Raw genomic sequence first — 267,336 nt, 5'->3', positions numbered from 1 at the left:
TGTTCAACATGTCTCGCTTAAAAAAATTATTTGAAGAAACGCAGGGTTTGTCGAAATTATGATTCAGCTTGCTTTGCCATTCACATTTTGTGATATATTGTGTTGCGTTTCGGTGTTGTGTCGTTGTTTTCCTCTTATATTTAATGCGTTTCCCTCGGTTTTAGTTTGTTATCCCGATTTTTGTTTTTTGTCCATGGATTTATGAGTTTTGAACAGCGGTATACTACTGTTGCCTTTATGTATAGCCAAAATTTTCTGTTTCTTTTAAATGTAAACTGAAGTGGATTTTTACTTTCTCCCGAATTTGGTCAAAGATCAGAAAAAAAAATTTGAAGTCACAGTACTACATCTACACTCTGTTTCATGTGCCAGTGGCGCGATATATATTCGTATAATGTGAACTTTAATGTATTAGCCTAATAGAAATGTATTTTGATAATTTTATTTAGTAATATTATTCAATTTCACTGAAAATATCACCATGTTACACCAATTATGATAAATGTGTGTTGTGTTTTATTTTATTTTTCGAGATACTACGTGTTAACGTAATATAAGTTTGGATTATTACACATTATAAATATGTTGTCAAATTTAAAAAATGAAATGTAATCTCTTTCTGTGTATAAGATGCACACATATTTTATTTTAATTGAGTAACTTCACTAGTTCTATATATTAAGGATGCAGCCTGTATATGATATCAGCTAAGTAGAGCTCATTCCTCGTTTATTTATTTGTTTATGTGTACAGAGCACATAAACATGAAATTATCAACAACCAAAGCCAGGCTTCAGAGTTACTGGGAATCTAGAGTACTGTACCTAACATATAAAACTTTTTTCGTCTTTCAAAAGTATATAAATATGTGCACGAGTATTTCCCATCCTAAGATTAAGGACAAATAAAAATAAAAAGTCCTTCGTCCAAAAATGTTTATTAAAAAAAAGAAATGACCAACACAATACAAAATTTTGTTTCAGTCAGGAGGGATAAATCATACATTAAAATTAACACAAGACAAATATAAAAAAGGGTAAATGTTTGATTTTTTTTCAATTGATAGCATATTTGGAAGATGTTTTTTTTCAACAAGAAACCACATTTTCTGAACTTTCCTTTTCTATGTATCAACATTCAAATCTCGTCAGCATATATGCGGTAAAAATTATTCATGTGATACGATATTTCAGAGCTTGCGTTTCTTATCACCTTTTCCATGATAAAGGGCTGCTGTTTGCAAGGAACATTTATAGCAAGGGTACCAAGGGATAACTTTGAAGTTATCACTTCTTCCTATATCTTAACACCATCAAATTTTAATTGACCAATATAGAAGATTCACAGATGATGACGGTTATGCTTAAAACAACTGTCGTCGCCCGTCCTCTTGGGCTCGAGCGTGTGTTTCCTGGATGTAACTTATCTCAGAATGTGTATATGAGCAACTTGTTAGGTGGAATGGATTTGTATTGCCATTGCGTGTTTAGTTGTTTGAATATCCGTGATGTTTCTTCTGTTTTTCTTTCACCGAACCCCCCGCCCCCACACACACACTTTATGTCGTTTGATTGTTCTATGTCGTAAATAGTAAATAAAAAATAAGTGTACTCCGGTTTTTATAATTATGACCCCTTAAAGTGTAACAGTTGATCCAAATAGACTTCTTGTCCACAGTAGCTGTCTATGGACTCCCCCTTTTTATCCATTTTCGGTGTTAAAGAAAATTATTAAACTATTGCTAGCACTTAACTTACATCTGAAATTGATCTTATCCACACAATTATATAAAAACCAAACATAAGGTGGATTCCGCTGTCCTCCTATAGCACTAACTAGTAATTGTTGTTATTTATTGGTCGTAAAGTTAGAAAATAACACATGAAATAAGTATACATTAGTTTAAATTGTAAAATATCATAACCCTTGAAAAAAGAAAAGTGAAAGAGGTCAATGCCACATCAGCTCTTGGCTATTTCAAATGATAATCCAACATCATGCCAACTGTACAATTACAAAAGCTAGATAATACTTTGAAAGACTAAAAAATGTCTAGCATATTCAGAGTAGAATAAATGGAATATTTCTTTCAAACTGACATGTAATATCGCACTTTTGTTTTTCTCAATCGATTTTTGAATTTTGAACAGAATTATATTACTGATCATTACTGTTGCCTTTATTCATCCATCACCGTCGTAGTTATTGCACGACCTAGACAAAGTTTATAACATTTATATAAAAGACAAAAGCTATTTTTACCAGCTCTATACGAGGTTATTTGAAGACAACAAACACCTGCTGGTGGAATTGAAAACATGTTTGAACAAGCCATAATCTTAATTCACATGGGAAACTCCTGAGTTTTACTTCCGTTTTTGTATTGTTTCCTGTTTACCCATCAAAAGTGTCTACTTAACACCCACTTGCTGTGTCAACTTTTTTTATTTTGATTATAACTTTTAAATATGTAACATGTTATCATTGGCTGATGGGCGTCAGTCATCAATTCTAATCATCTTAGATGTCCATCCTTGCAAATTAATTTATATTGAAATTTACAAATTAAGATGACTATGAAACAAAATTTCTTGTAAGTTTTGACACATTCAACATGTCAATCATATCTGTATCGTTTTCCATATGAGCTTTTAGCGCGTGTTGGGTGTACGAGAGGCGTACATACGCGTTAATCGGGCGTTCAAGTAACATATATAGACGTATGCCTGGCGTTTGTGCACGGTAGATTAATTGCACGCTATGAAGGAAAAATGTCCCTTGAACGTATCTGATACGGGTCCCGGTAGTTCCTCGGACGATTATCTGTGCTGTATGGAACAATTATGGGGTGCTTTGTTGAACTAGTACACTTTTAAATTGAAGGGACAGCTGAGGTCCACCTCCGGGTGCGAATTTTCTCACTGCATCGAATATTCATGATAAGTGAACTTCGGCTGATTTTTTTGGTCGGTTATTGTCTCTTTGACATATTCCCCATTTCCATTCTAAAATTTATTGTGTGTACTACTTCTGTCTTCCGATAAACACTTACTGAATGAAAATATAATTTGTCATGTTTGTTGATAATACATTTAAGATTCGTAATAAATATTTATAACATGTATATTACAGAAGAACTTAGTTATAACGTGCATTGGTTCAATAACTTTCAAAATTATATAAATTTAAACACAACTAAACATTTTGTGTAATTAAATATGGCCCTGACATGGATGTAGTATTATATATATTTATATTTTTATACTAAGTGGATTTATGTGACTTTTATTGTGATTTAAACTTAAGACTATGTTAAATCATTGTAAATCTCGCATTTTTAGGTACGTTTGTTCTTATGTTATGCTCTTACACTACAATTCGAGCTCATGTTATGACAAAAAGAGGATGGGTACCATCATCAAAGTATTTAACAACACAAAATTCAATATACATATATGCCTGCCAACAGTCTAGTTTTAAGTCATTGTCTGTACTATGTGTTTTTCATTCATATTTTTGTCATAATTTAGATTTTTTATTTTAATTTGAACTGTAACAGTTATACATTTTTTAATGTAAATGCGTTTTATGTCTCAGAATGTTTAGAAAATTATTTTGAGTTTTGAGTGGTCCATGAAATTAAGAGATAGAAATAAGTGATATGATGTTTGGCCTGCTGTGAATTCATGATCAACATACTGCTATATGCAAGTGCCAACAAAGTCAGGAATATTTCTGTTGATCGATAAGGGTTCCTATGCATGCAAGTCATTTGGAGGAATAGACCTTGTTTTTTATGGATTTTAATGGGATTTACAAATGGTTGAAGGCCGTGCGGAAACCAAAATATATTATGGAACAATAAATATACACTTCGTAAAAAGTAAAAAGTAAAATCCCACAAATATTGAACTCCGAGGAAAATTCAAAACGGGAAGTCTCTAAATAAATGGCAAAATCATATGATAAAAAAACATCAAACGAATGGACAACAACTGTCATATTCCTGACTTGTTCAGGCATTTTCGAATGTAGAAAATGGTGGAATGAACCTGATTTTATAATAGCGCTAAACCACTCACTTGTAAGACAGTCGCATTAAATCCTATCATATTTACACCGATGCGTGAACAAAACAGATATAATATGTAAAATTGACACAATAGGGGTACATTAGTTATCAATGTGTCACAATTGATTTCGCCAGTTTTAACAATCGAAAATAAAAAGTTCACCTCCCCCATTACCTCATTTGAAACAAAACAACAAGGAAACCAGGAGGCCAACATTGAATAGCAAATTCACTTGTATGTCATTGTTTCAATAGACCGGGTTTATGTCATTTACCTAAATAATTGGAGTTTGTATATGTCATTGTAAAATATATTTGTTTTCCCCTAAAATACATCTTATCATATTAAGTTCGTTGACAATAGCTTTTGTATTAGTTGGGATGACCATGCAGATATATTGGAAGTTTCAATGTCTTCAAGTTGAGTGAAAAACTTTGTATTTAGTTTGTTTCGTATGTCCAACACCGTATCTTTCCCCCTGATAAGATCTGCAGCTTTCTCGGCTATCATTATTGTTGGGGTATTGGTCTCTCCAGATATCAAATTTCTCATCACAGATGCATCAACAACTCGTAATCCTTGTATACCCTTAACCCTATAATAAAGAAAACAAATAGTCATAGGCCATACCGGTAAAATAATAGCAGATGTTCTATATCTGAAAGATGAAGATTTTGCAAGTTTTTTTTTTTATTATTGACATGTCTAAAGCTTTTAATTATTGTACAATCCTTTCAACAAAATGTTACTAAATAGATGTGAATAACATCATTATTACAGAATATTCGTATCTCACGGTCTTTCTGAATTGTTTTAATGGTCTATGTTCATGATATTGCAGCCGTGCTTCCGCACATTTTCATTTGATAAAATATTGAAACATAAAACTTTTCTACGGAAGTGTATTAACGCCACACAACTTTTTTTTTAAATATTTCTTCCTATGTGCGAAATCACGCAAACCTTTTATGTGGCGCTAATATGCTTCCGTACTTTTCCTTCCTCAGAATCAAAGTTTTAAAAATTTATCATTAAACCTGTTGAATAAATGCTTTATCGTCCAGCGTGAAATAACCATTCATCTGGCCTGATTTAGTACTTCAAAGGAATTTTCCATCGGAATTTTTGATTTGACGGCGGCCGTCGGCAAACCATAACAAAACCTACTGTCATTTCATTATTTGACTTTATTAGTCATTGTACTACTTCAAATGTGTATTACATAATCAGTAGAATAAATCAACGAAGAGCACAATAATGAAAATTCGTATGTTTTGGTTTTCGAGGGAAGAAACACTGGCGATTGGTTGTAAATTCCTTAGATGTGTCCGTTGTAATTCTTTTGTTTACTTGTTGTTTTGCATTATCATATTATCAATAGATATATATATCTGTCCTTAATGTTCTTGCGTTAATTTTTACTGTATTTCTGTCACGTAATGAAGTCATTTTAGCGGTGTGTCGTAACTACAAAAAACTTCCCTTTTCACCACGAATGTGACCTACAGAATAAGACTATTTACCGGATTCGTAATAACATGAGCAACACGACGGGTGTCACATTTAGAGCAGGATCTGATAGTAGCTTAATCTTTAGTTTTCTATGTTGTGTTTTTGTGTTCTAGTATCATTTGTCTATAAGCCTTTTTTTTAGCAATGGCGATGTCAGTTTGTTTCCGATTTATGAGTTTGACTGTCCCTCTGGTATCATTCGATCCTTTTTTTTTTAACATTCCCACATTATCGGGACGTTTGTCTAGTCATAAAACCAGGTTCAATACACAATTGTTTCTCAAAATGCCATATACCAAGTCAGTATAATGGCAGACCAATAATTCCGTTTCTATGTTTGTAGGTGTATGTTTTTGTTGCAGTTCAGTGTTTTTGTTGTTCTGTTGTTAACTTTGTATAGTTGATGTTTTTATCTCAATTAAAGATTGAATCTGGGATTTGTTTTCGCTTAATCGATATATGACTATTAAACTGCGGTAAACCACTGTTGTCTCTATCTATATACATTGTTGTTAATATTAAATAACGCCACGAAGAGTTGTCAGATAATCTTCAAATTCGAAGGAAGATTTTTACCCATCAATACCTTTTATGAGTTACATTATTAAAAATTCTTCAATGAGGTCAAATTTTTATATAGAGAATAATTTCACATATACTAAGTAATCGATGCCAGGACAGAGACTGATCAATGATGATGATATTGATAAACAAAAGACGAAACGCGCGTCTGGCGTAACAAATAATAAGCTTAATCTGGTATGTTGATGAATTGTTTCCATGCGTTCATACAAAATTCATTATTCTAAAGGTCAAAATGACACGAACAATTGTGGAATTAAAAGCCCGTTTACCTCAGTAATGAATCCACTACCGATGACTCATCGTTTATGTCACCCATTCTGCAAGTTCCTACTGGGTGAAATGCCGTTGTAGCAAATGAGCGAACATAACATGCCCAATATGAATCACTGTCGAATGGTATGTCATCGCAAAGTCCAGGATAATCCCGTCTTATCAACTCTGCGCCAATACTTTGCATAGGTTCAGTTAGCACAAGAGTCTGTATTAATCTGACACCTTATGAAAAAAGAATGTTTCATTACAATGAAAACTTATTGTTTTAGATGACCCAATCTTTTTTCTTGTGATCTTGATTAGTTTTAAATTATAAATTTCATACAATAAGTCAGTATGTATTCTTAAGGATACTTGTAAATGAAACACGATAAGGTTTTTGCGTGATCCCCCTGGAGGGTTCACACTTATATATAATTGGTGAATTTTGGATGTGTCTTTTTGCCACTCAATTCTCTCGGCCGGAAGTCAGAATTTAATTCCCGGAACGTCTTGAAAGTCTTCAAACATTTATACAGGTAGTGATCTACGTCATTTACACAGTCCTTTTATGACTAGGATACCACGTGACATTGCACCATCAAAGTAAATTGGAAAGTTAAAATAAAGATTAAGTTGCGGTCAATACATCGTTCAAATATTAGTACTTATTTGCCTTTTAAAAAAACATATGTGTTTTAATCATGTAAATATTTATAAGCGCTTTGGTGTGAACGTTTCTAAACAAGTGTAATGACAACGCAATTATATTTGTTTGAAATGACCCCTGAACAATGTGTGTATCTAGGTCAAATCATGGAAGTATTATATTGTCAAATATATTACTTCCATGGTCAAATATGACGTGGTAGTACATGCATTATCACGGTAACATGAAAACTAATTATGTCTGAAGATTTAACCACGTGATATTGTCTATTTTTCATCATAGACTTAGGAGAGCACAATCTGGTTTAAATATTTATATTAGATTGGAAAACAGAAAGATAATATTATTATCAAATGTATTCAATCTAAATAATTTGATAGAAATCTATACAAAATATATTATGCGTTTTATGTTTCTGTATGATTACCGGTATCAGTGCGTATGCTTTCTATTTACTATTTCGTGTGCTTAAGTACCGCATGCATGCAATAAATATTAATTTCACTCGTGAAAGCGCATTTATGTTTTTAGTATCTAAATTCAGAACACGGCAGTAAGAGCTTGACATGTGACTTTCAAGCACGGTCATCATTACTAATGGTATTCTGACCTCTAGCTGTTTCTTTTTTTTTTAGTCACTGTTCTTTTATAAACTTTGACCTTTTTGAAAGGTTAAGGATTGCCAACTCAAGGACTATATTCCTTAACTTTATAATATATTTGGCCTTTTAACTTTTTTTATTCGAGTATCATTAATGTTTTTTGTAGACTTAACTCGCGTCTGGAGTATATCATTTTAATCCTGGTAACTATTTATATCTACATACCTTTTTATATAAATTGGTTATTTTGAGAGTATGTACAAGAGTTCATAAAACTTCTGAATTAATTATGCTTCGTCAAAACCAAAATTCCCAGTAGAGTATTTGAGTTGATTTAAATAAAATCAGGAAATACTTAAAAAATTGAGATGTTTTATGAGACTGAAACAAGTCTCTTTATAAGAGGTCCCAATCAATTGCATGACACAGGTTTCACTGCACATGAAAATTGGCCTCTGAATTTATCTTTACAACATCTACCATGAGTACAGACAGTTTCAGTAACGAGTTGAGAATATGAAGGCATCCTTGCAGGAAACAAAACATAAATATATAATAGATAGAATGAATGCATCCGTAATTCCAGATTATAACGCAAACTGAGTGCATAAATTAATAATGCGATCGGTTTGTGCAATTTGCATACGTCATCTGTTTTGTAGAAATTGGGATTTGCAAAAGGGTTATCATTGGAAAAATTATGTACATTCCCAAGTAGTGAATAATATAGTCGAGCTTAAAATGCATATTCAAAGAGTTGCTATAAATATACACTTTTAACTGACTTCTTCTATTCACAGTCGATTATTTCAATTCAAAAGCAAACACAAATTCAGCAACAATCCTTTGGTGCCTCGGAAGTCAGCGGTTTTAGGTTCACATATTGCTTTTCTTTTTTCTAATATAATGTTATATTGTAATAAATCTTAATGTAAATTTTAGTAAATAATAAATGTATGACAATTCCATCTGCCGTTGAAGATATGGAAAGAAAAATTACCTAATAGGGACCTCATTAGTCGAAGAACCAATGGTAACAGGAACGAGACTCGAGATAGAATGTTATTGTTTTGTAAATAAGCATAATAAATTTTAACACGCATTTCAATAAGTGTAAGATAATAAACATAACTAAATAGACAGTAACCATAAGCATACCAGCCAACTGTCACTATTTGCGGGGGATTTCCCCCATGGAGGCTTCCAAATTGAAATTTTGAAAGAGCAATTATGTCCACAAATTTCAACAAAACATTTAATTTTACATAGACTTTAGGCTTATCAAAATATGAAGAAGCCAAAAAAACAACATTAAAATGTATTTGAAGGTCCCCTTGAAGGGTTTTTAGGACTATGACATCCATCTTGCACGCAAAACCCCGATGGACATTTTGAAAAGTTGGCAGGTATGTATTAGAGAAATACTTTTTATTGTACACACATTTTTTTTCAATATATGTTTACAGGACAAATATGATGTATACGAAACAATGTAATTACCTCTGATAAAACCAGCTATATCATCTGGATGTGAAAGGTACTTTGGATCTATCAATGGATGCTCAAATGGATCTGTGCTGTTCAGACGTACCGTTCCTCTACTTTTTGGATGCAAATAACTTGGCATGATACTAATCCCTTCTGATGTAGCATTCGAAACCATGTGATCAAGCACCTAGTAGAAGTACAAATATATCATACAAAATATTATAACTGACGTACATTGTTCATCCACCCTTAGAATATATAGGATTTAGATGGTTTATTGTGTTTTCGGATTGTTAACTTACAAAATTCATAAATACCAAGAAGAACTTAGTTTACTCTCTCATTGGCACTCTGTTAGATGTCTAAAAGAATGGAATAAGTCGTTTTGGAGTGATTTCATTATGTGAAAGAAGAATTAGTTACGTACAGACCATGTCGACTTCGCCAAATCTATCTGATTTTGTACATTCAAAAATGTAGTGTTTATCGCAGAGTTTTGATAGTTTCAGAAGATCATTTATACTACAAGTTCCAAATGAAAAAAAAATGTCCTGGAATATTATTTCCAAGTGAATATATAATACAGTATATCTTCATAAAGGAATAATTGATATAGAATATGTGTTCCAACAGAAAAGATACTATGACATTGTTTAAAACAACGTTTCCAGTGGAACTTCGGTTAAGCGGAACAAATATATATTGACAGCTACATGTATATTGTATGGAAGAATGCAGCGTTCGTAAAACAAGAAACTAATAAAACGGATTTCTTTATCAAAGGAATATGCCTGTTAATTTTTTAATTGACTAGTAAATATATTCTTATTCTCCTTTTAACGTATACTAATCAGTTGTATATCTTTTACTATTTTGTTACTGTTTTAGTTGATATTATTTCTGGTAAATGGGAGATAAACCAAAAGTTTAACCAAGTTCTATTGTTATATTCAAATGCTTTTTTCATCAGATATTTTCGTTAGGAAATTATTGTTAAGTAGAAATTATGTGTTTGTTTTGAATATTTTTAGACACGACATCATAACTTGGTAATAAAATGCTGTTTATATGTGTAGGACTCTAAAGAGCATTTTGGGACGCTAAAGTACGATAGTCACGCTAAAGTGCGATGGTCTTCGCTAAAGTCCGATGGTTCGCGAAAGTAAAGACGTAAAAATGTAGTTAGATTGTGACGTTGGCAATCGTTTATACAAACCAAAACATAATGTACATGCTGGAAGATAGATTACTTGAACATTTGATTGACAAATTTCAAAACATTTTTTAAACAGGAGTGGCCATGACGTAATTTCGAACCTAGCCGGGCTTTGTTGGCTGAAACGAATGTTTTTATTTTCGGGTGCTGGAAGAAGGATGTGTCTTGCAGTTGACCTAATTACTATATAGATACAAAATAGTATACGCATAGTTATCCTGTATCCTGCTTCTATTGGAAACTAACAGAAACATTTAAATATTGTTTGCGTTGTAGTCTACCTAAGGGTCTCGATTTTATTGAAAATTAACTTCGGTGAAATAAATTATTTGTAACTTACAGTGACGACCATAAAGAGGGGGTCACATTAGTGATAGACTACATGTGTTCGGCAAGCTAAACCAATTATCAAAATACTTAATACGGCCGAACTGTGAAAAACATTACATGCCATTAAGAATATAACAGTGAGATTATATGAGATATTGAAAGCTTTATATTTAGTTGTCTTTGTATTCTAAGTGTTTGACTGTGACGTTGATTTTTCATTTTTTATGACTTCAAATTGCAAATCGTCAATAGATTTGTTTTCAGCCTACCTCATATGAATGTGTAACTCAATCCTATAATTACCTTGTCTTTTAAATTTTGCTTCCATCCACTTTGTAAAGTTTCAGCATCAGTTGCAATGTTTGAGAAATATATCTCTGTATCGGGGGAACCACTCATAACATCCTCTTGCTCAAGATTAGCAAATAAAACAGCGTTGATGCCTGTTTCTGTATACACACCTAAAACGAACACACACCATATTTTAAGTACATTGGACTTACACACATTAACATTCATGTTTTATTTAGGGAAACCAAAGGTAATATGCAGGTAAATCGTTTCAGGGAATGGGGTGAATTGTTCATCTGTTTTTATCAAAATGAAATTCAAATTAAAATAAGAAAACTTTTTTTTATAGCCTCTGAGATCCGTTCATTTTTTTGGTTGGGTTTGTTTTGTCCATTTTTTGTGTTTTCTCTGCTGTATTTGAAGCCCGATGTTTGTGTTTTCGATAGTTTTGCGATGGGTTTGTCAGTCTGTCATCATATGAGTTTGAATATCACATTGGTATCTTCAGTCTATCTTTTTTAAGCTTGATCAGTAAGCATTAAGTTTAACTAAAAATGCAGATTGTATGATTGTGTTCCTAAAATAGAACCTTTTATCCTGAAGAAATCGGTATAAATTGAAAATAAAAATGAAAAGTTTTAAAGAAAATAGAATTAAGCAAACATATTCTTCTTTTGTTAAAATATGAGTGACAACTAGAACCTAAACAATCACAGTTGCATTCCTGTATCGACATTGAATGACCTCCAATGGGATTTAAATTCAAAACCTTGTGTTCTGATATTTTACAATACAAAATGACAAAGACCAATAAACTGCCTTAAACCACATTCAAACACAACTTGTTAAGAAAATGGTATATTATGAAAATTATAAAAATGGGAAAAAAAATAATCATAAGTGGAATATAAACAGACAGCAACATGGCGAAATATATTTACGAAAAGACAAAGAGGTTCAAAATACAACATACAGAAAACTAGACAGAGTGATTGAGCAACATGAACCTCACCAAACTTAATTGAATGCATGTAGTTTGGAAGGATCAGAAGTTCTTGTTCCACTTGAGTGTTATCCGGAAAATGCAATGTAATAGATGTATACAGAGGTTAATAACAAATTCAAGTTTTTGTCAGTTGTTTTCTTACGATCAATGATAAATTTCAACCCATGAACTACGGTTGTAGGTAATTAACAACTGCAGTATGCTTTTGGTAAAGAATTTGTTTACCTTTTTTGTCTATTATATACTTAAGGAACTCTCCCGGATCTGATAGTTTGTGTGTATTTATGGTCCAATTTGCATTAACTCTGTAAGACATGAAAAACAGTAAATGATCCTGAAGATTATTTCCAACAGGCAGATCGGCATGAAACGGTATCTGAAATGAACACGATCTTTTTAGTCAGTTGAGAAACGTTAACTTGGTGCAATTAAAAGTATCTTTGAAACATTGAGGAAAATTAATACATAGAAAGACCTATAAGAGACATATGAAAAACTAATAATAAAACATGATATAGACAATAAAAGGAAAATTTTTCCACTTTTTGTACTAGTGAAATGAAACATATTAAGCACTAAAATAATTCTTCTCAAAGCTGAGGATTAAGGTAATTACATGTTTTCTTCTAACATGTTAGGTATCACCAATTCGTAAAGTGAATAATTTAGTTCAGTATAAAAATATAAGGCTTATTTTGGTCAATTTAACATTTTAAACCTTCATTTCACACTAAACATGAAACAGCTGATATATGTGTGTGGCTGGATTAAATACGAATTTCAATTTACAAGAATAATGTATCAAGAGTGAATTATGTATTTGTTTTATATTTCAAAGACGTAAATTATCGTTTACACAAGACTTTGGATACTAAATTATAAGTTCATTGGATTTTGTATTCCTTGTTATTCCATTCAATACTGAACATTTTTTTTTGTCTATAAAAATATGATTATCACTTTCCAATTATTCGAATATATGTGTTGAAGCTGTGCAAAATTACTCTTCCGTCCTACAGATTATTACATTCTGATTTTGTGAAAGAACAAATGCGAAAATATTTCACAGCTTCCAAAAATTACAAATATGTTTACTTTAAACTTTTCAAGATGTTCTTTGGGTCCAATACCAGACAGCATCAAGATTTGGGGAGATCTTACAACCCCTGCTGACACAATGACTTCTTTTCGCGCCATTATCAACATCCGACGACTATGTTTCATGTATTCAACCCCAACAGCTTTTCCTTCATGAATGACGACCTTCATAAAACATAAAAATGTATAGTTGACTCTCGTATTTTCATCTCCTGTAAACTGTTTTTTTTTTAAAGTATGAATTATATTAATACGAATCGAAGGTCGGAAGTAATGGTTGTCATTGGAAAAAAGACTTGTGTTTTTTGCGGTTGTTATTTGTCATAGGGTCGTATTTCGTTTTCTGCCATGGTGTTGTCAGTTTGCCTTTGTCTTTGACTAATAAGTTTGACATATTTGTTTTTCGTTCATTTTTTACATAAATAAGGCCGTTAGTTTTCTCGTTTGAATTGTTTAACATTGTCTTATTGGGGCCTTTTATAGCTGACTATGCGCTATGGGCTTTGCTCATTGCTGAAGGCCGTACGGTGACCTATAGTTGTTAATGGTGTTGTCATTTTGGTCTTTTGTGAATAGTTGACTCATTGGCAATCATACCACATCTTCTTTTTTATATATTGATTGACTCTTTTGTGTCTTTAACCTCTAAATGGACTATATAATATAATAACTTATTTCAATAGGGTATAAAGGTGCATTAATGCCAAAGCAGCTCACAATTAATGCACTAAGGCTCATATACTATATGTACCTTTGTAACATGACTTTGTAGACTGACTTGAAGATTTGATCTTCCCAATACTGGCCTGAGGTAACATTTAGCAGTACTGCATCTTTCTGAATTTTTAATATCATTTTGAACTGGACAGTGTCCTGAATTGAAATTAAAGAATTTGGACAATTATATAATCTTTAACGAGACAAAAATAAAGTACGTAAACTGCCATAGCATGTATTAGAATAGTCGTTACAAGGAAACACGGGCAGTGAAGTAAATATTCTCAATTTTCATTGCATGTTTGGGGAAAACGTTCTGAAATGAATGATTTCCGACCACCTTTGGCGTCATCCGTTTCGTTTCGTGTAGCTTTTTTAACCTTTGCGTAAACCCTTAACTGGATATCAATTGTGTAGTCATTTTTCTAAATCTCCTGTTTACAAAACATAGAATTTAAAAAAAAACCTTAGGATTTTCTTATCCCAGGAATAGATCACCTTAGCCGTATTTGGCACAACGTTTTTGAATTTTGAATCCTCAATGCTCTTCGACTTTGTTCTTGTTTGTCTTTCTAACTATTTTGATCTGAGTGTCACTGATGAGTCTTATATAGACAAAACGCGTATCTGGCATATCAAATTATAAGCCTGGTACCTTTGATAACTAATTAAGATTGTGTGATAAAATTCTTCTATGCATTTACTTTAATCATCCAAAAACTAACTAACTCATGAAATAAATAAATTGGCATTGGTCTCCATGAGAATACTCGGTGAATTCCGTTTTATCATTGACTTACCTATCATGTCAGGACTATTGCAGTCATGGGTCTGGAAACCAAGTTCACCTGCCGCGTTTTTGAAAATCTCAGTCGCTGGATTGCCAGGCTCGATGGAAACTGTCATTGGACCACCAACAGATCGATACACTAGTACAAAATGAAAGATTCCTCACCTTAGATATATATTTTTGTATCAATAGTTAAAAAAATGTTGCAAAATAAACATTGTTAGATTCATTCACACGGTTTAGTCATTCAAGATCTAGACTACTAAAAAGCAAATTGATAGTTACATGTGTGTACGTGTCACTGTCTTCATCAATGAACAGAGGGATAAATACATGCGAAAAACTTCTTCGAGACGAATGAAATCAAACGAGTGACCTATAGATTTTGTTATAAGTGAGTCGGTTTAAGATTTTAATACAACCTTATATAATAACTCGTTTAAGTGTCTGAAATGAAGTTTGGTGACTTTCGATTACGATTTCATAGCAACACATTTGTATTCATATCTTAATTTACATCAAAACAAAATCAGGGTTAACAATTATATTAATTCCAGAATCTTTAAAACATAACATAGACTCAATAATTTCTAATCTGAGACAACGCGACAATTCATTATTATGATTAATTCCATTACATGATAAGGCTAAATAATTTTTTTTCGTATCACATCTTTTTTGTCCTCCCTGTATTTGACAGTGGTGTAACAGTACAACATAAAAACGAACTGTAGAAATCCGTTGAAAAAGGTTTAACTTATCAGATAAATTAAAAAAAATATACAAGTGGACGTAGACGGGTACATGTACATCCCAACAACAAAAAAAGACACAAGGTACAGATCTGAGAGTTATCGCTGTTAGTTACTGACAACTAGTTGAAATAGCTATGTTAATTTTAAAATAATTATTTTTGTACCTTCCTTTTTAAGTTCAGGTATCTGTACATCTTCCGATTTCATGAAGTAAGGAAGAACATCCCTATAACTCCAACCTGTACAACCTTCTGCTTCCCATCTATCGTAGTCTGACGGACTTCCACGGACATGTGTCATGTGATGTAGAATGCTTGTTCCTCCGAGGGCTTTACCAGCCGGCCAATAGTTCCGCTTTAATAAGAATACAGTGACAATGTTCACAAACATTGAAAACATTGCATGAGTATCGAAATTGTCATTAGTAGGGTCTACAACGTATCTTCGAATAAAACATCCCAAAAATCTTATACATTTCAAAATTGCCATGTTTAGTCATGAAAATTGTGGCAAATCAGGCAAAAAAAACTTTAATATTTCTAATGTAAAACAGAGTGATATGAACGTTGAGCTCAAAATCATTGTTTCTAGAATAACTTTCATCTAGTATACTCGGTAACCATACACATAAATTGATGATCACACCTTGTTATAACATATATTTACAAACTATAAACATTAAAAAGCGCTACATTTATGCAAACGTACATTTTTGAATAATATACAGCGACTATCATGAAAAAGAACATTCAAAGTATATCGTCATGTATAAAACGCAGTATACATGGAGATGATATCTGTATGGGAATCATCTATTATAGACCATTCATTGTATAGTACTTATATCCTATCGATTTGAGACGGCATTGACGGGAAATATTACCTGTTTAAAATTCAAGAAATTGTAACAGTTGACCGGTAAACTGCTATTTGTCTGTGCGTTTTATAAGGACATGGTTATCGCTGCCGTGAATTTTAATGTAAGAAGTCGCCTGAACTTGTAGAATCATATCAACGAAAGTGTAGATAATTGGATGAGAAGAATAAAACTGTTCATTGTATTGACTATGAAAAGTATCTAGCTCATTGTCTCACAGATAATAATAAAGTCCATCTTCCAGTTGTTAGTTTTTTTTGTTATTATAGTATATAAATTTGTTCAAATAAATTTCATTTTATTTAAACAATATCAAGTATTATTTATAAAAGTTAAAGATTTATTTTTTATACATCTTTGTATAAATCCGCGCAAATGTAGCATCTTTTCTACAGGTAAATTTTGCGCAAACGTGGATTTTTTTCGTGCAAATGTAGGACCAATCCGCGCAAACGTAACGCGTCGGCGGTAATGGATACAAAATATAAAAAAAGAAAATATAAAGGGCATTACAAGAAAATCATATACCGTTAAAAAAGAAAATAATGTACATAACATGAAGATTCGTTGTATTTCTATATTTTGTGGTTTCAACTAATTGGTATACTGTTGATTTTAATGGCTTATAATTTACATATACTAGTAATACCTATAATAATTCAGAATAGTTCTTAACCTTGATTAATATGTGTAATTATATAATTTACCCTTCCATCTAGAGCATATCCTGCACTCTCTTGTTTGACAGTGAAGTATTGCCAGTCTTGCTCTGAGAATTGAAGGTGTGTCGACATCAGTGGTATATCAACATATTTATTTTCCAAGTCTGAACCTCCGGCCTCTAATACTAATACTGTAACTGGATCCTCACTCAACCTCGTTGCGAGAACTGACCCTGCTGTGCCACCGCCAACTGAATGATACATATGTACAATAAATTTTGATATTTTATGTAAAATCTATAGAACCATTTTCAGAACTAGTTTTTTTTTTATTAAGCTTCACCTTTGGAGTCATCTTCAATTAAAAAGCAGATGCACGTAGATGTGGTGCTTGATTTCCATTCATAAAAATGTTGTTGAAGTAAAATACAGAAGAAAGAAGTGTTACCTGTTTATCATAACCTTTTTGCACTTTAAAGAACCAAATGCGCTCTTATATTTTGATCTGAGCGCCACTAATGAGTCTTATGTAGACGAAACGCGCGTCTGGCGTAAAAATTATAATCCTAGTTCTTTTGATAACTATTTACACCACTGGGTCGATACCACTGTTGGTGGACGTTTCGTCCCAGAGGGTATCACCAGCCCAGTAGTCAGGACTTCGGTGTTGACATGAATATCAATTATATGGCCATTTTCATAAATTTTCTGTATACTAAACTTTGAATTTTAAAAAAAACTATACTTTTCTGACCCCAGGAGTAGATTACCTTAGCCATATTTGGCACAACTTTTAGGAATTTTGGATACTCAATGCTTTTTTTATTTGCCTATTTAACTATTTTGATCTGAGCGTCACTGATGAGTCTTATGTAGACGAAACGCGCGTCTGGCGTATAAAATTATAATCCTGATACTTTTGATAACTATTATATGAACTGAACGTTATGTCATTTCTGTTTAAGAACAAGCTAGGCAAACATATTGCTTCGAATTGAAGTGGGATTTTGATTTATTGAAACGTTCAAAGATAAAATGGTTTTGCTCGTTTGAATTGTGAGTCAGCTTTAAAAGGCCCTGAACTGACAAATGTAAAACAATTCAAACGAGAAAACTAACAGCTAAATTATTGTACAAAGAAATTAACGATAACAAATTTGTTACTTAGCAACAAATGACAGCAACTGAATTACAGGCTCCTAACTTTGGACAATCAGAAACCAATCTCTTTTTTGACACTGCGAATATTACACAACTATATAAATATATAACACTTAAATCGCAATTGGCACGTTAACAAATTGCTATACATACATCTGTATATTAAACATAAACTCACTTCGCTATACGAACAAGCATCATCAGGCGTGAAGGGGATATTATGGGGGAGCTAATTTATCAACATTTCTAGCTTATATCAACATTTCATCGTGCAAGTTTTATTTGATACTGCGTTCATTTTAGCAATACTTTATTAATATTACTTTAGCACCCACATAAGTTTATTTCCAAACTTCTCCACGCCTATATGTTAACACGACTAAGTCGCAGCTGTCAGTAAAATGTTTCTAAAGTAAGTTAAATATCAATATTCATGTTACTTTAAATACCAATTTGTATTATTCATTTGTCTTTCGACCGTAAGAAAATCTATACATATGTAAGAATCAATATTGAAATTAGACTTTGTTATTGAGGATAAAATCTTATTGTGAGTGGAATCATTAAATTCATATTGGCCTTTAGTAAAAAACCAAACGTTCTCCCTTATATTGGACAGTGTTGTAACACAGTGCAACATAAAAACATAAAACATACATTTTTTTTTAATAGAAAACAATTTAATCAGTTGATCCTCTTATTTTACAAAAAAAAAAGAATGATTGCAACTTTACAAAATATTCACTGTTAAAAGTACCTTTCTTTTTATTAACGCGATGAAGTGTTAATATATATATGTATATATATATCAACTATATAGCTGTTCCCATCAGAAACCCGACCATATATTTATACGAGAGAGAGGAAATAAAATTGTACATTTTGGATTCACTAGTTTGACGGGGCTCTATTGTCATGCGGAATAATTTTTAGCCATAACAAACATAAATCAACGTTTGAAATTTACGAATGAGATAATTTCAAGTTCTGCCGTAGCACATGATAAGCTTGGTATATATCATGATATGCTAAGAAGCTAAATTATGACTGTTTGATAAAGGATCCAAAAAGTGCGTTTTTCGAATTATACACGTCTACAACAGTATCATTGGTGAAGTGGACTAATTATATTACTTATAATGCATCTAGTTTAACGTGTTCTTACCAATGATATAATCATAGACACCAGTAAGCGGCTTTTCAAATATTGTGTCTACTTTGAATCTTTTGATATACCCAGTAAATACTAACTGCATGGCTAATATTAAGGCTGGCATCAAACCCATTTTGATATAAGGCTCTGAAAGAAAAACAAATAAATAAGGCAACAGTACTTTACCGCTGATCAATAGTCATAATTCGAATGGGCATACATTTTAATCCGGGTAACAAACTAAAACCTAGAAGACCTTGTTGGCTATAAGAGGAAAAAAAGGAACATCAGAAACACTGAACTGCAACAAAAGCAAACTCCAGCACACATTGAACCAGACTGTAGATAGCAGCTGCAATATTCCTGACTTGGAACAGGACATTTTATGAAAAATGGGGGTTTAACCTGTTATTTTGAATATGCAAACCTCCCGTTTATATGACAATGTAAAAAGTACCGGTAAAATAACAACACAACTTAACGTACAAACAAACGCAACAACACTCAGCATATATAAATAATATAATAGTACATAACGACAAAAAAAGTCATGTATACAGCAGAACGGTCACCTCCAATGAATTTTAGACAGCTAACTGGGCACCACGAATGAAAATATAAACTGCAAGTAACATGAATGGATCGCCGTAACAAAAAGTGACGCATTTAGTGTGTCATTTTTTTATTATCTCAGGTAAATTTCTGAAAATGATTTAGATTTGCATGTTAAAACGTATGCTTTAAATATAAAAAAATAAATGAGGAAGTTTGCTAATGATACAACTAGTCATCAAAGTTCAATGAAATAGATGTCTTTCTTTCGGATTAATGACATTATTTGATAAAGAAACAGAAGTTGCTGGTACCTTGATCTCCTAATACGCTGATAAAATCTTCCCCAGGGTAGTGACATAAAACAAATCTAGGAAGCATAGTTATAATGCTTCTATCTATTATAAGGCAACCTGAAATTGTTTACGCCCTCGTCACACAATCAATTGATCTAAAGGCATATTAAATATGTTGATGATTATTAATATATTGTTTTGTCTTATGGTATTCAGTTATTAAACACTATTCTCCTCTAAATATTAATCTTAAAATATATCGTTACAAAGTCCTCCTGCTTTAATTACTCTTTTTTCTTTTTTGTAAATAAAGGATTGCTATAACGCATATGAAATGTAAATGACGGAAGTTAAACCCTACGATACTTGATGCTAAATTGTTTATCTAAAGTAAAGTACATACAAGTTGTCAATAATCTTACCAGTATCACTACTAGTTGCTTACATCCAGAACAAAGTATCACAAATATCAACCATTATTAAAACAAAGCATGAACGTTTACCACAGTTACATATTTTTTTTAACGAGACTTATACTTGATTAAATTTGGAATTTCTTCTCAAAATTTGAAAATGTTAACATGTAATCTCCTGCAATGTGTTTTGAACATTAATGGTTAATGTACGCATTAGTAAATTCTGGATTATTATAATGGTTTCATTTTCAATCAATATCTGATTACGGTTTATAGTATTTGCATATTTAATGTGTTCGTTGTTTTGAATAAAAAAAGATTGACGAAAATATTTGAATTTATCTACAAAGATAAAATTCTGTTGGCTCGAATGAAAATCAATCTCGCTTGTATATCCAATTTAAACTTGGGGTAATGGACCAATTTTTATTTAAGGAAAGTTGTAATTTAAAGATTAAGCCAGTTAAACAATTTTGGTGTAATAACTCATTTTCAATCGTGGCCAAATAAATTAAAAAATGTGTTGTTTCTTGTGATAAATTTAACTTAATATAATGGTTTAATGTAGGCATGACAACTAAAATTCGAAAGATTAGAAATAAAAAAAAATAAACTCTGTTTACTTTGTAGTAGCTTTTCTGCGCCATGAACAAGTAATGTTGTTTTTTTTTTAAATCTGCTGCTTTAAACAGGTTTTGCACAACATAAAAATAACAAATTTTTATTTTTACTTATTGTTTACGAATAGCTGAAATACATACATTCCGTTTTTGCAAATATAGATCCGACGAAAATCACTTATTTAGACAACTAAAACCGACGAAAATTAAAAATCACATTATTTAATTTTTTTTGTCGTCTCAATCAGTTTCCAACATATCTTTATACAACTAAAACAGACTGATGGAATGTAACACAATTTTCCTTCTGAAAATTGAATCTCTTTGCAAACAACAGAGGAATCATTCCATTCTTCAAACATATACACATGCAACGTTAAAAGAGTTCGTTACAAATTCTCACAGGCAAACATACCTATAGTGTATATATAGTAATGTAGAAAACATATAGTAATGTAGAAAACATATAGTAATGTAGAAAACATATAGTAATGTAGAAAACATATAGTAATGTAGAAAACATATAGTAATGTAGAAAACATATTGTTGGCATGTTGATCGTACTACTTTTAAATTCTTTACCTTTGGCAACCTTACACGTCATACATGTATAATAACATTAACGGTACCAATTTTCCCTGCGCCAGATGCGCATTTCGATAATACATGTGATGCTCGTGGCCAAAACATTTGAAATCCAAAGCTTATATAAACGATGAACAGCTAAAATCCGAACGTCCAAAAAGTATAGCCAAATCCGTCAAAGGAATCAGAGCTATGCAAAAAGTAAAATCACAAAAATACTGAACTCAGAGAAAAATCCATTTGGAAAGTCCATAATCACATGGCAAAATCTAATAACAAAACGCATCAAAAACGAATGGACAAGAACTGTCATATTCCTGACTTGGTAAAGGCATTTTCAAATGTAGAAAATGGTGGATTGAACCTGGTTCTATAGCGCTAACCCTCTCACTTTAATAACAGTCTCATCAAGCCTTTATTTATAATAATTTCTAACATTTTGAAACATTTTAAATTTGAAGACGTTGTACATATTACATGTATAAGTCTGCTATAATACATTAGCATTCCGAATATCTGTAAGAAGAAAGACAACTGTCGTTCCTTCATGTTCAAATTAAATTCGAATGATTTCTGAAGTATAATAAGGCTTTTCTACCGCAGGAATAAATTACCTTAGGTGTATTTGGCAAAACATTTAGGAGTTTTTGGTCCTCAATGCTCTTCAGCTTCATATTTTTTTCAGTCTTTAAATAATTTGTTGATTTGAGCGTCACTGATGAGTCTTTTGTAGACGAAACGCGCGTCTGGCGTTAGTGTAAAATTTTAGTCCATGATGAGTTTATTTACATTCAAAAAATGAATGTCCATGATGTTTTTTTATATGTAATTTGTACAAAATATTGATTATGACAGTTGGTTTCCATTCGTTTGATGTGTTTTCGTTTTGAATTTTCCTTGTAGATTGGTATTTGTGTTATTTTACTTTTCATGAATGAAAACACTTAACGCGCGTCTGGCGTACCTAATTATAATGAGGTTACCTTTGATAATTATTTACACCACTATGTCGATGCCACTGCTGGTGGACGTTTCGTTCTCGAGGGTAACACCAGCCCAGTAGTCAAAATTTTGGTGTTGACATGCATATCAATAATGTAGGCATTTTTATAAATTTCCTGTTTACAAAACTTTTAATCTTTTGAAAGACTAAGGATTTTTTTATCCCAGGCATAGATTACCTTAGCCGTATTTGGTACAACTTTTTGGAATTTTAAATCCTCAATGCTGTTCAACTTTGTTCATTTTTGGTTTTATAAATATTTTGATATTAGCGTCACTGATGAGTCTTATATAGACGAAACGCTTGTCTGGCTTTCTAAATTATAATCCTGATACCGCTGATAATTATCATGAAAGGAAATGGAATTGTAGTTACGTATACGACGTAAGAAAGGAAATGGAATTGTAGTTACGTATACGACGTAATGAACATATCCGATATCATATGTGAAACGGTTATTCCTTAACGGTAAACCATGGCGTCCATAAAAGTTACGAAGGGATGATTTCAACTTCACCATTTAGAAATCTTGGTTTCATAGCTTCCGAATTCGCGTGTTAAAGCAAAATAAATATCACCGAAACCGTAAACCGGAAGATGTCATTTTTTGAAACGGTCTGCAAAATGTCCAAGCATATACAAGGTAGGCATAAATCGGGTTAGCGCATTTATATCATGAACAGGGTTTCCGCGGTTGCCATTTTCGCAATTTGCGAACAATAAATAATTGTGGCGATTAAAATTAGTCATTTGCTAAAGAATTTGGCGAAAGAAATATATAGAACGATTTATTTTCCTCCATCTTGTTTATTTACTTTTTTCGAGTTTCTTGGACTTTACCCGATTAGACAATACTCGGAATTCATCTTCATCTCATTAAGATTTGGACAGAAAATCAATAATCAGCTGGGCGTATGACATTTGCGCCGATTTTGAAAATTTTCATTCTTTCATTTGCGCCGATTTAATGTTTTCATTTGCGCCGATTTTATATTTTTTCCTAATAGGTAAGTTACAGGTAAGTTCATACTTTAACATTGGCCGAGCACAGAGTATAAAGACAAATCAAGTGACATTGCAATTGGTAAATGGCTATCCCAATGTTTGGGGTTACTTTTCCTTTCCCTAAATGAAATCGATGACTTCTTCACGTTTGACATTGTCTGACGCTCTGCTCCTTCTGATGACAAATTTCATACATTCGTAGACAACGTAAATGTACAAGTACACATTCCATAACGGTCAACTAAATCGTGATGGCGTCAATAAAATCAACGAAGGGATGATTTCAACCTCACCATGTGGAACTCTTGGTTTAAGAGCTCCCTTGAGAGAAAATGCGAACTCTAGAAATGCCCCCACCAGTACGTACATTGTATGCCAGACAAAGAAAAGATGGCATTCTTTATCGACAATTACGCCAAATATAGAAGAGACAAAATCATAAGAAAGGAATGTATTTGAAGTGTTGCCTACTATACATACTCGGCAAAGACAGATTTATGATTTGAATGAATTCCGTTTTTATGGATTTGAATGCTGTACATATATCTTTAATTCGTCATTTTAGTATAAACAATTTGAAAGTGCTTTTATCTTAGGTTTTTACTTCTTGATTTGAAACAGGAGACAACAGTTATATGCATGTTATGATTGACAATTCATAACATGTGTACAACTGGCTAACGGAAGAGGTCTTTAGTGATAAATGAAAATAACATTACTGGGATGGAGAGTTGTCTCATTGGCACTCATACCACATTTTCTTATATCATTTCACCTGTAATTTACCTGTAAAAAAATCGGCGCAAATGAAAAAAAAAAATCGGCGCAAATGCGAAACGCCGAATCAGCTGATTGCATTTTTATAGCTATCGACAACAAAGGACTAATTAATAAAGGTGTTGATTGAATTGTTTGACAAAATGATAGGGTTAAAAGGATTCCGCTAAATGTCAAATACAGAATTTATTCACCACTTTGTGACGCACGTGTTTGAAGAACTCTTTTGACGTCTCCTCTCCTTTTAAGAATAGTTTAAAAAAGAAAGCTGTTATTGTGACGAAAAATGTTCAAATACAAGAAAAATTTCCAATTTACACTTTAATTATCCTTCGACTTTAATATAGGTAATTGATCAGGGAGAATACTTTGAAGTCGTTTGAGTGACACGCGTGTTTCAAGCATAGAAAATATAGTTATGTTACTTGGCGAAAAAAATAATAAAGTGGCGAAAAATATATTGTTTTAGCGAAAGAGGTGGCGAAAAAAAAAATTGACCCAGGGGAAACAGTAGTATACCGCTGTTCGAAACTCATAAATCAATAGAAAAAAAAATCCGGGTTACAAACTTAAACTGAGGGAAACGTTTTAAATATAAGAGGAGAACATCGACACAACAAAACACAACATTGAAATGTAACACACACCGAAACGAACTAAGCATTATACAAAATCCGATGAAAATAACGAACATAACATCAAAACTTAATACATGAATAAATGACAGAAAAGTACCATGACACGTGTTATAGCAATGCAAATTCACACTCAAGTATAAGAGGAAACGAACGACACAACAGAAACCAAACGTTAAAATGTAACACACACATAAACGAACTTTAATAAACTTATGGCCATTTTCCTAACTTGGTACAGGACATTTTTAAAAAGAAAAAATGGAGGGTTGAACTTTATTTTGTGGCATGCCAAACCTTTCTCTTTGATTGCAATGTTGAATATAACATTAAATCACAACATAACATATCAGGACTACAATACAAATATATAGGAGAATATATAGGACAAAGAAACACACGAATAATAGCTAACAAAAGGTACCAGGTTTAAAATTTAATACACCAGGAGTGCGTTTCGTCCACACAAGACTAACTAGTGACGCTTAGATGAAAAAAGTTCGAAAGCCAAATCAAGTACAAAGTTGAACAGTTCTGAGGACAAAAAGCTAAATAAAAGGTGTGACCAATACGGCTAGGTTTTTTTACTTGTGATAAGAACATACTTATTATTTAGAATAATTTATACATTTGCAAACAGTAAATTTCATAAAATGACTATAATAGATATACATGATAAAACCGAAGTATTAACTGACTACAGAATAAAAACGTATACATTACATAAAAGAACATAGTGCAGCACAAAAAATACATTCCCGAGTTAGCCAAAGCCTCAACGTACAAACTGACGTCATATTTGAAATTGGAAAAGCTGAAAGAAAGAATATGTATGATATTTTAAAAGTATATTTACTTAATTCCTGGTTCCTGATATTTTTGTGCCGGAAACATGCGTATAGTTTCTATAGCAACGACTTCAAACAGTAAAGCGATCTTGTCAACACGAAAAAAATAATTGGAGGTTTCACTGGCTGTTAAAAAGAATGATTAAATCATAAAAAAATAAAAGTTGAAGTTTACAGTTTTTCTGTTGTTCTTTTCAAACAAGGCAACACGACATTTAGATCGTTTCAAAACGTATACCCGTTTTGTCACAGTGTTCTCAAAACGTAATTGATTTTTATTTTATTTTACAACATCATAATTCGAAGAAAAATAAGAAATATAAGTTACAGTATAATCCAAGTATGAAAAAGGAAACATTTAAGTTTATTATAATAAGTTCAAATGTCGACCAAATAAATTTGATATACAAAAAATATTGGGATTATCGTTTCCTAGCATATTTGTTTTATCTGTTTTCTTTCTGATAGAAACGTTGTCTTTCTACAGGTTTGAAATTGTCAATACAAAATGTAAAATTGTATTGTAAAAAATAGAATAAAAACCATTACTGGCAATCATAAAAAACAAAGGATATGGATTTTGCCACAAAAATACGAAAATGAGAAAAAACCATGACTCCCAAATGTTTTACTACCTAGATATGTTGCGACAAAGAAAGCATCTGGAACTGATAAAACATAAGGAAACGGGTCGAATTGCAACAAAAAGTAAATATGTAAATTTGCAAAATATAAGGAGTATAAATTAATTATCTCATTTATATAAAAAAAATGGTGTTAATTTGACGCAAACGTGTTTATTTTTTGTTAACGGGAAAGGCGTGGGTGGTTATACCTCCCATAAACGAAAAAAATAAGAGATGAACCAAAGTTTCTTTGCAAATTGCAACCTCTGAATTATCTATAATTCTTGCACGATAACCTTACTCTTTCCTTTATGACATGAAATGAGACTATACGATTAAACATTTAAACTGATGCTGAATATTAGTTGATCATGATTCCGCAGGTCCATAACGGATTCTTATCATGAAATATGAAAAACCAATTAATGTGTGTTCCTCCTATTTGAATCTACCGGGCTACTGTATACATGATATATCAGAGTTATATACCTTTATCAGTAATATATGGGGAAATACCTAATAAATTTTGATCACCTGAGTTGAAATTTTTGCAAGCTAGCCTACACAAAGTAAGTACCAATTTGTAAATGATTAAGGAAATAATGCTATTTGTATGTTAATATGCATTTTAGTTAAAAGTGCCGGAAAAATTAACTTCCTGAATTAAAACACCCGGAACTATAAATCTTAACAATGATATTTCGACGTGAGTTGATACTCAACGAGTTTCCTGTAGGCGTATTGTTGAAAGCAGGAATATATATATGAATTAAAAAAAAAATGTTGAAAGCAGGAAAAGTTCTAGAATTTGTTTATGTTATTCTGTTATTCTGGTTTTCGTTATTTTGTTTTTCTTAATCCTATTTTTCTGGCTTATTATTTTTTTTTCTTTTGATGTCAGCTTGTTGCTCGCGTGTCTTCACAGTTAAAAAATAATGTGATCATTTAGTTTGGGAAATGAATTTAAAAAAGAGAGAAATATGTACAATTTACTGTTAAGTGAGAAGAATCAAGAATGTCTTATTCTTATAGGTAGCTTTAAAAAACAGTTTTATTTTGTATTAAATAAAGTTTATAAATCGTTTAAATATCAAACGGTATTATGGTCGCCAAAAAAAATAGGCGTTCGATAACAAGTCATTTAAAAACCAACAATATTGTGTTCTGTCAATTCGACATAATCAACTGAAAATCCCCAATCTTAAATTCTAAATATAGTTTTAGGAAGTTCATAAGTTAAAAATAAATAAGATTTATTGGGTCAACTGCCTGTGTAGGCACAATCACAATCAGCGAGTATATGATATATTAGTCATAGCATTATAAAGATAAGATGATTGAAATCTATTTTTTTTAAGTAAAGGATCAAAAATGACAGAACAGACACGCCACATGTTTTTAAAAGGAAGAGGGGAACTCAGCCTTTCAGTTTATAAAAAGATCTTAAAATAGCAAATTGTTATGTTAAAAACATTATAGCATACTGGAACGAGATTTATTTTTGAATCTTTTTAATTAAGTCGTATTTGTTTCCCCTATTTTCTGTAGATATATACTCTTTGTCCAAATTCCACCATTCAGCTGATTCAAACAACCAAAACTACTTTTTTACGTACTAATATTCTTTAATCTCCTTCAAAGATGAATGGTCGGTGTAACTATTTAACCTCAGCAGGGTAAATGTATTAAAGGTCCTCGGTCTGATTCATTGTTTTTTCGACGCTATCAATCAAATATTTTTTTTTCTAAATTCAATTCTATAAGGTATGAGAAAAATCTGGATGCAGAATTTTTTTTTGTCATTTGAATAACCAATATATGTTTCTCTGTATTGACAATTAATATTATTTTCCACAGATTTGATATTTGCATGAAAAAAACAAAAAACAATATACAGCATGGTTCTAGACGATAGTATTTATGCTACAGTTATTGATGCGTAAGTTGAAATTGACTGCACAATAATGAACAGGATACTGTTACAGTTAAACGCAAAAAGTAAAGTAAACGAACACTGAGGAAAATTCAAAACGGAAAAACCCTCTATTACAAATGGTAAAATCAAAAGCTCAAAGATATCAATCGTATTTAAAAAAAAACAGAAGGCCCGTTTCTGATTTGTTTAAGGCATTTTGTTATTTAAAAAAAGTGATATTTTTCTATATTTCGTCGTTAATGAAAGAATAAGTTAAAGAAATTCTATAAGGCGTTGTTGAATGGTTGGTCTCGTGTCGATTTTTCCGATACTGATGGCCGAAAGGTAATTTTTCTGCAGTAGTCTTAGCGAGAAGTTCATTGGTTTGATTGGAACCAGTGTGTTTTGAATTAATATGTGATCTTTAATTTTGGTGTAAATGTCACAACTGTAACATAATGGTGTTAAGGTGGTATGGGAGTCTAAAATAAAAATGATAGAATTTGTTCATACTTTGCCAAAATGTAGTATCTATTGATACATGTTGAAAAATATTATAAAAATGATAGGTCACCGTGCATTTTTTCAAGCTACGGGTCGTGACAAAATGACACATTTTGTATGGATTATACAGGAAAAAACACCATTTTGTGAATAGAAACTAAACGAAATGATAGAATTGTAAAATAAATTAGGAAAATATAGCTTTCAAACAATGCTTTGATAATATCAAAAGAAAAGATAGGGTCACCGTGCGTTTTTCCCGGCTAAAATACAAAGTAGGAAAATTCCATGAACAATCCAACAGAAAATGCACTATTTTAGAGTTACCTCCCCTTAAAATGACAATTTCAAAATATTTAAAAACAACCAAAAATAATCTACACTTGTACATATATTTATATTTATAAGTTATATTCTTATAAATTGGATCTTTTAAATGTAAAAACACATGAAAAATCTGCATACTTGCATCAAATTTTGCTAATTTGATAGAAAATATGGACCTTAGATTCTCTGTTTTTTACAATCCAAGATGGCGAAAGACACCCATACCACCTTAATATTTCATTTTACAAAATCCATACATGCACTTCACAAAACTATGCCCACTGTAAAATTGAATTACTGTTTTTAATTACACTGTGATAGTTTCATCATGAAACAAAAACTCGCACCCCACAAAAAACATTTGATAGCATTATCACTGGTATGTATGAAATGATTAATGGCATTAGAATAATTTTGACGCTACACTAGTTCTGTTCCAACCTGTAAATAAAAAAAATTATGTTATTTAATTTTTGTCAACGTCTCTTTGTTGTGCTAAAAAAATAGGATATGTCTAAAAAGTAGTAAGAGCTACGCATGTATATATTTGATATTCACGTGCATTTTAAAACATTAAATCTAATGATAATTTTTGCTCTTCTATTTCCAGAAATGAAATACAGCCAGGAAATACAAGAACAGACAGAGGTAACCGATTGTTTTTAATAAAACACTTTTTATCAGGTTGTATTTTAAGTTCAGTATCAACTTCATTTTTTTTTTACATAAATAAGGCCGTTAGTTTTCTCTTTTAAATTGTTTTACATTGTCTTATCGGGGCCTTTTTTAGCTGACTATGCGGTATGGGCTTTGCTCATTGTTGAAGGCCGTACGGTGACCTATAGTTGTTAATGTTTGTGTCATTTTGGTCTTTTGTGGATAGTTGTCTCATTGGCAATCATACCACATCTTCTTTTCTATATTATCGGTCATAAAACTTTAATGGTTATAATTTTGCGAGGCATACATCTTAGAAGAAATAGGTTCAGCATATCATACTAAAAGACTTTTTAATAAAAATTTAACTACAGTGTAAAAAGAAAACACTTTAAAAACGAACTCCACAGAAAATTCAAAACAGAAAGTTCCTTTTCAAATGGCAAAATCAAAAGCCCAAACATATCAAACAAATGGAAAGCAACTGCTCATATTCCTGACTCAATTCAGATCTTTTCATTTCTTTATGTAAAAAAATGAAGGATTAAACCTAATGTTTATATAGCTAAACCTCTTCCTTGAATGACAATTGCATAATATTCTATTATATTGACCAATAGGTAAAAATGTCAAAAATTGGGGACAATAGTCAAACGTGTGTTATGATCTTAATAACAATGAAATACGAACAACTATGTCAACAAAGAAAAATAAAATGGCATGTGGGCACTCGCAACAAAGCACATAAGCTAAAATGAAAGACAAGAATACCAAAAAAAAAATACCATATCACCATAACACAATGACTGAATATATAAATACCGAGCCTCGCTTAAGAATCTTACCAAAAAAGTACTACAGCGAATGTTAAAAATATAGACATTTTGTATGTTTTTGTTATTTGGATGTTGGTGCTTAACAGATATCAGAAGACGTGGTATGAGTGCTATTGAGACAACTCTCCATCAAAGTCACAATTTGTAAAAGTATACCATTATAGATCAAAGTACGGTCTTCAACACGGAGCCTTGGGTCAAACCGAATAGCAAGCTTTAAAAAGCATAAAAATTACTAGTATAAACAATTAAGGTGACAACCAAGGCGCTATTTAACCATTCAAACAGGAAACGAACGGTCTTACCTATATACAAAAAAACGATCAACACTTATGAACCAAATCAACAAACGAAAACTACTGGACTGCAATTTCTGACTTACGACAGGTACAAAACTAAATGCAGCGTTTTAAAACGTTTTAATAGGTACCAATCTTCACCCTTATCTAAAATAGCGTAACAAAACATCATAGAAAGACACACTATAACATATCTATTGAAATGGTTTAATTCAATCAAAAACATATTTTGCTTTATAAATTTGATCTATGATACCATGTAAACACAAACTCAATAAATATATGTGAATAAATAAAGGCAACAATATTATACCGATGTGAGATGTTTAACAATTTAACAAAAAAGTAACATTGAACAAAAAACCATCATTTTATTAATGTTCACAGGTTAATGAAAATATTTTTTATAATATTGTTTAAATGGAGAATGGAAATAGTTTTTATTAGATAAATGATTTTGTTGTTCCTAGTACGGAAGAAGGAACATTTATCTTATTACCAAACGTTTTTTAATGCTGGTATATAGAGTAAACAAGCCAAGTTCAACAAAAAATATATCATAGCGATCATCTTTTGCTGTTGGAGGTAGCCCGAGTACATTCGGCCAGAAACTCTATAAAAACAATCAATCTTTGTCGCAATCAATTACGCAACAAGATAAACTCACTCCCTATAGAAAATTGACAGACAAGTGATCAACGTTAAGGGAGTTATTATTCCACTTGACCACCGAGTCTGTATACATTGTATGTATATATAATCTGTTAACTAATTCATGAAAAAAATGTGATTCATTTTAGTTTTCAGATTAATGTCGATTGTAACGGTTCAAGCTTTGAAAATGTTTCTCGAGCTAGTTTGATCTGCTTACCCTTTCTTAGATCACCTCGAGTATTTGAAGGAGTTCTTGTTGCTCAGTCATTTAGCTTTCTGTGTTGTGTTTTGTACTCTTGTTTGCCTATTGGTCTTTTTTCTTTTGATAGACATGGCGTTGTCTGATAATTTTCGGCATGAGACTTTAAATGTAATTCTGGTATTCTGGTATACTGAAATTAGAAATCTGAGAGGTTCGAGTATTTGTGGTACACTATTTTAGTGATAACCTTTCGGAATACGTTGTTAAAAAAGGAGACGAAAGTGCATGTTTCACTTGAATTCTAAATGTTTCAAAGGGTTGAAACGAGGCTTTATGAAATCCTATTATTTCATTACTGAATAAAAGTATAGGTTAAACAACACCTGCAGTCTAAAAACAATAAAAAGAGTTATTCTTTGTTTTACATATAATTTATATAACCTCATTACTTCAAACAAAATTCAAACAACACGTGCAAACAACTATAAAGAAACAAAAACGCTTATACATTTATATCATTTGTTTTTAGAGATATCAGAAGATGAAAAAAGGAAAAACGTACCAGACAATATTTCAAATTCTCCTGGTGAAGTAACTGGTAGAAATCTCTTACAATCATGTGCAAGCACATCGAAACATTTAGATTACGAAAGTGAATCAGATGGTAAATAACACATTTATAATTTTTTTTGAATAATTTATGATATGCAAAAGGCAGTCGAATATGACGAATTTCAATGACTTTATCTATATCTAAAAGAGAAAAAAACACATTATGAGAAGTTACGATTAAAATGAAAGTTGAAATCTTTGAAAAATGTAAATTTGAAATTCAGTTAAATATTTTACACATTTATACTGTTTGTGTTTAATGTCGTACCAGAAAAGTTCTCTTTGATTTTGTAAGAAATAATTGCAAGAATTCAACAACAAAAAATAACAAAAAATGTAAATTTTATATCTTCATCTAAAATGTTTATTCTGGGTTGTTGCAGACGAAACATATTTCGATTGCAAGGATGAGACGCCTGTGAATACGGTAGATAAATATACTGAATTGACAAAAGAATCAGACGAAAATGAAAATGAACTGGTGTTTTACAAAAGAAAAGGTATAGTTTCAATGTTAATTGGATAGTTTTACAGAAAGAAAGTCACAAAAGATGTTTTTTTTCGGAGAACTAAAACTGGACAGTATATGTACATTAGCTACTGTGAATACGCAAACTAAGGCATTTTATTAGTTATTGTTACTTTGAGGAAATTACAGTGATATAAATTTACCGATATTGAAATGAGGTAATGTGGTAAATCGACTAAGAAGAGATAAGTCGAGTGCGACTGAGTGCGCCGCAATATGACCACAAACATATGTCACTAGCAGACAACCTCGTTAGGAAAATAGACGAATATTGTTTCATAAACTTATTTGAAATACGAATAAATTTTCATTACTGAAAAGTATTTACACGTTGCACTTTTTTGGTTTATGTGTGTTCAGTTAGCTGCTCTAGATCTACGCCATCTTAGCTCGGCAAGTTCGAAAAAGGTATAATAATACAGGTTATAAGGTTTATAATTATTTTTTCCTTCGATTGCGTTAAGGTTAGAAATTGTGGTACTTCTTTGTTTAAATTTAAGTGCAACATGATGTAAAACTGCAATTGAGTAAGACAATTCTATCAAAGGTGTGATTTGTTTCCTGTTTTGCTTGTAGTTTCCACGTTGAAAGGTGACGATGATATACATGAACAAGATCACAATTCTGACAGCGATTTTTTATATGAAATAGACAGCAATACGGAATTAATCAAAGGTACTGATTATTACAAAATTGTTTAACTTACAGTATTTTTTATTATAATTTTGATATCTTATTTATTATTGGGATATCTATAAGCTATATTGATATTGGTTTCTCACTTGTTATTATTATTACGCCTTTATCCATAAATTCTAGACGTTAAATATGTTCACTTACGCAGGCTTTTACAACTCTCAAGACACTTGCTTTTATTTAAATTTTAAGAGATATTATTTTTGCGATATCAAACTTAATGGTGATCCAGATTTATGTTGTTTGGAATTCCTGTTACACATTTTATTGAGTAAGTTACCGCTTGAAAGAACCGTTAAGGTTTATAGACAGTTATCATTTCAGTATTTATTCCAATTTAATTAAAATATATATCTTTTACTGTTGTAGAACAAAATGAAGATATTAACAGTTCAGATATAATTTGTCTAGAATCTACCACCACAGAACATCTAAATGATGAAGTACAAAGAAGTAAAGGTATCTGACAAAACAAAATTGCGTAGAATAAGATTTTAGTAATGTTTCTCAAATCATTTTGGAAATATGCTGCTTCCATCCTAAACAAGTAAGCAAAAGAATGTCATTTTATTATCATAACTAGTTAGCTGTAAAAATGTGTAATTTTTTACGTATTGAATAATTCTTGATTGGACTTAATACGTAATATTCTGGTTTAGTAGATGTCAAAATTATACGCTCACATGTTAACCATTTACACTATAACGCATGTTTACTTTTCAGGTACAGACGCTGACAAATACGACACAATATTTGATCTGCAACATTTTGAGACAAGACATATCTCTGTTGGATATGTCCTTGACGTAACAGACCTAGGTATACCAAGTTTAAGTTTTCAAAACCAAATAAAAGTATACACAATCTGTAACAGGTTTTACACAGAAACACTTTTTAACTATGTTTTTTTCAGAATTGTTTAAATATTTCAAGTTTACTTGAAACCCACCACATTAAAAAAAAACAGAGCGACGAAAGATACAAAACTCATAAGACGAAAATAAATATCGATATGATATCGATATGAAACGTGTTTGAAGCAAACAAAAATACAAATTTACTAGGTAATTTATTCTTATACTCTTTACGTTGATGAATATTTGAGTTAACTAATGTTATGAATATACCAGTAAAATACAATGTGTAAAATTTAAATAAAAAAAAACTTCAACTTAAACAAAAGTAGTTTAAGAGGCGAAATCAAATTGAAGAGTTCGTTTACAAATAAATAATTTACTACTTTAAAAATGTTATAAGTACTTTCGCAAAACATTGAAAGTTGGTATCGTATAATTAGAATAAGGTTCCTTAACGCTTTTGGAATAACAGTTATACTTTAATTATTTTGATGTTTTAGAAACGTCAGGAAAATCTAACCCTTCTAAATATTATACCGACACAAAGGCGAATAATGAAATCCACGCAGAGTACAGCAAAGACAATACTGTTGATATACAAGAAAAAGAACACGGTTCTGATTTTAGTTGCATGGTTGCTAAAAAAGCTGTTGATGATTATCCAAAAAAAAAAGAGGCTGAAAATGCAGTAGATGAAAATCAAGAAAAAAAGCCTGATATATATTGTGAAAATGCAGTCAGCGAAAGTGAAGGGAAAGATAATGGACATGTTGATAATAATGCGGCTTATAAAATCCGACGAAAGGCTGCGAATATTTTTAAAGAAAGTTGTGAAAATCTAGTGGAAGAAGATACTATTGTTTGTGAAATACACGTTGTAATTCAAGATGATAATTATGATTGTGAAATGGTCGTTGGTGGAATTCTACCTGAAGCTGATGCTATTGTTGGTAAACGAGAAGATGTTGAGATATCCGAAAATGATGATGAAATGGATTGTGAAAGTGGAGTGGTTACGGAAAAGAGCTTTTATAAGGAAATTGTTGGTGAAATGTCCGCTGATGGTATAAACACATTAGAAGAAGAAATTTATGATAAAAAGAAAGTTGGAGAAACACAAAATATTGAATTCGAAGACAAACATGGTGATATGGATAGTATAAAGGAAGTTTGCGACTTTAATAAACTATACGAAGATATAATTGGTAGAATACAAGGATTTACAGATGATATTGATGTTAAAGAGGTTGATAGCAAGATCGTAAATATAAAAGAAGGCGAAGAGGTCAAAGGTGAAAATGTAGGCGAAAATGCAGCTTCCAATTGTAAACAAGCAGTTGCTAAAATCCTTGAAACAAATGCTGATACTTATGATAAAAAGGTTATGGAAGGTATTAGTAACAAGAAAGATTGCATCGTTTTTCAAAAAGCAATGAATGAGATTAGAGCAGCCAATGATAAAAACGAAAAGGGATCAAATCAATATGACAACGACAAGGAGGACGTTTTTTCCAAAGACAAAAAGATAAAAGGTATAAAAGAGATGACGCTAAAAAGTACGATTTGTTTAAAGGGTAAGCTTTGAAGTAGTAACAAGTCTCGCTGTCTTTACATCATTATACAAAGTTCTAATATTTCATATGTAGAAAAACCGCTCTCATTAGATGATGCATGGTACAACTAGTAAGTTTTCAAGGTTATTCTTTACTTTTGCATCCAAGAGATATCTCAAATTCGACCGAACAAAGGAATAAAGAGGCAAATCACTTTTTTTAAATAATAAAAACACGCGCAGTTGCATGTATTAACACTTGACCATTTTGAAAATAAAGCTGTTGTATCATTGCAAATGAGACAACTATCCAACATAGTGCGAATGATTTGGATCCAAGAAATTATAGACAACCGTACTACCTCAAACAAGGAGAAAAACGCATACCGTATAGTCGGGTGAAAAACGAAATATTTTTTTAAAATTTGAATCAAAACAATATACAAAAAAACAAATATTGGACCGTTGGTTGTCCTGTTTCAATTGTTTTACCGTAGTCTGCTTGTAACTCTTTACAGCCCTCTGTTCCGTGTGAAAAAAGGCTCCATTTCGAAGGCAATACTTTGCCATATAATTGTTTACTTTTTACAAATTGTGATTTGGATGGAAAGTTGTATCATTTGAACTCCTACCACATCGTCTTATCTATATAACAGTCATGAGCCAATGACCATAAAAGCTAGCTATACCAAAGTTCATTTTCTGATAACATTTTATACCTGATGACCTAATTCTTCACCTCCAAATCGAAATTTTCAACGTATTTCAGTTATATTCAGTTGTTTTACCGTTTAGATAACAGTCTTTCCATAGTCAGGTATACAAGCCAACATATCAAGAACTTTCAGTTGAATCTTTGAAAAAAAGAAAAAATCTCTTCTGATTTAGCTAAGAGATATAACGAAATCAAAAGATGCATGAAAGATAAGCAAAAAAGAACACACATCAGCTATTGGTGTAACCTATTTATCAAAATATCATCAATCTTGTTTTAGGCAACACCTTTTATCATATGGAGGGTATTAGCACGCAACCCTGTCCAAAAACCTGGTTTACGACAAGGTACGTATTATATATAGCGGAAAATATCCGAATGTTAACAGAAAAATAGTTTTTCTACTAAAAATTTGAGTACAATTTATTTACATTATAGCGTACTCAAATCGATTAATGAAATGTAATTCTACATATTGACTGAATAATATTACAAAACTAACAAGATCCGTTTTTATGTATTAAGATGTCTAATTTATATTGCAGAGATTGGAAATTTTTGGAAGCACTTTTGATTTTATTATGTAGTATCCCTTATACAAGAGGTGCGAATAATGCCAGTCCAGGAAAAGGTAATTTGTAAAATTAAAAGAAAACAACAATTTATGAATGTCATGTGTCGGAAGTGTTTTTTTCTTAATCAAGCACACTCAAAGCCGAATACTCGAAAACCAAGGATGTATGAAAACATTAACAGTGCTGTATTACCAAAAAGGCATTACAGTTACCAAATTGACAAAATTTTACCGAGGGAGTTGCAGCCTTATTTTTTTTTATTGAAAGATTGTATGAATTGTATGTTAGTAATCATAATATGATGAACACTGATATTTTGAAATATTGCTCGTTTGTTTGATGCTTTTATCTGCATTTGGAATGATAAAAAAAACACCAGAATACACAGAAGCAAGTATGGGAATTTCTCGCTACATTGAAGACCTGTTGGTGACCTTCTGCTGTTGTTTTTTTTATTTGGTCGGGTTGTTGTCTCTTTGACACATTCCCCATTTCCATTCTCAATTTTAGCATAAATATATCATGTTTAAATTGTACTGCCTTTTTTATTATAAAGAAGAAACTACTCGCATAATCCAGCACAAAGATTCCTCTCAATTTTGTTACAATTTATAAGGCTTATTCGATAGTTTATAGGTAGTTTTGAAACTGTCTTTGATATTCATTTTAGTAAAAATGTCTGCACTCGTTAACGTGTTTTAGGTTGACAAAGTCATTTTTATTTGAACAGCTTTTAACAAGGAAGAGTGTAATAAACTATTAAGTCGTTTTATGACTCGCAATTTCCGCACTCTTCAGACAGCTTGCTTGTAAATAATTCAAATCTGTTCAGTCTTTGTTCAGACTGTTCATTAATTGTTAATCGCTTGAGTACACACATAATTGTCTGAAAAAGGTAAAGAACAGTACTAATAAACCTGAATTGACAAACATGGAATGGTTTGAACAGTAGGACACATGACTGTGATATTTCAAAGATGATAAGGCGATGTAGACGAAACGCGCGTCTTGCGAACTAAATTACAATTCTTATACCTTTGATAACTAATAAGACCAAAATAAACGTTTTCTAACTTGAATTCGTTCAAGAGTGCTTAAAATGAATGTCATATTTATTAGAAAATAAGATTCTTATTTGTAATGAAAAGTCTAAGATCAGAAATTATTGACAATAACCTGAACATCTCTTGGAATAAACCAAACATGTTTTATTACAGTTACATGGAGTCTTCACACAAACCCAGTAGTCTTCGGGAGTAATGCTACTCTCTGTTGTATAATACACAGTCCTGCTACTAATCACATGGCATGGGTAAGAGATCCTGGTGCAAAGGTAGTGGCAACGGGTGATAGCCCATCAAATACGATGAAATATTTAGCGTCAGTAGAACCAAAAGGAAATATTACTTACTACTTGCTGACAATCATTAATATTGATATGACAGATGTTAACGTTAACTATAGATGTGAATCGAATTTTGACTTATTTGAACAGAAGTTAGAACTGAGAGAAGAAAGTTTTGTCAGTAAGTCAACCTCTTTATGTTATTTTAAAGTTTTTGAAGTGCCAGTTGAAAGGCAATGAGAATATAAGTACGAGATAGTTCTTATTGATGAATACTTTACGTAGTTGGACTTTGTAATTTTAATAATTCCAAATACCACATTTGGTCAAATCATGCATTCTTTGTTGATATATATATATATTCGACCTGTTAGCCAAATGCGTTTTTTTAAAATATACTTTTCACTCTTTTGGTCATTTGGAAAATGTTGTTTGTGCTGTATTAAGACCCTTCGATATACAACGAAATTTGTTTTACATGGACACGTATAAATATTGCGGTTTTTGTCCAACGTAATCATAGGTTTATATTTTTTCGTTTGGGCTTGTATCATATTTTCCCTCCGGTTTATATGATCCGTTCATCCTTTATTGACTCTTAAAATTCAAAAGTGTATCTAAAAATGAGGGTACAGTTTATATGGCCTTCCAAATACCGTTTCGATCCCTAACATCACTGAAGAGACATTTATTGTCGAAATCCGGATCTGGTGTACAAAACAAGTATTGACACCTTATGTTTGTGGCATAGCATCGTGACCACAATGTGATTGTTTTCTGTTTAGTATTAAATTTATATTAAGATCCATTTTGTTACATCTTGTGATCAATTTTATTTGGCAATCGCCAATGACAGTCATCAGGGTTAAAGAACATCAGTTGTTCCACCTTTTAGTCAAATGCGCTTTGTTTAAATATACTTTTTCCCTTTTTTTGGTCATTTGGAAAATTTTGTTTGTGCTTTATTTATACCCTTCACAACGAAATTTGCTTTAAATGCACACGTATAAAAAATGCGGTTTTTATCCGACATAATTATAGGTTTGAACTTAGTTTTCAATTTAGACTCGTTTATATATAAATATATATCTATATAACAATCAACTGGATATATAGATAGACAAGATATAAAAATAATCATCTGCGGCGAATTGTATTGCTGTTTATAGTTCTCAAGAAAGCTTTGCAGTATTTGGGTTTAAAAAAAAGTAATGCATCTTTGTTTTACGAAAATGAAATAACCGCTTCTTGTCAATAGTAAACGAAGTTTTATCTGAAAAAGTCAATTTGATCTGAACAGCTTTTTTAATATGTGAACCATCAAGTATGAAGTTGTTCAGTAAAGTCTCAGACTTGTCCACTGCACTACTGATTTTTTTCCCACAAATTTCCATGCATTCAATTAAGAATTGTTAAGACTGGTGTGACTTGTTTCTTAACTGTACATATCATGTTGTATCAGCAACATACTAAAATGTCCGTAAATCTATTGAAATAACAGCAAACGATGTGTTAGAATAATTCGGATTGTATCGCAGTGGCTAAGTAAGATCAAAAGACTGAACATGTCTTAATACTTATTTGCTCTGTCTTTTCAGATGATGATAAGAACAAAATGATATAAAATGCATTTACTTTGTGTAAGTGTTAGTTGTTCAAAACACTTATGAATGTGCGGTAAAGTTATACCTATAAACCACCCTTTCACACTTTTATACGTACTTCCGAAATCTCTGCTGGACATATCACTCTGATGTCATTATATGGTAATATTAAGACACTTAATATATTTCATGCATTTATTCGTTTCAGTGAAACCTTTAAGCAACGAAACTATTATGAATATAACCAGAGAAAATGGCATGATCACAGTTTCATTAAAAATGCGAAACATGTTCCCCAAACCGGAATGTTTCTTCTCATCAAAGGTAGATACTATTTTTCTTATAACAAAAGGAATAAAATTAAAGGTACTTGAATAAAATGTTCTACAACATAGGAAATATTTGAAACAACAGGAACGATTATATCAAATTTATGCAACTTATATTTCTAAAAACATCACATTATTATCATAGTATCAATCAAGATTATGTTGAAACCTTCTCTCAATTTATCTCCTACATAAAAGCGTTATCAGCATCTCGATCGGGGTAGATTTATAAAGACCAATATTAATAGACCTTGTAATTTTCAAATTCAGTTTATTGATTTCTTCAGATGTTGTACATGAAGAAGGTAAAGCTACAATGAGAGGGTTAATTTTATTTTGGTCGATACATCTAAATCATATTACATCTTTAGTCGGCTGCTTAAGACCTGATCCATTGGTATTTCTTCCTTTTTCATGCTTAATTTATGATAGTCTTACTGAATTATATGTTTAATGGTGAGGACTTGGATGCAAATTCAATATATTGAATGATAAATACATTTGCTAAAATCTCTCGAATAAAAAACTGAAGTAAATGAAATGATTCTTGTATCGTTTTTTTCTTTCTTCTTATTTTCAGTAAAAGAAGGCGAAAATGAATGGTAACGTTTCCTTAGAAGAAAATGGCAAACTTTACAACGTAAAAATGGGTTTCAGTATAAGCGACGATATGTGTGGCAACGATATCACTGCATATTGTGCATTAGGAAAGAAAATTGTATTGATTTACATATCTTCATCTAATAATAGTGAGTACTGTTTGTTAAAATAATTGTATAATAAGTGTTAAAAGTAGTTACAAGTAGGTTTATCGGTGATTTTGACTTTAAAAAAAAGATAACTTTTGTGTCTGAAATTTGTACTTTTACCTTTTGGTTGATCAACACATGTTTCATTGATTGTGTGATAATTATTCTGTAATCTTAATTATAAGCTTTTGAAAGTTGATATATTATGTTTTAGGCTGGACACGCCAATGCCCTAAAGATAGACATGGAGATAATTCTGTCTTTATAGTAACTGTGGTAATCATAATAACACTGGTATTTATTGTTGTACTTATATGTAAGTATGACTGTAACATTAGAAAATCCATCTCTGATACAAAACAAATGATCCAAAAGATTTAATCTTGTTTATAACGGATCGCTCGGATATTGAAATGAAATTAAATGTAACAAATGATATAATTTGGATCTCATGCTTTCAATTTTATCTGCTGTAGAACTAGAATAAAAAAAAACTATTATTAAAATACACATTTTCAGTATTTTGAATATACTATATCTTCTGATCGTTGTTCATCCTTATAAAATTGAGAAAGGAAATGGGGAATGTGTCAAAGCAACAATATCCCGACCATAGATAAAAATCAAATAAAGTATTGTTGTTGTTGTTGATGTTAAAGAGCAGACAACAGCCGAAGGCTACCAACGGGTCTTCAATGTAGCGAGAAACTCCCACACCCACAGGCATCTTTCAAAAATATGTATACTTGTACAGTGATAATGGACGCCATACTAAACTCCGAATTATACACAAGAAACGAAAATTAAAAATCATACAAGACCAACAAGGTTCAGAGGCTCCTGACTTGGGACAGGCGCAAACATGCGGCAGGGTGTTTGAGATCTCAACATCCCCTCACCATTACCTCTAGCCAATGTAGAAAAGTAAACGCATAATAATACACACATGAAAATTTAGTTCAAGAGAAGTCCGAGTCCGATGTCAGATGATGTAACAAAAGAAAATAAATAAAATTACAATAATACATAAATAACAACAGACTACTAAGCAGTTAACTGACATTCCAGCTCCAGACCTCAATTAGACTGATTGAAAAATTATGTCTTCATCATATGAATATAAGGCACCATCCCTCCCGTTAGGGGTTTAGTATCATACTATCATAAAATATATGAGAAGAACATAACCCGTGTCATGCCAACAACTGTTTTTTTTAAATAAATGTGTTTAGTTCCGATGCAAAGACCCTATAAGTGAATCAATATTAAAGCCAAAATGTGCAATCTTTAATGACCTGACAACAGTATCGTAACTATATCCCTTAATAATAAGTCTGTTTAAAGGTTTTGTAAGCGTTTGAGGTGAACACTTACATTTTTGTGCTTTGTAAAGAATATTACCATGAAAGATTGGATGTGAAATACCTTAACGTATAAGATGTCTTATTTACGAATTATTTCCTTATGCCGATGATAAAATTTAGTAAATGTTTCGACTAGTTTGTGGTGTCGAAAACCCTGGTATAATAATTTTTCAGTAATACATAAATTTCCCTCGCCAAAAATCTAAAACAACGTTGTTACATACACGAGCGAATCGTACAAGTTGAGATAAATAAATACCATAAGATGGTGACGTCACCACCTAAAAATGGACAATTAACAATAGGAAATAAAAAAAATCATCTCTTCTATCATAAATATTGTACTAAGCTTAATTAGTATGATATAGATATTAAGATCGAGGAAAGGGCAATGGTCATTTTTAGTATTAGCTTTAATCAAAGAAAGTTCAACAGGATAAATTTCTCAAGTATACATACCGAAGTCGTCATTATAGAGAGCCAATATATCATCCAAATATCTAAAAGTATTGTTAAATTTTTGTATCAAATGTTGTTTCCATGGGTCTTTGCTAATTTTAGTCATAAATTGTAACTCATAACAATACAAAAACACGTCCAAAATACGTGGTGCACAATTAGTCCCTATTGGAATTCCAATTAATTAAAAAAAAAATGCAAGTACACGTCTATGAGAAGACAACGCATGACAAAGACAGTCAAAAAACAAGGTCGATATACTGCTTTAACAAAATTAACATATAAATAAGGATTTAAAACATTGTTTTAAAAGTTTATAATGCAACGCAGTCTACATTTTATAAGGCACTGTTGATTGTTTTTTTTTTTTATTTCCTTTTAGATTTGGTGGTAAAGAAATATTTTGCCAGGACATTCGGCCATGCATTTAAACAGGTTTTAAATCCGAACAACCATGCAGTTGTACATGTATAAATGATAATTGAAAACAAATGTAGATTTGTATTGATTTTTTGAACTGGTTAAACATTTGTAAATATATTAATTTTCAAGAGCCATTAACCCGGACTTAAGTTTTGTAGTCAACGGATTCGAAATACGCATTACGCTATGGTATGCTCCAAAACTAATATGGGAAGTGTTTGGAAACATTTCGTAAAAATCATGATAATCCAATATTTATTCCTGAAGATAAAATTAGTAATATTGTAGATTGTTTACATATCTAGATTTTGTATTTATGTCAAATGCTTTTTTCTGCTATTATAGACGGTTAAAAAGAAATGCTTTGTATAAATTGTTGAAGTTTAAAGAAGAAAGTTGAATGCAAACCACTTTTTACCCTTACTAAACGGAACTCATATATTAGATTTTTGTATTCTTCTAAATACTGGCTGTGACCATAATGACACAGTGTATCTATAAATATAGGCTTGTCTATAATGTTTAAACTCTCAATCTAATTAGATTTGTCAAGTTGAATGTTTTGACAAAAGGTTGTGTGTTCAGATTAAGCACATTGAATAATGAAATATCTTTAACATTGAAATTGTAATTATCGAACATCTTAATGTTCTCATATGTTAGAAGAATATCAAGGTGAACTTTTGTGTGACTTAGAAAAAGCTTGTTTTGTAATTAAGACGTCTAGTCATAAAATTGAAAATTGAGGACGGTCAGTATCAGGTAATAGTTTGCCACGATCGCCTGTGTGATATATGAAGTGTAAATAATATTTTGAAGAATGTTTTATCTCCATTTTATAATTTTTTTTTAAAAATATATAGCAATCATTACAATTATCAATCAAATGAATTGTTATTGTTTTATAAGTTTGTTTTGTTGTTTAGTTTTTTTTATTGTGTTATAAATAATAAAATTATTGTTAATATTCCTTTCAAAGTAAACGTTGATTGGTTGATGCAATTATTATCTGTATCTGTTTGAATGTACATTTTTTTTTAAATGAAAAGATACAATATAACAAACACAAACATTTTTAGTAACTATTTAATAAGTTAGGTTGGGATGTTAAAGATAAGAAAATTATATCATCTGTTGTAAATTTAACAGTTTATTTATATAAATCGGCAATTACTGATTTCATTTCAAAACCATTACTTTATATTTTACAAGAAATACATCTGCACTTTTGCAAATGTAAAAACAAAGACATTATGTCGTTTCTTTTTACATTAATCGTATTTGACACTCATTATTAATTTTTTTATTGGCAATTTATACATTTTTCCTTTGATCCTACTGCCTAATACTTTTAAGATCATGAACAGGACCAAACAATGTGAGGGACTGGCGTCATTTATTAGTCCAGGAACGTCACATGCTCTTGTTCATCCATGACTACTTTCATACAATTTATCTATCTCAACATTTTGAACACGAAAAGTATTTTTTTTCTATTTTTGTCATTTTTCTTCTTATTCACAACAAAACAAAATCATACAGTCAAGCGAAATGCCGATGAAAAGAATAATGGCATTTTGTTTTATCCTGACTTCGTCAGCGAAATTGCCTGCACTTCAAAAGCGAACTCGCTTGATATACTTTCTGATAATAAAGTCAGCTCAGAAAGGAAATGCCATTATTATCTATGTATTCACATTCATAGCTAATGTTCTTTGCAAAAAAGCAATTCATGTTTTCAATAGTTGAATGAGATTTCACTGTGTCAGCACATATATGATGATGAAGGATTGTCAATAGTGGTATTTGTATATAATGGTTTTTTTTTAAACTAATGTCATTTTTAGGTCAATAAAAGTTCAGGCTTATAACCTATGTGTATTGGTTGTAAACTCTATGAAACAGTTATATTCTATTTAATATATATTTGACATATCTAATAAAACTTTAAAATACCAACCATTTCATTTATTAAAGAATAACTGCAAATATTATTAACTTAAAAGAGGGATGGGAGATACAAGAAAAACAGTCAAACGCATAGATCAAAAACAAAGCGACAACGTCATGGCCAAAAAACAAACAGGCAAACAACAAGAACCAACACACAAAATTAGACTTAACAACACAAACCCCACCAAAAACTAGAGGTAAACGCAGGTGCTCCTGAAGGGTAAAGGTTAATGATGTGCTATGGACTTCCACAAATACATCACTCAACCATTCAAGCTCAGTAGTTACAGATGAATGGACGTGATTATACCATCCAAAACCATGAGGATGTATTTTGACTTCAGTCGTCCAAGGGTCTTAAAATGTATTTTAGGTCTGGATCATGTTCCATTTGTTCACCTTCTCACAACAATGGCCCAGATCAGATTTCCTGCAGACATTCACTGCTATACATACGATTAATATGTACCAGTCATATAGCGACATGAGTATCGTTCTGACTTCTCTACTTGACCGTGAATATAGACGTTCTTAGGTCCATAAATCAATCACAGTGCGAAAACTTCTTATGCAAAAACAAAATGCAGGTTTTTTGTCAGGTTTAGTTTTGATAATAGCAACAACATATTTAAAAATCACAAAAAGATCCTAAAGGGCACGAAACTGTCCGTAAGAAAGCTACAAATACATAAAACACTACAAAGACAACGGATATGTCACAATCGATTAAATAAAGAGGGGTTTGGTGAAATGTCAAAATGACAGTCTGAGACAAAAACATTCCATTATAATCAACAGATCATGAATGTTTCCTTACATTTTATAATAAGGAGATACTTTTTATAAATTAAGATATGTTTGAAACATAAGTATTCCATATCCAGTATACAGCTGTTTTTCTTTATTTGTTAATTAATTTTTATGCCTACGCAGCTTTCAAGCAAGATAAAACGTTACAATTGCATTAGTAGTTTTTTTAACACTAATCAAGACCTTTGCTTTACAACATGAATATAGTGAATAGTTTGAAGTTTAAAAGAAATTCAGACACAAATAATTTACAATCGACTTTAAGTGATTTTGTATTTTTTAAGTGTGTCGATATGAACTATACTGAACATCCTTGTTTTCAAAACACTTTTTTTTTTTATGAAAAAAGGTACTGTCATACGAAAACTTCTATTGTTATGAAAATGAAATTTTCATTGTAATAGACTGTATGTGCATTTATAAACATTGAGTTTTCTATAAGTAGGAAAGTATGCAATATGACTGATTATGCTTTTGCATACTTTAAGACAAAAAAGATGATTTCAGCAGCACAAACATAAACTTTCTATTTCATGGTAGCAACATTCAAGCAAAGCCTAAATATGGAGTATATATCTAATAGACAAATTTTCAATAAGAAACACGTGTTGTAGGATCTCAATATTGCCGACTTCACGTCTAAACCATCAATTAGAAACACAACTTAAAAATACCGAAGGTGTTGTCAAGCAATATGCAGGCAATGGGCTAAAAGTGAGAGATAAGAGGTAGATATTCTGTTAGAATTGATTATAGCTGTGAGGTTGTTGATGACTTCAAAATTAAGAAACTGTATGAGTACATAAATACCCATGCAACATCAATCTGTAAAGACATAAATATTTCAAAACATTTGTTCTACCTTTATGACAAATATATTGGGGTACCCATAGGTAAAGCCCCGAACAACATCGTATATGTGTGTAAATCATTTACATAAACTGCTTGATAAATTAATTAGGTATTGACAATGAACTTGGAAACATAACATATATCCCACGACACTTACTAAAGAGGCCATTCTGGATAATCAAAGGTCTGTTTTATGTTCCTTTAGAATTACGATCAAAGATGAAGGACTAACTCAATTTTATCATCAATCAAAGCAAGTTTTCATAGTTATAGTGAAACTACATATTTTAGGGGTGGCGTGAATCAGATGTGATACTTAATATTCCAAAAATCTTTTGTACATTATTACACAAGGCTACTTTATCTTGCAGTAGTATTAAATATTTGACTATATATTATAATTTTACACAAGTATTGCCCATTCAAAACTAAAAGATACATTTGAAGAGTAAGTCCTATTTTGTTTTATAAATATGGATGGCCAACATAGATACAACTATTTTGTGTTAGGGAGGAATAAATCCTACTTTGTAAAAAATCTCTTTGATTCAAACAACAACTTTTTGAAATCTGACAATATATTTGATTTTTTGGAGGACGGTCGTGTTTCTTACACAAAATCGACATTCCAATGAGAAAACTATGTCCCGCTTCTTGCCGCTTTGTTCCTTTATTCACATGAGGCTGACCTTATACCGGAACTTTCTTTTCGTAATATAATTGATGTTATCTCATTAAATAATTCCAAAACTGATGACGTATGGACACATCAATACCATCAACTGAGGTAAAAGACACAATACATACAGTTAAGTCTACCTCATATATTGACTTAATCTAGAAATCGACAAGATGGTCGGTTGAAAACAAAAGTTTCCGACAAAAGAAATGATTTCCGGTTCCAAATTGTGAATTTTACGGGTCTATATAGCAACATTCGAGCAGAGCTTTCATACGTTTTATATATCTCCCAGTTGATCCGTCATGGAAGGACTTGTATCTTCTAACATAATTTCCTTAATAGAGGGTGCTCACAAAGAATCTATTGCATCAAGAATTTCAAGCAATGAAATTGAAATCATCCTTTTAAAGAACACCATCACAGTCTTTAGTTTTATATGTTTTGTATTGCTTACTGTATGTAGACATTCAAATCAAGTTCTTAGTGTATTACGTTGAAAACAAAAATTTTATTATGTTTACGTATAATTTCAAGGATCCTATATAGGTTATAAAAATATGAACACAACAAACAATAGCGAGAAAGGAAACTGTCTATTAAGGTCGACATATATATATATATATATATATGTATAAATAAAATTGAAAATATTTTGTACTCCTAATAACGCGGAACTGCAAAACAATTGATCACAGGAAATATGAACATACTCGACAAACCATTAGCACCGTTATTCCATCTGGCGTTGCCCACATGTTTTTAGGTTCAGTGACTAGTTAATGTAGCTAGAGAAATGAAGCTGTTTACTGCAAGAGGACTAGTTTGTACATGTCTGTGTATCATATTGTTTCTTATCGGATCTTATACGTCTGGTAAGTATTGTATCTTGTTGTTTTAATTTGCAAGTTATTGGATCAGTATATTTAAAATATGATCCATAACCAGTGAGTAATGTATCTCATTTTTTTACAAAACAAACTAAATAAAAATTCTAATAATCAAAATATTTTTTTATGAAATTAATGATTATATTATTGCAGCATGGTTTATGAAAAGGGCATTTCAAAAGAATGATATTGTAAGTCAGATTAAAAGATATCAAAGAGACAGTCAATTTGTGGACGATTTATATTTTGGTGTTTTTTTGTAATTTTTTTTTGTAAAAATACCAATAAGGAGCAATCGAAAATTGTAAATCTTGAAATAAAAATGTATTGAAGACAACAAAAAAAGATAAAGAAACAAACAACAACAGCAAAACCTTTTACGGACGATGAATGATTGGGCAATACGAACCCCGATAATATCTAGGGGATCTCATTTGCTCTCGAATGGTAAGCAATTTCTTCTCTACATTTGTCACACGTCGTGTTGCCAAGCAAGTGAAAGTCACATTTGTTTATGTCACACTAGAGGGAAGAGGACAGGAAATATGTGATTAGAAGAATAACTATAAAAGGTCCTTTATTACATGTCTTTTCTTGGTGGAATTTTAGCTTCATCTTTTTTAATCCTGTGTCTTTCTCCTGTTATTAAAATTTCAGTGTTTGAAATATAACGTAATAAAGATGCAAATGGAACATCATTTTATTTTTCTTGTTTTGTTTATATTTTGCACAGAGACAAGGGAAGACGTTAAATATATAAGATTTGGGACAGATTTAACTTTCAACTGTCCTTTCAAGTCAGGCTCGGAACCAGTAATTTGGAGAGGTCCACCAGACCTTATCATTTACAGTATAAATAGTATTGCCAATAAAAACATTTATGAAAAACATCAATTCAATGTTATTGAGGATTCTGTTAAAGGACAATACAGTCTTCGAATTATAAACTGTTCAAAAGACTGCATCGGTATATTTCGATGTGATACTGTCATCAATGGATCAAGTGTTGGTAAAGACTTCTATGCAGCATTAAGGGGTACGTTTAAATTAAAGATTGACGGCATATTGGCTCGGTTTATGTGTGTATCCGACCAGGTTATGTAGTGAAAAAAAGCATTATTAGTTTAGTCAAAACGTTTCCATAAAAGAAAATAATGTTTATATGTTTCTGTTTTTGTAGTTTTTCGTAACTTAATTTTTAAAGTTTTGGTTGTTCATATCAAGAAACTGTATCGGACATATCAATAAGAACCTAGGCATTAAAGGAACAAATCAAATTGTGTATTGCTATCGTCTATCTTTGTTTCACATTATATTGTGTAAGGTTTATAGACTTTTGTAATATTCATTCCAATGTATTATTTTGAAATATTTTTAGTTTCACCTACTAACATGCAGATAACCACGTCGAATTTTTCCAATTATATTTATGCAAACGAAGGCTCCAAAATTGAAGTGGAATGTGAAGTTGAGTGTGGTAATCCACCAGGGGAATTAGCCTTGGTGCAAGATGAATATAGAGTATTAAAAATTGAGACATGCCACAATACAACTTTCATATATATGGTGATAAACAGCAGCCGGTCCGATCACATGACAACTCTAACTTGTATAGCAGATAATAGTTATGATCAGCTTGAGATGAATACAACAATTTATTTGAGCTGTACGTATTCAGTATTTGTATTTTCGTATTGCAAATAATGTCATATTATAACAAATAATGACATAATATAATAAAAATGTGTATGTCCATATTTGAGATATGTCAACACCATAAGACGAAACATATGGTCTGTTACTGCTGAGAAATGAGAAATTGATCATTGGGAAGGTAAAATTATCCCGCTACCAATGTTCCCTTATTAGGCAGGGGTTTAGAAGAACGTCACTACAAATGTGCGAAATTCAAAGTCTTACAAAATAAGAATTTTTTTTTGTAAATATAGATGAACAAGTACTAATTACTTGTGTAAAAAGCTTTTGTCATACTAGACCCCCTTTTTTAAATCTAATATGTTGTCCAAATGTCAGCAGCTTTTGTTGAGTGGTATTCACGTATGCATGTAGATTATAGACTAGAATTATGGTGCATCTATTTTTATAAAGATTTTTGCCTTGCAAGCATTACATATCTATCAATACAATTGTTTTTTTTTCTCTTGATGTCAGTGTTGCCTCTGGTACATATGAGAGCCGAACCTTCGTCGGTGTTAGAGGAACAGTCGAGGCTTACTTTATTTTGTGTTACTAAAACAAACACATACCCTGTAAACATACAATGGTTATTTGAAGGAAATATACTTCAAGAGGAGGACAGTGATGCACTATATATCGAAAAGTTAAACAGGAATCAATTTGGAGAATACAGTTGCCGAGCAACTAATCGAGTTGGAGCCGGCCAAGCAAACATTAACATCACAGTGAGATGTAAGATATATTCAAGTTTGATGGAAATAGGTTGTATACAAAAGATACAAATAATCTATATTATAAACTTGGCATAGTTACAAAATTTCAACAGATTCGTTTTAAGGCAGAATGGCTTTGTACCTTTTCTCCTATTAACATTATTTAGAAAATTATTTTCCATGCGTTTGTTTGCAAATGTAATGTTTAGGTACAGTAACTAAAGACTTAATCTTTACAATCGATAGAAATAATTAGAAGATAACTTCCTGAAAACCTATCTGTACTTTGAAATATTAAATTTACTTTGTACACATTGTGACATGTATGGAGAGTTGTCTCATCTGATCTCATAGCACATATAAAGTCCTGTATTTACATTGAACTAGTTTTCATTATAAGGCAATATCCCATATCAATTAAAAAAAAAACTTCATTTTTTTAAATAAATAAGGCTGTTAGTTTTCTCCTTTGAATTGTTTTACATTGTCTTATCGGGGCCTTTTATAGCTGACTATATGCGGTATGGGCTGTGCTCATTGTTGAAGGCCGTACGGTGACCTATAATTGTTAATATTTGTGTCATTTTGGGCTTTTGTGGATAGTGGATAATTGTCTCATTGGCAATCATACCACATCTTCTTTTTTATATTATTTCAAAACTTTCAACTCTTTGTTTCTGAATGAAGACCCTAAAGTCGTACATAGAACGCATCCGTGTCTTAAGCAAGAAGCTGAAATTGACGCATGACAAAAACTCGTCAAAAAGTGTGAGAGATATCATAAGGGCAACGTTTTTTGTAAATCAGGGTTCCGATGATTACCTAGTTTTCCAAGCATATAATGGCATCCGCCAAGTTACTCATGTTAAAGTACGTTGGTTTTATTGCTGATCTTTATCTTAGAGTCACAAAATATGCCAATACACTCTAACAAAAACTCTCGACTAATTGAAGTGTTAAATGACTCTTTTCTAAGATCGAACATTGTTATAGTCATAAACAAATGGTCATATGTAAAGCCATTTTGAATGTTTGGTGCATGCCCTCTAATATGTTCTGTTAAAGGAAAATAAAAAAATATGTTTATTTGGTTTTTTTTTAAATATTCAGATATAAGATACAGGTGTCTGACGAAGGGATTATTGTAGCAAGACGACTTGTGAAAATATGTGGTCTTAATGAAATATCATGTCTTTGGTCACGCTTTGTCTGATATTGAAATTCATCAAAAGCCGAATATAAAGCTACGATTCTTTTTTATCAGATACTCGTATCAAATAAGAAGCAAGAGACAACTACATTTGTACCATGCAAGATAACAAGAGTTTACTATTTTTGCTTGTGTTCATTGAACTCATTTGATAGGTTTTTTTTGTGTAGAATTTTTTGTGGATATTTTTTTTTTCTTTTACCTTTTGATATGGTAAAATAGTTATCAAAGGTACGAGGATAATCTGTCCTTTCACGTCTGTTTTTGTGTTTCTTTTGGATCATTAATTTGTTCTTTTTCTTATATTTTCATGTTTTAATTGCCTTGATAGCCTTATTTACAAATAAAAAATAAATTTGTTTGACATGATTAGCAAATATTACCTACTTATAATACCTCTTGTGTGTAAATTATCTCCCATATAGATTGTCCATCAAAGTTAGAATGTATCTCTTTTTAAACACTTACAGATAAACCTTATCTACAAGATTTTGAAAGCCACCCTCAATCTTTTGAAGCCGTTATCAATCATCCTACTCCTGTAGAGATAATGATTCAAAGCTTTCCTAGACCTAAATGCGCTTGGACAAGAAATAATGGTGGAAAGCTTGCCAGCATAAAAGTTACCGAAATCAGACCAGATGTTTTTGCAATTTCATCAACAGTTATGCTCCAAAAGGAAAGTCAGTTTGGGATGTATGAGATTAGAGCAAGAAATCCATATGGTAGTTTGGATATCAAAATAAACCTTGTCTGTAAGTCGAGTTTCTTTTTTTTATCTATAATAATTGATTTCCATGCATAGACTGGGTTAACATCAAAAGATTACTTATATCAGGTAAGAATGATATAATAATTCTAGTTTGGCATTACAGAGAATTGCGTTTTGTTCTGTAGATCTTTCAGTGTTTGATATTTAAAGGTTTTTGTAAATCAAAGAAAACATCTTTTAATCAATTCCTTTCTTCGGTCTTTCGTGAAAAGAAATGGCTTTGCAAGATAAAAAAATAGAAATTTTAAAAGTTTTCATGCATTTGTCAAAATAATACTTTTGCCTTTATTATTATCAACACCACATCTAATGATATTATTTTAGCTCTGATTGTCAGCATCCGTCCATTAAATATCAACTGTAATGTTTCGTCTACGATAGAACTGCAGTGCTTTTTAAATCTTAATGCTTCTTCCAATTGGACAAGTATGTGGCTACATTCGATTAAAGGCAACAAACTAGAAGAACGAACTGGAATAACACTGGGAAACAAATCAACGTTGACAATAAACTTCTGTGATTTTCAAGACATTGGGGACTATACCTGTACCTGGAGTTCAGGAATTAAAATCTATTCCTCAACATACCCAGCAACAGTTGGAGTTTATGGTAAAAAAATTGTAGGACTTTTTTTTATTGACATTTTTGTTAACCACCTATCAACTACAAAAACGTTTTGTTAATTAACGTCACATTCTTTGTCAACGTTTATACTTCCTTCTTTAACACATTTTTTTGTTTGGGTCTTTGTTAGATTTTTTTGTATGCATATGTGTTTGGATTGTTGTATATTTTGTATGTGGTGTATGTATACACAGTTTTTGCTGATGAATCTCATTTACTCTCACATTGACCTATTATGTCTGTTTCGGTTGCTCACCAAAATCTGTCAAAATGACGGACTTACAACCAAGTGTCACAAATATGCGAGGTTTAGTTAGCAACAAGTATAATCCACTATTTTCTGTGACAAATGCCATTGTGCCAAGTCCAGAAAATGGCAGTTCATTTTCATTTCGTCTATAATTTTAATGATAGCATTTTTTGTCTCAGTTTTTTATGGATTTCCCCTTTTACACTTTGGATTGGAGTTCTTGTTTTTTGTATACTTTTTTTCTATTTAAAGGGATGTACAAATGTTTTTTTAACTGTTGTAGTTAGAAAACATGTACGTTCACGTACATTGTATACTTGTATATCTAAACAAAATCAACGATGTTATCCAAAATGTGTGTATACTTCTTATATAAAAAGCTGGTATGGTTGTTTTGTAGAATAATAATTTTTATAAAGTTGTTTCTAACAGTTTGTCAAATAGAGAATTAAGATGTCCCTGCATACATAAAAAAAACATTGATTATATAATGGAATTTAATTAAAGCATTCATTATGGAAACTGTATATCAGAATATCAGAAGTTCAGTCAGTATTAATTTTTGTCAGTTGGTTGTGTAAAGTTTGAATATGCATATGTTCCAGACCATATGAGTATTTGGACCGTACGCGTACAGTCCGGACCGTATACGTATACTTGTACGGTCCGACCATACGCGTACGGTCGGACCGTATGAGTATACGCATACGGTCCAGCTGGCAATACATGTTATTGAATCAAATGGGTTAAATTTAAACAAACAATTAACGATTTTTTTTATTTTTACAAAGTCAATGTTCCAAATATGAAGCTGATATATCAAAGTCAGTTCGAACATTAAACAATTAAGATAATTCCAATACATTGATAAAAAGTTAACAATGTCGACGCACTAATTTAAAAAGTGACAATGGTGTCTTGAATGTAAAAATGTATATCTCTGAAATTTTTAATAATATTATCTGAAGTTCACATTACTAAGAAATCACCAATCTATGGAAATAAGTTTCCCCAATATACTATAAATGATATTATCTGCAATCATGGTTCAATTATAAGGTATGGGTTTTATTTTAAAAAGTATATAAACTAATCTTCAAGAATATTGAATGCCCTCACTGTTTGTAATAGATTTCTGTTATTCTTTGCTTCAGGATCTCCTATTCTTTCATCTCAGAATGTAGACCTTCAGAGAGACGACAGTTTATTGCTGAGTGTTAAGTTTTATTCAGTGCCAAAACCCATTTCCATAATTTGGCTTGAAAACGACAAACGCCTCCATCTTAATAGAAGTTCCTTAATGAGGACAAGCATTGCTCTTAAAATATCTGAAACAGAAGTGCAATTTGATGGATTTTCCAGCAATCTTTTACTAGAAGAACCAATATTATATGATAGTCAGTTTAGTTGTGTAGTTACAAATGAGTACGGATATATGGATGTTCTAATAGACAAACGTCTGTTAGTAGGTTTAATTAAAGACGGTAACACCATCACAAAAATAATTCAGACGTCAACCTTATCAAAGAGAAACACAAGTTCATTAAAACCTGCTGGATATACAGACGAACCTACACACACATTAACTGGTATATACAATGTAGTATGATTAGATACTCACTCGATTGATTTCTTCTACAATGTACAAGTTGTCTGTTTGCATCATAATATGTATTTCCTTTCATAACATGAGTATTTAATGCTGAATTTTAGGTTGGTTTTATTAATTCTTTTGTATCGTTTTATTTGGAAGGTTTTTTTTTAAACTCTTGTAAATAGTTTTGGTTTATATCATTTATTTGTTTCTTTATATTACTAATATTTTTTTTATTTCTGAAAATTTAAATTCCGTTTAATGTTTTTGAGCATTTGATTTTGACATTTGATTAGGGAATTTGCGTTTTTAATTTCCTCTGAGTTTAGTTTTAGGTATTTTTGTTATTGAACATTTTGCTATTGAAATCAGAATTTGTTAATTATAATTTTCACGTAAAAATACTATGTATGGAGCTATTAAACCACGGATGTAAACATGTGATGACGAATCTGTTTACTTTTCCGGAGGACATGATATCACCTTATTCTCTTTTTAATTCAAGGAATGCTGACCAATGACCAGATTTACATTATGATTTGCGGTGTTGTTCTCGTTATTCTTTTTATTGTGATGACAGTCTTCATAAAAAACCAAATTCGAATTAATCAGGTCCACAAGAGAACAGGTAACATATATTGTTTTTACACTATTATATTAAATTACAAATATACAACGTATGTTTGTAGATTAACAGTTAAATGTTTATCCCTTTTTGTTAGGGCTTCTTCAAAAATTTTGGCAACCTTTTATCGGTCTGTTTACGGGACATCCCACACATTAGTATATGATCTGCATAAGTGTTAGTAGATTTCTGGCACAAAGCCATTTGTATACAGTTATAACCCACACTCAACAATTGGTATATTTGTCTTGTAATTAGTTATATCTCTTTTTGTCCATATTAATAGAGTTTATATATTAGATGAAGTGGTCTTATTTTCGAAAAATAAGGCATCTATATCAATACATTTTTAACATAAAACACATAGTATTACCTTCTGTCACCTAAATATTTAGGATAAAATCAACAATCAATACATTCATCTTAACCTTGACAGCTTGAAGGACACCGGTTTTTTAAACAATTATCAAAACAATATACACGAATACACTCATTAGCATAAGCATATATACATAAAACAATCCTTACAAATTTATATTAAGATCATAGTAGACCACTTCAACTAATATATAAACTTTATAGATATGGACAAAAATAAATGATGTGATGATAAAACGCTATATTTCAAGTTGAATAACAAATATTGACAAAATCTCTGTCATCGACGATCCAATCTGATTAAAAAAGTTTTCCAAATATATCGTGCTCATATATATAACGAAACCAGAAAACTATATTTTATTTGGATTGATGGGCGATTCCGCCGGCCAGGAACTTCCAAATAAATCAAGTTAACTCGGTTAAAAGTGTGGAAACATGTGCACAAAAACAAAATCTCAGAAATCCGTCTTATGTGGTTTAATTTGAACAGTAAAACAAAAAAAGGATTATAATAATTATTAAGATAAAAAAACTCATGATGATATTTTGAAAAACTTATTATTTACGTGTTCCTCCAATAAGTAGAAACTTGGCACTACGACTGATGGGTAGAAAGCGAAGGCATTCAAATATTTTCCACGTTTGAAAATTTGCACATAAGTAAATCAGAAAATTTATTTAAGCATCGTTGGTTTGTTTTGTTTTATTTTGATCGTTATCAGTTATATCAATATTTAGCTGACAAAATATATCATAATTACAACGTATGAGTTTATCCAATTTGAGTATTTGACACTGGGGTTATTTATCTATTTTGACAATTTCTAGTGTTTTTAATTTTTGTATCATTGATATTGCCTTTTTTGTTTGGAGAATTGTCTTATTGGCAATCATACAACATCTTTTTAATGATATATGATGTATATTATTTCATGGTAAATTTAATACAGCCAAAAGCAGAGTTTTGATTTTGCACTTTTTCTGTTTATGGACTATATTTCAGAAGCAGGTGAGCCACAACATTATCTTAAAATGGTATGGAAGTTAATATACCCTGCTATCATAAGATTCTCAAATTGCCCGTTATTACTATATAATTCTTTCATATGTAGATATAACACTTTATAAATTAGCGCCAACATATATGGTTTTTCTTTATTCGAAGATCAACAACCAGTGGTGCCATTGGTAGCATTAAATTATCAAGAACGTGAAAAGTAATAGAAAAGACTTAAAATTATAATAAGACAAATCTGCTAATACTTTCTTTGTAGAAATCAAGTAGTAAATCTATAATGTACATTATCTTGTGTATCTTACTTTTCAAGTTCGATAGGATTTTTAGTTTCAATTTTAATCATACGTACCAATACAGTTATGCCTAAAAATCAACAATAGCAAGTGTTTTTTTAAAAGCCTCATTTAGCTATGGATTTCGATGAGAGGAAACAAAAAACATTCGTCATTTTGGTTTTGCAAATTGAATTGATGTTTTATTAGAGTCCAGTTTAAGAAATGAACATTAAGTTGACACCGGTGTCGGATTCTTGTTTTTTTTTATTATTGAATCATCCAAATATGTTTGAATTGCAGTTTTCACTTCTAAAAAGCTCTAATGTTAACAGTTTTTTTTTTATATACATTAATAGTGTTGCTAAATAGCAACTTTATAAACTGATATCAATTGCATACAGGTCTTCTGATGTATCAGACTTACCTCAGCGAAACATTGAAAATCCAGAATATGAGGAAATCCAATTCATTCCCTTCGAAGTAGAGACAGAAGACTATTTAACACCAGAACACGATAGCAGTAAAAGTGGCAGTGACTCAAGCATAGAAAGGCAATATTTAGAATTAGACCACGATAGCAGTAAAAGTGGCAGTGACTCGAGCATAGAAAGGCAATATTTAGAATTAGATCCACCACATACGTATGAAGAAATAAGTTTGTCAAGAAGAGACCTACAAGTTTATAGTACGTGTGAAGATATATTAGAGTAAACGCAGTACATGTATATTTATATTAGTGATGAGACGATGTTTTTTTGTGTGTGAAAAAGTGTGAAATTGTAAATGTTTTGAAATGTATATAAACCTGTCAACATAAAAACATGTTTTGATATTCAATGAGACAAATAGCCACCAGATACTACAACGTTGATGTAAGCATTTCACAGATTCTAAAACCTAGCATAAAACCAATTACAGCTAATAAATAAAAAATGTTTTCCAAGACTTAAATGTCAATCAGTATCCGTTCAACGGATTAAGTGTAATGATAGTAAATAAAAGACATCAGGATCGGCAGTATTTAGGACCATTACTGACATCAGGGATTATAACTGTACGGTAATGTTATTGTTTTTTTTCTATTGTGATTCTTTTGGATTTCAAATGAACGAGTATTAGAAAGAGGGCAAGTTGATTACTAGAAAACTAAATTACCAAAAACCTTGTCCCAAACAACAGGGTTACCGAAGGGATATTCAAACTTATAATTCGACAAGAATGTGTCCCTAGTACACGGATGCCTAAATCTGCACTATCATTTTATATGTTCAATGGACCGTGAAAATAGGGGGAAATCTCTTATTTTGCATTAAAATTAGAAAGCTCATATCATAGGGAACATGTGCACTAAGTTTCAAGTTGATTGAAATCAAATTTAATCCAAAACCACCTCGACCAAAAACTATAACCTGAAGCGGGATAGACGGACGAACGAACGGACGGACGTACAGACCAGAATGCCGATAATTGGGGCATAAAAATAAACTGACAACGTCAATGCCATTGCAAAAGAAAAAGACCAAAAAACTAACAACAGGATGTCAAATGTCAATACAGAGCAACACGAGTTTCACAAAAAACCTGGGGTATCTCAGCTTGTCCGAAAGAGTAAACAGATTCTGTTCCTAATGTTGCACCCTCGGTGTTGCTATGAAAATACACACCCAGTGATATAAAGTCTAAGTAAGGGGGGTCTTAAAAACCCAAAGGGTAGGAAAAAATCTAAAACAAATGTGTATAGGATATTTATATTTGAAACATAAAAAATAATTTATGCTTGATAAAGATTAAAATATGCAACTTTAGTTTTAAAGGATATATAGATTTTACCGTACTACCTCGTTGATGATGAAGATATTTATATAGCCAAGCTAGCTTATTTTTCTCGAGCAAGGCTTACAGACTGAGAGTGTATGATGTTCAAATGTAAACGATATAAAATGTTACTGTGTTGGACATAGTATGAGCGTTTGCTATGGGGAGTATTGCAATTAAAAGTATAGTCACTGACTATATAAAACATTTGTCAACAGTAAAATAAATACAGTCATATATAAAACATTGAAAGTTGTGTCAGGTCCTCTTCTTTGTTTACTTCACTCAACAATACACTGAAAAAAACAAAAAAAAACTAAACTATTTTTAAAAACGATGTGAAACAAAAATTAACTAAAACTCCTTAATCAAATTTCTTGTGATTCAATTAGAGAAAAAGCCCACGTTTACTTTCTTTAAATCGGAGACTTGCCTGCATAAAAATAAGTTTCACACTATATATATAAGCAGTATTATGTGCAAAATGCGCCAAATATTAAACTACTTTTAATGTACTTCAATATTCATATTTTGAAAATTGTCAGTGATGAATAAAATTATCATACAAACTCTTTGTTTTTCTCTCTTTAATGTTTTTGTTTGGATATATGAAAATTTACGAACTCTTGTCAAGTGTTGCATTCGAAAATGCAAATTCGGAACAAGTAAGGTTATCGTTTACTCAGATGCTTATTTTTTCCGGATTTGTATTGTTGGATTACTACATATATATATATTTTTAATTCAAACATTTCTAAATACATACATTATGTACCTTCACTTTTTACTTTCAAATTTTATTAGCTGTTGTACTATGCTTACAGAATATAGCGATCAGGAAACCTAATTATCTACAAAAAATTATTAAAGGTCACAGAAATTTGTCTCAGAGTATATAGGAAATTTTTTCCTGAGACAAGTGCCTGTGTTAAAAGTCCACCAATGAATTACCTTGTACGCCTATACTCTATTAAATAAAAATGTTCTTACCATTATTATCCAGATGAATATCCAAAATGGGAAAAATAATGTTATAACGCAGTTCAGACAGATTTGATCGGAAAATCTACAACAGAAGCAAAAACAATGTTTCGGTATATGAATTCACATTTGCTATACATTGACTTTAGTATTGGCAGTATACAGGAATCAATGATCGAAATGATATTTATTGATTATAATAGAAAACTCTTCAATTAAATTTTTAAGTACCCAAATACACAACCTCATCGTTCAGGGACAGAACGCAGTGTCGGATGTCTATATTTATAAAAAAAAGACACTCCATATCTTCCAATTTTCCGTAATTGATCTTAATAAGCTTTAAATTAAATGTTTTATAACGTTTTCTTGTTTAACCCTTACAAAAGTGTGTTAATACCTCATGATCATTCAGATCGAACAATGTTCTAGAACTTATATAACATAATTATCGCATACTTGTTTTTTCTTGTCCTGAATTTATGAGCTGTGAAATATTAAAATTCTATTACTTCGTAAGTTAACTTAAGTTCTTGTGAATACGTCAACCGGATATGAAATATCAATTATTTTATTTATAATCAAACAATAAATTTTCTGAAATGGTTTGAAAGTAAGAATTGATTTAATAACTAAACTAAAGCGGTACTTTTCTTATATAAAGCTTTAAGGAAATCCACCAAAAAAAAGAACTATCCGTTATATATTGCCTACTTTTCTTTCCTGGCCTGATGTATAACAGTATGGGATGGACCTCCAGCCATCACTACTGTTGTTTGTTGTTGCTGCTGCTGCTGCATAGGAGGAGGACCTGAAATAATACCAATTATATCATACATTTATATACATAAAGTATAGAAAATAACGTTTGGAAATAACTGTTGTGTAGAAAAACTGTGTTGAAACAAAAAGATAAAATAGATCTGAGTTATAAAATTAATATACTATAGTATACTGTAATAGCTTACTACAAGGTGTACAGTATGTATTGGTTGATTACTAAGACGTTCTCTGGAATATTAGTGTACAGATGCTTCTCCTGAGGATTAAAATCTCCAATCAAATCTTCAGATTTCGCCTTTGAATTACATTTCTATTCAAAGTAAAAGTATTTATTTATTTTATTTGTTTTTACGCAATAATTGTGAATGATCCGGGATTTAAAATTAACATTCAAACTTAAATCTAAACTTTAATGAAAATGTTACCTACCTCCATATCCATATCCGGGTCCTGGATGTCCATATCCTGGAGGAGGAGGTCCATATCCCCCTTGTGGTGGACCGTATCCTCCTGGTGGTGGTGGACCATATCCACCGGGTGGATGTCCAGGTGGAGGTGGATATGGTCCTGCAGGTGGCGGACCATGTTCACCAGGAGGTTGGCCATAGGGTGGTGGTTGCTATAATTAAAAATATGTATTGATTTGTTATTTGTTCACTCCTAATATGCATGTGTTTAGTTTACATCTTATTATAAAAAAACATTTATTTTGAACAAAATACCGTTCGTATTCTTTGAAATTTATATTTTCAGATATTATGAAACTTTTAAATTAAGGCCGGGAAATTCTATGTGATAATACATTCTTCAAGGTTTTCACTATTTACTAAAATGTCAAAATACATCGTTAGCTGAACTGATTTTAACTCTATAATCATTGACGAAGGAACAAAATGACAAGTACATTGTTGGTGTTGGTTTTTTCCTCTTTATAAAGCCTGCTATAAACAAAGGTTGACTACATATTTTGCCAGAAAGAGTACCAAACAATTAAAATACAATGAAAAGTTAAAGCAGCGAATAGCTTATCTTGGCATTGCACAAGAGCGTGTTTTTTTTCTGACTGTGAATGGTGTCCTTAAACTAAATCCATTGGATGCAGGAATACAACTGATTGATAATTAAGTTTTAGATGCATAACTGTTTTTATTAGTTGACATCGGCTTTGAACTAGCTGTCAGCAACTGTGCGTACTTTCAGATGTGTACTTAGAATCTTTTTGTTGTGAGGATGTGAAAGTACACTGGCATGTCCACTCTGTTTTAACTACAGAATTAGTTATAACCCGCCACATTCTGAATCTGTCCCAAGTTTAATAGAAGCCTGTAACTCTATGGTTGACGTTTGTTGCTGTATATCATATTTTTCGCTTTCATTATTTTTTACATAAATCAGTTCGTTATTTTTTTTTTTCAGTTTCAATTGTTTTACATTAGTCATTTCGAGGCCTTTTGTAATAGCTTACAAGGTGATATGGGTTTTACACATTATTGAAGGCCGTAATGTGACTTATATCTATTAATTTATGTATCATTTGGTCTCTTGTGGAATGTTGTTTCATTGGTAATCATGCCCCTGTGATATCTCCTTTATTTTGTATTGCACAATGTTGTGCTTTAGATGCAGGTTATATGCTATTATACATTGTTGGTTATGTTCATTGAAGGTCGTATTTTTTCAAAAGTTGTTACACCCCGCCATTTTTACTCTTATGGACATTTGTTTCATTGACAATAAAACTTTATGTTCTTAATAGCATTACAATGACGTCCTCTAATAATATGATTGGAAAACTGACAATTCTAGTCAATTAAGATTGGAGTCGATTGCACTTGCCTCATTCGGGAATCGTTCTCCAAACTAAAGTGTTGATTGGCTAGTGCTAGAACAGTTCAACTACATAAACAACGCAGCCTACGAGACTTCTCGTAAATCAATACACAAACTTACGACTTGAGATATTGCTTATTTATTGACAAACAATGATAAATTGTAAACAAAAGAAAGAGAGAGTGAGAGATAAATACCACACAAACACTGCATACCCCTTATTATGGAATTCTGAAAATCTACCTGGCGTTATGTCGTGCAATTTCAAAAGAGATTACTCTTACAAATTTTATTAGAATTCACAGTATTATAGATTCGTGGTTAAACTATTATATTTCAATGGTTTTCAACAACATTAAGATACACTGATGACAACTGACTTTATCGAAATATAAGTAAAATTGTCTAACAAAATTAAGTATATTATGTAGTCGCTTATATTGTTATCATCAATGAATTTAAACATATTTTTTTGTCTGTATTGATATTGTTTTGCATAAACATATTTCAAAATGAAAATAGTCAAGTACTGCTGGTCTCAAATATGCCGGGTTTTATTTCTTCTTCAATGTTTCGTAAATTATCCAAACAAACCATTATAAATAAAAATGAGCAAAATGTAAACGGTTTGTTTCTATTTCATATTAATAAATATACATCAAAAGTAAATAGTGCTGCTTTGCATCGTATTACAATAATATGTTAAAAACTTACTGCCGCCATTACGGATATACATAAATTTAAACTATCAAATTGCACATTTGGTATAAGTTTTGGGGGTATTTAAACAAAGACACAAAGGATTTAAATGATCATATATTGATCAAATATGAGATAGCTGACAAATTAAATTTGAAGAAAAAATGTGTACACGTTAATGTGACTTTAAAGTATACTAGTGCTTCATAGGTAACTATTTACAAAGTAACAAAACTGCTAATAATTATAATCGTTTGGTTACGAGGTTATACACATAATGAACGTTTAAAATTGTTCTTGTGTATCTTTGGTTGAGTTGATTTACAAATTGCATAGACACAAATTGCTAATTAAGATTCTAATGTTGGGGAAGTTTTTTCTCAGAATTATCAAATTGAAGATGGAATTTCTATTTTTCAAATCCAAATCAAAAGTGTTCACCAAATGTCTTCTGATGGATTTTCGCCGACAAAACCACATATTACTTTAACTTTTGTGGGCTATTGTATTGACTGAAACGCTGTTAGTTCAGTCGGCATGTTACTTTTCCAAAACTAACTCCCAAGAACGCCATTCATTTTTTCCAATCGTAATAAATGGAAGCCATTGTAAAGTTGACACGTTGCCAATTTAACTATTCAGAACCGAATAATGTATCCACATAGCATCAATTCGATCCCTATATGCCACTTGTATTTTAAAAGACAACTGTATCTACTAGCAATCGAACATCATTAAATGTATTTTTTTGCATACATTCAAATTAAAACTTTTGTCTGATCGGTTGTCAGGAGGAATTTTTGAAATTTCAAAAATATTTAAAAATAAATCTAATTATCATGTAATTTTCAAGTACTAGAAATAACATCAAAGCGTCTCCGTTGCGTTTTAAAATTTTCACAATTAGGCCGTGTTCACACCAAACGCCGTGTAAAGTAAACATGTTTACAATTAGTTTAGTGTAGTGTACACTGGTTTTACATTACATTTGTTCACATCTATACACCTTGTTTAGCTACCTGTACATTAGATTTGTTCCCACTTGTAAACTATATGTCATTTAAATGTTCATTACGTAGAACTGAATTCAAAATTTTTTGACAATTTTTCTTGCGGTAAGAAAACAACCATTTGACTCAAAAGGGGGATGTGGGGGGATTAAAATATTCCGATCACCAATTTGATAATAAAAAAAATTGGTCATACAGATGATAAAAAGAATATTCTGAATCAAGAGTTTCGCCATACATTATAGTGTTAAATATTGAAAAAATGTATTTGATCACCAGAATCGAAAAAAAGGAATATTTGCGCGAAAAAAAATTCTGACTCAGATAAAAAAAAATAACCCTCCCCCTTTTTTTAAGTTAAGTGGTTGCTACTTTATGAAAGCCATTTTTATAATTTGCAGTAGTTTGAATATACTAGAGATGTCTCGATTACGCATTAGAAAACGTTAGCTGCAGCATCGTGCTTACAGCTGAAAAAAAGTATTGGGATATTAGGGATCACTACATTTTTATCTTTTCTGTTTGTTTCAAATGGTATTTCTTCTCCAAGAATTAATTGGTAAAGGAATAGGGTAACGTTTTTTTATCTATTTTAAGTGTTATTTAACGGATCTGAGATACTAGACAAACGTATCATTTACCTCACACTTTTTTAGTCATGCATTTATGCGTGAATCGTTGTTTGAGTATAAAGACCAGTGGCGAAAATTTATGTGTACGTCTAGCCGATTCGGGAAGACCTTTTCAAAATGAATTAGGCAGCAACTATTTACCTCATTTTTTTGGAGATGGGGAGCGGGGGGGGGGGGGGGGGGTAGGGAGGGTAGGGGGCGTGGGCTATTGATTTTTTTCAGGACAAATTTTGGTAACATGCCGAAATCAATTTTAGCATTATATATAGTGGCAGCTGAGGGTGAAACAAACACATTTTTTTTCAGGGCCAAAAACTGGAAACATTTTTTGTTTCCAAAACAAAATCCAGAGCTCAGCACCACCACTTCCTTGCCTTTATATTTTATACTCAACTATAATACCCCCCCCCCCCCCCCCGAAAATCAATTGGTTGCTGTTTTATGGGTTCGGCAATGATGCTGTCTTGATCAGGGGTTAATAAAGTACGTTTATTTTTTTTAACCAAAAAAACTGTAAAATTAAGACATCAAGTTCTGTATTGAACTATACTTATAATTATCAAAAAATATTAATTTTACTCAAAAATAGTTTCCTCCTTAAATATATACACGGTAAAACTTATGTCCTAAATGCCTAGTTTTGTGTACACTTAACCTACACAAGGCCTACATTGACTATCGACTGTGTGTAGATAAAACATGATTTAAACTACATGTAAACATTGAGTTTTATCAATGGGAACGCAATTGTGTTTAGTTTACGTGTGAGCGACACTAACACAACACCGAATTTAGGTCAATGTGAACACGGCCTAAGAGTTGTATTAGTTAAATACAAACAACCCTTACAAATAGATGAATTCTTTAGAGAATATCTGAATTAAAACCCGAAAATGCTGTTTAATACTACTTCATTAGAAAGTTTGTTTTTCAGTATACGGTGGCGGAGGAGCAGTAGGTGAATATGTTCCATATCCGACAGGGGTCTGGCCAGCAGGTGGTGTATATGTACCGTATCCAGTAGGTGGGGTCTGTCCAATCTGCGAATTTTGACCTACAGAATGGCTGAGAGATGTTATGTGCTGCTGTTGTTGACTTATAAGATATTGCATTTGTTCTAGGCGGTCACTGGCCGAAAAAAAAAACTTGAATGCTTTTTTGTAGTAACAAAACATAACGCAAACAATAATGGATGTCACAAGTAGAAACACACCAAAGAATATTCCGATTGCATTAGCGTAGTTTTCAGCCCTGTGATGATGTCCGCAGGTTTGCATGTCCACTCCACTGCATGCGACCAACCCTGCTATTGTATAACCTATGCTTATTCCACAGAGAGAAAACGAACTGACGGCAAGTGCATAGAATGCAACAACCTGGAACAAAAGTAATATATAAATGGATCTTATGTGATAAATACAACAACCTGGAACAAAAGTAATATATAAATGGATCTTATGTGATAAATACAACAACCTGGAACAAAAGTGATATATAAATGGAATACAACAACCTGAAACAAAAGTAGTATATATTTGGATCTTATGTACATTGCTTGTGTATAAGTTTTTTTTAAATATTGGTATAATAGTATTTTTATAGTACTTTGTATTTAGTACATTGTACGATATAGTTATATTGAGATGTATTAGATTTGTATCGTTGGATTAGATTGAAATGTCACATTTCAATGGAATTAATTTTGTGAAGTTTGGCATCATTTAATTGTCGAAAAACACCCGTTTAATTGAGTCAATTATCATAGTAGTCTGTGGGTTTTTTCTTGGATTTAGGTGGCTCATTGTTTTTATTGTGTAACGATGAATGCATTTGTGTAGCCTTTTGATGACATCGTTTTGGTTTGTTTGATGTTGGTGGTCTCTTGAACAGGATCATTTGAAGGAGTCCATGAATACTTTTGACAAAAAAAAAGAAAGAGCTATACAACTGACTATTGAAAATAACATGTAAAGGATAATATGTTATATAAAAGATCCATACAAAATGAAAGTTGGAACCAATGCAAAATTAGTGTGTGCTCTATTAATGGGACGAATTATTGTCTTTGAAACTATGCGTGTTCAAGAAGATTTTATTTTCATACGCTGCTGCAACTACTTTGATATATATTAACAGTTTTAGTTAATGTATTAAATCTGGGTTATTTATTGGTGAATATGACCGAAAATTTATGAAGGTAACCAAACCTCTATTTGGTTTGGTTCATACATGTACAGTGTAACTGAAATGCAAGGACTAATTACTTCGCGTTTTTAGTTGATTGATTAAACTGAATAATTTAACCTTACTGAATCGTTGTATATGTTAAATGGTTAACCTCTTTGAAATTTCACTATTTGTTTAAATGAAATCCTTATTTCGATTTGCAAATATTTGTATTGTTTACTTCACAAGAAGATCCATTAAGACATACCAGACATCTCTGTTTAGATCGTTCCTCTTCAGTAGTCCATTCGGACTTCGTACAACCCAACACTAGGCCACAGATAGCACCTGCTAGCACCTGAAACATAATTAAAGCTTGTATTGCATTTAAACATGAGCACTTATTTGAAAAAAATAATCGAGTGATTGATTCTGTTAAATGTTCCGTGGCAAAAATCACATGCCTTCGTATCTTAATCCCTGGTCGAATATCGTCTCATTTGCAATCTTTCCATATCACATCTTCATTTTTTTTTTTATTAAATACGTCATGATACGCTGTAATAGTGATTAATCAAAAAGTGTGTATGGTGCCGACCCGACCCAGAGTGCAATGAGGGTAAGAATGATAAAATAACGGAGGTGATCTCAATATAATAGAAACTTAAAAACAATGTTTCCCTAACTACAAATGTATAAATGAATTAAGTTGACTGAAAAATAGGAGATGGGATTTGATTTACGTAGGAAATCGTTTCACTTGATTTTGTAGATGCAAAAATTTAAGAGGTCTACCGCGTGCCATAGGTACATGTATCCCAGAAATATATTTTTAAAAGACAAACAGTAAGTGGTCTACCATTGAACTTATATTTAGTTTGAGAAGTTTTTCATGTAGTGATAAATTTGCTATAAATCTTTTAGGTTCATTTCAAACAGTATTTTCAAACCTATATTACACCAGTTTGAATATCGCTTAGGAGGATGATGATGGTAATGATGTTGGTTTACGACGAAGGTGACGACGACAAGCAGGAGGCGGTAGAGGAGGAGGGGTTTTATTTGACTGGTCGGAGTACAATCCCACGCACCTGCACTCGATATCATCACTTGGTAATGTTGCTGATGATGCATTTGATTTACAAAAAACAATTTGTAGTAAGTACTTACCACCAGGCCTGAGAAAATTGGACTTCCAGATACCAATGGCCATCCTCCACCTGCAGCTGCTATCAAAAGTACAATACCGCTTCCAATAGACAGAACAGAAGCAACCACCATCACTATAGCTATGGCTCTAAATCGTTTGACAGCATTTTGTCTGATATTGAAAAGTCTAACTGAAAAGTACAACAATATAAATTGTTAAAGAATGATGACTGATGTACCCATGTTTTGAATATTTTGTTTAACGCATCAATGTAAATAAACGAAATTTGATGAGACTGTCATTAAAGTGAGAGGGTTAGCGCTATAGAACCAGGTTTAATCCACCATTTTCTACATTTGAAAATGCCTGTACCAAGTCAGGAATATGACAGTTCTCGTCCATTCGTTTTTGATGCGTTTTGTTATTTGATTTTGCCATGTGATTATGGACTTTCCGAATTGATTTTCCTCTAAGTTCAGTATTTTTGTGATTTTACTTTTTATTTAATTATAGACTTAGTTTATATGGTATCTATTCATCACACATCTTTCTTAAAGCTAACTATCTTGGTGACGCAGTGACACATCTGTCAATATTTCATTTTTATTTTTACAAGCACATGCTCATATATGTATCCTTTCAAATAAAACGCTACAAATAATACAGGGTAATCTTTTCTTCAATGGCGCCGTAAATGTCATTCTGATGTACTTCATGGCAAACAAAATATAACCATGCTAAGGAATAATTATCAAAGATGATTAGCATCAAAATGATACCGTTTATTATTATTCATGTATAATTTAAATAAAGGCAACAGTAGTATACCGCTGTTCAAATCTCATAAATCCATGGACAAAAAACAAAATCGGGGCAACAAACCAAAACTGAGGGAAACGCATTAAATATAAGAGGAGAACAACGACACAACACCGAAACGCAACAGCACACAGAAACGGACCAAGCAACAGACAAAACACCACAAGAATAACAAATATAACATCAAAACCGAATACATGAATATGGGATAGACAAGTACCGTGCCACGTCTTATCTCAAAAATAAGAGAAAACAGAAACGACTCAACGTTAAAATGCAACACACACACAGAAACGAACAATATTATAACAATGGCCATCTTCCTGACTTGGTACAGGACACTTTTAAAGGGGAATAAAAGTGGTGGGTTGAAACCTGGTTTTAAGGCATGCCAAACCTCGCACTTTAATGGCACAGTTAAATATAACATTGAAATGAAAACAAAATATTACAGGACTACAATACAAATAAAAAGCAGAACATATTAGACAAAGAAAAGCATGATTAATAGATAAAAACTGTTCAATGTATTTCCAAGTTTCGATGATGGCTTATATTGCTTCAAAACAAAACAAACTATAACTAAAAGAGAGTTTATTTTTCTTACTTTATGTCTTTGAAAAAAGTCTGTAATCAAATTGAGAAAGGAAATGGTGAATATGTCAAAGCGACAACCACCCGACCATAGAGCAGACAACAGCCGAAAGCAACCAATGGGTCTTCAATGTAGCGAGAATTCCCGCACCCGTAGGTGTCCTTCAGCTGGCCCCTAAAATATGCATAATAGTACAGTGATAATGGACGTCATACTAAACTCCGAATTATACACAAGAAACTAAAATTTAAATCATACAAGACTAACAAAGGCCAGAGGCTCCTGACTTGGTACAGGCGCAAAATTGCGGCGGGGTTAACATGTTTATGAGATCTCAACCTTCCCCCTTTACCTCTAGCCAATGTAGAAAAGTAAAAGAATAACAAAACGCACATTAAAATTCAGTTCAAGAGAAGTTCGAGTCCGATGTCAAAAGATGTAACAAAAGAAAATAAATAAAATGACAATAATACATCAATAACAACAGACTACTAGCAGTTAACTGACATGCCAGCTCCAGACCTCAATTAAAGATTGAAAGATTATGTCTTCATCATATGAATATCAGGCACAATCCATCCGGTAAGGGGTTTAGTATCATACTATCATAAAATATATGAGAAGAACATAACACGTGTCATGCCAACAACTGTTTTTTTTAGAAATAAATGTGTTTAGTTCCGATGCAAAGGTCCTATCAGTGAATCAATATTAAAGCCAAACTATGCAATCTTTAATGATCTGACAACAGTATCGTAACTATGTCCCCTTCTAATAAGTCTATTTAAAGGTTTTGTTAGTTTCTGACATTTTTGTGCTTTATAAAGAATATTTCCATAAACAATTGGATGTGAAATACCTGAACGTATAAGATGTCTGCATGTTGAGTTATATTTACGAATTATTTCCTTATACCGGTGATAAAATTTAGTAAATGTTTTGACCAGTTTGTGATATCGAAAACCCTGGTGTAATAATTTTTCAGTAATGCATAAATTTCTCTCGCTAAAATCTAATACCTTGTTACATACACGAGCGAATCGTACAAGTTGAGATAAATAAACACCATAAGATGGTGACAAGGGAACGTCACCATCTAAAAATGGATAATTAACAATAGGAAATGAAAAATCATCTCTTTTATCATAAATTTTTGTATTAAGCTTCCCGTTTATGATATAGATATCAAGATCGAGGAAAGGGCAGTGGTCATTGTTATCATTTACTTTATTCAAAGTAAGTTCTACAGGATAAATTTCTTTAGTATACATACTGAAGTCGTCATTATTGAGAGCCAATATATCATCCAAATATCTAAAAGTATTGTTAAATTTTTGTATCAAATGTTGTTTTGATGGGTCTTTGATAATTTTAGTCATAAATTGTAACTCATAACAATACAAAAACAGGTCCGCAATAAGTGGTGCACAGTTAGTCCCCATTGGAATTCCAATAACTTGACGATATACGGAATCTCCAAAGCGAACAAAAATGTTATCAAGTAAAATTCAAGCGCATAAATAGTATCAAAGCATGTCCAAATCAGCTTTATTTACTAAATATTTTTTTTGGTATATAGATGACCCCCTCCTCATAGATGGGATTCTATAAATGCGAAAAGGATATATCCACTAGAGACCGTAATATGGAATTATAAGGCCTTCAACGATTAGCAAATTCCATTATGATACAAACAAAAAGCTTTAAAAGGCACTGCAAGATAAAATTTAAAACAGTTCAAAACAAAAATACAATGGCTTGATTTATGTGTACATTGTACATATTTCAACTTTAAAGCAGATTACCACGACGTTTCATTGTAATATTTTAAAGTTTTTCTTTAATCTCACCGGTTACTCGATCCTTGAGGGATCAGAGGATGGAAATTGAACCCTACATATTTTCATAATTCTGAATAAGTTGATATCATATCTTGATTGTATTTCTTGTAATTTCTCTATCATTCTATGTTCAGATAATGATTTAACACTTATAATTCAAAGATGTACTCTCGAGTAAATATCTAATAAAAAATAAAATTAATTAAAGACACATACTTCATGGCAAAATTTATGATGTATACCTTAAATTCAAAAAAAATAACTCGACATGAAAATTGAAATGCTGCCTAATCTAGGCTTGATCACTTGCCTTCTTCTTCGGGTGGTAGTTGTGCAGCAGCGGACCACATATCGAATGTCCGTTTACTATATAACACGATGTTATGTGCAGTTCTATGTTCTGGTGGTGAGTTGTCTCAATGGCAAAACCACATCCTTATATTTTTATATATGCGTTGTAATAATCACATGAATTTTAGTGTTGGATATGTGTGTATACTATATAGTGATACTGTGTGTTATCGTTATCATATCTCGCACCCGTTCAATATTATCTGAAAAATTATGTATATTAAACAATAATTATATCTACCGATGTCATTACACAATATTAGATACTGTAAATGTACAGGTCAATATTTTTTAAATTGTTTACGTTTTCGCTCTTTATTCACTTTATATAACCCTATATTTTTATTTTAAGAGTATTTTTATTTCCTTTTATTTCTCTTCATTTTATTTCTAATTATTTACAAAAATGGACAATATTCAAATATATATTACAATACCACTAAAATTGAGAATGTTATGGGTATGTGTCTATAAGATACAACAATCCAACCAAATAAAAGAAAACATCACATCGTTTAAGTTACAAGCATCAAGTAAATTACAGTCTTGTAAACATTGATATTATAAAAATTTTGTTATTAAGAAAAACATTTGTATTCAAAAGAGGGAATTGTTTTTTTTTAGTGAAACGAACATATGTATGAAGTTCATCAGTTAAAGCAGATTATCACTTATGTTAAATGTAAATATATAATGAACTAAGTTTGTAACATTTGAGTGTCAGAATATCGGAGCCATTATTCTTTTTTTTCTCAAACATAGCTTAACATTTACCACTAAGCACATACCACATCACAAATGATAATTTATACGTACAAACGCATTCAAGGAAACATTTTTTAATAAATGTACATGCTATTTATTCTAAAATAATTTATAATAATAAGCTATGCAAATCCCTTTTACACATTCATAATTATTTCAAGAGACCATGAAACTATATTAAGTATTTGAAAAAGTGTACAATTTGATTTACAGACCAAGATATTTTTCAATCGAAACTAACATAGCGACAGAACTTGTGTTGGATAATCTTTGTCATCTTATTACGGGATAACATACATCATTTTTATCCGTTTATTTTTCAAAACAATGTTTTAACCTTTATATCTTAAATTAAGAAGACAAAGTATTGCTGCAAATTTTACTTCTATCTTAAAAGATCAAAGGTAAAATATGGTAGCAATTGAGGTAATTAAATTTTAAGATATTTAAATGCAATTGAGTTGATGGCTTATACATTTACATGTTCATCCGACAACTCATTTTATTGTAATTTGAATGGAATTGAACGAAAAAGTATCAAATAATTCTAAATGCCACTGATCGAACAAATTTCTCGCGTTATCAATATACTAAATTCTGTCTTCAGCTCTTAAAGTATATGTACTGTATATATATTTTTTTTTAATTTAAACCTTGATTATGATTTAGTATTGATAAACTTCCACATAATCATCCAAAGCAACGAAAGAAATGAAACGCTAAAAAACTACCAACAGATGTCATGTTTTGGCATCATATCAATTCATTCAAACATTCAAAGGGAATTAATTTGTATCATAAGGCTTCTGCAAAAATACTGAAAAATTCTATAGAGCTGCATGTATTTTGTATAGTTTCCTTATCTCGGTTACAGCAATTAAAAAAATATATAATATGGCTTACATATGTCACACACACGAGCTTGTATTACAATAACAGACAAATGAGCGTTACCTTTGTATTAAACAGTTCTGTTTAGTTGTTGCAGTGACATCATTGCACTTCTTTACTATACTAAAATACTATTTTATCGGGTTATTTTCGCTTCGGATTTTGTTTGAAGTTTTGGTACGTGTGTGACTTGGTATCCTGCATTGAATTGAAATGTGAAATGTTCATGTTGTATTTATTTTGCAGTACAGTATCCAGTTCGAAAATAGCAAAAAATAAAGACAACAGTAGTATACCGCTGTTCGAAATTCATAAATCGTTAGAAACTTAAACTGAGGGAAAAGTATCAAATATAAGAGAACAACGACACAACAGAAATACAACCTTAAAATGTAACACACACAGAAACGAACTATACTATAAAAATGGCCATTTCCCTGAACCTGGTTGTGTGGCAAACCAAGCCACCCGCTTTAATGGCCATGTTAATTATAACATTAAACTGGCTAAAATATATGACAGGACTACAATACAAATAAATGGGAGAAAATATAGGACAGAGAAACAAACGAATTATAGCTAACCATAGGTAGCAGGTTAAAAATTTAACACTCCAAACGTGCGCCACATCCACACAAGACTTAAATAGACACATGCACTATAACGCTATATGATACGGCAATGGACATTTGAGCGCATTGACAGGACATTTGAGCGAAAAAAAAGGACGTTTGAGCGCCAAAGTATAGGACATTTGAGCGCCTAAATTTTAGGAAAATAAGAATAAGCGTAGGACATTTGAGCGAAAACAAGTCTTTGATAGAGAATTGTCTTATTGGCAATCATACCACATTTTCTTACGAATATAGTTCAAATGAGGAGTTTACCAACAAAAAGATTTCATATATTTGACCGTGTATCCAAATTAATTTATCCGTCAATTTTCAAATTATCGGTCGTTACGTATACTTCATAAAAATAAACTCTTTTTATTTTTTTGTCTTCAAATTCATGCATATATTTGAACAGCGGTATACAACTGTTGCCTTTATTTAAAAGCTTTTTTGATTTACTAGAAAAAACTACAAAGCATTTGGGAAAAAATGCTAGACTAATGCATGAAAGTATTAGATTGGAATAGTATTTATGCGACGCAATTGTGTAAAAGATTTTTTTTATGAAGGTCAATCAATGAAATAAGAAGGACACGTATATTGCATAAATAAATAATTCTTTCATCCGATTACGTAGTAAGATTGTATCAAAACATTTGCCGTAGCCGGATGTTTTATTACATGAAAATTCAGTGATATTGTTTCAACATGGAAAAAGGCAAGTGAATGTATAATATAGTTTCAAAAGAATTCCATTATTAGGTTTTTTTCAGTATATGCTTATGAAGAACCTCTTATTCCCAGGAATAAACTTGTCATGATATTATATGATACTTTTTTTTTGTACACAGTTAATGACATTAAGATTGCGTATAAAACCCCAACTGTAGATTGTTCATTATAAAATAGAGGCATACGGTATCAAAAGAGATATTCAAAACCATAAGTTAAAAACGAGCCGACAAAGCTTAATTTACCACTTGGTAAATGATTTAAAGTCATATGAAACGAGTGAGTGGTGAAAAATAATGTTTATCATATTTTTGAACCAATTGAATCATACACTTAGTCGTCTATGCACGATTTTCTTATTTTTTACGAAAATATATGATATAATCGTCATTTTTTCTCTCTTTCTGTATGTTATGATGCTTTAACAAAAATGGCTGCTCATTAAATGCCGTGTTTTGAAGCCGACGTTTACCGATTGGCACCTTATAGTAAACAAAGAACAAAAAGCAATCAGATAATTGTTTATTTAATGAGAGATCCATGCGTATTGCGATCACCGGATTTTTACGAGGAGGGTTACGCTCAGGTCACTATGCAAATGGAAAATATGTCGGCGAATTGCTTCCTAAAAGGAAGCAATTAAAAATAAGTAAACTTATTCTAAATGTGGACAAATTAAAGAATTTTCCTCAGAAAAAAGTATATAAAATTGAGAATGGAAATGGGGAATGTTTCAAAGTGACAACAACCCGACCATAGAAAAAACAACAGCGGAGGGTCACCAACAGGTCTTTAATGTAACGAGAAATTCCCGTACATATGTTGTATAATGAACCCTATGCATTAAGTATAAAAAATATATGCAATTGTTTTTTTTAATTTGAGGTTTCTTAAGACTTTAAAAATGAGAAGAGATCATGCGAATACTATATTAAGGAGTGAAAACAAAGAAGATACTAAAGGGGCAATCAAAAATCATAAGTTAAAGAGTGTCTTTCAAAACCATGGCAAAAAAATGAAGAAACTAAAAGCAACAGTTTTCAAAAAGCTACATGATAACTTATGAAATTAGCAAGACAAACCTCACTAAAACAAGTGATTATCTCATGATCAGGTGCCATCGAAGGGGATCAGAGTTATGATTTTTAAATTATTATGCGATGTGAACATTGAGGAAAAGAGGAGTTGGAAAATATGCGTGGTCATCTTAGAAACAGCTATACCATAACAGTCTATCACTCCCCTGCAGTATCGTATTTATATATAAGAGGCATTTGGGAGGAACATATTTAACATCTTTTACACTATTGGTTTTATTTATAAATTTATATGTGAACAGAACCATACTATGATTTGGATTCCTGTATATTTATAAGTTGTTGGCCAAATATCTGCATAGAGGGTACAATAATATTGTAATTACATTTTAAAATATATGTTTTTATTCAATCTTATAATACACCTCTCTCTGCTACAAATTTCTTTAGAAAGGATAATGCTTTTAATAATCCTTCTCCTGATGTTTGTACCTGTTGACAGTCAGCCAGAAAAGTAAGTTGGCTTTTTATTATTTAATTGTGTGCTCATATATCCAATTTGACTTGAGATATAAGATACTTTCATGAAAAGAAGATTTGCTCCTTACATTGATCTTTTCTCAGATATTGAAATAGGAGAACGACTTTAAACTAGAGACTAAAGCAAAACTAAAAGTTGCAGCTGCATGATAGTCAATTTTAAATTTTCTCGGCAGTAACAAATCTTTTGCTCCATCGTAATAAGTATTTACCTTTATCCATATTAACTAAATCACGTTTATGCATGGTCACATATATGACTTAGTCAACTCGGTGTTCTTCCGAGAAAAAAAATGAGGACAAACTCATATATAACGCTTATACATTTCATGATTACCATCCCACATTTGTTGACTCATATAGTTAATGTATGTTTCATCTCAATAACTACATGTTATCATGTTCAAAGACCCTTCGATACCAGAAAAGGAATAAAACTTAATTTTACTGATCATTTTCTATTCTTGATTGTGATTTTTTTTATTTTTGTGGATTCCAACTATTGATGATGAAGTTTGAGACTCTTGTCCTGTCAAAGCAAATGAATCAGTAAACTACTATTGCCTCTTATCAATCAAAATACAGTTTAATCACATTCGATCGTTATAATACAGCGTCTAATCTCATTGAAACGTAGTTAATATATATGATGTCTTTTTTCATATTTACAAATTTTTCATAATGTTTATTGTGTTCTCTGCTAATTTATTTATGTAATTATATACTATTGTATATTGTATTATAAATTGTATTTTCCTTATAATGTTATAATTGAATAAGGCTAAAGCATAATTGTGATTTTTGCTTTAAATGTCTTTTTTCTATCTTAAACCTATACAATCCAATGCTTTTATCGATAAAACAAACAAATGTTGAACACATGTAAGTGCATATTTTTATTTATTCCTGAAATAAATGCGTGATATATTGTTCCAATAAGTCCTTAACCTTTTGTCTGAGATTTTACATTCAAATATATTTCGTATCATAAATCATCAATTATATATCTTATAAATTAACCAAAACTTGAATAATTTCAGCTGTACGTACATAATGACAATCCCAAAGGTAACAAGACCAGGGACAGATATTGATATTTGTATTACGATATGGAAGAAAGGGTCTGGTAATGTCAATATAGCTACTGCATTAAGGAATAATAATGGACACACGATATCTGGGATGTCAAAGACATATTCAGGGACATCAGGTATGAGTTGATAGTAAAATCAGAATAAATGTATGCTTATTAGTTTACGAAACGTGTTTAAAAGATTATGACGTGAACTAGATCATTGTAGGCAATGCTTCTCTAGTAGGATCCTCAAATTTTCTCTTTTAAAAAAAATATTCATAATTGCCAATAATACTCTTTTTGATGATAAATCTTAATTACAACTCTAAACTTGCGCATGTCTAAAATGCGTTTATTAAAAATATATAATACGAAATTCGATAAAAAATAAAATCAGATGATAAAACGTTAAAGTGATGCAATTAGTTATCAAAGGTACCAGGATTATAATTTAGTACGGCAGACGCGCGTTTCGTCTACATAAGACTCATCAGTGACGCTCATATCAAAATATGCATAAAGCCAAACAAGTAAAAAGTTGAAGAGCATTGAGGATCCAAAATTCCAAAACGGTGTGCCAAATACGGCTAAGGTAATCTATGCTTGGGATAAGAAAATCCTTAGTTTTTCGAAAATTCAAATAATAAATAATAAATAAGCGACAAAATGGACGGTGTTGGGCTACGATGTCATTTTAACATTTGTATTCTTTAAAGGTCAAACGACTAATATTAAAGTCCTTTGAAGGGTTTGATACAATACTTTCATTGCGAGCAACACAATCTCATCACAATGGTCGTGATAACAAATGCAAGCTCTAAAATATCTGATATTTATGTCATAAACAAATTATTCTTGAATGTTGCGACACATTGAAGGCTTACATGTGGAAAATTCAAATTGCCTCTCCTGTTGATATTTGGTATACACCTCCAATTCTTAATTTATAAAATTAAGTCAAGATACTTAACTGTTTCTGGCAAGCCTCTGGTATCCTTAATTTCAAGTTTGTAGGGCGAAATGTTACATTATCAAAGACGTGTAAAAAGTATTGAAAAGTAAAACAAACAAAAGTACCCAAGCAGAAAATTCTAAACGGAAAGTGCGTAAGCAATTAATTGATTGTGCCATTTGATAAGGGACTCGCCGTTTTGAGTTTTCCTTAGAGTTCGGTTTATTTGATATTTTATCGTTAACTGTACTTTAACACCCTTTGTGTGTTGATGCTCATAAAAATGTATATTTTTTTTCTATCAAGACAAAGTTGCAGCTTCGGAGTAACTATATCAGTAGTATATGTTCTTTTTCTTCTATTTTGTGTTATCTAGGGTGAAAATAGAAAACTAATTGTCACATAACTTTTTTCATTGCAGGAAAACTACATAAATTAAAATTGAAGGTAGAGTTATATTTTAACATTTTATGAAATTTCAATATTTTATTAAATCTCAACTGAACTCAAAAATTTCAGAGCACTGAAAAAAAGTATATCACAAAAATACTGAACTCCGAGAAAAATTCAAAACGGAAACTCCCTTATCAAATGGCCAAATTAAAAGCTCAAGCACATCAAACGAATGGATAACAAAAGTCATATTCCTGACTTGGTACAGGCAATTTCTTATGTAGAGAATGGTGGATTTGATAGCAAGCGTAACCTCTCATTTGTATGACAGTCGCTCCAAATTCCATTATATTGACAACGAAGCGTGAATAAAAAAAAACCCAGACATAATAGTTAAAATGTAAAAAATACATTAGTCAACACTGTGTAAAATTCTTAATCTTTAAAAACAAATTAAAAAAAATAACCCATACAAATATGTTACAAAGAAAGACAAAATGGCATATAGACCAAGCATATCTAGTTTTGTTGTGTTTACATGTATCTACCCATAGTCTTTTCAAGTACCTGCCAGACTTGCTATTCTTGAATTTTTATAGACTTTTAATAATATACTAAAAACTGAAAAACAAATTTGGTGTTGCTTTTATCTCTAATTTATGGTAAACGCATTTGAAATTTATGTTTCACCAGGTTCGTTTTTTGTTTAATCTTTTTTATTTCTGTTTTTCGAGCGTCTCTGTTTAGTCTGAAACAGACGAAAGGCTTGTCTGGCGATACAAAGTTTGAATCTTGTTTTGTTGCAATAGGTTCCGAGTGATACCCCGTCGGGATATAGCTATCATTTGGACACCATTTGTACGGGATGGATAGTGTTTTCTAAAACTATTGGAAATATTCAAGTCGACTCCAAGAATGCTTCAATGTTTATACAGACAGACAGACCAATATACAAGCCCGGGGATTTAGGTAAACTTATAAAATTGAGAATGGAAATGGGGAATGTATCAAAGAGACAACAACCCGACCATAGAAAAAACAACAGCAGAAGGTCACCAACAGGTCTTCAATGTAACGAGAAATTCCCGCACCCGGAGGCGTCCTTCAGCTGGTCCCTAAACAAATATATACTAGTTCAGTGATAATGAACGCCATACTAATTTCCAAATTGTACACAAGAAACTAATGTATTCATTATATTTATGATAACATGCAAAATATATCTCAACGACAAATGACGTACTGTTAAGATTTTCTATCAATCTTATGATTAACATATATTCAAATCAAAAATCGAAAATATATTTGATTGAGTTCGCAAATTTAGCGTTTCCACAATCCTGTTCGTTTTCTCACAAATGAGACAAATCGACAATTATTTAAAGAACATTTCATGGTAGTAATTAAATCTATTCATCCGATCGGCTGTCTGTTCAGTAGAGTAAGTGGAGTTTGCTAAAAAAAGGAAAATAAAAAAAGTTGATGACTGGTATCTTTCAGGATTGTCTGATGTATAGGTATGGTGTGAATACAATTTGGTCAAGACTGTGTAATCTTAATCCCATTCAATTTCAATAACACTTTTTTCAGATTTCCATTTTATCAATAGGGCTCTTCACGGTTAGGTCGGCCATATTGGATAGGGGGCAGATTTTTTGGAAGGAGGTGGAAATGGTATGAAAGTGTGGGAAAATCTATGTGTGTTTCCAAGCAACAGCTCTGTTTTGATGATGTTTTCCCGTATTTTTCACACCATTTTTACCTCTTTTATGAAAATCTGCCCCCTATCCAATATGGCCGAACTAACCGTGAAGAGCCCTATTGGCACTCTGTGTTATCGTTATGAGTCTTTTTAATATTGCTTACTATATTCAAGTAACATTTTTTTAACTTCGTCCTATTTGTGACAAAAAAAGTTTTCTTCGAGCTGTAAGATAATACAAACATGATTGATTTTTTCATTTGAATTTATTGATTTTCTGCATTGTTGCTTGATACAAATTCAACAAACAGTATTTTAAAAAGTATATCTTACTTTCAATGTACGAGGCGTCACTATTTCCTTCATGTTATAAAAAGACGGTTCAACAAGTAATAAAGATCATCTCTCTTTTCATACGCATATCTTTTACATTCCATAATAAATTGTTTAGGTTTTATTGTACATTATGTGTCTCTATTTGTTGAAAATAAATTAAAATGAGCGTATTTATACAGTCTCAATGTGCAGTTGTTTCGGTGTTCAGTTTCAATCTAGACAATAGTAAGATGCGCAAGGAAACCAAAACATTAACAAAATATTAAGATGCCAGACATTTGATAAATAGTCATTTCGTCATTGTCTTTTATGGTATTTTCAAAAAAAGGAAAAGTATTTCTAATTTGCAATTTCAAGATTGCAAGGGCTGATAATTGAAGTAGTGTAAACGTCTCCAATCACAAGAGTTAGATTCTCTATATTTCAGTACAGTTCAGAGTATTTGGAATGAAACCATCGCTTGATGTCATTAAAGCTCCTATTGATGTGATTATATTTGTAAGTAACACGTTTTTCTAAAAAAAAAAAAAAAAGGGAAGCAGTATGCTTCTTTATGAAAAACTAGTCTCGACAGATTGAGGAAATTGCCAGATATTTAAAGACAGTGTAAACTTTTTTCCGTGATTGATTTGTTCAAACAAACGTGTAGTTTTTTTTTATATAAGTTCTTTATTTTTCACACTTCAACTATGACGTGAATATGACCTGAAACGTTCTTGTTGACATCTGTAAATCTTATCGTGACGATAATAATAAGGCAACAATGCATGACGACGTCACATATAAACAAAAAAAAACAAAAACAAAATTATTGCAGATCAGGGTAACATTTTGTGAACATATGTCATAAAAGAAACTCAATCACAGAATCTCTCCCAGTACGATATTTCCCATCTCGGCAATTGATTTGAAAAACATGAAGAAAAAAAAAACAATCCACAAACTGCTATTTGTAGTGTTAACAAAGATTTTAAGGTACAGCTAACGATAAACAAACAAATAAATAAAAAAAGAAACAAAAGTACATTTGTTACCCTCAATGTACAATACAAATTCGTTGAATGCTTGATAACATATAACAATAATTTCGCAGTTCGTGTAGCAATAATGCCGTTCCTCAAAACAATGTTAATTGTACTGTGTTAGATGCTGCAGACTCGAAAAAAGGACCGTTCTGTTAAAAGATACTTCACTTGCTTATACTTCTGTTGAATGTTTTGCACCTCATACAGTTGACTCCCTATTTCTTGTATTCATTGATAATTTACTCTTATTGAATATTTTTGAAGGATCCTCTAAAAAATAGAGTAAAGCAATATTTGAAATTACAAGAAGAATATGGCGTTGTATCTGGTTTCTTACAATTATCACCAGAAACACATCATGGTAGATGGACTATAGAAATGAACCAGTTGGTTAGTAAAGAGAGAGATGTTCATAAGTCTTTTTGAATTTCAATCATATGTATATTATATCAATGAAATTGAATTGTCTTTTTATCAAAATGTTAAGGTTTTCTGAAACCTGCGTAGAAGTGTCGTACTTCCAGCCCTTATTGAAGAGTAATCGTATTTAGATGTAGGTTCAAAATACAATATGCTTACTGAAAGTTTTTTCGTCGCTCAAAATAGACAATTCTTTCGTTTTTATGATATGCGTCAATTTCTTATTATAACATCAACCTGCATGTTGTCAAACTTGCTTTTATATCTTTTTTAGTTCCATGAAAGTATTCAAGTTCGTTGAAAAGAAGGAACTTTGTTATGTTATATTTTGGACCATCATATTCAAACATTACCTCAGTATAGATTACCTTAGCTGTATTTGGCAAAACTTTTAGGAACCTTTGGTCCTCAATGCTCTTCAACTTCGTATTATTTTGCCTTTAATAGTTATCAAAGATACCAGGATTATAAAGTAGAACGCAGGACTCGCGTTTCGTTTCGATTCATCAGTGACGCTCATTTCAAAATATTTATAAAACCAAACAACTACAAAGTTGAAAAGGATTGAGGATCCAGCATTCCAAAAAGTTGTGCCCAATACGGCTAAGGTAATCTATGCCTGGGATAAGAAATTCCTTAGTTTTTCGAAAAATTCAAAGTTTTGCAAACAGGAAATTTATAAAAATGACCACATTATTAAGAAAAATTGATTCGAGCGTCACTGATGAGTCTTTTGAAGACGAAACAAGTGTCTGGCGTAAATATATTTCAGTACATTTTTTCTTATCCCTGGAATAGATTATCTTTATCGACTTTATTAGACATACTTTTTAAAAGAGTAGAACACTCAATGAAGAACTTTGAACCGGAAATCATTAGAATACCTCTGATTCGCTCTGCCAGTTTGACTGTAATTAAGACTTTCCTGATTTTTGTTATTCATTTTGATGTGAAAAGTCTATTCGAAGAAATAAACATAACCCAAGATTAAACTATTTTTCAAAAGTAACAACTTCAAAATCAAAAGGCAGAATACTAAAACAAAAAGTCCCGTTTCATTTTTCTCATATTCATTAAAGAAACATCGTCGGTCCTTTGTGAATTTAAATTCTTATGTTGCTAAGCAAAATAATTTAATGTTTTACAGGGACAAACGCAAAAGGAATACATTGAAGTGAACGAGTACGGTAATGCTTATATTTCAATAGGTTGATTTGGAATTTTCAAATGCTTTTGCTTTGAGCATCACTGAAGAGTCATTTGTTTTGTCAAAATGAGCATCTAGCGCAGAAAAAAAACATTATCTTAAATGTTACAAAATAGAAAATATAAAAACTTCCTGAACAAAAATAATACAAAAAAAAGAATGGGTCAATTGTTTGCTTATCTTATTTCAATTTGGGCGATTTAGAAGATTATCGAACTTGGGTAACATTTCAAATGCCAGAAAATTTAAGTGTTCGAAATCAAAATTATGTTTTTGTTTCTCCTTCAACGACAATACGTAAGTTGTCACATAGTGTGTTTGAAAAACATCGGCGTTAACGTGTCATTTACACCAATATTCAGTTTCTGGTAATATATTGATACCCTTATCCAAAAGTAACTGATTTTACGAACTACGTTCACAATCTCTTTATGATAAGCATATAGCAAACGGAGCTATTTTGTCATGTCTTTTTTGTTGTTGTTGTTGTCATATACAGATTTATTGGATTCCGGATGTCTTTCATAAACTTGCTTTTCATTTTTGCATTATTGGATGTAATTTGATATATAAATTACTGTATTTAAGGTGATACCTAACACTACAGGGAGATAACTCTGTAAAATCAGCACAATGTTTATATAACTTGTGTTGTTCAGGGAATATTAAGCGTCTCAATGATCAAAATCAGTGTTTGTCAAACAGCTATATGACCAGTGTAATTTTTCTGATCAAACGGTTGGTTAAAATATTTTGAAATTTTTATATTTTTGTCAAAGGGTCAAAGTTTATATTTTGTTAAAATTTTAAGAAAATTGAAAAAGCCAAATTAATTTTAGTTCATGTGTTGGGTACCACCTTAAACATGTTGTTGTATATATATATTTATATATCAATAAGTTGCTTTTATTATTGTTTTTCATGCATTGTAAAATGTTATACAATGTTTTAGTGTTGCCAAAATTTGACGTTCAAGTTTCAGTACCTGGATTTAATTTTGTTCAAGATGACTTCGTTACTGTTAGAGTATCTGCCGCGTAAGTTCATTAAAACTTGAGATCAATAACACTTTTATTATCTCGAAGCAATGTAGAGTTTGAAAAATAGTATATATACTTGTCTCTAGTTGAACATTTGACCTTAAACCAGATGCTTTTTATGTTTTGGTGTCAGTGGTTGCTGTCTCACATATTAAAACGTTTGTACTTGATTTAAAAAACAATTGACAGATTAATGAAGAAGTAACAGTTGATGTGCAATGTTATTGTAAGATGCTCTCTATACAATTTGTCTATGTTAATTTTTTTTGTGTTTTTTATTTTACTTGTTTTGTTGTTTTTGAAATGGAATTTAAACATGTAAAATAACTTTGTATGACATGAATGATTAATATAAGTTTTCACATATATCTAAAATCTTCTATCTACAGATATACATTTGGAAAGCCGGTAGAAGGATATGCCTTAATTAACATAACTCGTGTTTTTAGTAGTGATAGTATATATGTAAAGTTTGAAAAGGTACTACATGTGCATTTTGTAGAAAAGAATTTTCAGTTGATGTTATACTAAAAATAGATTATAATTAGTGACTCTGTAACTTTCATGGAATAATCGTTAAAATATTGGATTCTTTTAATGAAAAAGATGATATATTTAGCCAAGTAAATGACAAATTAACGATAGTCGTTACCTTATTTAAAGGGAAAAGCAATCAGGCGTTGCGCTGATCTCACATTGTTTTACAGAATGATTAAAGTAAATAAACATTTCCAAATATGCCCTATTCGTGTCGTTGTCCTTTCTAAATTGTGCACCTCAAAATCAGCTCACAGCATATTGCACTATCTTTCCTGCCTAAATTTAATGGTTTATATGGTAGCTCAGATTACCATACATATAAGGTATTCTTTTTTATGTGGTTATATGGAGGATGTGTCTTTTTTATATATTAAAATCCAAGTCTTCATGCATATAAAGAATAGGCTATATGTTTATTTTTCGAAGATACATGGAAAGGTTGATATCAAGATTCCGACCTGGTTTCTTTACCCATCGTTTGGAACTAGCTTCAGTCTCTTTGTTAAAGTGAACGAAACGGTGACTGGAAAAGAAGCCAATGATACAACAATTTTCCAATTATATGCCAGTAAAACGAAAGTTGTGTTTTCACAGAGTATGTCATCTACATTCAAACCGGGGCTCAAATATACAATTATGGTAAGTAACTGAGTTTCTTTTATTTTAACCATCAAATACCAGTATCTTATAAACTAACAATTTATAAGATTAAAGACTCTTCTTTTTTTGAATCTATTATGTATGAAATGAAGCAAATATTGGAACCGAAAACGGAAAATCAAAATAATGTTTATAATGTAACAAAGAACATAGAAACTGTCCTAATCTAGATGTTATAAGTTATATGCTAAACTTATCCACATTATTAATGTATGTGCCTGTCCCAAGTCAGGAGCCTGTAAATTTAGTTGTTGTTTGTTTATGTATTACATATTTGTTTTTCGTTCATTTTTTTACATAAATAAGGCCGTTAGTTTTCTCGTTTGAATTGTTTTACATTGTCTTATCGGGGCCTTTTATAGCTGATTATGCGGTATTGGCTTTGCTCATTGTCGAAGGTCGTACGGTGACCTTTAGTTGTTAATGTCTGTGTTATTTTCGTCTTTTGTAAATAGGTGTCTCATTGGCAATAATACCAGATCTTCTATTTTAAATGGGTTATCCCTACAATACACTTTCTATATTAAAACTAATCAGGCCATATTAGAATTAACATCAAATCAGTGAATCATGAATCATACGTGTTATTTGATTGTGCAATTTGTTGAAGATTTTACTTTAGAGTAAGCAGAACTAAAGCCAAAGATGGCACTGGTTGAGTCTAGCGAGACGCCTATTATCCCTCTCGATACTGAAAGATGAAAAAGACACACAAATCATATTTTCGTTTTGCTGATTTTTGTTGAAAAACAAATTCACCATATTAAGGAAAAAAAGAAAGAAAACCCGACATCATAAACTATCGTCTATTCAATTCTATTTAACATTTCCATTTTCTACTATGTTGAAACTAGCATTATAGTCATATTTGAAGCAAATATTTATTAAAAAAAAATCCTGTTTTGATGACGGTCTTCGTAGAAATCTTTGATTGTTCAACTATCTGATTCAAAACATTCTGAACATACGTAACTCTTTTAGATTATAAAATGTTGTTTATTTATTTTCACAGCACTGTAACGATACTGCTGCTGATTGACTATCAGTGACCGATGGATATTTGGTACTTCGAAAATAACATGATTGATATAAATTGCCCGTTATGAATTCTAAATATACGCATGTACTAGTTGATCCATTCATCAATAATCTTTGGATAACATTATCAGGGACACTTCTTATACGGTCACACAGCAGGGAAAATCAAATAACCCTCTTTGAAGTAGTTGGCAGCGCATCTTTGTTTATCTGTCTGCAAAGTTTTCTAATTTATTATTGAAATTTTCTAAAAGAAAATTGTGTCAAAACAGAAATAAACAGATAATCAAGGGTCTTTCAAGCTGGATGATGTTTCTTGACTACATCCCGTCTCAAAGGAGTTGTGAGTCGAAGAGATTTTAGTAAGAAACACCCTCTTGTTCGAAAAAACATTGATAATCTATATTTTTGTCGAATATGTAAGTGATATGAATTCGAGTAAATACGAAAAGGATATATTTCATGAATGTCAATGAGAAAGCATGCTAACGCGACATAATCACAAAACTACATTAACAGTGTTTCTCTACCTTATGTAAACTTTACTTTGTATGAATTTAGATAAGGATAGAAAAATCAGACGGTAGTAGCATCGAATCACCACTAGGCACTGCCAAAATAATCATAACCTACAAATATAGCGTCAAGGTCAAAGAAAGTACAACTACAAAGACCAAATTGTTCTTTACAAAAGCAGTTTCTGTTGACAAGACTGGTGTTGTTATACAACAAGTTTCCTTTCCAAAACATGCTGATTCTGGTACAGTTTATGTGAGTGCTTTATTTTTTTGGATTTATTGCGATCAAATAAAATGTCTAGTGTTCATATATTTCTGCGATCAAATAAAATATCCAGTTTTCATATACACGTTTTATTATAAAAATTTATCAAACAAAAACAAAATTAAAAATCATCATGAACAACATATACATTTTAACGAAGAATGGTTTCAATAACAATAATATGGCAGTGGTACCGATACGTGATTTTCATGTCATACTCGCTGTTTTTGCTTTCCAGGTACTGCAAGTACTTTGTTTGTTGATTTTTTGTATATTGTTCAAAAAAGGGTGCTACGAGGTACAATTTTGAAAATAATAGTTTATTCATTGAACAAATATTACTTGGATGAATAAGGAAATCGGACCGTTTTGAAACTAACAATTATCAATCTAGTAGCTGAACCTGTTTTTGTAATTAAAAGATAGAGTAACATTATGGAGTTTTATTTGTTTTACTTAATATTGGAGATTTATACATTTAAAGGTAGTATACAAGGGACGATATCTGAGTTCAAAGTATATTTCCAAAGCTACTTCACCAAGCAATAACTATATACAGATAAGAAAAAGGCGAGGACGGTCCAGTGTACAGGTTTGTTTTAATTACGTAATGTAAGCTGATTCCAATATTAACTAGATATTTTGTTTAATATTGCCTACATTTAGAGTATACATCAATGAAACATCTACCAAACCACAAATTTAACCAATAAGACTCTATGTGTGTAAAAAAACATTGCGATAAAAGTTAAATTTACATCATACCAAGCTCTCAATTATCCGAATTCTCAAAAAAAAAAGATTTAGTTACGTAATGCAATGTGCATACAAAGACCAAACCAGCTAGGATGTCGCCCGGTTTTTTTTAATTTTGATTATGCCATTTAACTGGGGACTTTTGTCATTTAACTGGGGACGTTTGTCCTATGACTTTCTCTTTTAAATTGCCTCCGGAAATCGGTATTTTTGTCAATTGATAGTTATATGACACGGAACAAGCACACATACAACACATTTTAGTACAATTAGTAAAATCAAAGGCAGTGTTATCTAATACCAAAACTTATTCAAGTTTCGTTTATCGTAGCCTGGAAGAAGACTACAACTTACAGTTCAAGCTACAGAGAAAATTCGTTCATGTTATTACAAGGTATGATATAAGATATAAATGAAAGTGAAGAAGATAGACTTTACAATCCAAGTAATCTAGGGTGAACCTATAACAACTAAATGTAAATAAAGACAACAGTAATATACCGCTGTTCGAAATTCACAAAAAAAGTTAAAGACAGAGTCATTTATGTTTTTTCATATAAACAAGGCACAAAAAATACAAAAAAAAGTGAAGAAAGATAACTATACCTCAAATTCATTCAATTGAAGGTAACATAGTTGTAGAATACTGCATGTTAAGTATGCCATCGTTAACTGAAGAGGACAGGTTTGTTTGTTCATAGACTGTATGGTTGTTTGCTCTTAATATCCATCCAGGTCTTAATTTCAATGAAACAACCAAAGATGTTTTTGTGTAACTTTGTTGATCAAAATGGTCTACAACCCGTATTGCGTCTCTTTTCAATTATAATATTTTAAGGTGTTGCACAACAACAAACATTATACATGTCTAATTGGTGATGATAATTAATTCAGAAGTTGACGTTTTATTTACCTGTTGTTCTGTAATACATTTTATCAAATGATACAAACAAAAATAATTTAAAGGAATTTGATGTTTATTTTGCAAAATATTAGACAATGTTTCGTTAAAATAGAATAGAGATACCTTTTCAATTTTACTTTGTTTGTAAAATTAAATTGTTTTCGATTTGTGAGTAAACATAAACATACTGTGAAAGTACTTTAATTCGTGGGGTACCAATTTTCGTGGTTTTCGTGGATAACTTCATCCACGAATTTAAGTGTCCAACGAAATAAAACAACCATTGTCCAAAGCAAGACATGGAAAAAACACTATCGGTAGGTTTGACTACTGATTAATCCGAGATTACTCTGACGTCCGACGGCTGTTTTGCCAGACAAGCTGGGGCCGTGGGACGTCAGAGTAATCTCGGACTAACTACTGATATGATCTAGAGAATACATTGAATAACGCAAAATCTGACAATAGTTTAATAGCAATCACAGAACTACAACTGCATGCAGAATTATACCCATCTAATCTTTAATAACCTAACTGTCGATCTTTTAAATCTCGTAAAAAATATTTTTGATCGATAAAAGTCAGATTTTCGGTATTGATTTGCTAGTATGATAAAGTGTTCATTTTATATCCTCATAGTTCTCGTACATATGGGAAATAATAATTACATGCTGGGTTTGATTTTGATAAGAATTATTTGACAATTCGAGATACGTTTATAGCATTCGTTTATGTTACTGTTTTCTCTATGTGACATGTTTATGGCCTAATTAACACATTTGATGGACTTTAATTTGTTGATCACTTTATCATGGGTTAATAAGTGTTATCACTACGGTTTGCACGGGTCAATGTTTAACTTGCAATTTCCTTAAATCCAGGCTATTTGTAACCTTCGTTTCTAAAGGATTTGATTTTTTTTTAGAAAACAAAAATCCACGAATTTAAAAACCCACAAACATGTCAATATTGCTCAAACCACGAAAATTGATACCCACGAATTAAAGTAATTTCACAGTATATGAATATTTTTGTAGATATTTTCTAAAGGAACAATTGTACAACAAGGAATATTTGCAATGAACCAGTTATCAAGGAAACAAACTATCCATGTTACTCATGAAATGGCGCCATCATTTAGAATACTCGTTTACTATGTGAGACGATATGGAGAGATTGTTGCTGATGCCGTAACATTTACAGTAAAAGATATCTTCAGGAATAAAGTTAGTATTTGTTAATAAGATTCAGAATAACAGTACAACTACTTTGTTAAATAACTTCACTAACTTAACTTTACTATCAATTACCGAAACACAAGATGGTATAATTTTATATTTTCCTTTTCATTCAATTTATATAAGGCTAAGATGGAAATAATGACACAGTTGACTTATTTTCTCTATAGTGTAGTGAATGATTCGTTTGATATTGTCACAGTACATTGTATATCACTGATTTGTGTTCAAATACATTTACACTAGCTGAAGTACAAAAACTCAGATATGTCTACGTTTTATTCTGTTTTGAAAATACAGAACTTATCATTGCATAGATTTAATCAATACCATTTTTTACGGATAAATTGGTTTAAAAAAAACCATTTTATCAAACTCCAACAACGTGCCCTGTACAAATTGTCAACATATTGCTTTTTTGCCTTTTCGCACGGTGTGGCAATCTCCGGCACAGAGTTCATATCCGTTCCATACATGCTCTGCAATACTGCACTTAATATTGAGTGTAGTGTTACAAAGTATTGAACGGAACGGATATGATCTCTGCACCGGAGATTGACGGTGTGGTTCAAATTTTAAACGCATCGCAGTTGTTCGATGTTCAGATCTCGTTCATCCATTTTGATTAATTATTTAAGATTTTTAGGATTTCCTCAAAGTCACATTTTAGCAAGATCAGGTGAAAATGCTCAAATCGCTTTGTTGAAGACCAGTAGATGTGTAACGCCTAAATCTCTTTTAATATGTGGGAGTACTAACCATTACATTATTATTTGATATAATACAATAAGGTTTTGAAAATGATCTTTCCGTTTTGAATTTTTCACGGAGTTCAGTATCTTTGTGATTTTACTTCTCATAGTAATCATCATAAATGTAACATATTGAAAGATATTAATGCTCTTCAATTTTGTACTTGTATGGCTTTATAAATATTTTGATATGAGCGTTACTGAGTCTTATGTAGACGAAACGCGCGTCTGGCGTACTAAATTATAATCCTGATACCTTTGATAACTATATACAAACGAATTGTATAACAAAAAATATACATATAACTGTAATATTAACTTATATCGATACAGGTAACTATGGAATTTGACAAGAAAATCGTTGAACCAGGACAGCCTGTCAACCTAGTAGTCAAAGCTGACCCAGGGTCACTGGTCAATATATTAGCTGTCGACAAAAGTGTATTGTTACTTGGAAATGCAAATGATATAACAGCAAACAATGTTAGTGAAATTTACTAAATATCAGAAAAATATAAATAAAATAGCACTATTCCAATCAATAATTTGTCAATTCCGATAAACACTTGATAGAGATAATCAATGAATATTCATTTTCCCGCAGACTAACCTCAAAAAGTATGCCCCATACTCCAACCCGTTGTGCCGAATTCATTGCAAGAATATTTTTTTTCTGCGATTTCAGACCATATATTTTAGTTAAAAGGTCCCTACGCACTGTCATGTTTTACAGAAAAAAAATGACCGTTGGATCGGAACTTCTTCTTATGCCCTTAATGTAAAAAAAACTTAATTAGCGACACAAGTAATGAGTATCCAAAAGATAAGAAAGAAATGTTTTCAGCGTTGTTACATTTGCAGTATTATACCTCAGTTCAATGTTTCGATATGCTTTCTAATGAATAAAACAGCAATTTTTATTTGTTTATTTTTTACGAAGGTACTAACAAAATTAAAAGGATTTACATCTACACCAGTGCCTCTTATTCGAGAATGGGATTCCATAGGATCTGTCGTGGACAGTGGAGTTGATTCAAAAACTGTATTCTCTGTACGTTTTCATTTTACTGTCCCTTTATGTAACTTGATATCAAGCAGGTAGAATCAGGATATACCGCCATCTTGGATTGTGAAATAGCAGTTCACCAACGTGTTGATATGTTTTTCAAGGATTTGTATAGTTAGATCTAACTATACAAGTCCTTGTTTTTTTTTAAACAAAAAACATGTCTTACATCTTCGTCTAACATTTTGCCAATGTATAAACCAATTCCATCTAAAAATATTCAACACGACGATTAACCTTTAAATAGTTATATGCATATGTATGGTCACTGAAGTCAGGAATACTTAAGAGACATGACGTGTACTTCTTATCTAAAGTTGTTTTCTTCAAATTGATACCGACATAAGCACCTAGTTCGGTATCCCTATTGCCTCATTATAAATATGTGACCTACTTTCGTTCTCAAACTTAATCAATAACATACTAACATAAAACAAAACTTACGATGCATGAACTTGATAATTCTTATGCTTGCGAAAACGCTAAAATTTCAAGAAGCTTTTATTTTTGTATGTTTACTATGATTTATTTTAGATCAGTATTTCTCTGTTGATAAACAAAACATTCTTTTAGATCCACATATAAACTGTTTTCTATATGTTTTTGATATAGAATATAAACAGATTGTATCGGGAATGATCAAATTTTTTTTTTTTAAATTCAACTGGATCGAAAAGAAAACTTCTAATTATACAATACTAGTATTCGCTACAATTAAAAAAAAAGAAAAAATACGACGAAAGCATTGAAAACCAACAAGATGACGAAAATAAGACTAAAACATGGCAAAGAAGACGATCAACAATCCAAAGAATACTTCATATTAACCTAAAGACTCAAAATATTGTATTTGGCACAACTTTTTGAAATTTTTGAATCCGAAATGCTCTTCAATTTTGTACTTGTTTGGCTTTATAAATATTTTGATATGAGCGTCACTGTTGAGTCTTATGTAGACGAAACGCGCGTCTGACGTACTAAATTATAATCCTGGTACCTTTGATAACTAATTAAACTACTTTTTTTAATTTCAATATAGAATAGCGGTGTATTTATAACGACAGATTGCTTGTTAATAGGACATAAAGGTAAGTAGTAATTAACAGTTGGTAGACTTATATTGGAGAGTCCTTTGCCACACAGACAAAAATAAACACGACCTTTGATGATTTTGTTCCGATAAATAATGAAAACAACTCAAAATGTATTTGATTGTATATTTTAAGTAACAGTTTGTCAGATGATTAAAAAAACACCGTTTAAAACTCATTATGCCGACCATCAAACTACAATCATACCTACACCAATCAAACAAATAGAGGGACCGTATCAAAATGCTTAAATAACTGAATGAATAACCCCGAAAAACTTGGTTCCACTCAGCATAGGGTAAACAAAATAGGAATTTATTATTCTGTAGAGTTGGTTTTTTTAACTTTTTGTCCGAAATCTAAACTTAAACACAAAGTGCTTTCTTTAATTTTAAAATGTTTAAGTGACGAATTTGTGATATTCCAACTTTTTTGTCGAATCACACTGATCGGTTGTTTTTTAAATGTGATTTGCAAAAATAAACAATTATGTTATCAAAAGTGAAAACACATATTTTATACATCAGTCTCATTTCGAATCAATCATATAGATATAGGAAGATGTGGTGTGAGTGCCAATGAGACAACTCTGTTTCAAAATAACAATTTTAAGGGTCATTGTACGTCCTTCAACACGGAGCATTGGCTCACACAGAACAACAAGCTATAAAGGGCCCCAAAGTTACTAGTGTAAAACCATTCAAACGGGAAAACCAACGGTCTAATCTATTTATTATAAAACGAGAAACGAGAAACATGTATGAATTATAAAAACAAACGACAACAAATTCCTGACTTAGGACAGGTGCAAACATTATGTGTATATATTTAGGTTAAAAATATGATAACATTACAAATTCATAGTAGAAAAACCTGACATCTACAATAGGTCAAGTGAAATACCTTTCTGGTTAGTCATATCGACTGAGTTGGTGTGTTTGACTAACACATGAAAAACTTCGTGTTATTTCAAATGTAGCGCATTTTTACTTGTATTTTATTTTACTCTCGTTCAATGCTTTTATAGTGAACCATTTAGATATATTAACTTAAGGTATAAAAAAAAGTCGGACACACCGTTTACTTACACCCCATTAATTGTTTGCCCTCGTATGAAAACTAATTTTTCCATTTCTATTCTTATGATCATCAAAGAATAAATTAAACCTAGTTTACTAGGATTAGCCATGTGAAGCTATTAAACCGAGAGTTTCAAATTTGAAATGATGAAGTTGAAATCATCTCTTCGTAAATATGGACGCCATCACGGAATTAGAATATTAATCGGGTTTGTAATAACATGAGCAACACGACGGGTGTCACATGTCGACCATGATCTGCTTATTCTTCTAGAAAACACGAAATCATCCTCAGTTTTTTGCGGAGTTCGTGTTGCTTATTCTTTACTTTTCTATGTTGTTTCTTGTATCCTATTTTTTTTTTATCTGTTTGTCTTTTTATTGTTAGCCATGGCGTTGTCAGTTATCAGATTTATGAGTTTGTCTGTTCCTCTGGTAACTTTCGCCCTTTGCCGTAGTTTTTACTTTATTTCATGGATATTGCAATGATATCTTATGTTTCAACTCACCATACCTTTGTTTGATTGAAACATTGTTTAAATAGTATAGAATGTAGTCATTACCTTATAAATAAATATTTGTCGTTTTTGTTAATTGCAGAATTCGAACCGTCTGTTCAATACTATGTAAGCCCAATTGTGCCACCTGTGTTTTTTTCGCCTGCTGCATATGATCCTGGCAGTGGCAATGAAAATGGAAATGGGGGTCCTAGTGATGGTTCAAGGGCTGTTTTCGCTCCAAAGGATGTCAATAAATCGCTTGCCTCGCCTTCACGTAAAAGGACCAGATTTCTAGAAACGTGGTTATGGTTAAATACCACCACACAGTAAGTTTGAGAAGCTATTATTTGGCGGGCATTCAAGTCGAATGTGTTTTTTCTCTATTTACAGTATTCGTTTTTAAGTGTCGTAGTGTAAAAAATCTTTATACTAAAATATGATCATGTAGTATAACTGCCGGCAAGACAACTCTGTATAAGAGAAAAAATCACATAGAAATTAACAACAAAATGTTACCGTACGAGCTTCAACAATGAAAAAAAGACCCGATATAGCAAAGGTAAAAGAATTTAAACGTAAAAACTAATGGCCTGATTTATGTTGAATACAAATTAACGGAAAACAAATATAATATACAGCAACTGACGACTACCACTGATTTTAACACTTCTAACTTGAGACAGATACTTACAAAAAAATAGTTTATACTTAAGAAAGATGAAGCGGTTTATAACCTGATTCTTCTTATTTACACGATTGATGGCCGTAACTGCAATCATGGTTATCCCAAGATGTCGGATGAAAAATAAGGTCAGTATTGTTATTGCCTGCTTTTAAAAGTGTTTCTATTTCATTTTCTTCACAAAGCATACATTGGTACGATGCTAATTTAAAAAGATGCACACGGAAATCACAAATTACTACTGAGAAATGTGTTTAAAACAGGAAATTGGATTTGAAAAAATCGCTAAGATGATCGTAAATCATAATCGAGATGACCGTAACAGGATCAGTGATTCATAACAAGGGTGGTCGTAATTGGTTAAACGATGACCGTAATTTGTAAAGAATGACCGTAACTTTAAAAGAATGACCGTCTATTTTAAGGAATGTATCTCCCTCATGCAAAGCTCTGATTCCTTTCACGAATTTGGCTATACTTTTTGAAGCTTTTGGATTATAGCTCTTCATCTTTTATATATACTTTGGATTTCAAATATTTTGGCCACGAGCATCACTGAAGAGACATGTATTGTCGAAATGCGCATCTGGTGCAACAAAATTGGTACCGTTGATTTTATTAAGAAATATCCTTATTTGTATTTAAAGCTTTTTGTTCAGTTTGTCTCAGTAGGGGCTCGTTTAGCAGATAGAACTATATTTAATCAATTGTTTTTAACTATTTGCCGTATTTTGAGAGTTCATGACAGTGATAGTAAATTGCATATATCTCGTAAATAATTCATTATTTATTTATAAATGACATTAAAATTTGAATACAAATTGACAGCGATACGACGAGATGTTTAAGAAAAACCCATTTATTAAACATATGAATATCCAGTAATCGGCCATGTGTATAGTTCCAGAGAAAGCACATTAAAATATTAACATCTGCCAAAATAAATTAAACATTCCTGTGACAACACCGGATCCGTTGGAACTGAAAAATTTATTCTGCATTCAGTTAGTTTTACAGTTATGTCCTTTTGCTTTACAACCCCTAAAAAGTTAACTCCCTTAACCTTGAACAGTTTCTCACTAGTAATCCAGAAGGCCAGCGTTTGAACTTTCTGGAACATATCTTGCAGAGTATATTGTTAGACTGGTAATAAAACCTTCCGACATCCAGTAACAAATGAAAAGCAATATGTTTAGTAAATATTCTATAAGATATGGATTTCAATACGGAAATGAAGTCTTCGTATAACCCTATCTTTTTTTTAGTTTTGTTTCAATATTTGGCAATAGTTCATAATTATAAAAAAAAAAGAACATGTGGTATGATTACCAATGAGACAACTCTCCCCCAGAGACAAAAATAACACAGAATTAATGCATTGGCACTTTTTAAAAGGTGTGTTTATTTTATGACATTAATATGAATCCCAGAAAGAAAAAAAACTGTTGGCGTGTACTTGGAGGCTTCATATGGTGAACTATGATTTATTTCTTCTAACTTTAGGATAATGCAGTTTTACGAATACGTTTTATACCAACACAATTTACTATTCGATACAAAAAAAAACTGATATTTCTTAGAATTGATGGTCATCCTTTACATTTTACTGTCATCTTTTATAAATTACGGTCATCCTTTATAAATTATGGTCACCTGTTTACCAATCACGGTCATCCTTGTTATATGTAACGGTCATCTTGGAAATATTCTAATCACGATTTCCGGACATCCTAGCGATTTTTTCAAATCCAATGTCATATTTTATACAAATCGAAGTAGAATTTTACGATTTCCGTGTGAATCTTATATAAATTTACATCGTACTAATTTATGCTTTGTAAAGAAAATGAGATAGAAACACTTAAACAGACAATACAATTACGGACCTTATTTTTCATCCATATCTAGAGATGACCATGAATGCAGTAACGGTCATCAGCTATACCCCAGTACATTGTTAAACTTTAAAATTTAAAGCAAGACAGCTTATCTAGTTCAGTGCATTCATTTTTAAAACAAATGTACAAATGCATCATTATATGCGTTTGGCATACCCCAAAACTAGACATTGGAATGAAAAGATATTTGTTTCACTCAGAAAAGATTTAGTTTCATCAGTCGATATTCGGATACTAATTGAAAGATCTACATATACAGAAAACTCATGAATAAATATAATTTTTGTAACATATTTTTTTCTTTGTCTCAGTCGCAATGGTGTTGCTTCTCTGAAATCTCTGGTTCCTGATACCATCACCCAGTGGATAGCAACATCTTTTGTTGTAAATCCTCAATCAGGCCTAGGTGTAGCGGCAGAATCTGCAAACGTAAGAATTTATGATTTTTTTCAATCTCTGAATATTGATTGAAGTTTCAACGTATTATCTGTTGAAGTATTCTTAATTTAAAATAATCTTTATTGGGGACGAACCATTTAGATATGCTTGAGTTTTACTTACAATGCTTTATGTTAAATATGAAAAAAAGTAAGCACGAAAAAATGACAGCCGAGGAAAATTTAAAACGGAAAGTGTTGGATAGGTTTGAAGTTTTAAGTTTTTGTAGTGTTTTGAAGACTTAGACTAGTCGGGATTTTTTTCTCAATATTTTGTCGTGTATCTGATCAACTTATTTGTTTTTTTTTCATTTTTCCTTGTTATCATCCGCCTCTTGTTTTACTGTTTTTCTTTATTTCGATTACAATTTGGAATAAAATATTACTGTGTTAATTTCTTAACAGACCAATGTACTGTACATTCCTAGTTTTATGGAACTACTTTATCATCACATTGTGAATATGTTTGAATATTAACAAATGACATAGTGTGCATGTGATGACATTACATTTTCAAGCAATTTACAATTATTTTTTTTTTAATTGTTTTAATATTTTTTCGAGGAATCCACAGTCAAATAGATTGAGATGTTATGTGTTGCTTTTAACAGTCACAAACGTACAAATATAGTTATTTAAGACAAATAAATATCTGAGTAACATTTATGCTAAAGATTAAATTTTTCAACGTTAACCAGTAGCTAAGAAGCAAGCTATGATTTTTGTATATTATAATTCAAATTAAGTTATGATCCCATAAAAAGCCAATGTGTTTGTTTTTAATGGTTTTCTACATTTTGCTATTTTCTTTATAGATCATAACGTACCAAAGATTTTTCATGCGATTTGAACTGCCGTATTCAGCGATACGGGGAGAAACACTTATTCTTCAGATTACAATTTTTAATTACAGGAACGAAGATTTAAAAGTAGGAAGATTTGTATTGTATTGTATGAAATACTTTATCATTTGAATATCAAGGAATCTTCAGAAATTCAAATTTGATTTTAAAATGTTAACAGACTTTAAAATGAAACATGTACCTTAATAGAATAACTCAATATAAAGTATTATCTAGAATATGCATATAGGTATCAATTTACGTTACAATAATATTATCAAGATTATATAATTGTTACTGTAAATACAGTATTAATAGTAACAATTATATAATCATTATACATAGATAATTCTTTGCTGATTGACCTGATCATTAGTGACGCTTAAGTCTGTTGTAGTTACTATAGTCAAAGACAAAAATAACTAGAAATTAACTTGCGACATTGCCTGAAATATAGAACGTAGAATTGACGATACGTGACAATCTCATCAGTTCCAGTTATTTTGGCTTTTTATTAATGTTATATATATTCGCCATCTGTTCTTCATGGGATAATTGTCTCATTGACACTCATACCTCATCTTATTATTTTTTTGAAATACATGTATTAAAAGAGAGGGTCAAAAGATACCAGACGTAAACTCATTGATCGAAAATAAACTGACAACATCATGGCAAAAAAAATAAAATTACAAACAGACAAATAATAGTACACAAGACACAACATAGAAAACTGGGAAATACGCAATACGAACCCTGACAAAAACTGGGGTCGATCTCGTGTGCTCCGAAAGTAAAGCAGATCCTGTTTCACATGTGACAACCGTCGTGTTATTACAAGCCCGGTAATTAGTCTTTCTCGATTGATAACATTGGTGGTGAAAAGGGAAGTGGATTGTAGTAACGACACAAGGAACATATCCGATATCATCTGCGCAATTGTTATTCCATAACGGTCAACCAACTCGTGATGGCGGCCATAAAATTTACGATAGGATGATTTCAACTTCACCATTTGGAACTCTCGGTTCAATATCTTCCTTGTGAGCAGCAACATTCTATCAATGAAATCATGATAGAAAATACAAACTCGGGAATATCGTTTCAACTGCGAGATATATACTCCGTATGTAGGCGCTGCTGGAATGTTGCTACTTAGAAATAAAAAGTTCACAATTAGAAAGGCGAAATCATCTCTTTTGTCGGGAAGTTTTGTTTTCAACTGATCCTCATCGTCAATCTTTAGATGTAAGTCAAGATACGAGGCAGACTAGACTGTGTCTGTTGTACCCTTTATTTTTAGTTCGATGGGATAGATGCGTTCAACATAGTCAACAATTTTGAATTCAATTTCTAAATGGAAGTCAAGATACGAGGAAGACTTAATTGTATATGTGACATCCTTTATCTGTTCTTTGATTGGATAAATCAGTTCAACATAATCACCAAATTTTGAATTATTTAGTGAGAGGACATCATCCATATAGCGAAAAATTAAATTAAAGGATATTGCTAACTTCTTATCATTCTGTCTATAAACTAGGTCCTTACTCTGTGTAGTGTTATGTAAATAGATGTTTCCTTTGCCATGGCTTATCCTCTCGATTATGGTTTTGTTTGGTTATTTTTCTTTTTATAATATTAGATTGTCCAATTGTATTCCCTTGTCTATTTGTTCATTTTATTTAAAAATGTTTCGGTAAATTTGCATAAAAGGTTCTATGCTTAATGTTCAGTGAGGAAGATACTTAGGAAGTAGTTGAAACTTATTGGTCGCCAAATAAGGGAACGCAATGTTCAAAATGAAAACAAAATACACTATTTCACAATAACACTTAAATTAACGTTTTCGGCTTTGTTCATCTTTTTAGACTTGTTGTTATCTACCTATTTAGACTCATCTAAAAAATAAATGGTGTATATCTATCAATTTTAGGTTCACGTGAATCTCAACATAAATGTCAACCTAACCTTTGTAGATGTGAAAGGCAATATAGTTGTGCCTACGGGTACAGCATGGACAAAGGTATGTTAGTCAACTAAAATATTAAATGAAATAAACGTAAAAGATGATTTCTTCAAAGGATATCAAAATAAACTTCATAACCACTCGTTCTTTGAGCTCTATTCAAAATTTATATAATAAGCAATTAAAAACTTTTTTCATATATCAACTGATCATGTTTTGTTTTTAACTTAATACTAGCGTAAGGTTAAGCCCCAGTCCCACTAGACCACGATCGCACCACGCTCACCGCGATCTAAAACAAATTCAGATCGTGGTGAGGTCGTCGCTGTATGAGCGGCATGAAAATGTTCGATGCCTCCACGATGGTACTACTTCCTCATTACGCTCCGCTCCTACAACGACCCTGCTTCGATTATACCACATTCTCATCGCGCTTATTCTGCAATCCCAATACGCTTATTAAGATCTGTCTACCCTTATCACGTTATCGATAAGACCATACCACGAGTTATCCGATTGCAACACGATCTGACCACGCTTCTACTGCGATTATAGCACATTCTTTCCTCGATTATACTACGTTGTTTCCACAATTATACTACGTGCATACCGTAATCGTAGGTTGTTTTTATTTCTGACTAATACGTGTATTTCTCGGAAACAACATGTCATGCCACAAAAATATACAAAATCACTTTGGAGTAATGGTAATGGAATAGAGGCAGAGGGAGCTTTGGTAGTAACGAATCCTTATCAATGTCGGACCGACCAATCCATTCTGAATCACAACCCATTGCTGGTCCATCAAGCTCAAATGACGGGTGGAGCCGTTGGAGAAAAAGGACAAGAGGTCCAAATCATATACAGACAAACAAAACCTGGAGAGCTTTCAAATATTTTTTTTGACAATGAGAAAGAGCATCACAATCGTGATATGTACGTAGTCATGTCGTCAGAAAAGCGTAATAAAGCATGTTCGTGCAAGCATCGTACTTTAATCTTCAACAGCATGGTGTTAACAAGGCATAGTCGTAGTGGAAATGTAGTTCGGTCGCAGTGAGAACGTGATGGTCGTAGTAAGGAAGTAATAACATAGCTGTGAGAACGTAGCATAGTCTCTCTGAATAGAATAACGCTTTCACTACGCTCTCACTACGACGGTAAAGCGACCTTTGCGATCTTAGCACGACCTTACTACACTCTAGCTACGCTTCTACTACGACTTTGATTTCTCCACGACCTCACCACGACTGTTTTGAACATGTTCAAAACTTGCCACGTTCATCACGATCATGAAGACCGCACCACGATCGTGATACAACCTTTCTGAGATTAACACGATCGCACCACGGTCGTCAAAGTTTACCTTTTTTTCACAGATCGTAGTGCGATTGTGGTCTAGTGGGACTGCGGTATTAAGATGCATAAATAAACGATATTTGTTTAAGAAAGATTGAGAATTACATACTTATAGAAAACAATATAAATAAAAACAAAATGCTCGAAAATATTGTCATAAAACTAGTACAACAAATGGAACCAAATAGTTTGGTAAAACCTGGTTTTATTTAATAATGCATTCTTTTTTTGTACATTTATTTGATAAAATGCATTAGTTCATTATATCATCTGACTTTTGTTACACTAATATTCAAAAAACATCTTTCTATGTCTGTAATGTTATATGGAGAGTGTTTCGAGTCTCCATCTTTCAGACGAAGTCAATCAATATTCGCTTGTTACTTACGCTATTGTCCAGATACATATATAGAAATTAAACGATTGTGATTCACTCTTTGATGGTTACCATTTTAATTTGTAATACCAGATAGTTTTCGTGCCAAAAGATACAGTAAAGTCAGTTTATTTTCCAATAATGCCTACAAAAATAGGAAACACCCTTCTTGATGCGAGTGTGAGATCTACAGCAGCCGCTGATGCAGTGCAGAGGCCACTCTTAGTCAAGGTATATTTAATTTATAAAAATTGTCATTAAAATGTAGTGCTGTACGTCAGCTTTGTCACCAATTATACAGAAGTATAACATGTGAAAAACATTATCAATGAGCAGTATTCGAATTATTAGAGAACACTATCACAAGTCAAAAAGCGAATCAATGCTACTCAGAACGAGAATATTCCGGTCAACCTGTGGTTGAAGTCATAAAACTTTGCTCAGTGCTCGGAGCACAAAAATCATGCTCGAAACATGAAATCCAGCATTTTGATTGGTTGATTTTGGAGTATGAGTACAAAAAACTGACTTGAAAGTTTTATGACTGCAAGGCCTATCAAATCCTATCACAAAAAAAAACACGCAGATCCAAATCCGATTTTCGAACTTTGATCTTAAAGCTAGGAAATCTTTCTATTATAGACAAGACATAAATAGTTTTCTTGGAATGGTTTAATTCATAACTGCTAAGGACATGCAAAACGTGCAGTATTTATTCAACTGCCTTTAAATAAAGGTACCAGTAGTATATCGATGTTCAAAAGACACAACACATTTAAGCTATTTATACATTTTTGATGCAATTGAGTATTCATATAAATACATTGTTTTAGTGTTATTAAGCGGTGTTATTTGCATAGTTCATTATATTTCATTTATTAATTTGAAGCCAGAAGGTATCAGAGAGAACTACAACATACCTGTTGTTATTGACTTGCGCAGAAAAAAGAAATTTTCAGCAAAGGTTCGCATAACATTTCCAGAATTTGTTATCCCGGATTCACAGTTCATAAAGATATCGGTAATAGGTAAGTCTCTTGTCTGGAATTTAAGAACAATGGATAAGAATTTGTCACAAGCATGGTATTGGAGTATCCAAATGTATAAGAAAAATAATAAGCATACTCTTGGCGCTTCCATTGACTATCATTTATATTAAGAAAGGGCCGAATGACATTTTTAGGGACGTCAGGATTGAGCCTCAATTGCTAACGGAAATTCGGGTTCATTTTCTTGAGAATTCGGGATTTACACCTATCATGAATCTTATGATCAGTATTCATGATAGTGAATGAATGAATTAGTGTTTATAGAATTCGGGATGGCACCCCTCTTACCGACCCCTAGGTAGGCATTATAGCGGAAAAAAAATAATTATCGTTTTCTTTCATATTTGTTAATTAGGAATAACTCATATTTTAAATCTGTTTTTACTTTTTCTCTTAACATAAAAGGTACAAATAACTACATATCACTAACTTGTCATTCTAATGATTGATATGATGTTGGTAAAAGTTGTTAAAGAGGGACAAAAGAAACAAGAGGAACAGTCAAACTCATAATTCGAAAATAACTGACAACGCCATGGCTAAAAACGAAAAAGACAAACATACAAACAATAGTACACAAAAAACAACATTGCTATACTAAAGAATAAGCAACACGAACTCCATTAAAACCTAGTGGTGATCATATGTGCTTCGGAATGGTAAGCGGAATCTGCTTCACATGTAGCACCCGTCGTGTTGCTCATGTTATAACAAATCCGGTAAATAGTCTAATTCGGTAGGTCACTTTTATAAGGGAAAGGAATTGTAGTTACGACGTAAGGAACATATCCGATATCACCTGTGAAACGGTTATTCGATAACGGTCAACCAACTCGTGATGGTGTAAGTGAAATTTACGAAAGGATAATTTCAACCTCACCATTTGGAACTCTTAATGTAATAGCTTCCTTGTGGGCAGCAACCCTCTATCAAGAAAATCATGAAAGGAAATTAATACGAGTACGCGAATATCGTATCAATTGGGAAATATATACCTGTATGCAGGTGCTGCTTGAATGTTGCTACTTACAATGAAAAGTTCACAATCAGGAAGCTGAAATCATCTCTTTTGTCGTAAAGTTTTGTTTTCAACTGATCCTCATCGTCAATCTTTAGATGTAAGTCAAGATACGAGGCAGACTAGACTGTGTCTGTTGTACCCTTTATTTTTAGTTCGATGGGATAGATGCGTTCAACATAGTCAACAATTTTGAATTTTAAGATATGAAGAATCTACTGTCTGTTTCATGTTCAACTAATACGATTCGAAGTTAATTTTGGGAGAGTGTCAGTCATGTGTTGTCCTCGCATATTAATATAATTTGTTTTGTAAATCGCAAAAATTAAAACAAAGTTTGATTCATACATATTGCTCTAACAAACACAATAAAACAGTCAAACTAAACATAGGAAATAATATACAATAGACACAAATTTGATAAAAACGTTAAAGGAAACATTATAACGTGATAGGAGCCCAGGGTATTAAGGTCTTTATACTTTTTAAGTAAAGGTTAAATGTTCGTGTTCTATCGAAAAAAACACAGTCGATAACAGTTATTTCATGTACGATAAAGATGTCTATAATCTTTTCATTTTGTTTTCTTCGTTTTTCGTACTACACATTAAAGCACAAGGAAAATTAAGTAAAAACAAATTTTGTAGGTGATTTAATAGGCACAACACTGGCCGGAATAGACGATCTGTTACGTATGTCTTATGGGTGTGGTGAACAAAACCTAGTTCAATTTGTACCAAATGTCTTCATATCAGTGTATTTGAAAGCTACTAACAGGCTGACAAATGACATAAAAGACAAAGTTGACAGATACTTGTCTGCAGGTAAAACTAATATTTGTACTTTTGTATTGATATTTTTTTCATATTGCGTGACCAAATTAAGAATTTATCTCAATTAGCAGCAACTTTTGTCCAATTCTATTTCGACATGCATATCAATATATTCGTTATACTTTAAAACACTAAACATGACCTTTGAACGTTTATAAACAAACAAAAATATATTTGTAAACTTATAACTTAGATTGCAAATAAACTCATCATACATACCAGACGCGCGTTTCGTCTACAAAAGACTCATCATTGACGCTCGAATCCAAAAAAAGTTTTTTAAAAAAAACAACAACATTGAGAACCAAAATGCCTAAAATTTTTGCCAAATACAGCTAAGGTAATCTATGTCTGAGGTAGAAAAGCCTTAGTTTTCAAAAGTCTAAAATGATGTTATAACATAGATATGCACCCTTGAATACAATTGAGAAAATAAGAAATATTACTTATATAAAACAGGTTACCAACGCCAATTATCATATGCTCATGTTGATGGATCATTTAGTGCATTCGGGAAAAGTGACAGATACGGATCTACATGGTAATGTTTCTATCGATCTTTCATGTGAACATTGTTAAACTAGAAAACAAAATGATAATTAAATCAATAAATGAGGCATAATTGGCTTGATTATACCTGTTTTAATTGTCGGTAAAAAATATAGTATGGAACATGTTGTGCGTTCATAAAATGTGAAGACAAATAAAGACCCTTAAAAATGATTTTGATAGTTGTTAACATTTTGAATATTTAACAAAGGGCTTATCAAAAGAGCTTATCATCGTTTTCAAAATTAGTTTGAGTTACCACAAATTAAGGCACTTGCAAATGGTAATGACAACAATTAAAACCATCACTGTGATCGAAATGTCAATCTGTAGAAATATACTCCTTGTTAGTTTATCTCCCGTGTTCCTGTTATACGTGTATAAATAACAAAATCTCTCCAATTATAAATATTATGTATCATATTTGTCAGTTTTCCTCGTGTAGCTTGTGCAATGTTTGTAAATAGATTTTGGAAAGAAAGATTATACATGTATCGATCTTTCATAAATACATATCTGGCTTAAGTGATACACTCCCCCTTGCAAAGCAACCGGTCTTCCGCCTTATATCAATGAGATTTAAACGTAAACAACTGTTTTCTTATTTATTCGCCTCACTATTCACCGTAGTAAAGGGGTGTACATTATATTGCAGGTTAACTGCATTTGTTGTGAAGTCATTTGCACAAGCGGTGCTTTTAACTTACATCGACCCGAATGTAATGCGCAAAGCTGTTAGTTTTCTGATAACCAATCAAAACAAACAAACTGGAGAATATAACGAAAATGGTGTTGTTTATCAAAAGACCATGCAGGTTTGTCATAGTTTTATAAAAATGGACAGACAACGGAAATGAGCAAACAAAATATTGTCATATATCTTATCGGTATAAACTTAAAATAGAAATTATGTATGGTTATACTTTAACCATAATTTAATTGATTGGTAGTTTTGTTTTTATTTATATACTTACAATATCAAAATTGCGGCAACAGTAAAAGAGAAGCGAAAGATACTAAAGGAACTAAGTCGAAAATAAATTTACAATGCCATGGTTAAAAAGAAAAAGACTAATAGACAGTCAACATTACACAAAACACAGTATAGTAAATTAAAGACTGCGCTAACAAAACCTTTCAAACACAGGGGTTGATCCTATGCTCTGGAAGGGACAGCAGATATAGTAAACAATTAAAAGCCTCGACATCACATGTACAGATGTTTGTATTCTTAAAATAAGTTTACGGAGATCCAGTTTTAGATGAATACTTCAATGAAACGTTTGAAATTACTAAAATAATTAACTCGGATGTTACAATGAAAAAAAGGATTAATACATTACAAAAAATACAGAACACAAATTCAAACGGAGAATTCCCGTATCATTACTTCACAGTGTATCATAAACGGTCCTGTTAAATGCTAACAAATATCTAGCTAGCTTGTTAGAGCCTCTTCATTCTTACTTTATTATGAATTATATTAGCCAATACTTTGTCTATCCACAAGGGAGGTTCAGCATCAAGTGCCGCCAGTTTAACATCGTATGTGGTTATTGCTTTACATGAAGCATTGACACGGAATCAGATTCCAAATGATGTAAGTATAATAAAAGCCCCACCTGTTTAGAATGAAGTAGTAGTAAAACTTGTTTTTGATATAATCTTTTATATATACAGTCTTTCGAAATTTTCAAATAAAAAAATGATATTTTTGAGGTTCCAATTGAGGATAAAAACGTCGTATATACCCTGTCAATTTTTAGAATATATACTGACATCTGTGTATTGTTATCCAATCACAAACCTCGACACATTTGTAATCCGTAGTATAAAATAAGACAATAACAATCAAAACCAAGAAGTAAACAAAAACTCACAAAACCAAGGGACATTTACATCAACAGTTATAAATTATAAATAAGAAACAACACGAACTGCACTAAAAATCGGGAGTAAAATTAGGTGCTCCGGAAGGGTAAGCATTTCCTGCACCGTATACGGTACCGTCGTGTTATTGCCTTTTACAGTTCGGTTATGATGAAAGATTATTATGACTGAGGAAGAATATCAGATCTCCCTTCGACTTAGAAAGATATTTTTTATCCTATTGACAAGGTGTGGCATGATTGCCAAAGAAACAACTTTCCCTCGGAGGTCAAATGAGGTAATGTTGGCGACTATTCGTCACCATACTGCCTTTTACCATTACGAAAAGTCATATCGTATTGCAAATTATAAAATAATTTAATAATGACAAATTTAAAGCAATTCAACCCAAACAACTAAATGACTTATGTGTACATAATAAATATGATATATAAACACCCATACACATTAGATAGATATAATATGTCTACGTGTAGACACTTTTAATCTGGGACAGTTGTACAACTTTACAATATGAGAAAAAACTTTTAAATTCAGTTGACTCATCAAGTCGACACCAAACATGCAAAATAAGCTTACAAAAAATTTAACACATGTTACTTATCTCGTCAAAGGTTAAATTGTGTATGTGTCAGATATATATTAGGTCGACTCTTCTTTTTTTGTAACTCAACTATCATTGATTATCCATGTTTGAAAATTGTGTTTTGATAAATGTTTTACTTTTTCAGACAATCAAGACAACCCAGGAATCGATCAAAGATGCAGTCACTTTTATTATTAGAATTTTAGAGAACCGTACTTTAATTGCTAAGAATAATCAGTTTGAACTTGTGATTGCTACGTATGCTTTAACATTAGTAGATGCACCAATATCTCGTGCATTGCTACGACAGATTGAAAGATATTCCTCTAGAGAAGGTATTTACTTATATACATTCAAATAAAGCTGAACTATTGTCTGATTTTGTTTTGAAAAAAAACTGAACTCAAAACGGACAGTTTTTACCAAAGGGCAAAATCAAAAACTTAAACACATCACACGAATGGATAACAACTGTCATATTGCTGATTTAGTACGGGCATTTTCTTATGTAGAAATTGATGGATTGAACTTGGTTTTATAGCTACATTTGAACCTGAAACTCTCACTTTGAAAGGGTAATTGCATGCAATTTACACCTGATTTGTTGTTAACATTCGTTTAAATTAAAACTAAGTATAAAAAATTTGTTGACACTGGACTTGCACTAGTTGTGTCTTAGATATCTAAGGTTTGAATATACAGGTAAAGCAATTTGAATTAAATTCATACAAATATTTTTGGAATTGTTTTTCAAGCTGGAACAAAATTCTGGAAACTAACTGATGATGCGGCGAACAAGATTCAGCCCTACAGACGTTGGACACCACCTAAAACAAAAGTCAGAGCACTTGACATTGAAATGACATCTTATGTCCTTCTGATATACAATATTAGGAAAGATATTACAAATGGAGTGCGGGTTGTAAAATGGTTAAATAAACAAAAGAATCCATTTGGTGGGTTTATATCAACACAGGTGAGCATTTTAATAATACGGTCATTTTATTTTAAACCTTGAATTTTTTCGAAAACTGAAGATTTTCTTATCCCAGGAATACATAACTTTAGCCGTATTTGGCACACTTTTTTTCAACTTTTGATCCTCAGAGCTCTTTAACTTTGTATTGGTTTGTCTTTGAAATTTTTTGGTCTGACCGTCACTGATGCGTCTTATGTAGACAAAACGCGCGTCTGGCGTATAAAATTATAATCCTTGTACCTTTGATAAGTAATTAGTACATACATCTATATTGAATTTTTCGGCCATTGCAGTTATATTCTATTTTAGCAATAAAGTTCACAAAACTTATACGAATACACAAAGAGGAAAATATTTAATAGCAAAAAGTCCCCAATCAAAAGACAAAATCAAAAGCTCAAACACAAGCAAATGGAATATGACTGGCGTATTCCATTTTCTTATGAAGAAATGGTTGAATAAACTTATTTTAATACTATCTAAACCATTCACGTGCAGGACAGTCGCATCAATTTTATTATATTGACAACAATGTGTGAACAAAACAGACAAACATATTAGGTAAAAATGTTGAAAATATTATCTTTATCACAATAACAACAACCATATATGTAAATGAAGAAAAACAAAATGCGGCCAGCTGAAGGACGCCTCCGGGTGCGGGCATTTCTCGTTGCATTGAAGACCTGTTGGTGACCTTCTGCTATTGTTTGCTGTATGGTGATATTGTTGTCTCTTTGGCACATTCCCCATTTCCATTCTCAATTTTATATAGACAAAGCACATAAACAAAACACACGAAACACAAGAATACACAAAATTACCTCTGCACGACAAAATAAAGACAACATCTATGAGTACCTAGCCACGCCAAAGAGATATTACCGAAACTATCAAACAGTAAAGGTAATATTTGTTTCATTGATAAAAGAACATTATGTTTGATTAGGGTCATTTTGTTTTGAATTGTCCTCAGATTTAAGTATTTTTGTGATTTTACTTTTTTCTATAACAATGCTCTGGTTGTTTCTCAAACTCAAAATATTTAAGATATAACATGATTTCATTCCTTTCACAACTCAAAGACTAACTTTTTTCTTCTACAAAACCCGTTAAAATATACATTATTTAAATAAACACATCATTGATACCAGGACTAAATTATGAAAAAGTATCCTTCTTAAAATATGCATGTATTGCAAATGTGTTTTACATAGAAATACCCGTAAAAAGGTAAATATTTTCAGTTTTGAATTTTACAACTCAATTAGTGAACACCATATAATGATAAAATATTCTGTCTGTATATGAAAAAAAAATAAGTTGCTTTTTTTAAATAGAATGCACTATAATAGATTGTGAATTTATCTCCTCTTCAAAAACAAATTCGAAATCATATAAAAATGGCTTTGTGTGTACATCCTACCATCCATGTGTCGACACCAAATGGTTCCTGGATGGTATATATATATTTAATTAGTTGCCCTTGATAAGACTGTCAAAAGAGTGAGAGGGTTAGCGCTATAAAACCCGGTTTAATCCACCATTTTCTACATTTTAAAATGCCTTTACCAAGTCAGGAATATGACAGTCTTGTCCATTCGTTTTTTTATGTGTTTTGTCATTTGATTTTGCCATGTGATTATGGACTTTCCGATTGGATTTTCCTGTCAGTTCAGTATTTTTGTGATTTTACTTTTTGCCATGTTCTCATTAATAATAATAAGTAGATATTTCCATTTGTTTTTATAGGATACTGTTATTGCCATACAAGCAATCACTGGTTTTGCAGAAAAGGTTTTTGTAAAAGAATTTAATGCAGTGTTAACTGTCAAAGGGGATTCGTGGACTGGTCATACATTCACGGTGGATAACACCAATTCCTTAGTTTTACATTCAGTTGATGTACGTTTATATTATTACGTCTAACAAGCGGTTAAGTAATTTAAAGAAAAGATAAAGCCATAATCTTAGTTTACTATCAAGAACATAGATTCATTCTTTGTAGGCGTACATGGCCTGTAAAATCAAAAAAAGTTTAAAAACAACATACAAGGAATATCAAAACAAACAAGAACCATTACACGACAACATTGGATGATAATGAATATTAAAAAAGAGATAAACCATGTTGTCAAGATCACATCATGTAGTAAATCTTATTGGTTTGGTATACTAAATTCTTTCTTATTAATTTAGGCTCCACGCAGCATACGACAAGTATATATCGACTGTGAAGGATCTGGATTTCTGATGTCTGAGGTTTGTGTTATCGTTTTAAAACGTACGGAAATGTCATAGCTCTGCATAATTGCATAAAAGCTATGCCGCAAGAAACTTCTTTAACAAACTATTTATTTTGTGTGACCGACAGACATTTTTTATGGACACACAACAGCATGGATTAACATTGTGTGAAGTTAGGGGGCATTTCAATAATATTGAAATGCACCATAAAAAACATTGGCAAAAAAGAATGAAAAGTTTAAAAATGCTTTGACAGAACTTTCATATTGATTACAAATTTGATAAGAATGTACGAATCAAGGAAGTAAACAAAAATCAAACTCGTATGAACTGTGTCTACAAGGTACGCGTCTCCTGCTTTCATGCATCAATGGCCATCCGTATCCACATGTAAACAACATATTGCAATCAATAGATAAGGAGCAGTCGGTAATTTACATAGCATTCGAATATACTGGTATCAAACGATATAAGACCGCGAAAAGATGCCACAATGATACATCGTTAAAACGTAAAAAACAACTATTTCGTGATATTGTAAAGAACGTAAAATTGAAAATGGAAATGGGGAATGTATCAAAGAGACAACAACCCGACCATAGAAACAAGCAATAGCAGAAGGTCACCAACAGGTCTTCAATGTAACGAGAAATTGTATACCTGTTAACGGGGTATGCACAGTGTGAACATGTATAAACGTTGTTTTTATTTAAACACCATGAAATAGTGAAGAGAGTACAAGACTGCCAAAAAATGATGGTTGACAAGTGGAACGCTGAAATCATTACGTTAAACATTATTTGATGTCGTCTCAATATAAGAAATTCAGCAGATTTTCAGCATTTGGTAATATTCTGAATATCACGTTCAATGAAACATTATATACGATGTTAGCAAACACTGGAAAATATGTAAGTGTTTGATAGGAAAACGGGCCCTATTACAGTAGGGTACAATGTTTTGACAGGGTGCATATAACAGTGTAGGTAACTTACATGTAAGAAGACATCCATGGTCTGAACTATCAGTACAAAATATAAGAAAGTGCTCTGATCGTTTGTTCACTTCTTATATACATCTGAATTTGTTTTGTGCTGTATTCCTTTACAGGTAGCTGTGTTTTTCAACGTACATGAAGAGCTTAGGCAGCCAGCTTTTGATTTAAGTACAACAATTCTAAATGATTCTATTCTTGGATTTAGGTTAAAACTTTGCTTCAGGTAAGCTTCTGGTTTTCTTCGAAACAATCTTGTTGATACGTTAGTTAATGATTGAACGGATTCTTATTGAATTGGGTTATCTTGTTTATAATTGTCGTTATTCAATATTCATTTGAATAAAATTGAGAATGGAAATTAGGGATGTGTCAAAAAGACATCAACCCGACCATAGAAAAAACAACAGCAGAAGGTCACCAACAGGTCTTCAATGTAGCGTGAAATTCCAGCACCCAGAGGCGTCATTCAGTTGGCCTCTAAACAAATATATACTAGTTCAGTGATAATGAACGCCATACTAATTTCCAAATTGTACACTAAAGAAACTAAAATTAAAATAATACAAGACTAACAAAGCCCAGAGGCTCCTGACTTGAAACAGGCGCAAAAAGTTTGAAACAATTTAACATGTGAGGCAGCAATATCCGTTATAAAGGCTTTATAATGCTAGGAAATTGAAGTTTGCACATGATTTGTGTTTGACCTAGTACTAGAAAAAGAAATAAAAACATTAATTTATTGTATACATGTTTGTGATGAAAAGCGTTGATATCAAAATGAAATTTCATAATGGCAACATAAACATGCCTACTTTTTATTTAGTCCTTTTTGACAGTCCGATTGGTGATGCTACACCTTTCTAAGTATATCCCGATTAGACTAATCCGATTCAAACCGATGCATGGACTGTTACTTTGCTTCTTTTGTGATTGTTTTGTGTGCACGTACTAATTTTGTGTCAAGGATATCCTTCATTTGCCTTTCATTTTATTTATTTGTTAATAAATGTAAAGCAATATCATAAACCAAGTTGAATTCAATATGATTTATTTTAAGTTGGTTACGGGGTGGTAACAGCACTATGGGTTATATGGAAATTACTTTACCGACCGGAATGGAGGCAGATGTGGAATCTATGAATACTACAAGAACATATGGTCTTTATAAGAAAAGAGAGGCCTCATCTGATAATTTAAATCTATACTTTGATTGGGTAAGACCCTTTCTTTTTAATTTTACTTCAAATTAAGTGAAGTAAACTGGATCTTGACTTAACACTTAACAAGTTGTTTGTTTCTAGGGGTATACCTAAATTTGGTATAAAAATACTTCAATGATGTTCTTTTGAAATATGTTGATGCTGTAAATGTACTGCCGAACGACAAGGAGGTATATGATATACGTGATCGAGGTAGTAAAACAAGAACAATTACATACTTTATAGATACCAGTGTCTTGTTTATTATGAGTTAAATCCCTTTTGATATGACTGTTCGGCATTTGTAATTACAGAAATAAAAACTAAGAGATCCTTTAAGTTTCCCTAAGGTGTTTTCACTATGGTCAAAATTGCGTTGGCTGATAATTTGCAAGTTATATATGTATTAGTAACAAGACAAACTTAAAGCTATTGTTTTCCATCTTGACTGTTTGTTGTTGAAATATTAAATCAATCTATTATATTTTGTTATGTAATGGTGTTAACATCATTCGTTACAGGTCACAACTAAGGAAATGTGTGTAGAGGTCAACATTGACAGAGTAAACCTCGTAGCAAAACAGAAACCAGTACCTGCTAGACTATCAGAATACTATGAACAAAGTAGGACTTTATGTTATATTGAGAAATGTGTTATCAGTATCATATCCTTGGTTGATTTAAAAGAGCGGCAAAAGATACCCGAGTGACATTCAAACTCATAAATCGGAAGAAAAAAAAACAACTGACAACCCCATGACTAATTAAACAAAGGACAATCAGACTAACAATAGCACACAATACACATCATAGGAAACTAAAGACTAAGCAACACGAACCCCCAAAAAAGTTTCTTGATATACACCATTACGACTTTGCCTACCCGAAATAAGTTTAATATTGTAATAAAATATTATTTACAAACAAGCATATTACATGCAGAAATTAATTATTATCTTAAGCAAACATAAGCGACTTGAATAATCTACATATCCTTTATCAAAGTGTTTCAAACATAAGCGTCTAGAACAATTTGCAGGTGATTGGTCAAAGAGTTTTAAACATAAAAAGTAAAATCACAAAAATACTGAACTCAGAGTAAAATCAATACGGGAAGTCCATAATCACATGGCAAAATCAATTAACAAAACGCATCAAAAACGAATAGACAAGAACTGTCATATTCCTGACTTGGTACAGGCATTTTCAAATGTAGAAAATGGTGGATTAAACCTGGTTCTATAGCGCTCACCCTCTCTCTTTAATAACAGTCTCATCAAATTCCGTTATATTTACATATTTATATAACCGACATGAATAATTTACAGGTCATTTGACCATAATGACAAATATATATATATATAATGTCAGAAAGTGCACACATTCAATTTTTGTGTCCCGCATGTTTGAGCCTAGAAAACAAATCTAAAAACAATAACAAAGTATTTCTAAGAGGCGTTCGTGAAATCAAGTTCGAGTATTCTAGAATCTACCAAAAAACGTACTTTTTTATACAAAAGTTGTATGCTTATTTATAACTTCTCTCAAACTGTTTGCCCTTTTTGCAGGTAATGAAGTGATTAGGATGTACGAGTCAAAAGTTTTGTCTCAAGCATCTGCAGAAGATGTCTGTGGACTAGATCGTTGTCAGTAGAAAGATTCATCAGATATAATAGAATGCTCACAATCAAGAATAATGATATATCTGCATCAATAAAAATAAAGTCGTATCACCGAACTTGCTTTATCAGTTGAATTATTTTGATACAAAAGCACAACAACTAACAACAGACACAAAGAACACCCTCATAATTTCTAGTTGAAAACTGGCAGACAACAACAGAAATAAAAGAAAACAAAATCAACAGTTTTCAAGTATGAACAAGAAAATGTGGTGTGATTTCCAATGAGAAAAATGTCAACAATCGACATTATGACACAGAAATTAACAAGCATACGTCAACGTACGTCATTCAACAATGAGCAAAGTCCATACAGCATAGTCAGCTATAAAAAGCCTTGAAATGTCAAAGCTAAAACAATTTAAATGCGAAAATTAACGTCCTAAATCATGTACAACAAAATGATCAAAAACAAATATGTAACACATCAACAAACGAAAACCACTGAATTATAGACTCCTGACTGAGGCACATACATACAAATTCTGGTGGGCTTAAACATGTTGGCGGAATCCTTAACTTGGACAGTTGTGTAACAGTAAAACATAAGAACGAACTATGAAAATCAGTTGAAAAAAGGCTCAACTCATTAGATGAATACAAATACAACTTTATCTGCATGTAAGTATAACAAAAACATAGAATGGACGTGGCCAAGTACTAAAATCCCAACAAAGAGTTGTCTCATTAACAATCTTGCGAAATCTTTTTATTTCTTTAAGTAACGTTTAGTATTTATATGTCATATGTTTGTTTTTCAGGATACAATAGTTGGTTTTAAATCAGAAATGTGTTTCCTAAAATAGAATAAAATATATTTGATTTATATTCATCAGCGAGCACATATCGCATCACATATGATAATTTATAAGTGCAAATACAATTATGGATAAAAGTGTTACTGCATGTTCATGCTTTTTCTGCTTCATTAATTTCATATAGCATATTTCTTTTACATTTCCTTATTTGTTTGCAGGACAAATACATTATTAATAATTCAGTCCATGCGTATGATCAAATAGAAAAATAACGTGTAATATAATGAATAATTGAGCATTGATATACTATATAGGACTATAAATATTTAATCTGGGAAACATGAGAATGTTATGTGGTCGTAAAATTAAAGACTTATTTGCATTGGGAAAGTACGAGGATTTGTTTAACCTCAAAAAGCTATAATATATCATCAAAATCATATTATTTCAGCTTACACTAATGTTACATACAACATAATAGAATGATAGAACTTACATGAATACCTAAATTCCTTTTATACTGTGTTCTACGATTTTAATACTTTCCCCGACTTTAGTGTTTTGGAGCTTCTTATATATTATATATTTATACGTGATATCGAAGACTTTGTGTTGATATGTAAATATCTTAAAAGTAATTTGTGTTAATTGCTGTCTCTTTGACATATGACCTTTTCAGATCTAAAAGAGGAGCAGTGATTTGCTTGTAAATGTATTTCAACCGTTTCTGACCAACCCTTACATAGTAATCATATATCAAATAATTCTTTAAACAAACAACCCTTTGCATCGATCTAGCTACAGGATAAATAGACAATAACTGTTAAGTGTCTTTAAATATCAGCTGTATTTGTAAGAGGGTAGGAAACAAGGTGTATGCTAGCTTTTGACGAGATACTACAACTGTTTCGAGCCGAGTACAGCTGATATTTAAAGACACTTAACAGTTATTGTCTTTATCCTGCAATTAATTCTGTATATTGTTTGTGTAGTTTGAAAGACAAACTAAACATATTTAGCATAATTTATTTTCGATTTGTAATCCCATGAGGCCCGCGTAGTAATATCAAAATCACACATTACGCTGAAGACGGGTTCGCTAAAAAAATAATCTCAAATGATCAACAATAATACATCGCTGAGAGTGAATAATTATCTATTTTCACATAACAACTAATTTCAACAGTAAAAACAAATAACTAAACATTGTCAAATATGAAGCAGAAGTGTACGAGTTGTCCTACGCTTCAGACTTGACATTCACTAACCATGCATGCTGAAATTGACATGGTTGATTTTGTAACACAATCATACACGTTCAAGTTTTGAAATCAACAATTGTCCTCGTCATTGGAATACAACTGGAATACACATTTTGAGGTCACACAGGTTTCGAACAATACTCAGTCCAACAGTGGGCGGAGCTTTTAAGCGATATCTATATAGTATGCAGATACAGCATAGCGATAAATGTAGGGCTGTTTCTGTATATTAGGACACCCAATTGAAGGATAAAGCATACACACCGGTTATGCATCTTAAGTTTATTAGTTATTTTTAATTTTTACGAAGGCTAACTAGTAACGAAGAGGCAAAGGCCGATCCAGTAAACACACAGCTAGTTGTTTCTATATTAATATAACATTCAGGTTTAGTATGTCGGAAACAGAGATTGAATTTACGCATAAGAATTCAGAGTTTACAATGGACTAATTAGTATCACACATTTACTATGATAAAATAAAAGATTTTTAAGGGAAATAATGCATGTAAACAACAATGAATTTATCAATAAATCATTTTTTCATATAATAGATATAGGAAAACGTAAAATCACAAAAATACTGAACTCAGAGGAAAATCAATTTGGAAAGTCCATAATCACATGGCAAAATCAAAAAACAAAACGCATAAAAAACGAATGGACAAGAACTGTAATATTCCTGATTGGTACAGGCATTTTCAAATGTAGAAAATGGTGGATTAAACCTGGTTCTATAGCGCTAACCCTCTCACTTTAATAACAGTCTCATCAAATTCCGCTATATTAACATGATGCGTTAAATAAACAGTCACAATTAATAAAATAGTCAAAATATGGGTACATCAGTCATCATCGTATAACAATTTAACAGGACACAAAAACATATACTATCTACGAACACATGGATTGATTTGAGTGTCTGACGTCAGAAAAATTATATACGTCACATAAATGTGTCGTTCAATGTGCATACAATAGTTATCAAAAGTACCAGGGTTATAAACAATTTTAAAATTTACATAGGCAATGAACGCATACAGGGTTAAAAAATCAAAAGTATGTAAGAATAAATTACAGAAAAAGACCGAGATTCAAACTGGTCCAAAAGTTATACATAGAATTTATGAGAATCCAAAACTTTTAAAAGGAACAATTTAACAGGACACAAAAACCTATCTACGAACACATGGATTGATTTGAGTGTCTGACGTCAGAAAATTATATACGTCACATAAATTTGTCGTTCAATGTGCATACAAACAATTTTTAAATTTACATAGGCAATGTACGCATACAGGGTTAAAAAATCAAAAGTATGTAAGAATAAATTACAGAAATAGACCGAGATTCAAACTAGTCTAAAAGTTATACATAGAATTTATGAGAATCCAAAACTTTTAAAAGGAATAATTTAACAGGACACAAAAACATCTACTGTCTAAGAACACATGGATTGATTTGAGTGTCTGACGTCAGAAAAATTATATACATCACATAAATTTGTCGGTCAATGTGCATACAAACAATTTTTAAATTTTCATAGGCAGTGTACGCATACAGGGTTAAAAAATCAAAAGTATGTAAGAATAAATTACAGAAATAAACCGAGATTCAAACTAGTCCAAAAGTTATACATAGAATTTATGAGAATCCAAAAATTGTAAATTCCACTACGCCATTGATTGATTTTGACGTTTGTGGTTCAACGTATAGAGTAATTCATAATAGAAATATATCATAATGACATATTATAGACAAATATCATACTGACGGGATCTTTTAAAGTACAGATAGTTATCAAAAGTACCAGGATTATAATTTCATACGCCAGACGCGCGTTTCGTCTACATAAGACTCATCAGTGACGCTCAGATCAAAATAGTGAAAAAGCCAAAACATATACAAAGTTGAAGAGCATTGAGGACCAAAAATTCCAAAAAGTTGTGCCAAATACGGCTAAGGTAATCTACTCCTGGGGTAAGAAAGTCCTTAGTTTTTCGAAAAGTTCAAAGTTTTGTAAACAGAAAATTTATAAAAATGACCATATAATTGATATTCATGTCAACATCGAAGTGCTGACTACTGGGCTGGTGATACACTCGGGGACGAAACTTCCACCAGCAGTGGCATCGACCCAGTGGTGTAAATAGTTATCAAAAGTACCAGGATTATAATTTCATACGCCATACGCGCGTTTCGTCTACATAAGACTCATCAGTGACGCTTAGATCAAAATAGTGAAAAAGCCAAAACATATACAAAGTTGAAGAGCATTGAGGACCAAAAATTCCAAAAAGTTGTGCCAAATACGGCTAAGGTAATCTACTCCTGGGGTAAGAAAATCCTTAGTTTTTCGAAAAGTTCAAAGTTTTGTAAACAGAAAATTTATAAAAATGACCATATAATTGATATTCATGTCAACACCGAAGTGCTGACTACTGGGCTGGTGATACCCTCGGGGTCGAAACGTCCACCAGCAGTGGCATCGACCCAGTGGTGTAAATAGTTATCAAAAGTACCAGGATTATAATTTCATACGCCAGACGCGCGTTTCGTCTACATAAGACTCATCAGTGACGCTCAGATCAAAATAGTGAAAAAGCCAAAACATATACAAAGTTGAAGAGCATTGAGGACCAAAAATTCCAAAATGTTGTGCCAAATACGGCTAATGTAATCTACTCCTGGGGTAAGAAAATCCTTAGTTTTTCGAAAAGTTCAAAGTTTTGTAAACAGAAAATTTATAAAAATTACCATATAATTGATATTCATGTCAACACCGAAGTGCTGACTACTGGGCTGGTGATACCCTCGGGGACGAAACGTCCACCAGCAGTGGCATCTACACAGTGGTGTAAATAGTTATCAAAAGTACCAGGATTATAATTTCATACGCCAGACGCGCGTTTCGTCTACATAAGACTCATCAGTGACGCTCAGATCAAAATAGTGAAAAAGCCAAAACATATACAAAGTTGAAGAGCATTGAGGACCAAAAATTCCAAAAAGTTGTGCCAAATACGGCTAAGGTAATCTACTCCTGGGGTAAGAAAATCCTTAGTTTTTCGAAAAGTTCAAAGTTTTGTAAACAGAAAATTTATAAAAATGACCATATAATTGATATTCATGTCAACACCGAAGTGCTGACTACTGGGCTGGTGATACCCTCGGGGACGAAACGTCCACCAGCAGTGGCATCGACCTAGTGGTGTAAATAGTTATCAAAAGTACCAGGATTATAATTTCATACGCCAGACGCGCGTTTCGTCTACATAAGACTCATCAGTGACGCTCAGATCAAAATAGTGAAAAAGCCAAAACATATACAAAGTTGAAGAGCATTGAGGACCAAAAATTCCAAAAAGTTGTGCCAAATACGGCTAAGGTAATCTACTCCTGGGGTAAGAAAATCCTTAGTTTTTCGAAAAGTTCAAAGTTTTGTAAACAGAAAATTTATAAAAATGACCATATAATTGATATTCATGTCAACACCGAAGTGCTGACTACTGGGCTGGTGATACCCTCGGGGACGAAACGTCCACCAGCAGTGGCATCAGAGTCACGTTATAAGCACAAAAGAAATACAAAGAGTCACATATACAAAACAAATCACCAAAAAATGAAAGCCAATACAAACACATTGACGAGATGTATAAGTACCGAGCCACGTCAAACGGATATCACATAAAACCATTCAACAGTAAAAGTAATCTTAATAATAGAACAAAAACAAATAAAAGAACAATTAAACATGTTGTTAAGATGATACACAACATCAGTACGCAGAATCTATACATCAAGACCATCGTGTATTATTTGAGAAGTTGGTACGGAATATTTATCAACAAGGTCTTGGTACCTTCCGATGAACTTTTGTCGAAAAAGGACGAGACGTTCTTTGACATACCCCTGGTTCATCAACTTTCTACTCAGACACTGATGACGTTTTACAAAGTCTGAGTAGGAGCTGCAAGCTCTTGAATATCGAATAAGTTGGGAAATATATATCCCATATGCAGGTGAAGTTGGTATATTGCTACTAAGTTGGGGGAAATTTATAATTTCGAAATTAAAATCGTCTCGTTTGTCATAGATTCTGGTACTGAGATGGAAGAGTGCCAATGGGACAATTCTCCATCCAAATAACAATTTATAAAAGTAAACCATTATAGGTTAAGATACAGCCTTCAACACGGAGCCTTGGCTGATATCAAACAGCAAGCTATAAAGGGCCCCCAAAATAATATGCATTAAAAGCCAACCTTGTAATTGAATTGAATTAAAAATATCTGTTTTGAATATTGAGCAACCAATAATTCATCAACCAATTATCAGGCTATCAATTTTTATGGCTAGCTGAAACCAAATTACAGCAAATATATATTGGACATCGTTTTCTGCAGAAGAGACATACATATGGAATAGTTTTCATATCGGCGAAATAGAAATGAATATACTTATAATATATGAAAATACGAAATCTATTTTGTTGGTGTACCATATTCTCTGAAAGTTACGAGAAAAGTTCGTACCATATTCTCTGAAACTTACGAGAAAAGTTCATGGGGAAATTCAATCAATGGCAAAAAAATGAAACTAATATTGCATAAATACAATAATGCTTTAATCCTATTACATATTTAGGTTGTATTTTAACATCTGCCGTTTCATCCAGTTTTTAAAAAGGAAAACGTAGTGATAATTGTTTATACATGAAGGTAAGTTCTTTCAGAATGTAGTTTCACTTTTAGTATTTGAACATAGAGATCCGAATTCTAAAATCAAAGTACTTTGAATAGTAGGAATTCAGTGTTGTTGCATGTGTAGTATATTCAGTGAGGTTTGTATTTAACCAAACATCATTTTAAAACAATGAGTAAACGTGGTTTTATTGGCAAATGGACAATGATATAGACAAGTGTATGCATAGGTTATCATCAGTCATCGTTATTTAACAAAACCCACAAATACATACAGTAAGCTATACATTGCCCCAAGATATAAACGTGACACAATTCTAAACAGAAAAGTAAACGGTCTTAGTAATGCCGAAACAAGACTTTAACCCAAATATAAGGCGGTGTTATTATTGGTGAGATAACAATAAGAAGAGGGTGTTAACATTGGTGAGATAACAATAAGAAGAGATACCGGTGGTTGTGTGTGGCCGTTTAACGACCCCCTTACCTGGATAGGTTGTTTAACAGATATTATTACAAAAAACTGTAAACTTTTATCATTGTAAACGGCTTGCAAAGTATCGATGTAAGATTACTCGCTGTAACTATTTTCCCTGACCAAAATAGCAGTCATATCATATTATTATTAGTCTTTATTATTGGAATCGGCATTATCGTATCAACATTGTTGTTTTTTTTAAATGGAGAAAGCTTTTTAAGCAGGTTTGATATAAAACCTCAAAACTATGGTTGAGGTAGCTATCATATAATCATTGTCATTTGAAACTAACAAAAGTGTGTTCTTGTAAACAGATCTACGAAATCAATTCGATTTTGAAATACAATGATTTGGTTTTCTAAAACATATGATTATTATCTCTTCCAAATGTATTTAGTAAAACATTTGCCAAAAATTTCATACAGTTCAAAACATTAAAACATACTTATCTCACGTTTTTATTCAGGCTTCAGATAATTTTTCTGCTACAACATTATCAGAAGAGAGAAAATGATATATGCGATCCTACTCCTGATGTTTGTACCTGTTGACAGTCAGCCAGAGAAGTAAGTTGGCTCTTTATATGTTTTATCTGTAAAAAATTCACTAGTTAGTCAGTTATGATTAGTATATATTTTAAACGTTAGTTACACAGTAGCGAAGTAAGTTTGTACTTGTTAACATACTATATAGTAAAAAATCATTTCTGTAGTTCACAGAAAGGGGAAGTGGTCTAGAACACAGTATTATTTTATTTAGGGGGTTCACTCTATACACGCAAATTTTTATTAGTCTTCACTTCAAGGTTAATCGAGCAAATTTTATTAAATAATGCGTGTTACAGTTTTTTTTAATTTACTACGGGCTCATAAAGATCTTATATCTGATTCTATTGCTGTGTCCACAATATCATTCTACGTATTTCACCTGTATCGGTTTGGACAATTCCATGGACTATTCCATACACACAACATTATGCTTAAGGGGTTTTCATATGTCATGTCAAGATGATATAGGCTATTTACCGTTGTTTGCCACAAAAAAAAATCTGGCAAAGTCACTTTTCTGAAAAAAACAATATAATATAGTTAACATATTTATATATTTAATCTAACTGTGTTCATTGACCACAATGTTTTAATGACAACACACACCTAAAATTCGTTTTGGTCTATTCCATGACATTTGCGCGGGAAATATCTATCAGAGACTTAATTTTAATGGACGTTCATTTGGAAAATTTTAGTATCTATTTTATGTGAACAATTGTCATATGTGTTTGTGTTTGGTACATTTAAAGAATCAACGCTATTTAAATTCCGTATATCATCATTTGACATTAGGTTTGTACGCATTTAGTCTCTTCTCTAGTCTATAATCTAAACTGAAGGCCGCGAAGGGACACATGTCATGATGACATGTGCTGCACAATCCCACACATTTCAACGAACAAAAAAGTTACTATTGGATAGACTTTATTAGCTGTTTATTGACATCTATATGCATTTCATCCCCTTATGTCAGTCATGATAACTGGCATAACAGCGGAAACCGTGTATTCGCGAAGTCTGTCTTTCGCCTGCTATGGACGATTCTATACAACGTTGTATATTAGGGGTTTACATTATGGACGATTCCATATAACATTGTAGTTCAGGGGTTGTTTACATGTTTGGTCGTATCTTATCTTAATGTGAAAACGTATGTACATTATTTCTACATATTTGTATATGTTGAAGGAAACAGCTCAATTTCATGATAATTTGGTATGCAGAAACATGACATAAGTTTTTTTGAACACTTTTGGTGTGTATAAATGACTGTTTATTGACATCTATATGCATTTCATCCCCTTTTGTCAGTCATGATAACTGGCATTAACAGCGGAAACTGTGTATTCGCGAGGTCTGTCTTTCGCCTGCTATGGACGATTCCATTTTGGTGTATCTATTTGGTATTATTCATTTATATAAAAACATAATCTTATCATATTTTTACAGAAACGTATCCTACTATTGTCATATTTTGTTTATCTGTCTGTTTTGGTGTGATTAACATACTATATAGTAAAAATCATTTCTGTAGTTCACAGAAAGGGGAAGTGGTCTAGAACACAGTATTATTTTATTTAGGGGGTTCACTCTATACACGCAAATTTTTATTAGTCTTCACTTCAAGGTTAATCGAGCAAATTTTATTAAATAATGCGTGTTACAGTTTTTTTTAATTTACTACGGGCTCATAAAGATCTTATATCTGATTCTATTGCTGTGTCCACAATATCATTCTACGTATTTCACCTGTATCGGTTTGGACAATTCCATGGACTATTTCATACACACAACATTATGCTTAAGGGGTTTTCATATGTCATGTCAAGATGATATAGGCTATTTACCGTTGTTTGCCACACAAAAAAATCTGGCAAAGTCACTTTTCTGAAAAAAACAATATAATATAGTTAACATATTTATATATTTAATCTAACTGTGTTCATTGACCACAATGTTTTAATGACAACACACACCTAAAATTCGTTTTGGTCTATTCCATGACATTTGCGCGGGAAATATCCATCAGAGACTTAATTTTAATGGACGTTCATTTGGAAAATTTTAGTATCTATTTTATGTGAACAATTGTCATATGTGTTTGTGTTTGGTACATTTAAAGAATCAACGCTATTTAAATTCCGTATATCATCATTTGACATTAGTAATACCTATAAATATATCTGTTTACAGTCAGCTAAAAACGAAAGAAAATAAACACAAAAACCAATTTGAAGGTACATTCAAACAAGGAGTCCTTCTAGGAATAAGGATAGTATATTTTAAAGTTTGTAAAGGAGTCTGTTGTAAATTATTATCTTTTAATTTCTGTAAATGTACCTAGATAGAAAGTCAGTTCAGTACGTTCAGTGAAGCTTGTGCTTATCATACTTTATTTTCTACGGTAGTGTTTTGTGAACTGGTTTTTTTTTGGGGGGGGGGTTTTAAACCATGGCGTTGTCAGTTTATTTTCGACTTCAAGTTTAAGATTAAATGTCTTAAATGTACCTGTTTACAGTCAGGCAGAAGTAAAACAGTATCGTTCAATGTATTGAACGGCTCGACTCATCAAATTCACCCTAAGCACAAAAACAAGTTAATAAAATACAATGTACACAACATATCGACTAAAACTTAAAAGCTGTAAATGAATATCAAAATTAGTTAGGGTACCTATTGACAAGCAGTTAAAAAATAGCCTCTCTTGATATTTGTAAATGAACATATTGAAAGTTAGTCAAAGAAGTGCGTATGCATCTTTGGTAGTAATTAATGTATGTATATATTTTTAATGTTAGTAAGTGCGCCTGTTTACAGTCATACAGACAAGTAAGTTTGTACTTTTACATGTTTGTGAATGTAATTGTTGCTTACAGTCATATTATGTTGACCATGCATTCGATATTCTAGTTTGTTTGTTATAATTGTTAGTTCTTAATATATGATTAATTAATTTACACATACAAAGTGCGTTGACATTCATGTTGACAAACAACGTTGATATTTTAATACAATTAACGTCTAAACGTCTGAAAGAGTATATTTTGACACCGAATGTTTGTGGCACAACATCGTAGCCATTAGTTAACAAATTTTTTTTCTGTGACGTATTAAATTTATATTCAGATCCATTTTGTTACATCTTGTGATCAATTTTATTTTGCAATCGTCAATGACAGTCAGCAGGGTTAAAGAACATCATTTGTTTGACCTGTTAGTCAAATGCGTTTTGTTTAAATATACTTTTTCACGTTTTTGGTCTTTTGGAAAATGTTGTTTGTGCTGTTTTTAGATCCTTCTACAACGAAATTTGTTTGACATGCACACGTATAAAAATTGCGGTTTTTATCCAACGCAATCATAGGTTTGAACGTAGTTTTCAATTTAGACTCGTATATATACATGTATACACATTTACCGTTATACATTCAGAAACCATATTTTAAGTGAAGGTTTGTGTCTTATCTGATTTATCAAAAAACTATTTAAAAATATCCGCTCAATGTTAACTTGTTAAAGTCATCATAGTGACATCACATTTACAGTTGTGACCAAAGTCTTAATATAGTAAAGGTATACTATTTTCTAAATTAAATCGGCATAAAATTCTCTTATCGTAACTGCTCTGTCGTTTTGAGTTTTGTATTCAAATTCATGTTTGTCTCATACAAGGCCAATTAATGTTGTATAACATGTGTTATAACTAATGACAATATTTGTTATAAATTTAGCTGTACTTACATAATGACTGTCCCCAAGGTAAGCAGACCAGGAACAGACATTGATATTTGTATCACGGTATGGAAGAAAGGGTCCGGTAATGTCAATATAGCCGCTGTATTAAGAAATAACAATGGAAAAACGATATCTGGAATTTCAAAGACATATGCAGGGGTATCAGGTATGAGTCAAAGTCGAACTAAATCAATCTACACTCAATAGCGAAAGAAACTCCATATTTAAATTTTGAAAAAATATTTCCTTTCCTGATACCCTTTTTTTATAAGTTCAAGTTGACACATGATGCCTAGAGTTATAACGTTAGATTCTTTGAAAATGAAAATATGTTTAAGTTCTGAATCAGTTTAGACTGCTAACTTATAATATAACAAAGTTTATGAAAACTGGGATCGGATTTGTATAGTCATCTGGAAACAAGGCTGATTTAACTTGCTCAGTTTCAAAGTCGATTTTTTTCGAAATTTAAGACAATTTTTTAATTGACGTTTTAAGAAATCTGCATGTTAAAAAGTTCTCTAAAAAACAGTGAATCAAGTTTAAGGTCATGCTTAAATGTACTAAACATGCAAACTTCATTCACATCAAAATCACGTGAATATTAAATCATGTAAATCTCACGAGAAATTCATATGAATTTCACCCCAAACTAGCTTATACGTGAAGTCACGTGAAATCAGTTTATATTAGTTTCACATGAATCTCATGTGACACTCAAATGAATTTCACATGAAAATCACATGAATTTTGTTCATGTGAAATTCACATACATTTTTTGAATAAAGTTATTCAAACAACATCTAAATTTTCAAATTTTTAAAAGTAAGATCATGAAAATTAAAAAAAAAAGAATTTGGAAGGTTCACGAGAAATTCATGTGAAATTTTTCATGTGAGAATCATGTGAATCTCTATTCACGTGAACTTCACATTAAAATTTTCACGTGAGTTTCGTGTATAAGCTCGTTGTAGATGAATCCCACGTGAAATATTTCACATGAATTTCATGTAAGTTTCATGTGAAATTTAGGCGGGAAAATTTTGTTTGTGTATATTTGAATACAATTAATGTTTAGTAAAAGAATATATTATGGAACTTCTATATAAGAAAACAAGATGTGTGATATCTTATTATTTAGTATATTCATTATGTTTGTATGTCAAATTAGCGTGCATAATATGATTTGTTATGCATTACATATAGAACTTCTTTAAACGAAAAACATGTTAAGAGCAAACTATGCATGGAATTATAACCATAAAAATAATCCCAATAAAATAGTGTGACTTTAGAAACGGTGTACAAATCATTAACACAATTTATTTAGTCATTGAATTAGTTTTTTTTTGTATTTCTACTAGTAATCCGTGTTGGTACTTAGTTTTATCTGCATACTGTATTTCTATTCATTACTTTCGTGATTTCATTTATCCTTTTGGTATCATGCATTTTAAGATTTTTCTATATTTCAATGGCGGTTAAGATACAAATTACACAAAATGTATTTCCATTGCAGGAAAACTACAGATTATCAAACTAAAGGTAAAATAAAAATTATTACCCGAAATTACCAGATTTGAAAAACTGATTACCCCTATGATATTAGTTTGTTAACATAAGTGGGTTTTTTTGTATGTTGTTTATTTCTCAATTGTGCCATATGATGATTTGCTCTGCAACTATTTGTCCTCTTAACTTTTAAGATTCGATTATCATTTTTCAAAACGAAACAAGCGGTTGGTATACACAATTACAACAATGGTATCTTTGATGAGTTTTTTTTCAAATATCATTACACATTTTTAAGACTTTTAATAACAATCAAAAGATCCTCATTGATCTTATATCAAATAACCTGTATTATAATGTAAGTTTCATAATAGATTAGACAGTTTCTGGTTTTTCTTCTTCTTTTGTTTGCAATAGGTTCCAGGTGATGCCCCGTCGGGATATGACTATCATTTAGATACTATTAGTACTGGATGGATAGTGTTTTACAAAAACACCAACAAGATCCGAATTGACTCAAGAAATGCTTCAATGTTTATACAGACAGATAGACCAATATACAAGCCAGGCGATTTTGGTAAACTCAATTATTTATTACATTGATAATTATATACAAACGTTTTAACAAATTTATTCAACATCTACTTTCTTTTAACATATATAAATGGTGATGTTCTACCTGTTACGATTCAGTCAGTCACTTTGTGGTTTAGATGTATCAAATAGGTGTTTATGTAGATTGAAAACGATGATAAAAATGAATTCCTTTTTTATTTTGTGTTCACGCTATTTGCGCTTATTGCAGATTATAGATAAAATCGAATGTAACATTAAAAAATGACATTAACTGCATTTGAAACGGATGTATGTGCGTTAATTTATTTTGTACTGTTAACAAAAGATATTTGAAGTCTGATATGAATATTTAGTCAAATGTGTACTATTTTATCTTAATGCGAAAAATGTAGCAAATACTATGAACTCCACTCCCATTTCAAATATAAAAACAACCAAAGCCACTTTGTCTATAATAAGTGAAATTTCTTTCCCAGATTTTCTATATGAACGTAGTTGTGGTAAAGCAATACTGTTGTTTATGTTTGCCTCCTCTTTAACTTTATTTCGTCGCTTTGTCTGATCAGTGTTATTTTTCCAAGTTTCTTCATCATTTCTGAAATATACTGATATTGATAATATGGCAACTATTGTTGTCAGTCCACTCGTTACCAATCGTAAAATAAGAAATATCGTAAAAGCACTCACTTTGTTGGTAGCTGGAAATGTATCTGAAACGACTGTCATAACAACGGCGAAAGTAAGAAATAAAGTCACTGCAAATGACGTTCTCTCTCCAGACTCAACAGGCAAAATAAATGTAAATATATTCAAAACACTCACAAGAATAAGAGGCAATATTAGACTTTTAATGAGATGCAAAGGCTTTCTCTGGATATGAAAATCAAAAACCAGAGTAGGGTATCCTCCCTCTATGAATAAATCGGACGTTATATTAGTCAAATCCCATTCGGGATCGCCTTCATAATACTTCATTGCTATTTCATACATATTTGGCCTAGGTTTTAGAAGTTCGATGTCCTTAGTCTCTGGATGCAGTTCCATTTGACATATATGATAATCCGCTGGGTAATAAACGATATCGGCATCGCACGACGTATCGATAATTCCACCAGCTAACAAGTACCCTGTTCCGTCACTATCGAAGGATACTTTTGATGTTAGATAGTCAAAGTCATTATCAAATTGGTAAAACGTCCTCTTGCTAGCACTGTTAGCAATGATCAACTTTGGAACCCATACTTCAGTAAACGGCACATGAATCTTGGTGATTCCGCCATTTTCAGAAACGTTCCATGTCATCAGGTCATCTGTCCAGATCAATTCAAAGGACTCATACCATGAAAAAACACCTTTACTTTCGTCAAAATCAATAATTTGCTCCATCAAAGGATCTATTTTCACTTGTACTAATACATCTCGATTAAATCTAGGTGTTATATGCTTTGAATAGTTTGCCATCAGACTTTCTATTAACTGTTGGCGTATATGGTATCCTGTCTGACAATTCCTTTCAACAACTTGAACCAACAAAATGAAAACTATGAAAATTGCTCGTACCATTATTGTGTCAGATTAGAACGAAAGACCTAGATGAAACTGAAATAGATAAAAAGCATTGCCTGTTCAATAATTAGAGTGATGATTTAGGTATATGACAGTAAAATAAATGTTTTCTCCTAATACATGCAGTACCATCACGAACACGGCTATAACTATAGTTTAGTGTCGATATTCATCAAATGTATCACAACTACCATTCACAAAAACACTTTTAAGAAATAATTAAATAGACTTTATAACTGAGCTAAAACGATTTGTTTACATCAGTAATTTTCACTTTTAAAAATAATTTCATAGTTGAATAAAGAAAGATACTTATGAACTCAGGCATATGTGGATAATAAATACAATAAAATTGAAGAAGTTGACATATGGTGTAGACACTTGCTTGTAAACGTTGACGTCAAGATGTACGGTTTTTTTTCATTTTTATATCCGTTTGTCCATTTGTTTGTTATTATTGTAATAAAGAAATAATCCACCATGTATTGTTTAAACTGAACGACGAGATGTTGATATTGGTGTAATATGGTCTGTCTTTGAATAATCCCACCCCTGTTTTTCGGCGAATTCCGTGAGGGTAGGAACTAGATATATAAATGTTGTTGAAAGACTAGCTGGCTAATGTACCGCAGCAATGCAGCCTATGTTGCGCCAATTGTTGATTAAGTAATGATACAATGTTGCGATAATTGATGTAGGCGAAGAGATCAAATGTCACCTATAATGAGGAGGTTCCCATTTTTATATTTAAATAAAAGAAGAAGAAGTTATACCACAGCATAAAATACAATGTTTACGTTAAAACATATTGAAAAACAATTATAAGATTTAAACATACATTTTCAATGTGTTTGTATTGGCTTTCATTTTTTGGTGGTTTGTTTTGTATATGCGACTTTTTGTATTTCTTTTGTTTTCATAACGTGACTCTGTACTTTAAAAGATCCTGTCAGTATGATATTGTTTTATTAAATGTCATTATGCTATATTTCTATTATGAATTACATTATACGTTGAACCACAAACGTCAAAATCATTCAATCGCGTAGTGGAATTAACTATTTGGGGATTCTTATAAATTCTATATATAAGTTTTGGACTGGTTTAAATCTCGGTCTATTTCTGAAATGTATTCTTACATACTTTTGATTTTTTAACCCTGTATGCTAACATAATTTGCCTATGTAAATTTTAAAATTGTTTGTATGCATATTGAACGACAAATTTATGTGACGTATAATTTTTTATGACGTCAGACACTCAAATCAATGATTGTGTTCGTAGATAAAAGATGTTTTTGTGTTCTGTTAAATTGTTCCTTTTAAAGTTGTTATACGATGATGACTGATGTACCCATATTTTGACTATTTTATTTGTTGTGTCTGTTTATTTAACGCATCAATGTAAATATAACGGAATTTGATGAGACTGTCATTACGGTGAGAGGGTTAGCGCTATAGAACCAGATTTAATCCACCATTTTCTACATTTGAATATGACAGATCTTGTCAATTCGTTTTTGAAACGTTTTGTTATTTGATTTTGCCATGTGATTATGGATTTTCCAAATTCATTTTCCTCTGAGTTCAGTATATTTGTGATTTTACTTTTTTTCAAAAAAAATCTTATTATTAGAACACACAATACTTTTTTTTTTAATTACATATGATTAATTACTATATTTAGCATTTAAGTTTTATTTAACTTTTCAAAATAAGAATAAAAAGGATTTGAAATGTATTTCAAGTCTTATAAAAAAAGAAGATGTGGTTTGATTGCCAATGAGACAACTATCCACAAAAGACCAAAAAAACACAAACATTAACAATTAAAAATTAATCATATGTTATTTAAAAAAAAACTTAAAATCATCAACTTACCTATTACGAAATCGTTCGCATTTTGACAATCCAGCAGTTACTCGACTTGTATAGTTTTACGCAACCATTTCCATTCTCAATTTTATTTTTTACGCAACAATGCTATTGTAAATATAGAACTGTTCATAAGAAAGTCTAATTGTTAAGTTGAACATGAACAAGGACACTTTTCACCAAAACATTTTAAAGATCAAAGTTGATTGTAGGTTTTGTGAACAGTTAGATTTTTTCTCGTAAGTCTTATTGTGATATTATGTCCAAGGTTTATATTATAAATGTTAATCTGATTCATTACTCATTAGGGATTTGTTTTATCAACAGATTGTAAATAATTAATTTGTATTTTTCTAGCAGCGATAAAGAAAGTTTCGAACCAGATCCACAAACGTAGTACATGTAAATTGATATTGATCTCTTTTAAATACTAGTAGTGAAGTAATGCTTTCCGACATGGTTTGTGAGAAAGTTATATCCAAAGTTTTGTCACAATTTTCGTTCGTTTTTCTACTTTTCGTCTAATAAGTAAATAAAGACAACAGAAGTATACTGCTAATATGCTTTGGCTGAATTTTCTGAAATTTAAAACAAGTTCAGAAGTGGGATGACATTGTCCTTTCGATTTTAAAGATGGGCTTATCTGTAGTTTTGAAATGAACTTAAATTATTCAAGTTTATTTATACACATTTACCTTAAAACAAAAATAGCAAATGAAGGCAGGCAACAGTGGTATACCGCGGTGAGAAAGTCATAAATCAATTGAGAGAAAACCAATCTGGTTTACAAAGTAAAACTGAGGTCAACACATCAACTATTAGAGGAAAACAATGATACAACAGAAACACTGAAGTGCAACAAAAAATCAAAACGACAATGCAATACACACGGAAACGAACAATAAACGAAATCATAATCTTTCAGTCAGTTTTATTGAAGTCTGGAGCTGGCATGTCAGTTAACTGCTAGTAGTCTGTTGTTATTTAGGCATTATTGTCATTTTGTTTATTTTCTTTGGTTACATCTTTTGACATCAGACTCATACTGAATTTTAATGTGCGTATTGCTATGCGTTTACTTTTCCCCATTGGCTAGAGGTAAAGGGGGAAGGTTGAGATCTCACAAACATGTTTAACCCCGCCGCATTTTCGCGCCTGTCCCAAGTCAGCCTCTGGCCTTTGTTATTCTTGTATTATTTTAATTTTGGTTTCTTGTGTACAATTTGGAAAGTAGTATGGCGTTCATTATCACTGAACTAGTATATATTTGTTTAGGGGCCAGCTGAAGGACGCCTCCGGGTGCGGGAATTTCTCGCTACATTGAAGACCTGTTGGTGACTTTCTGTTGTTGTTTTTTCTTTGGTCGGGTTGTTGTCTCTTTGTCACATTCCCCATTTCCATTCTTAATTTTATAAGATAACAAGTGCCATTTTCCTGAATTAGTACAGAACATTTTATTAAAAAATGGTGGGTTTAACCTGGTTTTGAGGTTACCAAACTTTTGCGCTTTTTTGGCAATGTTAAATATAACACAAAATAGACAACATTACATGACAGGACTACAGTACAAATAAATGCAAAAACATTCAGGACAGAAAAATACACAAATAAACATTGCAACAAGACACTTAGCAATACTCGTAAGGGCTCTTTTGGGATTTTCAATCTGAGAATATGTACATCTATTTTTCAATTGACATATCGTAAAATAACACGGAAACATTCTTCTATATAACCAATTCTGAAAATCGATAATATGCGTTAAAGGGGCACTAGCTGTCAAATTCATTTTCATCAATTTGACTCAAATCTCATATTTATTTATAACAATGTAAAACATTTTTCCAAACTATCAAAAGTATAATATAAACAATTTACAGGCCATGGTCTCAATAAGATTTAGCTTCGTTTCGTGTGAAATTTAGCCTAGACGCCATCTTATTAACTTTCGAGTTGACCTTCTATGACCATATAAACAATGTAAACATAAACAAAAATATAAATAGATTAAGCAACTTGTGCAATTTGATTTTTATAGGTCTGTCAAATTTTGTATGATAGATTTAAAATTTATGTGTATCGTCGTTTTTTCCTTTGTAAGAACGATTTTTAGTGGATCGAATCAATCATTCAAATTATTTCACTTTCAATGTTAACATTATTTTCGTTTAAATAACCGTACACGGACAATGCATGCGATATTCTATCTCTTTCTACGGGATTGAATTGGACCTCACATGAATACGGATTTAATGAGGTTGACTTATTTACATGCTAGTGAATAAGTCATTATCATTTTTTATTAGCATAATTTGACAAAATTGAACCATTTTATATATCTCGTAGCTAGTGCCCCTTTAACATAAGCAAATAACAAATTAAGAACTTTAATTTTTCAGTACAGTTTAGAGCTTTTGGAGTTAAACCATCACTGAATGTCATTAAAGCTCCTATTGATGTGATTATTTTTGTAAGTAAACACTTTGATATCATTAACTTTTAATATATAATTGGACTTTATTGAAGTGACTAATTAGTATATACGTTGTGTACAATATGTAAGTTTGTACAAATTATAATTTGTACAGGTTTTTTGTACAATTTATAATTGTTTTGACACATACCTTCTTGTACCAGGTGATACAGGTTTGTCTATTTAAATGTACCAGTTAAATGTTTTAAATTCAAATTTATATACTTCAACCTAACATTTAATGCAATTTTTCTTGTCCTCAAACTGGAAATAAGGATACTTGAATGGTTGAAATTTTAATTTTTATTTTTCTACTTATACTGTACTCATAGCCATAAAAACTTTTTTTCGTGGTCTTTTAATGCTTGTTGTGTCAATACTTAGTATTAGACTGTATCATGTAGTTATGAAAATATGACAGAAATATGCGAAACACAAGAATGAGTGCTTGCATCATCCATTTGTGTTAAGCATATGATTAAACACTCACAACTCTTACAAACAATCTTTAAAAATTATAATTTGTACAACATTACAACTTGTGCACAACATATGTATATAAAATTATATAAAAGTATAATAAAATACTTTAGAGTTATTGTTATATTTAGGTACCTGTATTTTACAGTACTTGATTTGTACTTGAAATTAAAGTACTACCAATTTTTGGTAGCAAGGTTAACATTTTCAGCATTTTTAAAGTTTTTATTTTTCAAATCTCAAAAAAAGGGGGACGAAAGATACCAAAGGGACAGTCAAACTCGTAAATCTAAAAACAAACTGACAACGCCATGGCTAAAAATGAAAAAGACAAACAGAAAAACAACAGTACACATGACACAACATAGAAAACTAAAGAATAAACAACACGAACCCCATCAAAAACAAGGGGTGATCTCAGGTGCTCCGGAAGGGTAAGCAGATCCTGCTCCACATGCATAAAAAGTTATGATGTTCAAACATGGAATACTGTGATGATTGTTGGTATCATGTTTGTACCAATATTTGAAGTACAAATCAAGTACTGGAAAATACAAGAACATCTAACAAAACCTTTGAATAGACTTATTAAGAAGGGTTTTAGTTACGATACTGTTGTCAGGTCATTAAAGATTGCATATTTTGGCATTAATATTGATTCACTCATAGGGTTTTGCATCGGAACTAAACACATTTATTCAAAACACAGTTGTTGGCATGACACAGCTTATGTTCTTCTCATATATGTTATGATGGTATGATACTAAACCCCTAACGGGAAGGATTTTGCCTGATGTTCATATAATGAAATCATAATCTTTCAGTCAGTTTATTTGAAGTCTAGAGCTGGAACGTCAGTTAACTGCTAGTAGTCTGCTGATATTTATGTATTATTGTCATTTTGTTTATTTTCTTTGGTTACATCTTCTGACATCAGACTCGGACTTCTCTTGAACTTAATTTTAATGTGGTATTGTTATGCGGATACATTTTTTTGCATTGGCTAGAGGTATAGGGGAGGGTTGAGATATCACAAACATGTTTAACCCCGCCGCATGTTTGGGCCTGTCCCAAGTCAGGAGCCTCTGGCCTTTGTTAGTCTTGTATTATTTTAATTTTAGTTTCTTGTGTACAATACGGAAATTAGTATGGCGTTCATTATCCCCGAACTAGTATATATTTGTTTAGGGGCCTGATGAAGGACGCCTCCGGGTGCGGGAATTTCTCGCTACATTGAAGACCTATTGGTGACCTTCTGCTGTTGTTTTTTTCTATGGTCGGGTTGTTGTCTCTTTGACACATTCCCCATTTCCATCTCAATTTTACCTAAATATTACAATAATTTTGAGGTGAAGAAATAGTACTAAATATTTAAAGTAAATATTCAGTACTACAGATTTTAAGTACAGAAATAGCACCTATGCAAAGGTAGCTGTGTAAGAAACACGAACTTCTAATCATAGCAATATTTTTGTGTATGTTTTCATAATTGTTATACACATGCAGGATATTGAATCCTTTTTACTGAAATATTTGGGTTCTAAGAGAACTTGTTTCTTACATGTACAACAATAACAGAGTTTAGTTATTGTATGGATATTTTTGTAGGATCCTCTAAGAAATAGAGTCAAACAATATATGAAATTACAAGAGGAATATGGCGTCGTATCTGGTTTCTTACAATTATCACCGGAAACACGTCTTGGTAGTTGGACTATAGAAATGAACCAGCTGGTACGTAATACTCTACATGTTTTAAAAGTAGCAATATTGATAAATTGTGGGATACAAATGGAATCTTGTATATAAAATATATGAATGGAGAATAGAAATGGGGACGGGGTCAAAGAGACAACAAACCGACCAAAGACTAAAAAACCCACCGAAGGCCATTTTATATGTTCGTAAATGAAAATAAAGTTTGTTAATATTGTCTGTCCGACGTTCTTTTCAGCAGCAAGGCTCAAACTAAATATTTGAATGCCAATGACGTGTAGAACCATATGATCAGAAAGAACTAAGCAGAAATAGTATAGAAGTAGATAGTAGATGTTTTTGTTTCCTGTTAAATTGTTCCCTTTAAAATTGTTATACGATGATGACTGATGTACCCATATTTTGACTATTTTATTAATTGAGACTGTTTATTTAACGCATCATGTAAATGTAGCGGAATTTGATGAGACTGTTATTAAAGTGAGAGGGTTAGCGCTAAAGAACCAGGTTTAATCCACCATTTTCTACATTTGAAAATACCTGTACCAAGTCAGGAATATGACAGTTCTTGTCCATTCGTTTTTGATGCGTTTTGCTATTTGATTTTGCCATGTGATTATGGACTTTCCAAATTAATTTTCCTCTGTGTTCAGTATTTTTGTGATTTTACTTTATACTTATCTAAATTCAACTTTATCTTAGCACATGAACAGCTATATGACCAATGAACTTAACATTAGTCAAATTATGAAAAAAAAGTGGAAAGATTATTCGTAGAGTTTTTATATAATATAAAAAAGAAGATGTGGTATGATTGCCAAAGAGACAACTATCCACAAAAGACCAAAATGACACAAACACTAACAACTATAGGTCATCGTACGGCCTTCAACAATGAGCAAAGCCCATACCGCAAAGTCAGCTTTAAAAGGCTCCGATAAGACAATGTAAAACAATTCAAACGAGAAAACAAACGGCCTTATTTATGTAAATTAAATGAACGAAAAACAACTATGTAACACATAAATAAACGACAACCACTATCTAAGAGCTAGAATTTATTAGTTACATTAACATACTTGTATAAAGATATATTTTATAACCGGTTTATAAAAATAATAAAAAGATATGCAATCATAATTACATATAAAGGTTAAAATTTTGCACCAGACTCCAGAATTTTGCAACAAAAGTATGCATCTTAGAATAAAACGACATGTACAATGAAATGGAACAAATGTCTGTTCCTTTTTTCAAATAAATCATATTTAGCACATAAATAAGTTATATTCTAATTTTGTTAGAAAATATGAAGGCATATATTTTGAAACAGGGACAAACCAAAAGAGTAAACATCGAAGTGAAAGAATACGGTAATTGATAATGTTGCCATTACTTTATTATATTATTTTTTTATTTGCTAGATATACTTGAGAATTATTTACCACGAAAACTTACAACTCTATCATTTTAAGATGTTTATTGAATCGAAACCATTATAAACAAAAAAATTAACAGCAGGCAATTTTCCGGGTATTTATTTCACACCTTTATTGGTCAATTTCAAAATGTTATTCTCCTTAAAATCGCGGGCATACTTTCTAAAAATTTTGTAATGAGGTAACGAGTTTAGATTGTTACAACTACACGACAATTTTAAAAGATGATGACTATTTAATATTTTCGAATGAACATGAAGAACATTAGAATTCAAAATAAAAATGCTGTCTTAATAGGGCTTTTACTTATTGTGGCTATCTATATACAGTTGTATTTTAAAAGAACATATGTATTCCCATATCCACATTTTTAGTTTCGACTGAGATGCTTTTTACCTTTTTCTTTGAAATTGTGGGCAACCACCTATCTGGCAGACTGCATGCACTTTTTGTTCATATTTGTTACGGTTTCTTAACTTTCCGAGCTACTTAAATGTAATATTTTTTATTGATAATTTCTAAAGGATATCATTGCAATCTTATATTAATATGTTCTAATATCTTTAAATGCTCATGAACATATCTGTTTGGCATTGTGCATCATATTAACGATGTATATTTTGTACAAATTCAATTCGAATTCGAAGCAACAAAGGGCCGAAAATTCATTTTAACATGGTACAAAAATGTTTACCCTGATGTCTTGAATATGATATTAAACAATGTTGCTATAGTTTTAATCATATCCTCATAGGTCAATCTACCAGGCTAAATTAGCAAAGCTTTTCACCAAATCAATTATTTAACAAAATATATGTGATCATGGTAATTGTACTGATAAGAACAATTGCCTTTTATGCGACAACAAGATTAACTTTGCAATATAATATTACAGTGTTACCAAAATTTAACGTTCGAGTGTCGGTGCCTGGATTAAAATATGTACAAGATGATTTTGTTACCGTGCGAGTAACAGCAGCGTAAGTACTACTTATATAATTTAAGAATGTATTCTCATATATCTATACTCAGGGCGTTGTAGACCCGACATATTGAACAGATAATATACTTCTTTTTGATTATTTATTATGATTCAACCAATCAAATGTCTTTCCTTTTTTTTAAGTTGAATTGCTGTTTCCCTTATTGATATACATGAATCCTCCTCAATTCCAAATTTGATAAAGAATTGAACAACATTTAAAGTGCAATTATGTTATAAATATGCAAATATACCAGTCTAGTTTGCTCCGAATTCCAGCTAATGTGTTATAGTTCGTGCATTGTGTACACAACATTCTAGCAGCGTCTGCATTATTGTAGTATATACATTTTTTTAATTAATGCAATATTGAAGGGCTTGCATTTCCTATCATGATTTACTTATAAAATGTCAGTTCCTATGGCTTTATGATGTATAAATATGAATTTCGAGCAAAGGTCAAAATCTAAAACGTCCACTTAACTATGACCTTGACCTCAATTTCAAGGTCATAGACTAAACATCTCAAATCAAAAGACATTAGTTCCTTAATATGTATGGTTCAAGAGTAATATCACTTTACGCATAATTTTGAATATAAGAGGGGCGAAAACTGCCATTTATTGTCTACGCACCCTTGCAACCAAAATGTTTAAGTTATGACATGTCGCAACTAATAATTTAGTAAAAAATATTGGTCGCTATCTTATAAGGTTAATGAAAATAAGTGAAAATAAGCCAAAATCAAAATTTAGAATTTGACCTTGACCTTTGATCTTGACCTATTTTTCATTTTTTTGGACCAAGGATCTTAAATCAAAAGACCCTAGGTCTCTATCACTCATGCCCGCGTCACACTGTCCCGATTTTTATATACGATGGACACCCGAATGCGAAAATTGTAAGTTCGTACGAAGTTGGTCCCGATCTGGTGAAAATACCAAAAAGTGACCGAAGCAAGTACGATGAATAACGAAGTCTATACGATGGTGCCGAAATTATATACGATAGCAAAAGATGGACATACGAAGGTTAATCGAAGACGGGTATTTAAGCTTCATATCTCAGCCGAAGCCTAAACGATGGATCAAGAAGGCTACACGATGGATTACGATGATGGCGCGATGGCCATACGATGTATGAAAGACGTCGTGTACAGCTTACGATGAATTTAAATTATATGCCGAAGGCATCACGCGTTTTAAATTTCGACAACATATCGTTTATGTACAAGTCTGCCATGCATGGCGGGAAATTGATCTTTTTGTCTTATTCTTATAAAACTTAGTTTATTATCCCCTCGGGTTCTACATGTAAGTTGCGTGTAGATAAAATTGTTATGGACACTCTAGAACCAAAATGCTCAAAACTTGGTATAGTGTTACTCGTTAAGAATATCTTAAGCGTTAGTGACTTTAAAGATTAAAGGTCAAGGTCACAGTGGCAGTTGTTATACAAGGCAATATCACTCTTGTGGACACTCTAAAAGCCATATGCTTCAAAAGATTTTAACCACATTTGGTATATTTTTACTCCTTGTAATGATCTGACATTTTTTACGTTCAAGGCCAAAGGTCAAGGTCATGTAGATGGACTTGTTTTTTCTCTTGAAATAGCATAATACACAGGAAATTGGTTGCTAATTTTTTTACCTGCTGGTTCTATAGACAATATTAAAGTTTTTTCCAGTTACTGAATGGTTTGGTTGATTTCTAAAAAGAATAGTATATGTATCAAATATGCATATTCAATTTACCATTTTTGTCAGTTAAATTTTTCTTCTTGTCCAAATAAAGACATGAAAATGGAAACCAAGGATGCGAGTTCATTTGCAGAATATCTAACTCAAGATTTGTGAAAAAGGTCATTTATTTAGAATATCATAAAGCATTATATAACTGACAGTAATGGACAATTATGTCATCAAACAAAACTGAATAAATGACAACAATTGCAAAGGTGGGGAATAAATACCGCCACTCATTAATAAAAATATAAAAAAAAAAATAATTACAAAACATAAACAAACAACTATATACAATCAACATAGATATGATAGAATAATAATTTTAAAAAAAAGAGGGTGTAGGTGGGTGGGAAATTGAAAAACTTTTCTGGCAAAACAAAAATAGTGTCTAGTAGCATTCAGTGCAATTGCGATAGTGCGGGCGCAACTTGACTCTTGTTGAAAGTTAGCATGCACTTTAACCTCATTGGTCAATTAAAATATTTGTGGCCAATGATAATTAGTATTGACCCTGATCATGCCATGACCATGCTGACCTTGACTGCCTGTAATTGAAACTTGCATAATTCTTAGACAAAGACCATGGAAAATTTCGGTTTCTTATTACACCATTGATAAGAAATAAAACCTACACAAGTAGAAACAGAAGCCCACAAAGCTAAAAATTAGTGTATAAAAATTTACTGCCAAAAACGTTTTTATTAGCATAAAACTTATTTTTTTGTCAGTTAAATTTTTCTTCTTGTCCAAATAAAGACATGAAAATGGAAACCAAGGATGCGAGTTCATTTGCAGAATATCTAACTCAAGATTTGTGAAAAGGGTCATTTATTCAGAATATCATAAAGCATTATATAACTGACAGTAATGGACAATTATGTCATCAAACAAAACTGAATAAATGACAACAATTGCAAAGGTGGGGAATAAATACCGCCATGAACCCCAAGTCCCTGAATTGGGGAGACCGCCACCCGAGACATCCTTGGAGACTACTTTTTATGACACAAGGGGGAAAAAAAATATATCATTCACTCAAAACATTAGCATAAATAACAAAATTAGGTAGAGCAAGCCCTGTTGACCTCTACCGTAACTGTTTGGCCAGTAGAAATGCCAATGTAAAGCAAACCCTTTTGACCTTTACATTCCCATGTCATACTGTTTGAAGTTCATCCTATTACCAACATTAAAGTAAATTAAATGTGTAAGGTACGCAGAGTGTTATATAATCAAAGACAAATTACATAGTTATATATAAAAATTAGCAAAAATGAAGAACAAAAATACAATACAAATATATTTACATATCATTTTTCAAACATTATTAAACAATGGATTGAGCAAGCCCTGTTGACCTCTATCCATATTGACATAAAAGTCTACTCTAAAAAACGCAATGATGCAATTTAAAGAAAAGAATAAAAAAGGTAGAGCAAGCCCTGTTGACCTCTACCAGCTTAATTAATACATAATGGAAAAATATAATTTATTTGGCAGAGCAAGCCCTGTTGACCTCTGTCAAATCATACTAAAAAAATATCCATTCGAATGTAATTTTGCAATGCATTTGATTTCCATCTCCCCATTTGTTGTATAACAGATAAAGATGTACCTTTAGCTGCTTCACTTGTTGCAGCGCCTATTCTAAAACTATGACCCTTGTAAAGCTCTGGGCTTAAACCTATGAAAATTAACAGGGACTTCAAAGAGGAATTAAAATAAGTGTATGATACTGGTGTACCACAAAGAAATTGAAAAAGGGGACCTGACTTGTGTTTTGTCACCTTTATATAATCCATCATTGTTTGTACAGGGCAAAACCTATTACCAACGTTTCGAGTAATTAAAATCGTCTTGGGACGCAAGTCGCTATGTTTATAAAATGTTATTGTGACAGTCATATTTATTGGGACCTGATTTTTATAACCCACAGAAATGTCTGACAACTGTAAAACTTTGTTAATTTCATTTTTGTTTTTAACAGCAATTTCTCCTATCCTGAGGAAACAATGAAAAGCCAAGGACATCATTGCCTTTAAAAGGAACTGATTGAACTGATCCCGTATAACATGGGAAACCGCTTACAATAATTTTGATAATATCTCTTTTGTAATGGGTAATATGGTGTCACAGGAACTTCTCAAATTTTGTGCTCCCTTGATAATCTTTCTTATTAAAAAAGAATTTGTAGGATCAGGCAAACATTTTAACTTGTGAACATAACTTATAGCAGAAACATAAGATGCTATTGTAGATGGTTTATAATTTTGCAGAAACAGAAAGCTAATAAAATGAGACACCATCATGTGCGTAGATGGATAAGCCTGTGATAAAGGAAAATGTTCCTTACAGAACTGTTCGTATGATTTTAACATTCTATTATAAGAAGCTCTTGAAGCCGTTGATAGTGAAGCTTGCAATAATTTTCTCGTCATAGATTCAAAAGATGCTGTGGCACTGAAACTGGAGTTGAACTTAACCAAGGAGCTATATGATGGGCTTTCTGAAAAGAAAAACGAGACAACAAGTCACAGACTACATTTGTCTTACCCGCAATATGCTTTGCTTTGAAATGAATATTAAACTTCAGCGATGCTAAAACTAACCTGCGTACCAATTTCATTAAAATTTTATCTCGTGATGAAGTTTTATTAATGATATCAGCAACCCGCCTGATTATCAGTCAAAAACAATACTTTATGATTTGACAATGAATATCCCCATATTTCCACAGCAAGAACAATAGGAAACAACTCCTTTATTGTAATGTGTAATTGAAGCATATTTTGAGGCCATTCTCCTGCAAACCAAGTACTACCAAAAACAGCAGCATATCCCCCATGAACCCCAGCTGCATCTGAATACAATTTTAATGATTCGGAAGACACCCATTTTTGAAACAAAAAACAGGACTTCCCATTGTAATTAGATATAAAATCAAACCATGCCCTCAAATCGGCTCTCGATTCTGAATTTAGTGTAATTCTATAATGAGGACATGAATGGCCTATTGTTAGATCAAATAACCTTCTCAGAAATGCTCGTCCTGGAACTACAACACTACAGGCAAAATTCAATAAACCTAAAAGAGACTGTAATTCTCGAAGAATAACTTTCTTTTTTAACTTAAATATGTTAAGGAGACCCAAAATTTTTGCTATTTTATCTTTTGGTAATCGAGCTACCATAGCCCTAGAATCAATCTCAATGCCATAGATAGTTATGCATGTTGTAGGTAATTGATTTTTTTTCATCTTTTATAGGAACACCTAAAGTTTTTGATAAAGTTAAAAATGTGTTAAGTGCTACAGAACACTTGTTAGTATTTGCTTCCCCTACAAAAAAGAAATCATCTAGCAAATGTGAAACACCTCTTATTTGAAATTTGCCATTCAAAATCCACTGAAGAGCAGAGGAAAAATTTTCAAAAAGTTGACAAGAAGAAGAGGCCCCCATGGGGAGGGCTGCATCATGATAAAATTTATCCTCCCATTTAAAGCCTAATAAATGGTATTCTGAAAAATGCACAGGAATTAGACGAAACGCATCTTCAACATCGGCCTTACTCATTTCACAGTTGAAACCGTGTTCTTGAACAAGTTCTTAGACAGTTTCAATATTTTGATATGAAACTGAAGTGTATTCAGGTGGGGTCCAAATATTGACAGAGTCCCCCTTTGGAAAAGATAGGTCATGAATTAAACGGAAAGACCCACTTTCTTTTTTAGGTATTAGACCCAAGGGAGAACAGATAAATTTTTCAAAGGGTGGTTCATTAAAAGGTCCTTTTATTCTGCCTTTCATAATTTCCTTATTTAATTTGAGGTTGACTGCGTCAGGATTTTCTCTTGCACTTTTATGGTTGGAAGGAAATTTGTCCACTTTTTTATCAAGCAAAGAATTTATTTTAAAGCCAGATGTAAAACCCTGTATTAAATTTAATTTCATTGATTTGTCATATCCTTTGAGGAAATTTTTTAATTTATTTACTTTTATTGGTGTTGGTAGACTTGTGGGTTGTAAGCCACTCTTTACATGAGACTGTGGCATGTTTTTTTATCACATTGCAAACATTGGTGCTTATGTTTGCAGTTGTCACTGGAGCAGCCACCTGTTCTACAGTAGGTCCAGCAGTAACCAGGTGGGAATTGACTGCTTTGTTGCTGAACCCGCCGTTGAAAGGGAGGACCTCCACTTTGTTTGACTTGTTTATTATTTGATGCATTGTTACCAGTATTAGTATTTGAACGATTGAAATGATCATAAAAGGCAGTGCGCCAAAGATCATCATTTACAACTGCCCAATCAAATTTCATCACTCTGCGTACCTTTCTAAACGTTTCATCATAAGATTTTGCCATGTTAAACCCAAATTGCTTTGACATCGCTCTAACATTATATGTATATTTAATAAGACTTAAAATATGTTCTGGATGGTTCACATAATAAATAGACATATAAATATCAAAAGCTGCAGTCCACTGATGGATTGAAAATATCTGCTTTGGATTTGCGTATGTAGAAATTTTTACTGCTTTCGATTTGAAAAGAACATCATCATCTTCATCTTCATTAAAATTTGGAGAAAGGGTAACAAAATCAACGTAACTATCGGACATTATGTCTTTCCTAATGTTTTCACTGACATTAAAACCCAAAGGTAAAGTATTTCGAATTAGATAACTTGCTGTCTGCCCTATAGACGAATTGTCAATACCTAATGCTTGGTCTTCTTGTGTTGTTGGGCTACTGTCTGTGAAGTACCCAGCCACTGATAGGTCTGACGTCACAGGTGGTACCAATGAATAATGGACGGTATTTGTTGATGAAGACGGCAATGTATGCTGACTCTCTGTCTGGTTATTAGTGCCGGAAACTGCTTCCTGTGTTGCCCTAGAGCGCATACCACACACACTTGACAATCGGTCATCTGATAGTCTGACTCCACTGCTGTCAGTTAGGTGTAAACCAGCTCCTTTCAACTGAGTGATCATAGCTGCAGCTATTTCATCTGCTGTTGGCTGTGCTGTTGTACTTGCAATGTTCATCACCGGAGCTGTTGATGGAGTTGGACCAATGTTTCGGACCCGTTTTCGCCCTCTTGATGAATTACTGGTAGTAGTTTCCTCAGGTGGCAATACCACGGGATCTATGACAAGGTCCCTGTCTGTGAGGTCGGAAGGAGCAGCTCTTCTTTTGGATCTAGCTCTTTGTTTAGGCATCTTTAAAGTAAACAAAAATAATTCTTGAATACTTGATAATGCGTTTTAAATATAAAATAACATAAAAAAAAAATTACGCATACATGTATATCACTTAAATAATACTAAATAATTCAATGATAATTGTTCATACAAAAAGTTCACACAACGAATAATGTGGCACACAACATGCAATATTATATGTCAACTACATTGTAACCATACATGATAATAACAATGAAAGAGTATGGTACATGTAAAACAGTATGTAAATAAAACCAGTGTAATCTGATACATAAATGCACTATGAATATCAGAACAATAACCATAATGATGGTTAACCATGTTTGTATAATGATACAAATATAACCATATAACCAGTGCAAATTGATACCATTTTACAAAATTGCACTGACATATATGATAACCATAGCCATAATGATGGCAAAATAAGCATGTGTATAATAATACATTTGTGTGCCACACCAATTCATTATTGGATAAATTAAACAAGAGCAGTGGATTGTCTGCACAATTTGTATATAATTTTATACTAATTAAAGCATCATTAAATGACCGATGCACAAGTTTCATGAATAACAAAACAATGATGTACATGTACAGATAATAGCATACTATGACTTAGCTTTTTATTAATTATAAGTAAACTATGTAAACGTCCCGTTAGATATCTCTTTTTCAGTTTGATTTTTTATTACTAAAAATTATTTCATACGATTTGCACTACCGACAGCTGCACGAATACTTTTAGCATAGATGTGCATACCTTCACCATTTAGATGAACTTTATCTGACAACAAAGCTTTCATGTTTTTCCACAGGCCCCGATGTTTCCAAAAAGTAATATTTGTACGTGATTTCAAAGATGAAAACATTGCCTGATTCACTTTGTTTACTTTGTTGTTATAGTCGGGACCCGACCTTTTGGAATACCTCGGCAGTAATTGTCCAACGATCACGTGACCTACACCATACACTGTAATTATGTAATCACAGAATGACGCGATATCTCGAGCCAATTTCTCAGGTTTCTCATCGCTTGTCAGGTCATTACCGCCAATTTGAATAAATACAGAATCTGGTTTAAATGTGTTAAAAACTTGCATAAATTCTGGTTTCTGAATGCATTTACGACCCGGACGCAATGTACTTCCACCGAAACCGGCAAATTGAACCTGGATTTCGGTACCATTGAATTCTTAATTGTATAGCCCTCCTGCACGATTCTCGTACAAAAATGATTCTAATCTGTGTACAAATGAATGACCAAATATTTAAACTCGATGAAACATAATAAACAAATTTAAGAAATTTTAATTTATAATATAAAATTAATACGAATATTTTGAAAATGAAACGAATATTTTGAATAAAAGAATATTTTAGATGGCTTTTACCTTCTGAACAAGTTCTGTGTATTCCTAAATACGTCCTTTCTGTACTAAATCGTCAGTTATCTTCTGTCCAAAATTGAATAAAGCCTCTTCAGGAACAAACTTGAAAAATTGAAAATCTTTACTTTTCTGGCAAAACAAAAATAGCGTCTAGTAGCATTCAGTGCAATTGCGATAGTGCGGGCGCAACTTGACTCTTGTTGAAAGTTAGCATGCACTTTAACCTCATTGGTCAATTAAAATATTTGTGGCCAATGATAATTAGTATTGACCCTGATCATGCCATGACCATGCTGACCTTGACTGCCTGTAATTGAAACTTGCATAATTCTTAGACAAAGACCATGGAAAATTTCGGTTTCTTATTACACCATTGATAAGAAATAAAACCTACACAAGTAGAAACAGAAGCCCACAAAGCTAAAAATTAGTGTATAAAAATTTACTGCCAAAAACGTTTTTATTAGCATAAAACTTATTTTTCTGCATATACAAATATTGTGTCCATATTTGCCCCCAATATGTTACATACGAGGGGATGCCACGTTTGGCATTGCCTTGTTTGAACTGTAAAATGTGTGCACTAGTCTGAATAATCACCCATAATTATGCTCATGTTTACTGATCTATCTTAAAGGTAAGGCAATGGGTTCGTTGATCCCTTTTATTCAAAAAGAGCTCTTTCCAGGAGAATATCATAATAATATAGACAAAAGGAAGGATGTGGGGAAAGCAACAAATGCGGCAAAATATGACATATAGAAAACAAAATGGTTATGGAGTAAACCTTCGTGTGTTAACAACCCAGACGATACATAAAAAGTCAGAATAATGAAGAAAAAGTTGGTTTCCCTATATACGTTTACCTGCAGTGTTGGTGTACGAGGCGCGTTTATGATTTTCCTTATGTTACTTGATATGAAAAATTGACAAAAAATAATATTTTACTTGTAAAAGTAAACCCTGAGCATGTAATAGCTGCTCTTCTTGTTCCATTTGAATTAATAGAAACAACGCTGTCGCCTTTCTTGTTCTCATAGAATCATATGATATGAGCTTTATGTTTTGTGGACGTCTTTCTTAACTGTCGTATAAGACTGACCAGTGCATATCGCGCATGGCACTTTAAATGTATTTTAGCGCGAAAATTAACTTACATTTATTGCCGTCGTAGTTCCATCTTGTCGCCTTCGTACTTTTATTCGATGGCAACACGACGGGACAACGAGGTCTTCACGAAGTCGTGTTGCCATCCGAAGACATTCGGGTAGCTTCGTTATTCATTCGTGTAGACATCGCAATGTTAAAACTGCCCGATGGAAACGATGGAAACACGAATGCAATACGATGTTCAAAGATGCATTCCCGGTGATATTACGATGGTGAGGATGGTGATACGAACTCAATACGAACCCTCAACATCGGACGCACCTTCGGGGATTTTTTAACATGTTAAAAAATTTAGATCACTTCCCGAAGTTGTCCCCGAAGGCTAGAAAAAGTGGCCAATGGTTCGACGATGGTAAAAGATGGCACTACGAATAGCCCGATCTGGATACGATCAGTCCCGATTTTGAAAATTTCCATAATCGTGTTGCCATCGGCGTAAAAATCGGGACAGTGTGACACGGGCATTATGGTTTACCTGTTAGAAATGCATATCACTTATATCATATACAAAAGGGGAGAGAACTCTCATATGGAGTCTCTAAATAGCTTCGGTCAAAATAAACAGCAAAGGAAAAAAATAAGGCAGAAGAAAAAAAAATGATATTCAGAACAAAACCAATAGGTCTTTATGAAAGACCTAATAATCAGAAGAAAAACAAAAGGTCTTTCCAAGAAAAGTGGAAAGACCTAATTAATACGACTTTTGTTTGTCTATAGATACACGTTTGGGAAGCCAGTAGAAGGATATGTGTTTCTCAACGTAACTCGTTCCTTTGGAAGTGATAGTTTTTATGAAAAGTATGAAAAGGTATTGTAAAGCCAGTAGAAGGATATGTGTTTCTCAACGTAACTCGTTCCTTTGGAAGTGATAGTTTTTATGAAAAGTATGAAAAGGTATTGTAAAGTTAACCATGTTTTGTTAATATGATATCATATTACATCACTGGACTTTATTTTTTTCAAATAAGGAACATATTCATCATTTGAATTTTTTTCTTTCGACGTTACACTGCAGATGTACTTTTCAACATCTGTTAAGGAATTTTTAGACGTTACCGCTCAGCCTGACCAATCAATTGATATAATAAAGCATAACAGATCATAAAACAAAGCATCAGTAGTATACCGCTGTTTGAAAGTCATACATCGGTTTAAAGAAAACAAATCTGGGTTATAAACTTAAACCGAGGGTAACACATATTTTGACTATTTTATTTATTGTGTCTGTTTACTTAACGCATCAATGTAAATATAACGGAATTTGATGAGACTGTCATTAAAGTGAGAGGGTTAGCGCTATAGAACCAGGTTAAATCCACCATTTCCTACATTTGAAAATGCCTGTACCAAGTCAGGAATATGGCAGTTCTTCCATTTGTTTTATTTGATTTTGCCATGTGATTATGGACTTTCCGTATTGATTTTCCTCTGGGTTCAGTATTTTGGTGATTTTACCTTTTATCAACTATAAGAGGAAAACAACGAAACAACAGAACACTAAAGAGCAACAACAAAAAAACGACAATGTATAAATGTTTATCTAAAAATCGGTGATTTGCAGAATGTTGCACAAATTAATATGAAATCAAATAAATGAATCGTCTGGGTCGATATATTTTATGCAAATTATCGAGGCATAGTTTTGAAACAGTAATTCTTTATATGATTTACTGACCATTCAATTGAGTAACTTGTTTAATTTACCATATATTTTCCAATGGGAATCAAAGATATTCATTTGTCTAATTTATTGAAATGTGAATCAAAATATATGTTAATTTCATGAACTAATATTATTATGTTTTTCAAAGATAAACGGACAGGTAGATATCAAAATTCCTATGTGGTCCCTTTATCCGGCGTTTGGAACTTACTACAGACTCTTCGTAAAAGTAAATGAAACGGTGACTGGAAAAGAAGCCAATGAAACAACAAATTTTCAACTATATACTCAAAAATTTAAAGTTGTTTTCTCACAGAGCATGCCAAATACCTTTAAACCTGGACTTAAATATACAATTATTGTAAGTACTAGATTCATATTTTAGATGTTAATCCACCATTTCCTACATTTGAAAATGCCTGTACCAAGTCAGGAATATGACAGTTCTTCCATTTGTTTTATTTGATTTTGCCATGTGATTATGGACTTTCCGAATTGATTTTCCTCTGAGTTCAGTATTTTGGTGATTTTACTTTTTATTAACTATAAGAGGAAAACAACGAAACAACAGAACACTAAAGAGCAACAAAAACAAACGACAATGTATAAATGTTTATCTAAAAATCGGTGATTTGCAGAATGTTGCACAAATTGAAATCAAATAAATGAATCGTCTGGGTCGATATATTTTATGCAAAAATTTAAAGTTGTTTTCTCACAGAGCATGCCAAATACCTTTAAACCTGGACTTAAATATACATTTTTTGTAAGTACTAGATTCATATTTTAGATGTTAATCCACCATTTCCTACATTTGAAAATGCCTGTACCAAGTCAGGAATATGACAGTTCTTCCATTTGTTTTACTTGATTTTGCCATGTGATTATGGACTTTCCGAATTGATTTTCCTCTGAGTTCAGTATTTTGGTGATTTTACTTTTTATTAACTATAAGAGGAAAACAACGAAACAACAGAACACTAAAGAGCAACAAAAACAAACGACAATGTATAAATGTTTATCTAAAAATCGGTGATTTGCAGAATGTTGCACAAATTGAAATCAAATAAATGAATCGTCTGGGTCGATATATTTTATGCAAAAATTTAAAGTTGTTTTCTCACAGAGCATGCCAAATACCTTTAAACCTGGACTTAAATATACATTTTTTGTAAGTACTAGATTCATATTTTAGATGTTAATCCACCATTTCCTACATTTGAAAATGCCTGTACCAAGTCAGGAATATGACAGTTCTTCCATTTGTATTACTTGATTTTGCCATGTGATTATGGACTTTCCGAATTGATTTTCCTCTGAGTTCAGTATTTTGGTGATTTTACTTTTTATTAACTATAAGAGGAAAACAACGAAACAACAGAACACTAAAGAGCAACAAAAACAAACGACAATGTATAAATGTTTATCTAAAAATCGGTGATTTGCAGAATGTTGCACAAAATGAAATCAAATAAATGAATCGTCTGGGTCGATATATTTTATGCAAAAATTTTAAGTTGTTTTCTCACAGAGCATGCCAAATACCTTTAAACTTGGACTTAAATATACAATTATTGTAAGAACTAGATTCATATTTTAGATGTTTATTAAACTTAAGTACTATAAATTAAATGCGTACATAATTTCTAGTATGGTAACTTGCTTTGTTGTTAAATCAAATGTAAAGTTTGTCTAGTATCACCTACATTACAACAAAATGTGTGTACCCTTCCTTATCAGCAATCATTCTGAAAGAAAAAAAACATTAAACGGAGAAAATTGAAAACAGTAAATGTTAAATGTTTCTGTAGAAGAGGAAGATAAATTTCATATACTATTGAATATACTTTCATTATCCCAGCAGCAAAGAACTATATATCTTTAGCTCTCAGCCGCAACTCCTTATACATTTATTTTTTTAAGGAAAAGTATAAAGAAAGAACAGTTATCTGAGTTGTCGTATGTATCAAGTTCAATGCGTAGGGTGTGGCCAAATAAGCCAACAAACATATACTGTTAAAGAATAATCTATACATTAGATTTTCACTTTTTTTAGTTTCTAAAATAAATAGAGGAATTAGTTGGTTAAAAGGAAGGGACGCGCAGTTTGTTCACATTAGATAGCCGATAGTCTGTCGAGACACATATCCAAATACATAACTTTTCAGCTGAAAAGAAACTCGAGATATATTTATTAGCATTTTATAGCAGTCTATGCTGTTAAGAAAAAAGAAAATGAATGCGACAAAGCCTTTGTAGACCATATCAGAGATACAATTTAAGTCAGTCAATTACAAATCAATAGATTGAAACGGAGGTATGGTATCAACGTCAATTTGCGATCAGCGATTGTGTGCCACCCCCCCCCCCCCCCCCCCCCCAACAAATCTGTAAAACATGTTTATATCGTATTGATATCAAAAGTAAAAACTTTTTTTGCTACATTTAACCAGTTTATTTTTTTTACTTTAGATGAGAATAGAAAAATCAGACGGAAGTAGCATTGAAACGCCAACGGGTACTGTCAGAATCATCATAACTTATGATTTTATCAACACGATCAACAAACGATCAACTAGAAAGACTAAAATCTTCTTTACAAAGAAAGTGGCTGTAGACAAGTCTGGAGTTGTAATTCAACAAGTTTTATTTCCTCCGCTTGCAGAGAATTGCAGAATTTATGTAAGAACAAAATTCTTCTAAAAATCATTGTCAAATAACCAATCATGGTATGACTTTGTTTTATAATTGAGATGAATAAAAACCAACAAAATATTCGTTAGAAGAAAATTATGTCTTTTTAAACATTTTCAGGTGGTATACAACGGGCGATATCTGAGTTCAAAGTATATATCAAAAGCAACCTCACCAAGCAATAAGTATATCCAGGTTAGAAAGAGGAGAGACCGGTCAATTGTACAGGTTTGTTGTGTTTATATACAAGCAAATGATATAATTAAATCAGTTTTATAATGCACTTATTAATTGAAGTGGATGTTAGACCACAACTATATAAATAAACTCATCATAGAAACTAGGACTACATTTTATATATACGCCAGACGCGCGTTTCGTCTACGAAAGACTCATCAGTGACGCTCGAATCCCAAAAAGTTGCATAAAAGAACATGCGAAGGTAACAGTCAGTGCATTATACAAGTGCTTAAACAATTAGCAAAGCCTCAAATCTAAGATCTTTCATATTTTTTAGTGAACAAAAAGAACATCAGACAAACAAATATAGGAAAACATGTATATTCAAGTATAAGTTGTTTCATTAAAAATTTCCTGAAAGATAGTATACATTGCTAGAGTTTCCAAATGGTGACAGATGAAGCATCGCTGCTCTCTTATACGTATTCACAATAACACAATTAATAATCAGGCGTCTACAAAAGGGTTTGCATTTTCAAAATTATCACTTTATCTATTGATATTATGAATTTAGTGTATTTACTAAAACAGTAATTCATTATTCAGCGGACGAGTGTGTGATATTTTTATAAACGTTAAATAAGACACAATATTATAATTGATAGTTTTTTCTTTGTCCACATGTTTTAGCTGGGACGAAAGTTACAGCTTACAGTTCAAGTTACAGAGAAAATACGTTCCTGTTACTACAAAGTAAGATACATATATATCTAAATAATGAAATGTAGTAGGATATCTTATGAGACAAATGTGAATAACTACAGCTAGGTTATCGTACATACTTTTATAATGAAAAAATATTTAATATGGGAAAAATTCTAGTGAGAATACCAATCACGGGATAACATGCACATGACTTGGATCGGGCATATTAAAAATAATGAAGGGGGCATTTTGTTTGTCAGCGCGTAACACCTCGGTATCTGGTGCAGAAATTTGGTACCGTTGATGTTATTACACTAAACACATTTGGAAATAATTTGACTGATGTGATAGGTTGTTAGCATGTATAAGGAAGGCACCAACCTAATAGAGGTGTTGGTATAATAAGTAAGTCTCCTTAATAGAGCCATTACAGCTTCAATGCATGATATGATAGTTTCAAAAATAACGACGTTACAGAAAGTACAAGACTGAAGCATAAGTTCTAATCAGCCTCATGAAGCATAAATATTATAAGAAGAACGAAACTAGTGGTAGATATTGACACAACTATGTAAGATATATAGTAAACAGTTATCGGAATTTAAACCTTGTAAATCTAATATGATTTAGATTCCGACTAAAATAAAACATGTAGAGTGATCGTTGTATTCGTAATTTTTCTCCAGTATGTATCAATGTGGTTTTTTCGTTCTCATCTATCGGTTTTTCTGAATATGTTTTGTATTATAACAAAAGTTTTAACAATGCAATGTTATTATTATTATTTTTTTATAAATTAACGTATATATGATTTTTATTAAAGATATTTTCTAGAGGAATAATTGTACATCAAGGTATATTCAAAATGGTTCGGTTATCAATGAAACACACTATACGTGTTACTCATGAAATGACTCCATCCTTTAGAATACTCGTTTACTATGTGAGACGATATGGAGAGATTGTTGCTGATGCCGTAACATTTTCAGTAAAAGATATCTTCAGGAATAAAGTAAGTTTTTTTAAAGAAGAGCCCAATAGTAAAATTGTCGTGTTTTATATGTTCCAATATTTTTATGGAGTGTATATTTGTATTGGGTGAAAATATGTATATCGTTTATATATATAAACACAAGCACTTGTTGAATAGTTGTTTAAGATATAATGAGCAGACATAAAAATTCTTCACAACTTTATTCATTGATAATTATTACTCACATATACATGTTCTATTTTCATATTAATGTAAAAGACCACATCCACGATTTTTGTTGTGTAATGTCCTACTGATAATGTAAAAATACTTAAAACATAAACAATGTTTATGAAGAAAATTGATCAATATGTATTTTAAATATAACGTGACCCTTAATTCCATGATGTAGGTGACTATGAAATTTGATAAGGATGTTGTTGAACCAGGAAATCAAGTGAAATTAGAAGTCAAAGCTGACCCCGGGTCACTGGTTAATATTGTAGCTGTCGACAAAAGCATACTGTTACTTGGGAATGCAAATGATATTACAGCCAATAATGTAAGTGAAATATTTACAACACCTAACATCAGGAATTTAAGATTAAAAGTAATGATTTCACTTAACGGCACACGTTGTCTTATTTGGCATGTTTGGCTTTTGTGTGCGTTCCTGATTAGTATATTCACAATATAACCAATTCAGTTATCTAAGACAATGCATTAAATTCTTGTCTAGAAAAGTGTGCGTGTCCTGCAAATAAAAAGACGACAACAGAGGTGTGAATTTGAATACAAGAGATGCTAGTGTAATTGCTCTTTACTCCTTTTAATTTCATTCGTTATCTCTGAATGATTATCATGTTCTGTAATTTTCTATATTTATCATTTCGTAGGTACTAACAGAGTTGCAAAGGTTTACATATACAAGAGTGCCCCTTCTTAAGGAGTGGGATTCAATAGGATCAGTAGTTGATGGCGGAATCAATTCAGAAGCGGTGTTCTCTGTGAGCTACTATTTTAATTTCTAACTTGATGCATTAATAACTTTTACATGATACTAAAGAAATTTAAAAAGAGGTGGTTTTTAAGTGTGACATTTAAGAAATTTATATGCACGAACCCTGCCGTCAAATAGAGACTTACAAACGCTAAGTGTCATCAATTCATTGAGTTAAAATCTACCAATTAATCCTGCTATGTTTTCTGAAATATCAGTACATTGGAAATATGAAAACATTTAAGAAAAGCACAATTTCGTGAGGTCTTATAACTTATGTTTTGAAATAGCATCCTTTGGTCAATTAACTGAAAGTACACACACGTTTTCAATGTTGTAGTTATTTTCTTTTACATTTTCTTTTAGATAAGAAAGCTTTATTAGAGAAATTTCTTTCAAACCTATTGAAAAGCATCTAAATACCAATCAACAATACTTCCAGATATACTATCAATCAAAAACTGATGAAATATTTCTATAAATATGAAGAATGTACAAAATATCACCGAGTTCCATTTTACTATTTCAAGTTCAAAGTCAGAAAGATAACTTTGAATAATATGTCTTCGGAATCTTCAACATGCCCTGCACCTACGTTCTTTATTTCTTTGTTATTCTACGCTAGTACTATCATGAACTTACTTCACAAATACTGAAAACCTCTTTTTTGATAAAAGGATTGCGTTATTTTTAATTTGTAATATTTATATTGACCAATGTGTTATTTTGTATAATATATCTTGTTGCTCTTGTTGCATACAATGTGCCTGAGTGTATCAAATGTGTCTGTTCTTGTCTTTTAACGTAAACTATGTTATTCGAGTGTCACTGACAAAACACGGCTCAGACATACACCATTTTAATCTTGGTACCTATCAGATTCAAGCTGAAAGTATAATAACTAATTACTAAAAAAAATGTATATGTTATTGTACACGTTAAGTAGAAAATGAAAAACCACAATGTTAGATTTTCCTCTTAGGTTCATTATTTTTGTGATTCAACTTTTTTTGTGTGTTAAAATTAATTAAACAAAATTGAGAGAGCATGATATTAATTTGATAACCACAGGACCTTTTATGACTAAATGTTACTCAAAACATTTTAATGCTTATAAGTGTCTGCTTGTAAAAAACATGTTTTTTTTATCTGTTATAGAATAGCGGTGTATATGTTTCAACAGATTGTTTGTTGATTGGACGCAGACGTAAGTTATAAATAAGAGTTATTGAATTTATACAGATGACGTCGTTTAAAGTCAAATTATCGTAACCACCTTCCCGTCCTCTGGTCCTCGGACGGACCCTTACCAAATAAGGGTTACGGTGGTAAAAATACTTTCCCAAAGTCACTATCCTCGTGAGTTGTTGTCGTATAATATATTAACATGGTAGTGTTTTTTTATTTGATTACATATAATTGATTGGTTTAATTTTTTGTTTTTTTGTTTGTTCTTTTATTCAATCACTTATGCATTCAATTGTTATTATGAAAACTTGGTGGAAGTAAGTCTCAGTTCGATCATTTAAACCCTGTTTAGACTGAACAAACTGATAATATAATAACAAATTTATTTCCGCAAATCGTTTCATTACGTCTCTTTGTCTTTTGATTTTTTTTTTAATTTCTTCTAATAAGTTTTCTTATCGATGTCTTGTACCTCATATATCATTTTATTAATAAAGAAAGAAAGAAATTATGTTTCCTTCCATCGCCGACACATTTGGCTAAAATCTGTTAAAAAAGTAACAGTTCCGACCTTTCAACTAAAGGCTCGAATATCTTTTGGGGGCTTTATTATTACTTTAACTCTACAAATGTATGCTTGTTGACATTGGAAACATCTTATGCATAAACGATCAGGCTTACTTTGGAAGATAATTACTTTTGCGAAAACTAATTGGTTGCCAATTTCTATAGAAACGGTAAAATTTACAATAGAGACATAGAAAAAATAAAGCAGGAATATTGCTACGATTTCAAATAGATAAATGACAGCTGTTCAATTTGGAATAAGCACCATAACCACATAAGCATAACTGACAACAAATGAGTAGAACTGCCACCTCTTTCGGAATCAATGTCAAATATGTGTTTCAGTGAAAAAGATAATATCCGTACGACATGACCCATTTTTATAATAAAACAAAAGGAATAAAAAGAGAATTAGAATGATTGAAAAGACGTGGTATGAATGCCAATGAGACAACTTTCAACCAAACAATAAAGACGAATATTCGATACGATGATGATAACATGATTTTATATATATTCTTGCTTTTTCTTTCCATAAAATAATCATACTAATTATTGTGTTAAATATTAATGTATGCAAAGATTTGAGTTTTTCAATAGATTTTTTTCTAATTTTGGCCAATTCGCTGTAGGATCAGTGGAACCATCTTTCCAGTTAAGAAGTGGTGGTTTGATGAGTGGCCGTGCCGGACCTTCATCTCGCAGTAACCTTAGGACTAGTTCTTTTAGTTCTAAAGTCGGTGCTTCAGGTAACGGTAACGGTAACGGTAACGGAGGGGGTAGTACATCCCTTGCATCTCCTACACGTACAAGAACAAGTTTTCCAGAGACCTGGTTATGGCTAAATACGACCACAAAGTAAGTATAATGATTTAAATTGAAAAGTTTTTTAAATCATGATCCGATCACACTACTTTTCCTCCGTTGTTAATTCTTTACACGATTATTTGTCTTGTGATACCGAGTGTCGACTCTTTTCAATTCCTTAACAACATTTTGATGGTAAAGTGAGCTTCAGTATAAAGGAACATTGAAGCAGTTTATTGTTTTTCTTGTCTTTTGTATGATGAAATACATATGTACACAAATAAAAAAAAATAAAAAAAAGAAATACATTGTTCAATTACAAAACAAGACGCACCAATTTAACGTTCTTTTGAAGAAAAAATCAAAGAAATACATAAAACATATACACCAAATAGGAATATAATGTAATAACAGATGGTATAAGTTGTTAGAAATCCCCTTTTCATGTTCAATTGTTGTACCTGATGTTTCGTTTATAACATTTGCTATATTTGGGAAAAAGTATTGGTATCAGTTCAATCATTACAAATATAAACCATGAATATATAATATATAAAGATATTGTTTTTTACAATGTGTTTTCTTCATGTGTACAGTCGAAAGGGTGTCGCCTCTGTAACATCGCAGATTCCAGATACAATTACTCAATGGATAGCAACATCTTTTGTTGTTAATCCTCGAACTGGATTGGGTGTAGCGGCTAATCCTGCTAAAGTAAGAACTAACAATTTCATTTCCTCTTAGTTTTGCACTTATTTTCCTTCTTAATACCTGTGGGTTTAATAAAAGAAATTTAAGCCAGAATATCATTTATAAAGAACAAATCAGATATATTTGAATTTGATCCACTTTTACTGGGTCGATACCTCTGCTTTTTTTTTATTTTGAGTACCGAAATTATACACAATGTATTTTACTTACAAGTGCCTTTTTACAATGACAGGTTTTATTACATTAGATATATTCAGTAAATTATCAATATTTCTTTGACAAATTTGACTACTTTCCGGAAAATTAAAGCTGACACAATTCTATGTACATTGAAGATTAGCTGATATCATACCGGTAATGCATCTATCAACAAAGTGTTTAATAGTTTCCTTAAGTAGAAAGGAGTATTGAAACGAATAGTATTGTATGTTTTAAATTAACCGTTTAAATTATTCTAATAACGGTTCTATTTAAAACAATTGTGTGCATCTATATATTTTTTGTTACAGATCATAAATTTTCAAAGATTCTTCATGCGTTTTGAGCTACCTTATTCAGCAATACGTGGGGAAATATTAATTCTACAGATAACAGTTTTTAATTACATGGAAGAAGACCTAAATGTAGGAACATTTTCTTTCCGATATATATTATCCGGTATAGGATTATCTATTACATAAATCGTTAAACATATGCTTAACTAAATAAGGATTTTTGTTTTATAATTAGACAGAAATCAAAGTCGGGCAGATAAATAGAAGTTCTTGAAATAAAACGGATTTTCATTCTCATTCCGTTTTATAATATCGTTTATACACTTCAATACAAGTTTAAACGATTTCGAAATCCTTTAATACTAGGGTTGTTTTTTTATTTCATTTTTATCAATTTGTGCAATTTAGTTTAGATAATGTAGACGGTGTGGTGTTTTTATCAATACAACAACTATACAATCAAATCAACGGTACCAATTTTGTTGCACCAGATGCGCATTTTGACAAAACATGTCTCTTCAGTGATGCTCGTGGCCAAAATATTTGAAATCCAAAGCTTATATAAAAGATGAAGAGCTATAATCCTAAAGGTCCAAAAAGTATAGTCAAATTCGTGATGTCATAGGGTTTGATGGTTTCACATCAATGAAAACCATAACTAATGAAAGTATTATTCCCGTGTATATAGTGATATTTGGATCCATATTAAAGTCATTTTTCTATATTTAAACACGAAAAACTGTTACAAAAAAAAATTGAATTTGTAAAAGATTGTTTTAAATCGAGCGATTAGTATGTTGGATTTTTTTCTTGAATCGCGCTAAATGCCAACGACTTGCAAAGTATCATACAAATGTAGAATTTTTTAATCAATTTTAGGTTCACGTGAGTCTCAACAAAAATGTCAACTTGACATTTGTGGACGTGAATGGTAATACAGTAGTTCCCAAAGGAAAGGCATGGACAAAGGTACGGCATATATGATGGATATAAAAGAAACACTAAGAATACGTTAAAACAGACATAATCAATAATAAATATATCTTTACTAGAAATATTATAGTGACCACTTTTTGTCAATCCATAATATACAATTATGGCCCGTTGGAAGATGAATATTAAAAATTGTCAACACATGAAAGTTATTTTACTGAGGACGCAGCCCGAAGTGAAAAAAAACATTTCAGGGACGACAGTTTTGGATATTATTGCTTTTAAGGGGGCACAATTGTTTAATTATACCGAACTAACAGTGGAAGGGCCATTTGAAGCGCTCACCTTACACAAGTTGATGTTTGAATATACATGTGTGACATATTTCATAGGTAAGGAACTTATTTCACCAAGTGAGGAACAAATCTCACAAATCCAGAACTTATTTCACGAGGTAAGAAACAAATCTCACAAACATGGAAATTATTTCACTAGGTAAGGAACCCATTTCACCAACCCAGAACTTAATTCTAATTTCTAAAAGATACTTTTAAAGATAAAGCCTGTACCAATTCAGGAATATGACAGTTGCTATCCATTAGTGATGTGCTTTTGAAATTGTCATTTTACATAGGGACTTTTAATTTTAATTTTTAATTATCCTAGGAGCTTAGTATTTTCGTGATTTACCTTTTAAAAAATTCAAACGTGAAGCTGAAAGGTAATTATTCTTAATGGTCAAAAGGAAAATGTTCATAGATGTGAATAAAAATATACATCGATTAAATCATTTATAAGTTTATTAAACTCTTAAAATAATATGTTTTAAATTTGTATTATCAGACGGTTTTCATACCGAAAGAGACAGTTATGTCCGTGTATTTTCCAATCATTCCAATCAAAATAGGCAGAACCTTACTAGATGCGAACGTCAGATCTAAATCTGCTGCTGATGCTGTGCAGAGGCCACTGTTAGTAAAGGTATGTTAGAATGATTTAATTTTTAAAGTGTAGTTTGTTGGTTTTGTAATTTGAAAAGTATTTGTGGGTGGGGCGGTGCACATCATCTTAACAATATACAGTATCAATACATTTACTTTGATAATACCACATAAAGTAACAAAGCCAGCGCTATATTACAGCATGACACCATAAAGAAGAAATGTTCGAACTTTGTGCCGCTACGCACTGCTTTAAATTCTGTTATAAAATTTGCGCTGTCGTAACGTAACAGGTTTTCCGTTCATGGCTAATATCAGACAACATGTGACTGTTGATCAACTTATTCCCAAGTGAAAAGGTAGCTAAATGAGAGGCATAATTTATTAAAGGGACATTCACATTCATAAGTTGAAAATAAACTGACAACGCTATGACAAAAAACAAAAGAGTAAAAGAATAATAACTGTATACAAAACACAACACAGAAAAGTAAGGATGTACTTTTTCTTCTAATATAGTTTGAATATTATTTTATTTCTGTCGTTTAGTGAATGTAAAGGACAATAAAAGCAAATCCAAATATTTATATATACAGTAGCAGAACTACATACTGATCTGAAAAGAAACAATATAAAACAAAATATTTAAATAGATAATTGCAAATTTGCTGTATTTCAATAACAATTTGTAAACTCAATAAGTTTTCCTCCTTTTTTTGGTATTCCTGAATTTCTATTTCTTTGGTACATGTAAATGATTGAGAATTTAATGTGCGGTATCATTTAAAGTTTTTGGTTTTTATATGTCGACCGCATTACGATCCTGATGAAATCTGTAAATAAAAGTAAACATAATCTAATAAAATAAAAACACAAAATGGTCTACATTTAAAAAGATATTGTGCAAATTTTGCTTGCCACATTCCGGATCCCTGCTCTAAGATTCCTTTCTAGTCATTCTTTTTAATCAATTTCCTTGCTGTAATCAACATTCCTCCTTTTAAGTATTCCAAATAAATGTAGTATTATGGAGTAACTATCATTTCGACAGTAACAGTAATTGAAGACCTATTATTTTATTAACACTGTGAAAAGATTTTGATATTTATGTTTTAAAGCCAGAAGGTATCCGAGAGAACTATAATATACCTGTACTTATTGACCTGCGTGAAGAAAGGACGTTTTCAACAAATGTTCTCATAAGTTTACCACCATTTGTCATTCCGGATTCAGAGTTTATAAAGGTGTCTGTAATAGGCAAGTCAATACAATCTTTTTAATTTGTAATAACTTTGCAAAAATATTTAATGGTCTATTGAACGAGCAAAAGAATAGTGAATACTTCAACGAATCTTGACTTTTCCTTCGACATTTTTGTATCACTGTCAAGTGGGGTTCGTGTTGCTAATCAATTAAAATTTGCTATTTGTCTTGTCGTAATTTTTCTTGTTTTTTTTATTTTATTTTTTTAGGTATTACGTACTACCGACTGTTTCAAAAATAACAACTAAATTAGTGAATAAAAAGTGTAAACGTTACACTTCAGAACTGACCGAATATAATTTTCGATATGTCAGATATTAGTAAACTATCAAAGGATATTATATAATCAGAAGCAAACATCAAATATAAATTTCTCCTATCAAAACAGAAAATCGTAAGATATAATTTTTGGAATTTGTCTATAGGTTTTTACCATAAAGTGCTGGTTATAATAATTCTGAAATATTTCTATCATGTCTATGTAGGTGATTTAATAGGTACAACACTTGCCGGAATAGAAGATTTGTTACGTATGTCTTATGGATGTGGTGAACAAAACATGGTTCGATTTGTACCAAATGTGTTTATATCTGTGTATTTGAAGGCTACTAACAGGCTGACAAATGACATAAAAGACAAAGTTGACAGATTCCTGTCTTCAGGTAAACTTTGATTAAATGACTTTTCGTGAACTATTGTCTTATATTTTTTATGGTGCTACGATTGTAGATGTAGTTTTCAATTTGTGGCATTCAATCAAAAGTTAGCGTGTTTTCATTACAGCAATAATAAAGTGTATTTACTTGAGAAAAAAAAGGGTGATGTCTGATTGATTTAAAAATGATGTTCAAGAATTTAAAATATATTTATAAACAATTTTCTTTCATAAGACAGTTGAATATCGAAGGAGAGTGAATTTATCATAATACGATTTGGTTTCATTTTTTACAGGGTACCAACGACAGCTGTCATATTCTCGTCATGATGGATCGTTCAGTGCTTTTGGGAAAAGTGACAGATATGGTTCTACGTGGTACTTTTTGTTTTTTACATTTTACATGTTATTATTTATGAAATGAAAAAACGATTCTTGAAAAATTGACAAAAATCAATCTGGCAGTTAAATTTTTTAACTGAACGTGCATTAACAACGTAAAATAAGAACGAAGAAATCGTTTTTGAGCAAAGAAAACGTAACGAAATAAAGTAATCCAAGTCCTGCCTATCGACATCGTTTCGAGTAGTTTCAACCTGAGTTGTCAGCTATTACATTCCGAGAAAAACATATAAATCAATATTTAATCAAAACAAATAATTTCAGTCATTAAAGATGATCCAAAAAATAAATGCATCAGCGTTACTAAAATATGTTCAAAACTCATAAATCTTCAGAGTAAACAAATCCGGGTTACAAACTGACATGGAGGGAAACACAACACATCAAGATCATAATTATTGATTTTCTTTCTTTCTTAGCATCAACTGAGTCATTGTGCTCGTTATTTCCTGCATATAATAATAACTCATCCATCTTGCTTTTTCAAATACGTTTGAATTGGGAGGACAAATCGATTTTAAATTGTAGTTTCTTATGTGAAATGTTTGTTTTCAGGTTGACGGCTTTTGTTGTAAAGTCATTTGCTCAAGCAGCAGATTTGACTTATATTGACCCAAACGTTATTCGAAGAGCTGTTAGATTCCTGGTCCGTTACCAAAACAGAACAAATGGTGAATATCAAGAGAAGGGGGTTGTCTTAAACAAAGGCATGCAGGTGAGTAAAATGGTTATATGAATTTACCAATGGTGAAATCAAAGTACTGTTATATATTATAACCAGTATGGTATATATTATTGCCAGTATGAATATGAAATCATATACTGGCATTGCAATTTTATCAACATTACTTCGGTTACCCGAGTACAATAAATTTATATAAGATTCAAATAAGCTAGGAGTACGGTAGTCATTTCTAAATGTATTCAACGAGTTGAAATGTCTTTTAGACTAGGACATCTACATTATAATTGTATATTTAAGAACTAGTATTTCAATCATATTCAAAGCCATATTTAAAAAAAAAAAGAAGTTAAATCACAAAAATACTGAACTTAGAGGAAAATCGATTCGGAAAGTCCATAATCACATTGCAAAATCAAATAACAAAACACATTAAAAACGAATGGACAAGAACTGTCATATTCTTGACTTGGTACAGGCACATTCGAAAAATTAAAACACGCTTGTTTTTGAGACAATTAACCTGTACTTATTTATCATATCTGAAAAATAAATTACGGATATTTTTTATACTACTGACTAGTTAATTCCAACGTCATCTGTAACTATCAAGCCTTATACACCATATTAAAATGTATAAACAAGGCAGAGAATAATAAATGAAGCTGTTGAGCAAGATATTTTTCTCGAAAGCATATTTGTTGTTTTACATAAATACAACTGATTACTCAGAGCATAGAAATCTACAGCCTGACGTCATGGGTATCTGTATTTTGTGATTTAGCTCATCGCATTGATAAAGGTATTGTTTTCTAAATTTCTCAATATTGACAGTTTGTTCTGCTGATACACTTTCAACCATCTTTTTTTTAGCTTAAACATATAAGTTATGTAACATGTTTATGTTTGAAATTTAATTTCTTGGGGATATATGTCACCATGCACTAATTGCATGTATATTTGGTACATAACAGAAAAATATTAAACTCATTTAAGCTGAAACATCTATAGTTTGCTAGCAATTATCACTAATAAATATTTTTCTTAAGGGAGGATCTGCATCAAGTGCAGCCAGTTTAACATCTTATGTTGTTATTGCTCTACATGAGGCGATTAAACGAAAGCAGATCCCAGAAGATGTGAGTATAGCTATAGCATCACATGTTTAAGATAAGTAGTTGTTGACAAACAGATTTTGTTTATACTGTATCTTCGAGCACCCTTTGTTAAACTGGTATAGGCAACAGTAGTATACCGCTGTTTGAAATTGATAAATCGATTGAAAGAAAAAAACTAATCCGGGTTACAAACTAAAACTGAGGGAAAGACATCAAATATAAGAGGAGAACTACGACACAACAGAAACACAACCTAAAAATGTAAAACACACAGAAACGAACTATAATATAACAAAAGAAACTATGGTCTTATTTGCGTTATTTTGTTTGGTATTTTTAATTCATTATGATATGTCAAAAAAGGACAAACATGTAATCCCATTTTGATTATAACGCCAGATGTAATATCATAATACATGCATCAGTATGTCCGTCTGCTTCTGTTTGTCCTTTTCCCGTCCGTCCCCTGTCAATTTAAAGCATGTTCGAAGTAAAGATTTTGTTTGAAGGATGTCACATCAACATGAAACGTTTGTGTACATGTCAAATTGGGGGTTTGAACTTGGTTTGTGGATCACTAAATATATGTAATGGTGCTATAGAAGTGGTGCATGGTGTCTAAATGACTAAACTGTTGAAAACCTTTTCTTCAGGTCATTGACGTGTAAACTAAGACAAGAATCTCACAAACTTTAAACAAAAGTCCGGAGAAGTTTATGTAAAGTTTTCTCAAGTTGAACTATGTTGATTTATATTGATTTTTTCAAATCGATAGTTTGCAAACGATGAATTCACTTTGTTATTTTTGTTTCAGGCGATTGAGGAAACCAAGAAATCGATTAAAAATGCAGTTAGCTTTATTGTTAAAGTTTTAGAGAATCGTAGGTCCATATCGGAAGATAATCTATATGAACTTGTCATTGCTACATATGCTTTAACATTATTAGATGCTCCATTATCCCGGTCACTGTTACAACAGATTGAAAGATACTCTTTTACTGAAGGTAACTACTTCAATGCATCATGCTAAAGTTCGTTTTGATCTAGATTCTACATCACTAGAGCCATTATAAAAAGTAAATGGTAAAACGTTGAGATCACCACGACTTTTTTTACATTAGAACTTGTTTTGGTGAAAATGTAACATAAAATGCAAAGCAAAGTTCCAAAGAAAATTCCAAATGAAAAGTCAATTCTCAAATGACAAAATTAGAATCTCAAACACATCAAATGTTTTGAAAATACTGTCATATACTTGGTACATGTGTTTCCTTGAGTAAACAATGGTAGAATAAAACTGGTTGTATAGCTAGTCAAGCCTCTCGATTGTATGACAGTCGTATAACATTATTTCAACAGACATAATATATATATAACAAGAGGCTGTCACAACGACAGCAAACCGGATTTATTAACATTTATTTGTATCCTGCCAATATCACAAGAACCATAACTGATGAACGGTGAAAGTGAAAATCGTCAATATCAAATTTGACCTCCATTTTGTCATCAGTATCAACATATTAAAATTTGAAAAGCTTATGTTGAATGGTTTATGCGTAAAAGCACGGACACTACTTGAAAAGCCATTTTTCAATCTTTTAAGAACCATAACTCCTAAACGGTAAAAGTCAAAATCGTCATTAATAAACTTGACCTCCATTTTGTCATCAGTAACAACATATCAAAATTTGGGAAGCTTTGGTTGAACAGTTCATGCGTAAATGCACGGACACGACTAGAAATGTCCTTTTTCAAGCTTTCAAGAACCAGAACTCCTGAACGATAGTCGTATAACATTATTTCAACAGACGTAATATATATATAACAAGAGGCTGTCACAACGACAGCAAACCGGATTTATTAACATTTATTTGTATCCTGCCAATATCACAAGAACCATAACTGATGAACGGTGAAAGTGAAAATCGTCAATATCAAATTTGACCTCCATTTTGTCATCAGTAACAACATATTTAAATTTGAAAAGCTTTGGTTGAAAAGTTCATGAGTAAATGCACGGACACGACTGGAAAGGCCATTTTTTAATCTTTCAAGAACCATAACTCATGAACGGTAAAAGTCTAAATCGTCATTATTGAACTTGACCTCCATTTTGTCATCAGTAACAACATATTAAAATTTGGGAAGCTTTGGTTGAACAGTTCATGCGTAAATTCACGGACACTACTGGAAATGCCATTTTTCAATCTTTCAAGAACCATAACTCCTTCAGGAACGGTAAACGTCAAAATCGGCATTATTGAACTTGACCTTCATTCTGTTGTCTGTAACAACATATTAAAATTTGAAAAGCAGTGCGATGAATGCGATACGTGGGTACATGCAAAATGTGATGGTCTTACTAAAGACGACTACAAGAAATTCCAGAATATCCATAGCTTAGTATTTCAATGTCCACAATGCAGACTCCTGACATTCACAGACTCTTTCTTCATGAATGAATTGAGCATAGTGAGTACTAGCAACTCGTTCGAAACACTATCAGACTCTGAGAATGAGAATGAAACTCCAACTGAAAACACCAACCACCAAAATATAAATAATTCTAATCACAACCAAATGAAAGTCATGTTTGTAAACTGCAGAAGTCTAATTAGCGACAAGAAAAAGGTAGAACTTCAAAACCTGATCGAAACACACAAACCAGACATTATGCTAGGGACAGAATCTCACTTGGACAACACAATAGCCAGTAGTGAAGTATTTCCAGACCAATTCCAGAATCCATACAGAAAAGACAGAAAATTAGGAGAAGGTGGAGTATTTATAGCTGTTGATAACAACTACATCACAACAGAAATATTGACTGGAAGTGATTGTGAAACAGCATGGTGTAAGATCAACACACAGGGACGACAACCCCTATACATAGGTACCTTCTACAGACAGCCATGCAGTAACATAGACAAACTTGAAGAACTTGAAAAATCTATTAATTGCATAATGAACACAAGCCAAAACCTACCAAATGTCATACTAGGAGGAGATTTTAATCTGCCACATATCAACTGGCAACCAAACACTGTAAACACTAACCCACAGTACGGAAAAGCACTAAATGAAAAACTAATTGAAATCTCAAACAACAACGACATGAACCAAATGGTAAATGAGCCAACTAGAGGACAAAACATACTAGACTTACTCATGACAACCAACCCAGGACTTGTAACCAATATTGAAGTACATCCTGGAATGAGTGACCACCAAGTAGTCATAGCAAATATAGATATGAAGGCAAAGACATCAAAAAAGAAACCCAGACTGGTGCACCTATTTAAAAAGGGCGATATGAACGGACTCAAGGAAAACATTCAAGAAAACTTTACAACAAGAATGAACAACATGGAAGAAAACACCGTAGAAGAAAACTGGACATACTTTAAAAAGATCATACTACAAGCAACCAAAGAATTCATCCCACAGAAGACTATAGGTAGTAAACAACATGTTTCATGGATCTCTACACATATTAAAAGACTGATACGACGCAGACAGCGAAGATACAATGCTGCTGAAAAACATAACACCAAGAAAAACTGGAATAAGTACAAACAGATGAGAGACCTTGTGAAGAAGACAATGAACGAGGCCCACGACAACTATGTTAGACAAATCCTAAATCAAGAGGACGAAGAAAACCCTAAACCAAGCCTCGGCAAAAAGTTTTGGAAGTACATAAAATCAAGGAAAAAGGACACAATGGGAATATCCCCCCTCCAGAACAACCTAGGAGAACATATTATTGACAGCAAAGGCAAATCAGAAATATTGAACACTCAATATGATAGTGTCTTCACGACAGAGGATAGCGAAAACATGCCAAACATGGGAACCAGTACAACTCCAAACATCAGAAAGTTACATATCAGACCGGAAGGGGTTGAGAAACAGCTTAAACTCCTAGACCCAACAAAAGCAAACGGTCCTGACAAAATACCAACTAGAGTTTTGAAAGAAGCACACTGTGAAATTGCACCATTCCTCACAAAAATCTTTGAACAGTCATATGAAAAAGGAGAAGTTCCTGAAGATTGGCGACAAGCAAACATCACAGCCATCTACAAAAAGGGGGACAGAAGTCAAGCAGTAAACTACCGCCCCGTATCGTTAACCACCATATGTTGTAAAGTCATGGAACACATTATCTACAAGCACATCATGGAACATCTTGAAGAACATCTCGTCCTATCCGACTTTCAACACGGATTTAGACGTAACCGATCATGCGAAACACAACTCATTAACACCATAGAAACAGTGGCAAGAGAACTGGACATTCGAGGACAAATAGACATGCTTATCCTTGATTTTTCGAAAGCGTTCGATACAGTTCCCCACCAAAGACTTCTAAAGAAAATGGCATACTAGGGGATAACATACAACACTCTACTATGGATTTCTGCATGGCTCACTCACCGACACCAGAGAGTATGTCTAGATGGAGAAACCAGTGAGAACAAACCAGTACGATCAGGAGTTCCACAGGGTACAGTATTAGGACCACTTTGTTTCTTGATATACATCAACGATATGGGAGAAACAATATCATCAAAATCAACCCTACGTCTATTTGCTGACGACTCGCTACTATATCGATCCATCAAGGGTAGTGAGGACAGCTTACAACTACAAAAAGATCTAACAGAACTGACTAAATGGGCAGAGAAGTGGCAAATGACATTCCACCCAGCTAAATGCTACACACTGAGGGTAACAAGAAAGAAAAATCCAACAATAAGAGAGTATGAAATGATGGGACAACAACTAACCACAGTACACCAATATCCATACCTTGGAGTCGAGTTGTCAGAAGACCTCAGTTGGGATCCACACATCAAGAAAGTAATCACAAAATCAAATCGAGTACTAGGTTTCCTAAGACGTAATATCTCGAAGTGTCCACATGACATCAAAGCGCAGGCCTATACATCGCTAGTGCGCCCACATCTCGAGTACGCCTCTGCAGTATGGGATCCGTATCGAAAACATCACATAGACTCCCTAGAAATGGTCCAAAGAAGAGCTGCCAGATTTGCGACATCAACATACAGTCGAGAACCAGGGACAGTCACCAACATCATGAAAACCCTAGAATGGCAAACATTAGAAACTAGACGGAAATCCAGTAGACTATGCATGTTCTACAAAGCAACACACGGAAAGGCGGCAGTCAATATACCATCTTACGTGAGAAGACCATCTACCTCAACAAGACAATACCATCCAGAAAAATTCACTCAGATCAGTACTTCCACAGATGCCTACAAATACAGCTACATACCACGCACCATCACCGACTGGAACAGTCTGCCTCCTGAAGCCTTCCAAGCCACATCTCTGGAATGCTTCAAGGAGCAACTGCGGAGACTGCAGCTGTAAACTGAAACCACCTGTTTTTATCCAATTTTAATTGCACTTGTAAATACTGAGCACGCAGGTTGACGTTTGCACAGCAGTATCTGCGTTATGGATTTCCACTGCAGATCAATAGTATAGATGTAGATGTAGATGTTTAACGGTTCATGCGTAAATGAACTTTTTTCTCGTATTTTTTTTTTGTCGGTTGTTAACAGTTAGAAAACTTATCGGACTTCATTATTTATAGTTTATAGTTATACATGTTAAAAATATATCACACTTTTCTTAAGATGGAACAAAATACTGGAAATTACCAGATAATGCAGCGAACAAGATTCAGCCCTACAGACGTTGGACACCACCTAAAGTAAAAGTCAGAGCACTCGACATTGAAATAACATCATATGTTCTCCTAATATACAACATAAGAAATGATATCAAAAATGGAGTGCTGGTTGTAAAATGGTTGAATAAACAAAAGAACCCATATGGTGGTTTCATATCAACACAAGTAAGCATTGTAGCAAATAATGGTTTAGCATTACGTAGCTAATATTAAATAGAATATATCAAAATGGACATTCAAAGCTCAAACAAAAAGAGAATATATGTTAATAAGTTATATCAAGTTATTTGATGTATTACATTTGTGGATTGGTAATTTTAAGAGCAACACAAAACCTTTTCAACAAAACTAGGGGTAGTATCAGACGTTAAAATTTCTTTTTAAATAACTTTTCCTGATAAAGGATTTGACACGAATAACACCAAAGGGATATTCAAAGTCGTAATACGAACTGACATTCCATAACAAGTACGAAATCTGCGAAAAAGGCGAACAACAGTTATAAAACACAACAAAGAAATCTAAAGAGTTAGAAACACGAAACTGTAAATTGGAAACACACAATTACCATGACATAATTTTAATAGATATTTGTTTATATTTCATAGGATACTGTAATTGCCATACAAGCAATCACTAGTTTTGCAGAAAAGGTTTTTGTAGAACAATTTGATGCGGTGTTAAATGTGAAAGGCGATTCATGGAATGGTCATACTTTCGCGGTTGACAACGGAAACTCTTTAGTTTTACAGTCAGTTGATGTGAGTTAAATTCATTAATAAAAGGTTTTGCATGAAATAGTAAAGTAATTAATAAAAACAAATTCATTATTCAAAATTTCGCACATTTCTGTACTGCAAGTACTCTAAAATCTCAATAAGAAATATATATATTAATATGGCTCACTTCTTTCGCTTGTAAAACAGGTGGTCAAATTATCGATAGATATTTACTTATCACAGACTGCTAAATTTCATGAATGATTTTGACGCATTCACGTCATGTCAAAACATGACTTTATACGAATGAAAACTCTCGAACTTAATTCGTTCGAGGTAGGTCTTGTTTTATTTCTTTTCAATTGTATCATTTATGGATTTTACTTATCCAACATGGCGGCTCACTCCTTAATTACGCAAGTCAAATATGGATTTGACAGTAAATAGTAGCATAGATTTATTTCAAAAACATCAAAACATGTTGTATGTACTCTGAATATGCCACACATAATTCATATGAGTACCGAATTCAGAAGAACAGGAAACGGATGTATGTGTTTGTCTCACTCAGTCGTTGATTGATTTCATGCCATAACATCTACGTGATAGGATCGGTTTTATGCTTTATCTTAGGCTCCATCAAGCATACGGAACATATCTATAGAATGTGCAGGATCTGGGTTTCTGATGTCTGAGGTTGGTATTATGAACGATTAAAAATATATCAAGGATGAAACATTTATGTTATTAACTAGAAAAAATTGCTTTTGTTCTACTTAACGAGTTTTGTTAATTTAGTATGAAAAATTGACATGTTGATAAAAAAATCTCATGTGTTTTTGTCTTGTTAATATGATCAGCAATTAGTGGGATGAAATATTACTGTTGAATTTAGACAGTGTTACTATTATCAAATATAAAATAGTGTCTAATAAATCAAAGTCGGTCGCTTAAATTGACTATAAGCCTCAATATTTGTATACGGTATGATCATGTGTTAATTTCTTAGTAAACACATTTGAATTATAGTTTTATCTTGCTGTACTCCATTTAGATAGCTGTGTTCTTCAACGTTCCAGAAGAACTTCGAAAGCCAGCATTTTATTTACGCACTACAATTCTGAATGATTCTGTTCTAGGATTTAGGTTGAAAATTTGCTTTAGGTATGCTTTTAATTTAATAACTGGACATGTTTTAATACAAATATATGTATATGTCTTTTTGTAATTAAGATCATATCTTTTATCCGAAATGATTTTTTAAAGATGGTTATGATATAATTGTGAAACATGACGGCATAGATTACCTTAGCTGTATTTGACAAAATTATTAGGAATTTCGGTCCTCAATGCTCTTCAAATTCGTACTTTATTTGGCCTTTTTAACTTTTTTGGTATTTGAGCGTCACTGATGAGTCTTTTGTAGACGAAACGCGCGTCTGGCGTTTACTAAATTTAGTCCTGGTATCTATGATGAGTTTATTTGTTTTCAGCAGCATTAAAAGATCTAGCATTTGGAAGTGTGATAGTAATATCGGATGTTTTTGTTTGTGTCATTTATATGCACGCGTTAATATAAGTTTATTATGGATTTGTTCTTAATTATTGATTAGTTGAATTAAGTGAGCAATGATTGATTCAATTGTAAATCAATTGTATCCTAAAATGATCAATTTTATCCTAAAATGATCATTTTTATCTAAACAGTACTTAAGAAACTGACCATAGAGTCATTAAATAATGTTCAGTCTTTCAAACGTATGTCTTGCGGTCAATTAAGTACGGTTCATACAATACATACGATTCTTATTCTCGGGAATATTTTATCATTTGTTCCTTTTGGTTGATAAACGCTTTACTATTGTATGTATAAATTTAAATTCAATAGACTTTGATTTTTTCAAGTTGGTTACGAGGTGGAAATAGCACTATGGGATTTATGGAAATTGCTATACCGACTGGAATGGAGGCTGATATTGATTCTATGAATACTACTAGTACATATGGTCTGTATAAGAAAAAAGAGATACAATCTGGTCAGCTGGATTTGTACTTTGATTGGGTAAGGCAGTTATTTTACAGCAATTATTCAATGTTGATTTTGAGTTAATATTGTAGACATGTGTTTGCATATCGTTTAATATGGTTTCAAAAATATGTCGTTATTAATAAATCTAATGATGTTGCATGATAACAAATTTAAAAAATCAGATAGGGTAAATATAAATAAGATAAAGGTGTCGGACCACCAATTAAAAATCCCTACCTGTTCAACCAATATTTGCAATTTTCACAGCTTTTTTTAATATTTTACCTTAAGTTTAACTTCAGAGAAACCAGGTACATATATCCTTAATTGTACATGTATCAGCTTTCTACATGCCAATTTTCATCATACCTTTGAAGCCATCTAACAAAATAACTGACCTTCAAATAGAGGAAAGCCAAACAAAAATGGTTTTCTGAAAATCTAAAATTAGTATACTATTGAGCGCATTAATCCTCAATTTTTAATGCTCATAGACAAGTAAATTTTGGCTCAAAATGATCTAGATCTATTTCTCTTTCACCAAAAGTTTCATTTCTGCAAATTTGTTAGTTAGTTTAGGTAAACAAGGACATCAAAAGCACTATTTTGTGTCAGAGTAGGGCTACTTTTACATACGTTCTAATTTGGAGGGAGTAATTGGTGGTCTGACACCTAAAACAGCCCAAGAACAAAATTATTCAGAATACAGATGAACCAAACAGAAAACGCCTATAGGACATTTTAGTTAAAAGGGCATACGATACAGTTTTGATCCCGCATTTACAATTTTACAGTCAAATATGTAATAAAAAAAATTATACCTTCCTGTACTACTTTTTTGAGTAAAATGAGGTCGAAATTTTGTAAATCTGCTCAAAATTCGGATTTGTGGCTGTATTCACGCTAGCAACGTCATTACCTCCCCTGTAACTGTATCGTATGCCCTTAAAGTCATAAGAAACCTCAAATAAAAAAAAAATATTCATATGTTTTTATAACTAAATGGATAGTTTTCATTATACAACTTATGTACAAATACTTTTTTCTGTGGAAAATTCTTTAATTTGTCCACATTTAGAAGAAGTTTACTTATTTTTAATTGCTTGCTTCTAGGAAGCAATTCACCGACATATTTTCCGTATGCATAGTGACCCGAGCGTTACCCTCCTCGTAAAAATCCGGTGACCACAATACGCATGGATCTGTCATTGAAATAAAACAAATATCTGATTATACATGTTAAACACGTGCTCAATATCCATGCTTTTTGTGATTTGTTTACTATAAGGTGACAATCTGTAAAACTCGGCTTCAAAACACGGCATTTAATGAGCAGCCATATTTGTTGAATCATAACAAACAGAGAGAGAAAAAATTGACGATTATATGATATATTTGCGAAAATAATGATAAAAACGTGCACAGAGGACTAAGTTTATGATGTATAAATGCATTGGTTTAAGAATTGGACAAACATTATTTTTCACCACTCACTCGTTTCATATGACTTCAAGCTGTCCGATTATGACATCTAAAAATTTTGACGTTATCAATTGGAAATTAATATTACAAAAAGTGGTGCATAAGAATTGTTTATCTCATCACATATTAGCGTATATATTATAAACGAAAATGGTTATTTACTGTTATGTGTTTTACAGATCACTACTAAAAGAATGTGTCTGGAAATCAACATCGATAGAGTAAGCCTCGTAGCAAAACAAAAACCAGTACCTGCTAGACTTTCAGAATACTATGAACAAAGTAGGCTGATCTTTAATAAAGTATAATTTATAAACAGACAAATACTAAGTCTATTTATAGTATTTACTCTTGTCAAGACTTCTTTTCAATTCACAATAAGGTGTGGCTTGCATATTTGTAGATGTAAAACAATTGTTCATATGGTATATGAATTAATCGGTCGGTTTTATAGGAATGCATTGTCTCTTGCTAGTGTCTTCAAACACCTGTTGAATGTAGTCTGGAATATGAAAAAATACCCCTTCTTCCAAATACTCTTTTTCAACTTGAATTATCCGTATATTTGTATAGGCAATCAATAGGCAAACCATATATTAAAGAACTCTTCGTTTCTTCTCTGTAGGTAATGAAGTAATAAAAATGTACCAGTCTAAAGTTTTGTCTCAGGCTTCTGCAGATGATGTATGTGGACGTGATCGTTGTCAATAAAAAGGTATTTAGAATTAATGTTTGGGTAGATCTGGAAATTATTTGTCACTATAATGGAATTGGATGCGACTGTCATACAAGTGAGAGGTTTAGCTAGCTATAAAACCAGGTTCAATCCATCATTTTCTACATAGAAAATAATTGTACCAAGACAGGAATATGACAGTTGTTATTCATTCGTTTGATGTGTTAAAGCTTTTCGTTGTGCCATTTGTTTAGGGAGTTTCCGGTTAGAAAATTACTCGGAGTTCATCATCTTGGTGATTTTACTTTTTTTTTTGTATCAATGAACCTTGAATCTTTTTATTATATATTCGGAAAACAGTGATATACATAAAATCAAAGGATGAGATTAAAAACTTATATAAGCTGTTACGATTATATATAATCAACTATATTTTAATTATGATTGGTAAAGCATATATTTGCTGTGTGAAGTAATTTATTAGTTCTTGACTTCAGAAAGAAAGGCAACAGTATACCGCTGTCTAAAAGTCATAAATCGATAAAAAAAATCCAGTTTACAAACTAAAACCGAGGGAAAACAACGAAACAAATAGAAACACTGGTGTGCAACAAAAAAAAAACGACAATGCAACACACAAAGAAACAATCTGTAAGATAACTTACACTTATTATGACATTAAATGTGCATTTCAGATCAAATAGATTTATTTGTCGAAGTACACCATCTAACCAATCGATAATTATACATTTTATTATATTTCAGGCATCAAAGAGCATGTACTTGTTTCTAAAGATGTACAACATGGTACAATAAAACTGTAAATGTCTCCCGTTGTCCTCTTTCTTCTCAAAGCATCAATATTCGCCTAATACAGTAAGACGTACCACATCTAAATATAAATACTCTCATTAGTCATTTGTTTCCTAATCAGGTTTGAAGAACTAATTCATGTAGAACACAACTGGGTTAATACCTGTTTCATGGCCTAAAAATTTAGTTTTGTTATTAGCTTCTTTGTGTTACTACACTGTTTTGTCAACAGTTACCATAATATAGATTAACAATATCACAAAAAACAGAAATCACATTGCTAGTTATTTGAATAATCGGAACATGCGTTTTTTCTCAATCGATTTATGAGTTCTGAACAGCGTTATAATACTGTTGCCTTTATTTACAATACACAGGATGAGTATTTACCGGTTCGCTGGTATATCTGTTCGTACGGTTTATCTTCCGAACTTAGATCAAATTGATAAATTCAGATTTAAGTGATTTTTTTTCAATTTATATTGCTCTCCAGGTTTGTTCTTCAATTCACAGTAGGGTTTGATCCTAAGTTGGCAAAACATTTACTCAAAAAGGTGCCAAGTGTCGTGTAAAACTTGAGTGAGGGGAGTTGTTCAAGGTGATGAAAGTTAAAGGTATCGCTGTGACTTTAGGATGTAGAACAGCAAGGATTTGTTCCTTTACTTTTTGTGTGGATTGCTATGTATATAAGGATTTAGTGTCATGGATCTATATCTCTTATCGTTTTAGTTTTTGTCCTGCTGATAATTTTAACCAGATGTTGCTCCAACTCTTTTGGTTTATTTCAGATTGAACCCAAAAAGTGTATTTTACCATTTTGGTTTATTTTAAGAAGTGGCGAACATGTTTTTGTTATTGGTATGTTGTCCAGATGAATATCTAAATACTCCAATGTTTCAGTTATCCTTCAAGTCACCAATTAGCATTTGATGGCCAACACATATACATATGTCTCTGGTGTTAGCAAGCAACAAACAACATTGTGAACAATTGATTAAGATGATTTTTTTGTTTTTGTACCTCATGATTTTTGTTTCATAGACGTTTATTTGTAATTTTGATAACTGGTTTGCCAAAGGAAGAAAGCTTTAAGGAAGCGTTCTACACATCCCCAGTCTTAACTGATAAAGATATTTGAATACATGATATTGTTTGTATCCTGTGTTATATTTCATATATAGGCTTTGCTATATAAAAATTGTGCATATTTTAGTTTATTATCAAACTTAAAAATATAGTCATCATTATTTAATTTTGGATGTAACGCGTCTTCTGATTGGCTGATGTTATTTTGTTATGAGCCCATAGACATAATTTAGTTATGTGACTGTGACATCATTCATGTTAGCACAGAAGTGCTAACTACTGGGCTGGTGAAAAATTATTTTGTGCTAACTACTGGACTGGTGATAAATTATATTGCGCTCACTATATAACAATAATGAAACTCTTGAATAAAGATTAAGAGTTATAATTGTTTATTTTTATTAACATAGAACAATGAATTTTATCTATGTGTACATTTAACAAGACAAACTTCATTTTACATCAAAGCAATTAAATGTTATGTATGATGTATCTATAAAAATATGAGATAAAAAAGCAATAATTTAATCTTTAACAAAGTGCAATATCACAAACAATAATAATGACTGCAAGTAAATATTTGGTGAAGGTAGACATCCAGTGTTAGTATTAGTCTTCCTATTCGGAGGAGGAGTGCTTGGTTGTTTTCTTTTCTCTTCTATCCAGCTATCAATAACAGTTTCTAAAATGTTAAGTGGCATTGGCCCATTTTTCAACACAACAGAATGGAAATCCTTTATATCAAATGAGTTCCCTGAAAAAAATATCATAATTATAATTTGTGCTATACTATTGTTACAACATATTCAAAATTCAATCGATCTTGTATCATTTTTTTTATTTCTTGTAATTGCATAGTCAATTTTAATAGATTTAAAAAAAAAAAATGGTGTTACACAAATAGTATGCCTAACAAATTTAACTAGGTCATTCAAATCAATAATGACACCGGAAGGTAGATAATATCACATCCAAATAAAATGTGTTATCCCAAAACCCCTAATGATAAGCAACCAAAATGTTCTGGAAAATTACAAAAATCTGCAGCATCAGTTCTATAGAAAATGTACTTTAGTATATCTAGTATGCAAAATAATGGAGGAGGGGCCAAAGTTAGAGAAAAATACCAATTGTTATTGTTTACTTTTAGAAATTTTGATTGATGAAAGTACTTTGTATAACATATTGACATACCAAGAAAATAGGTGAATGTCAATGATCATACATTTTCTTAATTATTAACAATTCATGCATGTTAATTGTATCTTGAATTACCAAGTAAATTAAGAATCATTCAAACAGTAAAATTTGTTAAGATTGATATATATTTCAATATATACTTTTTGATAATTGCATCTTCATAGTCACATGCATATACAAGAAGGAGATACTTTCCTCCAAATCTCTCTGACACAGGTATGTCCGCCATTTCTCTAAGACATAGGTATGGACAAATATCCGATTTTTAAAATAGTGTAGGGTTACATCATCTAATCCTACACTTGAATATTTTAAAACTATGTTTTCTGACATTGATTGCTCATCAGGTTTGACAAAAAAAGTCACACATGTCAATGCAGTAGTTTTTAATATTCTAACTAGTTGTGACAACAATATGATAGAAGGATAAGTACCTAGTTCTTCTTCTGCTTTCTTTCTTAATTCTTTTATTTTCAGTTCTCCAATCTTATAAGCACATGCTTGTCCTGGCCAAGTGATATATCTATTTATCTCATTAGACAGTTCATTTTCACCAGAAGCAGTGTAGTTTGACATATATTCTATAGCTTGTTTTCTAGACCACCTACAAGCAAAAAAGTTCATCATAATCATTAATGTGCTGCAAATCTTAGTGCAGAAACCAATATGTTTTTATATGTTATCCTTATATAATTGTAGTTTACCAAGAAAACTCTCTGATCAGATACACATATTGTTCAATACTGTTCAGTGTGCCAATACATTTCAGAGTTTTTCACAACTGCATATTCAGTTCTGTTCATACACCTCACAGTCTTAATTAACCTTGGTCCTCCAACAGTTCTTGGTGTACAATAGAACATGTATGACAGATAATGATTTTTTACTACAATGAAACTTATTCGACTGCCAAAGATAAATGAACATATACACTGCAGCTGTGCTATTTGAGCAGTCAAATTACATTGACTGTATATTTATATGTCATATACAGTCACTGACCGTATATCATCTTGATTATGATATTGACAATGGGTTTCCGTAGAATTTTATTTATGACGTCAATAAAACATACAGGTTCGCGGAAATTTGACGTCGTCTGCTCCAAATTAAAAATCGATGGGTTTTACCCTAAAGAGTTCATTTAAAACAGTTATAAGAGTTGCAGTATATAAAGAATAACCATACATTGATTTGAAATATCAATGTTATTTGTACTCGGCTCGAAACAGTTAGAAATGCTCGGCACAGCCTCATTTTCTACCTGTTTCTAAGCCTTGTACAAATAACATTGATATTTTGAGACAATGTATGATTATTTTATATATATTACCTGAATATAAACGAGGTCAAATCATTGTCTTATAAGTAACCAGTTATTTGTTAGATGGCAAGGATGCATGAAAAACAACTTGCACAAAGACACAAGAATCAAAACACTGCTTAAACAGTTTTTGTAGAACCTGACTAGAAAGTATAATTTCAAAGCCAATGACAAATAATAAATAAATCATATTCTTCTAAACCCAAGTATCAATCAATACACATCCAATGGATCTAGTGTAAAGGCTTTTTATATATAGCTACTGTTTTAGATTAGAAAGAAAAGAACACTCAAAAACATGTTTTAATCCACTTAATTTGTTCTCTGTTGAATAGTTATATTATTGGCAATCATACCACATCTCCTTACTTTGTATAGCCGTCAATAATGTTATCAAATAAAAAAATTACAGTTACGGTTGAGATTCCAGATGTCCTTCTTCTCTAGCATATTGATTTATTTACATGACATGATTTACTAGGTTCATTAAAATGTAAAATTTTAAAACCTTACCCCATATAGTGAAGTCCAGTGTCAACTACCAGTCTGCAGGCTCGGAATATTTCCTCGCTATAACGACCTAACCTATATAAAATTATATTCAGCTTTAAAAAGAAGTAAGCATCTTCCCAACAGTCATGAATACAGTAAACCCTGCTATCAAGGTTATCTCTATTAAAGGAAATTTTTTTCAAGTCCCTCCCATTTTAAACCTTTATTGAAAGGTTTCCTCCCTCATGAAGTCAGTTTTCCCTGGTGACCTTTATATGCAGGTTTGACTGTAGTTTACTTTGTTCTTGAAAATTCTAGAAAATTCTTATCAGGAAGCTGTGAAGGTCTATAAATCTATGTGGAATTTTCTAAATATGTGTGTTGTCTCTTAAATAAAGTCAAGCCTTCCAGTTATTATTTTATAGTGTGTCTTTCTATGTTGTGATGCTATACTACTGTTTTAAAAAAGGGAGAAGGTTTGGTACCATTAAAAAGTTTAATCCTGCTGCAATTGTTTGCATCTATCCTAAGTCAGGAATCTGATGTTCAGTGGTTGTCGTCTGTTTATGTGGTTAATAAGTGTTTCTCGTTTCTCTTTTTTATATAGATTAGACAGTTTGTTTTCCCATTTGGATGGTTTTACACTAGTAATTTTTGGGGGCCTTTATAGCTTGCTGTTTGGTGTGAGCCAAGGCTCCCTATTGAAGGCCGCACCTTGAACTATAATGGTTTACTTTTATAAATTGTTACTTGGATGGAGAGTTTTCTTATTTGCACTCATACCACATCTTCCTATATCTATCATATCTTCTACTATACCATTATAAAAGCAATATATGAATGAAATTTCCAACACTGCTAGATTCAATTCATAAATATGAATTAAATATTTGAAAGGATCAGCAAGCTACTGCTCACAGATGATACCCCCCCCCCCCCCCCCAAACATTTTGGTAAACTGAGAAAGTTGCTGAGTGATGAATCTGAAAACGCATCACACTGTATAGCACACTTATACAAACCCTGAATCAATCTTTCTGAAATCCTTGTAGTGTAGTCTCATTTCAACTTGGCTACTCATGTGTAAAATGATGTAAGTGTTTGGTAAACAGGAAGTCGTTTTTCATGGTTGACAGCTATATGGAGGCCAATACTTACTTAAGTAATATACACTTTTTATGAAATCTAGTTGATAGTTGTCTCATTGGCAATCATACGTACAACATCTCCTTATTTTTATATAAAGAGTCAGGATATAAAAATACACAAAAATATTGTAAAATCTTTTTTCATCATTTGTAAACATACAAAATCTTACATTTGAGCATCAGTTTTATAAACACCCATTTCCTCTCCTAAGTATTCAGCATACAGAGCCCAACCCTGTAATAAATATACATGGATATTAAGATAAGATATACAAAAATAAATGGTTTTGTATTGCAAAAGATACTTTTGAAATACCCCATATACCAAATAGAAGATGAAAACAAACAAAATCCCATATTTGAAATTTATGTAACATTGTAATATTTGTATTGACATTTTTCATTAATAAATACTGTTTAAACTAAAACAAACAAATGGAATAACACCTGTTTAATTTATGTATGATACAGTTGCATGGATAATTTCAAAATAAATTGTGACAATGATAATTATCATCCACATAAAACATTCTTACTAACTGATATCATGATTTTGAACTACAAATGACTTTGTGATTTAAATTAATTGTTTAATAATCGATTTTTCTCTTCTCTGAATTTGCTATTTTAAGGCAGAAAAAGACAAACATGTTTGAATTTTTAATTTGCACATATCAAGACAAGTAGGATAGAAATTATACAGAGATACATTCTCAAAGTCCGTTTATAAAATATGGCATATCGTCCATGAAAGAATTGATATTTTGATAAATATATATATACCTCTACAAAGGCTGTATAAAAAGGAAACAGTGTTGGTGGCTGGAAGTATTTACTGTCTAAACCATGTCTTCTAAAACCTGCATTCTTGGCTAAGGATTGTATACTTATCTGTAATAAATTGTTCAAAACAATTGATGTAAATTCAGAAAATATTGCATGCATTAATTATTAATGCGATGTTGTCGTTTTAGACTTAAACGCAATTTTAATTTTTATGATTTTGAGAAAAATTCTATTTAAATCATATAAAACTAATTCAAAATGCAAGTTTAAGTTATTGTGTTTACAACTCTATCGCATTTTTGCAATAATAACAAGAATGTGTCCATAATATATGGATGCCCCACTCCCACTATAGTTTTCTATGTTCAGTGGACCATGAAATTAGGGTCAACACTTTAATTTGGAATTAAAATTAAAAAGATCATATCATAGGGAACATGTGTACTAAGTTTCAAGTTGATGTAACTTTAACTTCATCAAAAACTACCTCGACCAAAAACTTTAACCTGAACTTCCCACTATCATTTTCTATGTTCAGTGAACCATGAAATTGGGGTCAAAACTATAATTTGGCATTAAAATTCCAAAGATCATATCATGGGGAACATGTGTACTAAGTTTCAAGTTGATTGGACTTCAACTTCTTCAAAAACTACCTTGACCAAAAACTTTAACCTGAAGCGAACGGACGCACGTATGAACGAATGGACAGGCGAACGAACGGATGAACGAACAGAGGCACAGACCAGAAAACATAATAGCCATCAACTATTGTAGGTGGGGTATAAAAAATTTCTGAATTTACAGTATATAGTAACTTCTTATACAGTCCTGATACAATGCTAAGTATATCTAAAATATATAAAAGATATTAATATATACAGACAAATAGACAAAAAGATGGGTGGAAGTTACCAAAGGGATAATATAACTAATTAGCCGAAGAGAACCTGACAATGCCATGATGAAATGGAAAGACAAACATTTTTGTCCACAAACATTACATTGAAAATTAATTGAAGATTTTCTATGCTAAAAGATAATCATCAAATTAGCTTTTCAGAAATAATAGTTAAAGTTATCCTTGATTTCTTGTGAATGATTTTACTGCAAATATAAATAGTTAAAGAATGAACAAAAAGAGGAATTAATTAGTGCAAACTGATACCTATAACTTATGTTTTCATGAGAAGATGGTCATAAATAATTAATAAAAATACACTTTGTTAAAAAATTCTTATCTTATTTTTGATTAATAATTCTAAGTTTCTAAATAGTTTTATATACAAACAACTGTCATCATTACAGGATAGTTTGATGCACAATATGAATAGTTATATATGGGTTAAGAACACAAATACGTACTGGTATATATCAGATCACAAAACAAAAAGTCTAACCTGTAGATGATGCCCTGGAACTGTTTCATGCAGAGCCAAAGCCATAAATCCAAATGTCGGCCTGGAAAACAAATAGATAGATTTATTATGAATGATAGTATAGTATTAGTACTGTAATCATTTGAAGAATCCATCCTTGGGACCATTCAGACTTAACATTTTGGTTATATCTATGTTCATCGTAATTCACTACTACAGTGTCACCTCTAGACCAGCAACACCTAGCACAGAGTTTCCACATATGTTTATTTGCTTCAAATATTTTGTATTTGATGGCTTATGGTTAGGTATGCTTTTTTTAGACTTTACCCTTTTTGCGTTTTTCTCCTTTCTTGTTAAAAATAGGCTTTGTTTTTATATGACTTGTTAATGTTTTTCCTTATATGACTACTAAAACATTTTTTGGGGGGTTTATCAAGCACATATCTGATCTTCATACTTCATGTTTTTTTTCGTGTGCCTGAAGTGTTTTCTTAGGATTTACCTTTATCATTAATGCTCAAACCTAAACAAATTAACTTCAGAGATAAAAATATGTATAATACATAAATTAATTATATTCATTTTAATTAGTTAACTAGTTTTGGTGCATGTATTTTGCTTTTTATCTGTATTAGAAATCTTTTATCAGTTCAGATCATATAAATGTAAGCTTACATTTCTGTAGGATGTAGTCCATTTACTTGGAATGTTCCTGGTTTTGTTCCATCAGGAGATCCTGTTAAATACATGCCCAGGGGACCGTTATATGGCATAGGTTCAACCCTATAGTACAATAGAACAAAATCAATGACATCTTATAAATGAATAAAAGATGCTTCAGTTACAGTTACAAATATGTAGAAAGTAAAAATGCAAGGACACATACATACATAAGACAAAACTAGAGGCTCTAAAGAGCCTGTGTCGCTCACCTTGGTATATGTGAATTAAACAAAGGAAGCAGACAGTTCATGACAAAATTGTGTTTAGGTGATTGTGATGTGTTTGTACATCTTACTTTACTAAACATTCTTGCTGCTTACAATTATCTCTATCTATAATGAACTTGTCCGTGTAGTTTCAGTGGATAATGTTAGTAAAAATTCACGAATTTTATGAAGATTGTTAAAAATTGATTATAAAGGACTATAACTTCTTAGGAGGTCAATTGACCATTTTGGTCATGTTGACTTATTTTTGAGTCTTAAATTGCTGTATATTATTGCTATTTACAGTTTATCTCTATCTATAATAATATTCAAGATAATAACCCAAAACAGCAAAATTTCCTTAAAATTACCAATTTAGGGGCAGCAACCTTACAACCAGTTGTCCGATTCATCTAAAAATTTCAAGGCAGATAGATCTTGACCTGATAAACAATTTTACCACATTTCAGATTTGCTCTAAATGCTTTGGTTTTTGAGTTATAAGCCAAAAACTGCATTTTACCCCTATGTTCTATTTTTAGCCATAGCCGCCATCTTGGTTGGTTGGCCGTGTCAAAAACCACAATTTTTAAACTAGATACATCAATGATGATTTTGGCCAAGTTTGGTTAAATTTGGCCCAGTAGTTTCAGAGGAGAAGATTTTTGTAAAAGTTAACTAAGATTTACGAAAAATGGTTAAAAATTGACTATAAAGGACAATAACTCCTCAAGGGGTCAACTGACCATTTTGGTCCTTTGACTTATTTGTAAATCTTATTTTGCTGAACATTATTGCTGTTTGCAGTTTATCTCCATCTATAATAATATTCAAGATAATATCCAAAAACAGCAAAATTTCCTTAATATTACCAATTCAGGGGCAGCAACCCAACAACATGTTTTCCCATTCATCTTATAATTTCAGGGCAGATATATTTTGAACAGATAAACAATTTTACCCATTGTCCGATTTGCTCTAAATGCTTTGGTTTTTGAGTAATAACTAAAAACTGCATTTAACCTCCATGTTCTATTTTTAGCAGTGGCGGCCATCTTGGTTGGTTGGCCGGGTCACAAAACACAATTTTGAAACTAGATACATCAATGATGATTGTAGCCAAGTTTGGATTAATTTGGCCCAGTAGTTTCAGAGGAGAAGATTTCTGTAAAAGATCATGGAGATTTACGAAAAATGGTTAAAAATTGACTTTAAAGGTCAATAACTCCTAAATTGGGTGAACTGACCATTTTGGTCATGTTGACTTATTGGTAAATCTTACTTTGCTGAACATAATTGCTGTTTACAGTTTATCTCCATCTATAATAATATTCAAGATAATGACCCAAAACAGTAAAATTTCCTTAAAATTACCAATTCAGGGGCAGCAACCCAACAATGGGTTGTGTGATTCCTCCGAATATTTCTGGGCAGATAGATCTTGACCTGATAAACAATTTTACCCCATGTCAGATTTGCTCTAAATGCTTTGGTTTTTGAGTTATAAGCCAAAAACTGCATTTTACCCCAATGTTCTATTTTTAGCCATGGCGGCCATCTTGGTTGGTTGGCCGGGTCAAAAAACACAAATTTTAAACTAGATACATCAATGATGATTGTGGCCAATTTTGGTTTAATTTGGCCCAGTAGATTCATAGGAGAAGATTTTTGTAAAAGATCATGGAAATTTACGAAAAAATGGTTAAAAATTGATTATAAAGGGCAATAGACAACTTTCGAGTTCATCCGTCACCGGAAAAAAATCGTCAATTATACGCGCCTTTATCGCAGTCATCTGTGCGTTTAGGGGCGTCGTCACTTCCTTACAAGGTTGAGCGAGTGGTTGGAAAATTATAATTCTATATTGTACGAATTATTCGTCAAATTGAATTCTAAAAATAGACAATCAACACTGCTGTCATTAGGGAATTGTCAGTAAGTACCTACAGAGCAACCATTATTTCTAATTTATCCTGCACAAAAACGATCACTAAGACGCTTGTTGAACGTAAATAGTGCAGGGATACAGGCGAGCCCCTCTATCTGGTAAATGACGTCATAAAGGCGTGCATAATTGACGAGTTTTTGCCGGTGACGGATGAACTCGAAAGTGGTCTATTACTCCTAAAGGGGTCAACTGACCAATTTGGTCATGTTGACTTATTTGTAAATCTTACTTTGCTGAACATTATTGCTGTTTACAGTTTATCTCCATCTATAATAATATTCAAGATAATGACAAAAAACAGTAAAATTTCCTTAAAATTACCATTTTAGGGGCAGCAACCCAACAATGGGTTGTCTGATTCATCTAAAAATTTCATGGCAGATGGATCTTGACCTGATAAACAATTTTACCCCTGTCAGATTTGCTCTAAATGCTTTGGTTTTTGAGTTATAGGCCAAAAACTGCATTTTACCCCTATGTTCTATTTTTAGCCATGGTGGCCATCTTGGTTGGTTGGCCGGGTCAAAAAACACAAATTTGAAACTAGATACATCAATGATGATTGCGGCCAAGTTTGGTTAAATTTGGCCCAGTAGTTTCAGAGGAGAAGATTTTTGTAAAAGTTAACGCTGGACGCAGAACGACGATGGACGACGCCGGACAACGCCGGACGACGCCGGACGCCGGACGCAAAGTGATGAGAAAAGCTCACTTGGCCCTTTGGGCCAGGTGAGCTAAAAATGAAATTATATATCTTAAACAGCGCAAAACTTATATACATTTTAACTACCACAATTTCCAACAAAACAAATACTGTACAGAATAAAAATTAAATGCATATTATAATCACAATCTCTTTAGGAATAAAACCACTCATTCAAAGCCCCATTGATTTCTATGTTAAATTATGCAATTTCAAGCATTTATGGCTACTTTATCTTAAGTTCAAACAAAGTGGCAGTTATTTCATGTCAAAACTATACCTTATCCTGACTTGTGCTGAAAAATTTAACATACCTTCAATTGCATATTAGAGAGTTCTGGTTCCCAGAAGTTATATAGTACAAAAACAGGTACTTCTGATCTGAACAACAATAATATATCAATCCAACAAACACAAACCTTTGGTATTTCATTGCTTTTGTAAAAAAAGAAAAATTGTGATGACTGATCTAGAAAATGTAAAAACAAATTGATATTACAATCTGTATATGATTGGGCAAATAAATACGTATCTTATGACTTACACTAAAGGTAGATTAGGATTGTCTTTGAACAGAGTGTTTAGTTTGGGTTCTATCTGTCTCTTAATAATATCCTCAAATGTTGAAACGACTTCATCCTACAAATATCAAATAAAAAACATTTTTGTAAGTACATACATATTGCTGTACAAGTGTACTGTGAAGTACACCTTAATATATAGATTGTAGGATCTCATGATTTATTATCTGTTATTAATAAACAGATGACATTTTGTTATCGAGTAAAAGATTCATTTGCATAATACAGTCACCAAAGGAGAAGGTCCGGTAAGGGCTGATTTTGGCCTCAAATTTCAGGTTCATCTAACGAAAGTTTTTGGACACTTTTTATACACTTAAGTGTCTATTTTAATTGATTCGATTAGTTAATGTGTAAGATTTTAACGGATTTAGACATTAAAAGCTCTCTGATTCAAGCTTAAATATGAAAAATCTATCAAATATGCCAAAAATCATCACTTTGTAGATGTTTTTTGTCAAAAATGAAAGTGGCCGCATCCGTGTTCATCCTCAACCTTTATATATGTTTTGTATTATCATCAAATACAACTAACATTTCAATATAATGAATGAACACAAATGCGGCCACTTTCATTTTAGACAGAAACCGTCTAAAAATTAACCAAAATGCTAAAATTTGGAAGATTTCAGTAATTAAGCATGACTTAATGATGCTAGATTACGATACTTGTGCATTGTATTGTCAAAAACAGCTCATATTTATGAAGCAGAAGATTTTTACTTTCCAAAATATAGCTTAAAGATTACATTTTCACAATTTTCTAAAACTGCTATATTTTGGGGCCAAAAAGGGGTCTTACTGGACCTACTCCTTTGATTTCTGATTTATAAGTTGATGATGCTGCAGAGGAGAGAAAAAATAGAATCTCAAAGATTAAGTCATTGAAATAATTTATTTTATGTTATAATATTTATCAGGGCTTTTTTTAAAGTATAATAATTACCACTATGAGTATGAATAACCGAGAAATATACTTACCTCTGATTTTAAGAAGTATGAAGAATCATTCTTGAGTTGATTGAAACCTTCTTTTATACTTCCATTCATTCCCATTTTCTTAAATATCTATAGAATGGAAAAAAACACTTAATTCAATATATCTAGAAAAAAAAAAAAAAGGTATCATGAAAACAAGCCACCAGCCCAGTAGTCATTACTTCTGAGCTGACATGAATTATCATTGGTATGGTCATATTTATAAATTAACTCTTTACAAAACTTTTGAATTTTTGAAATACTAAGGCTTTTCTACTTCAGGAATAGATTACCAAGGCTGTATTTGGCAAAAAATTTCAGAATTTTGTCACCGGATATATTTATCCATTTTGGTTCATTATTATGCATTTCATATTAATTGTGTTTTCCGTGTTATATGTTTTCCATTCATATCATATTCATATTTCATATCATCATGTTTCTTGACGATTGACGACAATAGTTTTGCACTGCATATTTTGAAATAGACTATAGCTTTATACGCTATGCTTTGCTTTACGTACTCAATATTTAAATTAGTACAATAGAAAGTTAAAGCGATTCTTATTATTGTTTAAATGATATATATTTATATTTAAATAGCATGAGTTATGCATGAGCTCAAAGCGCGGCAATACTAACCATATATATATTAATACAATTTCACTTTTAAAGTTAGTCACTGGTCATTATTACAACCGGGGAGGCGGCTGACTAATGTCTACACTGCAGGTACTTGTAAATTTATTTATTCTTTTAGCAATGTTTAAAATGTTTCAATTAAAGTAAAGTTATTTTAGTATTTCATATATAGAATTCAGTATGGCTTGAAAGCCGCATTTTGGTATATAAGTTAAGGTCAGAATAAAGCTCCGTTGCATGCAAATATTTCAGTATAATATTGTTCATATTTATTGGAACATAATTGTAAACTTGGTTTACAATTTGTATACTTGCAGATTTATATATTATAAGTTATATGGTTCGCTACTGACCCCCTACGGATCCATAGAGGGTTAGTAAAATCCATAGGGGGTGAGGCCGGAGGCCGAGTCCCCTATGAATTTTATTCACCCTCTATGGATCCGTAGGGGGTCAGTAGTTAACCGTATAACGTATTTATCGGACGCTGGACTTTTTCTGCGATGTTTTGTTGAAAAATAAACAATGAAAAACAACAACATTTATAGATGACGTCGCCATTAACGCGTCATGAACCCCATATGAAACTTACTAACCCCATACGGTCTCATAGGGGGTCACCACGTGACGGTGTTTAACCAATCACAACGTGATAATTCATCTGTGGTCCGATAAAATAAAGTATTTATATATTGGACGACTCATTAAATGCAGAAATGGCCCACACGCATTACAACGACAAGTTTATGGGTTTATCCTGATTTATCCCTCATCCCAAGTCGATATTATATGGTGTCCCATTTTTCCTGCGACAATTTTGGTCCTAAATGCTCTTTTTATAACTTTTTTTTTATTCGAGCTTCACTGATGAGTCTTTTGTAGATGAAATGCCCGTCCGGATGTAAAAACAAAATTCAATCCTGGTATCTATGATGATTTTAAGCTGATGAAAATATTTAGCAAATATTATTTAAAGATAATCAATCACTTTATTTACCTGAAGTAGTGAATTGATCATACATTTTTTTTGTACTCTGAATTAAATACAACTTAGTTAAATTTGGATTTATGATATTTCATGTGTGTGCAAACAATTTAATATGAATCATATATTTGGTTTCTTTTCATTCAAAGTGGTGTCCTTGAGTTAAGGGGGGCTAAACAGGTATAAATTGATTTTTTTTTTTTTAAATATAGGATTTTGCTATTTTTTTCTACAAAAACTTTATCATATACTGAATAGAATAATAAAATAAAAAAATGGAGGCACGGTTCATTTAAGCTCAACAACTACTTTTGAAAGAAGCATACATTTTGGTTAAGGGTCTGACTTTTTTCTGTTGAACTAATAGGAGAAATAGAGGCATTATTGATATAAAATTAAAAATAAATTTCAGAAATCGCTTAAATTTTACAATAGTTTTGTTTAAGTACAGCTTATTTGAAAAAAAATAAGAAAAAATATAGGTCACCAAAGGTTAAAACAGATATTAAAATTTCAATGCCAAAAAAAATGAAATTTTTACACCAAAGGGAGATAATTTGTAACTTTTCAATGATGTTTACATTTTAAAAGTCATTGATATCTGAAGCCAAAATGAATCGATTTTTTTGGTTGATTTTTTTGTACCATATCATAAAGTAACAACTAATCATGCTAATAGTGCAATAAATAAAATTTGTAATGAAAACAAAAATGTTTGCTGAAATTTTTGTACCCTTCAGCCTTTTTAAGTCAATTGTCTAAAATATTTTTTTAAACTGGGAAAACTCACAGCTTTCATCTGTGTAGAAATACGGGAAACTTCTTCCAATCCTTTCCTGTGAACTTCTTCTGGACTAAGCGGCAATGAGGTATGCCATTTCAAGCAAGCCTTATAATAGTCCATACCTCTATCCCATGACCCTACACCTAAACCTGGTCTTGTGTGCTTCAGGTAAGTCTACAATTACATCAAGAATATTCAACTTAAAATATAACTAGTGGATGCTATATTAATGTATAGCTGACAGAACTCATTGATTCAACTTTGATATCTTCTTTTGTACAGCTCTTACAAACAATATTCAGTTACCAGTCAATGCAGGAAATACAAAGCTTTTACATTTTGTTCATAACTGTTAAAAATATATGGCTTTCCAGTGTATCTAAGGTATCTAATGCAGTAATGGAAACTTATTTCAAAAAAGACTTCTGATGAAAAGTGAAATGTGGTGTAGTCTTTAATGAGACAGTAACTCAGTTTTGTTTTATTAACAATTGTATTTACAAAATTTTAAAGTTTTGTTATCTCAAAAATGTTAGGTGTATACAAGTAATGTCAGATTTAATATTTGCATATTTGACACAAAAAATCCATACTTTAATTGATAGCTTACCTCATTTATAAAAACCTCTATATCATTTAGAGATCTCATGTAATCAGTGATTGCTGATTTGGCCTTTTCCCTTATATTTTCCCTAAAAAGAAAATCATAAAAATATTTCTTCGAAACTTCAAAATTTGAAATAATTTTCATAGGAACATAATTATATAGGGTATAAATACATCCTTAACAGTTTTTCATTTGATCCTTATAAACAAAATTAATGAAAAGAAAAAAAGATGTCAAAATAACTCTTTTGAATCATAAATTAGTTTCTCACAATAAAGTTAATTTAATCAAAAATCTGAACAAGCACTGACATGATGGCCTTATGGTATCCTATAATTATTTATTTCTGTGGCATTTGGTCTTTTGTGGATAGTTGTCACATTGGCAATCTAACCACTTCTTTTTTTTATATGAAAAGATGTCAGTTAACATGGTAAATATAAATTTGATATGGCTGTCTTCTCATGCAGCTTTATTTCTTATCTATTATTATTTCTATCTATTTAAAATGAATAATGATGATTGCTGTGTAACTTGAAAACTTACTTTTCTTCATGGTTTATGGTTGAAATCTGATCTAAATCCTCTGTGAATGGTTTGTACAACACAAAGTTCTCGCTGTCTTCAGTAATCATCTCTCTTATTATTTTTGGTACCTTTTCCTGGGAGAAAAAAAAATGTTTTTATTGGAGAAATTTCATTGCCATTTGTTAGACAATATATGCCTACATTTCTTTTTATAATCAAAATAGTTTTATGCACCAGAAATTCACATTTCATATTTGGTCACATCTTCGCTAGCCAAGGGTTACGATCCACTCCCGCTCTCTTCACCCTTGGCGGATTGAGATAAAATTTCGGAGACATAAGGTAAGGATTTTTATTGGTTGCAGTCAAAACTCGCTGCATCCAATCAAAATGCGCCTGTAACATGATCACGTGTAAATGTAGAAAGTGTTTGTAAACAATTGCCACATGTTTTTTGTGCAACAAGCCTTTACATCCCTAAACATACGACTATATTTAGTGAAAACTTGAATGTTTTTAATCAACAAATGGAAGTTCCTGTGTATGTTTCATGCACAAATGCATGAATGTTGACGTATGCTTTCATTTCCGGCTTTACCAAGTGTGTAGCATCTAGACGCTACCGTGTTTTTACCTCCAAGCTGAAGAGTTCAAGTGCTACCATTGGTCAAGACTAATGTATTCGGAATTGGCGTGGTTTTTATCTTCCGATAGATGGCGCAACATTGTTATCACAAATGTTGGCTCAATCCGCCAAGGGTGAAGAGAGCGGGAGTGGATCGTAACCCTTGGCTAGCAAAGATGATTTGGTCATTGCAAACAACAGAAAGGAGAGGGGGGGGGCGAGACCATTTTCGGGACGCTGGGATCGGCCTTTTTTAGCATCAGGAAGCTGGGATTGCCTTGTTTAAAGATCGGGAATTCGGGATAGAAAAATATCGTGATACGGGAAATCCACGTTTTTAGCCTCGGGAAATCGGGATTTGTATGTTGAAATATAACGGGATTGACAAAAAACTGTACCATGGACAGAAAAAAATGCCATTTTCATTATACTTCAATCAGAATTCATCTAGAAACAGAGTAGATCCAGATCAGAGAAAAAAAAGAAATTTAACAAAATTGTTAAAGTCACGGACTTAGTATCATGATTTTTTTTATTTAAAAAAAAATGTGTTCTACATAAAATAAGCTTATCTTTCTACTTTTCTAAATTTTCCCACTGTCGGTCGATCAGCTTCTTGTTGGTAATCAGTTGTGTAATTACATATGCCCTAAGTATGGTCATCTATCCTAACAAGTGTCTTACCATCTGTTTTTTTTTTTATTTCATAATGTAAATCGTTTCGACTACTTAAGCATGGTCAAGTTGGAAATCTCATAAGTGACATTTGTAGTTCTGTTTGTGTCTGTAACTTGGTTCAGTGGTTTTTCGAATTGTGACTCAATAAATTCAAATTTCTCTCTGTTACAAAACGATCCCAGTGCTTATCCTATAGGTTCTTGTATTGACTTGAACTAGAATTCGTCCATTTTTCTGACTGGCTACTGAAGATTTACGAGAACAACAATGCTTATATGCAGCTTGACATCACGTTTATATTGATAATACATATATTCGTATTTCTGGAGACCTAAACATAGTCAATAACTACAAGTTGAGACAACTTTTGTCCAAGGGTTCGAAATACAGAGAGCCACAGCCAATCAATTGGAAGCAGAACTTCAAACTACTAATGGATTCTATTGAGGATTGAGAAAAAGACTGGGCATAAAGAGAAAAGGTTGAGGTTGACACTTTTTCGCAGTGGGTAAAATCAGTGAGGTCATTGATTCAGATAAAAGTATGTAAGCTTAAAGGGTTTATTAGTACAAAAGCTCCTTCCATCTTTAAAGACCCTCGGGTCAAAGAGGAACTGTCTTGTCTCCATGACAAATATGTTGTTGTTCTAGCTGACAAATCCTCAAACACTTTCGTTTTTGTTTGCAAGAAACACTACATTGACTGCCTGATGAAGGAACTGGGGATAAATGTCACACTTGGAAATCCTACATATACACTTAAGTACGCTTACGAAGCAGGAGATCCTGGAAAACCACAAATTGGTTCTAATCTCCTTTGGTGTTAATCCAAAGGATGAATACCAGGATCTTCTATGATCTATCCTTATATTCCTAAGTTTACAAGAATACTTATAAGGAAAGGTATATTGCAGGTTCTTCTAAGTGTTCCACTTAAACCCTTTCTAGGAGTAGGTCCGGTAAGGACCGATTTTGGCCTCAAATTTAAGTTTCATCTGACGAAAGATTTTGACCACTTTTCAATCACTTAAGTGTCCATTTCATACGATTCAATTAATTTATGTGCAAGATTTTAACTTATTTAGTCATTAAAAACGGTCCTATTCAAGCTCAAATATGAAAAATCTACCAAATATGCCAAAAAATGTCACTTTTCAGATGGGTTTGTCAAAAACGAAAGTGGCCGCATCCGTGTTCATCCTCAATCTTTACATATGTTATGTATTATCATCAAATACAACTTCCATTTCAATATTTTGGATGAACACGAATGCGGCCACTTCCGTTTTACCCGGAAACTGTCTAAAATTTAACTAAAATGCTGGAATTGTGAAGATTTCAGTAATTTAGCACGACTTCATGGTGCTAGTACCCAATATATGTACATTGTATTGGCAAAAACAGCCCATATTTATGTAGCAGAACCATTCTACTATCCAATAACTAAGAAAAAGTTTAAATTTTAACAATTTTGTAAAACTGCCATATTTTGGGGCCAAAAAGAGGTCTTACTGAACCTACTCCTTTAATGAAAGTATGCATCGTTTATAAAAAATGTTAAAATATATTATTGAACAAATTATCAAATACATGTTATGTCATTTATGAAAGCAGGTTTAACCCTGCCACATTTTTGCATCTATCTCAAATCAGGAGCCTCTGGCCTTTGTTAGTCTTGTATTATTTTTAATTTTAGTTCTTATGTACAATTTGGAGTTTAGTATGGCGTTTATTATCACTGAACTAGTAAATATATATATTTGTTTAGGGGCCAGCTGAAGGATGCCTCTGGGTGCAGGAATTTCTCGCTACATTGAAGACCTATTGGTGACCTTCTGCTGTTGTCTGTTCTATGGTGGGTCAGGTTGTTGTCTCTTTGACACATTCCCCATTTCGATTCTCAATTTTATTCTAATATTTGTTATTATGTGTGACTTTCAATAAGCTAGCATGAAACTTACAATTGATACTTTATTGTAGGTGTGATTAACTTCAATTGCCTTGCTGAATCTTTCTTTCATTTGCCCAAGCTGAAAAATATAATAAAGTATTCATGAAAATATTTGTGTATTGGTAGAGTGGGGTGCTCATTTTCCCCATATCTTTCCATGTTTTCTTCAGTTTATGTTCAGGTCTTTATGTTTTTGAAGTAAACTGATATTTCTTTATGAAGATAACTTCAAATGCAACATATTCCTAGCTTGAAAACATGTTTGTTTTGAGAAAAATCATCTGAAAAGTTGGATTAAAGGGTGTTTGAAATTTTGATTTTTTTTTCAACGGGGGACACATATTCGCCGTTTTTACACATCTATTTGAAATGAAATAACTGCAGCTTTAAGCAATATTTATCAAATAAATTTCATTATAGATAAATAGCAGACATTTGAAAGGTGTAAAAAACTGTAATTTAGGGCAATCAGTCAAAGAATTAAGTAGAAATACTTCTTTGAAATCTTTTATTTTCATTTAGGAAATTGGCTGAAAATCGTTGTCAGTTTTTCAGTCTTTGCGGTAAGTGGCGATATTTGGTCTCATTTGCAAAAATAATCATATTTGTTATAAAATATAACTTACCATCATATTTCTTCCATTTCTAACATCCTTTGAAGTTTTTACACCTTTAAAATCATAAAACAGCGAAATTGTGTCCATGGCGAATATGAGCGCCCAACTCTATATATCTAGCAGATTTTTCCTGAATTTTCCAAGATCGATAAATCTCTTGCTGATCATTTATCCAATTATCAATCATATCTATCGTCAATACTTTTTGAACTAATTGTCAAAAGTTGAATTGTTTTTTTTTTTACCTTGATGAAACACTCTTGGATGAGTTTTTTTTCTAATTGTTATCTTTGCGATGTCCTTCAATTATAATGTTAATTAATGGTAATCTGAAAGACCTTTTGGTGTTTGTTGATGAATTCAGTCAAAGTGTATGAGTATCATTATTCCAGATTATGTTATGTGAAATATATTTACCTGAATTGGCATATTTTGGATTCTTGTTATAAAGTTTTCAAAGTCTCCTTTAGTATGCTTTGCCATATTCTTCACAATAGTATCGGGGTCAGATTGTGGGCCTTCCAGGAAGTTTATAGGATTAAGAGCATTGTACCTACAGATAAATATAAAACAGTGTCATATTTTTACAGCCATTCTGACATTTAATGATTTTAAAAGTTGCAATGCTTTTCCAAAACTGAATCTCTTTTGACCACAACAGAAATAAATGAAATATAACATGTATTTATCATTTTGATTGTTCTATACTGTTTGTCATAGCCATGAAAAGTAAATATGTTTGTCTTTAAAATAAATATTATCTATTGTAAAAGAACAGGATAAAATCCCACTCAACACAAACGTAAGAGGTGCATCAACTTTAATAAGTGAACACATTTTCTCTAATTTTCCGCTATTTTCAGGTTTCCTAACTGATTGTAAAAGAACTGTTCTCTCCACTGGTTAAATAACTGTTGTTTTTGCAAATTGAAAGTATTCTGAATACTCCTATTCTGATGTCATTTAAAAAAGGTGACCATGTCTGATGATGTCACATATAATTAAGAACACTAATTTCTGCAATTTTTTGAAAAGAAAGAATAAAAATCATTTGTGAAACAGATTCCACCATCATAATATGTAATACAATATTTCTACACTCTCAACAGTGAAATTTCAAATATTCAAAAAGCTCAGCAAGCACAGCAAGCTGCAGGTTGGAATATTAAAATCAAACTGTCTTGAATGAAAAAATATTGTAAGACACTTGTTGCATGCAGTGGTGGACTCTTTATCTAAAACTGTAATCTTAAGCAATGTTGTTGTCAAAAACCTCCTAGAACTATGGCTACATAAATTGTCATATACTGAATGATTTATATATACTTACATTCTCCATTCATATCCATCATGGTAGGTCTGCAGGAAATCTTTGAATATATCATAGTCTACCTTCAACTTGGCAGTCAATGTATCTCTTTGGATCTTTGATAACTGGTCTAGATACCAATCAACTTGGTTCTATGTAAATACATGAGGACAAATCATCAAGATGGAATTCATTCTTTTTTTATTTTTGCATGATATATTGGAACATACACCAATTTTAATGTCACATTATGTGGTATCAACTGCATACCCCTTTATCAGCTTTCTTTTAGTTTGAATTAAAGAAATGAAGTTACACTCAGGATAAGCTAAGCCTTCCCTTTTTTTTGTTTTAAAAGATGATTGGAAAAGACAAAAGTAAATAATACAGTTTTTAGACATTGCTGATATAAATTGGAAAAAAATCTGTCAAAAAGTGTAATCATGAAAATACTAAACAATGCAATTTTACACATAAAATAACTATTTCTAAGGGGCATAATTCTTTAAAAAAATTTGTAAGGGTTCCGCGGAACCCAGTGTCTCGCCTACTATTGCTGTAAATCACAGGCTCAACAAAAATGAGGAAAACAATCAATAAAAATATTCCTCATGATACTATCTTTTGATTGTAAGAAGCTTCTGTCCAAGTTTGGTAAAAATCTAGGATAGTTAATGAATCTAATAAATGTTTTGAAAACTGTAACTGCAGACTGTATGCAATGTTAACTGGAAGAAAATCTAAGTCCAAATTTACTTCTGGATACTATCTTATGATCATAAATAAGCTACTGTCCAAGTTTGGTACAAACCCAGGATAGTTTAAGAAAGTAAACTTTATAACCACAGAGTGAATGTAATGTTTCCCCGCAGAAAAACTAAGTCCATTTAAAAGTAAATACGGAAAAAATGGATTTATTTTTTCACAAAATTTACTTCTGGATACTATCTTATGATCATAAGCAAGCTTCTGTCCAAGTTTTGTACAAACCCAGGATAGTTTAAGAAAGTTATTAAAATTCTAAAAAGTTAAAACTTTAACCACAGAGTGAATGTAATGTTTCCCCGCAGAAAAAACTAAGTCCATTTATAAGTAAAATACGGAAAAAATGGAATATTATTTTTTCGAAATTTACTTCTGGATACTATCTTATGATCATAAACAAGCTTCTGTCCAAGTTTGGTAGAAATCCAGTATAGTTTAAGAAAGTTATTAAAATTTCAAAAACTTTAACCACAGAGTGAATATTTGTGGACGCCGCCGACGACGCCGCCGACGACAGAAAGTAGGATCGCTTAGTCTGGCTTTTTCGACTAAAGTCGAAGGCATGACAAAAATCATTTTTGAACTGGTCCATGCAATGCTAATAAAATCTGATGAAACCTCTGACAAGAATTGTAGTTGTGCTACCATCTTACAAGATCAGACACATGAAACATGTTTAACAAATTACATATAAGGATTCATTGTTACCTTCCATCTGTCAAATAACTCGATTGAGTAGTCATCGAGTCTGTCATCATATCTACGATCGTTAATTATTGTAGCAAATTCAGGATTTTCTGCTAGCAACCATTCACTGAAACTGGTCTGTAATTCATTAAACTTATCTTCCGATGTTTCTAAATATAATTATAGAGATCTAGTTATATAGCATGGCATGCATCAGTATAAAGAAGAATGTGTCCCAAGTACACAGATGCCCCATCCACACTATCATTTTCTATGTTCAGTGGACCTTGAAAATAGGATAAAATCTCTAATTTGGCATTAAAATTAAAAAGATCATATCAAAGGGAACATGTTTACTAAGTTTCAAGTTGATTGGACTTCAACTTCATCAAAAACTACCTCGACCAAAAACTTTAACCTGAAGCGGGACAGACGGGCAAACAAACGGACGCACAGACCAGAAAACATAATGCCAATAAATGGGGCATAAAAAGCATTACACTATTTAAGCGTAAATAAAATTATCATGATTATGCTATTAAAGGGATGGTTTGCAGCATATAATATGTAATGAATATAAAATATCTTGCTAAAATGTTAAAGATAATGGTAATGTTTGTTCTAGATTTAAATAAAGTAGGCCTGAATATATTTTCACAAGCATATATTATACCTGTTGTGCCCTGAGTGTTTTTGACTTGATCTATCCAGGAATCAACAACGGTCTCCAGGGTTGACAATGGCATGGCTCCGTTTTGTAGAACAACCAGGTGGAATTCATCAATTTTGAACAGATCTCCTGCAATCAAATCACTTTGCACATAATCTATATCAAACTACAAGTTTCCAATAATATCCCTGCTGCAATAAAATTGTTTTTGAACTACCTCAATGTACAACAAATGTACAACAATTAATATATGTGAGCTGAAGCAAGTGACTTAGCATTTATATAATATATAAAACATTTAAATATTTGAGAATGTGGTAAAGTATAAACTTTAAATGATGCAAGCACTTAATAAAATACTGATAATGGACAAATACTGAAATAGTTGCAAGCAGTTCATTTTCATTCATCTACTACTAAGCATATTCTCAACATGCTCAACAAAATATCACTTCTCAAACTAATTCTACTAACACAAAATCAATGTTTTCCATAAAAAATGAATAAAAGGATATAAATAAAATCTCATTATCCAGTTCTTCTTAATATCAATGGCAATGGTAGTCAATTCAATAAACTAACATTGCATCTACTGTGAATAGTATACATGTATGTATTGATAATATATTATATCCCAGACCATTAAACACAAAGTGAAAAGACTTTTAAACCAGGAAATTATTGTCTATTTACTATTGAGAAGTTACTTCTTAAATTGTTCAGAGGAGCATTCTTATACTCATGTCAAAATGATTGATTGATTGTTGGTTGCTTAATGTCCAGTGGCAAATATTTCATGCATATTTAGGACAAATTAACAAAAAATCAATACTCGTTAAAAGAAAAATATTTTTTATAAATGGACAATTTGCAATTTAAGTAATAAGGGTAAAAAATAATTATGCTTAATAAATCACAAGAATTTAAAGAACTTGTACAGGACTCTTGAAAGTGATAGAAGTGAAATGTCTTTTATAACTTAATACTAGGTAGAGAGGGTTTTGCTGATCACCAATGAAGGCTGTTCACTGTGACCCACTGTTGTTAAATTCTAGGTCAGTTGGTCTCTGGTGGAATGTTGTTTCATTTGCAATCATACCACACCTTCTTATTTTTAAACAATTATAATTATACACAATTTACATTTTGTTAACACTCAAAACATACCTAGTTCCTTTTCTGATTTAGCTCGAAGTTCCCTTATCTTCAGTTCTCCAATTTTATATGCACATGCCTGGCCGGGCCATGTAATGTATCTATTTACTTCATTAGTTATATCACTTTGTCCATATGCTGTGAAGTTCAGCATGTAATTTATGGCACGTTCCGCTGTCCAGCTGTAAATACAATAAAGAAGCTCTTTATAAGGAGGCTTAAAGGTACAAAAACAATATTTAAACATTTTAATTATTACATAATAGTTGTTACTTTATGATATAGTAAAATCAATTAACAACAAAAATAAAATGGTTTTGGCCCAAGATGACTTTTAAAATGTTTGTGTCATTGAAAAAGCTCCAAATTATCTCCCTTTGGTGCAAAAATTTTCTTTTTTGCATTATAATTGAAATATCTTTTTAAACTCATCTGTGACCTATATTTTTTATTATTTTTTTTAAGCAAGCTGTACCAAACAATAGACAATTTAAAGCTATTTTTGTAATTTAGTTCTTTTTTAGCTCACCTGGCCAAAAATCTTCTCCTCTGAAACTACTGGGCCAAATTTACCAAACTTGGCCACAATCATCATTGGGGTATCTAGTTTAAACTAGAGGCTCTAAAGAGCCTGTGTCGCTCACCTTGTTCTGTGTCTATCTGCCCTGAAATTTTCAAATGAATCAGACAACCAGTTGTTGGGTTGCTGCCCCTGAATTGGTAATTTTAAGGAAATTTTGCCGTTATTGGTTATTATCTTCAATATTATTATAGATAGAGATAAACTGTAATCAGCAATAATGATTAGCAAAGTAAGATCTACAAATAAGACAACATGACCAAAATGGTCAGTTGACCCCTTAAGGAGTTATTGCCCTTTATAGTAATTTTTTTTTAAATGTAATTTTTTGTAATCTTCTACAAATAACTTCTCCGCTGAATCAAACTTAACAGAAAATCATTATTAGGGTATCTATTTTAAACAAGAGGCTGTCACAAAGACAGCAAACCGGATTTATTAACATTTATTTGTGTCCTGGTAATATCACAAGAACCATTACTGATGAATGGTGAAAGTGTAAATCGTCAATATCAAATTTGACCTCCATTTTGTCATCAGTAACAACATATTAAAATTTTGGAATAGTTCATGCGTAAATGCACGGCCACGACTGGAAACACCATTTCAATCTTTCAAGAACCATAACTCCTGAACGGTAAAAGTCAAAATCGCCATTATTGAACTTGACCTTCATTTAGTTGTCAGTAACAACATATTAAAATTTTAAAAGCTTTGGTTGAAAGGTTCATAAATTAATGCACAGACAACATTTAATTGCCGCCCGCATGCCCAGCCACCCAACCGCCGGGCCGCCCACCGTACATCCCCAAATCAATAACCAACATTTTTGTCACAAAAATCCGGTTAAAAATGTGTGCAGTGACCTGGCCAACCAACTAAGGTGGCCGCCATGGCTAAAAATAGGTCATAGGGCCTAAGGGGTAAAATATAGATTTTGGCTTATACTCTGAAACCAAAGCATTCAGAGCAAAACTGACAATAGGTAAAATTGTTTATTAAGTCAATATCTATCAGCCCGGAAAGTTTCAGATGAATTGGAAAATTGGTTGTTAGGTTGCTGCCCCTCAATTGGTAAATTTAAAAAAAAAATTGCCATTTTTGGTTATTATCACAGCAATAATATTTGGCATAGTAAGATCTACAAATAAGTCAACACGACCAAAATGGTCAGATGATCCCCTTAAGGAGTTACTGCCCTTTATAGTCAATTTTGAACAATTTTCATTAATTTGGTAAATTTTTGTAAATTTTTAAACAATATTTTCTCTATGTAACTAAAGGGCCAAGTTAATTATAGATAGAGAATTTTGTAAGTAGCAAGAACGTTCAGTAGAGTAAGATCCACAAATACATAGCCATCACCAAAACACAATTTTGTCATGAATAACTCTGTATAATTTGTTTAATATGCACATATATCAAGGTGAGAGACACAGGCTCTTAAGAGCCTCTAGTTTATTTCAATATTACCTTTATTTCTCCTATTAAATGTATTAGTTCAACAGAAAAAAAGTACTTTTAACAAAATCGTGTGCATTCTTTTTTTTTAACTATGATAAAGTTCATTTATAGAAAAAAAAATTGGTATCATATATTAAAAAAAAATAAAAAAGCCTCTCAAGAGCCTGAATCGCTCACCTTGTTTTTTTTTGGCATCTTTCATTTTAAGAGTTTAAGTGTCCAATTTCATCGTAGTTTGTGTTTTTTGGTTTAATGAATATTAATGAGTGTTTGAAAATGCATTTTTTTGTAATACTTTCTTCTAAACCCCAAACTGCACAATTTCCTTAAAATTACCAATTTAGTGGCAGCAACCTAACTATGGGTTGTTAGATTCATCTGAAAAATTCAGGGTTGATAGAACTTTACCTTCTAAACACTTTTATCCAATGTCAGATTTGCTCTAAATGCTTTGGTCTATATGAGATATAAGCCAAAAACTGCATTTTACCCCTATAGATATAGGAAGATGTGGTGTGAGTGCCAATGAGACAACTCTCCATCCAAATAACAATTTAAAAATTAAACCATTATAGGTTAAAGTATGGCCTTCAACACGGAGCCTTGGCTCACACCGAACAACAAGCTATAAAGGGCCCCAAAATTACTAGTGTAAAACCATTCAAACGGGAAAACCAACGGTCTAATCTATATAAACAAAAAGAGAAACGAGTAACACGTATATATTACATAAACAAACGACAACTACTGTACATCAGATTCCTATGTTCTATTTTTACCCAAAGCGGCCATGTTTTTTGAAGAAACAGAAAATAAAAACACAAACTTTATTCTAGATACCCTAAGGATCATTCAGCTTGAATTTGGTTGGAATTGGTTCAGTAGTTTTTGAGGAGAAGATTTTCTAAAGTTAGAAAAACATGATAAACAAATTGTGTAAAATTGTCCTAATCAAGGGCAATAACTTTTTCAGCCTTTCAGGGGTCAATTGACAATTTTGGTCATAGGAACTTATTTGTAGATCTTATTTTGCTGAACACTATGACCCAATGTTAGATTTGCGCTAACTGCTTTGGTTTTTGAGATATACCTCTATGTTCTATTCTTAGCCATGGCAGCCATGGTTTTTGACGAAACAGAAAATAAAACACAAACTTTATTCTAGATACCCTAAGGATCATTCAGCTGAAGTTGGGTTGGAATTGGTTCAGTAGTTTCAGAGGAGAAGATGTTTGAAATAGTTTACACCAGACATGCCAGACGGACAATGACGACGACGATGATGGTAGATGGATGCAAAGAAATTTCTATAACACACACCGTTCCTCCTTCAGAACGATGAGCTTAACTAGAGGCTCTCAAGAGCCTGTGTCGCTCACCTTGGTTTATGTGTATATTAAACAAAGGAAACAGATGGATTCATAAAAAAATTGTGTTTTGGTGATGGTGATGTGTTTGTAGATCATACTTTACTGATCATTTTGTTACATACAATTTTCTCTATCTGTAATGAACTTGGCCCTTTAGTTACAGAGGAAAACACTTTGTAAAAACTTACCAAAATTTACCAAATTAATGAAAATTGTTAAAAAATGACTATAAAGGGCAATAACTCATTAAGGGGTCAACTGACCATTTTGATAATGTTGACTTATTTGTAGATCTTATTTTGCTGAACAATATATTGCTGTATACAATTTATCTCTATCTTTAATAGTATTCAAGATTATAATCAACCAGATGCTCCGCAGGGCGTAGCTTTACACGACCGCAGAGGTTGAACCCTGAACGGTTGGGGCAAGTATGGACACAACATTCAAGCTGGATTCAGCTCTAAATTTGGATTGTTATTAAATAGTTGACACAGCATAGGTTTCTGACACAGAATGAATGTGTTCTAATGAACTTAAAAATTTTGTTTTGCCTTTGAGCAATTCACTTTGCTGTTGAATATTAATCCTCTCAAAAAAAGTGTTTGAAGAAATTTTCTTTTTATTTATGAAATTTCGAATGAGAAAAATTGAACCCATTTTTTTTAATCACATCCCCCTTTCCCTTATTCCAAAACTAATCTCAATTAAAATTTCTAATGGAGTTTGCAACAATAACTACTCATTTAAATCCATCATAAAATATTAAGATGTAAAAAAACTGCTTGGTATCACTGAATGGTAAAGATTATTTTAATTTATCAGTTGGTAGTAAAAAGTGAATATACATTGTATATTATATATAACAAAGATTTAAGTTGATTCTGGACAAAGAAAGATAACTCCAATTAAAAAAATTCTTGCTATTGCACAATATTGTGCTATTAGATATTTCTTGCTTACTATTCTGGACAATGAAAGATAACTCTAATTAAAAAAAAAATTTGCTATTTCACAATATTGTGCAATTAGATATTTCTTGCCATTGCGCAATACTGTGCAATTGAAAAGACTTGCTATTGCACAATACTTAATATAATAATTTTAGATCCTGATTTGGACCAACTTGAAAACTGGGCCCATATTAAATCAAAAATCTAAGTACATGTTTGGATTCTGCATATCAAAGAACCCCAAGATTTCAATTTTTGTTAAAATCAAACTAAGTTTAATTTTGGACCCTTTGGACTTTAATGTAGACCAATATGAAAACAGGACCAACCAGTTGCTCCGCAGGGCGTAGCTTTATACGACCGCAGAGGTTGAACCCTGAATGGTTGGTGCAAGTATGGACACAACATTCAAGCTGGATTCAGCTCTAAATTTGGATTGTGATTAAATAGTTGACACAGCATAGGTTTCTGACACAAAATGAATGTGTTCTAATGAACTTAAAATTTTGGTTTTCTCTTACAGCAATTCACTATGCTGTTGAATATTAATCCTCTCAAAAAAATGTTTGAAGAAATTTTCTTTTTATTTATGAAATTTCAAATTAGAAAATTGAACCCAATTTTTTTAATCACATCCCCCTTTCCCTTATTCCAAAACTAATCTCAATTAAAATTTCTAATGGAGTTTGCAACAATAACTACTCATTTAAATACATCATAAAATATTAAGATGTAAAAAAACTGCTTGTTATCACTGAATGGTAAAGATTATTTTAATTTATCAGTTGGTAGTAAAAAGTGAATATACATTGTATATTGTATATAACAAAGATTTAAGTTGATTCTGGACAAAGAAAGATAACTCCAATTAAAAAAAATTCTTGCAATTGCACAATATTGTGCTATTAGATATTTCTTGCTTACTATTCTGGACAAAGAAAGATAACTCTAATTAAAAAAAAAATTGCTATTTCACAATATTGTGTAATTAGATATTTCTTGCCATTGTGCAATACTGTGCAATTGAAAAGACTTGCTATTGCACAATACTTAATATTATAATTTTAGATCCTGATTTGGACCAACTTGAAAACTGGGCCCATAATCAAAAATCTAAGTACATGTTTGGATTCAGCATATCAAAGAACCTCAAGATTTCAATTTTTGTTAAAATCAAACTAAGTTTAATTTTGGACCCTTTGGACTTTAATGTAGACCAATTTGAAAACAAGACCAAAAATGAAGAATCTACATACACAGTTAGATCTGGCATATCAAAGAACCCCATTTATTCAATTTTTGATGAAATCAAACAAAGTTTAATTTTGGACCCCGATTTGGACCAACTTGAAAACTGGGCCAATAATCAAGAATCTAAGTACATTTTTAGATTCAGCATATCAAAGAACCCAACCGATTCATTTTTTGTCAAAATCAAAGTAAGTTTAATTTTGGACCCTTTGGACTTTAATGTAGACCAATTTGAAAACGGGACCAAAAGTTAAGAATCTACATACACAGTTAGATTCGGCATATCAAAGAATCCCAATTATTCAATTTTGATGAAATCAAACAAAGTTTAATTTTGGACCCTTTGGGCCCCTTATTCCTAAACTGTTGGGACCAAAACTAAAAAAAATCAATACCAACCTTCCTTTTATGGTCATAAACCTTGTGTTTAAATTTCATAGATTTCTATTTACTTATATTAACGTTATGGTGCGAAAACCACGAAAAATGCTTTTTTGGGTCCCTTTTTGGCCCCTAATTCCTAAACTGTTGGGACCTCAACTCCCAAAATAAATACCAACCTTCCTTTTGTGGTCATGAACATTGTGTTTAAATTTCATTGATTTCTATTCACTTAAACTAACGTTATTGTGCGAAAACCAAGAATAATGCTTATTTGGGCTCTTTTTGGCCCCTAATTCCTAAACTGTTAAAACCAAAACTCCCAAAATCAATCCCAACCTTTCTTTTGTGGTCATAAACCTTGTGTCAAAATTTCATAGATTTCTATTACCTTAAACTAAAGTTATAGTGCGAAAAACCAAGAAAATGCTTATTTGGGCCCTTTTTGGCCCCTAATTCCTAAAATGTTGAGTACAAAACTCCCAAAATCAATACCAACCTTCCTTTTGTGGTCATAAACCTTGTGTTAAAATTCCATAGATTTCTATTCACTTTTACTAAAGTTAGAGTGCAAAAACTAAAAGTATTCAGACAACGACGACGACGACAACGCCGACGCTGCTGACGACGACGACGCAGACGACTACGCCAACGTGATAGCAATATACGACGAAAATTTTTCAAATTTTGCCGTTGTATAAAAACGGCTAAATTTCTTTAAAAATTACCAATTTGGGGGCAGCAACCAACCAACCAGTTGTCCAATTCATCTGAAAATTTCAGGGCAGATAGATATTTACTAGATAAACAAGTTAATCCCGTTGAAAGATTTGCTTTAAATGCTTTAGTTTCAGAGTTATAAGCCAAAATCTTCATTTTACCCCCATATCTTATTTTTAGCCATGGCGGCCATTTTGGTTGGTTGGCCGGGTCACCGCACACAATTTTTAAACAAGATACCCAAATAATGATTTTGGCTAAGTTTCGTTAAATTTGGTCCAGTAGTTTCAGAGGAGAAGATTTTTGTAAAAGATAACAAAAATTTATGAAAAATTGGTAAAAAATTACTATTAAGGGCAATGACTCCTTAAGTGGTCAACTGACCATTTTGATCATGTGACTTATTTGTAGATCTTACTTTGTGGAACATAATTGGTGTTTACAGTTTATCTCTATCTATAATAGTTTTCAAGATAATAACCGAAAACGGAACAAAATTTCCTTAAAATTACCAATTCAGGGCCAGCAACCAAACAACCCTGGCATTGTCTGATTCATCTGAAAATTTCAGGGCAGATAGATCTTAACCTAATAAACAATTTTACCCCCATGTCAGATTTGCTCTAAATGCTTTCGTTTCAGGGCAGATAGATCTTAACCTAATAAACAATTTTACCCCCATGTCAGATTTGCTCTAAATGCTTTTGTTTCAGAGTTATAAGCCAAAATATACATTTTTCCCTATTGTTCTATTTCTAGCCATGGTGGCCATCTTGGTTATTTTGCAGATCACCGGACACTTTTTTTAAACTAGATACCCCAATGATGATTGTGGCCAAGTTTAATTAAATTTGGCCCAGTAGTTGCAGAGGAGAAGATTTTTGTAAAAGTTAACGACGCTGGAAACGCGGGACGCCGAAAAGGCCAAGTGATGGGAAAAGCTCACTTGGCCCTTTTGGCCAGGTGAGCTAAAAGGGAATTTATACCCCTGACCCCATTTAGTACAAATGAAGTATTAAAAAAGATTTTCTGGTTTAATTCTGAAGCAAGAAATGTTACTTAGATTGGTTCCAACCACATGTCCAAATTCAAATTAATTGATTGTCCAAAAAAAAGGGGGGTTCCAACCCCTGGAACACCCCCCACCCCCACCCCTGGATCCGCCACAGTCTAAATTAGGCTATTGTGGAATAAAAATGTTTATTAAATAGAGGATAACTGAAGAAGCATGACTATGGCCAGCCACTTCTAACTTAGTGAGAGTAGTCAGAGTGCCATGTGACCCTCTCCCTTTCCTCCTATTCCCCCCATTCTTTTATGAATATTTCTGGATCCAGTCAACTGACCATTTAACTTCAATGTGGGTAGGGGGTTTTGGTTCTATGAGAAGAAAAAAAATTATTTAGGTATTAATTGTCAGTATCCATCGTATTTTTCAGGGGAGGATGCAGGAATTTTCGAAAGGGGTGGTGCTAACCCAGGGCAAAGGGGGGGTGCAAAACATATGTCCCGATACAAATGCATTGATCGGCAAAAATAAAGGGGGGGTGCGCACCCCCGGAACCCCCCCTCTGGATCTGCCACTGTTTTTTTTTTTTTTTAATCTAACACTTTAAGGTTCATCATAACCTTTTGGCTAAAATGGCCGTATTTACACCCCAAATTTTACTCTGAGTACAGACTAACCTATACACCTGCAACAGTTTTAAGGGATGGCAGGAACTAGATATATAAATTTTAAATGCATTTTATGTTTCAGAAAATTATTAACTTTTCTAGATTTTGCTATCCATTTTTTTTCGTTCCTGCAGAAGGTGCAAAAATTAACTAAGTAGTGAAAACGATTGAGAAGCTCTCCTCATATAATCAATGTTGTGAGTAGTATTGATTTAAATGGACAATAGATGGACAATAGACACCTGTAAACAATAGGTGATTTAACAGGTTTAACTGTGTAACTGAGTGGACCGTATCAAATGAAACTCGGGTGTTTGTTTATTTTGCTATCTTCTGCAGACTGGAAAAAAATGCACATCAAAATGCAGGTAAGTTTTTCATTTTCTGAAACGTAGACTTCATATAACTTTTATATATCTAGTTCCTGCCATGCCTTAAAACTTTCCTGAATGTACCAGTTTGTCTGTACTCATAGTAATTTTTGAGGTGTAAACACGGCCATATTTTTCAATTCCTTATGATGAACCTTAAGGTGTAGGGATCTGGATATTATATATTTTTTGTAATCTGGCCCCCCCTCCCAACTAGCAAATCAAGTTAGTAACTCCAATAATAAAATGATTTTATTGAACAGACACAGCTTCAAATTAGCTAAACCACCCAAATGATGTTTGTGTTAAAGTTTGAATATTAAAAGGCAAATTTAAGTAGTTTAATCTGGGAACAGTTTATCTAACATATAAGAATAAGAATAAGAATAAGAATATTTTATTTCCAATTAAAGGGCCCTATAAAGAGCTTTCATGACATTACATACATATATGTTCCTGGTTTAATTGAGAAGATTTTTGTATTTAAAAAGTAAAAGATGATAACAAGACAGACAACAAGAGATGAGAAAAGCTCACCTGTCCCTTTCTTGTAGTTTTATATCCATGATACCAAGTTCAGCTATAAAATATTAAAATCTGAAAAAAAGTTTGACTGTACATGTATCTAGTTTTAAGGCCCATATGGAGGTGCTCCTAATCAAAGAAGGCTCATACACAGAAGATAGGATGTAGTCCGTAGTTAATACACAGCGAACACCTGTTGAGGAAGGTCACTTACTTGTAATGATGAAGGCCTGTGTCAACCACAAGACGACATGCTCTAAATATCTCAGCACTGTAACGTCCTAGCCTGTAAACACATCTCATTTGTTAAATAATTAAAAGGAAGGCAACACACTGTTTAGTCGTGTTATAGATCTGTCTTAAATCTGGATCAAGCCAGTTAGTCTATTTTTATCCAAGAAGGCTCTATATATAAATTAAACTACTTTGGAAATCAGCATTAAAACCAACACTAAGTTAGGTTTTAGAGATATAAGTTAACTATTGGTAACGTTAATTATTATTAGAAGGGATATATAAGGTACATTTATTATTATTATTGGTAACTATGCCAATTATCATGATTATCAGAATTTTAAGTGATAAAGTTTTATCACTGCTACCAATATTATGTTAACAAATCGATTTGTTAATGTCCATTTATATATATGTTCCGGTGTCCTATAGCCATTCTTCCCCCATGCCAAAATTTCCTGGGGGAAATACTGGATCGATCGATCCAATATTTCCCCCCGGAAAAATTGGCATGATCCCACTTTTCCCCCTCAGCGTTATAAGGGGAAAACTAGGATCAGGCCAATTTTTCCCCCGTAAGTAGCATGATAAGCTAAATTTTCCTCCTTGTAATATAACGTCGGCGACGTCACGATAAGATTTTTTAAATGATAGTTACTTTTTTTCAGCTTATAGTTACCAAAGCTTCATCGTGTGAATATACATTTGAAAAGTATTTATATGTGTTTTTCTATGTTGTGATGTTATACTATTGTTTCAGAAAAAGGGAAAAGGTTTTGTACCATTAAAACGTTTAACCCCGCTGCAAATCATGTTTGCACCTGTCCTAAGTCTCGTTTTTTTTTATATATAACTTAGACATTTGGTTTTCCCGTTTAAATGGTTTTACACTTGTAATTTTGGGGCCCTTTATAGCTTGTTGTTCGGTGTGAGCCAAGACTCCGTGTTGAAGGCCTATTATGGTTTACTTTTATAAATTGTTATTTGGATGGAGAGTTGTCTCATTGTCACTCATATCACATCTTCCTATATCTATATACATGTTATATATTTATTCACACGAAGCACATTCTGATCACATCCATTCTCTTTCGTGGACCCTTGGTATCATTCAAATAAATACAATTACTTTAACCACTTCTGGTCAGTCAGTAGTTTTTTCCTTGCATGCGGACATATAGACAGTCATTTAAAAAGGTAAAACGACTAGGGGACACATAGAAAGACTGTTGAACAGAAAGATAGACTTGTTGACTCACTGATGAACCTGTAGACAGATTTGTGTAAATGTAAATGAACAACAAATTTGTATATTTATAAATAAATCTAATTCTAACACTGTTCGGTTTAATTTCCAGACTCTATATAAACATAGTGAAATCTATGATAGGGGAAAGATTGGCATGGGGGAAAAGTTACTATATGTATACGTATTGTCAACTTTCCGCAGGGGAAGAATGACAATGATCCAAAATTTCCCCGGGGGCAAGATTGGCTCATGCCAGTCTTTCCCCCGGGGGAAAAACTGGCATGGGGGAAGAATGACTATATAACACCGGACCATATGAGTATCTGGACCATACGCGTATGGTCATGACCATATGGGTATATACTCATGGTCGTACGCGTATGGTCGGGGTAATCAACACGTATACTTATTAACTCTTCATTTGGTGTGACCCTTCTGGTTGTTACGTCACTAAAATGTATTTTTATTATATATTAAAACAACTTATTAAAAAAAAAACAGTTTCACACAGTTAATAATACTTACTATTTGTAAGTACAATTATAAGAAGATGTCAAAATCAAATGAACATATTGTTAAAGGAATTTTATTGTTTAAAGTAGGTTACATCACCGGCAAGGATCATGATATTTATTTAAAGATCATGATATTTTTTAAGACATTTTTGATAAGTAAAATATTAAAAGTGTATGTTTCTTTATTTTTTTCTATTCTTCATTTCTATATTTCTATTCTAATCTTAATTATAAGACCGGTAAAATAGCATTTAAGAGCTATGAAATAACCACTGTCTTTAATATTCATTTTACGATATTGGAGATCTAGAGTTGGACATTTTCGATCGCAGAAAAGCTACATGTATGGTACCGTGTGAAGGTCATTCGAAATATACAAAAGTATACACGAATACAATTAGCGATGAAAACTGAGATCAACTGACTGTGGCATCAATATTTAATGTTTATGTAGCTTTTGAAATGTAAAACTAATACTTTTTTTTTGTAAACACATTTGTTTTTAAGATAAAGTTTATTGTTTTATTTCTATTGTATATATATGGTCCGGCCCGTTAATAACCAAACGAGTATAATACTCATATGGTCCGACCATAGGCGTACGGTCGGACCATACGCGTATGGTCGAACCACATGAGTATACGCATATGGTCATGACCATACGCGTATGGTCCAAATACTCATATGGTCCGGAACATATATAACTCTTCTTCAGTTTCAGAAAACCATCAACATACTGATGCAAGTTTACTTGTATGCCAACTTCAAATTATATATGCCAGCTTCAAATTATGAGGGGGGGGCTCAATTATGTATGCTAGTACAATCAACTCGATCAATCATTTATCATTAGAGACCAACATGTTTTGGCGGCAGCAAATCAATCAATCAGTGGGCAGGCGGATCCAGGGGGAGGGTCCCGTGGTTTGGACCCCTCTTTTTTGAACGACCAATGCATATGAATTGGGACATTTAGTTGCCCCCTTTTTTTGTCCTTTTCAAAAAGGATCCGCCCCTGTAAATTGTAACCAAACATATTTTCATTTTGAAATTTCTGGTGTCTTATTGTCTAATGTATATCTCCCTCAAAGCCAAATCAGTTTTAAAAAGATGTAGAAACGGTGATGAATACGATGAAATACACTGACGACTCTTCTCAAGATGAAATTAATTATTAAACTTTTAAAGATTAACATTAATTGATTGCAATTCAGCTAGATCTTATTATATCTCAATACTTTATAAATCCGTGCTGTTAACGAACAACTTCACAATAATACAACTGAACCACCATTTTAATCCGAGTATATGCATTGGCACTCTATCGATTCTAGTCAGCTGGATATCTGACACAACTGTTGTATTATAAATTTATAACGCACGTTTAAATTGAACAACAACAAAAAATTAATAACAAAAAAATCAAATTCAAAGTCTGATAAGTTTATCAGAATTTGAATTGAACCAATTTAATTGCACAATATAAAGTTACCAAAATATATATTCCAGTTTTGCCGAAAGCGAGGAATACGTTTCTTAATATAAAAATAAGAAGGTATGATATGATGGCCAATGAGACATTTAAAGCATTCTATAAAGAATCCAGTCCTTAGCAATGGAATGAGACCAAATGGCATAGAATTACACAGCTATATGTCACCGCACGACCTTCAACAATGACCTTAACCCAACACGCATAGTCGGTCATCTTTAAAAGACACCGAAATGACAAATGTAATTCAAATGCGAAAACTAACGGACGAAACAATGAACGAGAAAAAAATATGATATACAGCAACCATAATAACCTGACTTAAGAAAGGTACTAAAACAATGTAGCGGGTTAAACTAGCTTGTTGGTACCAAACCCTTAACCTGAATCAAACTGTGGACAGAGGTGTAACAGTGCATCATAATTACACGCTATAAAAATCAACTAAAAAAGGCTTAATTCATCAGATCGACACAATCAAGCAGGAAAAACAACTAAAAAATAAACAAACCGGACGTGACAGGGGTTTTTAAACAACCCAGCAACAATTAAAAAAAAAGACACTTAGTACAGATCTGATAGTACTCGCAGTTATACTGACAGCTAGTTTGAAGCTTTGTCAAGAGTCTAAGTCGATAGAACTTTATCACTACAAGTTAATTTATCAACATTGTTTGGCGAGCAACCTTTTACATAAACTGGATGGTTATATAAAATCGTTGATAATTTAATCAAGTTAACGAACGGATTATCGGGTTTAGCTTGACATGCAGGTAAGTAACTTTTGAATAATCAAAATTGGAAACAGACAAACAAACAGACATACAAAACATTATACCCTGCGGATATCCCAACACATTTTCTGACGTTGCTGGGTATGATGTATAAATCCAAACAACAAAAAAGAACAGATCTGTTACTGGTAGTTAATTAGTTAAAAACCAATCACAACTTATAAAACATCATGAATCTATAATGACTCAAATGTCAATTAGTACCAATCCAACTTCCAAAGGATTTAGTGTAAAAACATCATAAACAATCAGAGAAAAAACACGGTTACCAGTTTTTATGCAAGTTGAGAAATTTAATAATGCACACTGAAAGTTACGAAAATACGTGATAATGTAGAAGGATACTGGATGTCTTTATGGGATGATATAAAACAAAGGGGAAGATGTGGTATGATTGCCAATGAGGTAACTATCCACAAAAGATCAAAATGACACAGACATTAACAACTATATAGGTCACTGTACGGCGTTCAACAATGAGCAAAGCCCATACCGCATAGTCAGCTATAAAAGGCTCCGATAAGACAATGTAAAACAATTCAAAGGAGAAAACTAACGGCCTTATTTATGTAAAAAAATGAACGAAAAACAAATATGTAACACATAATCAAACGACAACCACTGATTTACCGGCTCCTGACTTGGGACAGTCACATACATAAATAATGTGGCGGGGTTAAACATGTTAGCGGGAGTCAAAATATTTTTATAATTATTAAAGAAAAGGGGAAAACATACGAGTGCGTGGCTGTTAACAACTCAGAAGTGTAATTAGTTCAACTTCAAAACTAGAAAACTCAATACGAGTGTAAATGTAATAAGTCATATAAAATGTGTGGCTACGAAAAACATATAGATGCAAGATACTAATGTTGTCTGCTACAGGTCTCACAGTCTCACTTTTCTGGATGGAAATTCATACAAGCATAACATACAAACCTCTACCAGACATTCGTATTAATAAATAACCAGACTCTTACCGTTCATAGTCATTTTTGAAGACACCCATTTCCTCTCCCAGTGACTCAGCATATAATGCCCATCCCTAGGTTAAAAATGGAAAACAAAACGTGCAATACAATTATTATAAGAAAGCATACAGTTTTATATATTTATATTATGAATAAGAATGCATCGTGCATGTTGGGAAAATACCAATGAACAGACCTTTATATTTTTATTTCTTTTTTAGAATATTTAAAAAAAAAATAATACTCTTTTAAATCACAGTGAAGAAGAATCGAGAATATAGATTAATGCAGTTTACAACACATCTGTAGATAGACGTTTTTACTGACCTCAACATAAGCAGTATATGATGGAAAAGCTGTCGGCACCATGTAAGTCCAATCTACGGATGTGGTTCGGAAAAGTGGAATTTTTGCAATACCTTGATAGCTTAGCTGTAAGGAACAGATATAATATAATAAATAATCTCTTCAATAAGAATACTAGCTTTTGTTTTAGAGGAATATCTTATTAACATTTGTGTCAGATGTCACAACTACATAAAAAGGAATTGTTGGAGTCCAATGATTGTTTATTTTACGATAAAAATTGCAAAAGAATATATTTTGTTGTGCCTTATTTACCTCTGAAAAATATCTCTTGTTGACGTGAAAGTGTTTTTGTGGACTTTTTTTGTGTCGCAGTGTTTCAATCTGAAAGACTTAAATTCCTCGCCAGCTTTATTCCCGTCACTGAGTTAATGTTATATCAACCACAGCATTGAACAGTCAAACAATTTCTTTTGGACAAGTTATAAAAGAAGAAGATCATACATAGAATATATATTCCCAAATTAAATAGCATATAACTAGAGAGTGAGCATCACGAACCATATTAAATCTGGAGTGAACTCAAATATTCGGGAGAGTAATCAATTCGTGACACTCGTTGTGTTGCTTTAGCAAGTACAACTCCGATGGTTAATCGCATTCGGTGATTTCACAATCGAGGGAAAGATGATAGGATTTGTTCAAACAAGTGGGATATAGATGTGATCTTCTTTGATGTTACATGTGTTACTCAATAATACATTCAAACAATCATGATGGTGACCGTAAAAATACGAATCACTCTATAATTAGCCGCCATGTCATTTTCTGCTGGTGGAGATTTCTTTCCCCGAGGGTATCACCAGCCAAGTAGTCAGCATTCTGTGTTGAATTGAGTTAACACTGATATGTTCATATTTATAAATTAACGGTTAATAAGACTTTGAATTTTTGAATTGCTCTTCAACTTCGTACTCTATTTGGCCTTTTAAACATTTTTCGATTCTAGCCTCACTGATGAGTCTTTCGTAGACGAAACACGCGTCTGGTGTAAATATACAATTTGAATCCAGGTATCTATGATGAGTTCACTTTCTTCTTTGTCGAAATGGTTTCAGTTATTTTTTCGAAATAGTTTTTGTTATTTTCTATCAGCAGATGATTAATGTGAGCTTTCTCGTAGCAATATTTGATGAACTTGTTGCGGTGAACTTTTGTTGCTGACATTGTACATGTCTTAATTAAATATCTATTTAGCCGTTGATATAACCGTTATGGAATAACCGTTTCACAGATGATATCGGATATGTTCCTTATGTCGTAAATGCAATACCTTTCCCTTTTCACGAATGTGACCTACCACATTAGACTATTTACTCGATTTATAATATCATAAGCAACACGACAAGTGTCACATGTGGAGCTGGATCCGCTTACCCTTCTGGAACACCTGAGATTACCCACAACTTTTGGTAGGGTTCGTGTTGCTTAGTCTTTAGTTTTCAATGTTGTGTCTTTTGTACTATTATTTGTCTGTTTGTCTTTTTATTTTTAGCCATGACGTTGTCAGTTTATTTTGCGTTTGGCTATATTACATGTGACAGTGGTATTCCCAGAAATATGTGTGTTCCGACATCTACATAGTGCAGTACCAACCTGTAAATGATGTCCAGGAAGGGCTTCATGCAGAGCCAGATCAACAAAATTAAACGTCGGACTGAAATATTGAAATGGCTTGAAAATAATTCTAAAATATAAAGCTTAAAAAGATACTGGAAATATTTTAATAAGCAATATCTGAAATTTGTTGGATTTTTTTCTTACACCTTTTTAAAAAGAAACCCTGATGCTTTTTTGTTAAACATTGGTAGCACATTTATATAGGTTTTGTAGGTATTTTGGGGGAAGATTTTTCCTTTCATTTAATAATTATTTTTTTTTAGGATGTGTACTAATTAGAGTTTAGAACGGATCTATGAAATTTACTTTATTTCATATGAAAAGTTGTTTGGCTTTGTTCTGTGTGTTTACTGTGTATGTACTTGTGGTCTGCGGCTTCCTCTAAAAGACATTCTGATATTATCATATGATGTTTATTCCCGACAACTTCTTGGACACCCGACAGTTCCTTGGACAGAATATATTTTATATGTTATATATATATCATTTACAGAATTGAAGAGAGAAGCATATAAGTGCATTGAAGGCCACACAATGACCTATAATGGTTTACTTTTTTTTTTTTATTTGGATGGAGAGTTGTGGCACTCACACCACATCTTCCTATATCTAATTACCACCACGGGTATATTTTGTGTTGCAGTACTCGACGGGTGCCACATGTGGAGCAGGATCTGCTTATCCTTCCGGAGCACCTGAGATCACTCCTAGTTTTGGTGGGGTTGGCGTTGTTTATTCTTCAGTTTTCTGTGTTATGTCATGTGTACTATTGTTTGTCTGTTTGTCTTTTTCATTTTTAGCCATGGCGTCGTCAGTTTGTTTTAGATTTATGAGTTTGACTGTCCCTTTGGTATCTTTCGTCCCTCTTTTATAATGAATTGTGTTTACCTTTCAATAACTATCTTATAATGAATTGTGTTTTACCTTTCATCCGGATGGAACAGATTAGCATAAAATATTCCAGGACGAGATCCATCGGGTGACACTTGCTGATACATACCACCAGGCCCATCTGTCAGAGATGGTCGCACCCTGAAATTTGATAGAAGGTAGACAATATAACTTACACAGGGAATTACATTGAGATATACAAACATGTCACAGTTCCCTTTATCGTTTGAATACTACGTCTAAAAAAATTAAATTCATATGATATAAGTTGTATCACATTAAGAACCATTATATGCAATATATTTAAATTGAAATATTGAGATTACGTGACAAAGGCATAACAAAAAGATGATATATGATATATAAGTACCACCATCAGGTCCTTGCTAGATACCAAAGAGATAATTAAACTAAAAAGTCGATGATAAAGTCTAGGATAAATTGTCAATAATTTTCAAATTATTTTCAAATTATGTTTATATTTATTAATGAAAAGAATGGAAATAGCTTTGTATTCTATAACAGAAACGTGAATTGTGGTGTCACTCAAATGGCATAAACATGCTGACATCTTTGACCAATAAGGGCTATTTTACACATAGCAGTATCAGTATCGAAAAGAAAGATATGACCCAGCCATTTCTTGAAAACAAATTTTGTAACACAACGTTTTTTGAGGAAGCTTTAAATTTTGCTTTGATTATTTCTAAAAAAAAACGTAAGAAAATATGTCTGACACTATTGAAATAATAGAAAAAGATATATGTCACACTAATGGTATAGCATCTGAATGATTTTATTTCAAATATCTATTACGCTGTCCTATTTTTGCATTCCAGGTACCAAAACGTGTGATCCCCATACCTTATCCTTTAATTTATCCAAATGTCAATATAACTTTTTACACTATGATGTTCCGTGGTTTGTTATCACGTATAATCTTGACTTATAAATGTTTTTGGTCTGAGTTTTCCTGATGAAGGTAATTCCAGAAAGGTTAGAAGTTATTAAGAGATATTTTCAATTTCTAGAAGTTGTCTAAAACAGTTTAGAAAGTATATAAATATGTATCATAGGCTTTTTTTCTATCTAATTTTAAATTACATATAACACTATGAAAACAAACCTGAACAAAATGACACCCAAAATGCATCGCTCTCTGAGATCAGACTATTGTATAGTCACTCTCATTTCAACTCTTATTTTAGGAAAAAATATACTTACTCTAGAGGTAGATTTGGTAGGTTTTTGAATAGTTTGGGAAGATTAGGCTGTATTCGATTAAATATGATATCTTTATATTCCTCTAATATTGCATCCTACAAATACAAGGATTTGGATATTAATACATTATATATGAATAATAGTAGTACTTTTTTGCGTCAATATTTGTCTGAACTTATTTGTTACCATTTGGTACGCTTTTACACCAGATTGTGCACAAAGAAGATGTGACCATGCAAATAAACTCATCATAGATACCAGGACGAAATTTAGTATATACGACCAGACGCGCGTTTCGTCTACAAAAGACTCCAAAAAAGTAAAAAAATCCAAATAAAGTACGAAGATGAAGAGCATTGAACATTTTTACGTACATACTAGATAAAATGCAAACAACTCGATTTATTTGTCAGTAGTAAGACTTGCAACCGATGATTGAACTTTAAACACAGTGCATTTGTAATTGAATTTTGTAACTGTGAATAAACCTTACATGTTTTTTGAAAAAAACAGTAGAACATATCAATTATCCTAAAATGCAATTTAAAATAGTCCACTCAATGCACAGACGAATGCACAATTCTAAGAAACTCCAGTCATATATTTTATATACTTACAGACTACAAAAGAAAGCGGATGAAAATTACTTTTTGTATGTGTTCGGTAAAAAGACTTCTTGGGAGGTTTCGAAATCTTGTAAATCAATAAACTGATGATTTTGCACGTTCTCCAAAAGTATCAAGACAACGTAAATATCTCCTACTATGAATGCATCACATTATTTATGTATGTGCCTGTCCCTAGTCAGAAGCCTGTAATTCAGTGGTTGTTGTTTGTTTATGTGTTACATATTTGTTTTTCGTTCATTTTTTACATAAATAAGGCCGTTAGTTTTCTCTTTTGAATTGTTTTACATTGTCTTATCTGGGCCTTTTATAGCTGACTATGCGGTATGGGCTTTGCTCGTTGTTGAAGGCCGTACGGTGACTTATAGTTGTTAATGTTTGTGTCATTTTGGTCTTTTGTGGATAGTTGTCTCATTGGCAATCATACCACATCTTCTTTTGTATATCACCTACCATGAGGGAAGTATATCACATTTAGACGATGTGGTACTAAACCAGTCAACTGTTTCGACCTACATGTATTAAAATAGTCGTTTTTAATCGAATTTCATGTAGTAAATCAGCCAACTGTATCTGACTGCATGAAGTAAAGTAACGAACTGTATTTGACTTCATGCATTAGAGCATTCTACATAAAGTAAAGTAGTAAACTGTACCACACTACATGCCATGAAAAAGTTAACTCTATCGAACTATAATCACTTACTAGTAAGCAATCAGCTATATAAGAATGCACGTAGTAAAGCAAACACCCGTGTAGGACAACATGTAGATATGCATTCAACTAAATCGGAATACATGTAGTACAGCATTCAACTATACCAGACTTCTAGTAAACATGTATACTGTATCAAACTACATGTAGTAAATAAACTAACCATTGATATCAGCATGTACCCTTACTTAGTATCAAAAAGTATCATTAGTTGCGTCCGAATAAAAAAAGTAAAAGGTATATCGCACTACATGTAGTAAAGCAATCAACTATGTCGGACTACATGTAGTAAATAAACTCATCATATATACCAGGACTGAATTTAGTATATACGCCAGACGCGAGTTTCGTCTACAAAAGACTCATCAGTGACGCTCGAATCCAAAAAAAATTTAAAAAAAATTTTAAAAAAAAGGCCAAATAAAGTACTAAGTTGAAGAGCATTGAGGATCAAAATTGATATCAGGTTTAAACATTTATAATCCGAACACGCACTTCGTCTGCTAAAGCCGGTGAAGGTCGGATCAAACAAGTAAAAAAGGCCTAATAAGGTTGATGTTGAACTTAGTATTGAGGACTCAAAAATTCGGAAAGGTTTTGCTAAATACAGTTGAATTAATCTATTAATGGGATAGAAAATACTCAATATTTCTACAAATTCAAAGTATTGTAAACAGTTAATTCATAATTATGACCATATCAATGATAATGCATGACAACACAGAAGTGCTAATTACTGGGCTGATAATACCTTCGGGGAGAAACCCTGACCAAGTGGTTGTAAATTGCACACATTGTAGATATCAGGTTTAAATGTTTTTTTAAAGCCATACAACTGTATCCGATATCTATAAATCAACTATATCGTAGTACATGTATCAAACCAGTCATCCCTATCATAATTAATGTAGTAAATCAGTCAACTGTACCGGATAACATGTAGTAAAAAATCAGTCAACTGTATTGGATTACATGTAGTAAACCAGTCAACTGTATTGGGTTTCATTTAGTAAACTTGTCAACTTTATAGGATTACAAGTAGTAAAACCGTAAACTGTATCGAATTACATGAAGTAAACTAGTCAACTGTATCGGATTACAAGTAGTTAACCATTCAACTGTATCGGATTACATGTAGTAAACCAGTTAACTTTATCGGATTACAAGTAGTAAACCCGTCAACTGTATCGGATTACATGTAGTAAAATCGTCAACTGTACCGGATTACATACATGTAGTAAAACAGTCATTTGTATCAGACTACAGTCATGTAGTAAATCAGTCAACTGTATCGTATTACATGTAGTAAATCAGTCAAATGTATCGTATTACATGTAGTAAACCCCTCAACTGTATCGGATTACGTGTACTTAATCAGTCAGCTGTATTGGATTATATGTAGTAAATCAGTCAACTGTATTGAATTACATTTAGTAAATCAGTCAACTGTATCGGATTAGTTGTAGTAAGACCGTTAACTGTACCGGGTTACATACATGTAGTAAAACTGTCATTTGTATCGGATTACGGTCATGTTGAAAATCAGTCAACTGTATCGTATAACATGGAGTAAACCAGTCAACTGTGTCGGATAACATGTAGTAAACCATCTAACTGCATTGGGTTTCATTTAGTAAACTAGTCAATTTTATTTGATTACAAGTAGTAAAACCGTAAACTGTATCGGATTACATGTATTTAACCAGTCAACTGTATCGGATTACATATAATAAAACTGTCAACTGTATCGGATGAATTGTAGTATATTTGTCAACTACATCGGATGATTTGTAGTATATTTGTTAACTGTATCGGATGGTTTGTAGTATATTTGTCAACTGTATCGGATAATTTGTAGTTTATTTGTCAACTGTATCGGATGAATTGTAGTATATTTGTCAACTACATCGGATGATTTGTAGTATATTTGTTAACTGTATCGGATGGTTTGTAGTATATTTGTCAACTGTATCGGATAATTTGTAGTTTATTTGTCAACTGTATCGGATTATTTGTAGTATATTTGTCAACTGTATCGGATGAATTGTAGTATATTTGTCAACAGCATCGGATAATTTGTAGTTTATTTGTCAACTGTATCGGATTATTTGTAGTATATATGTCAACTGTATCGGATTATTTGTAGTATATTTGTAAACTGTATCGGATGAATTGTAGTATATTTGTCAACTGTATCGGATGAATTGTAGTATATTTGTCAACTGTATCGGATGAATTGTAGTATATTTGTCAACTGTATCGGATTATTTGTAGTATATTTGTCAACTGTAACGGATGAATTGTAGTATATTTGTCAACTGTATCGGATAATTTGTAGTTTATTTGTCAACTGTATTGGATGATTTGTAGTATATTTGTGAACTGTATCGGATCATTTGTAGTAAACCAGTCAACGGAATCTGATTAAATGTAGACATTTATTTATGTACTTACAGTGCTGTTCAGTAGAAATTTTGGATCATGTTTAATTAAGTCGAAGACTTCTTTCGTTGTTCCTGTAAGGTTTAGTCTCCTAAAGATCTATTAAAAAGGCATAAAATCAAGTTTTAAGAATTATGAAGTATAAGACAGCTGTTCATCTGTTTTACAATGGTTTGTGCAAATTGAATACTAGTATTTCATAAAAGTGTCGCTGAAGAGCAATAATTACGTAAATTAGAGTTATTGTCAACCAATACTTCCTTCTCAGTGTTAGTTAAATTTTTAATAGAACTCTGAAAAAAAACTATGTGGTCTTTGAACATTAGCCATACACAAACAATAAAAATGGATGACTAACATACTGCAGAATCATTAGTTTATGTGTCTGGAGATATATAAACTCAGAGTAAGTCTGATTGGACCATATTTCTATACCATATTCAACCTTAGATGCGTATGAGATAAACAAGGGAATAGCTCTTTTACAGTTGTTATATTTTTAAGGTTACATACATAGTGAAGCAGTCATTACACACGTCATTACAGGGCAAAGACTTGCATATATATGTCAGTTCAAGAGGTCATCAAGCACTATTTTGAACTACCCATATTTAGGCTACCTAAGAAATACATGATAGAATTTCTTACTAAAACTTATCATGTGTGCGAGTCAGTTTACTACAATTTGATAATACCTTTTGAATTTCTGATGATATCCGGTGGACTTCATCAATGCCTTTTTGATGAACTTCTTCTGGTTTCAGTGGAAGTGATAAATGCCATTTAAGACAAGCTTCGTAAAACTCGTTACCATGTGTCCAAAGGTTAACTCCGAAAGCCTGTCTTAGGTGTTTCATGTAAGTCTAGACAAAGAATTAAATAAAATCGAATATTTAAAAAAAACTTATACTAGCTGCCATAAAATTGACTGGCATCCCCCTTATTGACCATAAGAAAAATATCTCAACAACAGACAATACGTGATTTGCTCTTTTATACATGCACCGTATTTAGGTCAATTTAATTGATTTGCAAGATATTATCTGTTAAAATATTGTCAATTTTTTAGAACATTAAAGGTTCGTTTCACTTTTTTCCTGTTTCTAATTATCTTTCCCTATAGAGAGAAGCAGAAAGTAATTCTAATTATCTTTCCCTATAGAGAGAAGCATAATCGTCTTCAGTTTAACTAAATCAAAAATCGAACCCAATTTATCATGGTTGTTACAAGCATCCTGTGACGAGATCAGTGATGCAACACGAATGGAATAATATTTAAATTTATATAACAAAAAACAAGTGTGTATTATATATTGTGTACTTGCATTTTGTATGTAATCTTTCATCTCTGTTAATGAAGTTAAATATTTCTGTATTACTTCTCTTGCCCGGCGACGTAGTTCTGTTCTGAATATAAGAAACATGTTTTAATAATCAATAGCATTTTTATCTTGTTTTAATCTTGTTTTAATCTCCTATTCTACTGTTTGTGCAACCAATTTTGAAGAATTTGTTCCATCTAGATCTAAAGTAAAAACGGTATTTTGTGGTGTTCTGTGAAAAAACAGACGCTCCTTTTTTAAGTACAAGTGTAAATAAATATCATGTTGTATTATGTCTATATATGCGTTTACATTTCATTATTTGAAATACTAATTATAAAAAAAAGTTAAACCTTATATGTTTACCTTATTAGTTTGACTGTCCCTCTGGTATCTTTCGCCTCCCTCTTTTATACTATTTCCTCGTTTATTGCAGTTTGTGAATTTTATGATGTTTGCATTTTCTGTTTGCGCATGACTTAATAATTGTGCGCTTGACTTATGGCTTGGAATTATCTTATGATTATCTAAAGTTTTACTAAAGCCATAACCGTATTGCTACCCTTATAGATACAGATGTTGTTTTGTAAAGATCTACCACTGAAGTGCCATTGATAAACTTTGACAAGTTGACTTATTGTACTCTTACTTCTTATTGTCTGTAATTGACGTAGTATTGTCTAAGGTTCCATTGAACGGCAGGTACAGTGGGAAAGCTTCTGGCTCCGATGTTATGATGTCGTCAAATCTCTTTATAACACGGAACTAAAATAACATGAGGACTATTAAATTGGTTTTATTGAGTTTTGTACTTCTCATTGGCTTTTCAAACATGTGGGTATTGCGCGCATTTCGTCTACAAAATACTCAACACTGTTTACGCATATTCATTTTGAGTTGATTTGGATGTATGTTAATAAATGTATTCAGTGTTCTAATTATTTACTGTGTAGTTCGGTACTTTTGTTGTTTTTATCTTTTATAAACGACATATGATTTATATATTTCCTGCGTCCGACGAGATTTTCTCAATACTTTAACCAGCAACGCTGATACTGACTTATAAGCTTCACATAAGAAATGCATAAGGTCAACTTTGATTGAAGAACTAATAACCTTAGTTTCTGAATAATTTCTTGATTAAGCAATGTTAATTGTAAAAATCACTAGCTGTAGTGTCGAACCAGTTTTAGAAAACAAAAATAACACTTGACACATTTTGTAATTCCGCAGCTCAAACTTAAAACATACTCTAATCAGGAGCGTCTGGCGTATATATAAAATTTAGACCTGGTACCTATGATGAGTTTATTTAATGTATTACGCATAGTAATAAACTATATGTTAAGTAGTTGCATATTTGGTTATCATCAAATGCGTTTTGGAGAAATTAAGATATGTGTCTATTAACTAACAGAACGGCCCCCGGTATATGATTGCAACTTCAATTTCACGAAAAACCTTATGGATTTGGATATGTAAATAAGCTTCTGGAATGCTTATATATGAGTGTTCTAAGTACAAAATAAAAACATATAAAGTCATCTTGTTTGTCGTAAAGTTTACTTTTCAATCAGTCATCACTTTTAATTACCTGAAGTAATGATCATAGGCAAAGATGAAGGTGTGAAAAGTAAAATCACAAAAATACTAAACTCCGTGGAAAATCTAAAACAGACAGTCCCTAATCAAATGGCAAAATCAAATGATAAAACACATCAAACTAATGGAAAACAACTGTCATATTCCTGACTTGGTACCGACATTTTCAAATGTAGAAAATGATGGATTGAACCTTGTTTTATAGCGCTGAACTTGTACGCCAGTCGCAAACATTCCAATATATTGACGAAGATGTGAAACAAAGTCTCTCAAATAGGGAAACCACAACACGAACCCAACCACAAACTTGGTTCGATTTCAGATTATCCGGAAGGATGTTGTGTTGATCATGTTATTACAAAGTCGTAAAGTTTTTTTTAAACCAACCCTCATAGTCAATCTCTAGATATAAGTCCTAATCAAATGGCATAATCAAAACCTCAATCTCAAAACAAACAAATATTTAACAAAGAAGTCAGCACACACAAAAATCTATCAAATTTTACAACCACATTCATTGGTTATTTATATATGTATTGTAAATAAACTCATTGATAGAGGATTGAAATATTTGAAGTCATGTGACTGAATTCACATCAACTCTTAAAGTGTGGAGTCGCTTGTTTGACTCAGACTTAACTGTTTGGATAGATGTGTAGTTTCCAGTAAAGAATTCAAAGCAAGGAAATATTCGATAAACGCTGGTTTATCTCCTTTTAACAAATAAATGCTAATGACACTCATTACCTTTGTTCTTTTAACGACGCATATCTAACTTTTTATGAACGTTCCCACTAAATGACACCTTAACTGAATAAAACCATTTCACATCTTCACCAAGTTGTAAGCGAAAGATTGATAATTCGTTATGTTTATCTAACAGATTATCTAATATAAGGAAACCTTGACATCATAACTTTAATACAACAATAAACGGCACTTTCGATTCAATACTTTACAGCGCGAATTTATTTTGTATAAAAGCATAACAATATCACAATGATTTCTGTTATCAATGAATGTAACTTTGAGAACAATCCCGTTTTTCTAAAGGAAAGTAACTGTTCTATTAATAGTGCATTGCTTTTATAAAGGGACGTAGCACCACTAATAATCGTGTATTAAAATAAAACATGCCCACTGACCAAATATTAAATATACATGCTATCATTCAACGTGTTCACGTTCAACCAATAATATTCATATAACTGATAGCTAGGAGGTAAGATAATACATCATTTAACATCAGTGTAACATTGTTTAAACCTTTTAGTTTTTATATTTGACAGTTTTATTTTTTTTGTGTGATAAAATCAACCGTATACTAGTATATATGTATAGATGGAGAGTTGTCTCATTGGCACTCACACCACATCTTCCTATATCTATAGAACAAACGTTTGCACAATTTAAATAACTACAAAAAGTTTAAGAATAACATGAGCTGTAAAATAATGTATTTTACTATAGAAAGTTGTATTTTACTATAAAAAGTTATCAAAGGTACCAGAATTATGATTTAGTACGCCAGACGCGCGTTTCGTCTACATAAGACTCATCAGTGACGTTCATATCAAAATATTTATAAAGCCAAACAAATTCAATGTTGAAGAGCATTGAGGGTCTATAACTCTTACCATAGATGCATTATGATTTGTATGACCTTCACTTATAGCTTTATCCATTCTCTCCTTAAACTGGGTAATCTATAAAGAAAAATATACTATTTTGCTATAAACGTTTAATATATGGGGGACTTTCAGTCCCTAGTAGTATTCATATTGCTACACATATTTCTTTCGTCCTATCTACTGGAGATGGTACGACTTTTAAAAATAAATTTAATACTATCAATTCAAATATTTGGGTAGTCCTTGCCAAAGAAGAACATTATATATTATCATGAATGAACGTTTGGGTTTTTTGTTTCGTAATATCCTCACAAAATATATCACAAAATCATACAATCACCTCTAATAAAAATCCTGAATATATGTAACGGAATTGGTTTTGTAATGTTCATAATATGAAATACTTGTCCATTTCTTTATAATAAAGTTGACAAATATATTGATCCCTAAAGGGTGAACAGTGCAAACCAAACCATTAAGAACTCCTATCGTTTATATCTATTAATTAGTATCATGAAATAACAGCCACTTTTTTTATGTTGATAGTTATTCATTCCTTTTAAGATATAAAGAGGCTAGAAAACATAATTGTCATGTGAAAAAAGTATAAGACACGGTATTCATGATTTATATATATATGTTTATCAAATAGAATATGTGTCTTTACAAAACGTTATTTGATAGGTATGCAATGAAAGTAGGTAAATCTTACCTGCATTGGATATTTCCCTATTCTTGTTATAAAGCTTTCAAAGTCAGTAAGGTTCATATTCTTTGGTAGTTCTTCAACATCAGCTGAAGGGTCATTTTGTGGTCCTTCTAAGAAGTTAACTGGATTTACAGCGGCATACCTGAATATAGGTTTATTCATTATGTTGTTTTCCCTTTTTTTACATCACTAGGTCGATACCTCTGCTGGTGGACTATCAGTTCCCGAAGGTATCATCAGCTTAGTAGTCAGTGCTTCGAGACTGACATGATTTAACAAACTTTACTAAAATTGTCTGTTTATAAATTTTGAAATTATCATGAAACTAAGGTTTCAACTCCCTCAGGCAAAGTTGGCTTTAGCTGAATTTGGCTATTTATTTTAGGTATTTTTTACATTAACTCTTCAACGATTTACGGTACTTATGCATCTTCGGATTCAAAATGTTTGGCTTTGAGCGTTGCTGATGAAGGTAAATCCAGAAAAAATAATGATAACTCTTTGACTTATTCCAGAAAAGAGACCAAACATAATCGCATAGCATAGTAAAATATATATAACAAGAACTGATTTACAACTTGGTCATCTATGTTTTAGTAAATGACGTGTATATATGAGTTTGGAATTTTTTCAAGGTATTTTTCAAGGCCTTGTTACCAATACATATTAACAAACAATACGTCTCAGTGTATTATGGAGAAGAAAAAAAAACTAAAAAATCAAAATATGAATTTCATAAAAACAATGAATGTAAAAACAGTAGACGAACTACATGCATATATGTTAAAGCATGTTCTGCAAGCAAAAAAAAATAGCAAGAACAACCTAACTAAATATCTCTATATAAATCATGAGTCAAATTCATGAAGTTTTTGATTAGTTATCTACAGTCTAATACACTCGGTTGTATATCATACACGGAAGAACTCACCATCGCCATTTGTATCCATCATGATATGTCATTAAAGTGTCTTTAAATATATCGAAATCCACTTTGTTCTTTTCATTAAGTGCACCTCTTGGTATATTGTTGAGCTTCATCAGGAAAATGTCGACGTCTTCCTAAATATAACAAAGGTACGCCCAGGTTCAGTACATATTTCCATGTATTAAACGGACAAATAGAAATACCAGACTAGTAAATGCTTATAAACTTAAAACGGTGACAATATTCGTCGATAGGCTTTGACTCAGTTGAACATAAAGCATGTCATAATCGTTTGTAGGTTTTTAATTTAAAGACTCGTCAGACAAACATCGTAAAATTAACATCCCAGTTCCCAAACTGCACCTACGTTTATTTAGGGTCTAAACAATTTGTATTTTTATGATTTGACATTATGAACGTCTTTCGACATAGTTAGATATATGCAGATATATGCAAACAACATCCACTGAATATATCAGCATATGAAGTATTCTTTAGAAAAAGTCAAATTCTTTAGAAACATCACAATGGGTTGTCTACAACTTGTCAACTTTTAGAAATGATTAAATAATATATGTTACTACATACATTCTTCAAAAATGTCAAATAGTTCTAAATATCGAAGAAATAAAACGAAGCATATATCTTCTATTATTACATTGGTTGCAATGAATTACATTGATTTCCCAGTTAGATAAAAGCCGATAATTTCACATGTGAAATAAACGTGGTTATTTCACTCTCTGGCGTCATACAACAATAGGCGTTGTCAAGACGTCGATAACGTTGGATCAAAACAAATTGTGAATGCGTAGGAAAAACATATAGTTCCTTACATTTTCCACATCAATTTCATAAAAAAAAGCCATTAGCCAATGTAATAAAAAGTTTAACTAATCGGCTTATTTTAATATCAAAAATAAGACAACGCGTGACCGAACGCCGCTATGGATTAAACTGCGCACTCGTTTAATCCATGCGTCGTTCGGTCACGCGTTGTCTTATTTTTGATATTAAAATACGCCGATTAGTTATACTATAAATATTGGAATGTGGAAACGCTATATCCTGGTACATATGTTATTACACTGCTGAATAATGGGATGCTGACAAAAGGAAAACTGCAGTCATTACCATTATAGTTTATCTCTCTCTATCGTAAGCTTTTTCTACTTCCATATAACCATTCATAAGTACACATTCATCCGATACTGCAAGTTTATAGCCGGGAAGATTAACCATTTTGAAATGTTCACATTCTTGTTTGTTATAATTCTGTGTTCAAATCATTATATACCTTTAAATCATCAAATGCTTTAAGAGAAAAGTCTCTGATATCTTCGTCATAGCCATGCATGTTTAAGTATCTGGCCGTTCCCGGGTTCTTTGACATCAACCAGTTGCTAAAGTCTGTTTGTAGTTTGTCAAGGTCTTCTTCTGGATGTTCTTTAAAAACAAAGCAACAACCAAAAAAATAACAAGTCTACAAAACTACAAAAAACAAAGACTGTTCAGACTGTCGTATTTCCATCATTATAAGATAGTTACCAAAGGTACCAGGCTTATAATTTAATATGCCAGACGCGCGTTTCGTCTCATAATACTCATCAGTAAAGCTCAGATCAAAATAGTTTAAAGCCAAAACAAGTACAAAGTTAAAAAGCATTGAGGACCCAAAATTTCAAAAACTTGTGCCAAATACGACTAAGGTAATGGCTGGGATAAGAAAATCCTTAGTATTACGAATTATTCATACTTTTGCATTTGGATCATTATTGTTTTTATTAAAATTAAAACAAAACAATTTTTATATATATACAATATGTATCTACAAACAATAACGTATCGTATCGGTTCATGCAATGCTACCTTTTCTTCCTCAACTGATGTAGCAGCTAATAAGATTGAGCTGAAAATCGAAATACAATTTACTAGTACAAAAACATCCAAAGAGATAAACAAGACTTTGTGTTTTTTTTATACTTAACAGATAGTACACGTAGTACAAGCATGAGTCAGAAAGTAAAAAAATAGTTGATGAACAATAAAACAATAGTAACTTTAATGTAAACTTTTCTATATAAAAAATGTTCGAAAGATTTTACATCCGAAAATCTCACCTGATGTGCGAGCATTTGCAATTTTTGTTCTTTCAATCCAATCATCAACAATAGTTTCAAGTGTTGTTAGAGGTAGAGCTCCATTTTCAAGAACGACGGCATGGAAATCTCTTATATCAAAACGCTCCCCTGAAATATAATTCAATGACATTTTAACAGTATTTAAGTTTTTTTTATCAACAATGTGCATAAATCGTATTATTAAACATATAAAAAAATGTCATTTAATACAGTTAGTGTGTTGAAGTACAATTGTGGTTTAACAAGATTCGAGAGATGTTGAGCTAGCTATAAAATTAGGTTTAATCCTCCTATCATCCAAATAAAATGCCTGTACGACGAAAGCAATATGACCGTTGTTTGCATTCGTTTGATGTGTTTGAGATTTTGATTTTGCCATTTGCTAACGGACTTTTAAATTTTCCTTGGAGTTCAGTAATTTTGTTATTTTACTTTTTATAAAGTTTGTTTTGTTCAATTTGCCTTTCTTTGCCTTGTAGCTCAATAGTTTTAAATTATCATATTATGCTGCAAGTAGTCAATCATTCAAGAAAAGAGATATAATGCAATAATTCAGATTGATAAAACATTCCAAAAAATATTTTAGTTTTATACTATTTATACATTGTAATCCCCTTTGGTTTTTTTAATGATTATTGTTGATTGTTGTACATTCTATTGTGGCTTCCAAGTATCCTCTCTATAGTCATGATGTTAAATACGTCTTCATTTTTATTGCAAAGTTTACTTTCATAATAATATTTAACAAGAACGTCAGTTCTTATACATTTCTTTTTTTTGTCTAATATACCATGGCATAAGCTCGTGCTAATTCTTACCTAACTCAACTTTTGCTTTGTTCCTAAGCTCTCTAATTTTTAATTCTCCTATTTTGTAAGCACAAGCTTGACCGGGCCATGTGATGTATCTGTCAATTTCAGTCTCAATCCCATTTTCCCCATATGCAGTATAAGTTGACATATAATCGATTGCTTGTTGTCGTGTCCAGCTATCGAAATAAAAAAATATGTCACTCTTTTGGATTTATAAATTAATGTGTAGGTTCTAACTCACACAGGACGAGGGTTGAACCACATCATACACCTCACACGTAGTCTTTTTGGGAGAAATAATGTCCTATGAGTCAGTTTTGGAAGTTTTTATGTTTTCGTGTCTCTGTCTGTGGTCTTTTATTTTTGTGCTTTGTCTATAGTGTCTAGATGCCTTTTTTGTTTTTTTGTTTCCATAGTTAAGATTATAACACAATGTTGACTGCTTTACCACATATTGTTTACATTTTTACCAATTATACCTGTTGATTTGCTAACATATTGTTGTCACTATAATATGACTTTTCGTTTAGAATTTTCCTTGATGTTCGGTATATTTGTTTTCTTACTTTTTGATAGCCGTTTCCTTACTATCATCTTAAACCATACTATTTCAGCTATTTGTTACGTAATGTTACTTTTTTACTATATTTTTAATGTAAATAATCTATTATTACAAATACAAATATGATGGAACATAGAAAGAAATTTTACTCTTGTACGAGTAGCCAATACGTTAACTATATTCTTACTTTTTGGAGTGCAGACCTGTGTCTACAACTAGTCTGCATGCACGAAATATTTCTGACCCATATCTTCCGAGCCTACAATAAATAAATATGTAACCTTTAATTACGTAATTATTTTTAACAATGCCTAAAGTATAAGCTTCAGTAAAAGTTTTTACACACCAATAAAACAACAAATAGAAATATTCAATGTTTATGAGTACCTATTTAATTTTATCAAACCGTACGTTTGTTTTTCTCTTGTTTGAATATTGTCATGAATAGCAAGTGCAGTCAAATATATTGCATGTTGATCTGAAATAAAATCTTACTTCTGGAATGCCTCACTATTGTGAGATAAAAGCTAACATCTAAACTTACAAATCATATTCATCCTTGTAAAGACCCATTTCTTCTCCTAATGATTCAGCATATAAGGCCCAACCCTGAAATTAAACATGTAAACTATGTTTGCCTACTCTTTTCAATGATATAGTTTAAAGTTAACTGCACAAAAACAGACCCAATTTTGGGGTATATATGTTTTATGTTTATAAAGCTAACATTATTATTTAAGCATTTTAATCTGACAAAGATAGTTTTTTAAATATGCGAAAGCTGATTTACTGTTATATGTTGTCATCTTGCATACAGTTGTCATTTTTAGTTACATAAAAGTATATTTCTATCATTAATTGATTTTTATATAGTATAACAATCTGTAGTTTATACCAATTATCAAGCATGAAGAAAACAATATATTTTTCGTTGTTATTTCATTTTTTTTTAAATGGATTATTTAAACATTCAGGAACTTCTTAGGAAGAAAGATAAGAAGTTAGCAATATCCTTTAACTAACTCTACTTTCCGCTATATAGGTGATGTTCTTTCACTAAATAATTCAAAATCTGGTGACTATGCGGAACGCATCTATCCCTTCGAACTAGATATAAAGGATACTACAGATACAGTTAAGTCGGCAATTTATCTTGACTTACATCTTGAAATTGACATTGAGGGTCGGTTGAAAACCAAACTTTACGACAAAAGAGATGATTTCAGCTTTCCAATTGTGAACTTTCCATTTCTCAGTAGCAACATCCCAGCAGCACCTGCATACGGGATATATTTCTCCCAATTGATACGATATTCCCGTGCTTGCATTTCCTATCATGATTTTCTTGATAGAGGGTTGCTACTCACAAGTAAGCTATTAAACCAAGAGTTCCAAATAGTAAAGTTGAAATCATCCCTACGTAAATTTTTCGGACGCCATCACGAGTTGATTGACCGTTATGGAATAACCGTTTCACAAATGATATCGGATATGTTCCTTACGTCGAAACTACGATCCCCTTCCCTTTCAGGAAAGTGACCTATCGAATTAGACTATTTACCGGATGTGTTATCACATAAGCAACACGACGGGTGCCACATGTGGAGCAGGATCTGCTTACCCTTCCGGAGCACATGAAATCACCCCTTGTTTTTGGTGGGGTTCGTGTTGTTTATTCTTTAGTTTTCTATGGTGTGTCGAGTGTATTATTGTTTGTCTGTTTGTCTTTTTCATGTTTAGCCACGGCGTTGTCAGTTTGTATTAGATTTATGAGTTTTACTGTCCCTTTGGCATCGTTCGTCCCTCTTTTATAATCTCGAAAAATAAGTATCCCTAAATGATAAATAGAACAACAGTAGACGAATGATAGTTCATCATTTTGGTCATTGCATTAGGTATGGGCAATACATTTCTATTGTGTACCCGTTGTGACCTCCTATTTGATTAAAAGTGTGATTACTATATAAAACTAATCGTAATAAATTATTAAACTAATTGTACTGTATGTACTTTATTAAACTAGTTGTACTATGTGTACATTATAAAACGAATTGTACTGTGTGTACTTTATAAAACAAATTGTACTGGGTAAACTTAAGGTGTAATACCACCATTGATTTTCCCCTATTAGTTTTTGTTAAATTTGCACTTTTCAAAAAATTGTGTAGAATTTATCTTTGTTTCAAATAAAGAAATACTTGACATGAGTAAAGTTTTATCCTGTCCAGTTCTATAGAAAAAGTTTCACATAACATTTCATTGCATATAAGAAAATAACCATCATTGGAAGTTTACCAATCAAATTTCTCCCCTTATTCTATCTATGTACAAGGTTAAGTCACCATGTTACCTCAAGATTACAAAATTTTCTATAGAAATCACAAATAAAAAATAATGGTGTTTTGAAATACCCAAGACATATGTTTATGACTCAGAAATAGTTTTACTGCAATAAAATATAGGATTAATTACCTACAACGGTCAAATTCAAGGGAATATTTTTTTAGACTTACTTTCGTATGCAACCGGGTGTGACGTACCACGATTTGGTGGTATTACACCTTAATAAAACTAATTGTAGTGTGTGTACTTTATAAAACCAATTGTGATGTTTGTACTTTATTAAACTAGTTGTATTATGTGTACATTATAAAAATAATTGTATTGCGTGTACTTTATAAAACTAATTTTACCGTGTGAATTTTACAATACTAATTGCACAGTGTGTACTTTATAAAACAAATTGTACTGTGTGAACTTTATAAAACTAATTGTATTGTGTGAACTTTATAAAACTAATTGTAATGTTTGTACTTAATAAACTACTTTTACTTTGTGAACTTTATAAAACTAATTGTATAGTGTGTACTTTATACAAAAAATGTACTGTGTGAGCTTCATAAACTAATTGTATTGTATGTACTTTATAAAACTAATTGTACGAAATGTACTTTATTAAACTAGTTTTATTATTTGTACTTTATAAAACAAACTGTACTGTGTGTACTGTCTTAATCTAAATATACTATGTGTATTTTATAAAACTAATTTTAATGTGTGTACTTTATCAATCTAAATGTACTATGAGTACTTTTTAAAACTAATTGTACTGTGTGTATACCTTATATTGTTACTTATTAATTTGATACCAACAATCTATTTGAAAATAAGCATCTGTTCTCTTATTCATTCCTTACTTCTACAAATGCTGTATAAAATGGAAACAAAGCAGGAGCTTGAAAGTATTTTTCAAGAATACCATTTCTTCTAAAGTCTGCTATTTTGGCCAACAGTCCTGTGCTGATCTGTAAGTGTGATATATATCATATATAAGATTAATCGTTGAATAATTATTCAGTCATTGTTTATACATGTATATATAGACAATGATAGCTAAATGCCAGAAAAATTGTCAACAAATTATTTAAGCTTTTGATTTTGGCATCTAACATAGAACTCTCCGTTTAAAATTTTCATCGGAGGGCGGTTTTTTGTTATTTGACCTTTCTTTTACCTAGCTTAAAACAGAAAGATCTGTTCTAGAATACGGATTACTGATCTAAATTACAATCAGAGAGCTTCTCTAAATACCGTAATTTAGAAATAAGCTACTGTAGAACGGTGTTAAACAGTTCTATCATAGAAAAGTTCTAGCACAGATCATTCTGACAGTTCTATGAAGAGTTTAAAACTGATTGTAATTGCAGTTATGTCGTGGTAAATGTCAATGCATTGATTCTCTATTTCTGTGTCACAATTCCATTCTCTGCTGGATTTTTCTAAACTAATTAGCAAGTCAATTAACGTCATTACTTAATCAGCAACTGATTTCCATTTGGTACATCTGTCCATACACCTTGATTTTTGTACGGTAGGGTTCTGTTGTTGATTTTGTTTTCCCTTCAAAAATGATGTTGCTCGTCATTCTTTGACATATTATTTGCAAATGACCCTTGATTTCTTTACAAAGACACTGTATATAAAACTGTAGAATATCAAACAATTATAAAATCAAGTCATCACAGTAACATCTCGACATGCAATTTTAGTTGACAATGAACTTTAAAAGTTGCATACCCAACAGATGTAAAATATATTTACCCTACTCAAGCAGAGTATCTCAACTATTTCAGGGAGATGCTTTAGCTCTCATTGTTTTTTTTTTATGGGTACCACATTTGGAGCAGAATGTGCTGACTTGTCCGAAGGACCGGAGCTCCCCCCACACTTTTAGTTGAGTTCATGTTATTCAGACTTTAGTTTTCTATGTTGTCTGTTGTATACAGTTTTGCGACTTTGGATAAACTTTTAGTATCTTTCGTCTGTCTTTAATATTAAGTAAATTCGTGCTTGTAAGATAATGTTTTTAAGGTAATTTATGATTCCTTCTATTTCGGCATCTTTTGTAACTTTTTTCGCATAATTCATATTTACCTGTAAATGATGTCCTGGGTTCGTTTCGTGTAATGCTAAAGACATAAAATCTATTGTCACCCTGAATAATAAAAGTTACGCATATTTATATCATCAAATAGATCAACATGTTTGAGTTTGCTATTTGACTTCATTTGATATAGAAATAATATATAACACCACTGGTGAACAGAATAGGTTTATTTGCCAATGAACAATTCTATGAGTGGATTTGCTACATGGATTTCAAAATGTAAAAAAAACCAGTATTTTTTAATATATCAACAAATAAAGGTTTTATCAAGATATTATTGAAAATTAAAACGATTAAATCTTTGTCTTAACAATAAGTGTTATGATACTTCTCACAATAATGCTAATTAATTTTTGTAATGTTATATGTGAACTGAATCAAAATAAAACTTTCGTATTCGTATTCATGGTCATATTAAGAAATAGCGGATACCCGTTATAACGTACATTTCATCAGGATGCATAAGGTTAACTTGGAATACACCTGGCCTAGACCCATCAGCTGTTCCTGGTAAGTACATCCCGCCTGGTCCATCATTAGGCATTGGTCGTACCCTGTGTAAAAAAAGATATTAAATGAGCTCACAAGCATCACTGAAGAGACATTCATAGTCACATCTCGCGGAATACAATTGGTGACATACATTGTGTTTTACCAACTTTTAAATGACATGAACTATTGAAATTGTAATAGGGTCAAGAATAAATTGCAATAAAAAATCATATTTCAATATTAATATAAAAGTGTAGAAATTGGAATCATTATCTTTTATTACGCATAATTCATAAGAAATTTGAACATTTTGTTTTTCTATTTAAGATAATACATCGCTTGCAATCGATATGCCTTCTTTTTTTTAATTATATGAAGACAATATCGACAAACAAGCATCAATAATAGGCATGTTCTAAAATGTCATATATTTTACTGCATTTTTAAACTTCTGTCTTCGTATATCTTGATAGTTTTTCTGATTTTCTTATCATCTATCATCAAGTTTGATTTTGAAATAAACTTACTCCACTGGAAGGTCTGGTAAGTTCTTGAACATGAGTGGTAATTTTGGTTCTATTTCTTCATGTATAATGTGGTTAAATCTGGCTAAAATGTCTGCCTTAAAAATGTAAGAACTTTTATTAAAATATCGTTTATTTTCATAGTATTTTTTTTTTTTTTTCAGCTCCTATAACTTAAGCTTACATATAAATCTGTTGGGAAGTACATTTCGCTTCGTGCGTTCACCTTTGGAACGTTTATTTTTATAGTCAGAAGTATAAATGAGGTCAGTTTATCATGTGTTTCCTCTTGTAAGCATACCTTAGACTTTTGAAAGTTTCTTAAAGTTTAATGCATTATTTCTAAGTTTGTCAAATATTTGGAAATAAAGTTCTGGCAACTATTACGTTACAGGTTTTCGTTTTTTTCTCCAAAGCCACTTGATGTGAATGTAATGATACACAGTTACAATAGATACTATCAGAAATCCATTACTACTACACATGGACTTCTGATACTATCCAATTGATTATGATTAATATTACCCCTGTTTTAAGATGAAATCTGCTATCATTTTTAATGTAATCAAACGCGTCCTTAACAGATCCATGTAAGCCTAGTTTGGCCATTATCTGAAAAAGAACATAGTATGAACAAGCATTTTTTTTCATTTTTCATTTTATTCATGTATTAACAGACTCATTCAAACTGTCATTGCATTTTCGTTTTTGAATTTAAGTTCCATTAAATATTGTTTAAAATAAAATAAAAAACTCGACATTCATTTTTAATCTAATTGTTGATACAGTGTAAAGAAGAAGAATATTATTTAACTGGTCCTTCATTTCAAGAAATAAAAATAATGGAATATGGGTACACAAGAACATCTCTGATTTTAAGTGTATTTGATAAACAAAATAATCTAAAACTATCAGTATATGATTTGCTTGAAAGCATAATCATTACAAAATTCTATGTCTGAAAAGTCGTAGCATTACCCTTTTCTTAAATTTCTTACAGTGTATGGATTGATATAGTTATTTTTCAATAAATGTAACGCAACTGACAACCACTTAACATTGATTTGAATACCTACGAAAAAACCTTAGTTCTTGTACTAAAATAATCGTATTTATTCCATATTGGTATTATTTTAGTAGGTTTCTCTATACGAATTGGATTTTGAATAAAAAAGCATATTCACCTAAGAAAGTGTTATTCGTCGCTCTAAACGTCACGCGCTTTTACATGCAACGTTACAGTAAAATGTGTCATGTACACTTTGTTTTGGTATACTATGTTTGTCATTAAATATATGTTCTTCTCTGAGAATATAGAATAAAACAATTACTGTCTTTTGTTTCGGTAAATATGGGGTTTTGGGGTTAAATTGACTTTTGAAAAATGATATTTACTTCGGCCGTCGGCCTTTTGTGAATATCATTTTTTCAAAAGTCAATAAAACCGCATATTTACCTCACCAAAAGACAGTAATTGTATAGTATTATATTCTACAGCAGTTTGAATATTTCTGTCATTCTTAGAGGTCATACTAAACTATTCCATATATTTTTAATAAGGAAATAAAAAATTCAAATTTAATTACTTAAAGTTTTTCATGATAACACAAATATTGTTTCAGATGTAGAGACCTAAATAGAGTGATGAGGAGCTTTCTATCTTATATTCGAAAAATTCCATATATGAATATTTTTTGGAGTTGTCTATGATCTCGATGTTACAGTTACGGCTATCTATTTTCAACACATGCTTAAACCAGCTGCCACAAACTGTATGAACCAAGAAGATCTGGCATGAGTTAGGCTTAGGTTGGATATTTAGTTCACCTTTTTCATTTCCTTGGATATTCTTTCCACTTCATTCAATCCTTTTTTATGAACTTCATCCGGTGTAAGTGGCAAAGACAGATGCCACTGTAGGACTGACGTATAATAATCTGAACCTCTGTCCCAACCGTTCACCCCATAGCTGTCCCGAAGATTGTTAAAATATTCCTTAAAATATAACAAAAAAATATTAGTTTAAATTTTCTAATGAAAGATAACTATTCAACAAATGAACTATACATGCTTTGTTTAAAGATTTAAAACATGTATTTAAATTCTATAAAAATGTACTAGTCAGTGTTTCTAACTGAAATGAAGCGGGTGTGTTGTCGCATAAGCAAATAAACTCTTAGCTTTGTAGTAATAAACAAAAATGTAAATAACAGTATTTCTAAAACAATCTATTTTTCAAACGAAATATATGTTTGTATGTATATGTATATTGCATCGGATATGCCTTGACACTCAAATGAAACACATGTCAAAAAAGTCTTAATAGTTGTGCGCCAGTTTTTCTGAAGACCACACTGCTACACAAGTCTACAACAGCTACTCCCATTAACAGCTTTATCATCATTCATGAAATCTCCTGAACGGATATGAAACTGGTTGTAGACGATACGATCACATACCCGACCTCCACCCCCTTAACAAAAGTATACACCTGAAAGTTAAGTGTCGGTTGGCTTTATATTTTATTTTCAGCATCATACATCAGGAAATACAACAAGAAAAAGAAAAACAAACGAACCCCTTTAATACAACACTTCACGATGAACTCAGGTTCTCTGGAAGGGTAAGTCGGTAATGTTGTATGATACACCTACCGTTGTCAGATATGTCTTAACATCTCTCAATGACTGAAAATATGAGTTGATGGCTGTCTTTGCTCTATTACGTAATTCAGTTCTAAAGTAAAAGAGAAAATAGGTTAATAGAAATATGGCAAAAAAAACCGACACTTTAATTTATTTTAATTTGATCAAACAAAGTAAAACCACAAAAATACTGAACTTCTAGGAAAATCAAATCGGAAAGTCCCTAATCACATGGCAAAATCAAATGACAAAAAACATAAACTAGAGGCTCTCAAGAGCTTGTATCGCTCACCTGACTCTACTTGGGTTTTTGAAATCATATAAATAAAGGCAACAGTAGTATACCGCTGTTCAAAATTCATAAATCCATAGACAAAAAACAAAATCGGGGTAACAAACTAAAACCGAGTGAAAAAAAGATAAAATTTGGCTACAAAGTAACATCATCAGGAAAGGAACATTCATGCTATGTTTAATTTCATTACATTCAGTGGTTCTCTAGAAGACGACTTTTGTATGCATTTCCCATAGGGTCCTATGTTAAACCAAACGCTCCCGCTGGCGGCCATCTTGGATGATGGATCGGCTACAAAATAACAACACTTGATCAGCATCTCATAAGGAACATTCACGCTATGTTTGGTTTTGTTCCATTCAGTGGTTCTTTAAAAGAAGTCATTTGTATGCATTTCCCATAGGGTCCTATGGTAAACTAAGTCTCCCGCTGGCATCCATCTTGGATGATGGATCGGCTACAAAGTAACAACACTTGACCTCATAAGGAACATGCATGCTATGTGTGGTTTCATTGCATTAAGTGGTTCTCAAAAAGAAGTCATTTGTATGCATTTCCCATAGGGTTCTATGTTAAACTAAGTCCCCCGCTGGCATCCATCTTGGATGATGGATCGGCTACAAAGTAACAACACTTGACCTCATAAGGAACATTCATGCTATGTTTGGTTTTATTCCATTCAGTGGTTCTCTAAAAGAAGTCATTTGTATGCATTTCCGCATTTCCCATAGCGTCTTATGTTAAACTAAGCCCCCCTCTGGCGGTCATCTTGGATGATGGATCGGCTACAAAGTAACAACACTTGGTCAGCACCTCATAAGAAACATTCATGCTATGTTTGGTTTTATTCCATACAGTGGTTCTCTAGAAAAAATTTAAAATGTAAAAAGTTAACGACGACGACGGACGACGGACGCGAAGTGATGGGAAAAACGAATGGACATCAAGAGTCGATAACACTTACTCAAAGAATAGTTGATCATTTTCAATATCAGAGTTTGCTAGAAAGAATATAACTCGAAGCTTATAAAAGATACCATGAGGATACTTGACAGACAACTTGAATATTATTAGAAAAATAACTCGAAAGAGTGTTAAAGATAATGCAAACGTAATTAAATAAACTCATCATAGGTACCAGGATTAAAATTTTATTTTTACGACAGACACACGTTTCGTCTACAAAAGACTCATCAGTGACGGTTAAATAAAAAAAATGTTTAAAATGCCAACTAGAGTACGCAGTTGAGGAGCATTGAGGACCAAAAATTCCTAAAAAGTTTTGCCAAATACAGCTAAGGTAACAAAGTTTTGTTAACAGTTAATTTATAATTATTAACATAAAAGATAACTAAAACTTAACTTAAGACAAATCAAACGTATTTTTTAGACACTCAAACATAAATAAAAGATAACCAGAACATAATTAAAGATAAATCGTACCTAATTAAAAAGATTATTCGAACCTAGTTAAAAGATAACTCGAATCTAGGTAAAAAGATAACTCGAACCTAATTAAAAAAAACGATAACCCGAACATAGAGAGAAAAATTATATAACAACAACAAAACTATTATAGTTGTTTTTAAAAGTTCTTATTTATTTTACCCCAGTATACAATATCAAGTAAGACACCGTCTTACAGATTCCTGGAATTATTGACTAAATAAACTACAGTGACATAATCAATATGTGTATGTGATATGAAATGTGACCAGTTGTTTTCCCTTTGATGTGTTTGAGCTTTTGTTTGCCGTTTTATCGAGTACTTTCCGTTTTGAATTTCCCTTACAGTTCGGTATTTTTGTTATTTTATTTTTTTCGAACGTAATTAAAAGGTAACTTAAATATAGTTAATGAATATCTTGAATATAATTAAAAGATAATTTGAAGATGAATCAATAGATATTTTCTTAAAGACAATAAATATATAACTTAGGACAATAAATAAATAACTTGAAAATGATTAATTAGTACGTTAAAAACAATGAGTAAATATCTTGAAAGAAATTAACATAACGATAAGTCGAATGGTTGATGAAACTAGCTATTTAGAAACGACGTGAATGAGCCCCTCTTTTGTTACAAACACTTTAAATAGACGTTATTCTTTAACAAAACAAACTCAAACTCGATTTGTAAGTTAATATAATGAACCCAAAAATACAATATCAGCTCAGTGCATACAACCAACAGAAAATATCCAATCAATGATGGATTAAAGAATATCAAACATTGTCTTCTTATTTGTTTTTGTTAGAAGTAAAAACTATTTTACTGGATCATTGAATTGGACATGGTTGCATCTTACGGTTCACTATAACGTGTACATAATATAAGGTTATGTTAATCAACATTACTTTATGTTATTCGGTATAGTTGTGATGTTTTCTAGTGTCTCTTTAAAAGGAGAGTAAAAACTGAAATCCTCTGGTCTGGATGTTATACCAATGTCGATCATAGAAGGTACCTTGAACTAAATAAAATTAGTAAAAAAGTAAAACAAAAAAGAAACAAAACATACATGAATTACGAGTGAACAAAACTGAGAAGCAGAAGGGTTAATATCACTTGTACTAAAAGAAAACAATTAGAAAAAATGAAAATGTAGCAAATATATTTGTTTTTTTTATTTCATCATAAATTTACTTAATATCAAATTAGAACCATAAAAAATTAAATAAAATGAACATGAAAACGAAAACAAAAACGAAACCGAAAATGAAGCTATAAAATTGAAGGATCCATGCACTTCATATTTGATATAACTTCGTTTACTTACAATAGAGACGTTGTTGTATGTGTTCCCTTGTAAGACTGCTTTCTGAAATCGTGCTTGTATCTGCTGCAGCTAAACTCACCACAGAAAACAAAATCATAATAGATTCATTACACTTTGGCTTTTATCAAAACAGTAAATTTATTAAGATCTGAGAAATATATGTACTTCCCTTCGAAATTATCCGAACCCCTTTATGATTAGATTGAATTTTGTGTAACATGTTATATGGTCACATATCACAGATATCCATTGATATGTTCAATCTGACGTTGCCACAATCCTGTTATTTTCTTCATTTTTGTTGTCGAAAAACACAATATAAAACTACAACTTGACAAAGATTGAAACATTTACATGTTGAATGATCTATACGTAGGAAGAAATATTTCCGTGAGATTTGTGTGTTTACAACTGTTATAAGTATGCGTATGAATAACAAAAACATTAAAACAAAACGTCTTCAAAATAAACTGTACAATGATGTGAGTATATCTAGTTATAGTAGTCATACCTGCTTTGGGAAGCCTTTTATTCTCGCTATGAAATTTTCAAAATCTCCACGTGTGTTTTGGGGTGTAATACTAACTAAATAGTCTGGATCAATGTATGGTCCTTCTAGAAAATTCATTGGATTCAAAGGACTGTAGCTGAAAGCAAAATCAACTTTGTAATCCGCAGTTTATAATATATTATTTATTTACACATATGTTCTACATTGGTAGCAGACTGGTCAAGTGACAGTCCAGAACAATCTTTCCTCCATGTAAAAAAGTAACGTATCGTGCCCGAAACACATACAGGTAAAAGATGAATATTCGAATCCCCATTATTTTTTTATATTCTACCCCAATAAGATTTTTAAAGCAGTTGATATTAGTAAAAAAGAGTATCAGTGTCAAAATAATATGCTTACTCTTTCCATGTATAACCTTCTTGATAAGTTTTGAGAAAATTTTCAAATATATCAAAGTCTATTTTATATTTTGCAGATAACGAATTCCTTGGAATAGCAGAAAGTTGTTGGAGATAGCTGCCCACCGCATTCTACAAAACAAACAAATCAACATGAATTTCTTTCAAAATGGGGAAAAATGCAAGTAAATAGTGATCAAAGGTACCATTATTATAATTTCGTCTACATAAGACTTATCAGTGACGCTCATTTCAAAATATTTATAAATCTAAACAAGTACAAAGTCGAAGAGCATTGAGGATAAAAAATTCCAAAAAGCTGTGCCAAATACGGCTAAGGTAATCCATGCCTGGGTTAAGAAAATACTTAGTTTTTAAAAAATAGAAAAATACTATGACAACACAAACTGTTCACAACATAGGAGTAAAGCACCAAATCTGTAATGATAAAGCGTATTGTTACTTTCCTTTTTCTTCAAAAATATAGATCTTTAGGTTTAATCATTCATCTTATAATGTATACATTACAATTTAGTTTTGTCTGTCTCGTAAACATACGGGAACTATTTTGAAATGTTTTGCACATATACAAAAAAGTAATTGTTCTTATGTAAGTTCAGAAAATGTACATGTAAATATTTGATTGTCTACGTTTTTATAATATTTTTTGTTGTTATTGATTTTTCTGCTCTTTGTTTTCGTAAAGATCTATAAAAGACAGCATGATACCTTCCACCTATCAAACACATCTACTGAATAATCGTCCAGTCTGTCGTCATACTTATGTATGTTTATGCTAGTGGCGAATTGTGGATTCTCTGAAAACAACCAGTTACTGAAGTCCTGCTGTAATTTATCGAGGTCCTCTTCTAGAGTGCCTGTAGTAAGACATTAAATTGTACTAATTATTCTAATAAATTCAGTGAGAATATTTTATTAAAATTACTAAACGTCTTGCAATATAGTTGATTGTATTTGGCACATTTGGGAATTTTTTGTCCTCATTGTTCTTCAACTTTGTACTTGTTTTGGCTTGCGAACTTTTTTTTTATCTGGGCTTCGCTCTTGGGTGTTGTGTTGATGAAACTCGTGCCTGGCGTATTGAATTGTAAGCCCTATACCTTTTGATAGTTTTTTTGTGTTTCTATGTTCTGTATGTTCTCCCATTTATTTTGTAATGTAGTCTTGTCAAGTAAAGTTGTCATTTTAATGTTGAAGTTAACATTGCCACAAAAGCGGGAGGTTTAGCTAGTCAAAAAAACCAGGTTCAATCCACCATTTGTTCTTAAAAATGTCCTGTACCCTGTCAGGAAATGGCCATTTTTCTGTTATACATAGTTTCTGCTGTGTCGTTGTTCTGCTCTTATATTTGATGTGTTTCCTTCAATTTTAGTTTGTAACCCTGATTTTTTTTTTCTCAATCGATTTATGAGTTTGGAAGAGCGGTATACTACTGTTGTCTTTATTTATTGTATGCTAATTTTTCTACTGCTTTATATATATACACAAGACTTATATTTCGTTGCAATCTTTTAATAACTAAATAAGAAAAAAATATTATAAATCTGGCTTCTCACGTTAACTGTGTATATCCTCATGAAGTTTGTCAATTTAAAATCTGTGAGTGTTTTATATCTTGTTGTTGTATAATAAAGAGATATGATCTGTAATGATGTATCGTTATACAGACAGTGACATAGTTAGTTTGTGTATGTAACAGTCCACGCCTTATACTAATCATGACAACGAATACTTAATAAGGAACTAGGAAGATGTGATAGTTTACCTTCTATGTAAGTTATTGTCGACAAGCACACTACAAACACTATAAGAGCTTTCATGTTAGAACCTGTAAATCAACAAAAAGTACAATAATATTTACATTGTACCATTTCTGTTTGTACTTGCATTTTCTGTCTTGACATGTTGTTTACGTTTATTGTTTTGGTATCAACCCTCTTTTTTTTTTAAACCGTATTGCACATTTAAAAGCTATGTTGTCACGTGCATTTATTGAATATACCGAGACAACGAGTATATATTACAGTCAAGTCTTTCGGGAATCTGTAAAAGGGATGACTTAATTTTTAAATCCAATAAAAGTCAAATAAGACGGGCTGCAAAAATATAAAAGGAAATTTCCAACCTCTTATCGTCTAAAGATGAAAAACAACTTCAAACATATGGCATATATATTAAAACCACAACAATAAAAAAAAATGTAAATATGGCATACGTAGACCGGGTTTGATTATTGAACTGAAATTAAATTAAAATTAGCTTAGGGCTGGAACTCAGTGATATAACTTCGAGATTATTCTAATCAACACTACTAATCATTTTTCAAGAAACATGTGAGTCGTAACCAAGGGAATAAATATATATATATATATACTTACCTTAATTGCTATACATACATTGTTTTAGTAAATGTACAAACAAAAAATGCATTGACAATGATCACAGAAAACAATAGACATTTTTATCCACATTATATGTTTCATTTCAGATTAACACTTAGTTAATTTCCGATTTCCGAAATAGTTACCGTGTATCTTGTTAAAGTTGTAAAATGGCTAATGGTAGTCTCTTATCATCCAAAACTTACATTCAGTAAGTGGTTTTTTTCAATTCAAAGCGACAAGAATTTAGGGAGAGATCAAATTCATTCAAATATGCATAAATACTCAAGAAATTAATTTGGTTTTTAATACATAGGATACTTATTATAGAAACGGCGAGGTATCTTTGTAAAGTTTTTATAACCACTCCACTAACGACCTGGGGTGTCATTGATGTGGATTTTATCTGAATCAATTTCACAAAAGGACCAAAAACAAATATTTACTAAAGTACTTTAATATCACTGTTTCGTGGACTGAAAAATTGGCGCAGTATTTCGTCAAACGTGATTCATATATAATGAAATAAAATTGGGAATGGAAATGAGGAATAGGTCAAAAAGACAACAACCCGACCATAGAAAAAACAACAGCAGAAGGTCACCAACAGGTCTTCAATGCAGCGAGAAATTCCCGCACCCGGAGGCGTCCTTCAGTTGGCCCCTAATCAAATATATATACTAGTTCTCTGATAATGAACGCATTACTAAACTCCAAATTGTACACAGGAAACTAAAAATAAAAATAAAACAAGACTAACAAAGTCCAGAGGCGGGGTTAAACATGTTTATGATATCTCAACCCTGCCCCTATACCTCTTGCCAATGTAGAAAAGTAAACGCATAACAATACGCAAATTAAAGTTGAGTTCAAGAGAAGTCCGAGTGATATGTCAGAAGATGTAACCAAAGAAAATAAACAAAATGACAATAATACATAAATAACAACAGACTTCTAACAGTTAACAGACATGCCAGCTACAGACTCAATTAAAAGATTATGTCTTCATCATATGAATATCAGGCACAATCCTTTCCTTTAGGGTTTAGTATCATACCAGCATAAAATATATGAGAAGAACATAACCCGTGTCATGCCAACAACTGGTTTTCAAATAGATGTGTTAAAAACTATATATTGTTAACATCAATAAAAAAAAACTCTTAACAGTGGAAAAATATCTGAATATTACTCGAGGTTTTAACATTTTTCTACCAACAGCCATATGTCTTTCTGAAGAAAATAGAGATCTACAAACAGACTCAGAGTCTATTGGGGTACAACAAATATGACAAATGCCAGAAAGTTAATTGTTGGGAGTTATTTTCGACCTCTATCTGATAATGGCACATCAATTGAACAACTTACAAAATTTCACTGGATCGAATAAACAAAAAAACAAAATCTACAATCATTCTTGGTGGCGACTTTAATCTTGGGAACATTAACTGGGATATTCCATGCAACATCCCTAGCAAACCAGATATTAAGCTCCATGAACAACTTCTAAACATTCTAAATGAAAATTCACTTGAGCAGATTGTAAAAAAGCACACAAGGGGATACAGAACAAGTGAGCTTGAACTCATCAACATACCAAGCATAGTCAACAAAGTGGAGTCAATGCGCACTATCGGAAATGCAGACCATGGTATCATCTATGCAGATCTGCACTATTTCTAAAGCGCAACAAAAAAATTACAAGAACAATTCACCAGTGTAAAAAGCTAACATGGTAAACATCAAAGAAGATGTAAACAAATTCCCACCAGTAATCAAATGTCATTATCACAGTCTACCGATGAACTGTGAAATACATTAGAAAGTCTACTTCAATAAATAGACAAGAATACATTCACCGAAATACAATCACAAACAAGAAAACACTACCCTGGGTGTAAAAACAGATTAAAAATCATGATAAACAAAGTAAAAGTGACTACATAAAAAGAGCAAAAACTGTCCAGATCAAATGAAATAATACAAAATATTAAAAAGAACATTACAAAAAGAAATGTGTAATGCCTACTGGAATTACATCGGAAAAAAATATGTTTGACCTACCAGTAGAAGAAAAACACGTCAACATAATGACAAAAACAACTTAAGAACTTGTTCACATACATTAAAAGTATGAAAAATTACAATACAGGCATTTCTGCACTTAGAAAAGTTGGTTCACTAACTGATAACACCTCTAATAAATCCAACATCCTAAATAGTCAGTTTCAAAAAGTATTCTCCGAAAAAACATCAAATGAGCCTATTCTGGATAAAGGGAAATCAAACTATCACAAATAGAAAAAAAATCGCCATTTCAAAGAAGGGTGTAATAGTATACTGGACAAGATCAATCCTAATAAAGCAATTGGTCCAGATCAAATTTGCAGAACAGTTCTTAAAGAACTAACATCTTTAAAAAAAAAATCACTCGACACAGGAATAATCAAAGAAGGTTAGAAACATGCAAATGTCTGTCCTGTATTTAAAAAGAGGATACACACAATTCTATAAATTAAAGACCAATATCACTAACATGCATACTATGTAAGATCATGGAACACATTATAGCCAGTAGTATAATGGACCTCCTTGAAAATAACAAAATTGTGTACGACCTTCAACACGGATTTCGAGAATCAAGATCATATGGAACCTAAGAAGTATCATTCATGCAAGAACTAGTAAAATATAAAAACAATAACATCAAAACTTACTTAATGTGTGATGTACTTTGCCAAAACATTTGACAAAATATCTCACAAAAGACTCGTCTACGAACTGAAATATTATGGCATTAGATACAACACCTTAAAATGGATAGAAGATTTCCCAACATCTCACACGCAAACAGTCATTATTGATAGTATTCAAAGGAACAGCTTTATGCCATATCCTATTCCTTGTGTATATACACAACTTTAATAAATGCATCAAACACAGCACCCTAAGACTATTTGCAGATAACAGTATAGGTTACCAAACAATACGAAGCAAAGAAGACACTAAAAAAAAGACAGACAAAAACTACAAGAAGACATTACATCAGCAGCAAAACGGGAGAAGGTCTGCGTCATGTCATTCCATCCGACAAGTGCTCAGCCCTTCAGAAAATAACCAAGAAAATCCCATTCGAATGTTGCTTTACTCTCCACTAAAAAGTACTGCAAAAAGAAACATCCACAAAATATCTGGCCATAATCATTCAAACTGACCTAAAATGGAACAAACATGTATACAACATCATAGCTGCAGCCACACAAAAGCTGAACTACATTAAGAGAAACTTAAATGTACATTTAAAAGATTTAAAAAAAAACCAACACTTGTATAAATACCAAAGCTGGACTACAGCAGCTGCGTCTACGACCCACACAACAAATCACGATAACACCAACTTGAGATGGTCCAGCGAAGCTATGTACACATGCAACAGATGCCATAACACCAGCCCAGTCACTCAAATGCTGCAAGCACTAAATTGGACAACTCTTCAGAAAAGGGGAATAAGCACACGCATCTTCATCTTCTACAAAACCATACATCATTTTTAAGCCATCTACCTGACAGATTTACTCACACAATCCGACACAAGAACACAAATATTTATTCTTTCAGACCTAAACATACTACTATAGATTCATTCAAATACTAATTTTACCCAAGAACAATAGAATAGAATAGAATAGAATATTTTTATTTCCCAAATTACAGGGCCCATAAAGGGCATAAAATCAGATACAATTGATTTACATAATTAGTAACAACAGCAATAATAGAGGCATATACATATATAATTGGAATATAAGCATTGGTCAGAATCAAGCTAAAAACCAAATATATATTGTGAATAAAAGAATAATAAAATTACATTATACATGTATATGTATTTATTTTCAAATTATTTACTTGACTAAATGTCAGTGTTCATGCCTGATCACAATATTACAATGGAACCTTCTCTCAGTAGGCGCAGTTCAATGTACTACTTTTGACAGTTTCAGAAAAAAAATCCATTATCTTTTCTCAATAAACATCTAAACATTTCAATATATTCTACAATATATATATAGTTTTACCAAAATGTATATTACAGAAACAGAATAAAAAGAAATTACTTTGAAATTTTTGTTTTTATTTTCGTATATTATTCACTGTAAATAGAAATTAGATCCTAGTAAGATCAAGTTTGGTGTTACCTTGATTTAAAGCTTAAATATCATCTTCGTGAAGGAGATGGGATTTGATCTCGAAAGTATCATAGTTTCATAAAGAAAAAAGTATACATGTTAAAGGGGCCAGCTGAATTCCCGACTCCGGTGTCACACTAAATGAGTTTTGACGTAAAAAAGCAGATTTCCTGTTTTGGATAAAAATACATACATTTTTTCCATTTACGATATAGCATTGAGTGTTGAAAGTGAAGTTAAACAGCAATAATCAATGTACCATAATAAAAATTGGTCTCACCCATAAAATGAAAAGTATAGACTTCCAATACATGAACAAATAACATTTAATTATAAGATCGTTTTGAAGACATTTTATGGTTTATAAATGTGACCAGAAATGACATTAACTACGACGTTTATATCTAATTCATTTGTCGGATCTGATTTTTAATGGTATATATAAGTATTATGGACAAATAGAAGTCTGTATTTGATTTTGCAAAAAAAGGAATACTGTATGCTAAAGATTAAGCACGTTTAAGAAATAGATAATGCTGACCTTGTCCTGATAAATCCTTAAAAATACTACAGCCTATGGAATTTCAACAAAACCAAGTTCTTTGCAGTTTGTCCTGATCAATCCTTAGAAATATTTCAGCCTATGGAATTAAAAAAAATCAAGTTCTGTGCAGTTTTTTTTGTTTTTTTTTTTAAATAAACTGAACTTACCGTTCCGCATGAATGCAAACAAAAAAGAGTCAAATCCTAATTCCTTTCCACTTCAGGTTATATTCAGATATCTGTATAAGTAATTTAAAAATGGTTATAGGCCCAAAATGTTTGTGTTGCTATCAATAAAGCTTGTGACTTGACATTAATTGATAAAACACGTTTAACTATATACAAAACTCATCGTAAGTTTAAAGATAATGTAAGACTAAAATATAATCTGAAACGATTTAAGCCGACATTATCAAAACAACCAAAATCTTCTTTATTTCTATCAACAAACGACAAACTACGCTTGAATTAAACATTGTTCAGAGAATTATACCATTTGGGGGGGGGGGGGGGGGGGAGGTTGATAGAAAAGATGCTGTTTAGAATTAAAAAAAAAAGAGAGATGATTTATCTTTGTTGTGTGAATTAATGAATATTGCCATAGTCTTATACACGTCACATGTCTACAATGTTCCTGGAAACACCATATATCATGAGTTTGAAAGAAGCCTGTGAATGCACCGAAATAACGGATTTATACTACCGTTTCTCCTCCGTCATTATCCAGTTTCTTAGCTTTTTTTTATATTTTGAACAGATGTAAACCGATCACGGTTTATACAGTAAATAACATATCTTCTTACAAACACAAAGTTGATAAAAAGTTCTAAATGTTAATCTTACCATACTATTATAGTCAAGCACATAAATTTCTGGTCAAGTAAGACGTAGTCCGTTTCGCCAGATGATCTGAACTAGTTTCTTCTGAAAACCTCTTTAACTGGTTGAGGTCACTGATAAAGTGAATTTATAAATATCTGTCATTTAATCTGAATTTTAAAAGTAAAATATGTGTTGATACAGTTTAAATGACAACCAAATAAGTCGACGAATATGGTCAAGGTTTCCATATCGAATGACAAATTAATTGACAGTAGAAAAACAGCATTGCGATTGAAATATGAACGATCTGGTGTGATCTGGTATTGATTATGAACGATCTGGTGTGATCTGGTAATGAATTGTGAACGATCTTGTGTGATTTCGTATTCGGAATTGTGAACGACCTGGTGTGATCTGGTATTAAATTGTGAACGACCTGTTGTGATCTGGTATTCAATTTGAATTGTGAACGATCTGGAGTTATCTGGTATTGAATTGTGAACGACCTGGATGGTATGATCTGGTATCGAATCATAAATTCAAATAACTTTGATATTAATTGTACAGAAACAATCAGTCATTTTCAAAAATCAGTGAAAAAGCGTAGTCAAAAGGCTGGAAAAATATCAGACTGAGAAAATTATTATTAATACCCAATAATATTATTTAAGAAGTCAACAAAACATCGACATACATTGTTTTTAAAAAAGCACAAGATCGTGTTTTTTCTCTGATTGTTTATGACGTCTTTAAACTAAATCCATTGGATGTTGGATGTGTACTGATTGATAATTCAGTCTGAGATGCATTTTGTATTAGATGTTAGTTGATTTGAACTAGCTGTCAGTAACTGCGAGTACCTTCAACTTAGTACTTAGTGTATGTTTATTGTTGGGATATATACAAGTACCCGGCCATGTACACTCTGTGTTCAGTTTTGTTAGATGTACATATTTTTGTATTTCTTTGTGTATCCTTCTGATGAGTTCTGCCTTTTTCAACTGTTTTTATAGTTCGTTCTTATGTTGAACTGTTGCACCACTGACCCAAGTTAGAGGATGTTGAGGTCCCGCGATAATGTTTAACCCCGCCACATTCTTTATGTATGTGCCTGTCTTAAGTATGGAGTCTGTAATTCAGTGATTGTCGTTTGTTGATGTGATACATTTTCGTTTCTCCTCCATTTGTTGTACACTAACAACGCCGTTAGTTTTCTAGTTTGAATTGTTTTACATTTGTCAGTTCGGGGCCTTTTATAGCTGACTATGCGGTAGGGGCTTAGCTCATTGTTGAAGGCCGAGCGGTGACTTTTAATTGTTAATTTCTGTGTCATTTGATCTCTAGTGGAAATTTGTCTCGTTGACCTTCATACCACATCTTCTTTTTTATATCAACCCCGTTGCTATTTTTTGCGCCTGTCCCAAGTCAGTATAATCTGACCTTTGTTAGTCTTGTATGTTTTTTTTAAAGTTCATTTATATATTTTGGAGTTTATAGTATGACGTCCATTTTCACTAAACAAGTACACATTGTTTTAAGGCCATCCGAGGACCACCTCCGGGAGCGGGATTTTCTCGATGAGAAAACCGATATATTGCCGTGTAAAGGGATATGCAACTACCAGTCAGAACTAATTTCCGGTTTTAAAAGTGATATTCCACTACGAGTGAGAATTATATTTTGGGGTACTATTATTACGTCCTTGTTTTTTTTTTAATCTAAGTAACTTATTGTAATCACGTTCAAGCTTTTAATAGTGACCTACAATAAACGTCATTAATCTGTTCATTTCTTTTTTTTCTATAAATAAACATCAAACCATTTTTTGTGTTCTCAATAATATAACGGGTTTACCTAAAGTTTTCGTGTGAGTGATAGACTGAGAGGTTAGGGTAATTGTCTTCCGAGGATGATGCATTTATACTGCATTATTTCTGGTATAACTGAGGTCAAATAGTTTCCATCTCACAATTCCATAGATCTTGAAGCATGTTACTATGTAACTGAACATTATTTATTTGTTTGAACTGAAACTGGCACTCTGTATAGCAATTCTTCATTGAGGTGACAATCTGACAACTTTGGAATAAAATCAAAAACATGAAAGATCAGACTGCAGTTAAAGTTACCAATTACAATATCAATTGTACCATGTGCATTTTCAATTGACATATTACGTTGAAGAATTCCATACAGAAAATAGGTTTCCCTGTAATTTTTTCCTTCACAAGGTAAACATCTTAATGTTATCAAATTCTATTGGAATTGGAACATTATCATCAAAGAGATTATAGCAATGCATACACACACTATAAACATTTTTTTCAAAAGGTTCACATAGTTCCTTAAAATGTTACTAACCACTACATATTACTGTTGGGTTCACTTTTTATCTAATATTCAGGGTAAATATGTCCTATTTGTTTCTTAGATTTAAGATTTTTTTTGTCTTAAGATTTGTGAAAAGTAACGAAAATCAACGTGTCAAGCTGAAAAGTGATGAAAATTGAACATACCTATGATTACTGCAGCCGTTGATGATGCATTCGTTGTCCTCGTTTTACATGTAAAATTCCTGTAATTCTTTCCTATGTCCTTACATTCAACGCTATGTGCCTGTTTTTTCTCATACGAAATAGTTGATATGACATGGAAATAAACATTAATCATCTTAAGTTTATACGTTTTTTTAGAGATACAGATCTTGTATCTTGTAATACCTATATCTGCAGTAATCACGGTAATTACACTATTAAAGCTATTATCAAAAGTTACTGATCCCAGCGTATATCTTACATACCTGATAGTTTGTAGTGGAATTCCTACGCGATAAAGTGATATTAATCATAAACTATTGAAACAATTGTATATATACTAACTTTTTGATCTCTTTTTTAATCCTAGAAGAGGAAACCAAGATCACAATCAGTGTCTTGACAACTTTTTTTCCATTGCAGTAATGTGGTAACCATTGAGGTAGAAGGTCTTGACGATACAAAAAAATCATCAAAGTACGATCACGTTTATTTTACTGTCTGGTTTCAATGTTTTGGAAAACACAGCTTTAAATACTAACGGATTCAGTTGGGGACTAAGCGGTAGTGGGCTAAGGTTGATTTATATATCCTTAGCAACATCGTTTGTGTTTATCGCTTGCATTACAAAAATTGCATGGTAAACGAATTAGGTACATGCATTGGCAATTAATTTGGAACCTCAACATATATTCCAGCTGCGAAACCGTAGCTTTTAGGTCCTTATGATAGCTTTTAGGTCCTTATGATAGCTTTTATAATTTGCACCTAAACCACGCAACAAATGAAAGAACCATGTATAGATTTACATTTCCGCAGCTACATAAAGTCTCACGACACTTACCAAATGGGGAAATTCTGTCCAATCATGATAGGTCCGTTATCACAGTATATCTATTAACTGTATAATATATATGGTTGCATGACCTTTATAAATTCCATTGGAGTTCCAACCAAAGATGAAGAACATGGTTTTTTTCACATTTGTGGATACCAAAACGACATTAGCGACCTAAACAAAAACGCTATATTGCTAGATCTGCCAATTACCTATGCAAACTTACTGACATCACAAAGAAACGTAGGAGATGGAAAGAAACATTATGAGATGGAAAAAGATAGGACACGTCTTTCGAAAAGAACATATGTAATCATTATACAAAAGTGTCATAAAGTTTAACTCTTAGTGGAAAAAAGAAACGGCGAAGATCAATATAACATGGGATAGATCATCAGAAAGTGAGGTAATGGTGATTTGTGATGTCTTGACATACTAAGAAGACTAAAGCAGAAACAGAGAGGATGTGGGACGGTCTGAATCAAATGTGGATACTAAAAGTTTCCAAATAGTTGTTTTGACACATACAATCTAAATTTCTCTCCTGTTGCAATATTTTTATAAAAAGAAATTATACCCTTTACACTAGTATTCCTCAATCTAAACTGATGATTCATGTCTGTTTCTGCTCTTTGGTCGGGTTAATTGTTGTCTCGATCTTCGACACACTCCTCGTCTCCATTCTCTACTATATTCAGTATAAACTTCCTGGGTGAAAAATATGGATAAGAAGGAATACTCCAGCTATCTTCGTTCGTCAGTTCGTCGTACAGTCGTATCAGGTTGCACCTATAAAAGATGAGAAGTAACTGCACGGCGTACGTCGTATTGACAGGTGGACAATGAGTAGTACCTGCACAATTTATACGGATATTGTTAACCTTTACTGTTATAAAATTTTGGAAATCATTCCAAATTAAGGAATATATCTCACTAAGGCATGTATACACGATTGATTCTCAATACTTTTGAGCCTATTTCAGTGCTTTATAATCTCTTAAGTAATTTATTAGTTTCTCGATTTTTAAAAATATTTTTCAAACTGAGGATCTGATGATCGTTAAACTTGAACATATAGTTAGTATAGACTATACCTGCGTATATGTAAATTTAATACTAGATGATAACGTCAGAAATTAAGAAAATGATTCATTAAGATTTTATCAAAAGAAATGTAAAAGCAAAAAACAGACTGAAAATATTATATATTATAGTGTTGTCTTGGATCCCTGACCGAATCAACAAATATCTTCATGCCTTATATATCATGTACTGTAGTACGCCGCTAGATTAAAACTGACGTGGAAAGGTTACACATGGCCAGCGAAAGCTCTTTTATTTTGAGAGCACAGGTGGTCGTGTGGTCTAGCGGGACGGCTGCAGTGCAGGCGATTTGGTGTCACGATATCACAGTAGCATGGGTTCGAATCCCGGCGAGGCAAGAACCAAAAATTTGCGAAAGCAAATTTACAGATCTAACATTGTTGGGTTGATGTTTAGACGAGTTATATATATATATATAAAAGGAAGTGATATGACCGGCAGAAAAGATTGAGTTACCAAGCATACATTAAATCAATACAGCTACCAAAGTAGTGTAACAGCCGTGTTTAACATCTACAAGGCGTAGTGAAATTGGGATATTCACAGCTTGGAACAGTATATCTAACAAATATATATGTTCCTCGTCGCAATGAAATCGTACTAGTAAGGTCGCATCGAAACCTTTTCCATTGTCTTCTCCGATTGTACTGCGTTTTCAATATAATGCTTCAATCTTTTTACGGGCTTACTATGACTTTTAACGACAAAATTATTTTTATGTCTATCTGTACGAATTTCAAACGCGCATTTTTACACCAGCAATAAAAACCTTCTTTCCTTTACGGTTAGATTTTATATACATAAATTAAGTGGTACAAGAAAAGCAAAATGAGTATGTTAAATTTGATGTATGCCTTTTTGTGATTCTTCGTTACATTTGTTGTTTTTATAGTGATATGAATATGATAACACAATATTGACTGCTGTACCCCTATTTTTGACATTTTTACTCTTTGAGTATGTTTGTTTTGTTCATACATCGTTGACAATGTAATGGAATTTGATGCGACTGTCAGCATGACAAGTGAGAGGTTTGGCTAGCTAAAAACCAGGTTCAATCCACCATTTTCTACATTAGAAAATGCCTGTACCAAGTCAGGAATATTACAAGTCAGGATTTTGCCTTTTGATTTTTGATTTTCCTTTTTGAATTTTCCTCGGAGTTCAGTATTTTTGTGTTTTTACTTTTCATTCACATCTACAACGAATGACTAGTTTTGGCCACCACACAGTGCACTATGAAAGTTTTGAGCCTTTTCAAAGTTGGATATGATATCCACGATTATGAAGACTTTGCACGTCCTCATGACGAACTAACCCGTGACGACCGTCCAAGGACGTATATTAGATATGTTAGTCAATATACGTCCTTGCCACGACCCAGAGACATATACATACCGATTTTCATTTTTTTTAATATAATATCTGATGAGGTCAGTGCAAGGATTTGTATAGGGTTTTACTATTCATGATCATCCTTGGTCAGTCTTAGTGTGATACGTGTATTAATACGAACGTAATGGTTTGTTGCTAAATTTAAATAATTTTGGGTTTACAGATACATTCTTCCACCGGAAGTTGCATGTGATATTTCCCGGCATTTCTTAAAAAAGTGTGGGTTAGAGAAGACATCTAAAATATATGTTAAAAAGAGATGACATCTCGAGAAAAATATTTTTTATGTAAGTGTAAGTGTATAGTAATTGGAAAATTGTTTTATCGAACTGTTAAATTATATAAGGCTGCATCATATTATTTTGGAATTTGATGTCGCTTCTTTTTCAAAAATTATCACCGGTTCATTCTGGTAAAAAATAATAATACGACTATTTTATAATTTTTCTTCACTTTACGTTTCCCCATGATATACTTCTGGGTTATGACGTCGCCAAAAAAGCCGAAAAAAATAATTGAAATAGCATTTCATCAGATTGACACCCTCTTTTTTCACTCCACCCCACACACACTCACTCACTCACTCACTTCTGCTTCTGCCAGATAATGGCCACAATCAACGAACTGATTATACTGCCATGGTTTGGTGCGCATATTAGACCACCCCCCTCCCCCCAAAAATTTTGAAATTTAATTCAGCTTTGTCATCGAGGCTTTGAAGGCCTCGACTGACGGAGCTGATACAACCCCAGGGGGAAGAGCGTTCCAATCCCGGATGGTTCTTGGGAAGAATGAATGTTTTCTATAGTCACAGGATGCTGCTGGTACTTGGAAGGATTTGTTATGCATGTTTCGTGACAGTCTTTTCGGTGGTATTAGACGACCTTCCTTTGATATGGCCACTTTGTTGTTTTCTATTTTGAATAGCATTGTGAGTCTCGCTTCTTTCCTTCTTTGATCAAGGGATGTCCATTTGAGATGTTGTAGCATCAGATTAACGCTGGAGTGGTTATGATGTTTGTTGGATACGTAGCGAGCTCCTCTTCTTTGTACCATTTCAAGTCTGTCAGTCTCTGTCTTAAGATATGGATCCCATACCGGACTGGCATATTCTACAATTGGACGTACTAATGTTTTATATGCATTCTCCTTCACTGTAGTTGATCCTATATTTAAGTTTCTTTTTAGGAAACCAATTGTTCGATTTGCCTTGTTACATATGTTATTAACATGATCATTCCATCTGAGATCGGATGTAAATGTGCAGCCTAGGTATTTTGCACTACTGACTGACTCAAGAATTTGACCATGTAGGCTGTATGATGTTGCAATTGTTTTGTTTTTCCTGCTGATGGTAAGTACATTGCATTTGTCAGGGTGGAATGACATTTTCCATTTTGATTCCCATATTCCGAGTTTATCCAGATCTAGCTGTAAATCGTGTGCATCTTTGTCTGATGATATCGTGAGGTATGCTATTGTGTCATCTGCGAATAGTCGGACTGTAGATTTAATTCCATCTGGCATGTCATTAATGTAGAACAGGAATAGTGAAGGCCCAAGTACTGATCCTTGGGGTACTCCTGACTCTACATCAATATGAGATAAACTTTCTCCATCCACAACTACTGCTTGGGTTCGATTAGACAGGAAGCTAGCAATCCACTTATTGTACAAATTCACATACAAATGAAGATATCCCTCAAACAGGTTGGTGGCAACCTGCCAGCTGAATGGGAAACATTTTTTTTTCCAAATTAAAAACAATCCCCTTTTTTAGCATTCATTTGATAGTGCATAAAGAACATTTTTATACGACCGCAAATTTTGAAAAAAATTTCGTCGTATATTGCTATCACGTTGGCGTCGTCGTCGTCGTCGTCGTTGTCGTCCGAATACTTTTAGTTTTCGCACTCTAACTTTAGTAAAAGTGAATAGAAATCTATGAAATTTTAACACGAGGTTTATGACCATAAAAGGAAGGCTGGTATTGATTTTGGGAGTTTTGGTCCCAACATTTTAGGAATTAGGGGCCAAAAAGGGCCCAAATAAGCATTTTCTTGGTTTTCGCACTATAACTTTAGTTTAAGTTAATAGAAATCTATGAAATTTTGACACAAGGTTTATGACCACAAAAGAAAGGTCGGGATTGATTTTGGGAGTTTTGGTTTCAACAGTTTAGGAATTAGGGGCCAAAAAAGGGCCCAAATAAGCATTATTCTTGGTTTTCGCACAATAACTTTAGTTAAAGTAAATAGAAATCAATGAAATTTAAACACAATGTTTATGACCACAAAAGGAAGGTTGGTATTGATTTTGGGAGTTTCGGTCCCAACAGTTTAGGAATTAGGGGCCAAAAAGGGACCCAAATAAGCATTTTTCTTGGTTTTCGCACCATAGCGTTAGTATAAGTAAATAGAAATCTATGAAATTTAAACACAAGGTTTATGATTATTAAAGGAAGGTTGGTATTGATTTTGGGAGTTTTAGTCCCAACAGTTAAGGAAAAAGGGGCCCAAAGGGTCCAAAATTAAATTTTGTTTGATTTCATCAAAATTGAATAATTGGGGTTCTTTAATATGCCGAATCTAACTGTGTATGTAGATTCTTAATTTTTGGTCCCGTTTTCAAATTGGTCTACATTAAGGTCCAAAGGGTCCAAAATTAAACTTAGTTTGATATTAACAAAAATTGAAACCTTTGGGTTCTTTGATATGCTGAATCTAAAAATGTACTTAGATTTTTTATTATTGGCCCAGTTTTCAAGTTGGCCCAAATCGAGGTCCAAAATTAAACATGGTTTGATTTCATCAAAAATTGAATTATTGGGGTTCTTTGATATGCCAAATCTAACTGTGTATGTAGATTCTTAATTTTTGGTCCAGTTTTAAAATTGGTCTAAATTAAAGTGCAAAGGGTCCAAAATTAAACTAAGTTTGATTTTAACAAAAATTAAATTCTTGGGCCTCTTTGATATGCTGAATCTAAACATGTACTTAGATTTTTGATTATGGGCCCAGTTTTCAAGTTGGTCCAAATCAGGATCTAAAATTATTATATTAAGTATTGTGCAATAGCAAGTCTTTTCAATTGCACAGTATTGTGCAATGGCAAGAAATATCTAATTTCACAATATTGTGAAATAGCAATTTTTTTTTAATTAAGAGTTATCTTTCTTTGTCCAGTATAGTAAGCAAGAAATATCTGCAAGATTTTTTTTTAATTGGAGTTATCTTTCTTTGTCCAGAATCAACTTAAATCTTTGTTATATACAATATACAATGTATATTCACTTTTTACTTCCAACTGATAAATTTAAATAATCTTTACCATTCAGTGATAACAAGCAGTTTTTTTACATCTTAATATTTTATGATGTATTTAAATGAGTAGTAATTGTTGCAAACTCCATTAGAATATTTTAATTGAAATTAGTTTTGGAATAAGGGAAAGGGGGATGTGATTAAAAAATTGGGTTCAATTTTTCTCATTTGAAATTTCATAAATAAAAAGAAAATTTCTTCAAACATTTTTTGGAGAGGATTAATATTCAACAGCATAGTGAATTGCTCTAAGAGAAAACAAAAAAATTAAGTTCATTTGAATACATTCATTCTGTGTCAACTATTTAATCACAATCCAAATTTAGAGCGGAATCCAGCTTGAATGTTGTGTCCATACTTGCCCCAACCGTTCAGGGTTCAACCTCTGCGGTCGTATAAAGCTACGTCCTGCGGAGCATCTGGTTCTTTAGATGTGTCTTTTTACACGACGACACAAATTTATACACCTATTTGCTATTTATTCGGTTCCGGATAAGTTCTAAAATTACACAACTTTTTCATCCAGTTGAAGCTATCTGGGACCCTGTTTAAACAAGGCACCATGCAGGGGCGTAGGTAGACATCCAGCGAACTGTAGGCACCAATCGACAGGGGGTCTGGGGGCCGCTTAAGGCCTTCAGTAGGTCAAGGGCAAAGCCCTGGTAGGGGGTTCAGGGGGGCATCCCCCGTCAGAAAACGGTTTTCAGCATTTTAACTGCATAATTTTATGTACAAAAATATTAAATTTACTGGTTATTTATTCATGATAATTATAATATACATGATGAAAAGTTCGAAGAATTATGAGTTATCTGACTAGTGAATTAGATAACGCAGTACAGTCGGAAATATGGGGGGAGGGGAGGGGGTTTACAATATGCACTGCCCATCGTAAATCAGCGTATCCCTTTAATTAAGCATGGTATTTTCATATCTATTCCCTTCTGATTGATATATACGTATAACTTAATTAATAGTAAATATTGTGATGATCCTTAATAAAAAAAATAAGGCACCCACGTAAACACTGATATAACTATATAATAAAACTATCCTTATGGCTAAACAAAAACCATCAATATTTTTTTATTCTTAAACCTTTACCATAGCCACACAAACACATACACACAGTTCTGTTTTGTTCATTCCATCGTATCAAAATTCAAGAAATTCGTATTTCTGTATATCCTCTTCTGTAAAATCCCTACCTGCTTAGGAATTTGGACATTTGTTTTTTTACAATAAATACAACAGGGAGCTAGGTCCTGTAATAGGTGTCGTCCAGGACGAAGGTCTGGAAATTTGAAAATGCCATGCATTGGAAAATGAGGGATTATTGGATCGGAGCAGAAATTGTGCCTTTCAGTAGACCAACTACGAACTCCACAAAGAGTGGCATTCTCTCTACAACTAGGCATCGGATTTAATGTCCCCATTTTGACCTGACGTGACTGGGTAGTTATACATCCTGCACAGTCAAACGGACAACCAACATTGGCAAGTCGGGTGAAGGCAAAGTGGAAAGCTAGTTAAAAACTAACAATAACTAATTAAAATAAAACCCTCATGTGTCTAAGTTGAGGTTCATTCAAGTTTTTGTTGATAGAAGTGAAATGATCTGAACCAACTAAAGTTCTAGTATTAATAAATAGATTCTATATAAGGTAAAACCATTCTAACATTCATTTCTATCCAATATTTCATTCACTTTAAGAACGAGAGGGTAGTGTACAGATGACATTCGGTAATCAAAGAGTTTTGACAGATAACGTTGTTTATCATTTTTTTTAAATAAAAAAATATACAATGTATTTGTGAAAAATTATGTGTAGGCACGTGCCTATAGTGCCTAATGACAGCTACGCCCCTGCCATGCATGATACTTTATAATGAGACATGTTTAAACTACCGTAAATACTTCAAACAACATATTTTTTTTTACTTCAATTCTAATTTCGAAAACATGGATCATACTCTATCAAAGTTTCTTAATCGTCACTTTCTAAAGTTTTTCCTTCCTCAACTCACTACTGATGACCTCTATTGGCGGCATGACCCAAACAGGAAGTCTTGTAAATGTCTGTTTTCCCAGATTGGACTAAATTGCGATAAGGTGTATTGAAAATGGAACATTATTTCTTCCAAAGTACATTTTTTTTATTATGGAATTTTAAAAAGTTAGAAGCATTGGTATGGAAATTGTGAACTTTCAAAGTTTTCATAGGTTTGTTATTTCTCAGTGAGTCAAGAAAGGTATATTCATATTTTGGAAAATTTGCTGTATTTTTTATGGATACATGTATGTGCCATTTTAAGAGAAAAACACTCACTTTAAGAAATTTTGTTTTTTAGCACCTATCAAGTGTTTATATGAATGAGGGATTGTTCCTCATTTGGGGAATAGTTCCCCATTAGGCTGGTTGTTCTGTTAAATGAGGATGTCCCTTATTGAAGTTAAACAAGGACTGTCCCTCAGACAAGAGGTTATATTGCTATTGTAGAAAAGAGAAAGAAAAACTGAGATGTTTTACACTGTTTTAACTTTAAATGGGGAAAATTCATTACATTTTTTTCAACATTTTTTAAAGAAGCTAGGTTATCATACTGTCTTATTTCAAACATAAACAAGATGCAAGTTTATGACTATTCTAAAATTCTTTGACATGTTTTGTCAATATATAAATATATACATATTGTTTTAAAAAAAGTTTTTGCAATTGATATCGATGTTTAACTTTCTTTGACATACAACAACATGAACAAGTGGTTTCACTTAA

The 267,336-nt window shown here is 32.0% G+C and overlaps 10 protein-coding genes and 1 long non-coding RNA gene across 11 annotated transcripts; 6 read left to right on the top strand and 5 right to left on the bottom strand.

Annotated features, from left to right (window-relative positions):
- Positions 1–4,403: 4,403 nt before the first annotated feature.
- Positions 4,404–20,171, bottom strand: LOC134710862 (uncharacterized GMC-type oxidoreductase Mb1310-like). The gene is made up of 12 exons (XM_063571272.1): positions 20,105–20,171; positions 19,251–19,385; positions 16,970–17,175; positions 15,550–15,739; positions 14,641–14,769; positions 13,875–13,996; positions 13,121–13,288; positions 12,251–12,401; positions 11,032–11,189; positions 9,195–9,369; positions 6,440–6,665; positions 4,404–4,668 (listed from the first exon to the last, which is right to left on the bottom strand). The coding sequence occupies exons 1-12, from the start codon at positions 20,169–20,171 to the stop codon at positions 4,413–4,415; spliced, it is 1,983 nt and encodes a 660-aa protein (XP_063427342.1). The 3' UTR covers positions 4,404–4,412.
- An 8,287-nt stretch (positions 20,172–28,458) lies between these two features.
- LOC134710860 (uncharacterized) lies at positions 28,459–36,274 on the top strand. The gene is made up of 8 exons (XM_063571270.1): positions 28,459–28,540; positions 29,958–29,995; positions 32,525–32,659; positions 32,991–33,107; positions 33,713–33,811; positions 34,202–34,291; positions 34,556–34,651; positions 35,190–36,274. The coding sequence occupies exons 1-8, from the start codon at positions 28,500–28,502 to the stop codon at positions 36,272–36,274; spliced, it is 1,701 nt and encodes a 566-aa protein (XP_063427340.1). The 5' UTR covers positions 28,459–28,499.
- Positions 36,275–37,240: 966 nt separating this feature from the next.
- Positions 37,241–45,735, top strand: LOC134711752 (uncharacterized). Its single transcript, XM_063572609.1, has 7 exons — positions 37,241–37,303; positions 37,502–37,587; positions 38,749–39,057; positions 40,689–40,804; positions 41,396–41,558; positions 41,773–41,874; positions 43,764–45,735. Exons 1-7 carry the CDS (start codon positions 37,254–37,256, stop codon positions 43,853–43,855), a joined length of 918 nt encoding a protein of 305 aa, XP_063428679.1. The 5' UTR covers positions 37,241–37,253; the 3' UTR covers positions 43,856–45,735.
- Positions 45,736–51,177: 5,442 nt separating this feature from the next.
- On the top strand, positions 51,178–58,952 carry LOC134710859 (B-cell receptor CD22-like). Its single transcript, XM_063571269.1, has 7 exons — positions 51,178–51,418; positions 53,080–53,364; positions 53,706–53,990; positions 55,410–55,844; positions 56,355–56,477; positions 58,021–58,072; positions 58,550–58,952. Exons 1-7 carry the CDS (start codon positions 51,178–51,180, stop codon positions 58,857–58,859), a joined length of 1,731 nt encoding a protein of 576 aa, XP_063427339.1. The 3' UTR covers positions 58,860–58,952.
- A 928-nt stretch (positions 58,953–59,880) lies between these two features.
- Positions 59,881–64,984, bottom strand: LOC134709514 (postacrosomal sheath WW domain-binding protein-like). The gene is made up of 5 exons (XM_063569675.1): positions 64,272–64,984; positions 62,157–62,346; positions 61,659–61,755; positions 60,954–61,029; positions 59,881–60,259 (listed from the first exon to the last, which is right to left on the bottom strand). The coding sequence occupies exons 1-5, from the start codon at positions 64,278–64,280 to the stop codon at positions 60,245–60,247; spliced, it is 387 nt and encodes a 128-aa protein (XP_063425745.1). The 5' UTR covers positions 64,281–64,984; the 3' UTR covers positions 59,881–60,244.
- Positions 64,985–66,717: 1,733 nt separating this feature from the next.
- Positions 66,718–72,819, bottom strand: LOC134710858 (uncharacterized). Its single transcript, XM_063571268.1, has 4 exons — positions 72,780–72,819; positions 69,235–69,404; positions 68,333–68,422; positions 66,718–67,274 (listed from the first exon to the last, which is right to left on the bottom strand). The coding sequence occupies exons 1-4, from the start codon at positions 72,817–72,819 to the stop codon at positions 66,813–66,815; spliced, it is 762 nt and encodes a 253-aa protein (XP_063427338.1). The 3' UTR covers positions 66,718–66,812.
- Positions 72,820–90,529: 17,710 nt separating this feature from the next.
- LOC134710857 (C3 and PZP-like alpha-2-macroglobulin domain-containing protein 8) lies at positions 90,530–116,529 on the top strand. The gene is made up of 22 exons (XM_063571266.1): positions 90,530–90,547; positions 91,268–91,456; positions 92,554–92,703; positions 93,161–93,271; positions 94,326–94,374; positions 96,057–96,282; positions 98,848–98,965; positions 101,752–101,841; positions 103,613–103,750; positions 104,409–104,547; positions 106,234–106,410; positions 106,879–106,960; positions 107,624–107,783; positions 108,479–108,568; positions 109,590–109,779; positions 110,200–110,420; positions 112,176–112,328; positions 112,623–112,685; positions 113,781–113,890; positions 114,725–114,881; positions 115,388–115,490; positions 116,435–116,529. The coding sequence occupies exons 1-22, from the start codon at positions 90,530–90,532 to the stop codon at positions 116,518–116,520; spliced, it is 2,820 nt and encodes a 939-aa protein (XP_063427336.1). The 3' UTR covers positions 116,521–116,529.
- Positions 98,896–101,844, top strand: LOC134711757 (uncharacterized). The gene is made up of 3 exons (XR_010106231.1): positions 98,896–98,965; positions 99,789–99,902; positions 101,752–101,844. It is a non-coding gene; the product is annotated as an uncharacterized LOC134711757 (long non-coding RNA).
- Positions 116,530–124,258: 7,729 nt separating the features above from the next.
- On the top strand, positions 124,259–177,836 carry LOC134711756 (CD109 antigen-like). The gene is made up of 35 exons (XM_063572612.1): positions 124,259–124,314; positions 128,031–128,200; positions 129,554–129,579; positions 129,964–130,123; positions 135,962–136,032; positions 138,124–138,249; positions 139,565–139,604; positions 140,566–140,650; positions 150,906–150,996; positions 152,000–152,212; positions 154,324–154,533; positions 154,666–154,773; positions 155,416–155,478; positions 156,254–156,442; positions 156,816–156,965; positions 157,300–157,410; positions 158,562–158,610; positions 159,791–160,016; positions 160,562–160,679; positions 161,186–161,299; positions 162,050–162,139; positions 162,947–163,084; positions 164,163–164,301; positions 164,793–164,969; positions 165,259–165,340; positions 165,920–166,079; positions 167,096–167,185; positions 167,979–168,168; positions 172,840–173,060; positions 173,504–173,656; positions 174,248–174,310; positions 174,669–174,778; positions 175,520–175,676; positions 177,305–177,407; positions 177,751–177,836. The coding sequence occupies exons 1-35, from the start codon at positions 124,259–124,261 to the stop codon at positions 177,834–177,836; spliced, it is 4,335 nt and encodes a 1,444-aa protein (XP_063428682.1).
- Positions 144,461–149,251, bottom strand: LOC134709513 (uncharacterized). Its single transcript, XM_063569674.1, has 2 exons — positions 149,022–149,251; positions 144,461–147,624 (listed from the first exon to the last, which is right to left on the bottom strand). The coding sequence occupies exon 2, from the start codon at positions 147,622–147,624 to the stop codon at positions 146,434–146,436; it is 1,191 nt and encodes a 396-aa protein (XP_063425744.1). The 5' UTR covers positions 149,022–149,251; the 3' UTR covers positions 144,461–146,433.
- A 2,293-nt stretch (positions 177,837–180,129) lies between the features above and the next one.
- On the bottom strand, positions 180,130–255,490 carry LOC134711754 (uncharacterized). Its single transcript, XM_063572611.1, has 51 exons — positions 255,387–255,490; positions 254,712–254,782; positions 249,195–249,257; positions 248,138–248,286; positions 247,410–247,540; positions 247,008–247,143; positions 246,497–246,565; positions 246,075–246,190; positions 243,429–243,510; positions 242,602–242,769; positions 241,300–241,386; positions 240,778–240,872; positions 240,205–240,312; positions 239,746–239,806; positions 238,509–238,616; positions 235,856–235,920; positions 235,499–235,570; positions 234,756–234,925; positions 233,917–234,045; positions 233,094–233,242; positions 231,800–231,930; positions 230,872–231,010; positions 230,166–230,234; positions 227,576–227,691; positions 226,930–227,011; positions 226,300–226,467; positions 225,617–225,703; positions 221,822–221,916; positions 220,631–220,738; positions 219,683–219,743; positions 218,048–218,152; positions 217,730–217,794; positions 212,680–212,751; positions 203,186–203,355; positions 202,022–202,147; positions 201,370–201,518; positions 199,918–200,048; positions 199,005–199,140; positions 197,981–198,049; positions 194,736–194,851; positions 194,193–194,274; positions 193,589–193,756; positions 191,175–191,261; positions 190,157–190,251; positions 186,708–186,815; positions 186,051–186,111; positions 184,648–184,755; positions 184,035–184,099; positions 182,738–182,809; positions 181,335–181,504; positions 180,130–180,454 (listed from the first exon to the last, which is right to left on the bottom strand). Exons 2-51 carry the CDS (start codon positions 254,719–254,721, stop codon positions 180,225–180,227), a joined length of 5,409 nt encoding a protein of 1,802 aa, XP_063428681.1. The 5' UTR covers positions 254,722–254,782; positions 255,387–255,490; the 3' UTR covers positions 180,130–180,224.
- Between the last annotated feature and the right edge of the window lie 11,846 nt (positions 255,491–267,336).

The sequence above is a fragment of the Mytilus trossulus genome, chromosome 3 (assembly GCF_036588685.1).
Source record: "Mytilus trossulus isolate FHL-02 chromosome 3, PNRI_Mtr1.1.1.hap1, whole genome shotgun sequence".
In the NCBI taxonomy this organism is placed as follows: Eukaryota; Metazoa; Mollusca; class Bivalvia; order Mytilida; family Mytilidae; genus Mytilus; species Mytilus trossulus.
This window is presented reverse-complemented; position numbering and strand designations above follow the sequence as displayed.

Excerpts from the sequence above, each read along its gene's own strand:
- LOC134710862 (XM_063571272.1), bottom strand. The coding sequence starts at position 20,171 with ATGCTTCCTAGATTTGTTTTATGTCACTACCCTGGGGAAGATTTTATC. Across the intron at positions 14,770-15,549 it reads ACCTGAACTTAAAAAGGAAG|TGTATCGATCTGTTGGTGGT; the intron begins GTACAAAAATAA and ends ATTTTGTACTAG. Across the intron at positions 4,669-6,439 it reads GTAGTGGATTCATTACTGAG|GGTTAAGGGTATACAAGGAT; the intron begins GTAAACGGGCTT and ends TCTTTATTATAG.
- LOC134710860 (XM_063571270.1), top strand. The coding sequence starts at position 28,500 with ATGGTTCTAGACGATAGTATTTATGCTACAGTTATTGATGC. Across the intron at positions 32,660-32,990 it reads TTACGAAAGTGAATCAGATG|ACGAAACATATTTCGATTGC; the intron begins GTAAATAACACA and ends GGGTTGTTGCAG. Across the intron at positions 34,652-35,189 it reads CCTTGACGTAACAGACCTAG|AAACGTCAGGAAAATCTAAC; the intron begins GTATACCAAGTT and ends TTGATGTTTTAG.
- LOC134711752 (XM_063572609.1), top strand. The coding sequence starts at position 37,254 with ATGGAGGGTATTAGCACGCAACCCTGTCCAAAAACCTGGTTTACGACA. Across the intron at positions 37,304-37,501 it reads AAAACCTGGTTTACGACAAG|AGATTGGAAATTTTTGGAAG; the intron begins GTACGTATTATA and ends TTTATATTGCAG. Across the intron at positions 39,058-40,688 it reads GAGAGAAGAAAGTTTTGTCA|TGAAACCTTTAAGCAACGAA; the intron begins GTAAGTCAACCT and ends TATTCGTTTCAG.
- LOC134710859 (XM_063571269.1), top strand. The coding sequence starts at position 51,178 with ATGAGAGCCGAACCTTCGTCGGTGTTAGAGGAACAGTCGAGGCTTACT. Across the intron at positions 51,419-53,079 it reads CATTAACATCACAGTGAGAT|ATAAACCTTATCTACAAGAT; the intron begins GTAAGATATATT and ends AAACACTTACAG. Across the intron at positions 53,991-55,409 it reads AGCAACAGTTGGAGTTTATG|GATCTCCTATTCTTTCATCT; the intron begins GTAAAAAAATTG and ends TCTTTGCTTCAG.
- LOC134709514 (XM_063569675.1), bottom strand. Across the intron at positions 61,756-62,156 it reads ACCCGGATATGGATATGGAG|GTCCTCCTCCTATGCAGCAG; the intron begins GTAGGTAACATT and ends GTATTATTTCAG. Across the intron at positions 61,030-61,658 it reads CATCAGGCCAGGAAAGAAAA|ATTTTCCGATCAAATCTGTC; the intron begins GTAGGCAATATA and ends CTTCTGTTGTAG.
- LOC134710858 (XM_063571268.1), bottom strand. The coding sequence starts at position 72,819 with ATGTGGTCCGCTGCTGCACAACTACCACCCGAAGAAGAAG. Across the intron at positions 69,405-72,779 it reads ACTACCACCCGAAGAAGAAG|TTAGACTTTTCAATATCAGA; the intron begins GCAAGTGATCAA and ends TGTACTTTTCAG. Across the intron at positions 68,423-69,234 it reads CAATTTTCTCAGGCCTGGTG|GTGCTAGCAGGTGCTATCTG; the intron begins GTAAGTACTTAC and ends ATTATGTTTCAG.
- LOC134710857 (XM_063571266.1), top strand. Across the intron at positions 96,283-98,847 it reads TGGTTAAATACCACCACACA|TCGCAATGGTGTTGCTTCTC; the intron begins GTAAGTTTGAGA and ends TCTTTGTCTCAG. Across the intron at positions 101,842-103,612 it reads CGGGTACAGCATGGACAAAG|ATAGTTTTCGTGCCAAAAGA; the intron begins GTATGTTAGTCA and ends TTGTAATACCAG.
- LOC134711756 (XM_063572612.1), top strand. The coding sequence starts at position 124,259 with ATGATATATGCGATCCTACTCCTGATGTTTGTACCTGTTGACAGTCAG. Across the intron at positions 140,651-150,905 it reads ACCGTGCGAGTAACAGCAGC|ATACACGTTTGGGAAGCCAG; the intron begins GTAAGTACTACT and ends GTTTGTCTATAG. Across the intron at positions 164,302-164,792 it reads TATAAAGGTGTCTGTAATAG|GTGATTTAATAGGTACAACA; the intron begins GCAAGTCAATAC and ends ATGTCTATGTAG.
- LOC134709513 (XM_063569674.1), bottom strand. The coding sequence starts at position 147,624 with ATGCCTAAACAAAGAGCTAGATCCAAAAGAAGAGCTGCTCCTTCCGAC.
- LOC134711754 (XM_063572611.1), bottom strand. Across the intron at positions 247,541-248,137 it reads ATGTGTTTGATAGGTGGAAG|AATGCGGTGGGCAGCTATCT; the intron begins GTATCATGCTGT and ends TTTGTTTTGTAG. Across the intron at positions 240,313-240,777 it reads TTACCAGACCTTCCAGTGGA|GGTACGACCAATGCCTAATG; the intron begins GTAAGTTTATTT and ends TTTTTTACACAG.